This window comes from Tamandua tetradactyla, chromosome 4 (genome assembly GCF_023851605.1).
Source record: "Tamandua tetradactyla isolate mTamTet1 chromosome 4, mTamTet1.pri, whole genome shotgun sequence".
NCBI classification, from domain to species: Eukaryota; Metazoa; Chordata; class Mammalia; order Pilosa; family Myrmecophagidae; genus Tamandua; species Tamandua tetradactyla.
Window position 1 is genome coordinate 114,686,721 of NC_135330.1, and position 288,358 is coordinate 114,975,078.

At 39.2% G+C, this 288,358-nt stretch overlaps 5 long non-coding RNA genes and 2 other non-coding genes across 15 annotated transcripts; 3 read left to right on the plus strand and 4 right to left on the minus strand.

Annotated features, from left to right (window-relative positions):
- Positions 1-23,875: 23,875 nt before the first annotated feature.
- LOC143681350 (uncharacterized) lies at positions 23,876-41,722 on the plus strand. The gene is made up of 3 exons (XR_013174556.1): positions 23,876-24,094; positions 40,183-40,230; positions 41,055-41,722. It is a non-coding gene; the product is annotated as an uncharacterized LOC143681350 (long non-coding RNA).
- Positions 38,015-94,582, minus strand: LOC143681348 (uncharacterized). Of its 4 annotated transcripts, none has more exons than XR_013174547.1 (4): positions 94,346-94,582; positions 82,031-82,081; positions 56,445-58,851; positions 38,015-38,237 (listed from the first exon to the last, which is right to left on the minus strand). It is a non-coding gene; the product is annotated as an uncharacterized LOC143681348 (long non-coding RNA). The 4 variants fall into 4 exon arrangements; XR_013174548.1 differs by lacking the exon at positions 38,015-38,237 and adding an exon at positions 47,341-47,458; XR_013174549.1 differs by lacking the exon at positions 38,015-38,237 and adding an exon at positions 54,236-56,295.
- LOC143681349 (uncharacterized) lies at positions 57,617-230,622 on the plus strand. 6 transcript variants are annotated; one of them, XR_013174550.1, is made up of 9 exons: positions 57,617-58,176; positions 58,660-58,879; positions 60,212-60,395; positions 177,471-177,666; positions 178,697-178,824; positions 180,446-180,605; positions 219,843-219,929; positions 223,802-223,918; positions 229,162-230,622. It is a non-coding gene; the product is annotated as an uncharacterized LOC143681349 (long non-coding RNA). The 6 variants fall into 6 exon arrangements; XR_013174553.1 differs by having other exon boundaries at positions 219,843-219,924; XR_013174554.1 differs by lacking the exons at positions 177,471-177,666; positions 178,697-178,824; positions 180,446-180,605; ... (1 more) ...; positions 223,802-223,918; positions 229,162-230,622 and adding exons at positions 95,192-95,350; positions 97,333-97,489; positions 105,963-106,118; positions 111,739-111,955; positions 112,904-112,978.
- Positions 83,235-83,346, minus strand: LOC143681784 (U6 spliceosomal RNA). The gene has a single exon (XR_013174844.1). It is a non-coding gene; the product is annotated as a U6 spliceosomal RNA (small nuclear RNA).
- LOC143681352 (uncharacterized) lies at positions 174,389-191,371 on the minus strand. Its single transcript, XR_013174558.1, has 3 exons — positions 191,151-191,371; positions 190,681-190,827; positions 174,389-174,597 (listed from the first exon to the last, which is right to left on the minus strand). It is a non-coding gene; the product is annotated as an uncharacterized LOC143681352 (long non-coding RNA).
- On the minus strand, positions 193,093-205,521 carry LOC143681351 (uncharacterized). Its single transcript, XR_013174557.1, has 3 exons — positions 205,412-205,521; positions 195,735-195,808; positions 193,093-193,373 (listed from the first exon to the last, which is right to left on the minus strand). It is a non-coding gene; the product is annotated as an uncharacterized LOC143681351 (long non-coding RNA).
- On the plus strand, positions 204,598-204,788 carry LOC143681987 (U2 spliceosomal RNA). Its single transcript, XR_013175019.1, has one exon. It is a non-coding gene; the product is annotated as a U2 spliceosomal RNA (small nuclear RNA).
- Positions 230,623-288,358: the final 57,736 nt, after the last annotated feature.

Genomic DNA, 288,358 nt, shown 5'->3' on the forward strand with positions numbered 1-288,358 from the left:
AGTTGTAGGGATCCAGCATATTGCTATTTCCAGAAATACTTTCACCTCACCACCACTCCCGCTTTTCTTCTCTTCTCTTCTTTGCCTGCATTATTTAGTCTAAATGCTCTCTTGCCCAAAGATACATATCCTCATCCCCCAGTGTAAGTGGGGTTGGCCACCCTGTCATACCATCTATGGTGGGTTGAATGGTGTCCCCACCCTCAAGTATATTGACTTCCTAACCCCAGGACAGGTGAATGTGACTGCCTTTGAAGGTGTGATTAAGTTAAGCATTTTGACACGAGCTCATCTTGGATTATCTAGGTGGGCCCTAAACCCGATGACAAGTATCCTTAGAAGAAACACATGAAGGATAAGCGTGGGGTATCAAAGGCAAGGCCAGTGAGGACAGAGACACATAAGTTGAAGACAACCATGTGAAGACAGAGGCGGGGATTGGATTAATGCAAGCCACAAGGAAAGGAGTAGCTGGTCACTAGAAGCTGGAAGAAGAAAGGACGTGTTCTCCAGGTTTTGGAGGGAGCGCAGCCCTGCTGTCCCCTTTATTTCAGAATTCTGGCCTCCAGAACTGTGAGAGAATAAGTTTCTGTCATTTTAAACAATCAGGTTTGTGCTAAGTTGTTACAGGAGCCAGGAAACTAATATGCTTTTCCTTTCTTCTTTTCTGATATCTCTTGTCATACAGCATTCAACTGGCCTCTTTACTTGATTGCATCCCCAAGTTCCCATAAGCTTCATAGGGCAAGGGTGTGTGTATGTTGTTTCTAATTGTATTCCCAATACAGCTTCTGTACCTGGTACAGACTGAATAATTAATATTATTTGACGTATGAAATGAAGCACAGTTGGCTACCACCCATAAGAAAAGCTCTGTACTGGAGATGAGACTTGGTCTGATTAAACAGGCAGAATTTGGGTAACACTGAAAAAGGGAATGATTATTCCCAGCAACAGAGACTATGTTGATGAAGACCTGGAGATGAGAATGTGAAAACCACATGAACTCACAGCGCTTAGTCTGATTACATATAGGATAGGATTCAAGACAGAACGCTGGGTGAGAGCTAAGCTGAACGAATTGGATTTTCTCCTACAGACCAGAAGCTCCCTCACAGGTGGACTCAGCATCTCTGTGTGCTGTGAAGGGTTGCGGTTTGCCATCACATCTGCTCTGCCACAGCAGGTACCTCTGTAGTGCACAACTATTATCATGTTCCTTGTGTGCTGCAGCTCAAAAAGACTGGGAAATACTGCTAAGACTAAGAATCATGGAAGCTTCTAGAATTGAAACATGAATACGACTGGCTGTATAATGTGTGAGCTCCAGTGCAACATTAAAAATGCAGGCCCCTTGTTAAAAAACAATTACGAGGGCGGGCCGCGGTGGCTCAGCGGGCAAAGTGCTTGCCTGCTATGCCTGAGGACCTCGGTTCGATTCCCGGCCCCAGCCCATGTAACAAAAACGGAGAAACAGAATACAATAAAACAAGAAAATGTTTAAAAATGTTTCCCTTTCTTCCTTCCTTCCTTCCTTCTATCCTTCCTTCCTTCTCTCTGTCTTTCCTTTAAAAAAAAAAAAAAAAAAAAAAAAAAAAAAAAAAAAACAATTACGAATTTCAGGATGGCGATGGCAGAGAATGAAACAGAGCAAAGGTCCCTTCTAAGCACAGAGCTCTCTGTAACTGCATGGGTTGCTCACTGAGGAAACCAGTATCCTGACCATGAAAGAAGGGTTTGCTGAAGATGCATATGAGGTTGCTGTGTGAAATGGATGGATTTGGGTAAGGGGTCTACTGGGGAACCAAGGTGGGAGGCTGTGGCAATAATCCAAGAGGGCAAAGATAGGGAGGTCCTGGGAGAAGATGGTTGCATGGGAATGAAGAGGTGGAGGGGAAGACAAACGTCAGAAATCCTACGTGCTGAGGGTCATGGATGCTTCTGGGTCTTTCTAGACTTCTCAGGGCAGGTGAAATATAAGGGAGCCTTGGAAGATACTGGATGAATCTGGGTGCATTGGTGCATCTGTGACATTACACTGGGAGCCGTGTCAGGCAGGAATTTCAATGTTCGATGGAGACAAAGAGTTTATGTGGGCATTTTGCTCCACAAGAGAATCTCATAGATATATGAGGTCGTTGGCACAGCTTTACGATGTTACTGAAGAAACGGATGGAAAAGGCAGCAGGAGAGAGGTCAGATTGTCTAGTGCATCCAGGAGCCTGGTAGGTGTGTGAGTGTGAGAGGATGAAGAGTGGTGGGCATTATTGGGAGCTCTTGATTGTCCAAAGGTGACAAAACCCATCGCAACTACATGGGAACAGAGGGCAGGGTGGCCAGAACTTCACATTTTTCAAGAGAAGCCCAAGATCCAGATTTTGTGTGAAATCTTTCCTTGTTTTAAAATACTGGTGACTAAGTTAAATATTTTAACAAATACTGCATGCCAAACCAAACACACCAGCAGCCAAGATCTGACTCCTGGGACACAGTTTGCAACTTCTCCAGAGTCCACAGAGGTTAGGAGCCAGGGATGTGAAGTCAGATTCTCTGGGTTCAAGGCCTGGCTCCACCCTGTAACCAGCTGGGGTCCTCAGTTTCCCATATAGTGGGGCTGATTTTATTGGCTAAATAGATTTTGGGTGTTACTTTTCTTAAGCATCTACTTTGTGCCAGGTTCCGTGCTTTGTACTTTATGGATTCTGTTCTTGTCAGTGTAGACTGATAAGAGGCTTTATCAGTGTGGACCCATTTTTCAGAAGATGAGCTGGAAATAAGGGCTCAGAGATATGTAGTCACTTGATGCAAATCTGTCTCAAAGTGCTTCTCATTATTTCTGCCCCTAAAGCTGTTGTTTTCTATACAGCATCTTTTACACTATACTGGCTTTTTATGTTTTCTTTTGGCTATTTCTACAAAGAATATTCTAGAATATGGTACCTTTCAAAGAATATTTTAATTGAAAAAACAAACTCTGAAAAGAAAATAAAAGAGCCCACCCAACACACACATGCATAAAACAAAAGCAAGGAAAATTGCCAGTGTGCATTTTTTTCCCATCTGATGGACTCTTAAATAGCATTGTTTGGAGGAACATGTTATTCTTTGTGTTTTCCCAATTCCACAGGACAATGGCTGTGTTCCTATCCTGCCTGGATGGTGAGGGAGTTGACAGTGAGACAGATAAGGGACGTAAGCAGAGACCTTGAGGCAGGAGGTTAACAAACAGAACCCTGGTGCCCGCATTGAGTAGATACACTCCCTTGAGTCCATTCAGGATGGTGGCAGGTGTCAGAACCAAGCATGAGTTTTCCAGGAGGCACTTAGGACTTCATGGGAATACCAGGTCCTGTAAAATGATCATTCCATCTCCTACTTCTCCTTGGGGGTTTTAGACTCTGGAGCCATCTACCCAGGATCTTCCAGCAGTCAGAGTTACCTATCTTTAAAAAAAAGAAAAGGGAAGAAAAGATTTGAACTGTTTGTAGGTTCAGATGCAGCAGGAAATTGAACTTTGTCCTGAAACAATTCTAGGGCATTAGAAATGGGAGCAGAATTGGGGTAGGGGTGGGGCAGGTCCCCACTGGGCAAGCCGGAATGATGTAATTCATGGCCAACAGCTTTGTTTGATTCTTTTGACCATGGCCAAGCCAGTAGGGCTGAGAGCACAATGTTCTCAATAACAGCCTTGACAATGACTTGATTTGTTTCCCTTCCAAAACCGAAAATGGCATCTTAGCCTGCACAGGAGAGCTTTCTTCTGAACCTTTGGGGTGGGAATGCTGATTTCGGCCTCCTGAGTAGGAAATGAAGGCACAGGGCAGAGTGGACACAAATCTAAATGTCATCTGGCAATTATTCTCGCCTAAACAATACATATTTTATTTGGTCTTGGAGGAACTTCTCCCCAATCTTCTCACAAGTGGGATTTCAGGCTACAATGTTCCTCGTTCCTAAGCACCAGATTGTAATTGAATATTGCCTCCTTTCAAGGGGCATAATACCTGTGTTATTTCTGTAATTCACTGCAGAAACTCAGTCCTGAAGCTTGACTTGAGCCAGCTGATATCTGTAGGCCTGGTGCTCATTGCTAGGGAAATGTTTTTCTCTTCTCCAGGCTTTCCTGGAATCTTTCAAAGAATAGGGAGGATGTAAAGAAAGCCTCAGTGTGTTTTCAACTGGGAAAATGGAAAGCTAATAGGCATTTATGCCATTAAGAAAAATAATGGCTGCGTTTAGCCAGCGGTTAACAATGATTGTGATTGCAAATCTCTTGAGCTGCAAAAATGCTGTAGACAGAAGTGAGTGAGGAACTCCCAGGCTTTCTCTAATCAGTGAAAGGCATGGAGGGGCCCACCTCTGTCCAAGGCATGGCTCTCGCTTTGGGTGCAGGGAAATTAACCACCCAAAGGCATGTTTCCTGCCTCTGACAGTGCAAGAACAGGGCACATACAGTTGCACACATGCACATACAGGCTAAAACAAGCACAGTCTCTAACATGTATGTTATAGATTGAATTTTAAGTCCTCTCCCGAAAGATGGAAGTTGAAGTCCTAACCTCCAGTTTCTCGGAATGTGACCTTACTTGCAGCTGGACTGTAAGTTAGTTAAGTAAAGATGAGGTTACACTGGAGTAGGGTGGGACCTTAATCCAATATGACTGAAGTCCGTATAAGAAGGAGGAAAGAGACAACACAGAGGAGAGGGCCAGGTGAAAGCTGAAGCTACAGAAGGCAGAGATTGGAGTGATATATCTACTAGTCAAGGAACATCAAGGATTGCTGGCAAACACCAAGAGCTAGGAGGGTAAGAAAGGAGTCTCTCTTACAGGTTTCAGGGGAAGCATGGCCTTGCTGACAAGATTTCAGATGTTCAGCTTCAAGAACCATGCGCTGATACATTTCTGTTATTTTAAGCCATCCAGTTTGTGACAGTCTGTTACAGCAGCCCTAGGAAATTATGTGGTGTGCACTGTGAAATCCATAACTAAGCCAATTGGCCAATATAAATTATAAAACCTGAGCAGATTCTCAGGCTGGCAAACCGCAGGCCATTTTCTTCTTCCAATGATTGTGGATTTGTCCATCTTTTAAAATATTGTTTATACAGACGAATGCATTCACCCACACTTTCATAGTAAGTCCGGGGGCTCCAGGTCACCATCCTGCTGGAGGGACTGCTCCCTTCTCTCTCCTTTGGCATGGGTTCTGCTTTCTTCAAGGTTCTGTGGGGGTGAGAAGTGGGTACCTGACTGTTGGTGGGAGGAATGAGGGGTAGGTGGCAGGGTGGAGACTGAATAACAGAGAAGGCCTCCATTGTACCCAGGGAGCAGTTCATTTTTAGGAAGGAGTTAAAATCTTAGCCATGGCACTTATTAGTCATGGGATCTTAATCCAGAACTTCTTGTGAGTCCCTCAGCTTTCAGGGACATTTTGAAGCTCAGCTGCCTCCTCTGGAAAATGAGCACAGCAACAGTAATAAAGCATGCCTTCCTCACTTTAAAGATAATGAGATAGAATTTGCAAAAGCTCCTAATATGATTTCCTGTTGCACAGTTGACATTTGGTAAATACGGAATCTGGATCTATTTTAGAAGGAGACAGCAGGGTTGTATAAGCAAACACAAATACATGCAATGCAAACTTTTCATGTCCAGGTTGAGAGAGAGGTGTGGGATTCTTTAAATATGAGGTAATTTATGGGATCAAGCTATCCAAGGAAGCTCTGGAAAATATCCATCCTGAAGCCTCCCTGGCATTGTGGGCTATCCTTGATGGTTTGGGTTGGACCAGGGCTTCCACGGGAGGTCCTTGACTCTCTGCTGTTCCTACTGAGTGAGGAATTAGCTCCACCTATCTAATGTTGCTGGATTTAGCACACAAAAATTCAGAATTGCTGGTTGAATTTGAATTTCAAATAAACAATGAATAATTCTTTAGTATAAGTATGTCCCGTGCAATATTTGGAATATACTTGTATTTAAAATATCCATTGTTTATCTGAAATTAAAATTTAACTGGATGTCCTGTGTTTTTCACCTCAACATCTGAGGGACCAAGGACAGAACTCAGCAGGAAGCTCTGCACTGACATCTTGGGAAAGAGGAGTTAAGTATGCCGTGTGTGATTGGATCAATTCAAGAAAATTACTGAGGATGGTGTTGAGTGGAACAAAGGGTTTCCATTATTAAGAAATCATATCAGCTCCCTTCTTCTCTGCTCCCTTTTTACTTGCCTTATACACACATGCCAGGACTGATGTCTCTTAACTGTGGTAAATTTAAACTCTGGCCCAGTGTTTGCCCTGGCTTAGGGACCCGAATGACAGCCCAAGTGCTAATAGGTTAGAAGTTTGTCTAGGTTCTGATCAGTCTTTGCCTCAGGGTCAAGATTTACAACAGCAAATCCACAACAACCCTCACTGTGCACCATTTTTATGTTTCCCTGATGGATGCGCATCTACAAACAGGGACCTTTTGCTGGTTCTTTGCTCTGTGGACAGGGAAGCGCAGTGAACTCTAGCATAACAACATGATTGAGGAGAAAGAGATGGAGGGGCAAAGAAAAGCTTGAAAATATAAAATAATGGTTTCACTGACAGAAGTCTGAAAGCAGTTGCATTAGAGGAAGCACAAAAGTCTTAATTTCTTAATCTAATATGGCTGTCTAAAACGATGGAACAAAATCCAAATGTGTATAATTTAGAGTTATATGCATAATCAACAGGAAAATGAAAAAGTATTATAAAAACTAACAAACTCAGGAAGTGAGCAGTAGTGTAAGAAAGCCAAAGATAGTGTAAAGGGCATTCATTCTTCATCCTTCAGAATAGGGAGTCAAAAGAAATGTCAGAAGTTCATAAATACAAGGTGAGCCACAGTGGCTCAGCAAGCAGACTTCTTGCCTGCCATGCCAGAGACACGGGTTTGATTCCTGGTGCCTGCCCATGCAAAAAATAAATAAATTTTAAAAGTTCATAAATACAAACAGATGAATCATCAGCTTTTGCTAGATTCTACTAAGGCAACAAACAACCCCCAGATATTGCCACAATGGTTCATTTCTTTGCTTTTATCTCACTCCTGTGGCTGTAGTGCTCAGCTTCTAAGATGGCACAATGACCCCTGCCCCTTGGTCTGTATACCTTTTAGTAGTTTCCTCCCACACGGTACCAGAATTGGTCTGTGTGGTCAATAGAATACTGTAGAAGTGATGACATTTCACTTCTGAGATTATGTTATCAAAGAGGCTGTGGCTTCCATCTTGAGCCCATACATTCTCCCTCTTTCTTAGGTCATTTGTTGTGGTGGAAACCAGCTGCTGTGCTGGGCAGCCGTGGAGAGGCCCATGTGGTAAGAAACTGAGGCCTCCACCATCAGCCATGTGAGCGAGTCATCATAGAAACAGATCCTCCAGCCCCTGCCAAGCCCGCAGATAACTACTGACCAAGTTGGCAGCTTGATTTCATCCTCAGCTTCCTGGATTATGACATCCAAGCTGAGGGAGCAGCTCTCTATGGGGCTTTCCATTCTCATGGCAGAGAAAAAGAGAAAGAGGGAAGTGCAATTTATAGTGGTTTTAAATTGGCACGCAGAATGTCCACTTACATTCCATTGGTCGAATCACATGACTGAGTCAGATCATGGGACAGGGAAGTATGTTCCTTCCACAGAAAGATACCAAAAATAGGCAGGGGTGAATAATCCTCTTACTCTGAAAGAGAACATCGGCAATTGGGAATTACAATATAGTCTATCCTAGGAGGCAAAATATATTTGCTAATATAGGAATAAAATGTCTTTGGAAGGATATACAAAAAAATGGTAATACTGGTTGTCTCTGGGAAAGAGAATTGTATGTTTGAGGAACAAGAATGGGAGGGAGATTTTTCACCATATGCCTTTATTTTTATTTTTATTTTTTTTACTTTATGCCTTTTTGAATCTTTAAATTTTTGATTCAAGTAAGTGGATTATCTATTAAAAATAACTTACCTTAAACTAAAATGTAAAGTGTAAGGAATGAGCATTAAATTAAAATGTAAAGTAGAAAGAATGAGCATTCTGTTTGGAATTATGGTGATAGTAGCCACATGGAGAAACAGGTAACTTACAGAGAGTGGGGTGAGGGTCAGGCAAGAGGAGTGAGAAACTTTGATGTTAGTAAAAAAGAAACAAAAACAGACTTCTGCTTTTGGGAAATTGGAGCAGGCCTATCTTTCTGCTAAATACAACTGAAGATCCTGTATATCATATATATAATCAGTAAAAAGTCTCTGAACAATGGAGAGAAGAAGGAAGATTGGCTAGGGATCTTGAGACTCAAGGAATGACATAGTAATGAGTTTCCTGAATTTTCCTTTTTCCTCATATATCCCAGACTTGGAGCTGAAGAAGCCAACAACCCCCACATGCCAAGAAGCACAGAGAAATAAAGTTCCAAGAAATGTCTGTTGTCTCTAACCAAAGGACCAGGAAGAGGGCAGTATGGCAAGACAGAAAATGGTTACCTAACTGCTGGACTTCATGCAAATACCAGAGAATAAACTGTGGCCCTACTCCATCCATGTAAGCAATGGCTGAGTGGAGAAAGAGCATCAGTTTCTGTCCTTGGAAGACTTTTAACATAGTGCCCCCAAATCCTCACTAGGATAATGTCACATCAGAGAAGACCAAGAAAGAATGCAAGACTTTCATTCTCACTGACTGATAACAAGTTTCCTGTCACACTGGTTGTGCTGGTTTGCAGCTCTTATGTACCCCAGAACAGCCATGTCCTTTTTCCTGACCCAATCTTGTGGGGGCAGCCATGTTTCTTTTAATACTGATCCAATATTCCAGGGTGGAAACACTTTTGATGAGATTATCTCCATGAAGGTGTGGCATGCCCAATTGTGGGTGTGGCCTTTTAATTAGATGGAGATGTGACCCGCCCATTCAGGGTATGTCTCCATTAGCTTACTTGAGTCCTTGAAAAGAAGAGTCATTTTGGACATAGCTTAGAGCCCATGTAGATGTTTGGAGATTGAGGCAGAAACAGCCCAGGTGCTAAGCAAGAACTCTCAGAAATAGCCAGAACCTGAAGAGAAGAAATCTCCAGCTCCAGCAGATACTAAGTGTATTAGCTAGGGTTCTCTAGAGAAACAGAATCAGCAGGAGATATCCATAGATTAAAAAATTTATAAAAATGTTACATGTAACCGAGGAAATGTAGAGTCCAAGGTCTGTGGGGCAGGCCTCAAGCTGGCAGCTCCGATGAAAGTCTTCAATGAACTCTCAGGAGAGGCTTGCTGGGCAACCATGAGGATTTAAGAGCCCAAGGTCTGTAGGGCAGGCCACAAGCTGGCAGCTCCAGTGAGGATCTGGATGAACTCCACAGGAGAGGCTGTCTGGTTGAAGCGGGAAGAGTGACGACTGTCTCTTCTGAATCCTCCTGAAAAGTCTTTTGGTGATTAGATTAAGCATCACTCATTGCAGAAGACAGTCCCCTTAACTGATTACAAAATGCAATCAGCTGTGAATGTAGCCAATGTGATCATGATTTAAGTCCATGAATTGTCTTCATAGCAACAGACAGGCCAGTGCTTGCCTGACTGCCGCTGATAGCTTCAGCCGGGCCGCGCGACCGGTACACTGGGTGGGTTTGGGGCGAGCTCGCAGGGAATTAACCTGGGTAAGCTGAAGCCGGCGCTTTCCCCAGCCGGCGGTTGCGAGAAAAGTCTTCACTCAGGCCAGATGCGGGTTTTAAGCCTTTATTGTTACACTCCGGGATGGGCCACCTGGGAACCCGAGGAGTGAGACGTCTGGGGTCCGAAGACCCCGGGGCTTGGACGACCCCGAGCGGGGTAAGCGTGGGGCTTAAGTACTCTCGGGGAGGGGTGGAGTCTTGGGCGCACACGTCAAGAGGAGGCAGCCACTCACACAAGCTTAGCGGCAGTTGCTAGGCAGAAGGGTATGTTTCGGGGATAGGGAAGTATAGAGAATAACAGGAAGGCCTGTTGTTTTGTGGTGGGCTATGGAAATGGGCGGTTTACGACAAGAGGGGGAAGGGGGGAACAGTGAGCTAGGTTACAGATATGAGGGGCAGAGAGTGAACCTAGAGAGGGAGAGAAACATTAGAACATTTTAAGTTTGGCTAGGCTTCAGTCCCTGAGAAATATGCCACACCTGACCAGACAATTGAGTACCACCACCTGGCCAAGTTGACACATAAACCTGAACCTGACCATGACACTAAGCTAGGAGATGAAACCCAGAATTTTGTCCCAGAGCAACTAAGTGAATTCCCGCAGACACTTAGGAAACCACTGGCATCAGAAGCTGGACGCAATGGAATTAGGAACAAGGACCAGCAGCTGCCAGCCATGTGCCTTCTGGATCACCCTTCCTTGAGCCAAGATATCTTTCTCTGAATACCTGAGTTAGGATGTATTTATAGTCTTAGAACTGTAAATGTGTAACTTATTAAATTACTTCTTTTTTTTTTTTTTTTTTACATGGGCAGGCACCAGGAAGCGAACCCAGGTCCTCTGGCATGGCAGGCAAGCATTCTTGCGAGCCACCATGGCCCACCCTGAATTACTTCTTTAAAAGCTGTTCCACTTCTAGTATATTGCATTCTGGCAGCTTAACAAAATAATACACTGGTGGTGTCAGTGAAGACTAAATAAGTAGCCAAAATCCCACCCTACCCATCATTAACAAGGTTTCTCCTCTTTCCAGATGTTAACAAGGGCTGAGTGGGGACCCTGGACTTCTCTCTCTACCTAGCAGTAATGCAGCAGCATGTCCCTCCTTCCCCTGCCAGAGCAATGTCAGGAAAAACCTGTTAAAAACAGAAGATTTTACAAAGATCTAGAATATTATAATAAGAAAATGTCCAGTTTGCAACTGAAAATAACCTGCCATACTAAAAACTGGGAATATCTCAAATTGAATGAAAAAAGCCAATCAATAGATGCCAGCTCTGAGATGACATATATGTTGAAATGATCTGTCAAAGATTTTAAAGCAGCCATGATAAAAAATCTTCAATGAGTAATTACAAATGAAAACATAGGAACCTCAGCAAAGAAAAATAAAATCTTAGCAAAGAAAGAAAGAAAGATATAGAGAAAAACTAAATGGGAGTTTTGGAAATGAAAAACCACAAAAAATGAAATTCAAAGCTCAATGGATGGACACCAGAGTAAGATGGAAAGAACAAAAGAAAGGGCTGGTGAACTGGAAGACACAACATCGAAATGACCCAGTTCTAAACCGCAGAGAGAAGATAGGTTGAGAAAATAAAACAAAACAAAAAAAGAATAGAGCCTCAAGGACTTGAAGAACTGTAAAAAAGGTCTCATATTCATATCATTCAGTCTTGGAAGGAAAAGAGGAAGAAAGTGTGGCTGAAAAAGTACTCAAATAAATAATGTCTGAACGCTCCCCAACTTTGACAAGGGGTGTAAACCTACACATTGCAGAAGATGAGTGAATCCAAATAGGATAAAACCAAAGAAATCCATGCCAAGAAAGTCCTAATTAAACTTCTGAAAACTAAGACCAAAAACAAAATGTTGAAAGAAGATCTTGAAAGCAGCCAGAAAAAAGCAACACCTTCCCTCTAGAGGAAAAAGAATTCAAATGACAGTAAATTTCTCATCAGAAAACATGGAAGCAAGAAAGAAGTTAAACTATATATTTTTAAGTATTGAAAAGGCATGAGAAAGAGGCAGGTCCAGGCCCAGCAGTAGTCCCCTTCACAGGAGACCCTGTTTCTGATGCAAGCCAGAGATACCCATTGTTGTCTTGAGAATATCACTACAGCCTCTGTGTAAGCCTTTCATGCAACGTGCTCACTAAACTGCCTGGGTCTTCCCCAAACTACTGAGCTGAATTGAATATTTGTTTTTGTGCCCACTTCCCAATACACATCTATAAGTCAGCGGAGTGTGGGCCAACATTTCTGAGATTGTAGGGTAGGAGATTCATAGTTCCCCACCACCTCCAAGCCCAAAAGGCTATCTGTAGCTAGCAAAAGATCCTAATATTTTTGGAATGCCCAAACTTGCTTAAGTCAGAGGGCAGCATTGTCTTTCTCTCCCCAGATTTCAAACTCTTTTGTAGGTAGGGACCATGGCATTTTGGGCAACCTTCCCCTTCGAATACCTGATATAATGTTCTTAGACGAAAGTAAACATAGGAAGCAAATACTTTCAATGACAAAAGGTATTGGATTTGGAGTTAAACTTCCTGTGTTTGAATCCTGGCTTTTGCATATAGTGAGAAACATTGGGGAACTTACTTTCCCTCCCCATGCCTCTGTGGCTCCTCTGTAAAGTAATAGAAAAAACAGTCCCCACTCAATACAGCTCTTGTGCAGATTATGTTAATAGAAGTGAGGAGCTTAGAGCAGTACTTGATTGTTTTGGTTTGTAAAAGCTGCTGGAATGCAATATACCAGAATGGAAAGACTTATAAAAAGGGGAATTTATTAAGTTGCAAGTTTAAGGCTCTAAGGTTGTAAAAATGTCCAGACTAAGCCATCCAGGTAAAGATACCTTGATTCAAGAAAAGCTGATGGGTCCAGAACACCTTTGTCAGCTGGAAAGGCATATGGTGATGTCTGCTGGGGTCTCTGGCTTCTTGTTTCAAACGTCTTCCCTGGGGGCATTTTCTTTCTTCATCTTCAGAGGTCTCTGGTTGTGTGGGCTCTGCTGGCTCTAAAGCTTTTTCCAAAATGGTTCCCTCTTAAAGGACTCCAGTAAGCAATCCCACCTTGAATGGGTGGAGACACATCTCCATGGATACCATCTAATAAAAAATTACCACCCCAGAATTGGTTGGGTCACATCTCCATGGAAATAATCAGAAAGATCCCACCCAGGAATATTGAATAAGGATTAAAGAACTGGGCTTTTCTGGGGTACACAGCAGATTCAGACCAGCACATTGACCCTTATGTTAGCTATTCTCATTAAGTAGTTGCAAAATGTTTGATATGATAATTAATTGTAGCAAAGAGTTCTGGTAATTGTATAAGAGGTCTGCCCAATGCCAGCTATTATTGTGGAACTAGTTGCCATAAATCTGCTACGATTTCCAAGAAATGAATTCTTGTCAGTGAATTCATGACACCACACATAAAACCACCCTAGCAGGGTTGGAAATGGCCTGCCCAGCCTGCCTCCTGGCTCTGGTTCTTGCTTCACAGCATAACTCAGCACAACAATGCTTTAGGGGAAGGCCACCTAGTATCCCATCCCAACTCATCCCACATGGGTCCTATTTTTTCCCTACACAAAGTGACCTCCCCATCAGAATGTTAATTACAACATTTGGTAGCAATTCTCCTTTGTTCCATTCCATCTCATTTCTTTACCCTCCATCCTGCAAACTCTGCTAAGTGTTTCCCAGACGGTGAACTGGAATGAGAAGTGTGTACTCATGGGTTTTTGGAAAATAATGACTTTTCCCATCAGATTGGGTTTGGCAATTGTTCTCTGGTTAAGCTAACATGTGTAGTACTTCTATTGTTTGTAGCAACATCTGGGTTTCCACACACATGCACAGAGGCACCTGCACGCATATATAGCTGGGATGCCACACTATGCTGACAATCTCCACCTCTTCTTGGTACATTTTCCAAACTTATCCTGTAAAGTCCTGGCATTGAGAAAGAATGGGGAAAATCAGCCCTCTTTGATTCACTCATCATGTTTGCTTCATACTTGATTTGAAGACTTGGGTCTCCTGTCCTGATGTTTATTCTCTCCCTCCCTCCAAACTTGGCTCCTGCTTTCCCCTTTTCCTCCTCTACCTTGAGAAAGTCTCCAACGTGTGTGTAAGGTTGGGGTGTGTGAGCACGCAGGGAATGTGATGACTCACACTAGGTACAATGTGTGCAATCAGGAGGACATCAGGCCATGGTCTTTCCACCCTGATGGCCCTTCCCACTGGCCCTGGGATATTCTGGATTTGGGGTCACTAAGTATGTAGAGGTTTCTGCTCCCATGTCCTTGAGAAGTTCCAATTAATGATGCAAATCCCTGCACTGACACCAAGCCCTCTAACTGATGTGGCTTGTTCTGCGTATCAAATGTGAGTACGGGGTTCTTCTGAAGGAGAAAAGGCCCTTTTCACTTTATCTGAGATGGTAACTGTATGGCCTTAGCCCTCACATGCAAAGGATACTACATATAGTTAGTGTTTATGGCCACCTAGGTGTGTCTCTATAAAAGGAATCTTCCAGAAGGCTTGCTGAGCGAATTTTCTTATACCCTAAATAGTATTGACCGACAGGGAGAAGCAATGCTATATTAGCTTTCCAACAGTAAGTGGAGGGCATGGCAGAGAAATGAGACAACTGAGATGTTGATGAGTTTGAATAGATAGGCTCTGGTGGGAGAGGAATAAATGATAAACTTTATTTAAGAAATGTCATCTCTTACCTGGCACCTATGTCCCTCCCCTCCACACACACTTATTATTCATTGGCTTTGGCAAAGAGAGTAGACAATGCAGATAAGACATGTTTGTATTCCAGCTGTCAAGGAGATTGGGGAGCTGTTTACTTAACATAATGCACAGGTAAACTTAGTAAACCCAGCCAAGTTCTGAGATTTCTGGGCCATTACCAAATCTCCATTTCTCTGTCCCAAAGCTATGAAGCATTTAGTGATTTGTGGTGCTTTCTTCTCTTTCTGTGTCTACCTTTTCTCTACTAACCCTCAGCCAGGGAAACTACTGTTATGGAATGAAATCCTTTGCTGCAAGAGAGTTTCAGCCAATGAATGGGAGATTCTGCCCAAAGCTGGCAAGCCCTGCAAACATCAGCACTAGACAGGGACATCAACAACCCAGCTCCTTGGGGTTGTGTAGAAGAGCAGAAATTTGCTCAACACCCTGATTGGCTGGTTCAATGGACAGGTGACTTAAGGGGAGAAATTTAGTTTGGAAAGGCTGAGGTGAAAGTTGCTTGGAGCCAGAGAGAAACATGCTGGACCAGTGAGCAAGTAGGCAGAAGCCTAGGTATTGGTTTCATCAGAGCCTGATGGTAACTCAGGTCAGGTGATAGATGCAGAATTGGAGCCAAGGAGAGAGGTGAGCAATAAAGAAATGCATCAACAAAGGATCTTGGATCCAGGTGCTGAACTGACACAGTTGGTATGGCAGAATAGTGGGACAGCTCGACCACAGTGAGCCTTGCTATCCATTCTGTTATACCTGCGAGCATCTCTTATGAAGGTGTTTCCTCTTAGATGATTGAATTTGTGGGATGTTGGTTATTCTTTCAAAGTCCCAACCTCTCTAATATCCCAGAGAGTTCTAAGGCAATGTCTCACAGGCTCTGTGGTCGGTGCTGGTGGTTGCTTCTATCCCCTCTGGCATGGCATCAAACCCGCATAGAACCAGTGTCCTGTGTTCTATCTGTGCTGTCAGGGTGTCCCACACAAAGTTGTTTGGGCTACAGAAGTTTAGTAGATCAGGTCTGAGTTTGCATGCTGTCCTTTCTTTTTAGGACACCACCACCCATCACCGAAGTAGAAGGTTAGTGCAGAGTCCAACAAAAACCACTATGTTCTTTCTTTTCTGGGATGTGTCCTCCCCAACAGTCACACCATCCTTTACATTTGCCTCCTTTCATCCTCTCTTCCTTCATCATAGTTCAACAATTGAGGAGGCAAAGTTCAAAGAAATATATTTTGCAGATTGCTATATTGACAAGTACAGATAACTGTAAGGCAATTTGACTGCATGAGTGAGGAGGAGGTGACTGAGAAGAGCAAAGGAAGGGTCAGGCACAGGAAGCCCTAGAAAAGACAAGTCAAGTCAGGTAGTGAGAGAACTGAAGGAAGAGGTTACTGGAAGTTTGGGAGGAGGATATCTTAGACAATTCCATAGCCACCCTGGCTTTCCTCTATTGGCCTACCACAATTACACTGCATTGTAATTGCTCTTCTAACTCTCTCTCCACTAATCTCCAAGACTGAAGCTTTAATCTCTGTCTTCTCAGAACTCAGCACAGTTCTTGGCATGCATCAGATGTTCAGGAAAACAAAAACAAAAACAAAAAAAACAAACCAGAAGAATGCCTTTGCAAAGATCTGAAGACAAAAACAGGCAAATCATGGGCTAGGGACAGTAAACAAAACCACTTGGTTTCATGAAGGGAAATGATTCTTGAAAGGGATGGTGATTCCCTGACAGCTCTTTGAGGACCCAGACTTTACTTAAAAGTGAGTTGGAAGCCAAAATTGATCATTGAGTATGGATCCAACAGAAGTGCCAGAGACTTATTGTTAGAAATTCTGTTTAGGAGGCTGTGTATGGTGTGTGTGTGTGTGTGTGTTAGAAGAAAAGAGGCTGTGAGCTGAGAGAGTCCTTCAGAAGGTGTTGCAGGGAGTCAGCATCAGATGATGGAGGTAAAAACTGAAAGGACATTTATGGGAATAAAACGGAGCAGCAGAGTGGGAGGTTGGATAAGGCAGAATCATGGGTAGACTGTATGAAAGACCTACAGGTGGGCACATTCATTTGCTCCTTTGTCCATGAATTCCTTTGTGTTTGATTCAGCACTGGGTTTTGTGGCCAGGCTAAGCCATCATCTCTGGTAGCTGCTGGGCGGTTGAGGGTGACCACACAGCCGAGTGAGGGCTCTTAGTGCTGGTTCAGATTCTTATTCCACCTGTATGTGTTTTGACAAGTTACTTTCCTTCTCTAAACCTCACTTTCCTCCTCTGTGATGTGGGGGTTGTCCTGAGGATTGCCTAAGAAAAAGCACATAACAAGTATTCAATAAATCCTGGCTATCATCACGATCAGTGAGTACTCCCTTAGCCTCTGTGTGAGGCTTTCTGGTAGGTATTAGGATACCAAGCTGGTTAAGACCCCATCTTGCATTCTATCACAAAGACAACCTTGGGAAGGAGGGAAATTTGTAAGCTGGGATGATGAATGGTCTAACAGAAGGATGTTGTCAGTGCCGTGAGGATTCAGGCTTTGGGGAGTTGAGTGAGATGCCACAGAGGAAATGGTATTTGAGCTGGGTTTTGAAAAGGTACAGAAATTTGGGAGTTGAGCATTACATATAAAAAGAACAACATAATTCAACGGACAAAGGACACACCTTTCTTGCAGGGTTATCATCGGGGTTAATGAGGTGCCATCTGCACAGGTCCCGGCCCAGCAAAACCCAGAGCAAACATTCAAACACAAGTTAGCAAACGCTAGTTTTCTCCCTGCTTTAGCTGAGTCCCAGCTCTGTCTTCCCTGGTCAGCTTATAGTTTGAACCAAGAAAATGGAGGAGCATTTTAAAAAGAGGGAGGAGAAAGAAAGCAAGGGTTGTAGGACACTAAGGTTTGTATAATGGTGGTTACCGAGTAGATGAAGCATGAGTAAATTAAGTGTCCCACAAAGGCCACAATGGTTAAAGGAGCAGAAACCACAGGTTCAATGTCACATGAGTTCAGGAAGGAAAAGTCTCAAGAATGAGTGGCTATGTCCAATGGAATTAGAGGTTATAAATGCAAGTACTTTGCTAGGGTTGCTTTGGTGGCCTTTAGCTTCTTTTAGTTTCCACAGTAATGGTGGTGGCTGCTTGGATGGGTCTGACACCCTCTATGTGTGGCCACAGCTTAGGTTTTGTTTCCTCATCCTCTGGCATCTCCACTTGCCCCGTGCACCCACCCACCCCACCAGGCCCACGATGTAGGTAAATCCCAGAGAGGTGGGGAGAATAGGGCAACCAGCTCTAGCCTCAGCCCACCCCAAACAGGGACCCCCTTCCTGGACTCCCCACAAACCTGAACCTTCTGACATGTTACAGCATCCAGACAGATGAGTTCCTCTGACAGCTGCTTGGATTCAGCCTTGGTATTGAGTATTATTGAAATAAAGAAAAACAAAAGAAGTCTCCGCCATTGCTGCAGTAGCTGGGATTAGTCTTTAAACTACCTGGTGGTGTCATTCTCCTAGGAGATGACCTCAAAGGTTTCAAACCTCAAATATTTAATGACAAATGTACTAGTTTGTCAGTTTCACAAATGCTCTGGCAACTAAGTGAGACCATATTAACCCCCACAGCGTCCATCTATTCCAGCCCCTATAACAAAAGCCAAGGAGTTTGCAGCTCCTAAAAACAACAAATTAGTGGTTCTGCCTTTGCTTGAAACTTATGCTAATGTGTCAGGATCTAGGCCCTCTCTTTTATTTATAGCTGAAACCTTGAAAATGCAGTAAGATAGAATTCACCATGAAGGTACTGTGGAGAAGATAAACAAGGGAGGAGGTTTCTTTTCTGCTTTTCTCTCTTCTTGGCTCCCCAAATTGTCTCATGCTTTCTAAAATTTGACAGTGAATCAAATCTGAAGAATTATTTCAGCTAGTGGTGTGAACTAATATGTTAATGTTTAATCCACTTTTGGTCAATCAGTCCTTTGAGTCTTTGAACAAAAAGATAAAAGATGAATGGAGACAAGATACTTTTAGTGAACATATAAGTCTAAAAGTAAGTGATGAAGGAAGAAGTAGGTGTTCTAGTTTGCTAGCTGCCAGAATGCAATATACCAGGAATGGAATGACTTTTTAAAAGGGGAATTTAATGAGTTGCTAGTTTACAGTTCTAAGGCTGAGAAAATGCCCCAATTAAAACAAGTCCATGGAAATGTTCAATCAAAGGCATCCTGGTAAAGATACCTCGGTTCAAGGAGGCCAATGAAGTTCAGGGTTTCTCTCTTAAGTGAGAAGGCACATGGTAAACACAGTCAGGGTTTCTCTCTCAGCTAGGAAGGCACATGGTGAGCATAGTGTCATCTGCTAGCTTTCTCTCCTGGCTTTCTGTTTCATGAAGCTCCCGGGAGGCATTTTCCTTTATCTCCAAAGGTCACTGGCTAGTCCTCTATGCTTCTCATGGCTGTGTCATTCTTCTCTGCTCTGTCTGAATCTCTCTTCCTCCAAAATGTTTCCTCTTTTATAGGATTCCAGTAAACTAATCAATACTCACCCGAATGGGTAGAGACATGTCTCCACCTAATCCAGTTTAACGACCATTCTTGATCACTCAAGATCACATCAAGATGTGACTCCTGAAATCACATCTCCAGGGAGATGATCTAATTACAGTTTCAAACATACAGTACTGAATAGGGATTAGAAGAAACAGCTGCCTTTACAAAATGGGATTAAGATTAAAACATGGCTTTTCTAGGGTATGTACATCCTTTCAAACCAGCACAGTAGGCTGTACCAAAAAACAAGCCACAGTTAAGGGGTTAGCAAAACAGCAGGGAAAAGCTGCAGTCTACACTTGTATTGGGGTATACTCTTGATTCTTCATCAGGGACCAGAATTGCATTCTCATGGTGGTTTTCTTTTTGCTATATCTTCCTCATTCCATGCCCAATATAACCTTACTAGTAGATCACCAAATGTTGAGCTAGCATCTGCTAATTGCAAAGCAGAATATTTAAATGTGGTGGACAACAAGGCAGAATGATACTTTGTGCTCATCTACTTTAGGGACCCTTCCCTGACCCCCAGCGAGATGAGGAGCCCATCGTGTACTGTGTGGCACATTGCTGTCTTTTTTCACAACAACCATCTGTGATTGTGTTTACTTGATTAATATCTGTCACCCCACAAATTGTAAGCTCCATGAGGTCAGTGGCTCTTGGCAAATTGGTTCCATCTTGTATTGAGCTTCTAGTACAGTGCCAGCCACTGACAGTAGGTCTTGAACACATACACAATGAGTATATGAATGCATTAGCAGAAAATGGAAGAACAAATACCATTTTCTGGCTTTTTCCAGGCCACTGAGATCTTATTTCATCCCTTTTCTAGAACTAACAAGTGAAGAGAAGTCACTCAATTAACTGCTTCCCTCCTCCCTCTCTCCCTTCCTTTCTTTTTTCCTTCCTCCCATCCTCTCTCTACTTCTTCTCTTACTGCCACGTATCTCACTCCCCCTGCTTGGACCCTTGCCAATCCCTCTAATATTAAAATTACATCAACAACAACAAAATGCCCTCTAAAAAGCTGCACCCTGGAGTTGGTGGCTGTGCCTCCCTGAGCTACACAAGCACAACCCGACATCCTCTGCTGGGCTGTGAGTGGTTTTATGTGATAGGAACAGTTTGATTGGCATGTTCTCAGTTTGGAAAGAGAAGCCATGCCTTGTTGTGGCTTTGAGTTCAGGCCAATTTTTTTTTTCTAATCTTTGAAGATGACAATCCTTATAAGCAAAGCAAGTCAAAATGAGCCTGAATGCTTCAAGATCTATGCAAGGCACGGAAAATGCCGTGCGGTGATGTTGTTTAGAAAGAGACTCCTTAATTGCTGTACTGGAGAGCCAACATTTGCAGAACTCAATTGTGTGGTGTCTGACTGAGTAAGTTAGCAAAATAAAGACAGATGGTGATGGGTTATTCCAACATGCTCACCGGACAATGGCAGCCAACATGGAGAACCATGGTGTGAGCTCAAAGCCACTCTTCCTGTGATAGTTGGCCAATGCCTCCATTAAATGCCACCTGGTGACTCCCCAAAACATTGCATCTTGCACAACCATTTGCATCTAGAAAACACTGAATGAGACTGCCATCGACTTTTGGCTTTGTTTAATAGGAGATGAGAGAGAGAGCATGATACCAGATTATAGGGCACTTGAAAATTTATAGTTTGATGTTCACTGAGAAAGAATGGTTTCATTCTGTATACTGCTTTATCTGCTTGGAAGGAAAAAGAAAGACAGAAAGGAAACGAATCTTACAAGCCAAACAACCATCTTTTATTTAGAAAGACATGCCCCAGAGCTAGATACAAGATTTAGGACAGTTTATTCATTTCGTTCCTGGCTATATACAGCTAAACCTAGGATGGCAAACAATTTCATTTCAGATGCCAGCTCCTGTAGGCCATCAGAGGCTCCCTAGATCCTTGTTTCAGAATTTTGATGTGGGCTCTAGGCTCAGTTTTATTGATAGATGTCTGCAATAACTGCAGAAAAGGGGAATAGTGGTACCTGGGTCTATTTTGGAAAATCCTGCATCAGGCTATGAAATCTCCTAAATTTGTTTAATGGCAAGTGTTTAAAATGGGCTCTTTAGCCAAAGAGCTCTCTGTGCTTTCATGTCTGAGGGCAGAAACTGATCTATCATAGAACAAATAGAAAAAGTGATGATTTTCTGTCTAAAGGAGCAATTCTATTATGAGCTACTGAATTTAGAATTTTGTTATTATGCCCCTCTGTTGTGGAAGGCCCTGTTTGATTGGCTATGTGATTTAAGGCTTATAGTATTTGACTATATGCCAAGACCTTGGTGATGATATACTGATTATTCCTACCTAAAGGACTTCTTTAAAAGTGGGGACCTAAACATTTTCAGTAACTGACTCAGAATGCAAAGCAGAGGAGGAACGAGCTTTCAGTTCCTGGGCCCCTGAATCACTGCTTACCATACTGAGCTGAAATTTGTATTTATTGTCAGTGCTCCTGTCCTAAAGAAAGGTTTGCTTTCTCTGTTTGATCCTTTGGGGACCAGCAAAGAGTGCCAGCTGTGTCGCAGATTTGGGGGCACAATAGTAGTGTGGTTAACAGGTCTGACTTAACCACAAGGTAAGAGGCTGGGTCCCCAGCTCCTATGTTTTGTCAAGTATAGGGGATCATGTCATTGAATTCAGTTTATCTGAGGGCTGAAAGCTGAGCACAGAGACACCAACTCTGTTCAATCTCTTCTAGTTCTAACTCCATTTATCACACATTGATTGATTGAATGCTCACTGCATGCGCAGCATTGTGGTAGGAATAAAAAAAACAGGAATCAGACAAGGGTTATGAGTCTCTTCACTGTGTGGGACCACCATCTCCACTTTGGTTGAATGTGAATACTGGGCTGAAATAAATCCTTTAAATTCCTTTCTTGCTTCAAAGTTTTATAGCTTTATGAAGACAATGTTTGAGAATATAAGGCTGGAATTTGGATATATTTGATTTCTTAAAGTGTGAGACTTCTATCATTCATTCATTCAAATATATTTATAGAGTGCCTACCATGTACTTAGCACTGGTCTAGAAAAGTAATAAAATGAAGCCGCATTTGATTCCTGGTGCCAGCCCATGCAAAAAAAGAAAAAATGAAGCCCCTGACTTCATGCGGTTTATAGTCAAAGGTGGGGATACAAATAATGAGCAAAATAAATAATAATTGTGAAATATATTGTGCCAGATGAGGTAAATAAAGTAGAGTGAGGAGAAAGAGGGGGAGGGTGATTGGGGAAAGCCTTTCTCTCAGAAAAAGGCATCTGTTCTGAAGGACAAGAGGCAGAGAATGTGGCAGAAATACCTGCCAATATGTGGGCTCAGAGGGGACAGCATGATGAGGACCAGCAAGCAGGCCCAGTTATACAAGTACTTTATCCACTGTCATGTTCTACCAGTCCACCCAAACTGCCTAGGAGGATAACCCAAAGGAGACTGCAGCTGATGAACACCTCCTGTATTTAACATATCTTCAAAGGGCTTTGGTCTACCATGCAGGAGAATCTCACTTTCTAGTGAAGAGTCAGACAGGCAAAGATCAAACTCCAATACTATGAAAGAGGCACCAAAACTAAGATTATGGCTGAGGGAGCTCAGTGGAAAAGGTGACATTTCAGCTGGGTATTAAAGAATGAGGGGTTCAGACAGGCTATGGGAAAAGACTGGCATGCACAAGTGCAAGATCATGTGAAAGTGCCAAGTGTGATTGGGTAATCATGAGTCAATGTCCAGGATGACCGAGACATGGGAAAAACAAACTGTTGGCAACAAGATCAGAAAAGTCTTTGTGTCTGCTTTGCTAAGGCTTTGTGTTTGGATTGTATTCTGGTGGACAGTGGTCCCCATTATACTCTCCCAAGGGCTTTCTTTTTGTACTTTCTCTCCTGTGGATCACATTTCTCCATAGATTAAAAAATCTCCCAAAATACAGCAATTATGAAAAAGTAATTAATATATTTCCCATTTAAAAAAATCATCCAACCTATGTAACTTCCAATAAATAGCATGGGCAAGCCTAGATAAAACTTGTTCTGCACTGAGTCGAGAGATTAACATTCAAGAGGAAAGGAGCTTTCCTGTTCAGTGAACCATATCAAGGGGTATTTTGATCAACTGAGTGACATTAGCTGCAGCATCAGACAAATGCCCGAATTTCAGTGGTTTAATGCACAAAAGTTTATTCTTGTTCACATGAAGTTCACTGGTGGTTTGGAATCCCTCTTCATGTTGCAGCTGAACCCTAAAGAACATGTCCTACAAAGTCCCTATGTCAGAGGAGGAGAGCAAAGGAGGATGCACCCTAGCTCAGCCTGCAGGTGAGACTGTCACTTTTGTTCATGTTCCATTAGGCATAGCCAGTCACTTGCAAAGGAGGCTGGAACATATGGAAACAAACAGGAATATTTGCTATCCTCTGCCAGTGGCATAAATGTGCAAGTTTGTAACTGGATTTTTGGGGATCAGGGGAACGTCCAGTTGAGAATTTCTCTGATAATAGGAAGCAGTGTAGTGATAGGTCTAGCTTATTTCTCAGGAAGATTTCAGAGGAGGTAGTTTAGAGAACAGATTGTAGTGGGCAGGCTGGAGGTAGGAAGACCAGTCAGAAGGCATTCAATCTGAAAGAGAAAGGATGAGGGTCTGACTCAAGGCATTGGCAGTGGGGTAGAGTAGGGGAATGGGTTCTAAAAATAGTCTGGGGGTAAAATCCCTTGATATTGGGGACCAAGTATGAGGATGAAGGAAGTTGGAAGAGTCAAAGTTAATTATTAGGTTTCTAGGTTGTGTGAGTCAGAGGCGCTATTATGACAACAGTCCAGTCAGAGGAAGACAGAGCCAGTTGGGTGGGATCCCCTTCCCTGGGGCTGTGCAGTGGTTGCCAGACATCCTTCTTTTTCCCTTCTGAGCTAATCATTTGCCTTACTCCCTCTCCATCCAAGACAACACAAAGTCTGAGTCACAGACTATGGGAACTCAAAGACTGAGGCACCAGAATAAGGGCTGGCCTGGCTGGAAGTTTTGGGCTCCTACCCAGGGATCAAAGACATCTTAGCTGTTCCTGTCCGTGACCAGGTACTCTGTTAGGTGTCTGGGCCAAACAGCACCTACTACTGCCACTGCTGCCACCATTCAGTGCTCCTTCTCTTCTGCTTACATTCTTCCACCCTATGTTTGCCTCCTGCACTCTTCCTGATTGCCCCTACTGGTCTTGCCAATTTTCACCAATCATTGCAGCAACCCCCTTCCTAGCCCTGGGAGTATTGTAATCAAATGAATCCATGGATTTTTTTTTGTTCAGAAATCTGGTGGGTCTGTCCTGCCTTCCATTAAACTTTAGCCTCATCCTTGGAGAGACCACATCTTCCCAGTGTCTGTTAATTGAACAGAAATTGACCCTATCGAGTTTCTTTCAATGAAGGGTCTACTTTTCTGCTTGGCCCACTCTGGACATGAGAATGCAACAATCAATTAGGTTTACCCACTTTAAGCATCTCCCTCTTAACATAATTTACTGTGGTTCTGTTTCTTGGAACTTTGTAAAGACAATAAAAAAAGAGTAACTTGAGCTGAATTGAAGCCACATTTAGGAACCAGCTATGTTCAGTTTACCCAGACTCCATTCCATTACTCAATATAATGAACTACTACGGATGACGTTCCACTCTAACCACAGTTATAATGGATGTTGTAATGGATGGTGAAAAAAAAATAAGTGTGGACACCAGGGAAACCTTGGTACTGGGCTTCTGACACTGCTGCTTACTATATTCCACAAAGCTTCACTACCCTTGTCTATAAACGGGCTCACAGGAAGCCAATTATAGCTGTTTTAGGATTGGACACAGAATATGTAGAGCTCCTAGCATAGGTTAGAGACACTTAATAAAGGGTAGCATTGATGTGATTATTAGCCAGTTCCTTTCTGTATTAATTTCCCAGGGCTGTTAAAATGAAGTACCATCAACCAGGGGGATTAAAACAACTAAAATATATTATTTCATAGTTCTGGGGGTAGAAGTCTGAAATCAAGGTGCCAACAGGGCCATGTGCTCTCTGATGGTTCAAGGGGAGGATTCTTCCTTCCTTGCCTCTTCTAGCTTCTGATGGCCTTAGGCATTCCTTGGCTTGTAGAGGTATCGCTCCAATCTCTGCCTCCATCATCACAGGGCATTCTTCCCTGTGTGTCTCTGGGGGTCCTCTCCTCTTCTTATAAGGACACCAGCTGTTGGATTTAGCATTCTAAAGCCAGAATGATATCATCTCGAGAACCTTAGCTGATTTTATCTGCAAAGACCTTGTTTCCAAATAAGGTCATATTCTGAGATTTCAGAGCTGACTTTTAGGAGATGCACTATTCAACCCACTGTACCTTCCTTAATAAGTATGGTGCTATAACCTTGGCTGTTTCTTCCTTCCTTCTTATCTAGGTCTCCTTTGCTTGCCCTTATTTTGATCTGGTACCATTTGTTCCTCCTTATCCATGCCTCTCATTGAAACTTAGGGACTCGTCACTGCTTAGTCCTAATATTCATTGCCAAGAGTTCTCAGTATTTTGTTTGTAAAAGCTCAAAAGTCTGTGTCAACTGCTTTTCTCTATACAGCCCAAGCTATTTGTGTTTTCACTGGCTGTTTTATGAGACCCTGCCAATGCTGGGGGAGAGACTTGCTTCCAGTTCTCCCAGAGCTGCCTGGGAGTATTATCTTGGGATAGAGGAAGCAGAGTCAGCAGCCACTGTTTCTTCTGCCAGAAGTTCTATAAGTCTCCCTGGCTTTCAGCTGGAAGAGAAACATTTTCAACTTGAAGTGATTACATTGCTCAGGGGTAAATGGCTGCAAGGACCCAACCTCTATGGCACTGGGATTAGAAACTAGACTATTGCTACCTTGCTGTGATTTGCTAGTCAATCATTTCTTACCTACCATTTATATATATGGGGTATAGTAGCAGCTAGTCAAGGCCATGTATGCATTACAGGCGGGCAATACATAGGCTTCTGTTTGATATGTTTCAGGTCTAGTTAGAGTGTTTAAAGCCACTCCACATAACCTTTCAAGGAAAAGGTCTGTAGAAATATAGAAAATTAAACAAACAAACATGAAACAGCATTCTTTGCCATCTGAGCCTGGAATAGTGCCAGGGTGTCCTTAGCATATTGCAAGTGTTTGACCAGAGCATGGAGGTAACCAAGGTGAAAAAAGTGAGAAGAAGGGATATCTTGAAAGAGGCAGTCGACTGGAGGGAAGGCTACAATAGTGAAAGCGGGGAGAGGAGCAGTGGAAATTGTGAAAGGAGGAGAAAAGTAGAAAGGAGACCTTCAATTGAGACATATTAGCAAGTAAACATGCTCAATTGAGAATTGTTTAGCAAGTAAACATGATCAGGTTTCTAGAAAACTGGGATAAAAGATTATGTGTCTTTCAAATATTACATGTAGGTGATGTCTGTATTTTATATCACATATGAGAGTAACCTACACATCTACTCTTGAATTGATTGTTCAAGTTTAGATTGCTCAAGATCTTGGGGTCTGTCTCACTCAGAATCCCATTCAAAAACTCCCCTTTTAGGGAGAGGAGAGGTTAGTTGAGTACTTCTCACAATCTTCTTCCCAGGCATTCTGAAAAGCAGATAAGAAAGAACAGATGAAGCAGTAAATTGGCCTGGAAGGGGAGATTGAAGCAACCTGACTTGTTTTAAAACTCAAGGTTTATTGAGATAAATGTTACATAAAGTAAAATTCATCTTTTTACATTATACAGTTGAATGAATTTTCACAAGTATTTGCAGTCATGTAGCCACCATCAAAATCAAGGCATAGAACATTTCCATTACTCCAAAAGTTTCTTTAGGCTTTTTGCATTGATTCTCTCCCCCTATCTCCTGCCCCTGGTAACTGCTGATCTGATTTTTAACCCTATGGTACTGCCTTTTCTGGCATGTCATATAAATGAAGTCACACAGTGTAGCCTTTTGCATCTAGTGTCTTTCATGTTCTTTTTTTTTTTGTCTTTTGTTTTGATTTAAGAAATTACTTGGATTTTATATTCTCTTGATTAATATATTCATGTTTGTTTTAACACTGGGACATATTTAAACTTATCTATTTAAATGAGTTAAATGTCCCCTAATAGTAATTGACTAAATTATTTCACAATGGAAGATGCACTATTTTCAATTTTAATAAAATTATTATTACTAATTATAAAGGTGTCAAGTTACAAAACTTCCCAAAGTAAGTTCAGAGAGATACTCATTCATTATCAAAAAAACTCTCTGGGAGAATGGAATAATGGGCTACAGCCCTCTTTACCTTTCAGGAGATTGAGATCATTCATCTATCCTAGGGTTTGAGAGACACCAATGTTATATGGTGCATAGATGAAAAATAATATCATAAGGAAAGCATCTAAATAGGCCGCATGATATCCAGTGATGAAAAATTCTGGCATGCTGAAAACCTAAAACTTGTTACTACATAGCTAGAAGCAGGCTGTGGGGTCTGTGATATTCAGCCAGAACAGACCAAACCATCCTTTCAGCTGGGGTCTTTTCTGGTTGACTGTTTCCCTAGAACAGGAGCCATTTAAAGGATATGTTTAACATTGTCTCTATACCTATACTATTAATCATAAACTAGTTATTGCATGAAGGTTGTACTTTTCACCCAAGATCTAAGCTTTGGATGGGATAAATACAAAGAAAGAAGGGAGGAAGAGGCACCCACCTGGTTGGCGGGACAGAATTCTTTTTGGGATGCTCTTCTCACTCTTTCTCTTTTTTTTTTAATGCAATTTTATTGAGATATATTCACATATTCTATCATAAAGTATACAACCAGTGGTTCACAGTATCATATAGTTGTACATTCATCACCAAAATCAATTTTTGAATATTTTTGTTACACAAAAAAATACATATAAAAATAAAAAATGGGAAAAAAACATCCCATGCTCCTTATTCCCCTCTATTACTTATTTAGTTTTCAGTCCTTATTTTTTACTCATCAGTCCATACACTGGATAAAGGGAATGTCAGCCACAATGTTTTCATGATCATATGGTCACACTGTAAAAGCTATATAGTTATATAATTGTATTCAAGAATCAGGGCTACTGGAAATCAGTTCAATAGTTGCAGATATTTCCTTCCAGTTTTTCTAACCTCTTAGAAAATAAAAAGGGATATCCATATAATTATAAGAAGCCCCTCCAGAATGACCTCTCGACTCTGTTTGAAATCTCTCAACCACTGAAACTTCAATTTGTATCATTCCTTTTCCCTCTTTTTTTTCTCACCCTTTTTTTTCCACCTCAAGACCTTTTCAATCCAGCTCAAATGTGACCTCATCTATGCTCCCCTATCTGGTCCAAGGCAAAAAAGAATTCTTCCTCCTTTGGCCTCTTACAGCACTGTTCAGATACATTTATCACATTTTAGGACAATTGATTATTTAGATGATTTCCCTACTGTACTTTATTTTCTTATAGACAAGGATTATGTCTTATTTCTGTATACCTCGATCCTGGCATAGGGCAAATGCTCAATAAATATATGCTAGATTTAGTTGCCTCCTGGAAGCCTGTGATAGACCACATGTCTCACACCCATTCCAATTGGATTTAGGAGAACCAAGAACTAACCTCTGTAGAGGGAAAGCTAGTATTCATTTTAATTTGTAATTTAGGCCTCATATTTCCTGCCAATCTGCCAAGCTTTTGACCCAGATTCTTTCTCCATGCCTATTTGCTTGGTCCAACTGCAAACATAATTCCAGCCCTGACCCAGATCCCCTACCTCTCTGTGTTCTAGGCACTGGGGTGTCCTGCTTTAGCTGCATCTGTGAAACCCGATGTGGGACCAAGGCAGACCTGGCCAAAGCAAGCTGGGCAAGCTGGCACAGCATGATCCCAGGGAGGCATCCAACTCCACTTGCTGTCGGCAAGGCTGTGGGGCAGGCCAAGCCACATAAACTTTCAGATGAGTACAGGCTCAAGTAGCCACCAGGCTACCCACGGTAAATCCGGAGGCAGGAAGCAGGTGCAGACTTGGCTCAGACTGGGCAGATCAGTTGATCCTGAGCTCTGGCTTGCCCTCTCCTGCTCTGAAGGATGTTCCTGGAACAAGCATGCAGGGTAAGGAGTGTGCAAGAAGATGTGCGTGAAGAGACGGATTCCACCAGACCCAAGTAGGCTCCTGTCACCCCTCCAGAGTTATGGGTTGCATGTGATTGTTTGGGCCTGTGGAAAACGTTCTTAGAACATGAAGGAATGAAGTCAGGGTATAAGGGAAGTGGCTGGCCTAGAGTCTCAAAGAAACAGCTCAGTTTTTCCCAAAATAGTTAGTAGAGATCAGAATCCTTGCAGGGAGAAGGTCCCTGGTATGCAACTAAGTTCATCTTCGGGAAGCATCTTCCATTCATGAGCGAAGTTATAGTAATAGAAATAATAACTACAAAGATTATGAGGGCATCCTATGTCAGACATTGAACCGAGCATTCTACATATACCCATTTCTCTGATGAGAAAATTGAGGCTCAGAATGATTAAATAAATATTTTTATAGCACTTACTATTTGCCAAGCCCTGTTCTCAGAATTTTATAATGAACCCATTTAATCCTCATAATAATCTTGTGAAGTAGGAATTATTATTATCTTCAATTTATAAATGAGAAAACCAAGACACAGAGAGGTTACGTAATGTGTCCATTGCCACACAGCTGGGGAATGGAGGTGCTACGAATCAAATCCAGAAAGTCTTGCCCTCAGAGGTCCTGCCTTTAACCTCCACCCATAGCTTTAGGTAAAAGAACAGGGATTTTCATGTAGATGTGTCTGACCCTAAATCCCATGTTCTTTCCACAGCCTCTTACATAAACTCTTGGGGAATTCCACTGTGAGCAGCAGTCCTCCCCATGTGATGGGCCATGCCTGCCCTGGTCCTCTTGGTCACAGGTTCTAAGTGTCTTCAGCCAGCAGGCTTATTTCTTCCTAGTTGCTTACACAATCCTAAGCACAGCGGATCATTATACATGGAAGCTCAGAATGGGGCTGCTTTGGTGGGCCAGTCTCTGGGGGCTTACAGGGGACCCTAGCCTCCCTCCTTCCTTGAGCTGTCACATCCACGTTACCCAGTTGTGTAACTTAGGTTTTTATTGTTTCTACAAATATATATCAGGCACCTGTTATCTGCTCTGCCTTGTACCAGATGCTGGAGATACAGCAGACCCCAAGCCCCAGGGCCAGTTTGCTGTCTCCAATTCAGCACTGTAAGAACCATTAAAGAATGCTGAGTGCCAGTCTCCTTATATGCCAGTCTTTACATAACCTTCACAACACTTGCTGCTCTGTGAGTACCCAGGGGGTCACTTCACTCAGTCTTAGGAGGTTATGAAAGGGTTCTTGAAGGAGGGAGGGCTGCAAGCCATCCTGGGATGATTAGGAGTTACACAGGTTAAAGAAAGGAAGGAGGAGAAGGGTTGCCAGGCAGAAGGCTTGAGGTTGCAAAAGTACTTGGAGTATGTTTAGAAATGAAAAGTAGCTCAGCATGGCTGGGTGCAGAGCATGAAGTGGGGGTGGCAGTGGTGATGGTAGGAGAAGTTTGGATGTAGGGGCACACGCATTATGGCTTGCCAGCCATGCTAGAGGTCTAGCCATCCAGCAGATATGGAGTTGTCCCTGTTAACCCCTGCCAGCTGGGACCCTTACCGTCTGCCTGCTTTTGTCGAATTACCCTTGTCCAGTCTACTGTCTGGACTCCTGGTTCCAGATGGATGGGCAACCCAGAGCTACAACCCTCCTACACATCTGGCCCAAAGCACTTTGGATATGGATGCTGGCCCAGACATGCTCAAGTTCGCCACCCACTGTAGACACCTCTTAATCCATAGTTGGATGACTCAGCCTTGGAAAGCGGGGGGAGGGGGGGGCAGGCCACCCCCTCCTCCCTAACTTCCTGGTGCCCTAAGGGAACCCTGAATGCTTCAGGAACATGTCTACCCTCTCAGCATTGAGAACGGATTCAGAGCTCTGGGATTTCGTGGAGGCTACAGTACAGTGGGACTGAAGGTATTGCAGCAGGATGGGAGCTAGCTCCTATGACTCTGTGTTCTAGTTTGCTAGCTGCTGGAATGCAACACACTAGAAACGGATTGGCTTTTAATAAAAGGGGATTTATTTTGTTAGTTCTTCAGAGGAAAGGCAGCTAACTTTCAACTGAGGTTCTTTCTTATGTGGGAAGGCACAGGATGGTCTCTGCTGGCCTTCTCTCCAGCCCCCTGGGTTTCAACAACTTTCCTTGGGTTGACTTCTTTCTGCATCTCCAAAGGCCTAGGCTGAGCTGCGATTGCTGAGATGAGGAATGCCGAGCTGCTTAGGCTGTGTTACATTGCAGTCTCTCATTTAAGCACCAGCCAATTAAGTCAAATGTCCTTCATTGCAGCAGGCACGCCTCCTAGCCTACTGCAGATGTAATTAGCAACAGATGAGGTTCACGTACCATTGGATCATGTCCGCAGCAACAAAACTAGGTATGCTCACTTGGCCAAGTTGACAACTGAATCTAACTACCACACCCTGCATCCAGGATTTTCCCTGTAATGGTGTCCTGGTCAAGTGCAAAGGCTTTGGAGACATGTAGCTTGGGTTTGAATACAGGTTCTACTATTCCATAGCTGGGTGATTTGGGGCCAGTTGCTTAGCTTTCCTGGTTCCCTAGCTCTAAAACAGGGATAAAAATCTCTCTTTCTCATAGGACTATCATGAGAATTAAAAACTGTGTGTGAAGAATTTAGCAGATTGCCTGGCGTTCAGTAAAGTCAATATTGTAAATATTGGAGTTGACACTGTGGGGCAGCACCCACACCCCCTCAGGTTCTAGGCTCTCCTCCTCCTGCCTCAACTGGTGGGGAGCTGTTTTGCTTTCCAGCGTTTCCCTATGACAATATAAGCTTCTTTGCGCAAGGTTACTCCCCTTCTCTGGTGCAGCCCACATTGGTTGATGTGCTGAGGTGGGAATACAAGCCCAGTCCCTTTCCCAGATAAGGACTGTCAATGAAGTCTCATTCCATCTTTGGAGTAGTGGGATGGATTTAGACCTTTGTTGTGGGTTGCAGGGGCTTCAACTTCTCCTTCCAATCCTCACAGGATCTCAGCTTGCCTGCAAGTCTCAGTCTGAAATTACCCAAGCTGGGATAATGAAGTGGAAGATGTTACGATGATGACATTTCACTACCTTTAAAGGTGATCCTGAGTTAATTTTGACAAAGGATATTCAACTGGTGGCAAATTAAGACATTGGGTTATGTTGACTGCCCATTCTCGATATTTTATTTCTTTGTTTATTTGAAGTTCCTATTGCAAAGAGAATACACAATCTTGAATTTCAGAAGTGCATCTGAATTAACACAAGTGTGATATTTCCTTTCCAAGCACACAGCTTCAAGCTGCTTTCAGATATGATTGTTCTCTGTAAGACAAGGAGTTTAGGTCAAACTGAATAATGATTAATTCTTGAATTCCGTAATAACTGTTATTGCCGATTTCTTTCCAAGTTTGCTCTCGATCATATATCTCTTAAGTTCTACTATTAGGTTTAGTAAGATTATAGAGTCATTTGGGCAAACCAATGTTCTGATAGAGTTTTCACTTTTCCGTGTATGCTTACCAATTTTTAATAGATTAGAAAATAGTAAAATATATTTAACACTTAAACTCTGCCACAACCAATTTAATTGTGTCTTTAGTGATTCCAAAGGCATTTGATATTTGAATGATTATCAGTGCATTACAAATATGCAGAGAGACTAATTACTAGGAAATGACAGAGAAACCCAGTTTTAATCTGGCTGTATCGGTGATCATGTTGTACATGAATATCCAGATTTGCATGTATTATTTTTTTAATATAAATATGGGGGCTGTTTTAAAAATTGGAATTTGGAGTATAGATGTTGATGAGTTCAGCAAGATCGAGATATAGACTTTTTAATTCAGATAAAATTTATATACACTGTAAAATTTAGTGTATGATTTGATGAATATTGAAAACTGTATGTACTCAGTAACCAATATTTTGATCAAGACGCAGAATATTTACAGATCGAGGATTATACCTTAAAGGTTTTTTCGATTCCCCTACTGTCCCCCAAAATGTGGTCTGCTATGTCCTAGCACCTGCCTCATCACCCTCTCTTCCATCTCTGTTCATTGCACCTTTTCTATGCTGATCTTGGTGCATACGTTTTTACCAGATTGGAGGTACCTTCTTTATTATCCCAGAGAGGGGTTGTTTCTGTCAGTACCTTCTCAATAGTCTGTGGTTGGCGTCAATGGTTCTAAATGATCTTCCCTCCCAATGAACATATGTAGTAATCAGAGTTCTCCATCACTTCCATGAGTTCTGAAAACCTTTGTTCATAAATCTTTCCTGCACCATCCAGAGTAATGAGTAGGGAGCAAGCATAGGCTTTTACAGTTGGGAACCTTGAAGCAAAGTGAAGTTAAGTGGCTTCCTGGCCAATGAATCTGACACCAAAGCAAAATTATAGTTTGTTTGTACCATATATTTGCTTATTTTGTTTTCCTCCAAGAAGAGAGGGGTTATGATGGAGTTGGGAAAATAGTCTTAGCTGTCATATTTTTAAGCCTCTAAATTGTTCTCACTCCTACTTGAGAATCTACTGCATAGCCCAGGTGAGGAAAGAAAAGTTGGAAATGAGAGAACACAGTAGGAAGAGACACAAGGAGATGTGGTATGAGAAGCCTCGGGTCTTGGGGATGTTTTTTAGAGATTAGACACAAGGAAAAGGGAACAAAGAGTCAATGATAGATTAAAAAATGCCAAAGTAACAGTTCACACTTTTTGCAGTTTTATTGCCAGCCTTAATAATTTGATTTAAATGCAGGCAAACATTTTCAGTTGTACTCTTTTCAGTATCAAAAGGATGGTGGTAAAACAGTTATAAAGAAGAGTATCAAAAGGATGGTGGTAAAACAGTTATAAAGAAGATGATGCATTTTCTGGGAAATCCCACTTCTCCACCTCAAACATTCCTCCCTTAAAATGTTTAAGTTAACTTATTCATCTTGTTGAAATAGCCACCTTTAGTTAATAGGGGAAATACATATTTAGAGGCTTAGGAAATAACACTGAAGGATTTTCCATGTTTTCAGCAAAGGGAGTGATAGTCACCCAGTATGTTAAACATTGCAACAGGAATCGTGGAGTGGTTTTGCCCCTGCTCAGCCTTTCCAAAGAAGGTCAGGAGACCCGAGCAATCAAGAATGGTACCACTCTCCTGCTGTTCTTATTGGCTGGTTCCTGGTTCACCACGTTTTCTTAGCATAATGACTATACTGTGTGATTTGATGGTTGCAACATCTAATCCATCCCAAAGGCTCTCTCCTGCTTCCAGGGAGTTCTACCGGACCTCTCTTAGTTTGGTGTAAGATCTAACCACAACTTTAATTATTAGCCTTCTTGAGAGAACCAGGGAAACCATCTCCCAGACCATGACTCCATCCACTCAGTGTGAGTGAACAATCCAGGCCTTTACCACCAACTCCCCAAACAAGAGACAAACCCCAAAGCATGCGTAAAATAACTATATACATTATGCAACACAACCCAGTGATTTCTTCCTTTTTTGCTTCTTATGCAATATTTTATACTCATCTAAAACCTTAGTCAAACTTTCTCTGCTGCCTTCTGACTCAGAAGAGCAGCAGTTTAATCCATTGCAGACAATCAAGGATTCTATTTAGCTGCAATTGTGGAAGAGACATCACCAAGGTTGCTTAGCAGCAGACACTGGTTTATTAAAAACAACTTTCTGTGAAGAAAGCTACTCCCAGTTTTTCCCATGGATGTGTGACTTCTGGTTGATTGACTAGCTAATTGAACTATGCAAGAAGATTTTCTCCCTATAAGTGCTAAAAAGACTTGGAGGGCAAAAATGACTGGGAAAGACTCAATACATGAAAGTTAATGATATATCTTTAAGCAACTAAGGGTTCTTCTTTCTGTTATCCAGTAACCTCTAATTAGAAAGTCTGAGGTCTTGGCGTAGTTTTGTGTCCTTTGCCTTGCTGTCAGGTGTCATTATGGTTCTAGCAGGATATGGGAGAAACCCAAAGAGGGAGAAGGGACACATGTTATGCTTGGGGTGGGAGCAAACCATCCCAGCAAAAATTGGAGGCTTGAGTTATTACCTGGTGACTTGCACTGTGACTGCCAAATTCATTTTGTTGAACTATTTGGACTACACAGTTATGCTCAAGGGGCCAGGAGGGTAGGAAAAACAGCAAAGCTTCCTGTGTAAGGGGTACAGTAGCCATTTGACCTTTATTGAATGATTATTTTGTGTTGGTCACTGGTTTCAGCATTTTTTATACACACACTATTAGTCTAATACCAGCTTTAAAGATGAGGGAACTAAGGTGCTCTGAGGTTAAATTCATGAATATGGCTACCAAGCTAGTAAGTGTCAGGGAGGGAATTTGAACCCAGGCAGCCAACACGTCTGTCCACTACACTATCCTGTCCTCCATCTCAGCTGCTACTTGCATCCAGATACTTGAGACCATGAGGGAATTGTGGCTGCAAGCAGCCAGATCTTCCAAGGCAGCCAGTTTACCTGAATTTTTTGATGGGAAATTTCAGAATTTTTACATTGTTAAGAGAATTTTATTTTAAACGTTTCTGTTTTTTCATACCCATTTCAAGCCAACAACAGAGTACAGGCTGAGTGTGGCCTAGAATTACCTCCTTCTTGCCTAAAGTTATTAGACCATTGCTCAACCTACAGCTCTGTGTATATCTGGTGTAAACCTGGACCAATGAAGTGGGGATGTAATCAGGAACCCACACCATCCTATTACAGGAAATGCCCTTTGTGGAAACTCCACAATATTGGGTTGTCCAAGGAAATTTGACCTCTGGGCTTGGCTAGTTTAGCCAGAAACTCAGGGAAGATGTGCATCAAAATTTTAGATTTGCAATGGAGTAGAGTCTAGCCCTGTGTGTTTAAGCTGGAGCTCTGTATGCTATAGTTCAAAGATTCCTAACTAGACATGTGGTTTTTTGTGGTTAGTGGATTACAAAGACCTAAGATATTGAATTCCTTGGTCTCAGGGAGCTGGGAAGTCTCTGGGGGATCCAGAACCCTTGGTTGGTCAGCTCTGGATATAAGTAGCTCCTCCCCACCATTAACCCCATATTGCAGATACAGTAATTTTTTGTGTGTGCTACAAAGTAAGAACAGTTGGGAAGTACCATGGTGGTTTGGTGGCTTTCTTATGTGATATGGATTATACTCACTCACCTTTAAGCTTTTTTCTTTTTGATAAATGGTCTCTACCTCTTTATATGAATCCTTTGATGGAACATTTCACCTCTTCTGCTCACCTGGATATCAAGTTTTTCTCCCCTGTTCGCAATTAATCTCCTTAATAACAAACCAATGCATTTATTCATTTATTCATTCTCTTCCTGAGCTACAATCTCACATAGTGATTTGGTACTCTTCAATAACAACTCATTCAATAATTATTTGTTGTTTGTTTGGAAGTGTTCCTGGGGAGAGGGCATGGGCCTACTAGAGTAACCACCTTGTCCCAGTCTGCCTGATCGTCCCCATTTTTAGCACTGAAAGTCCTACATCTCAGGAACTTCCTCAATCTTGAGCAAACCAGGATGTTTGCTCACTCTAGGCCCAGCACACAGGTAGGACCATAGTCACCAGCAGAATGTAAAGACCCTTCATCCTCTGAGATGGGTAAATTGGTTGGGATTGGGGAGGGGAAATAAGGGATTTCACACACAAGATAACCTTGTTTTTTTTCTTGTAGAGATACAAGGTTATGGTAGTTAGGTTCAGGTGTCAACTTGGCCAGGTGAAGGTGCCTTAAGTTGTGTTGCTGTGGACATGAGCCAATGGCATATCAACCTCATCTGTTGTTAATTACATCTGCAGTTGTTTAGGAGGCATGCCTGCTGCAATGAATGATGTTTGATTTAATTGGTTGGTGCTTAAATGAGAGCTGCAGCCCAAGCAGCTCAGGATACCTCATCTCAGCCCTTGCAGCTCAGCCCAGGCCTTTGGAGATGCAGAAAGAAATCACCCTGGGGAAAGTTATTAGAACCCAGAGACCTGGAGAGAAGGCCATCAGAGATCACCCTGTGCCTTCCCACATAAGAAAGAACCTCAGTTGAAAGTTAGCTGCCTTTCCTCTGAAGAACTAATGAAATAAATCCCCTTTTATTAAAAGCCAATCCATCTCTGGTGTTTTGCATTCCAGCAGCTAGTAAACTAGAACAGAGGTCATCTACTGGGATCAAGGCAAGGGGCTGGAAGAGGAACTGTCATTCAACAAATCCTCATTCCCTTCTTACCATATGCTTCTGAGACAACTTGACAGTAGTTTATGTTAGGTGTTTATATTCTTTTATGGATATAATCTGTCATTTCTTGGAGAATTCAAATTAATACAAATAACTACAAAAGTGACATGACTCCATATTTTTCAAAAATAAAAGGCAAATTCCAAAGATATCATGTATTGAAATGAAGGACAGCATGGCCACCAGAGGCCCCATTCCTATAATTGACAATCTTAATAACTACTACCCTCAACAAGCTACCATCCTCCTACTCCCCCCTGCCCTTCCCTGCCCCATATTACTTAAAAAAAAACCTAGCTTAAGTAATATTCACTTGTTCAAAAGTGGAGATATATGGCTTTCAGGGAGGAGGCGAAATACTTGAACTGTGATCCTCAAAGGCTCACTGAAGGGCAGGCATTGCCAAGCTGGGAGAGGGGCAGAGATGACTATGACTCAATGTGTGGCCTTGGGTGAGAGACTACTCCTTGTACTCCCCAGTGTTCTCATCCATAAAATGAAGGGGTGGACTATATGAGCATCCAAGTCACCAATTATTCCACTGTATTAGGGTCTGTGACTGCCACCCAAAGTACCACCAATTAAGGGGCTTCAAAAAACAGAAATCTATTATCTCTGGAGGCTAGAAGCCTGAAACCAAGGTGTCATTAGTGCCATGCTCCCTCTGAAAGCAATAGGGAAGAATCCTTCCTTGCCTCTACCAGCTTCTGATGTCCGCCAGTCATTCTCGGTGTCTCTCAGCTTGTAGAGGCAGCACTCCAGTCCCTGTCTGTGCTTGCGGATGGTCTTTGCTCCAGTGCCTGTCCTCTTCTTCCTATAAGGACACCAGTCACGTTGGTTCTAATTCAATATGACTTCATGTTAATTTGAATATATCTGCAAAGACCCTGTTTCCAGATAAGGTCACATTCATAGGTACTGCAGGCTAGGACTTCAACATATCTTCAGGGAGGACTCAAGACCCTCGTGCATTCTAGAAGCCTAGTACTATTTCAAGGATTGTAAGAAGAAAGAAGCAGTTACAAAAACAATTTTATAAAAGAAGGAGGGAGAGAAGTCCTTGGCACGGGGAGAAAAGAACAGGTCAGGGGTTCTTGCACCAGATAAGGATCGTGACCAGGATGAGCCACTCCTAGAAGACTGAGAACCAGGCAGCACTATAAACATTTATGACAAAGGAATTCTCACTATTCACATCAGAAACAAACTTCTCATTAAATGCTTTTACACTTTATAAAACATTGAACATGGAACAATAGCTTGCAGACTGGGAAGCACTTGAACATATAGTGCTTTGTGTGATCCTTGTACAACCATGGTTGGCAGACAGCAAAGTTTCTATTTGCCCCATCTTATGGATGAGGAAACTGAGCTTCCAAGTAGTAAGGTCCTGTAGCTGAGTCTTGGACCCTGTTCTCTTGAATCTCTGCAACCCTGATAGAAAATGGGTGGTCAGTGGGGTCAGTGAGCAGCCACTTTAGAAGTGGGAGTCCTGGACAAGAAGTGCTAGGGGCATTTGAAACACATAGTATTCTCACCAGACTGGAGCAGAGGCCTGCCATTGTGGATGCCATTGTTTTGTCATTCTGGAAAGGTCTCCCCTAAAAAAGCGCCACCAAGCGTTGTCACTGTAGATCTGGCAGGTAGTGCCCAACCAGCCCATGTGCTTACCCTCTGCTGGGGCTGTCCTCAGCTCAAGTCCTATGTCATGTAGTTAATCTGATAGGCTGTGGGATTGAAAGGATCTAAGGGTCTAAGAGGACGTAGGCTTTTCCGTTGAGTGTTGTTATATGAGGCTGGATGCTATTTTACTGTTTGCACTGCTAAGATTTTGTTTTGTCCCCTATACATTATTATCCCTAAATATAACTGTAATGTATTCTGTACATCTGAGTTTAATTAAGAACCTGCTTCTCACTTTTACTGTTTCTGGCCAGTCCATACAAGGATCCTTAAAGACAAATGTCTGAATGATGCTGATGGTTGTTTTTTCTGATCTTTTTAATGTTATAATCCAGTGCCACTGCTCTAAGATAATGATTCATGACTTTGACATGCTGACTACAAACACTCCCTGATCACTGGGGACTCTGTGGAATCCTCACAGGAAGCAGCTGATCCCAGGAGTTCAGGTGGAACCACCCTTTTTCATTCAACTTCAGGAGGATCCTTATAGGATTCAGAATGAAGCCATTTTCAGTTTTCTGAAGATTGTCCCAGGATCCCTCAGTCTTATGTAATTTCATGATTTGGGAGGGTTGTAGACAGGATTAAATCATCTGTACCAAGGTCTGTTACTGTCACAGGAGGAAGTGGTTGGCCTATTAAGCCTCTGTGATGGTTAATTCTTATGTGTCAACTTGGCTTGGCTGTGGTACCAATTATTCCATCAAACACAAATCTAGGTGTTGCTGTGAGGGTAATTTGGAGATGTGGTTAACATATGCAATCAGTTGACTTTAGGTAAAAGAGATGCTTGTTAATAAGGTGGGTGAGCCTCATCCAATCAGTTGAAGGTCTTGAGAGCAAAAACAGGATCTTCCCAGGGGAGATTGCGGCTTAAATTCCATCCTAAATTTCCAGCCTGCCAGGCTGCCCTACAAATTCCAAATTTGCCAATGCCACAATTGCGTGAGCCAATTCCTTAAAATAAATCTCTTCATATATATATACCCTTATTGATTCTGTTTCTCTGGAGAATGCTGACTTGACAACATCCTTCAGGGTCATTCCGGGTATCACTTTTTGTGTCCCAACAGGAACAAGACCAGAAGCTCACCTACTGTTTTGTCCTACAGCTTTTACAGGTGAGGGTTAGTAACACCTCACTCTTGGGGCTGCTGCAGTCTAAAGAATGAGAGAATGTCCAGGAGTGTTAGCAATTGTTACCATCTGTGCATGCCCCGCCCCATGTGTGGTTGTCCCAGGGGCAGGGGCCGTGAACACCTGTGGCCTCTAGCCAGTGGCCTCTAGCCAGTTTCCAGGTACCCACCCCAGCTGGAGGCTCAGATTAAAGCATCCAGCTCAAGGGGTACTGCTTCTTTGCTGAACGTCATAATCTAGAAGAATGCTTCTCTTCAGATTCTGAAGCTCATTCCATTTGGGGTGGAGAGTTTGGGGAGCATGGATAATGAGGTGGTAGCATTCATTCATTCATACATCCTTCCACAGCTATTGAGTGCCCAGTGTGTGCCATGTCCTAAGCTGGGTATTGGGCATTCAATGGTGCGCATGGAAGACATCCTCAAAGAGGACCTTCCATTCCAACAAAGCAGTCAAAGGGACATCATCTGTTTTTGCTTTAGATGTTTACTGCCAAGAGCCCACAGGTGTTCAGGGAGTTTTGGAAGCTCTGGCTGCCTGCTGCTCCTTTGGAGCCTGGCCCTTGACTGGCCCCCAGTGAAGAGCTGGGCCCTGGAAGCACTGCTGTCAGCACTTTCCAGGGGAGTACTACACAGTGGGAGGGGCCAGGACATGGGCCCCACGGCTGTGTCATCCTGGGTTCCAGCCGCAGGGGTTTCATCACAGAGGGAAGTCGAGCTGTGGGAACGTTGCAAGGCTGTGGCTATTTATTTTTATAAACGAGCCTTAAGCTTAATTTAGAAACCTGATTTTTCTTTTTCTTTTTCAGCATCATCTGGCTGTCTGGCACCATCAAAAGAATTGCATTTTTGACCCAGCAAGAACTTGTGGGAGGAAGGGGCAGGAAGGAGGCTAAGGAGAGAACCGATGCCAGCCCAGTCTGCCTCATGGGGAGGTGGAAGCACATGGCTGTGCCATGAGTTTCATCTGTAACACCTCCCTAAGCTTTGCTTGAAGCAGCAGGATAAAAAGCGGGGCTGGCACTAGCGTCTCTCCTGATTAACCACACACCAGAAGACAGCAGAACAGAAGGCAGGGCCATGTGAAAGCAGTCCCAAGTCAGGCGCCAGAAGCAGGTGACATTTCGATTCTCGGTTCTTTGGATGCAGCTATTTTTAATAGAGGTCACTTTACAGCAGCTATTTTGACATGGGGCTATTTTGATTGGGCCCCAAAATTGAGCCAGCTAATATTCAGCATTTTTTCTCAGTGGTGAGTAAATGGAGCACTTATGGTCCATCTAGCTTCACCAACACCCTGACCTTCACCCCATTGTCAGCCTTACCTCTGGGCACCAGGGGTGTGGACAGGCACATGAGGGCAGGGTTTGGTAGAGGTTCGAAATGGGAGAAATGTCAGAAAGCAGACAATGGTCGGAGATGGAGTAAATGTCAGGGAAAGAGGTGACTGTCAGAATGGGAGCCAGTCAGGACTAGAGAAGGGTGGGGAAGCCTGGGAAGCCAACAAAGGACCAAGCAGGTTCAGAGACTGAGGGGCAGGGGCATTGTTTCTAAATGTGAAATATGGTGCATCTGCATTTTGGCTTACCTGTTTTGAGGCAGCCTGACTCGAAACAATCATGTCTGAACAGCCATATGACATTGTCGGGCAGGAAAAATATCCACTTAGGATTCTGGATAGCAATTTTGACTCTTCGATGGACAGTGTCTGACTCATAAGTGTCTATACATTTCACTTGAGGGCCTGTTTGAACCTCAGTTTTCTCATATAAAATTCAAGTGATCACACCTGCCTTTCCTCTTTCCTCACCTTTTGCTCTCCCTCCAAGCAACATGATGTGGAATGAGCCAGCAGCTCGTAAAGGGCTTCAAGCCACTTGGAGAAAGGTGCTTGCATAAAGAGTGGTATTACTTCATATGAGTCCTACATGAGTAAAAGGATTTTAGAGTTGGGCACATGTAGTGTCTCAGCTTGATGATTCACATGGGTACAGTGATGCTTTTAATTGGGAACGTTAAGTGTGCAAGACACATTCATTCCTGCCAGGGCAGAGAACTAAGCACTCATTCTGCAAATTGCTATAGGCTTGAGGAGTTTGCACTTGGGCTCTAGGACATTTGATGTGAAACCAGTGGAAAGGCAACTGGTATTTCTGGCTTTGGTATTCAGAGAACCACGGTGGTGTGTTGGTGTTCAGTCTCAGCTTCCCTTTGTCAGAGAAGAAATTTTTCTAAACAATTCAGCCATTTGTCAAACTCACCCAAGTCCCCTTGAGGCAGTTCCGGTTTTTTGGCAGGTGGAGGGAAGAAAGCTATCTCTTCTTCTCTCTCCCTGCCATGTTTCACTACTTTCCATATTTATCAATCACAAGGGGAAAGCTTTGGCATCTCAAAATGAAGCCTTGATGATTTGGAATGGAGTGACCTTTGAGCACTGGTGCAAGAAGGCGGTAGGGGCTGGGACCTCCGCTTCTGGAAGCCTGTCTGGGGCCGACTGCATGGTTGACCCAGCAGCACTCCCGAGTGCTTGACTTTCATTTAGCCCTATTTTAAGAGCCAAAGCACCATTTCCTCTGGGACAGTTCATCTTTGTTCCTGCCACCAACCAATCTTTCTTTGGTATATCTCATCAAGCTCCTGCCTTTAGGTTTCTTAGGGATTCCTTTCTCAAGCATTGTGTTTTAATTCCCTCCTCACATTTGCTTCCAAGTGCCAAGAACAACTCTAATTTTGCCAGGAGGATATTATTTGGCTTAAAAGGGAGAATGAGCAGTAGTTTCTCTCCACAAGCATTCTTTGGATTTAAGTGGAACTTTATTCTGGGAACTAAGGTCTCCCTCCAGTCTCTCCTCCCTCCCCCCACCAAGTTTCTGTCTGAGGGAGTAACTTTGCTTCCATTGTTTTTAACTGAATGATGATAAGTATCTTTTTTCTAACCTGTGCCTGAAGGCTGAGCACTCCTTTCCCCCACCATTACTCCCCAAGGACCTTGGCTGGGCCCACTGAATATTACAATGAGTATTGTTACAGATTGAGTCCTCTTCCTGAATCTTTGGTGTTTCCAACCCTCAGGCATCCCAGTCACCCTTTAGGGTGGCCCTCCCTGACTGGCTGACAAACAACCGTGAGTCTAGCCAGAGCAGTTGGATCCAGCCAATGCCTGCTCCAGAGCTTGCTTCTTTGTTGACATTACCTTGGCCTTTGTGACATATTCTAAGCACAAGTAACAACCAGTGCTCATTGGCCCCTACTCCTGATTTGGGAGAAGTTACATGCCCCAGCACCACTTTGCATAGTCATTCAGGAATGTGCCACCTGACATACTGGAGAGGGCCGGGTAACCCAGGCAGCAAGTGAGCCTACTCTGCCTGACCCATGAAGGCTTCCTATGGGTCTCCTGGGAATTGCCTGCTTTTGGACCTATTCCTCTAGATCAGAGAAACTTCTGCCCTGCAGAAACATAATGCTGCATTCGAGGGGAAGGAGGAAGAGAGAAGCAGAACTTTAAGAGGTCAGCCAGCAAGGCCCCTGACTCAGGGCTGGAAGTAATGTAATCAGGCTGAGGCTGACAAGGCAGGGCTCTGTCATGAGCATCACTTACATTTGAAGAGGCTTCCATGTACCTGAATCACCTCCTTTGAGACATACGATAACTCTTGGTTAATCTCCCTAGAGTTAAATGAGAAAATTACTGGTGGACTTGAGACAAGAAATCTCAAATTCCTGATATTGGCTCCAGTTTTTTCCATTTGCAGGATATGAATGAAACAGTGAGTACATGTCCTCGTGTAGTAGCAGTTGGGAGCTGGCATGGATTTGAGTTGGGGTGGCTGGGCAATGCTGTGTGGCTCTGCATGGTTGACGCCCTTTGGGGCTCACTGTTTACAAGGCCCTGATGAAACAAGTACAGATGAGGAGGAGGTCAAGCAGCTCTGGGAGTGGGTATGTATGTGTGTGTGTGCATATGCATGTGTGTGTATGCACACACACAAGCATGGACACACAGGTGAGGAGGAGCTTTTATTGCCCTGTGTTGGATGATTGTCATAGATGGAACTATCCCCTTGGAGGTCACCTGTGCCTTTGAAAATACACCCATGGCTTCTCACTTCAAGTCTTCATGCCTCTGCCTAAGGCAGAGTCGTAGGACTTCCTAGTCATAGGAATTTGCCAGAAGAACCTCTTCATTACTAGGTCCTAGGGCAACCTTTAACCAATGAGGGATAGGAGGTAGTGGGAAGTGACCTCAAAACTTTACCCCAGATAGGACAATGTGAGGTGTGTCCTACCATGTCTTTGAGAGGGACCCTATGGGAGGGAACCCCAAAAATGGCTCTCACAGCATTCTGCTCAATAATTTCCCCTTTTATTGGTTTTCTTCTCTTCTGTGTCACTACCCCAATCCATCACCATGTTTCCCCAGTAATCTCTGTGCACCCTGATCTTGTTTTGGGATTTGCCTTTGGGGAAATCCACACTAAGAATGGGTGTGTAGTGTACGTGGTTCTTTACACACAGCCAAGGACTCTGCATGGGGGACAGTTGTGCATTTTCAGACTGGGCACTCCTCCTCTTCTACCATTTCACAGGGAAAGGGTAGCTCTGATAGAAATGATTATACAGAGTTCTTCAGGTTGGAAGAATCTTTTCTCTTTTGAAGCCAGGAGGGCCTCTGCACCAGGGCTTCCTGGACAGGAAATGGGAAACTGAGCTCATTATCTCTAAAAGCGAGCCCATTTAAGGAAAGCCTGGGGTTTTCTTGTTTTGTTTTGTCCATCATGTGGGTTCCTGAGCAGATGCAGCATCCATTACTGCTTTTCACCTTTCAGCCCAGGCAAGTCCCACCTGTAAGCTCATGCTTCTCATGGTGCAAGCCTGGATGAGCCACTTTCTCAATTGCTCTTAAAGCAGCAACAGGAGAGTCCTCTGGGGTACAGGAAGGCAACACCAGAACTCCCTGTGGTGGGATCAGGTTCCTGGATGCCACTTTCCTATCAGTTTTCCTTAATTTCCTGGGAAGGAAGCTTCCAGGAGACAGCAGATCAGACTTGAAACCAAGGAGACACATGAAATCAAACGTGTGCTTCTAACATTTCATAACCTGCCTCCCACAAAACAGAAGGCACTTTTCCTCTCACGTTTTTCCCTGCTTTGTTCTTGACATTTTTTATGTGGTGAGTATACAGCCAATTTTGCATTTCCTATACCTCCCACTTGAATCGGCTCCTGGTCGTCCAGGCCTGAGAATCCCAGTCATGTGCTGTGGACCAGAGAACACCTGGTTCCGTTTCTGCCCGGGCCATACTCCTCCATGCCTTGACATTTAGAGTCTGCTGTTTCTTTTCATCCTCTGCTCCAATAAATCAGGGCCAGTCAAGATTCACTGCTCTAGGCAGCATCTGGAGAATCCGATGCTAGGATAAGCAGGGTTTTCTGTGTACATTGGGTAAAAAAGCAAGCATTGCCTTTCTGCTCCTCTTCCATGACTTTGCAATAGTGTGAAATCCTAAGCAGGCAGCCCAGGCTCAATATCCAGGCCTCTTGCCTGACCTGCACAAAGCTGGGTGAGCCTTTGAACTAAAGCAGACAAAGCAAAGATGTCCCTTTCCTGGCTCCCTCTCTGTTTATGGCCCAGGCCTGACCTAATGGTTCAGTTCACTCACCCCAGAAGTTCTGAGGGTGAACCTCTGCTTCCTATCCCCACCACATTCTGGAGCTTGGGTTCCATCTAGTCTAAGAGCCAAAGAAAGCACCTTTTTTTTTTTTTTTTTTTTTTTTTTTTTACAGTGCCCAGTGTTTAAACAATGCATATAAGAGGATAAAGTTATCTGGAAGAGAAAAGGGGAAAAGAAGGGGGAAGGGAAAGGGAAAGGTAGCAAATGGGAGATAAGAAGAAGGGAAGGGAGGAAATAAGAACACCCAGTGATTATTATGCAGAGTGGCTAGGTGTCCCTACAACTCCTGAGGCAGCTCTGATAACATCTGCACCCATACCTGTGCTTCCTCCAGAGGACACCCAAAGCTCAGATTTTGGAACTACTTTGCCTCCCATGGTCTTCTGAATTAGAAATGATGACCCTACTCAATTGTGAGAGGTCTAGACAGAAGAAATTTAAAATACTCTGCAAAAAAATAAATCGCTTTGGAAAGATAAGGTGGTATTATTTCTCCTATCACCTCAAGACTTGAATAGACACTATTAATACAATCCCTGAGATTAATTTTAAGGTGCTAATATAGAATATTCTAGGGAAGAATCAGGTTCAGCATAAGGCCTAGCATATAATAGGTGCTCCATAAATGTCTAAAGTTGAATTAGTGAATGAATGGGGGAGAGAGGAGAAGATTTTTAAGTGAACATAACTGACTATTCAACATTAATTACTTTTCAACACATTTCCTTGCTTTCGTTCTGGGCCCTGAGGGTGGAAGGATGAATACACAGGATAAAGCATACAGGATGGAGTGCTAGATGCAAGAATGCCTATTCAGGAAATCAGCAAAGATCCCTAAGGAAGCTGGTTTGGAATCCACGTCCTGAGAACTAAGTAGGTCTCACCAGGTGGATCAGGCCCTGGAAGACAGAACACAAGACAACAAAGGCATGAAATAGCCGGTTCTGTCAGAAGGCTGCAATACGTAGGCATGACTGGGGCAATGGTGAATGTGTGGAAGTGGGTGGGGTACCAGGGAAGGTAGGGGCCTATATAATAGAAGAGGCTGGCTAGACAGAGATCTTCATATGCCTTCTGTGACCACCAGCTTTGGCTGGTCACCTTACCTTTTAGAATGTCTTCTATATGACAATGGTAGGTTTCACTTATTTAACTCTTCCTGGACAGCTGAAATCCCATGTTTAAACTTTTGTCTGGTCACCAGTGAGTGTGTGTATATCTCGGTGTCTCCTTATAGCCTCCTAGATGATGACAGAAGGGAATAATCTCTGATTTTCTATGCACTTCATGTCACTTCTCTGGTTTTTAGTTTGTGTCCTTCTCTGCTTTGAATTACCTCAGGGGAAACTTTCTTGTTCTGTGAACAGAGCCCAAAGAGCTTTACTGAATGAGTAAATGGATAGATGGATGGATGTTCAGACTCCTATGAATACCTGTAAGGCCCACTGCTCTCCAAAATTCATCTTTATCATGAGTACTCCTGGTTTATCATTAGTTATATATGTCTCCCAGAGGTCGAGAGCCCAGAAGAAATCAGCCTGAAATGAAAAGAGACAAAGCTGGAGCCCCCAAAGAATTTAATGAGAAGGCAAGATCAGAGCTATATGAAAGAGCGGCCAGCCCAGCTCTGAGGCCTCGAAGGGAGGGGGAGAGCTGGGAGTTTCTGGACCCTCAGGGAACAGCAGGCTCCCTGTCACCCAGTAGGATTGGCTGAAATGGACTCCAGTGCTGGAACATCATGACCTCTTCTTCTACAGAACATCTTGGAAGCCCACAGACTTGATAAAGCCCACAGACTTGATAAAGCCCAAAAAGTAGATAAAAGGCAATTATGTTCCCACATCCTGGGGTCCTTATCTATTACCCTCTGTTTTCCTGTGGCCGTCCTTGTAGCATTTAGATATTTCTCTAACAAAGGACAGAAGAAAGAAAAACAGCCACTCAACTTCTGAGAAAGTATCTACCATGTCACTACTTCTGTTGGCTTTCTTTTGGCACTTCTCCCCTCTGATTGTAGACAATAATTGTCCTTTAATTGCTCAGGTAATCTTGCTTCTAGGCAAAGAGAAAGCTCTCAGTTGGTATTGTTTGTTTAGAATGTTGATTTACACTGAATCACACCTCAGTTGTACCCAAGGTCATATTCTGGGAAGCAGAGTCATTCAAGGCAGAGCCTTTGGAGACCTGGGAGAAGGTGTCACAGCAGATTTCCTGCTTTTCCCTAGGCTCCAAGGCTCTACTTGACTTTGGGGGTTGCGGGAAGTGTCACTAAGACTCTTCTCAAATAAGGCACCACAGTAGGGTCCTTAGGCATCTGAGAGCCCCCCACTACAGTGGACAGAGGAAGACTGCCAAAAGTGCAGGAGTAGAACACAGTCACCACCTTTCTAACAAGTGGCTTTCCCTGCATTCAGACCAGCTTTGCCCCAGGTATTATTTCTATTTTCCTATCATGGAATTGAATGATGGAAACAATACAAAGGCATTTATTAGACACAACATATTCATGACTTGCTGCTCAATGCTCTACAGTGTTTAAGAAGCTTGTTTCCTGCAATATGAGTCCAGATTTTGCATGGACATCACTGTAAACATACGGAAATATGAGGCAGTGGTGTGAGTCGGACTTATTAGCAAGCTTCAATTTTCAGAGCAGCAGTCAGATGGCAAATCCTTGAGAGAAACATCTGAGTATGGGTTGGAGGGTGTCAAGTTGTGAATTGCTTGATTGATTGCTCAGCTTATACTGACGTGTGTTGAGCACCTGAGTGGCAAGTACCAATTGGGAGAGTATGAAGGAAGGACTGACTGACTCAGCCTGAGGAAGTGGGAAGTGGACTTGGACATGGAAGGGTCGGTGAGTTTAGCAAGGTTTTCTGGGGTCAGTTCATTGCCAGAACCTGGAAGAGCATGGATTAATGAAAGGAACATGAAAACGTCCTATGATGTGACTAAAAAATATGTAAAATGAGATGTGGTGAGGGAATGAGGCTGGAGAGGGGTTGGGGTTAGTTCCCAAAGGCCTGGAGTGCATCAAAGGCTTTAAGTGGGGACATGCCATGAAGAGACTCACTCAGGCCAATGGAGGGCAATGGATACAAGGAGAATCTTGTGGGTTGAACTGTGCTCCCCAAAAAGATATATTAAAGTCCCAAGCAGCTAAACCTGTGTATGTGACCTTATTTGGAAATGGGTTATTTGAAGCTTAGTTAAAAAGGTTGTATTGGAGTAGGGTGGGCCCTAATCCAATGATTAATGTCCTTATAAGAAGAGGGAAATTTTGACACAGACACATAGGGAGAAGGCCATGTAATGATGGAGAGACTAGAGTGATATGTGTATAAATCAAGCACCAAGGATTGCTGACCTCCAACAGAAGCTTGGAGAGAGATATGGAATAGACCCTCACTCAGAGACTCCAGAAAGCACCAAGCCAGCTGATGTCTTGATTTTGGATTTCTAACCTCCAGAAGTATGAGGGAATGAATTTATTTTGTTTTGAATTACCCAGCTTGTGGTCATTTGTTACAGCAGCCACAAGAGACTAATACAGAGGGCAAGGCTGAAGGAAGTGAAGCCAGTGGGAAAGGAGGCAACATTAGCGAGGCTGGAGGAAGAGCTTCCAGAGATGTGTAGAAGATGGAGCCTATTGTACCCTCATATTTTTCTTCTTTTCTCTTTTCAGGGCCTTTTAGGCACCATATACAAAGTTGGTTGTTGTACAATTTGATTTTAATATTCTTATTCTGGAAGCCTTTCCACAAATTTCTCAAAAGGCCCTGAACTGTAGCCTTTGCTATTTGACATCAGGTTACACAATTGCCTGAATATATGGTCCATTTTGTCCTTGGTTGGGGATCATAGACTCCAGGGTGCACCCTCAGGTTAATGGAAGTTTCACAAAATAGGTTTGACTCAATCTAAAGTACCTTCTTTCAAACCAAAACAATCAACTTACATTTACTCTTTTCAGGTTGATAAATTCTCACTTGAAACTGTAGTTATTTAAGGGCCAGGTATGAACCAAGTATCATTCAAAGCCATTGAGGAAGGTTCAGGCCAGGTGTTCATACCAATAAACAGCCCCTGCTTGGTGCTGAACTGGGCCAACCCTGGGGTGGAGGTGAATGTCTGTCCCTTTTGGAGCATTGCACATTTGCTTGGAGGAATTTTGATGACTCAACGTCCTTAAACTCTATACACACTGAACATCTGCCCCCAGGTTAATCATCATGGGTTGTTTTGAAATCATTTCTGTAAGAGGCAATAAATGAAAGTACTGTCTGGGAGGCCCTGAAAGGCGCTCTCCATGTACCTAGACTCCTCCCTACTTTCTCCATCAAGGACATGATAATCCAGGGGTCAAGAGTCAGCCAGCCTTTCAACACAAATTTGTTGGACACCTGCTGTTTACAAGTCACATCAGAAATCCAGATCCTGTTCAAGAAAGAATCTAGACTCTGAGTCTCAGCAAAAGTTCTTTTTAATCCCTTCTGCTGCCAGCAATGCTTGCTGCTGGCTTTGAACAGCCTGCCTATATGCTGTTGTGAAAATGAATCTCTCTTAAAACATTTGCAAAGCCAGATGGGTATCAGTCAATCAGGCTCCCAATCACACACAAAGGGACACATAAACCAGAGAAAGGTTACTCCCTAGAATGTTTTCCAGATCATAAACTGCCAACCTTACAAAAGCAGCAGCATCTCCCTTAGAGATGGTATTTGTCTAAAAACAAAGAGACAAACAAACAAATCTACATATCTTGGGGCCTGTTTTCCATTTCCCAAAGGTAGACTATTCTAGAGAATAAAACAAAAGGAAAATAACAGATTAATTCAGCACCTCCTATATATAGGGCTCTCTGTTAAGCACTATATTGTGAACTGTAGGATCATAAAGAAACTACAACTTCACCTTTGACCTCATGAAGCTTACATTCTACTTGGGAAAACACAGATCTGTATTAATGCCTTTAGAAACCCTAAATTGAAAAAATAATGGTACCCCTTTCATCGATGTACAATTCAAAATAAAAAAAAAACTTATAGTGAAAACACAGAGGTTATATGTATGTTGTAATTTGCTAACAGCTGGAATGAAATGTACCAGAAACAGAATGGGTTTTAATAGAGGGAATTTATTAAGTTGCAAGTTTATAGTTCTGAGGCCATGAAAATGTTCCAATTCAAGCAAGTTTATAAAAGTGTCCAAATTAAAGCACCAACAAGAAGTTACCTTCACTCAAGAAAGGCCAATGAAGTTCAGGGTTTATCTCTCAACTGGAAAGGCACATGGCAAACACGGTGATGTCTGCTAGCTTTCTCTCCAGGTACCTCATTTCATGACACTCCCCTGGGGGCATTTTTCTTCTTCATCTCCAAATGGGCTCTCATGGTTCTCATGGCTCTCTCCTCTTGTGGCTCTCTCTCTCTCTCTCCAAAATGTTTCCTCTTTTAAAGGATTCCAGTAAACTAATCAAGTCCACCCGGAATGGGTGGAGTCACATCTCCCTCTAATCGAAGTTTAATACCCACAATTGGGTGTGTCATATCTTCTTGGAGAGAATCTAATCAAGTCCCAATCTACAGTACCGAATAGGGATGAAAAGAAATGGCTGCCTCCATGAGATAGAATTAGGATTAAGATGTGGCTTTTTGGGGGTACATAAATCCTTTCAAACTGGCACATATGTATATAAAAGTTCCAGATTAATATAATGTACTGAAGATGAACATTTCACATATTTTTGATACCCTTGCTTTGTTGGTGCTTGTAATAGAATCCTACAGAGGAATATAACTGACAAGATTATGTCTATATCTATATGTAAATATTGAGAGATTTGCTATATGAATTGGCTCATGTGACCATGGGGATTGGCAAGTCTGAATTCTATAGGGAAACCCACAAGTTGGGAATGTTGTTAAAGGTATTGATGAATTCTTTCTTGGTCCAGGCCTGAGGGATTAGAATGTAAATAGTAGATACCCACCCAACCAATATTTTTTAATTGTGTCACATGAGTGTTTGAACGGGGCCTGAAGATTTGTCCTACTCATTGAGGACAGTGTCTCAAACTAGTATTTCACAGTATGTCGCTTGGGCATTGCATAGTTATGACATATAATAGGTATTCAAAAACATTGGTGGCATTTATGAATTGAATGAATGTACCTTATTCAGACCACTTGGATGTGAAATATCCTGATTCTATCAGGAATAGAGACCCAGAAAGGAAATATTTTTAGAGTGAAATGTGTTTCCTCATCTGCCCAGTGGAAATGATTTTGTATGACCTATCTAATAGGTATCTCCTAAGAATTATTTGAGCCAATATATATAAAGCTTTTAGCATACCACTCGGTATATAGTAGATGCTCAATAAATGGTATGATTACAATAATAAACATTCTTTCACACTATCCAACCATAGTAGATGCTGTTGATTCCATATCTAGATCACCTTTGCAGTCCCTGTGCTCATCCCCCATCTCAGTGAGTGTTGCATACCAAAGGCTCACTGTTGTCCTTTCTCCAGAGAATTGCCTTCCACTGAAACAAAAGCTGTGATATCCAGCATATTATGGTACCTTGCCTCCAGAGCACAGCCCACAGTCAATGACGGGCTAATATAGAGGGACAAAAGGTCAGCCACTAGCTTCAAGTTGTGACCAATTCCAAAGCCCACTGTGGAATCAAGTTGTAGAGGAACTTCAGTTGACCTCACATCCTCTACCCCCGCCCTCTTCTTCCGCTCTCCTTTTCCTTGTCCTGAGAGCTCTCCCTCAAAACGCTTGGGCAAAAGTCTTTGTATCAAGCACAGTTTCTTGGAAACCCAATTTAAGACACAAAGTTACTTGGAAAGAACTCTCTTTCTTTGACTATGCAATAATGAGACATTTTGCTCAGTGTGATTTTGTGACTTTAGACCACTGGGTGAGTCTCTGCCACATGGAGTTTCTAGCTAGAAAATGGCCTTCCACCTGCAACACATTCATAACACATCTCCTCAGTCAGAGAGGCTGGTGCACTGAGTCCTCTTTGTCTTATGTTTTGCCTAGATCTTCCTAGCCAAATCTGTTCAATTAGGCTGCCCTGTCTTTAAGCCAAATAAACATACTTCCAACTAATAAAGCTTGACTTCCAGAGAAAACATTGTTTTATTGTTTGATTCATTTATTCACTCAATCAATCATCAGTGATGGTGTATTGTTCATGCAGCCAGGTGCTATGCTAGGTGCTTATCATGTGGATACAAACATAGATAAGATACCAGTATCTGCCCTGGAGGAACTCATGTCCAAATAAACAGGTAATTGTAATGGAGTTTGTGATCTGTGCTACCAAAAGATGGATGCCATGGAAACACAGAGGAGAAACCGCTAAACCAGGCTGGGGCAGGAGGTTTGAAATGGCCTGGTCTTCATTGTGGTTGTTCCAAACAGAAAAAATAAAGAATAGGATAGGTATCTGCTGGAAATCCGATATGTACACTGGCAATCTACACAGTTACTTGGAAGATAAGGATTTACAAAGAACAAAGATGGGTAGTTTGAAGGACAAAGAATGGTTGCCTAGCAATAGGCAGAAAGAAAGAGAGAGAAATGCAAAGGACTCTGCTGGCTGTATTATTATTTCTGTAGCTTTTCTCCCACTCAAATGCTTACTTCCTGGGGGCCCCCAAAACAGGCTACTGAATTAGATAGTTTCTGCCTGGGGACTTGCTAGGTGAGTGACAGCCCAAAGTTCACCCACTGCATTTCCACCCAATGGCAGGGCTAATCACCCACAGATAGGGTCAGGATGCAGCCTTCTCCCAGAACAGCTACCTTATTCTTGCTTATTCCCTTGTGCCATTCATCAATATAGTCCTGTAAGACGTGGGAATGTAGCATAACTACAAGGTTAGGAATGTTAATTGTTCTGTGTTGATATTATTGTAGCTTGTGCTAATGGGAAAATAATTACTACTCTTTGCTTTTATGGCCATTTTCATCGCCCTCCAGTGGTTCTGTAGTTTCTTGGCTATAGAGAGTAATGACATAATGCATGGCAAACATTATTGTTTTGGCTCTACAGATTAGGGGATTCAAAAGTAGGAAGTATTTGGGAGAGGTATTTTGGACCTGAAAAAATGCTTTATTTTTCTGGAAATTTTCTTCATAGAGAAAATCATTCTTTGGCTATAAGAATGTTAACTACTGTAAAAATAACAGTGATTTGGTGATTCAAGAGCCTCAGGATCTTATTCATAACTCAGCTCTTTTGGTAATAATGTGCTAGGACCTGAAAGAAAAGGCATGTTCCCTGTCCCACTGAACACCACCCACCACCCAACTGCAGGAGTTGTAAGCCCTGGTTGGAGTCAGTCTAGATTTCCACCATCTCCTTTTTCTCCTGTGCCCCACCTCCAGACCTTCCCAAAACCCATCATCTGGGTATCTCCTGAGCATCTCACTTCTGCTGCCCCCTCTCTGGTCCTCATCATGGTTCTGGTAGAGGTCTGCACATTTATCTCTTCCCTGGACTACTGGTTTGCAATAGCCTCCTTTCTGGTGTCTCCCTTTCTGTTCTTTATCCACTCCAATCCATCAATCATGCTGGTTCCTTATTCAAAACTTTCCAACAATTCCTCACTGTCTATGGAATAAATTACAAACTTCTACTCCAAGAATTTTCAAGATCTAACTTGCAAGACTGTAAACTCCTAGAGTGCCATGGGGTTCTTCTCTCTTTAAATCCTAGTATCTGGCACAATATCAGGCACATGGTAATTATTTAATAAATATTTATTGAATAAATAAATGAGTGAGAGGGTTTCTTCCTCATGTGCTTGGATCTTCAGGATTAAAAAGACAGATAAATGATACACTTTATAAGAATCATATGAGATGACACTATCATTTAGTCACATTTGTCAGAAGCTCAGTGTCCCTTTACATATGCTCAGAACAGTTGTCTGTCCTCTTCATATGATTTCAGCTTAAATGTGTCCTTAAAGATTTATTATATTTTATATTTTTGGCTATACTATTGATTTTTGGTTTTGGTGGGGGTGATGCATGGGCCAGGAATCGAACTTAGATCTCACACATGGCAGACAAGTATTCTACTACTGAACCACCCAAGCAGCCTCATTGAAGATTTATTGAGCTTTCTTCTTTACAACTCCCACCAAACTAGGCCTGGGCACCCTGTGTTATGTTCCCATGATATCTCAGCTTTTTTTTTTTTTTAATAGTTTTATCCTAATTATAATTAAAACTATTCATCCAATCATATTGTTTAATACCTGTTTTCTATTAAATGTTAGGTTAAACATCCCCATGCCATCTTACTTATCTCAGAATTCTGTTAGGTTCAGCCATATGAAATGCAATTTTTGTGCCTCGAAAAGGGTTGCATATCATTTTACTACAGTTCAACCTAATACTTTTAGCAAATCCACTCACTAATGTTGGTGCTATATCAGTGTTCAAATGTCACACATTCCAAATGAGGGGATAGTTTTCCTTATCTCAGTCTCAGTCCCCTGGTTTATGTCTCCAAAGTTATTCAGAAGGGTCTGCTAAGCCAACTGCTTCTTTCACTCACTCTGTCTGGGTCCATAAATGCTTGGAATGCTGGGCAGAAATAATCCTTTTTTAGGGTCACTTACAAATTTATAGCCTATTAGCAAAGGCCTAGCACACAATAACCATACAGTAAATGCTCATCATTAAATGAATACCATGTGGTATACCAGGGAGGGAACCTCCAGTTGGTTGGGATGGAGGGGCTGGTAGGATGGTAGCTTGGTGAAGCCCTTTCCTTTCTGGAATGAGATTATTCACATTTTGGGCTGGTTGTTTCTGGGCCTTAAATTCTGCTGCACTGCTCCTATGCCATGTGGCCAACACCCACAGGACAAAGTTCCTGTGTAGTGTCCAGTCCACAGCCTTTGCCTTATGCCACCCTTTACTCCATTTCCTAAGCAAATGATATGATGGATGGCTCTATGCTTCTACTTATACCCCTTGAATTTGACAACCAAATATTTCTCTACTAGAACTGCCCTTGATTTCCCTCCTTAACAGAGCTGGTATCTTTCCGTGGTCACTCAAAATATTATCTCAGGATGTTGACATGGCACTTGAGAACCAAACCCCAGCACTACCCATACATGTCTGAAGCTCCTCTCTGGTATTTCCCAGCCCCAGAAGCAGAGGTTGATTTTATATTTTCTAAACTCTGAAGATCTGACCCAGAAAAGGAAGTAGGGAAACAGACCTGCCCCTGAAAGGATCTTTCACTCACAGGTTCAAATGTCAACTGACCTTATTAAACCTCAGTCTCCCCCAGCTCCTTCTTAACACTCCACATTTCCCAGTCCTACCTGGAATGGTAGAGGAAGAAAAGGTAGAGTGAGAGGTGAAGCCCAAGAACCTGGGTATTCTTTGTGGCAAGTGCCAGGACTGCTCTGGGCAAATGGAAGCTGTGTGTGGAAGGCTGCTGTGTGGGTGAAGGCATTGGGGCCAAGGGTACCTTCGGGGAGCTCTGTCCTGGCTTTGAGAGAGAACTGCTTTCCATCTTCTTCTGTGGGTTTTGCCTCTTTTCACCCTTCAGCAAATAAATCCCTGCTCCATCTCACAGGATTTAACCTTCACCTTGAATCTCTGGTCTCCTCTGCCCTACCGTCTTCCACCTCCCTGGCAATCTTTTCCCCTGTTCTGTGATGCGTGTTGAATGAGGCATACTGGTTTGCAGTCACTGCAGTGCCCCTTGTGATTGTGAGGTAACTGGATAAGATTATCACCTCAGAAAGTCTTTAAAATTATCATGGGGAGGTAAGGCGTTTCTCTCTGGGGAGGTGCCTGTGTGGTTAGATAAGATGGCTGTGACATTCCATTCTGGTCCGGTCATTCTGTCATTCTTCCATAGTGAGCAGCTCAGTGGAGATGTGGTAGGGTGTGACAGTCCAACGTACTCAGCTAAAACGGAATTCCAATCATAGCAGCCCCAACATGGGTTTCTAATAATCTGTCTGTAGTCAGTTCACAATTTAAGGCTTTACTTCTCACTGTTTTTTACCCCCTGCCCTTTGGGAGTTTAATAAAAGCAAGAGGCATCTTGTAGATGGTGATACAATAATTCATCATCAAAGAGCTCTTGTCACAAAGTATGTTTTGCTATATAGCATACATATTAACATGCATATGTTTATGAGGTAGATTGCCTGGGTATAAATCTCAGCTCTGACACTTTTTAGCTATTTAAGTTTGGGTGGGTTATTTCACCTCTTTGTTCCTCAGTTTCCTCATCTGTAAAATGGGAATTATAACTATGCTCCTGCAGGTCATTGAGAAGATAAAATGACTCAATGCATATAAAGCACTTAGAAGAGTGCCCCCCAAATAGTTGACCAGAACTACATTTCAAATCTTATCACTGGTGGTGGTGGCGGCAGTAGTAGTAGAAGCAGCAAGAAACAATGTCTATTCTTTGACCTAAGGGATTATGGTTTACTCCCGTTTTTCTCCTATGTGAGAACTCACTGGAAGTCCTTCCATATGCCCTTGGACTTCCTATGGTCTCTGAACCTCTAACAATCATTGGTTTAGTGGAAAGACTTCTGTACTAGAGGTCAGACCTGGGAGTTTTTGTAGGTACACGTATACTGTTAGGATTCAATTATAGACCTGTGAGCTAGGTTCTTCTGTTACTTTACGTATTCTTGTCCCCAGTTCCACAAAGTTGCTATTATTTTCCCTATTTCACAGATAAGGAAGGAAACTCGGAATGACTTAAATCACTGGGCCAATGCGATGGAGCAGAGAACACAGAGCTGTCTGGAGACTTTTCTGACTCCCTTTTCTGAAATCTCAGCGCGTGGTTTCAGGATAAGTCACCGCACCTTTGTCACCGTCATTTCTCTGCTTGGAAAACCAAAATATCCCTGTTCTGCCCTCCTCACAGGGGCAAATCAAAGGAGAAAGCGTCTGTGCGTGCCAGTGGCAGTCCCTGGTGGCGAAAATGGAGCAGGCGCTGGGATCCTTACTCCAGGGAGGGAACCGCCTGAGGTGGAGAGGGTCCGCTCGGGCGGGCACTTGGCTGAGTGGCAGGCAGAGCGGCCAATGAGGCTGCAGGCTACGACGCGGGGCGGGGAGGTTCCTTGGGCCCTCTGGGCCTTGTCTCCTCAGCCGAGCTGTGGAGCTTGACTAAATCTTGGAAGACTGGCCGTGGCAGTGAGGTGCCTGGGGTTATTCCTAGCAGCCAGGTGAATCTTCTTTGCTAGAACAGGAGGTTTTGGCATAGGCTCCACGAGGTGCAGTGGCTTTTTCCTCCCAGGCCCCAGCGGCCCTCGGGCTCTCGAATCTGGGTCTGGCCAATGGGTCGCTGTGAGAAAGCGCCGCGGGGACCTGTCCTCCCCGAGGGAGGCCACGGAGCTCCCAGGGGACCGGGCCTGCCCGAGTCTCTCATCCCTGAGTTTGGCATGGGTTGGTCCTCCACTAGGAACCAGGCACGGGGCGGAAGACGGGACTGGATGGATCTTTCACCCGGAAGTAGATATTTGCGGGCACCCAGAAAGAGTGAGATTCGGGAAAGAGGGAAACCTCAGTTCTCAAACATTCTGATGGGATACGTTCACTTTGTTCTTCACGGTTGCTAACACTATCTCTTCTAAATCTTCCATTATCTGGCTGGATTTCTTGCCCATAGATTGCCCCTTTCTGTTAGACCTTTGCCTCCTCCCCTGCAGGACAAGTAATTTCAGAGGCAAGCCAGTCCTCCCAGGCTACTCCTCCACACAGGTCTAAAGTGACACCTGTTAGGAACACGGAAAGAACAACCAGATGTGAGATTTCAGCCCTTTTAAACACAGTCTTCTGATGGAAGATGCAGCACAGTACTGTGTGTATGAATGGAGCCTGTTTCCGTGGCAGGAGAGGAACTGAAAGATAAAAGAGAGGGAGAAATCGGTGAGTACAGCTTCTCAGAATCATTTCTCCAGACCCACTGAACAATTCAGAGGGCAAGAGCAACCCAGGGACCGGGAGCACAAGAGCAGGTGAACTCTTTAAGTCTCTTCTAAGAGACAAGATAAATGAAAAACTTGAACATGGAAATGTTTCCTTGACTCATGAACCTGCCCTTTTTGTGTTTACTCAGACTCATACCCCTCCACACTGACTCTGAAGCCAGACTTAAACCCTGCTCCACCACTAAGTAGCTCTAATCTTGGGCATGTTTCTGAACCTGTCTTTTCTTATCTGTAAGATGGGAGTAATAATACCTTCTTTGTTGTTGCGAGAATTAAATGAATTAGTTTATGCTAGTACCCTTGGATCTGTGTCTGGCACATTGTAAATGCTATCACCATCATCATTACAAATGCCTCTTGAGACTTGAAGCAGGGTACACTCACACACACACACACACACACACACACACACACACACACACATATTCTTTTTTTTTTTTTGCATGGGCAGGCACCAGGAATCAAACCCGGGTCTCCAGCATGGCAACAAGTGAGAACTCTGCCTGCTGAGCCACTGTGGCCCGCCCAGGGTATATACTTTTAAGACAGTTATTTACAACTGGATCAAGATCACTTGGGGAACTTTTATACATGTTGGTCTTCCTCCTCACCTCCCATCCCGAACCTTTTGTGCCATGAATATTTTGAAAAAGAAAATCTGCAATGATGTCATCCTACTCTTCAAGCTAACAGCCCACCAAAACTCCAACTTTGTGGGATTTCTCTGGAGGGAAAAGGTATTTTTGTTGCATGAGGATTACCAGGGCACACCAATAGAAGCTTGGACCAGACACATATATTATCGAGTTCTTCGTCCGGTCTCCAAAACGAGCTAGACTGAAGCCATCTGACTGAATCTTCAAAATCCCCTTTGCCTTATGGATATGCTGATGGACCCACCTCAAACCTAACAGATGATGTTATTGTGATGATAATTGTTCTGGGGACACTAAACCCTAGTTATTTTTAAGTTTGATCATAAAGTATTGTGCACATTACTTTTCCACTTGCTTTCTTTCATTTAAGAATCTGTGGACATCCTTCTAGGTTCAGGCACATAGATCTAACTCATTCTTTTTAATAGCTGCATGATATTTCCTAATGTATATTTACCATGCTTTCTTCACCATTTCCTATTACTGAAACTGTAACTGTAACTTGTTCCCTATTGGGAGTTTTGCTTTCTTTCTGAAACCACTGAGCACTATGTTGTGATTATTCCCCTTTCACATATATTCCTATACATACACTTTTCTTTTTTGGCTCTTAGGAGAGAATCTTCAGAGTGTAACAGCTGGATCAAAAAGCATGCAGATTGGTAATTTCAGAAGATATTGCCAAAAAGACTGAAAGAATTCACCACTGTGCCCCTACTACCAGCTTCGCTTGGACATGTTATGTATAATGTGAGAAGGAGACAGATTGACCTAGAACACCTTCAAGTGGATACAGCTGTGAGTATAACGAGAACATGATTCATGATTTGTGAAGTATTTTGGATTTCATGGGTCAACTAAAACCTCATGAGATAGCATGCTGCCTGCCCTTTCTTAACATAACTGTGACCGTGATATAGCTGATTAAACCACTCACCATTTCACAGCCACAAAGCATTGATCCACTTCCCATCCTGGCTTCTAGCTTTTGTATGATACCTGCTTAAAGAAGAGTATTGGAAGGGAGTAGATGTTATATTAAAAAGTGCAGAGATAGGTAAAAGGAGTTGTAGGAGTGGAAAGTCTTGTATGTTCAACTCAGAGACTGTAGGAGAGAGGTCATGCTCTCTCTGCTCAGAAACATTCCCAGTGTAATAGCTCTGACTTCTATAACAGCCTCCTATATTTTCCTGCAAATCCAGTGCATGCTTTGTCATCACATTTCATCAGCTGCATAATTCCCAAAACTGGCATACAATTGATGTCCTATCCTGAAAAGCTGGCCCAAAATAAATGGTTTCAGAGGACTTAATGATAAGTCAGAAGCATTCTGAATGGATTCTGGAAGTAGTCTGAGTCAGGACAAATCTTCCCTGGGATCCAATTTGGCTGCTTCATTACCAGTTCTATCTCCTGCATGCAGAAAGATGATAAACAACATTGTAAAGATGTAGATGAGATTGGCTTTTGTGACCTAATGTTTCTGATGAAGAGAGACGCCCCGTTGTTAAAATGGGAAAAATACACACACTCCACTGGCAACAAAATATTACAGGTTTCATTTTGACAGGAATCATTTGTGAGTTTATTACCTCAGAGACAAGTACCTGGGTACTTTGCATTTTAGAGGGCCTGTGCACAGAGAGCTGGGATACCTATTCCAATAACTAAAAGCCACTTTAAACAAAATAGAGAGTAGCAGTTATTTCTTCTTGATCCAGACTAAGATTCTGCAGGGGCATCTGTACAAGAATGGGAAGAATACAGTTTCTAGGACCAGGCTTTGGGGGATGACTTTTTTTTTTTTTTGGCACGGGCAGGCTTCGGAAATCGAACCCAGGTCTCCGGTATAGCAGGTGAGAATTCTGCCACGGAGCCACTGTTGCACAGCCCGCAGGATGAATTTTGATGAGCAAGTGAAATTAACTTCTCTGTGTCTCTGTTTCCTTATTTGGAAAATGGGCTAATAGTAGTTTGTACCTCATTTTTTTTTTAGTGACACTAGAAAGAACCAAAATAACCAAATGTGAGAGGGCATGTGAGCGAAGAAAGAAAGTTTAAGAACTAAAACTAGCCTCAGCTAAATCTTTAAGAACTGCTGGAGTTTGGCTCTCATTTTGGTCAATAAATCTTGATGTAAGATAATGGAATAGACAGTGTAGTGTAGCGTTCATGTGCATGGTCTTTGGAGTCAGACAGACTAGGATTTAAATCCTTGCTCTGCTGTTTAGTAACTGTGTGATCTCAGTTTCTTCATCTAATGAGGATTAAATGGGGGAACTGTATGTCATGCAGAGCATATCCTATATGTTGTCAGGGCACAATACATGGTGGCTGTGACTATTATCAGCCTTGTATTATTGAGTCCTATATTAGTTTCCTAGGTCTGCTGTGACAAATTACCACAATCTTGACAATTTAAAACAAATCTATTCTCTCGCATATCTAGAGGCCACAGATCTGGAATCAAGATGTTGGCTGGGCCACGCATTGTCTTTTGGGCTCTTGGGGTAAAACATTCTTTGCCTCTTCTGGCTTCTAGTAGTAGCCAGAATTCCTTGGTATTCCTTGGCGTGTGGCCACATTACTCCAATCTCTGCCTGTGATTGGAGATCACAAACTCTATATCGGGCTGTGCAACTGGGCCAGTTTTGCCAGCCCAGTGAGAGTGACATGGCCATGCCAACCTGTCCACACATCCTCCTCTGCCAGAAACTGGCACATGGAGGAGTATTATGGATTCCAGTGTGGGTCACCCAGAGTTAATACTTCTTGAAGCCCAGGGTTCATCTAAATGGTTCAGGGAGATGGAGAAAGACAGGAATAAAACAGGTATCAGCTTCTTGATGATAAATGAAATCTTATTCTATTGAATGAGTCAGAGTTCCATCTTGTAAGCAATATGTGAAATAGCTATTCACTCAAATATTCACTCAACAAACATTTCTTAAAACATGCTAAGCACTTTAATGGTACAAACATATAAAGAAAAAGCTCACATGTATAATTATAAAAACATATGACTATATAATATTATAAATGGTATAAGGAAAGATAAATGGAGCTTTGGGAAAGCCTAAAAATAGGAATGATTATGTATATGTGCAAATATGTGTGTGTGTGTGCATGTGCGTGTGCTTAGGACATTCTCATACAAATCAAGGAAATATGACTTTTTCCTTTGTAACCTGAGAACTCAAGTGTCTCCTGCAATACAGCCCCTTTTTCAGTAAGAACCAACTTTCCCTTCTACCTTCTCATCAGAGTCAGCCTCCTGTAGTCTATTTTGGTCAAAGGGATAATTTCACATCCATTCCTGAGGTGGCCCATTCTCCATCCTTTTCTTTACTCTAACCTATTCCTTAGGGCCCCTCAGAGCTGCTGTGATTGCTGATCTGTGTCTATTTCACCCTACACTGTATACTATCTCACTTCGATTCTTCCCCAAAGCTCACCTCACACAAAGCTGTGGTATGTGAGACTTCTGGAAGGATTAGGAGTTATGGTAGGGCTCATGAGATAATTCGGAAGGGAAAAATGATTTAAAATGGGAAAGCAAATTCCACTGTTCTTAAAATTTCGTAGACATCCTTTGCTCAGGAAATTTCTCATGGCTTGTCACTTTTATTAGACACTTTCTTCCCTTTCCCTAGCTTACTGTTTTTTCCTGGAGATTCAGCTCCAATGTTGTCTCTTTGTTTACATGAGGAAAGCTCAAATGCCAGCAATTTATTAAGTAGAAATTTATGTCTAGTGTATACCAGCCTCCAGGTCAGTCTAGGACCTCACTGTCACAAATGAAGGGCACAAAATGTGCCTTTCCTTTGAGAAGCTTCTTTAGAGGACACAAGGCAGCAGCAGTCCTTTTGCCATTTTGTGCGTGTGGTTATTAAAGCTTTAGTTTTTGACCCCTAACATATGAAAGGTGGGATAAAATTAAGCCTATAGATCTGAGTCCCCTACGAAGGCCCCCACATCCAAAGAGGTAGGGAACATAATATGGAGCCCTCAGAAGGCATGAAGTTGGGTTGAAGTTTTGCATATCTGTGAGTCAGGTGGTGTGGTTGGTTTTGTCCCCCACAAAGACTGTTCAAATCCTAAAACTCAGTTCTGTGGGTGTGAATTCATTTGTAAATGGGATCTTCAAGTCCTAAACCCTGGGTCTGTGGGTGTAAACTCATTTGTAAATAAGATCTTCAAAGTTCCTATTTAGATGAAGTGAAATTGAAAAAGAGTGGGCCTTAATCCAATGATTAAAATCCTTATAAGGAGAGGAAATCCAGACTGAGATACAAACAACTGAGCAGGAGAAGTAGAAGCCAAGAAGGAGAAACCATGTGATCGAGGCAGAGATTGATTGCCAGCAAGTCACCATGAGAACAATATAGGCTTCAGAGAAACCATAGCCTGCCGATTTTGGATGATTTATGACCTTGATTTTTAACTTCTAGCTTCCAAAACAGTGAGAATGAATTTCTGTTTAAGCCAGTCTATCTATAGTATTTGTCATAGCTGACCTAGCAAATTCAGACAGGTGGTATGTCCTCAGCAGACAGCCTTGAAAACCATCCTTCTTTAAGTATCATGGATTTTATATGTTTTTCCTTATACTTCAAATTTTCTGGGTGATTCTAAGCCTTGAAAGTAGTCATGATAGGATCAAATGGGTATGGCAGTAGCAGCAGCTCAGCTTTTTTTTGTGAATGATTGTACATGTGCATCCCACCTTCTCGTCCACACTATTTCATCTGTTTACAAACATAGTCTGGCCGGGTAACCTGGTCACAGTGTCTCAGATAATTCAGAATGAGAATGAATGAATACAAAAAAAAATTTTGAAGAAAAACTAGTTTTGCTTTAAATGGCCTATACAATGTAAGATCCAATTTTTTATTTTCACTTAGATCATCTAGGACTTACGTCTTGGGTGTGTGATTTCTAGGGATTTTCTTTTCTCCTGTTCTGAGAGATTATTCCAGCTCATTCTGGGGGCTATGATTTCAGCCTTGCAACTGCCACCAAATGGGACCACAGTTGTACTCAGGCATCCACCCCCTTGCCTTTGTTGTCCTTTCATGGTAGATCTTTGTGAAGCTTTTCTATTGGCAAGAGTCCACTGCCCCAGGGCTTGTCAGGAAGGGGCTCTCCTTTGAGGCCACCAGTGGGCTGGAGCACAGTAATTCCCTGGCTGCCTGCCTGGCCAGCATTACGGCCGCCAAGGCCAGGGGCCACGCTGGGTTGAGTGTATAAGTGTAGTAGTACTGGGCACGTGGACTGCAGTTCACCATCCTGAGCTATTCCTTAAGAGTTTTAAGAATCCAGAGGGAATTCCTCCATGGAGAAATAAATGCAAAGAAAGAAGCCTAAACCAGCAAGAGGCAATCCATCCCAAACTCTGAGACCAACAGGAAGGGAGCAATGTCCAAATCAAGGCCAATTCTCATTGATTTCCCCTTTCCTGTACCCTTATCACATTTTCTATATTTACTCCTTATTTTTGGCATTTACACCATACCCTGCTTCATGGAAACTTCATAATTTCCCAACTAATCTCATGCCTGTACAATTTGAGTATTAACTCTTGGAGGCAAGACCATGCCTACAACTGGCAAGATATTGGAATGAACCAGTTCTCAAAACATGTATTTTTATTTTAAGAGAGACAATACAATCAAGTCATTGTGTTGTACACTGAAGTAAATTAAGTAACTACTTATAAGAAGCAAACCAACACTATAAAAAAAAAGCATTCATTTCTAATTTCCTGGTCCAAAAATTATTTGTAAGGTTTTTATAATAAAAATTTAAAACATACACTAAAATAAAGAGAATAGTATAACTAACCTCCAAATAACCACTAGAATTCAGAATTTTCAAGTTTTCATTGTTTTAGCTTCATTCATCCCCCTTTTTACACAGACTAATTAAAACTTTAATTCCAAATCCCAGTTGTGTCATTCACCCATAGATGCTTTAGTATGCATCTCTAAAAATGTAGATATTTTGTTTCATAACCATAATGCTATCCTTAGCCCAATTACCATCAACTTAAAATTAAAAGCAATTCCTTGCTATCACCTAAACTTCCCCAATTGTTTTTAAAAGAGTAAGAACATCATCTAAAAGAAGGCCTCCCACTTAACCTTGTCACAGAGAGCAGTGCTTGGAACTGACTGAAGAGAAGGTAACGATTAACTTCAGGACCAGTCCTTTGGCTGTAGTAGCAAAGTCTACACTCGGTCACGAGCTCACAGCTGGCTACCCTCAGGACTGCTCTACGACTGGCCTGGAGTTCAGCTTTCTGGAGAGAGGCTGCCAGTTTCCAACCAGCTGATGGTTATTCAGAGGACTAGAGTGTGTGTGCATGCCCACCTAGGGACTGTCTTGAGGGCACAGATATCAGGGGTTTATAATGGAATGTGGAGGTCTGTGAATTTACATGGGAAAAATAAGGTACATCTTAAGCCTTTACTAGTCTCTACAGGAAATTGTACATTTCTTTCAACTATGCATATTGGCAGCAAACTATAGATGTATTGGCAGTATCTGTGTCTTTGTCACCAATTGATATGAAAATATTATAATATCACATTACAGTTGTTACAGATATCTTAAAATATTCATTATTATTTGGAACTATGTAAGTTATTTTCCCACCTCTAGATCTTGTTGTATATTATGTCAATAAAGAAGCACCTATATTACCAATTTGACTTTTTTTAAAACTATTTATATAACCATGTAATATGCTTGCTTTCCTTTATAATCCTACATATTTGTATTTTATGCATTTAAAAATAGTCCTCTGAGAAGAAGGCCATAGATTTTGCCAGATGACTAAAGGAATCTATGGCGCAAAAGGTAAAGAACCCCTAGGATTCAGGCAGTCTGTTTGAATGTATCCAGAATGCCTAATAGCTGGGATACTGTGATATTGAGACGAGAAAAGAGGATTAGCCATTGACTAACTCATCAATTTCTTGAACCCTAAACTTAGTAACCAGGAGTGAGAAATCAGGCCTTATAAAGGAGCCCTGGTAATTACAAGAGCCAAGTGAAGGCCCATCTCCAAAACTACATTTCTCCTAATGCTGCCTCATGAGTCACAAACTTTGGCCTGCTATCCCAAAAGAGTGCTCAACATACTTTAGAGAAGACGACTATAAAAATCGAAGTTATTATTAGAATTCCTCCCACCTCATGGCTGCAGTTCCTCCCACTGCCTTCCCAGCAACATATTGGCCATCTTGCAAGGCTGACTGTGTGGGGCGGACTATTGGAGGCAGCTCTCAGTTCACAGTTAGAAACTCCATGTGCTCTGCAGCCGTGATACAGACTCACCGTCACGCACAGAGTGAAGAGGAGGGTAAAGCCACTGGCCCAAACTTCCTTTTCTGGAAAATGGGAGCAATGCCACTTGCACCTACCTCACAGGGTTTTAAGTCAATCAGCGTGGTTTATATGCGAAATTCTGAGTGACACATTATCCTATCATGAAAAAGTTACCGAGCTTTGCTAAAGGCCGAAGATAAAAATAACCAGCTGTTGCTAGGATTACATAGACCCACATTCTTTACCTGCAGAACTCATCAATCTTGTGTGCTTCTCACTGGCTACTGACTATTAGCATTATGCAGTGAAGCCTGCAGCATATAATTGCCTCATTATGTGAGTGACCACAGTGACCATAACTTTATGTTTTCCAAACAAGAAAAAGATCTTTTATAGTTGTGTTTGCTTTCTACAGCCATAGCAATTTGTTAGCCCTTGAAAGTTCACATTCACATTTGGTATGGCTGTGACAGGAATTATGTTCATAACAATCATACATTAAAAACAGGCTGGCACCTATTCATATAAGCCCCAAACTGGAACTGACCCAAATGCCCATCAACAGTAAAATGAATTCAGTGAATTGTGGTATAGTCCTACAATGGTGTACTATATAGAAATGAAAATGAATGAACTATTGCTACTCGGAACAACCTGTATCAATCTCACAAACATAAGGTTGAGGGAAGGAAGCTGGACAGAAAAGAATATGTGCTGCATGATTTCATTTATATAAAGATCACAAAGACAAAATGAACTGGAGGCTTTAGAAGTCAGAGCAGTGGTTTCCTATGGATGAGAAGGTGTGCCTGGACGAGGTATTGAGGGGGGGGCTTCTGGAGTACTAGTAATATTCTGTTTCTCGACTTGGATACTGGTTACTCAGGGGTGTTCATTTTATAGGCATGTATTGAGCTATACAATTGCGGTACTTTTCTCAGAGTATGTTATACTTCTACAAACCTTAAAAAAAATGCCAGACATAAAAAAGACACCAAAATATTTTGTCATGCCAAGAAACCTGAAATTCTTAACTGGGATTTCTGATAACATGCAACCAACCCTGGTACCTCGTCCCTCATTGGATGATAATCCTTTTTATTGACATATTACTTCATCTTAAATGACAGCTATTATAGAACTAAACATGATCTGTTTTGGTGGCTTGTTAAAATGACCTTAAATAAAGGGAGGATGAAGACTGCCCTATAGCGAGCCTCCCTCCCTTCCCCCTCCAGGGGACAGGATGGTGGTGCAGATTTTGCACTGACAAAAGCTCCCAACCAAATAAGTGCAACAGAGGCTGAAATCTGCCCATGATCAGCTTCCGATGTGGTGCTTGAGTATTGGGCTAAGTGACCAGGAAGAAGGGGAATGTTTTTCGTAGTGAGGACATTTTTTTCCTAATTGGTTGGTCCAAAGACTGCACTCCTACTTCTGTCTTTCCCAGGGCCCTTCTGCTGCCTTTTCTCCACTTTTGAGGAGTACTGTCCCTCCTTCCTCCAGCTGCTGCCCCACCCCCACCATCTTTCTATAGGGAACGCCTTGGGAACGATGTTTCTTATATTTCTCCCTTCCCTTCCACTCCACACTCCAGGGCACAGTAGAACCGTAAGGCTTCATTAGGATAAGATGGGAGACATGCTTATGAGTCATTGAAGTCTAGTTCTCTCCCAATGCCTGGTGTCTAGGAGCAATCTAGTGAATATTTGTTCAATGAATGAACTGTAAATTCATAGTATTTCTTTTGACCCTTTTGCATTTTTGTCTTTCCTTATGTTGAAATGCTCTTTTATTGATCAGTGACCACTCTGAGAGTGGGTATCAGCATCAGACAGACCTCATGCTGGAATGCCACCCATTGCCTGTAAAGCCCTGGGCAAATTATTTACCTCCGATTTGTTTCCTCAACTGTAAAATGGGAATGACACTATTTTCCCTGTGAGGGGCTAGGGAGGTTTATATAGGCAAATGGTATATAGCTCCTATAGCTCCTAGAACAGTGTTTTTGCAAAGCATTGATTCATTCATTCACTCATTCATTCATTAGATAAACATTCCCTTGTTTGGTAAACTTTGATAAGCTTGGAATAGATACCAGTCACTGAGCTAACTGTGGTGATCCATAAAATAGGATTCCCATTCTCACTGTATGCAGGGATATATTTGTATTCAATAAATTAAAAAATGTTTTATGGGTATTATGAAAGAAACATATGCAGAGTTATCTATCTTTCCATCATTAAGCTGTCCAGCTATCCATTCTTCTATCTGTGTATGCCATAAAATGGTAATAAGTACTATTTGTGCTTGCAAATATTGTAATGAAAATGTTCAAAAATTAATTGTGGTGGACTTCCAGGAATAGCTGATTACAGCAGCTTGAGATTAGCCCTGCTCCATGGAAAAGTTAGAGAAGGGACAAGAGGTGGCTGAGGCAGCAATTCGGGAGTGTGGCTGACCTGGGAGAGCCTTCCACACCACATGTGGCAGCCCTGGTTGCAGAGGCCCAGGAACTAAGAGGCAGAAAGCTGAAGCCTGACGTGGAGGCTCAGAGCGACGGACCCTACAGGAGTGCACAGACAGATATGTAGGACTAGGAAGTAAGCAGGCCACGTTCCTTTGTTGCACTACCCTCACAGGCGCAGCCCTGTGTCTGGTGACTCACCCCACACCCCATGCACCTGAACCCCCTCACCCGCTCCCATTCCCCACCCCACCAGCCCCCAGTGCATGAACCTGGCCCACAACCCCACCCCAAGTACAGCCCAACCCACCTCTCCTGCACCCCTCCTGGGCACTATCTCCCTGTTCCCTGCAGGCTGTTATCAGCACATAAAGACTGTGGAAACCAACCTCCAGACCTAGGCTACCCCCGCAACCCCCCCACCCATAGTGTTGCACAGCTTCACGCTACCCTCCCTGAGCTCAGTGCATCCGTTTAAGGCACTCCCAGGCCCACACATGTGCATGGGCCCCCAATCACATCATTCAGCTCTGGAAACTGCACGTTACAGCAGTCCTAAAGCCGCACATGAGCACAGCCCTCAGCCTCACTTCCCAGCTCTGAGAAAGTGCCATCCTGCACAACCGGGTCACATCTTCCCCCAGTCCATGATGGTGTAACACTGACCTGCTGCCACAGCTCTACACATGCACACAAAGGTCCCCATGTCTTACGTCAGTGCACAACAGGATTACATCACCCAGGCCAGTGCACCCACACAGCTGCATCCTCCCTGGCCACTGGGTGCCCGTGTTCAGAAGCACCAATGTAACATTCCTTGTGCCCCTACCTGCCCTGAAACAAATCACCATAGTGAGTGTTCCACCCAATGCTCTGCTCCTTGCTATACAACCATCCCAGAAACACAAGGCTTTGGACTACTGAAAAAAATCAACCCCCAGAGTAAATCAATCAAGATAACTACATGTGATGAAGACAGCAGAAAATCACTAAGCATATCACAATGCAGACAGTTTTAGTCTTGCCTAATGACCAAATTAAAACACCTGAGGAGATACAGATGTTGGAACAACTAATCAAAGCTGTTCATACAACTCTACTTAAAAAAATAGCAGGATAGTAAATGACATAAAGGAGATCAAGAAGACAGTAGAAGAGCATAAAGAGGAATTTGAAAGAATAAATAGAAAAATAGCAGGTATCACAGAGATCAAAGACTCTGTTGATCAAATAACAAACATACCAGAAGCACACAACACCAGATTGGAAGAGACAGAAGAAAGAAAAAGTGATGTAGAGGACAAGATAATTGATTTTGAAGACTCAAAATAGTAAATGGCAAAAAAGATGGGAAAAATTGAATGGGAACTCAGGGAAATGATAGTCAAAGTAAAGCACACAAATATAGGAACCACTGGTGTTCCAGAAGGAAAAGAGAGGAGTGAGAGCTAAGGAGAGTAGCTGAGGATATAATGGGGAAAAATCTTCCCAAACCCCATAAAGGACATAAATATACAAGTCAAAGAAGCCCAACGAACTCCAAACAGAATAAATTCAAATAAGCCTTCCCAGTGACACATACAAATCAGTCTGTCAACATTCAACATTCAATCAATGTTGAAGAGAAGCAGAAAATCCTGAAATTGGCAAGAGAAAAGCAATCTACTACATGCAAGGGAAACCAAGTAACACTGAGTTCAGAATACTCAACTAGCACCCTGGAGGCAAGAAGGCAGTGGTATGATATATTCAAAATCCTGAAAGAGAAAGACTTCCAGTCAAGAAATCTGTACCCAGCCAAATTCTCCTTCATAACTAAGGGAGAGATGAAAGTTTTCAGACAAAGAAGTTCTGAAAGAATTTTTCAACAAGAGACTGGCCCTATAAGAAATACTAAACGGAGTTCTGCTGACTGAAAAAACAAAGACAGGAGAGGGAGGGCTGGAGGAGGGCACAGAATTGAAGAGCTCCACTAAGGGTAATTTAAAGAATACAAAGAGAAAGAGGGAAAAGGATATATATATATCTGACAAATAAAATTTAAAAGATAAGATCGTGGAATCAAGAACACCTTTTCAGTAATAGCTTTGAATGTTAACAGATTAAATTTCCAATTAAAAGATACAGATTGGCAGAATCGATTAAGAAACATAATCTAGCTATATGCTACTTACAAGAGACTCATCTAAGACACAAGATTACAAATAGCTTGAAAGTGAAAGGATGGAAAAAGATTTTCCACACAAGTTGTAACCAGAAGAAAGCAGGAGTAGCTATCCTAATATCAGACAAAATAGACTTTAAATGTAAAGACATCATAAGAGACAAAGAAAGACACTATATACCAACTAAAGGGTCAACTCACCAAGAAGATATAACAATCATAAATGTTTATGCTCCCAATCAAGGAGCTCCAAAGTACATGAGACAGATGTTGGTAAAACTGGGAACAATATATGTTTGAACAATAATAGTAGGAGACTTCAGTACACCACTCTCCTCTATAGATAGAACAACGAGACAGAAGATCAACAAGGAAATAGTTCTTCTCTAGTGCTCAGGGAATATTCTCCAGGATAGATCATATGCTGGGGCACAAAACAGGTCTTCATAAATTTAAAAATATTGAAATTATTCAAAGCACTTTCTCTGATCACAATGGGATGAAGCTGGATCTCAATAACCAGCGAAGAATGAGAACATTCACAAATATATGGAGATTAAATAACACTCTCTTAACAACCAGTGGGTCAAAGAAGAAATGGCTACAAAAATCAGTAGCTATCTGGAAAATACAACTTATCAGAACATATGGGATGTGGCAAAGGCTGTGCCGAGAGGGAAATTTATTATCCTAAATACCTCTATTAAAAAGCAAGAAAGTAAAAATTGAGGACTTAACAGCACACCTGGAGGAATGTGAGAAAGAACAGCATACTAACCCCAAAGCAAATAGAAGAGAAATAACAAAGATTAAAGCAGAGATAAATGAATGGGAGAACAAAAGGACAACAGAAAGAATCAATAAAACAAAAAGCTGGTTCTTTGAGAAAATCAATAAAGTTGATGGGCCACTAGCAAGACTGACAAAAAAAGAGAAAAGATGCAAATAAACAAAATCAGAAATGAGAAGGCGTGCATTACCACAGACCCTGATGAAATAAAATAAATTATCAGAGGATACTATGAACAACTATATGCAAAGAAACTAGACAATTTAGATGAAATGGACAAATTCCTGGAGACTCACAAAGAAGCTACACTGAAACAGGAAGAAATAGAAGATCTCAAGAAAATAATCAGAAGTAAAGAGATTCAATCAGTCATCAAAATTCTTCCTACGGAGAAAAGCCCAGGGACAGATGGCTTCACAGGGGAATTTTATAAAAAATTCCATAAAGAAGTAACACCAATCCTGCTCAAACTTCCAAAAAATTGAGGAAAAAGGAACTCTACTTAACCCATTGTATGAAGCTAATATTTTAATACCCAAACTGGGTAAAGATGCTATAAGAAAGGAAAACTACAGGCCAATTTCACTAATGAACATAGATGCAAAAATTCTCAATAAATTATTAGCAAATCGAATCCAACAACACATTAAAAGAATTATACACCATGACCCAGTGGGGTGTATACCAGGAATGCAAGGGTGGTTCAATGCAAAAAGGTCAATTAATATAATATAGCACATTAACAAATCAAAAGGGAAAAATCACATGATCATCTCGATTGATGCTGAAAAAGCATTCAACAAAATTCAGCACCCTTTTCTGATAAAAACACTCCAAAACATAGGAATCAAAGGTAACTCCCTCAATATGATAAAGGGAATATGTGAAAAACTGATAGCCAGCATAGTACTCAATGGAGAGAGACTGAAAGCTTCCCCCCAAGATCAGGTACAAGACAAGGATGCCCACTGTCATCACTATTATTCAATATTGTGCTAGAAGTTCTAGCTAGAGCAATCAGGCAGGACAAGAAATAAAAGCATCAAAGTTGGAAAGGAAGAAGTAAAACTCTCATTATTTGCAGATGATATGATAGATCAGGATCAGAAGATCCTGAGAAATCTACAGCAAAGTTATTTGAGCTAATAAACAAATTCAGCAAGATGGTGGGATTTAAAATTATTGTGCAAAAATCAGTAACATTTCTATACACAAGCAATGACCTAGGTAAGGAGTCAGTTAAGGAAAAAATTCTAATCAAAATAGCAACTGAAACAATCAAGTACTTAGGAATGAACTTAACTAGGGATATAAAGGATTGTACACAGAAAACCACATAACATTGCTAAAAGGAATCAGAGGAGATCTAAACAGGTGGAAAGACATTCTCTGCTCATGGATAGGAAGGCTAAATATAGTTAAGATGTAGATGATGTCTGTAGATCAATTCTCCCCAATTGATCTACAGATTCAACACAGTACTGATCAAAATTCCAACAGCATACTTTGAAAATTTGGAAGCGCTAACTACCAAATTCATCTGGAAGGAAAAGAGACCCTGAATAGCTAAGAGCATCCTAAGAAACAAGAATGAAGTGGGAAGATTGACACTCCCTGACTTTAAAACCTATTATAAAGCCACAGTGGTTAAAACAGCGTGGTAGTGGCACAAAGACAGAAGCATCGACCAGTGGAATTGAATTGAAAGTGCAGAAATAGACCACCAAATCTATGATCAACTGATTTTTGACAAGGCTCACAAATCCTCTGAACTGGGGCAAAATAGTCTTTCCAATAATTGGGCATGGAAGAACTGGATATCAATAGCCAAGAGAATGAAAGAGGACCTATATCTTACACCCTACACAAAAATTAACTCAAAGTGAATCACACAGCTAAATATAAGAACTAGCACCGTTAAGCTTCTAGAAGAAAATGTAGGGAAACATCTTCAAGACCTAGTAATAGGAGGTAGCTTCCTAAACTTTACCCCCAAAGCACTAGCAACAAAAGAAAAAATAAATGGGAACTCCTCAAAATCAAATGCTTCTGCAACTCAAAAGACTTCATCAAAAAGGTGAAGAGGCAGCCAACTCAATGGGAGAAAATATTTGGAAATCACCTTTCAGACAAAGGTTGGATTTCCTATATATACAATGAAATCACACAACTCAACAAGAACAAACAATCCAATTATAAGATGGGCTAAAGATATGACAAGGCATTTTTCTGATGAGCAAATAGAGATGGCTCAAAAGCACATGAGATGCTCATTTTCACTGGCTGTTAGGGAAATGCAGATCAAGACTACAGTGAGATACCACCTCACACCTATAAGAATGGCTGCTACTAAACGAACAGGAAACTATAAATGTTGGAGAGGATGTGGAGAAACTGGGACACTTATGCACTGCTGGTGGGAATGGATAATGTTGCAGCCACTATGGAAGACTGTTTGGCGGTTCCTTAGAAAAACTATTGAGTTGCCTTATGATCCAGCAATAGCACTACTTGGTATATACCCAGAAGAGCTGAAAGCAATGACACAAACAGACATTTGCACACCGATGTTCATAGCAGCATTATTCACAGTTGCCAAAAGATGGAAACAAACCAAATGCCCATCAATAGATGAGTGGATCAACAAATGTGGTATATACATAAGATGGAATATTATGCAGCAGTAAGACAAAATGACATCCTGAAGTACACGACAAGATGGGTGATCCTTGAAGACATAATGCTGAGCAAAATAAGCCTGACACAAAAGGATGAATACTCTGTGATTCCACTGTTATGACCATGGTAAAGGTAAAATCAGAGGCTTATAACAAAGAATATAGGTGACCTAGAGATACACAGAAGTTAGAGATGGGTGAACAGTGAGCTAATGAGGTTAAACTTAAGTGTAAGGGAATAGATAGAAGTGAAGGTGGTTCACCACATTAAAGGTGAACAGAAGGACAAATACTGTATGATTCCACTTTTGTGACCAGCATAAAAGTATAATCAGAGGCTTATAATACAGAACATGGGAGCCTTAGAGATACGTAGAAGCTAGAGATGAGTGAACCATTAGTTAATGAGATTGAGCTCCAATGTAAGGGGATAGATAGGAACAAATGTGATTCTCTAGTGGGTCTAGAAGTAATATTACCATATTGAAGATGAACAAGATTGAAATGGGGTGTATAGATCTACGTGTCCCACTCACTCACACTAGAAATATGAATGAGTTCTTGTAAGAATTACTCAAAATATGATTCTTGTATAAAGAGTGTTTAAGTTCAGGGTACAGGGGAAAACTGCTATTGCATGCTATGAGCTATATTCAAAAGGAAACCATCAGCACTATCACAACAACAGCAGAGGTAAATAATGGGGTAAGGAACAAGAGTTAAGAGGAGGTTTCGATTTCCTGTTTGGTGAGGGCATATTTATTGGTTTTCTGTCTCTTGGGAACAATGAAATTATCTAAAATTGAGAATGTTGATGGACTGTGGACTTTGGGCCCTCTGCATGATGCCCGATGAAAGCAGGTGGCTGAAGGATGCACTGACAGAGAAGTAGATTGGCAAATGATGGTATATACTTATGAACGAAGGTTGTGCTGCTACAAAAAGGAATAATGCCATGAGGCATGCAACGATGTGAATGAACATGTGGGACATTTGGTGGGACAAAATAAGCCAGAAACAAAAAAAGCAACAATGGTGTTATGGTCACCTTTAGAAAATGCTTATAAGAAAACAGGGGCCAGATTGTAAGCTTTTAGAGCAGACACATTAAGTCTGGAGTGGTGATTATTATTTCTGGAATTTGAGAGGCTGTTTTATATATATAACCTGATATTTAGAGATAAGAACAAAGCCAAACAGGTTGGGGTTAAAGTAATTCAGAACATGGAGGTAAGGAAGACAGTGTCTATATTTTAGAACCACACATATTCTTTGAGACCAATGGAAAAACGTTTTATTTGATCTGGAACTGAAATTTTCTGTAGTACATAATCTAATTCAACCTATCTGTATAGCTCATTTGAACAACTGAAACACAGGAAGCACAAAATAAGAAAGAGGCTCTTTAATCCTGTATAAATTATTGGAATGCCTGGAAACTTCCTACAGTATATTAAGCAGATAATCAAAAAGTATTGGCAAAGTCCCCTGAGGGAGGGAAGAAAGACTATGGAACTATTAAACCTTACCATCAGGGAACCCCTGATATGGTGTCAAACTGTAGGGATACCCAAATCAATAGGCCATGCCCTTGATCATGAGGCTTACTCTTGTGAAGTTTATGTAGGTAGCGGAGAAGCTTAGACCACCTATAGGCATGCCTAAGAGTTACTTCTCGAGGACCTCTGTTGTTGCTCAGATGTGGCCTCAATCTCTCTAAGCCCAACTCTGCAAGTGAAATCATTGCCTTCCCCCCTATGTTGGACATGACATCCAGGGGTGAAAGTCTCCCTGGCGATGTGGGAGTGGACTCCCAGGGATGAATCCAAGGCCTGGCACTGTGACATCAACAATTCCATCCTGACCAAAAGGGAGAAAAGGACTGTAATTAATAAAGTATCAGTAGCAGAGAATTCAAGTAGTGTCGAGAGGCTACTCTGGAGGTTGCTCTTATGCAAGCTTCAGGTAGACTTTGCTACCTGTCATAACCTGCCAACCCCCAACCAGGACCATTCCAGCAATCCTAAAGAACACCTAGGGCAATATATAAGATTCCACAAAGATTCCAGGTGCTAGAGTAACTTTTCAGAATCTTACAACCTCCAGGAGGGTCCCTGGTCCAGATAAGTCCTGAAACTTAGCCCAGTCTCTCCAGAACATCAGATAGTTCCATCTCCCTACCCCATATTAGTGCCAGACCCTTCCAATATAAAAAATTTAGAATTGCCATAGCACAACCCCAAAGAGAGGTATGGAAAGATCAAACGTGATAGTGGAATTACACTTAGAAGACAGGACTTAACAAATGAATATGAATGCTGAATCATTAAGTTGATATTTCTTTTAGTCTCCAGTATTTTAGAGCAGGTAGAAGTACAAACCTGAAATTGTGAAATTGTAACCCATGCCAGTCTGAAATATGTTCTACAACTAATTGTGGTGCTGTGCTTTGTAATTTATAGCTTTTTTGTATATATGTTATTGTTCACAAAAAAAAGGAGGGAAAAAACATCAATTGTGATGATGAAAAAGTATTTAAGCCCTCTAGCCTCCTATATTGTGGAGCAGCTAGAAGGAAAAATATGAGAGGATCATGTGGTAGCCTATGACAAACTCTGGACTCTATCCTGTAACCACTTTTGAAGAGTGCTTTGAAAACTATTGCTTTTTTATTTCTTTACTTTGTATATATGTTATACTACACAATAAAAAAACATTAAAAAAAAACAGGTGAAATTTATTTTTTTCCATTTTCCTTGTCCTTTGTGAAATTTCTTTTTAATGATCTTATTTAATCTAATATATCCAAAATACTATTATTTCAGCATGTAATCAACACGAAAGTTATTAATGAGCTATTTTACATTCTGTTTTTGTATTGAGTTTTCAGATTCCAGTGTGTATTTGACACTTATAGCACTCTCAATTCAGACCAGCCATATTTCAAGTGCCCAGTAGCCGCCTGTCACTTGTGCCTGCTTACTGAAAAATTCAGGGCTAGACAGAATTTTTGAGCTCCTGCATTATTTAGCATTCTCAGAAAATAAGGATTTGACTAAGAATCAAAGTGACATTGTTTTTTCCCACTTGAAATGGAGACTTCTTATGGAGCAGTTAGGCCATTGGTACTTCTACCAAGAGGTCTTTGCAAATGCTCTTTTCTACTCCCACTTCTGCCTTGGAAGAATAGTCTGGAATAAGGTTGAACAGGGCCTTGAAGATCTCCATTGACAGTTTTGGCCACACCTTGAGGGGCCTACAGATTTTTTGACTCTTCCTCTTGGAGTTCAGAATACAATTCTAAAATAGATCATACCCCCTTGATGGTAGGTTGAAATGTGTGCCCCAATAAAAGACCTGCTCATAATCTTAATCTGAGTTCCTGGGACATGAACTCATGTTAAATAGGGCCTTTTGCTGGTGTTATTTTCAGTTATGGTGAGGTCAACTCAATCAGGGTGGGCATCTATCTACATTATGCAACATCTTATAAAGAGAAGTCAGAGAGAGCAACATGGAGGAGCAAGAAGCCCAACTCAGTGGAAACTAGAAGAGCAGAAAAAGGTGAGAGAAATTCCCAGTTGATGGGAAGGAGGAAGCCAAGGCATACCTAGGATTGCAGCAAGCCAGCACCAGAATGCTACAGACTTTGGGGAGAAAGCACGGTCTCACTGGCACTTTGATTTTGGACTTCTAAAATCCTGAAACTATGTATAGTATCACCCGAAACTGAGAGACAGGAAATGCCTATGATATAATAAATTCCTGTTGTTAAGCTAATTTACATATGGTAATTGTCATAGCAGCTTGGCAAACTAAGACACCCTTCCAGCACCTGAAAGGTTCGCAAACACACCAGCCCTTCAACAAATGGGAAGGAGAGGGGCATGTTTTTCCATTAGAAGTCTGCTCACATGCCACAACAGTAAAGCGGTTATGTCTAAGACCGTTCAATTTGGAATCTGTTTGAAATGAGACCAAGAAGAAATAAATAAAATTGCATAAGCTCATGGCAGTCAAAAATTGTATAAGACAAGAATTAACAATGCTTGCAACAAATCAGAGTATATGAAATAATTACCTTTCTCCCCAGTCTTTTCTGGAATAATGTGTCCACATGCAGGGAACTCCTGCTTTGGGTGGGAGGGTGGCCAGAAACTTCTTTCAGATCACCTCCAAGGCTATTATTCTCTAGTTCTTGAAGTTATTATGTAGGGAAAATTTTTATAATAAGATTCTTTTAAAACTTAAATCTAGCATTTTAAAAAACTCTTTTTTTCCATCAAATTTTTACTGAGTAATAACTATCTGCTAGATGCTCTCTCTATTTTCATGTTAAAGAGCTAGAAAGCCAGATTCTTTAGTCTCTAGGTAATGTGATCATAGTTAGGACTCTCTTGAGACTTACTCCAATAAGTTCTAAAGAACACAACAGGGAAACAAAAAAATGTGACCTGGAAATGAATATTGCATCCAATTTAGATTCTATCCATGCTCCTCAGCCAGGCGCTTCATTACTACATGTTTTCTCACTCACCTTGGGGATGGTCCAGGCCCTCAAAAGATTGGGAGTTTAGGCAAAACTAAGCCTGGAAAGTGTATGTGGCTTTGAATGATGTGAGGATCGATTCATAAGCTCAGTTTTTCTTGCTCAGTGATTTGGGTGGGACTCAGGCTGGCCATAGGGAGCTGACCAATAGCACAGAATCCCACATCACCAGACTCTGTCCCCACCCTCCATCCTTCCCACTCCCAACACTTCAACAACTCAAAAGCAGCAGAGAATTAAGCCCTGCCGTGTTTATCTCAGGTTAAAGAGAAAAAGTATGTAGCTGCAATGTATGATTCTCTGCCTGAATGAAACCAAGTGTCTTCCAAGAAACAACACTTGAGGGATTTTTGTTTTGTTTTGTTTTAATGAAGGCATTAAACTGACCTTCTTTTGAAATGAGCTAGACAGGGTAAACAAGGAGAAATCTTGTTTTCCCTTCACCCTGGAAAAATAACATTTCTCCCTTTCCAGTTTAGTACAGTTGAGTGACTTGGAAAGGAATCTATTTTCTCTGGAAAGATTTATTTGCCCTACAGTTGTGTTTTTGTGTGTATGTGTGTGTGTGTTGGCAAAAGGCAACAGGATTTACAGAACAAGGGTCGTCTTGTTAGCTGTTTAAAGGGGTGCAGAAGTTAACTAGGGAATTTAGAGTTAGGGAAGCCTTTGGGGCAGCCTTCTTTATGTGCTGACTCAGGTGCTAGGAAAGGGGGTGGTCAGCTCTCCAGGCAGATAGAAACACTCTATTTCACCTTTCTGAATACAATTTCAAGATGTGACAATGAGGGTCTGTTAGGAAGCATCTGCATTTCTGTTTTTCAAATAGAACATTGTTTCCAAAGAAGTTAAACAATTTTGGAGTAAAGCCATGTAGAAAACCTAAAAGTAGAACTTTCTTCCTTCCGCATAATTAGATTTTGTTTCCCACCTGGGGACACCTGTTCCAGAATCTAGCAAAGAACTACACATAAACTCCTTTCTGGCTGAAGTAGAGAGAAGGCATAGGAGATATTAGATATCTCTATCTTCCTGGCTCCTTTCCTACTCAGCTTCACAAAGGACTGGCATCACATTGGAAATTTTAGAGCAAATATTTACTACTTCATAGAGAATGTTTCTCACTACGTTTAATTTTCTCACATTGTGCACCAGACATTAATATAATGTAAAATAAAATTGTATATATTGAGATATTTTTTGCAAACAAAGAAAGCTACTTCTTGTCTGTTCTAAAAAAATGGAAATGTATATCCTGACACCAGAAATATATCTTAATCCGGAGATTCTTTTCTCCAGATTTTTTTGTTTCCAAGTCCCTACTTACTGAGCTCAACTGATAGCTCAGCTGGATTCTGTACAAGCGACTTTTCACTCAGCTGGTCTTCGCCTTGCCAGGTGTGGCTTGCCAATGTAAAGGAAAGAAAAGGTGTTTTTCCCTTTAGCACAAGCACTCAAAATTTCACCACATTTTCCATAGTCCAGTGTCTGTTTTCAAGGAAGTACAGGCTGGCAGAAAACAGTACAGTCTGAGATTTCTCCTCTGTAGATGTTGGCTCCGAGCCTCTTAGTCCATTTAATTAAAAAAAAAGTCCACATAATTAAATGAGTGGAAAATATAATTTTTCTTTGATGGCAAATGATTTCCATGAGAAGAAACTGATTTCACAGCATTTTGGACCCTCCTCCAGGCACCCCCTTGCCTGCTCTCCCTGACCACCCCCATGGCATGCATTCCTAGGCCTGGCAGAATTTGTAGGCTGAAAGTCTTTCTGCTTTGTGAATGTATGTCTCCTGGGCCATTATTAACTTTTACAAATACATTTATTTCGTGTGCCAAAGAAATGTCCATGTATCAGGCAAAATTGAATTTCCCTAATTCCTATTACTTCATTATCCCAATAGTAGGGATGAATTCAAGATAAATGGATTTAACAGTTGCTTTAAAGTTATCTAACAGAGCAGCTCTGGGAGCATCAGCACACACCTCTGGAAAAAATTGCAAAAGTTTTCCAGGTCAGGGTCCAGGCTTTTCTAATCAGTCTATTTTCCAAACAACTACCTGATGCTTGGAGTTAAATCTTTGTTTAAAATGCTGATCATGATGCAAAAGAAATACAGAAGAGAAAAATGGCAGCTTGCTGCACCTTGACAATGTATAAAACAGGGGTTATCACTTAGTAGACACAAACCTAATTTTCAGACTCCAAGTTTTCCTTAGTAGGCCTTCCGGCTGAGTGAAACTTCCCGGGTCTTTCTTCGCCATGATCCCTTGTCTGATTCATTTCCAGTGGCACCCCCTCAGTGCTGTCTCTCCTTTTACCAGCACTTTCCTTCCCACCCACTGCTGTGCTGAGCACCATCCCAGCTGACCGCCTTTCTTGCCTCTCCTCTTGTTTCTTCACCTTGAGCTAGTGTCCTCAAGAGTTGGGAAAATTTAAAAACAGCTTCCTCACCTAGGAGCAGACCATCCTTGGAGGGTGGAATAAATCCTGCAGTCTGGGTTTCTGAAAGTAAAACAAGAGACAATGTCTCTGATTTCATGAGGAAAATTAAGAAGAGATGTTAGAACTTGTCTCCTAATTGCTAAGGTTGGTAATTCACAGAGATGCTTTACTCCCTGCAGTTGTGGCCCTGGTTGATGGAAAAAAATATTTACATGATACTCAATTTGAAATATTTTTTACTTGGTTGCGTTGCTGTGATATAAACCCTTCTGTTTATCTAAGTCTTCAGTAAATGATATAAAGTACATATAAAACATAACAAAGTATTTATAAATACTTGTACAAATACAAATACATATTTGTATGTGTGTGTGTGGATGGGTAGGTGGGTATGTATTTGTGTGTGAATGTGTGAAAATCAAGGGAAGGAGCTGGGTTTTCTGTATCCAGATCAACATAATAGAGAAAGTCCATAGTGGACAGTTAGATTATGCCTATGTTGATACACAGATTCAGTATTTCAATGGAACTTAAGCAGCAATATCAAAAAAGGCACACCTTCCTTATCCATCCAGAATCCGGAGAGGTAGGAGGGATAAAAGAGTCTCAGAACCTAGGATGGGGAGTGAGGCAGATTCATTTGAGACTCCAAAGTGTAAACAAGAAATTAGGATCTAAGGATGATTTTGATTACTGAGTCATTATATAAACATTCCTTTTTGTTTTCTGGTATACTGGAGTAGACAGAGGGAAATACCTGAAACCTCTAAATTGTAATCAGCTGCCTTGATTTCTGATACTAATTGTATGGCCTTTAGCTTCTCCCCCTATGATTGTAAAAACCTGTGACTAACCTTCATTTGTACCCATTTATCCAGTTTTTCAACTTTAGAGTCTTGTAATCACTAAAGACAGCCCCTAATGTTTATTAGTGAAGGGTCTTGGGTCAGTCTATGACCAACCCACCCCATGGCCAAATTTTTTTGATAATCGAGACTGGATCTACCAAAGTGGGCCCCACCTAACATGCGCAGTAGCTTAGATTTTAACCTACAAGTCACCTATAGCCCATTATAATACTAAAGTCATGCCCATCATCATATTAAGACTGCCATTTTCTTACATGCATTCTGTAACTAAGCATATATAATCAATCTGCACATGTATTACTAAGCGTTCCATATTTTTTTAGAAAGAAAAGAAATTAAAAAATAATAATTTTTAATTATTTGCTTCAAAAATTTGCGTGTCATCCTTGTGCAGGGGCCATGCTAATCTTCTCTGTATCGTTCCAATTTTAGTATATGTGCTGCCGAAGCGAGCACATGCTTAGTAATTAGAGCACCTCTAATTACATCATCTGGGCCCACTGTGTTCATTATTCTAAACCCTACCCATCTTTTTTTCTAATAAAGCTATCAGAATTGCTGCAGTTCAGGGAGACAGATTTTGGGCCGATAGGTCATCTGCTCTCCAGCTGTGCACGTAGTAATAAACTATTTCTCTCTTTGAAACTCCAGTGTCTCAGGAATTGGTCATTTGAGCACATCGGGCAAAAAGAATCCATTGCCTTTGTCTGATAACAAAAGGATAGATTTTTTTTTTTCCTTTATATTTTGGTTAAGATGTTTAGCAAAATTGGGGAAGGTGACTGGACAACCATTTATCTGACTCGGTTTTGGTCTAGTATTATTACCTGGGAAAAGAGGCCAAACCAAAAGAAATTTTAAACTTGCATCCAGCACTTTGACTCTGTTGAAAGAGATTCTGGACTTCTTTCACAAAAACTTATCGATGAGGACATATGGAATAATCTAAAAATCTTAATTTCATGAATCCAAATTTAACAAGTGCCATAGAACATAGGATCCCAGCCTCTGGAACCAATCTCTGGACTTGAGTCCACTTATTAGCTAGTAAACTTTATGAAAGTTCCTTAACTTCTTTGTGCTGCCATTTCCTTTTCTGTAAGAGGAGATATGCATAGGTCTTGTCTCATAGGTTATTGAGCAGATTAAGTGTGTTAATGAGCTTTGAACATTAGAATAGCACTGGCACATTCAGAGTCTGAATTATTATTATCCTGTCCTACCACAGGAAGCTTTGAAGGGGACTGTATGCTAGGAAATTTGCCTACATTGTTTCAATTTATTATATTATATTTATTATATATATGTTATTTCAATTTTTATAACAATGATGTTATTATTAACTTACTTTCTCAGTTGATGACCTGAGACCAAGGAAGATAAATAAATTGCCCAAGGTCACATCACTGGTTGGTAGCAGATGCCTTTATGGCTCGTTGTTATGTAAATTAATACAAGAATCATAATTATCGATTATACTTCATTCAAGGATTAGTGCTACATCTTCTATAGTATTACAGCTCATCTCTGAGCAGAAAGTACACAGGATAAGTATTGGGGTTGAGTTAGTGTGTCTGAAGTCTTTTTTTTCTCAATTTCTGCTCTATTACTTGCTTGCATCTTAAAAACAACATGAACAGTGGATTTAGAAAAAAAATGCAGAATTGTTTTTCTTGAAATGTATACCCAGTATGCCATCTTCATTCATTTAGATTTTAAGCACATTTTAGCAGCAGCTTTTCAGCATTTTACTTGTGTATGGGGTGGGGTGAGTGGGGACAGATTGGGGAGGTACAAGAGAATCCTTCTTTGTTGTGTACCTCCCATTGTCACCACCATGCAAGATATCTGACACAAGTCATCCCTTTCGATCCTCACAATCATCTTCTGAGGATGGTACTGTCATCCTCTTTTTAGAGATAAGGAAACTGAGGCACAGAGAGACTAGGTAACTTATTCATATTCTCACAGGTAAGATTGGCAACAGGCTTCAGACCTAGGACTGCTTCACTCCAAAACCCATGTTCCTGATTGGTAATTTGCTACCGTTGGTTGAAGGTGAACTGAGATGAAATTCAATTCCAAGCCAGGGTGAAATTAATTGTATTATGAGATACTAATCATTCATTTACACATGAGTAAGAAAGAGGCAGAAGATCTGGTACTTCCAAGTAATTGTCATGCAGGCAGCAGAACCCAAAGAGCCCAAACAGCTGTGAGTGGCCTGAATTAAGTTCAGATTATTTCTTATGGATTCACTCAACACTGACACTATTCATAAAAGTGTGCAGGCCCTAATCACCTAAACTAATGGTTCTCTGACTTTTCAAGTGTCAAATAAATGGCATGTTTTGTTCTCGTGCATGATACACTCCCAAGGGCAAACATAGGGTATCATAAATTTGCTTAACTTCCATTCCTTTCTCTTCCGCTTAAGAACAACTATCAAAATGCAAGTGAATACCTTTGTGGTTATTAAACACATTGAATCCATACTCATTGATATAAAATAATACATCATCTGTTAACTTCTATACTTCCAACATTATTTGTAATTAACTAAATTTAAGATACCAAAGAGTTGTTGTTGAAAAGTTTAAAATCTATATGAAGCAGGCATTCTAGGTGTACATTTTAGTGCATTTCCAAAATCTCAATTCTTTTGCATTTTCCTCTCTTTTGCACCCTTTTCTTTTGTTTGTGACTTTCCTTTCCTTCTATTTCCATCAATAGAACTGTATTACCTCCCGTTGTCCAGGCTGGGTATCTCAGAGCTATTTAAATGCCTTCGCTTACACTTGGTGATTTATCTCATATCTGTCCCTTTTTCTCCATTCTAAGTTCAGATAGTCATTATCTTACTTCTGTACTGCTGCCTGTTAACTTGTTTCCCTGACTCTTTCCTCTTTCCCCTATAATCTTTTCATTTCATTGTTGTCAGATAAATCTGCCCAAATGCAGTTTGTATCCTAACATTTTATTACAAAAAAACCCTTAAATCGCTATCCAGGCTCAATGCAAACATTCACTGCAGCTTCTGAGGTTCTTTGCCACAAGATCCTAATAAGCTTTCACATTTTCTATTTTACATACCCTCTGTCCCAGCCAAAGTAAAATGCAACATTGTTGCCTGTTGTTTCCCTTTGCTCATCTATTCCTCATCCTTATTTATTAAAATTCTATCTATCCTTTGAGGTCCTTTCCATCTCTCTCCAAAAAATCTCCCCTGATTCAATCAAATGAAATCATTCTTCCTTTTAACTCATCTACCATCAAATGGACAGAAATTGTTGCATTTCAAATTTTCATTATTATCTCTTGTTCTCTTGTCTCTTACCCCTGCCCTACCCTACTATGGACACATACACGCACTCATGCAAACACGCTAAATTATAATTCCCTTGGTAGTCAATACATCTTATTCCCTGTATTTCCAGTACAGTGTCTCTCATGAAGTGATAATCTTGATCATGATGTTGCATTGTCGTTATTGATGATGATGTCGAAGAAGAAAAAGATATTTAAAGGGCTCTTTTCTTATCATCATCATGGTTGGACAGCTTAATGTTTAGAAGGTTTTCTTGGTATTTATCTGAAATCTCTCTCAAAATTCAGTCCTATTAACAATAATTGAGTTACTACTAGGTACAGATGTACAATTGTTATGGATTGAATCATATCCCCTACAAATACATGTTCAATTCCCAACCCCTTCCCACATCCCTCACTCCCACCCACCCCCACCCCCCTGCCCTGCGGATGTGAGCCTATTTGAAAATAGGATCTTAGAAGATTCTTTTAAAATGAGGCCAAACTGCATCAGGGTGAACCTTAATCATATATGACTGGAGACTTTATAAACAGAGGAAATTGGCACAATAATAGGGTGAGGGAGAGGAGATAGAAGAAGCCAGACAGCCATGTAACGGAGGCAGAGTCTGAGTTATGAATTGACAGCAAGCTGCCATCAGAACACAACAGACATCAGAAAAACCATGGCCTGCCAGTTACCTTGATTTTGGACTTCTAACCTTCAAAAGTGTAAGATAATCAATTCCTGTGACATTTGTTATAGTAGCCTTAGCAAACTAAAGATAATCATTTTAGGTATAAATCCCATTCACGGATCTGATTATAGCCTACCTTCGGGATCACTGGGATGAAGGAATCACCTTCATCTTACATAGAAAGAAGAAAAAGTCTGCTCCTAAATCCATCCACTTTTGAGTACTTCCACAAGCTTCACTGACCTTTACCTTGAGCCTCTCTTCAGGTTAATTTCTTAACAGTATCTTTCTCCACTTACTCTCTGAGATGTAATATGTATGTGTGATGAATATAGGGTAGTTCAAAGATTTATTTCATTTTTTAATCCTTTTTATGAATAGTAAACCTTGAGGTCAAAAAGCAGTAAGGTTTATTTTCCCATTTCATAGACTATATCTAAGCCTCATGATTAAATCTTCAAATATTTGAAGATTACTACCCCATCTCCCCCTCAAACTTCTTTGGAAAGATTTAGTTACCTTGGAAACAAAGAGTGGAAAGATTAGTAAAGGTACTTAGTCAACATATCAGGAGATGAATTTAAAAGGGACGTATTTAGAAAGAGGAGTCATTATTTAGGATTTAGTGGATAATATGACCGTTCATTATTGCAGGGATAGAGAAAGTTTTCTGAGTCAGAGTGTTTGGATTATATCTGTCCACAGTGATACTCTTTCATTAGAAGAAATGTAACTTTGGCCTCATAGGTGAATTATGCAGATTTGACTTTTGTTGTTTGTGGTTGCTATGCAGCACATGACCTGATCTGACACATAGACCAGCCAAATTCATTAACGTCTTCCCTTCCATCCTTCCTGCCATTGTCATCCTGCTCTCTCTCTCATAGTATCTCTCCTGGAACACGATACTGACCTCTCAACTGGGATCCTTGTCCCGAATTGTCCCCTTCTCCAAACCATGCCACAAGATACAGTGAGGACAATATTTCTTCTCCAAACCATGCCACAAGATACAGTGAGGACAATATTTCTAAAATTCAGGTCTAATCATGTTCCTGGCCAAATAGCCCTATTTTCCAAAACCTTCAGTGCTGCCTGCTACCTCCTCCTTGAAGGCTTTCTTAAGCTCCATAGATGTTGACCACCTCTATTTATTATCCATTGTTTCTGATACAGATTTTGATCATAGTACTTATGATACTTTCTTTACATCTCTCCCCCTACTCTAAGACATTTGTATCCTCAACATGTCCCATAGTTTATAGCATGCAGTAGGTGCCTAAGATCTGGTTTTAGGCATGACACAGGGTAAAGTCCAAGCTCCTTGGTCCAGTACTCATAATCTTGCTCTGCCCCATTTCTCCATTATGCCTCTTCATGGTCATTGTTCTTTGTAAACTACAGAGCAGACCTTTCCCTTAACAAGTCTTAAATTTCCCCCGTTACTGACTCTGTTGCTATCACCTGGACAGCCCTTCTCCCTTCCTCTGCCTGTTGGAACTCTCTTTTTCATGAACCCTGCTGGTGCTTGGGTAGCACCTAGCAAATCTGACCTTTACAACTTTTTTTTTTCTTTTTTACATGGACAGGGACCGGAAATCGAACCAGGGTCCTCTGGCATGGCAGGCGAGCATTCTTGCCTGCTGAGCCACCATGGCCCGCTCACCTTTACAGCTTTTATCCAATACTTCTTTCATGACTTCATTCAGTTGCATTTCCACCATTGCCTTAGGAGGGGGACTTGGCCAAATACCTGCTGTTTTAGTTTGTAAAAGTTGTCAGAATACAATATATCAGAACTGCAACAGCTTTTAAAAGGGGGAATTTAACAAGTTGCAAGTTTACAGTTCTGAGGCCATGAAAATGTCTAAATTAAGGCACCAACAAGAGGTTACCTTCACTCAAGAAAGGCTGATGAAATTCAGGGTTTCTCTCTCAGTTGGGAGGGCACATGGGGAATACAGTGACATCTGCTAGCTTTCTCTCCTGGCTTCTTATTTCATGCAGCTCCCCAGGGGTGTTTTTCTTCTTCATCTCCAAAGGTCTCTGGCTGTGAGGACTCTGTTGGTTCTGGTGGTTCTAAAGCTTTTTCCAAAATGGTTCCCTCTTAAAGGGCTCCAGTAAGCAACCCCACCTTGAATGGGTGGAGACACATCTCCATGGAAACAATCAGAAAGATCTCACCCAGCAATACTGAATGAGGATTAAAGGACATGACTTTTCTGGGGCACATAATAGCTCCAAACCAGCACAGGTGCCAAGGAAATTTCATAGAGTTGAAATAATATGGTGGCATGCCTATTAGAGTAAAGCTCTGCTGATTTTACGGAACACACATAACATGGCCTCTGTTCTGGGCTTACCAATCTCACTACTGAGCAAGTGCTAGAAAATAGTACTTGATATACACTGAGGAAGCAGGTAGAACAGGGTCAGGAGAAAGAATTCCACTCCTGAGAAGTGTCCTAAAGCCACCGGACCCAGTAATGTCTACTCTTCCTTCCAATGTTCCTCTGAGTCCATGATAAACTGTTTCCTGTCACTCTGTTTAAAGTGAGTCAATCAATATACTTCAGCCCCCAACTTTTTCATTCTTTAAAGAAGTTGTTTTCTGGTCTGGTAACTTGATCATTTGGTTTTCTGAGAAAGTAGAGTCTCTGGGTAAGGCAAAAACTTTAATGATATGGGCGATAAATCCAAGGGGTTGGTGGCGAAAATCACTGTTCCTCCTGGGAAAGGAATGTGAACATCTTTGGGGGAGTAATATGCCATTGATTTACCCTTCAGATGGTTTATTTCTCTCCTTCCTAATTAAATACTATGTGATGGTGAGCTAATTTTAGAAAAATATACACTACAGGTTTTGTGGTATTCATTTGATAATTTAACAAATAATTGCTTATGGTAGCCATATACCATTTTGTGGATCAGGTGATCACCATGAATTATATTATACACCTCCTTTCCCTCTGAAATCATGTGTGGTCCCTGCATAGTGAGCACTTCTCTTTGACAGGCTGGGCTGTTGTAGATTCACAAATGACTCAGCATGTTCAAAACAGAGAACTGGGTCAAAGCACCCCCTGAAATCTCTTTCTGAGCCCAATAAATCAAAGGCAGTTAATAGTAACTAAAGGATGGGGGGGGGCAAATGAATTATAGGATTCAGAACTAAAACCTCTCTCAGATATTTGTTGGGAGGCTCTGAATACATGCTTTTTCCTGTTTTCAGTCCTTGTGGCTTTTGACAGTTTGGTTTTCCACATCACAATTTCATCATTGGTGTGGACATTTACATGGATTTTGACCAATATGGAATGTTGCTAGTCAAGGAAGAAACCAGTCTTTGAGGGGAGAATTAATATGGTGAATAAAGGTATCTTTTAGGTACAAGGCACCTCCTTTACTATTCACAGGCATGATTTATTCACGCATTTCCACACTGGCTTCTGTCTCTAGCCACAGAACTGGAAAGAAGGGTCTTGTTTATATGTGGTGGTTGTAAAATGAATCGGCCTCTTTCAGGGCTTCCTCCTTTGCTATAGCAAAGACTCAGGGACAAGCTCTGCTCTGAATAAACATACCCTTTCATAAACACCTGGCAACCTTCTCAATTTATAGCCCATGAATTTCCTTCCCTTATTATACCGACCTACTAGTGCCTCTTTCTTCACTTAAAGCTTGATTGGGTTTCTGTCATCCTCTCTCTGTTAATCTCCAGCCAGAACATAGCCAGGTACTGTTTAAACCCAACATCCTCCTAAGTCTTCAGTGACTCCCACTGCTGAAAAGAAGCACTCTTTCCCCTGAGATCCTGTAAACTTTTATCCATAGCCTCTCTCCTTGCATTTATCACATTTTGCCTTGTATCACCTGTCTGTTGCTAAAAGCACTTAGTATTCTTATTATTACTATAATCTTCCAAAGGGCAGGTTTTCAATATACCCATCAGGACTAGGACTAGGAGGAGGTGATTTAAGGCTTGTCTCAGATACAAATTTAAGCTCCTTCCTCCCTCCAAAAAAAAATCTCAGCCAAGACTAATAATATTTTAATGCAATATTTTTAAAAAGAAAGAAAACTATCCTTAATGAATGAAATACTCAAAATTTTAAATAAAGACGATCTCAATTTTGTCCTTTGACGATCCCTTTCCCTTTCAGATTTTTCTTTTTGTCTAAGGCTGGGCACAGCCTTATTAGTGAGCCTCTCTTTATTGAAATGTTGATATCTTGTTCATTGTAAATTTTTTTGCATTAATTTATAGTTTTTAAAAGTGCTGCATCAAAATGTTATATATCTTAGTTATTGAGTTTTTTGGAGGCCCCTTAAATTTTGCATCTGAGGCAAATGCCTTACTTGCCTTATGTTAGCCCTATACCTAATCTCCATAGCCGCTTACATGAAACTTTGCCCATAGAGACCCACTCAAATAATACTTCATGAATCAAGGAATGAAAACCAGCAGAGATATTTTAGGTTCTTTTTTTCCTGGGGTAACAGTCAGCATTGCTTCTGCCAGTTAAAATAGAGACTGAGCCTCTTTAACTGTCATGGATCATGCCCTGTAGTCTGTATTTTATAAACAATACTCAAGAAACTAAATAGCTGCAGAGGTACAGCATCATCTTCCGCTGAGTCAAAAGCCACGAACAACAGAAATAACCTATTTGGAAGACTGAGAACACATGGTGCAAGGGTCTGTTGATGGTTTCTGCAGAGTCCATGTTTCTAGGGAGAGGAAGAAGGCAAAGGGCAGGAAAACTAAACTTCACAGGGTCTAATTCTCCTGACTACACGACTCAGCTGACAGTAATGAAATCTTGTTTTTGTGACTAGCACAGACATAGAAGAGAGATTCCCTCTCCTCAGAGGAAACAGGAACAGAGAGCAGGGAGGTGCTGAGTCTGACACTAACACATACCCTGAGGAGTATAGTCAATTCCTCTCCATGCCCTCTACTTGTCACATTATATGGAACTGTCTGATTATTGTCACAGCCTGCCATCATTTTTAGAAGGGAAATTCTGCTCTAAGAGATGTATTGAATGCATTTATCCATTCCAATTTATCACATGGTTAATTTCTAAGGTGAAATTAAATCCCATAAGGTTTCAGACACTGGGAGAGAAAAGCACCATCTGTCCAGCTGTCGAGTACCTATACTTCCTCCAGATTCTACATTTATCAGGGACATTGCCATCTTTCCAAAAAGGTCCCCTTAATTTCCAAAGAGGCTTATAACTAATAGGTTCTAGATTACCTTGATAAGCCTTGGAAAGGTGAGTGTGTATGAGAAAGGGAATAAATTGATCCTATGAGAAGGAAAAATGCATCAAAGTTCTTATGTCTGGGTTATCTGTGGGCAATGTGTGTGTGTGTGGAGGGAGTTTGAGGAGGTAGTAAGTGTATGAGAAATTGAATGATGCTGAAAAATACACTGTACTTACTCAGGACCATCTTTTTGATAAATGAGTGAACAAGTAGTCATGGCTACAAGTATTATGAAAAACACAACTCAAATTAAAAATAATACAGGGAAGGAAAGAGGAACTGGTTAAGCACAAGAGCCCTTAAAGTCAGTGGTCTGAGTTTATATCCCTGTTCTACTACCCACTTGTTATGTAACATTTGGTAGGTCATTTGAGGATAAGAAAACAAAAAAAACAAATTTACCCTCTGTGTTCTGTATCCCCACCTGTAAAATGGCACAATAATAGCAAGTACTCATGAGGATGCTGTGAGGATTAAATGAGAAAGAGCATATAAAGAGCCTGGCATTTCATAATCAAAGGGAGGAAATAGCATTCTTGACCTGCCTATACTAAACAGATACTCTGTTTCTCAAATTCAAGCTCTTGTGAAAGAGTTCATCACGTTAAAACTTATCTCCAGATGGTGATAGAACTCGTGATTTTATTACTGGAAATCAATATGACCTCAGTAATTCAGGATCACAGGCCTAAAAAGCATGGGGGAGAGGGCATCTACCCAATAAATAGTAATAATTACAATATCATTGACAGCTGAGCCTCACGCCTTCTGCATGTCTTTAACAACTAGTAGGCTAATGACCCAGCTCAGTAGATCTGGACTAATAATATAAGAGACATCATGCAAAACTAAGAGAAGCCAGCAGATGACCCTTGTATGAAATTTAATTAAAGTGGTAGGGCCTGCAATATTGTTCCCATTGTACTCTTCACTTACATTACAGAGTCAGAGCATCCTGTGAATTGCCACATGGAAATCCAGAAACTGGTGTAGAAACAGATAAAACACTCTTGGCCTCCTTGAATCCATTTGCCACGAGGACTTTGTGGCCACTTTTATTGATGATAACTTTCCCAAAATCACAGAGTTCTTTCAGATCAGCACAATTCTGGATTAAGAAAAACTGAGAAGACATAGGTCTCCAGATCCTTTCAATGAAGTTAAATATTACACCACTCTTATGAAACTCCTTGATATCACCTCATGTCCACAATTACTTAGTCACTGATAATACAATAAACTCCTCAGAAATAATTCATGAAGATGAGAAATAAAGCTTCACCCTTTTATGTTCCAGGTGTTAAGAATTTTTCCACCTCCTAGAGGGTGGGCAGAGTAGAACCTATCCCACAACCTCAGTGCATGGAATTTTCCTGCAAATATGGGGGACCCTGTCCAAATTATTCTTCCAGGCAGAAACAGAACAGAACAAACTCTTCTGCAGGCAGTTCCACAGGGAGATAGCATACCATAGTGCATGCCCTGGAAAATAGTGCTTGGTTTTAAATATGGTCTCAAAATACCAGTTCCATGGCACCAGGCCAATTAATTCTCAGTTTCTTCATCCACAAAATGAGAGACAAAGGGTTGTTGTGCCTGGCCCACTGTGGCTGCTGAGTAAATGTTCATTAGTAGACCCATTCTTCTGAGTTGTTAACAATAGTATCCCGTTTCTGAGAGTCAAGTAAAGAATTACCAACAAAATTGTATATTTCACATAGATAAAATATCTAAAGTTGTACCTTGCACATTGTAGGGATTCAGGCAACTTTTGACTTTTTGATTGCTATGTGAAGAATTAACCTGTCTTGCTTCTGCTTTGAACAATATTCTCCTCCTTTGTCAACCTCCTTGCTTTGATATTTTCCTAGTAACCTGCTGAAAGGATCATAAATGTCTGCTTTAAGCAAGTACCTTTGGGGTTCATTCAAAATGCATTCATTGGCTAGGTGCTGTGAATACAATGGTGAAGAAATGTAATGGAGTCATTACTTCATGGAATTGAAATTCTGGTTAAATAGTGGTAGCAATAAAACTTAAGAAATGTTGGAATTGGAAAAGCTTAGTGTGGAGGGCTTCTGTGTCAGGAACTCTTAGGGAGGGAGGAGAGAAAGGCTTCTTGAAGGGAGTGAAGTTTAAACTAAAAATGGCAGGATTCTAGGAATTAGCTATACCTGAGAAAGTGCTCCGGGCAGGTAGAAGAATGTAGTTCCAAGACCTGGAAGGGAAAGCAGCTTGGAGATGAAAGTTGCTGAGGCATCTTCCCCAGTCTGTAGTAAGATGGTGGTCATGCCGAAGGGCAATGCTTGATCCTGAGAATGATAGGGAGCAGCAGAAGGATTCCAAGTTGGGTAGTGAATTGAGTGCATCTGTGATCACAAAGGGTCATTCTGGCTGCTATGTGAGGTAAGCACGAATGTGGGGAGCCTGGTAGGGTGCTGTGGCAATCACTCAGGCACTGGAGCATCATCTGTTGATGATTCTGGCTCAGGCTTGGGTGGTGGGGAGGCAAAGAAGTGGACCCGTTCCAGAGATATTTAAATACTTGGCTTCTAACTAAAGCTGGTTTTCCCGCCCACCCCCTGACTTCCCTCCTCAAAAATCACCCAAGTTCGGACAGAACCTTTAGTTTGCCTTCTGTGACAACACACAGAACATATTTAATTGGAAAAAAGGAGGGAATGAATGTGTAAAATGGAGCCCACGGATTGTCTACTGATGTCAGTTATCCACACTAATCTTGATCCACTGCTTCAGATAATGAAGGGCTGCTTGCACTCCTTTCACCCTAATTATGCTTATCGTAGGGGCTGTAAAATAGCCAGAAATAACTCAACACCAATCCCTTTAGCCAAAAAATGAGCAAACGAAGATAACCTTAAAGAGTGTCAATCCCAACTTTATGGCTCCTGTATAGGCATCAGTGCATTGTCTCTAAAGCCAAACCAACAGACAGAATGGCCTGGCACTGCATGTTAGTTGACCTTCCCAGACCAATCTGAATCATCTGTTTACTGCAGGGCAAAGGTAACTTGGGATGCAAAGATGAACAGCTACCTCCCAGAAGATCAGCTCTACTTGGAAGTGAGAGTACTGGGCTTCAACTGGAAATGTTTTCACTGGCACAGGTCCAGGCTAGACAAAGGGTGCCCCACAAGAGGTCACACTGTGGGATGTGAGTGAGTAGCACACATGTTTTTTAATGAATTGGATCATCACAACTGATGAGCTGTTTCAAGTCATTCTTATCATTGCTGAGCAGTTTAGAGGCTACTTATAATCACATATATATACTGTTTTTACCATTTGGATATTTTAGCACTACAGTCATATTTACTATCTTGGCAGAAATAAGATAAAGGACAGTTATAATAGTAATGTCGGTGTCATTTATTAATGGCATATTATGTTCTGAAGGTGCTATATCACTCGTTACACACATTACCTGTATGTAACCCAGGTGCCACAGCCTAGTATTCCCTCCTGCATCACCCTGGGGAGCTTTAAAAATACTAGTGCCTGGGTCCACCCTCCGAAGCTCCAGACCTACTTGATCTGGATTGGGCCAAGGCTTCAGCATTTAAGAGTCCCCAGAGAGTTAGAATGTGTAGCCAGGGTAGAGAACCATAGCTTTTAGCATCACAGCAACCTATAAGAGAGGGATTTTTTGCTTTATTTTATAAATAGGAAAAATAGGGCCCAGAGAGAATAAACAACTTGCCTAAGCGCTAGAACAGTGACTTCAACCTTGAGTCTGTCTGGCCATCAACTCTGCCTCCTGATTTTTTCACACACTGTTTAGTAAATTCCTGAGTAAACAGGGAAAGCAAACAGAGGGAGAAAAGGGAGATGGGACAGCAGCAGTGCATGGGTATTCTGGAACTTGGTGAGAAGGAGGCTGCTCCACCACCCTGAGCCAGCTGTGCAACGTGAAGTTTGCCTTGGGATGAAGATTAATAAAGGAGAGTGGCCCTAGTGGATAAATAACCAGGCTTCGTGGTCCCAGCAGTTCCTGGCCTCGATCCAAGCCCCAGGGGAAGCATACAGGAAATGGAAGAGGGCAGGCCCAGTAGGGGCAGGCAGCCCTGCCCCCATTCATTTAATGTTCTATGTTACTGTTGGAAGATAGACTTTTTCCCAATTTCTGCCTTCTCACTCTGTCAGTGTCAGCTCACACTGATGCCACGATTCTTGGGGCCACCTCTAAACTGTACATCTAAAACATTGGTGTTAACTCAAGAAGGTCACTGGTGCTGAGTCAACACTGACTGATAAACTAGCTAATGGAAAGGAAGCATCCTTTGATTCTTGTTTCCCCAGCCATAAGCATCCTTAAGCAAACCTGCCTGAAATCAATTTAATCAAGAAAGATTATGAAGCTGCACTTTTCTTCCTCCCTGTTGGCAATCTGTTCTGTTTCCCTCTGTTCTGTTTTCTGGAATAAAGCATCCACATAAATCAGGGAGTTGAAATTCTTTGAAGTTTCTAGGTCATAGTTGAAGGCATTTAAGCTATTGTTGATAGGAGTGGCCGTGGAAGGATCAAAGTCTGAGGGATAATAGAAGGAGACGAGAAGTTTCTGGAATCTGAGGTATGAAGTGTCTGGTCCTCTGTACTCTAGTCCTAGCTCCTACGTTCCACACAATGGCTTGGACTGACGACCTTCATTCATGTATTTATTCAACATATATTAAGAGTTTAGAGCCCTGAGGATTCTTAGAGAAATAAGACCTATTCCCAAACCTAAGTAGTTCACAGTTTAGCAGTGGGAAAGCCACAAAAGGACAAGTACAATGATAGAAGAAAGCATGGGGTGTGATGGCAACTCAGAGGAGAGGTCCTGGACCCACTCAGGAGGTATGGAGGGTAGGTTTCCTAGAAAGGGAAATCCTCAACTTGAGATTTAATGAATGCCTAGCAAGATTTGGTCAGGTGAAGAAGGGTTTTCCAAGTGAAAGCGGCAACTTAAGCAAAGAGCAGAGGTTATGTCCCCTTGACACAGTAAAGGGGCATTTCTTGTTGAAAGGCCACATTGGCTTTGGCTGCAGAAACTTGTCTCTCTCTAGGTTTCAGAGAGAACATTTGACTCCCTTCTCAATGTTCATGCCAAAGACTGAGTCCAAAGTACAAATGGATTCCTAACTCAGAATTTTTTTTCCAGCAGAAACATGCTATTTAGAAGGCCTGCCAGCCACACCAAAACTTTTCCCCAGAAAAAGCTGATAGAGCCAGCTGCACAGTGGGAGGAGTGTGGTCTTTTGGATCAGAAAAGACCCAAATGAGGCCAACAATGCACAAAGCACAGGAACTGCATAAAGGTATCTTTTTTCTGCCTTGGTTAAGTATTATGTTTCATAGCAGGAAAAAATAAATAGAGCTTTGGAGGGAAGCATACCTGGATTTACTCCTGGCTCTTCTGCTTTGGACTTTGGACTATTTACTGTGAGTCCCTGAGCTTCAAGGTTTTTAGATGTAAAATAGGGCTATGAGCATCTGCCCAACATCCATATAGGTTGGAGGTGAAAATGAGGTGAGATGATAGCTGCAGAGTGCTTGCAGCTTGGCACAGAGGAGTTTCCAGCAAATAAAAACCATCTAACGTTCTTCTTGGAAACTGGGATTTGAGATTAAAGAGAGTAATTTCATCGGCTAGGTCCCTAAGTAGGCCTTTCGAACTTCTCTCACCTTCTCAGAAATGTCTATGATAAGACTCAATGGTGGCAGGAGGCAATGGGGTGTTAAATCACAAACCCATTGCCACTTCTTGATAAACAACCTCAGTCTCATGCTGTATCAACAGCCACTCAGTGACATAATGAATTCCAAAATGTGACACTGATGTGGGATCAGGGTGGGTGCCATCTTCCTTGGCAATTCCTGAGAAGGACAGGCACTCCAAGGATGAGGGGAAACCTTGGATACAGCAGCATGGCCCACTTAGCAGCTTTGCTACTTTTCTGATATTTTCCTGACTTTTGGGATTTCCTTACCTTCCCCCTCTCTTTAAATGTGTGTTAGGAAGTATAAAAACCTGGTTTCTAGCCATCTAATACTTATAATTTCTTCTACTTTCCCTTTTAATTCTGTCATCATCCTGGCCTCCCAAATTTTGAGGGGCTTTTGAAGCAGTCCTGGATGGAGTTCAAGGTTCACTATCTTCCTACAAACCCCAGTGCTGATTTTCTAGGATTGCAAATCATTGTTTATTGAGATCTCAAAGGGAAACCATCACCATGAAGAACACCAAAGGTGGTCATTTGCTTCTTCAAGGTCCTGTTGGATTGGGGATTATGTATCAAAATCAACTCAGGCATCTTTGACTTCATACCTAGGTCAGTGTGGGGTACAGGTGGAATGTCAGTTGTTTTTTTTGATAAATCTCCTTTGATAGTCTAGTCTAATCTAAGAAACTGGCTGGGGGGATGAGATCAGCTCTCCACCACCCTCTGGACCATCTATAGTAGATAAAAGGAAAGGCTAGCTAATAGAGCCCTAATCATGAAAGCACAATGATAGAAACTTTCTAGAATCAGGCTTTTCAGGAAGAGGGTCCTCATGGAAACTTCCTGCACTGCTGACCTGACCCTTTTGTTTCCAGTCCTTTCACCATATTAACCTCTCTTCAAATCTCTAAATTTAGTGACCATTTCCCAAAAGTGTATGGTTTACCACTTGATCCTTTTCTGCATCTTAAACCATCCTTATATAGTCCTTCTTATGCCAGCTGAAAGAATTATGTACCCTAGAAAAGCCATGTTTTAATCCTGATCCATCTTGTGGAGGCAGCCATTTCTTTTAATCTTTGTTTAGTACTATAGGTTGGAAACTTGATTAGATCATCTCTATAGAGATGTGACACACACAATTGTGGGTATTAACCTTTGATTAGAGAGAGATGTGACTCCACCCATTCCATGTAGACCTTGATCAGTTTATTGAAATCCTTTAAAAGAGGAAACATTTTGGAGAGAGAATGATGAGCTGACAGAGCCCATGCAGCCCTTAGCGATCTTTGGAGATGAAGAAAAATGGAATAGGAGGCCTGGAGAGAAAGCTAGCTGACGTCTCCATGTTAGCCATGTGCCTTTCCAGTTGAGAGAGAAACCCCGAATGTCATCAGCCTTCCTGAACCACAGTATCTTTCCCTGGATGCCTTAGATTGGACATTTCTATAGATTTGCTGTAATTGGGATATTTTCATGGTCTTAGAACTGTAAACTTACAACTTAATAAATTCCCCTTTTTAAAAGCTGTTCCATTTCTGGTATATTGCATTCTGGCAGCTGGCAAACTAGAATACTCCTCAAGCTCTTTTGTTGCATGATCTCTTCTCTGTTTGGTCACTTTATGTTAGGGACAGAGTGAAGAGAGGAGTAAACTGTGGTTCCATGAGCGAGATAGGGGTAGGTCTCCCAGTTCCATTTCTGTCTCCTCATCTGAGAGAACCATGGCTTATTCCCTTCCCAGGTCACTTTATTCTCTTCACTTATTTCTCTTGCTATTTGTGGAACAATGTACTCAGTAATGTACTCAGAAACAAAGAAGGATTTGTTTCTTTCTTTCTGTTCTTACAAGAGAAATCACAATGGTTGTCATAGTTATGCGTTTTGCTTCTTGAGTAAAATATCACCAGTTGTGATGTTCTACTTCCTGTTAATTAAATTATATTCTGGATTTCTCTTTGAGCAGCACATACCTGTTCATTTCCCCACAATTTTTTGTTAATAAGCCCTTAGAATTAAGTCCAATTTATTCTTTCCTTTTTAAATTGATTTTTTAACATCTGTCAAGTTAAAAAACATGTTTAAGCACATGTGGTCTGCACATAATGGTAGTGGAAAAAGATCCAAAAGAAGTGATGGCCACAGGTATTTGTGGAAGACAGTGCTTGGACACAAATCCTTTCCTTTCCTTCCCCGTTTTATCACTTAAGGAGAGGCCTTCATGAGCTCATATCAGCACTGTAGTAAGAACTTCGTATTTCTTCTCCAGCCTCTAGACTCTTTTCCCAAGTTCTGTGCTGCTCAACTATTTCAGTTCTCTCGTTACATGCCAGCTCAAAGTATCTTATAGTTCCTCAGTGCTTGCAGCATAAATTCCATACTCCTCAAACAAACATTACAAAACAGCCTTTGCCATCAGACTCCTCCTGACTTTCTGGTGACTATCAAGTGGGTTTACCCATTGTCCTCTGATGGTTCTGATACATCCTCTCTCTGTACTTACTGTTATGGGCCTCTCTTCATTCATGCTCTCAGTAATCCTTCTCCACCATCTTGATATGTGTACAAATCCTACCAATGTCCTCTGTTTATTGCAGATGAAATCAGTTTCTGCTTAGGTAAACATGTGACCGCCTATGTTGATGAGCAGTCATTTTGTGCTCTGCTTCCCTTTGTCTATATCTGTATTAATAAGATACTCCTCAACAAGGTGTATCTACTGTTCCCCCACTTTTCCAATTACTTTTTGCTGCCAGCTCCATTATCCTTCAGCTGCCCTGCTCCAGCTACTTTTCAGCCCCCTTTCTTCACTGAGATCACTGAAGCATTGCCCTCTTTCCTATGATCTGTGTCCAAACAAGCTTTTATAGTTTTGGTTCCCACATTGTGTACCCATCTTCCATGCAAATTTGCCTGTGCAGGAAAGAAGAGAGGGAGCACCAGCGTTTACTGTTTATCTATTATGTGTTGGACAGGGACATATTTGGACACATTTAAATTTACCAAACCTGTAAGGAAGTGTTTTTATCTACACTTTTAGATAAGGAACCTGAAGCTCAGGCAAGGCTAATAACTTTTCTAAGGGCAATTTGTTGATGGATATGATGCTAGAGAGAAAAAAAAACTGTCGTGGGATGGAGTTAGTTAGAGCAGGCTCGCAGATGTGGTGGATTCTGGGCCAGAGCTCAGTCTGGTGCACAGGGGGAGAAAGCACTCTGAGTGTGAGCAGCATGACAAAAATTTGTACTCAGACTGACAATGTGATCCTTTATGATTTCCAGAAATTGTACCTGATTTCCTTTACAAATTCAGAATTATTGTTAATTGCCTGGTTTTAAACATGCACATACTGAAGTGTGCCAGGAAGGCCAAAGTTCAGTAGTAAGCAAATTTTACTACAGCCTATTAAGAACAAAGTAAATGCTAACCAAAAAAGCAGAGATTATTATTTCAACTTCAGGTTAGAAGGGATCTCTAAACTCACAACCCCAGGTAGTTTCATACAGTTAAATGGAAATGAATGAGCCCAGATCACCAAGTTGACCCCTGTGGCATGAGTGGAGGGGGACATATGCCCTTCTCTTGGAGTCCTGGATGCTAGATGTCTAGCTCTGTAGTTGTATTATTGTCTTTTATTTTCCCAGTTCACTCACTTTGAAATGCTTATCAGCACTGAAGGCCTCAAAAAGCAAGACATGGAATATATAAAAAGGAGAAAGAGGAAAATGAAGAGAAGAAATTGAAGGATACTTTAATAGCGTGCATTTTGGTTAAAAAATAGCTACATGCAATACTCCATATAGGAACTGTTTAGAAAGTTGAAAAAAAGATCAGGCCTTATGCTTGTTTGAAAGGATTATGTGCCCTAGAAAAGCCATATTTTAATCCCAATCCATTTTGTGGAGGCAGCCATTTCTTTTAATCCCTATTCAATACCGTATGTTGGAAACTTGATTAGATAATCTCCACAGAGATGTGACTCACCCAATTGTGGGTATTAACTTTTTTTGTTTTCTTTTTGCCTGGGCAGGCACCAGGAAACAAACCCAGGTCTCTGGCATGGTAGGCGAGAGCTCTGCCTGCTAAGCCACTGTGGCCCTGGGCATTAACTTTTAATTAGAGGGAGATGTGACTCTTCCCATTTGTAAAGGGAAACTCTTGATTAGTTTGCTAGACTCCTTTAAATGAGAAAGCATTTTAGAGAGAGCGACAGAGCCACAAGAGAGCCACAGGAACTACAGAGTCCACACAACCAGAGACCCTTGAAAATGAAGAAGGGTCCCTGGGGAGCTTCATGAAACAAGAAGCCTGGAGAGAAAGCTAGCAGACACTGCCATGTTTGCCACATGCCTTTCCAGTTGAGAAAGAAACCCTGAACTTCATTGGCTTTTCTTGAATGAAAGTAATCTCTTGTTTGTGCCTGAATTTGGACATTTTTTATAGACTTGCTTTAATTGGGACATTTTCACGGCCTTAGAACTGTAAACTTGCAACTTAATAAGTTCCCCCTTTTGAAAGCCATTCTATTTCTGGTATATTGCATTGCAGCAGCTAGCAAACTGGAATAGACCTTGATTAGAGATATGAAGGAAACTGATCTGGATCAAATACATGGTAAAGGATGATATCTTCCGTATTTTAAAACTTCAACTTCTGTGTGAGACAAAGGGAAGTGATGTTTATTTGGTGAAACATTTATATTTTGGGTAGAACATTACCTAATTTAGCTTGTATGGTCAGTTTCATTGAACACCATAAGTACATGAAATCTTGATTTTGTTGGTTTCTCCAGGTTGGTGTAATGCCCTCATATATCCCAGAGTAATTTGGGCAGTGAATGAAGTATTTGCAAAGTCCCCTTGGGGGACTGGGGAGAAAGGAGGAAATATTCAGCGTCCCCATTTGGAGAATTTCTGATATTCTTATAAGCAGTGGGGTAAACCATAACAATAGGTTGAGCCTTTGATCTTGGGGTTCACCCCTATGAAACTTACTCCTACCAAAAGATAGGGTAAGCCTACTTAAAATTAACCCTAATAATTTTAAGAGAACCTCTTTTTGTTGCTCACATGTGCCTCTCTCTAAGCCAACTTGGCAGGTGAACTCACTGCCCTCCCCCCTACATGGGACAGAACTCCTGGGATGAGCATGATCCTGGCATCAGGGGATTGAGAAAGCCTTCTTGACCAAAAGGGGGAAGAGAGAAATGAGACAAAATAAAATTTTAGTGTCTGAGAGATTTCAAACAAAGTCGAGAGGTTATCCTGGAGGTTATTCTTCTGCATTATACAGATATCCCTTTTTAGTTTATGGTATATTGGAGTACCTGGAGAAAAGTACTGAAACCATTGATCTGTGTTCCAGTAGCCTTGATTCTTGAAGACAATTATATAAAGATATAACTTCTACAATGTGACTGTGTGATTGTGGAAACTTTGTGTCTGATGCTTCGTTTATCCAAAGTATGGACAGATGAATGAGTAAAAAAAATATGGATGAAAAGTAAATAAATAATAGGGGGGAAAGGGGTGAAATAAATTGAGTAGATCGAAATACTAGTGGTCAGTGAGAGGGAAGGGTAAGGAATATGGGATATATGAGTTTTTTTCTTTTTTCTTTTTTTTACCTTTTCTGGAGTGGTACAAATATTCTAAAAAATCATCATGATGATGAATACATAACTATATGATGACATTGTGAGCCATTGATCGTACGCCATGAATGGACTGCATGTGTGCAAAGATGTGACAATAAAAATATTTTTTTAAAAAATCAGCTGCATGTAGAGGTGGCAAGAGAATAAAGATCCAGAGTCTGGGATTTGAAATTTTACAGAGCATTAAACTCATGATGATCTTGGGAAATTACTTAGCCTTCTAATTTTCTATTATTTCTTCTCTAAAATGGAGATAACAAAACCTGCCTCATATGGTTATGGTGAGGATTAAATTGCAAAATGTATATAAAATACTTAGCCCAGTAGCCTACATTCATGAATTTAAAATATTTAATTATTGAATATCTAATATGGTTAGACACCAATGATTCCATGATGAGCAAAGCATATGTGATCCCTGCTGGTTCATGGAGTTTACTATCTAGAGCAAGAGACAGATGTTAAACAAAGAAACATAAAAATGAGTAATTGTAACTTGTAAAAAACATCATAAAGGAAAAATTCAGGTAACTATGAGAGAATAACAGGGTCTCTGAGTAAGTGATTAGTAAATAGTAAATATTTAAAGAAAAATTCTTCTTTGCAACTATGACAGATTGGTTTCTATATGAGAAAGCCTTCCACAAAGAACATTTGGGGGAAATAAAAGACGTAAAATACCTGTAAACTAACTGTTTGAAGGAATACAAGACCTACCAAGACAGCAAGAGCATTAGTAGACAAGATTCCAGAGAAAAAGTAAATACAGAGATGAGATCAAAATTGAACTCTACTTTCTCCTCAGAACATTTCTTAGCTCATAAGTGATTGCAGATGTTTCCAGCAATCTTGTGGGGCTGAGGAGACAAAGTTAGAATTCATGGCCACCCAAGGGAGAGGGCACTGGGACATACCCTAGGGTTTCAGTCGGAACCCTTAATGGGGGACACTTTAACAGTATGGCTAAACTGGGGATAGGCCAACTCTGATAAAACTAAAATCCATTTTCTGAGCACCTCAACCCCAAATTGGATTGAGCCTTGTTTAATTGAATTGCCTGACAGTTATCTTCTATGAAGAAAGATAACATTACCCGAAGCCTCAAATAATCTTTATAACATTTTTCATATAATAATGTCTAGCCTTCAATTTTTAAAAATCCTACTATAGCAGGAGACAAGCCAAATGATCACAAAAAGCATTTGAAGACAATAAGAACAGATCCATAGAGGATACAGATACTATGCAGACACTACAGTTATCAGACATGGACTTCAAATACTGTGTTGAATATATTTAAGAAAATAGATGACAAGATGGAGACTTTAATAGACAACTGAAATATATAGCAAAAATGAATCTGAAGGAAATTTTAGAACTGAAAAATCCAGTAATTAAAATTAAAATCTCAATAGATAAATTGATAGCAAAAAAAAAAAAAAAAAAAATGAACCAGATGAAAGTACCCAGACTGAACCAGAAAAAGACAAAGGTAACAGAATAAGAAAAAGAAGGTAAGAGATATATGGAACAAGGTGAAAAGGTCTAAAATTTATGTAATTGTAGTGTCAGAAAGAAAATAGAAAGTGGGCAGAAGCAATGTTTGAAGAGTCTTTGCCAAAACTAGTGACAACCATCAAGTCACAGACACAAGAAACCCTGCGATCCCTTTAGTAAACCCTTTAGTAAAACTAAAACACCATAGTAAAACTGTGAAGACCAAAGACAGAGATAAAAAATGTTAAAAGCAGCTGGAGGAAATGAGACACATTATCTTCAAGGAGAGTGAGGCTAATAGTGAAATTCTTAAGAAAACTTTTTTACTCCAAAGACAACTGTATACCATCTTAAGGTGCAATATAACCTTGCCAAAGCAGGATTATATGACTAGAAAAAATTTTCTTCAGTATTGAAGATAAAATTTTCTAATTTTTATTTTGCATTTTTTATTGTAAAATAAAATGCAGATACAGAAAATACCCAAATCCAATGTATGGCTTAATAGATTATTTCAAGGCAAACACCCTCATAACCACCATAAAGAAATAGAACTTTGCAAGTCAACCAGAAACCCATGATTTTGTGCTTTTCTGATTACCAAGCACTCCCTGCCCTAAGAGTAACCTTGCCCCCTTTATTGTAATCTTCTTCTTGTGTTTTTAAAGTAGTTTTCTCATCCAAATTTATATCCCTAGACACTGTAGTCTAGTCTTGCCCGTTAAAATAATATGTCATTTAAGTCTCTTAATCTACAGGTGCTCTCTCTATTATTTTCTTTTCCTTACACTTATCTGTTAAAAATCCTGGGTTGTTTGAACTGGAGAGTTACCCTCAGTCTAGGTTTTGTTAGTCTCATAATCGTGGTACATTTCAACATGTCCTGTCTTCTCTGTGTGTCTTGTAAAATTTTAGCTAAATCCAGAGTTTTGAGAGCTATAGTTGCTGGAAAAATTTGTCACTAGTATCTTCCCTAAAGAAAACATACAGGGGAGGTCTTCATGCAGAAGAAAAGTGATGTGACAGCATGAAATTGGAGGAAAGAATGACAAGGAAAGGAAAAGCATATGTGTAAGCAAATCTAAATTAATATTGACTGAATAGAACAAAAGTAATAATGCTTTATGGGGGGTTAAAATATATGTAGAATTAAAATACATGAGAATGATAGCATAAATGTCTGAAAGAAGATATCATAGTGCTCAAAAGTCCTTTCATTATACAAGGATTGATTAAAATACTAATTTATATTATACTTTAATACACTCAGACACATGTTAAATATCTAAAAGAGATGCCAAATGACTGTATAACTGCCAAGATGTGAAAAAATGGAATAGTAAAACCTGCTTGATTAAAACCCAAAAGAAGGTAAGAAAAAGAAAATAAGGGGCATAGGAATAGGTAGGAAAAAAATAGTAAGTTGGTAGATTTCGACTCAAGTTTTTCAGCAATTAAGTAATGTCATTTCAGCAATGATGTTAATGTAAACAATTTTTAAAATGTATATTGTTAGGCTGTATTAAAATGAAATACAATGCTTACAAGAGACACAACTCAGCACAAAGGGGCAAAAAATAAGTAGAAGATTGGAGAATATACATCATACAAACACTAACCAAAAGGAAACTGGCATAGCTATGCTAATATTAGGCAAGTAAACTATAAAGCATTAATCCATTAGGAAGATAAATGTCTTGTATTTGTAGTGTTTAATCAGAATATACACATAAAGCAAAAAGAAAATGATAGTATCAAAAGAGAAATAAATCCATAATCAGAATGGAAGCTTTTAAATATATTTCTCAATGAGACGATGGAAGAAGCAAACAGAAAATACAGTGGTGAACAAAATCTGACATAATCTCCGCGTGTATTAAATTTGCGTTCAGCAAGAGAGACAGATAGTAATCAAATAAGCTCAGTTTTGAATGTAAAACTGCAATCTGGCTGAGTGCTGTGAAATAAAAAGAAAGCAGTATTATAGAACAATCATGACATGTGCTGAGGGATCGTGAAAGGCTTTTCTGAGCAAGTGCTCTCAGATTGAAGGATAAATAATAGTTCATTAGGTGAGAGGATGTGGATGTGTGGTGCAAAGAGCCACATAGGCATAGAGCTGGGCATCTGCAAAGGCCTGTGGTTGGAGAGAGGATATGGATTTGAGGAACTGGAAGGCAGCCAGAGTGACAAAAGCACAGTATATGTATGAAGGAGAGAAACTCAAAATCAAGGTGGAAAAGTGAGTAAAGCCAGAAGATTCAGAATGTTGTAGGCCGGGATGAGGGTGTTGGACTTTATCCAAAGAAATGGGAAGCCAAGAAGGAGTGGTAAAGCAGGTATACACTATTAGTAAATTTATGTTTTGAAAAGATTTTATCTGTGGCATGGAAAATGGATTATAGAAGACCAGAGCCGATTGGCAGTTGTTATGAGTGATCTAGAGATGAGGAATGATGGTGACAGTGGAGATGGAGTAGTTATATCAACAGGACCTGGTGAAAGATTCCACATGGTGCCTCTGAGTGAGGGAGCCACCAGGGATGTCTTTTCAGTTTCTTGCTTGTACAATTGGATCCATCAGTGGTAACACTGTTTGAGAGAAGAAACACAGGAAGAGGACCAGGTTTTGGAAGGAAGGTCATACATTCAGTCTTGGACACGTTGGAACTGGAGAGATTTTATTTTATTTTTTTCGATTAGAAATTGTTCCATGGGATGGATGTCTTCTCAAGGTTCTTAATTGATTTTCTCTTTGTGGTGTTTGGTTTATTTGTTTGTTTTGCCCCTGCCAGTCTAACATTTCAGAAATGCAATCGCAAACCCTGACTGTGGATATTTATCATGTTGCAGCGTCAAAATATTGACACTTGCCTAATTTGAACCTTCCCAGGAAGTAATGTAAACAAGAGAGAAGATGGAAAATTTGTTGAGATCCCCAGGAGTGCTTGCAGTTGGGCATTGACCCAAGGCAGATTCCAAAATGTGTCAGGAAACTTTCCTGGCTCCAGTGGCCAAAGGCCATTTGGGTGGAGGGTTATCTTTTCTGGCAGGTGCCACACAAGGATGGGCAAGCCTAAGAGATTTGGCTTATAAAAAATTGGGCATTCCAGAGAAGTAGTGATGAGCTCTCCTGTCACTGAAAATTAAACCTGTCAAGGATATAAAATCTAGGGTCATATGAAAAAGAAAGGCCAATCAAATCTTCCCAAGCAATTTCCTATTTGAGCTCCAGGAAAGGAGATGCTATTTCCCCTGTTCCAGGGTGTTTAAGATCCTATCGGCGATTGTTTTGAAATCCTTTTTATCAGAAAGAACACAAGGAAGATGACAACTGTGCAAAGTGAATTCACATCCAGTCAAAAAAGGAACATAAATTCACAGTTTTCTGTATTTTTTTTACACTCACCAGTGATCTTATGATCATGTCAGTCCCTTTGGACATTTTTTCCTCCTTCTGACCCATGTTGTCCTTTTATTCTTTTAGGACTTAAAAGAAAAAAATGGATTCATATATCTTAAGGTCTGATGAGATATTTGGAGATTATATGTAGTTCAAATTATGTTTCTTCTCTAAGAGAGCTTGAATTTTAAAGTTTGCCCCAAACCATTTTTTCTTGAGTCTACTTAAAGTTTCAACAGTTGGAAAATTGGAGAGAAAATCTGCTTCCTTCCTTGGAATAGAATCCTGAGTTTTATAACTGTACAAAGCTAGAATAAGAGAGACAACTATGTCTAATTTATAAGCTATTAACTGTAATTCGATTTTCAGAAGGAAGAAAGGTGATAGATGTTCAGGAACTTATTTTATGTGGTACCTTATATTTCTGATTTGGTTGGGTATTATCTTCTTAGGAATTTATAACTTAACAGGCAATATATTTCCAGCCTGAAACTGGATGGGTCAATGAGCCATGACTTTGCTTAACACCAGTGCCATTTAACACTAGAAGCACCATAGAGTATTGAAGAAGGGAATGGAAGCACTGTATTAGCTAGGGTTCTCTGGAGAAATAGAATCTGCAGGAGATATCTGTAAAAATAAAAATTATAAAAGTGTTTCATGTAACTATGGGGATATAGAGTCCAAGTTCTGTAAGGCAGGTCACAAGCTGGCAGCTCCAAAAGAGGTCCTCAGTGAACTCTCAGGAAAGGCTGGCTGACTGAAGCAGGAAGAATATCTCCTTAAAAGCCTTCCAGTGATTAGATTAAGTGTCACTTATTGCAGAAGACACTCCCCTTAGCTGATTACAAAGATGCAGCCAACATGATCATGATTTAAGTCCATGAAATGTTCTCATAGCAACAGACAGGCCAGCACTTGCCAGACCAGACAACTGGGCACCATCACCTGGCCAAATAACACATGAACCTTATGGTGACAGACACTTAAGCCACTATGTAAACGAGTGCTCTCTAGAAGCCCTGGGATTTGAGATCCTCAACTGTTTGCATCTTCACTACCACCTCCTCACCCCTGCCTTGCCTTGACCCATAAGAAAATAGAGGCCCAGAAGGGAAATGTCTTGACAAAAGTCATACAACTTGTATCTAGGAATTCACCTTTCTATGCATTTTCTTCAGAGAAAAGAACCAAGAGCTTCACCTTCCTAGGTATTTTCTTCATAACTTAAAAATTATTCTAACCATTTTAAGTGAGCAATTCGTTGACATTAAGTACGTTGAAAATACTCTGTAACTTTCACCATTGACTATTTCCAGACTATTTTCATCATCCCAAATCAAAACTCATTCACATTTAGCAATAACAACCCCATTCCTCCCTCCTCTCGCTCCTAGTAACCACTCTTGTGCTTTTTGTCTGTATGAATTTGCTTATTCAATCATATGATTGATATTTGTCCCTTTGTGTCTGGCTTACTTCATTCCATATGATGTCTTTGTAGTTCATCCATGTTATAGCGTGTAGCAGCATGTCACTTTTTTATGGTTGAATAATATTCCATTGGATAAATATGCTACATATGATTATGTGTTCATCTGTTGGTAGACACTTGGGTTGCTTCCATCTTTTTGTTATTGTGAATTTTCTTGAGAGAAAACAGCTAAGAGCTTCAGCTAGTCTTTATTTTACTGTACTAATTGGCGTATTACAAAGAGAAAGCCCCAGATGATAGCCCTTTATGAAATCCTTCTCCATGGGATTTGAGCTTTGGCTGTTTTTAGGCCAGTTTTATGTCAGTGTGGATTCCTGCAAATTCTGTAATTAGGAGGAAGCTATCAGATTCACAGACAATTGCTGAGGGAAATCAGTGGAGGGAAACATCTCAGAGCATATTTGAACTTGCCCTTGCTTTGGAGCAAGAGATATCAAATTCTTACACACTGATGACTTATGTATCCAGCTTCTGAGAGGTTGAATAAGGGCCTTGGACATGAGAGTGTTTTGCCTTCATGTTTGCAAGCTTTGCGTTTGTTTCCTTTCCTCTAAGAGAGCACTTGCTTACTTCCCATGTGGCCCCAAACCACACATTGAGAAATATGGGCTAAGTCTACCTTTTCATGATTTATCATGATGTTGCTTGTTCTTGAATTTGACGGAAGAAACAGATGGCCTAGAGTTGGTGATTAATGGGACCCCCGCCCCTCTCCATTCCAACCCCAACTCATTAACCAATAATTTCTACTTGTGCTTGTGGTGTTATCAGGTATGCCAGAGGTCTTCATTCACTAAATCTAAATGTCAGTTGCAATATTTTGATTCATTCTGTCTCATATCATTTGGTAGAAGAGCCTCAGTTTTCCCATCTGTAAAATGAATTTAGTATCGGCAACACTGGTCTTAAAGTAAAATAGCCTTTAGAATATTGTGAAGTCTAGTGTATTATTATTTCATAATGGAGAGTTTTACCTTCCGAAGAGCATAGCTATCAGCTGCCCATAGCATTGCTGGTCATTTATTATTAATGATTTCTAAGAACACCAGCATTGCAGAAAGCTTTAAGCATTATTACTGCATTACATTTTGCTTTTGTGTTAATGGACAGACATTTTTCACTGCTGCTTTCATTAGTTGCAAAAAAAAAAGCACAAATGAACAAGGAGTTCCTATATTTGCTAAAATATAGGACAGCAGAAGAACTTTTCCAGGTTCTGTCACATATTATTAAATGAATGATCAAACTGAGTTTTATAGGAATTGAAAATTTTCTGGACACTGACAGTTACCCATATATATACTTTTCCTCCTTCTTACTAGTACCTTCACTGCATAACACCTCTCAGAGGCAAGGAAAATATTGCATTTAGTTTTTATTTTCATATTTAGAGAATTAAATAATCTAAATCTAAATTGATTTCTAGATAATTGAGAGAAAAAAATAAGACAAAAGAAGCTTCTAATCCACTTCAATTCAACTTCTGTATGGATTAGAGTTAGAAAGCCTTTTTTGATATAGCTAAAGAAATCTTCTCCTTCTAGAAGGCTTTAACAAAAATCACATCTTATGGAGTGTTCTCTGCTTTGCAAATGAGTCTTGGAATAAACAACCCCTGTCTCTCCACAGTCTTGAGTATTCAAAATCAGCCCAGTTGAACATATCATTAGAAGCAAAACTATGCTAACTCCCAATGTTACAAATGAAAGCAATTCCTTTCTATCTAAATCACAAGTCCCCATTCTAAACTCTTAGTTTGTAATTGCTTTCTCTTCCTTGTCTATCATCCATAGCAAAATGTCTGTGTCCTGGAGATAGCTATATCTGAAGGTGGCAACAGTCAGCAGGAACAAGAATGGCAGAGGACTTGTTCTTATCTCCTCTTTTTTCCCATGTCTGCCCTTTGTTGTGAGAACAAGCTTGCAAGTTAAAATGGCACGTTTTCAAAGGGATGAAGAATGTCAAGACAACTGCTTTCTGTAACCATGGGGCAACTGGCAGAGGAAGAAGGTAAAGGAAGGAGATACTTAGCATGTACACACTCATTTCCTAGCAGAAAGCTAACAAATTGTATAATTTGATATCTTCTGATTGCATTATTTTCCTTTATGTAGTCCAAACAAATGCAACAAGTACATTTCCATCCAATTACAGATGGCAGTTTATTTTTTCCCCAATCAGTGGTCCTTCATTATGTGGTAACAATCAGCAGCAACAAGGACATTTAGGAATCTTGTGCTTGTCTTCTCTTATTTTCCATACCTGCTCTTTCTTGTTTGGCTTTAGGTTATTTGATGCAGTGAAACAGCTCTAGACACATCATATTTTCCACTCAATGCTCATCCAAAGAAGCATTCTGTACACTGAGACATATCAGAGAAAGTCTCTTGCTTTCACTTACAAAACAAATCAATGTTTATACTTGAAATTTGTTCTAGACAAATTAAAGGATGCAAAAGAATGTTCTATCCATTAAACATCATGACAACCTGGCTATAAAAACTCACAATTTGATCAGAGTTAGCAAATAGATGTTGTGTCTCTTACATGTATTGTGCTTAGTGAAGTATTTCCTAAAGTATGTTTCATGGAAGAAAAGTCCTAGAGGTAATTAAGAGAATGGATTTGGGGTTTAGTAAGGTTAGGGAGTGCTTCATACAAGATCTCCCTCCTTTGAGATTCACAGTATGTAATAGAATTTTATAGCTTTGACTAGTCTTACTGTTATAAAACAAACCAGCAAATAAAAATCTATTGTACTTTGTGTTGTATAATCTAATTTTTAAAAGCTCATTTGATGACAGATATTTTTGGAATAGCACCTACTAATATCTGCAAGTACTAACAGGAACAAAGTGATCGATAAACTACAGTTTGGGTGCAGATCAAAAACCTGAGGTCTGCTATTGATTTGTAGTGCAGCACGAACCAATGTTATATATTTTCTATTGGCTTCAGCTCCTTGTGTGGATCCTCCTGTTTTACTTCCTGTGTCCTGCATTTCACCAAGCAGTAGCTCAGATTTCCCAGGGTTCAGCAAAAAACCTCAGAAAGAAAGGTAACTTTTTGACAAAACTCTTGCTCCATAGGGTCCCTTCTTCTCTACACTGCTATGCACTGATAACCTTTTCCTTTAAATGAAGATAATTGTACAAGTGAAAATGTATTAAGTTCTTATAATATGCCAGGCGCCATACTTTATGTGCTTCATCTCAGTCATTCCTTTAAACTTATATTTATTTTTTAGAAGTAAGTGATGCGGGAATACATTCTCATTGTGAAATGTCAAAAAGTACATAAAAAGAAAATTTCTTTAACTTTCACATGTAAATATCTGATCTTTTTCTATGTATTTAAATAAAAATACATACCCTTTCAAAAATAAATACATTTCTCCATTTTGATATAATCATATTGTGCATACTGTTGTACAACCAGCTACCTTTTCCTTTGAAATAGTGTGTTAGATATTTCTATGTCAGTACATGTACATCTACCATATCTCTTTTAATGGCTTAGAGGCATTTTATGGTATATATGTATTATAAATTTTTTTAATTGATGTCCAGGTTATTTTCAATTTTTTTACCAATGCCAACAAATATTTCAGTTTCTGATAGTTTGACAAATAGATAACCTTGACTGACTTTCTAATTGAAACAACCAGAATGCTGTATAAAAAATCGAATATATCAACTGGTGCATAAAAAAAGAAGGCTTAGAGGCCAAAAACAAAGTGAAAGCAGGGACCCTATGGAGCAAGAGTTTTGTCAAAAAGTTACCTTTCTTTCTGAGGTTTTTTGCTGAACCCTGGGAAATCTGAGCTACTGCTTGGTGAAATGCAGGACACAGGAAGTAAAACAGGAGGATCCACACAAGGAGCTGAAGCCAATAGAAAATATATGACATAAAGTTGAGATGGAAAGAGAGACACCTTGATTGAAAAGGTAAACAAGGAATGACTGTACCATACAGAGGGGAACCAACACATTTGCCTGTCTCAGTGATGGGACTAATAGAGAATGAAAGGAATCTCTCCTGAGAATTCAAAACCACAAGTCTGCCTTACTGTAAGTTTGCAATCTAGTTCATGATTGCAAACATTTTTTTTTTTAACCTTTGTTTTACAAAAAAAGCAAGTGATTAATTTAAAGTGGTACTAGGTTGGTGCTGCCCCTAGGCATGTGATATAAGCACAACAAATACAAATTCTCTTAGAGGATTTTCAATCCAAGCCTCAAAGAATTCCACTGAAAAAGTTACAATAAAAATGAGCAGCTGAAGACAAAATTTACAATTCACAAAATACATACAGCAGAAACAATATAAGCATACCTCATTATATTGTGCTTCACTTTAGGGCACTTTATATTGTTTTTTTTTACAAATTGAAGGTTTGAGGCATCCCTGATGTGGGCAAGTCTATTGGAATAATTTTTACAACAGTATGTGCTCACTCACTGTCTGTGTCACATTTTAATTAAGGTGTGCCATTATGTACTTAATAGATTACAGTATAAAATAACTTTTATATGCACTGGGAAGCCAAAACATTTGAGTGACTTGTTTTGATGCAACATTCACTTTATTTCAGTGGTCTGGAACCCAACCCACAATATCTCCAAGGTGTGCCTTTATACAGCAGAATGAGACTTGCAATGACTTGAATTTTCAGCCACTAAAAATAAAATAACTATAATTAATACGTTGAGAAAAAAACAGGAAAAATTTGAGAATATGAACAAAAATAAGAATATTTAAAAGGAAAAGCAAATATGTGTAAAAGAAGCACCAGAGAACTTCAAGAAGTAATAAATATACAAATAAAAATTAACAAGGCAATGTAAACAGCAGATAAGAAAGAAAAACCTGAAGAGAAAATTGGTCGATTGGAAGACCTATCTAAAACAGCTATTCAGAATGCATTCCAGGGAGATCAAGAGATAAAAAAATATAAGAAATTAAAGACAAGGAGGATGAGTAGGATGTTCATCTAAAATACATTTAAGGAGAATTTCAGAGAGAAATAAATGAGATCATTGGAAAAGAAGCAATATTTGAAGAGATGATGGCTGAGAATTTTCCGTAATTATTGAAAAACCCCAAAATTTATGTCCAGGAAGGCCAAACAGAAATTTATACCTAAATATCATAGTGAAACTAAACACCAAAGAAAAAGCTTTTGAAAAATACCCAGCAAGAAGACATAGCCACCTACAGAGAAAAGACAATTCCAGTGGTATCTGACTTCTCAACCATGACAATGGTGTCTTCATGCTGAGAGAATAGAAATGTCAGCTTAGCATTTTATACTAAGAAAACATCTTTCAAGAATGAGGATGAAGTGAAGATACTTTCTATCCTTCTTTTCTATTCTTTTGTGCCATTACCTTGTCACAGAATGGTTGCTTCACCTGAGCACTGCCTCTGAATTCCAGATAGGAAAAAGGAAAATGGCAAAGCACAAGAAAACATGCCAGCTCTGTTTGTCTGTCTTTTCTTGGAAGTCCCATCTACACATCTGCTTACATATCATTGTCCAGAACTCTGCCAGATAGCCACACTCATCTGCAAGGGAATATGAGACACATTGCCTCCCAAAACAAAATTTAGTTTGTCAGTGAAAAGGAAAAGCAGGGTGAATGTCAGATAAGCAACTGATTAATTATTTCTATCACAACCAGGAAGCATGAAACTTGGTTTCTATTCTCAAAGATTTCATAGTCTTCTGGGACAGATAGGCCTACAAAAAAGAGAAATGTAGAATTCCAGACACTTTTTTCTCTCATTCTTCCTATGTCTACGTTAGAGAAGCTCTACTGCTATCACTTTGGTGATAGCATTCATTATTCAGTCAATGAACAGACCAACTGATTTTTTAAACGCAATTTTATTGAGCTAAATTCACATATCATTTAAAACATACCATCCATCTGAAGTATACAATCAATAGCTCATAGTATCATCACATAGTTTTGTGTTCATCACCTTGATCAATTTTAGAGCATTTTCATTACACCAACTGACTTTTAATAAACAGTTTCTATGTACTAGGAATTATGCTAAATTGTGTTAAAACCTGGAGCACAAAGAAAAATCAGATGTGATTTCTGCTCGGTAAAGGTTTACAATCCCATAGAAGATAAGAGGGAGAAAAAATATACTAGTGCAAGAAAATATTACAAAATAAATAGGGGAAAGAAATAAAAGAGGAAGTGTAAGTTTTCCTTGATGCATGGGGATTGAGAGTTATTTGAACAATCTTCACAGATGAGGTGAAGGTTGAGTTGTAGGCTTAGTAGACATTAACCAGTCAGAATTAGAGAAGGAGGGAAAATAGGAATTCCAGGCCAAGAGGATTTTATGGGTAGAGATTCACGAGTATGATGAAGCATGCCATGACCTGAGAAGGAAGTGTGGTGGGAACATAAGTTTTGAGATAGAGGCCATGAGAGAGGAGGATGGAGTATTGGGATTTACAGATTTGATACTGTATCAGAGTATCCTTTGAAAAATAAATAGTAAGCAGAGCAGTCTTTGCAGCTAGTTTTGTATTGTCATTTCTGATTTCTTTGATGTCATTTAAATTAGCCTTCATCAGTTAAAATGATGCTCACATGAAATTTATCCCTTCCATTCTCTGGTGCACTCTGAAGAGTACCCAGAACCTTGCCAAGCACATCTTGTTAAACAAATAGCTACTGATGGAAATATGAAACTGTATACTCAATGCAAAATGATGAGTGCTATGTGGTCTGGCACACTTGTATGAAGTCAAAGATTTTAGTCTTTCCAATACAAATGTGTTCTCTTGATCCCTTCAATATAGCTTAATATTTGAGCCTTTGCTCAAAGACATGAGATAACTAAATGTAGAAGATCGTATTGTCTGAGGATAGGTTGATATCTAATTGCTACAATTACGTGTCTTCAAATGTGATTCATGTATTCATGTACCTTTCTAATTTGAAATTTCTATTCTGGTTATATGTTCCATTACTCAATTTAATTAAAGCAAGTACATGCAGGAAGTCCTGGAGGAGTAACAACTATAAGCCTTATATGTTCAAAGCTAGAGAGAAGAAAATTCTAGTTAGTGTGTCTTAAAATAGAAACTTTTCCAATTAAACCAACTCCCTCCTGGTCAATAAAATCCATCTAAATCAAATTTGATGACAGCACTTCCTAACTGTAAAAATGGCTGTAAATAAGCAATCTAATTCACAATGCCTGCAACATGAAATATAATTACCCCAGCATAACCTTCATTATAATATTTGTCACACCTTGAATCAAGGTTATCAAAATAATCATTATTTACCAGATATAACAGCCATTCATTCCTGACTTTTGTTATCCCTGGATTATAAATCAATATTTGACCTTCTGAATAGAAATTAAACCTAAAAAGCAATTAAGCAATATTTTACACATCCTTGTTGCTTAATTCAGAATATGGAAGGTATTACACATGAGAGAAGTCTTAATAGCATAGCAACCCAGGTTCCATTTATGAAATCTCCTATCCATCCATTGTGGAGTTTGGATAAATCATTCGTCACTAGAGTATTTCTGTTTTTTCATATATAAAATAAGAATTGAAGAATTACTCACTAATCTACATGAAGCTCATTGGGATTAAAGCAACAGTATCCCAATAGTCCTTACTTAAATGTACACTAAAAATATTATAGCAGGATGAGCATTTTTGCTTGAAAAGACAAGCGTAGTTTACAATTAATTTGGAGGATGATGCTCATAGCTTATTTAACAATATAATTAACACAAACAGCCAAGAAATGAGAACTCCATAATGGGGTTAACTGGATATGAAAAATTTATATCTTTGGAGTTGAGTATTTTTTGCTGCTTTGGGGACTGAGTTTGAAAAGATTGCAGTTCACATTAAGGGCTTTATTCTAACTTTTACGTAGGGTTAGAACTAATCACAGATTGACAAGTAAAGAGACAATGGTGGTGCACAAGTGGTGCAGACATCTATAGATTTCATGTTTATTTATTGTAGGAAGTTCTATTTGGCATTAAATTATTGTCTCATTTAAGAAAGTTCTGGACAATTGGGGTGATCATTAGGGAGGAGTAACACTGGAGGAACGTAAAAAATGGGAAGCACTCCCTGGCTTCCAGAGCCCTTTATCATCAGAATAGGCTGTTCCTCAAAAATATATATATACATTTTGCACAGGCAGGCTTGGGAATCGAACTCGGGTCTGTAACATGACAGGCGAGAATTCTGCCTCTGAGCCACCATTGTACCACCCTTCCTCAAATATTTTAATTGCCCATTCCTATTGTTAACATTATGTGTTACATTAATTTATGAATTCATTATTTTATATCACGAATGTATATGGTGCAGATGTATTATGTTTAAACAGAATAGTTTTTAAAAGACAAAATGTAGGTAAATTAAGTCATACTTTTATAATACACTTGCATTTTCTGAATAGAAAAGAGCCCATTTGATCTTACTATAAATGTATGTAAGTATGCATTTATATTTAATTCAATATTATTATTGAATATACTTTTGTATCAGTTAGCCTTTGCTATATAACAAACCAGCAGCTTAGAACAACTATCATTTATAAGCTCATAATTCTGTGAGTCAGATTTGGGGATTGAATCATGTCCCCTACAAAAGGCATGTTCAAGTCGCAAACCCTGCTCCTGTGGGTGAGAACCCATTTGTCAATGAGACTTTGAAGATAATATTAGTTGACCTGTGCCCAAACTGAATGAGTGTGAATTTAATACATTATGGCTGAAGTTCTTATAAGCAGAGGAGATTGAATACAGTGCAGAAGCCACAGGCAGCAGCCAGAAGCTGGAAGTTAATAGAATATGGAAGAGATGGGAGACGATACAGTCATGTGCATTGCCATGTGATGGAAAAGCCAAGGAACCCCAAAGATTGCCACCAGCTAGAAGATAGTGACCATAGGAAGAAGCAAGCTTTCTAGCCTCTGAAGCCATGAGCTGGTGAATTCTTTTTGGTAAGCCGATACATTGTACGGTATTTGTTTTAGCATCTAGGAAACTTAAGCAGTTGGCAATTTGGACCACATGAACAGTGGTTCATGTGCTGTGCTTCTTCAGGCTCCTTCATGATTTTTCAGTCTCATTTACTATTATATAAAGGTTCCTGGTTGGAATTTGGCTATAAATTTCCATCTTCCCTGATATCAAGCCATTTTTCCCACAGATTGGAAGGCACTGCATTTTTTTTTCAAAGAGATGGGTTTAAAAATCCACTGAACTTTCTGTCTGAAAGATTTTTAAGCAGATTAGAAAATTTGTCTCCAATTTTTATTAAGGTATATATAAGATAATTTTTAATAGGTGGTCTACAATATTTTGTTTTGGTTTTTTTTTTCTTTTTTGGCATCAGGATCACATTACTAATTTCCAAACATCTGCTTTAAAAATCTCTCTCTGTAGCACACATTTCTTTCAAAAGCAGTTAAATTTTCACTCATTGTTAAAATAAATGTATTGATATTTTTAAAAATATCTACTAGCTTACTCTCAGCCTATTGTCATGGCAGAATGGCCAGCAATTTTTGGATCACTCATCTTTTTATACAAGCAAATAACTCATCTTAAGATTTAACAGCTTTTTCTAAGTACCTTGCCATGAGAAAACCTGAGACCCTCTCTGCATCATTTAAAATAATTTTATGGTCACAGGCACAAGAAAACTGCAAAATTTTAGAAGATGCTGGAAATGCACTAATGCATGAGGTACTAATAGTACCTATTATGCTGTGAAACCCCTGCCTGCTGTGGGATATACACGTGTGGAACATGTGAAGGAATCAGTCTCAGCTCATATGTTATTGGAAAAATTTAATCCCTTCCTAATATTTTAAGATAAATAAATATAATTAGGAGCTTGTTGTGTACATCCCCCATCTTTTGAAACCACTACACCAAACAGTCATGTACTTTGAAGTGTGTGTGACATGGGTCTTTGAAGGGGGATTGTGGTTGTGAGGTACCCAGGGGTTTCTGTAGCCTCAGGGTGAATGGTACCTGTGCCTAGCTGACTTGGAATACATTTTTCCATAGTATCCACATTGTGATGTTTAGGGTCTTGAGCTGCTTCTCAGTTTTGTTTAAACTAGACCATCGCTATTTAATCCATATCTATTTTAGTTTCCTTGGCTGCTTTAACAAATATCATCCAATGGGTTGGCTAAACAATGGGCATTTAATGACTCAGTTTTGAGGCCAGGAAAAATCCAAATCAAGGTATCATGAAGGTGATGTTTTCTTCCCAAAGATGGTGGCATTCTGGAGTTGACTGCCAGTGGTCCTAGGTCCTTAGTGACTCTGATATGACAGTGCACATGTTGGCATCTCCTGGCCTCTCAGTGCCCTTCCAGGTTCTACTGAATTTCAGCCTTTTACTTCCCATGGCCTTCTCTGTACTGTATACCTGTCTGAGTTTCATTATTCTTATACAGGACTCCAATAATAGGATTAAGGCTCATCCTGGGCCACACCTTAACTGAAGCAACCTCTTCAAAAGGTCCTACTTATAAAAGGTTCACACCCACAGGAATGGATTAAGTTTAAGAATATGTTTTTCTGGGGGTACATACAGCTCCAAACCACCATGATATCTAAGCTAATTAATATCATATTTCCTGATCACTTAATAAATTAAGTAGATTTTATGATGAGAAAATATATTCTGAGTATCATGAAATTTAATCTGCCTGGTAGGCCCTCTGATTCTTTTGAACCACAGTGAGTATACCCATCTAATTACCCACCCAGTTGCTGAATGGAGGAGTGGGGTACAGAGTGAGATAGTCAGGAAAAGCAAATTTATTTTGCAACTGTGTTGTGCCAGTAACAATAGAGGAGAGTCCTGCCTTTCCAGAATATCACCTCATCTGCCTTCCCTTGAAACAATAACAAATTACTAGATCCTAGAATGACAAAACCAATTCTTTACTCAACAGTTCAGTTGGTAGCTCTAAAGCAGGATTTCCCAACCACAGCACTATTAATGTTTTGGGCTAGATACTTCTTTGTTGTGGGTGACTGACCTGCTGCATTGAAGGATGTTTAGGCAGCGTTCCCTACATCTACCCGTTAGTTGTGACAACGAAAAATGTTTTCAGACATTGCCGAATGATTTCTTCTCACACACACACACCCCAAAAAACTTAGTTTGCCAGAATTGCTATCATAACTACCACACAATGGATTGGCTTAAATAATGGGAATGTTTGGTTTATGTTTTTGAGGGTAGGAGAAGTTGAAATTCTAGATATTAGCAAAATGTTTTTTCCTCCCTGAAGACTGGTACTGGTGGCAGTCAATCTTTCAGGTTCCTTGGTTTTCCTGTGGCATGGTGCTATCCTCTCATTTGTCTTCCAGTTCCTGGTAACTCCCTGCTTCTAGCTTCTCACTGTGGCTTTCTCTTTATAAAGCCTCCGGTAATACAGATTAAGGCCCACCCTGATTGAGTTGGCCACAACTTAACTAAAAATAACATCTTCAGGAAGTCTTTATTTATAATGGATTCATGCCCACAGGAGCAGGAGATTAAGATTAAGAACATGTCTGTGTTAGAATACATAATTCAATCTATAGCAGAGGTTTCCCTCCCCCCATTTGAAAACCACTGGTTTAAAGTTGAAAAGAAGCAAATGAGGGATTGGAGATTTGGCCACATCTTTCCTTTGCACCATACAATAAGGCCTAGATTTTTAGGAATTTCCCATGAGGAGTCTTCCTCTGTCCTCTTCTTCCAAGACCTGAAGACTCTCTCCCTGAAGTCATTCTTTTACCTCTTTCCTTTCTTGGTATCCTTGCTTTCCCTATTTCCTTGGACATGCTACTCAACTTTACAAAAATGATCAGCTTCGTATCTTGTAAATCCATTCACATCTTGTAAACTTTACAGCTATTATTGTACAAGAAGGGTCTAGTCTTTCCTACTTCCTCTTGTTTCTACTGGCTCCAAGAAGTCCAGGAATAGTTCATTTTTCAGTTTGTGACTCCAGTGGTGGGATGGAGACATAAGAAAAGCTCTCATCTCTTATCAGCACAAAGCCCTTGGAAAGCATTTACTTCCTCCCTACCCTAGGCTTTTCTGGAGGTTGGGTGGTTTGGGGATGTGATTACTCTGGGTTCTACTCCCTAAGCAATGCATTGGCAGACTTTCAGATTATAATCCTTTGTGAATTAGATCTTGACAAATTCAAGATTTAAATTACAATTTAAAAAAAACCAAGACACTTTGATGTTATAAGTTGTTTGGTCTCTAATAACAATTTCTACTAATTATTTTTTTTTCTCTAAAGAAATTAAAGTGAGGAAATGAATCAAAAAAAGAGAAACTGTAAGAGGTGAAGGGAGAAAATGTTTCCATTTTTGTGCTAAGATTTTGGGTTCCTGTTGATTTGCACAGTGTTAGTTTATGTCTTAAAGCACCTTCGCGTGTTGGCTACTGGCTTTTAAACTCAGGTTTTAGATATGCAAAGTCCATAGTACCTTCATTTTCCATCTAGATATCTCATTAAATTGACACTAGCTACATCTAAACTGAAATGCAAGCTTATGCACTTTCACTTATAGTAAAAATAAACTGTATTAATTTGTACTCTACTAATATGTAATATGTAATAATTCTACCAAGAACTAAACTGTATCTAATGATTATTTATTAGAGATAATTTACTAAGTAAAAATGTAAGAATTTCTTTTTTTCTTTGCATGGGCAGGCACCAGGAATCCAACCCAGGTCTCCAGCATGGCAGGTGAGAACTCTGCCTGCTGGCCCACTATCACCTGCCCCAAAATGTAAGAATTTAAGTAAGTGTTTCAAACATTTGCAGAAACAAATCATTTTCAAACATTCTATATTTCTTTGGAATTACTGATTTATATCTTCATCTGAGGACAAGTAATCTTTGTCTTCTCACATCTAGAGCATTTCTTGTATAGAATTGGTGTTCAGTAGATAATGGTGAATGGATGAAATAATTCATATGTTAACAAATTACTTATTTAATAAAGTCCCCAAAAAGGATTTTCCTTAACAACACTTTTTAGCCACTCTTATTATTGCCTGCATCCGAAAGTAATAAAAATACATGTCTTTAAAAATATCCCCTGAATCAAAGCAATCTGGCAACATACTTAAAGACCTAAAATGTTCATAACTTTTAACCCAGTAATTACACTTCTGTCATGCAGCTCTGAGAATATAGTAACAGAAAACTAATGTAACTTAAAATAGCAAAATGTTTTATTCAATTAAAATAACTAAAAGTAGGAGATAAGTAGTCAGTGGCAACTGCTGACAAAATATTATGCATCTATTGAAGGCTGTATTTATAAATTATTTTATGACATGAAAAAATCCTTTACTATTAAGTTTTAAAAGCACCATCCAAAATTTCTTATATAGTATAAATCCAACTAGGCTAAAACTTGTGCATTGAAAAATTACTGGATAAAAATATAGCTCACTGTTATCTATGGTTGTGTGTGGGTGCTGAAATTTGGGGATTTTTTTTTTCTCTGCACGTTTTTATTTTTGTTTTGTTTTTGCTTTTTAAAAAACTACCTTGGGGCAGTGAAGGTGGCTGAGTGGCAGAATTCTCACCTGCCATGCCAGAGACCTGGGTTCAATTCTGGTGCCTGCCCATGTGAAAAAAAATTTCATTGAATCATTTTATCATAATTTATATTCCAAGGTGCCATCCTCTTTTGCCTGGTCTGTTGTAACAGCCTTCTAACTGACCTCCCCACTTTCACCATTGCATGCTTTTCCATTACCTAAGTATTATCTAGAGTTATTTTTTTTTTTAACTAAATTGGATCCTTCTCAAATAACTTGGGTTCTTATAACAAATGCAATAAAATCCAATATCCTTAACTAGTTTACAACAGCCTATTTGATCTGACCCATATTTTTTCTGATCCTGTGTTTATTGACTACGCATTTAAAGGCATTTCCCATTTCTCCTAAAATTCATCATTGTATTCCTAAAACACAACTTAAACCTTATTTTTGCACTTTATTTCTCTAATTCCACCTAAATCATTGATTATGAATCATATTTTACACAACAGCTTTCCTAACTTGATAATTGCAGCAACCTTTTACTAATATTGTGTATCTAACTTGTATATGCCACCAATATAAATAAAGGTTAAAATAAATAAATCCTTAAAAATACTGTTAGTAGTATCCACTGATTTGAGGAATAAGGATAAATGATTTATAAGACAAAGACATGTTAGGCAGTCTTTTCCTCCCTGGTTATATGAAAAAAGTGTGCTTTAGTGGCAAAAACTATCATTGTTGAAGAGAGATTAAATCAATTGCTCTAAGGAAGGAGAAACACTAGCATTTATTGTGTGCCTACCTGTGGCAGATAATTAATATTTGTTACCTCATTTAAGTATAGAAATGCTTGTAGATACCTGATAGAAGGAAAACAAAGATTGCCAAAACAGCCCAATGAAATAGAGCTGGGTATTTTTTCCCAGTTCCAATTTAGTGACTCTTCCAGGGGAGAAATTAAGAAGAGACAAGTAAATTAATTTTAATAATATATATTTTTAACACAATATACCCCAAATATTATTTTAATATATAATCAATATAAAAGTTATTTATTAGATATTGTACCTTTTTGTGTTAAATCTGGTGTGCATTTTATGCTTAGACCAAATTTCAATTTGAACTAGCCACATTGGCTAGGTAATAAGGCAAAAAGAGGAAGTAACCACATAAGAGAGATTCTGAGTCTAGTTTTCTGGCAGGCTTCTGAGTAAATTGAAAGCTCCTCTCTGGGGTTGGTTGCCTTCAGTTTTCACATCCTCAGAACTGGGAAGCCTGGTTTCAAACATGTCTGAGATGGGTTGCCTAAGAATCCAGTCAGTCCAGGGTCAGTGGACACACTTGGTTTGTATGTGGTTGAAACTTGGCAAGATTTGTCTTTGCCATCCAAAGAGGCGCTATTTCATATGGCTGTTTGGCAATCTTTGTTTTCCTTCTATCAAGTATCTACAAGCATTTCTATACTTAAATGAGGTAACAAATATTAATTATCTGCCCCAGGTAGGCATGCAATAAATGCTAGTGTTTCTCCTTCCTTAGAGTAATTGATTTAATCTCTCTTCAACAATGATGGTTTTTGCCACTAAAGCACATTTTTTTCATATAACCAGGGAGGAACAAACTGCTGATCTGTGGTGGATTGAGTATGCACCCCAATTTAGACATGTTCTTGATCTTGATCCACATTTCTGTATGTGTGAACCCATTGTAAATAGGATCTCTTAAGATGTTATTTTAGTTAAATTGTAGCCATGTGTATTAGGGTTCTCTAGAGAAACAGAATCAACAGGAAATATTTGTAAATATAAAATTTATAAAAGTGTCTCACATAACCATGGGAATGTAAAGTCCAAATCTGTAGGGCAGGCTGTGAAGCTGATGATTCCGATGGAGGGTCTGGACAAACTCCACAAGAGAGGCTCACAGGCTGAAGCAGGAAGAGAGCCTGTCTCTTCTGAGTCCTCCTTAAAAGGCTTCCAGTGATTAGATTAAGTATCACTCATTACAGAAGACACTCCTCTTGGTTGATTACTAATGGAATCAGCTGTGGATGCAGCTGATGTGATCATGATTTAATTCTATGAAATGCCCTCATAACAACAGACAGGCCAACACTTGCCCAACCAGACAAACAGGTACCACCACCTGGCCGAGTTGACACATGAACCTGACCATGACACCATGCGAAGAGGTTGGGCCTTAATCCAAGTACTAGAGTCCTTTATAAGCAAAAAAAATCAGAGAGAGAAAAAACTCAGTGGGAGGAACCAAAAGCAGGAAGTCATCAGGAACTCAGAAGAGAAAGAAGCTATTACCATGTGATGTGAGGCAGAGATGCAAGCCAGGAACCCCAAGGATTGCCAGCAGGCCAGCATGAGAGTGCCACGATCTTCAGGGAGAAAGCAAATCTTACCAATGTCTCAATGCAGGACTCTGGCCTCTGATACCATGAGGCAATACATGCTTATTGTTTAAGCCAACTCATTTAGTGGTGTTGGTCACAGCAATATGGAAAACTAAGACAATCAACCACACTGATCTTTAGTTAAGATGCTTGTCTAATTTATTATCCAAATTGGGACACTCTTGAGAGCAAAAGGGGGTACATTTTTTATTACTCTGGGACAACAGGCTTAATATGGGACTGTCCCTACTGACACATCAGAATATGCATTCACCCTACCTTTAGTCAGTGTTTCCACCTCTCAAAACACTCGGGTTACTGCCAGTGGACACATGCACCTCTAGGATATATGTAACTCAACAAAGAGGAGCCAATTCCCACAGGAGTCCTGCACAAAAAGCTCTGAATTCCGCCTGGAATTCTAGGTCTTATCCCTAGGGTCACCATCATAAAGGGTCTTTTACTCCCATGTCTAATAACACTGCTTTGATGCAATTTGCAAGCATCCTGTTTAGTAGTTTTCTATCTGGGTCTTGTTTAAATTGGGGGTTTAATGCGAAATGGCTGTTGTCTGCTAAACGAAGCTTCTTTTTGGCAATTTCTCCCAAGGAAACTAGAGGACTGGGAAACAAAGCAGTACATGCGGGTGGCCAGGAGATTTTTTTTTTTTTTTTTTGGTCCTTCTCTTTTTTCTTTCTTTCTTTTTCTCCTTATATAAAAAGGATTACAGCAATCAGCAGTGGCAGCCAGGGGAAATGTTTCATAGGAAACAACAGATGGCTTAAAGCCACCTTTATTTCTGAAAGAAGGAGAACGCCTGTGAGCCTGGAAAATAGAAGGTTTTAAAATTAATTCTGTTTGGCTCTTTAATTCATTTCAAACATAGGCCCCAAAATGGAAGATTAAAGGATTTCACTTATGCTGCTCGGGAAATTCAGCTGGGAAAAGTAAAAGATATGAGGAGGATAATGGTGGAAGGAACAGGAAGAGATTGGGCAGGAAGAACTTATTTTACTACCCTGAGGGAATTAAGGTTATGCTGTTGTTCTTGTTTATGTTAAGATTGTTTTATTTTACAGGATTAGAAGATGCCAGGTCATCATATAAGATTATATTTTATGTAGAAATTAAGCTCAGATTAGGCAGAGTAAATAGCCTAAAGTAAGATTTAGAGGTAGGTTAGTGTGAAAATTACAGAAGGTAAAGAGAAGTACAAAGGACCCAAGACCATTCATTCATTCATCAAATATTTTTTGGGTACCTAGCATACATCAGGCAATGTCCTGTTTCGTTTCCAGGCTACTGCTAGAAATAAAGCAGAGGGGATCTCAGTCCTCTGTGTTACAACACAAGCGATTGGCAGTAAAGAAGTAAACAAATAATTTCAGATATATATAAGCATGTGAAGAATATATAAAAATGGTATTGAGAGAGAGAATAAGTAAAATGGAATGGTGATACTTTAAATAGTGTGATCAGGAGAGAATTGTCTGAAGAGGTGACATTTGACCTGCAACTTGAAAGGTGAGAAGGAGGCTTAAATGTGGTTGGTCTGCTATGAAGTGCCAGGCTTCCCTTTAGGTACTGGGGATATAGTGTGAACAAATTAGACAAACTTCTTGCCCACATGATGCTTATGCTTTAGTGTGGGTGAAAAAATAAATAAGGGTAAGTTACAAGTTTATCAGGCAAGTGCAGTGTAGAAAAATTAATTGTGATAGTGAATGTTCAGGAAGTTGGTAGCATTTATACAAAGGCTCATGGGAGGCAAGGGGATGAGCCTTGTGGATTTGTGGGGGAAGACAAGGGTTCTAGGCAGAGCAAACAACCTTAGGCAAAAATGTGTAGCCAAGGGTAAGGAAGACAATGTCTGTATTTTAGAACCACAAAAGGAAGAAAGCTTTATTTGGTCTGGAATCAAAATTTTCTGTAGCACATAACCTAACTCAATCTATCTGTATAGATCATTTGAACAATTGAAACACAGGGGGCCCAGTATAAGAAAGAGGTCCTTTAATCCTGTACAACCTAATGTACAGGATATATGCCTGGATATATCCTAGGGTACATTAGGCCAATAATCAAAAAGTATTGGCAAAGTCCCTTGAGGGATGGGAGAAAAATATTGAAACTATTAAACTTTACCACCAGGAAATCCCCTCACACTGTGTCAAACTTTAGGGACACCCGAATCAATAGGCCATGCCCTTGATCTTGAGGTTTACTCTTGTGAAGCTAATGTAAGAGGCAGAGAAGCTTAACCTACCTATAGGTATGCCTAAGAGTTCCTTCTGGAGAACCTCTTTTGTTGCTCAGATATGGCCTTACTCTCTCTAAGTTCAATCTGGCCCTGGTACTGTGGGATCAACAATTCCATCCTGACCAAAAGGGGGAAAAGAAGTGTAACTAATAAAGTTTCAGTGGCAGAGGGAGTTCAGTTAGAGTCAAGAGGCTATTCTGGAGGTTGCTCTTATGCAAGCTTCAGTTAGACATTGCTACCTATCATAACCTGCCAACCCCCAACCAGAACCATTCCAGCCAATCCTAAAGAACATCTAGGTCAATATATAAGATTCCTCAAGTGTTCCATGCATTAGTGTAACTTTCCAGAAACCTACAACCTCCGGATGGGTCCCTGGACCAGATAAGTCCTGAAACCTAGAGGATCCAGTCTCTCCAGAACATCAGATAGTTCCGTTTCCCTACCCTGTATTAGTGATAGACCCTTCCAACATGAGAAAGTTAGAATGGCCATAGTCCTAAACATCCCTAAAGAGAGGGATAGAAAGATCAAAGGTGATGGTGGAGTTATACAGAGAAGATAGGATTTAACAAATGACTATGATTGCTGAATCATTAAATTGATCTCTTTTAGTCTCTAGTATCTTAGAGCAGCCAGAAATTAAAACCTAAAATTGTGGAATTGTAACCCATGTCAAACTCTGAAATATGTTCTACAACTATTATGGTGCTGTGCTTTGAAATTTATTGCTTTTTTGTATGTATATCATTTTTTCACAAAAAGTTGATTGTGGTGATAAAAAAATATTTAAGCCTTCTAGCCTCCTGTATTCTGGAGCAGCTAGAAGGAAAAATGTGAGAGGATCATATGGTAAACCTGTGACAAACTCTGGGATCTGTCCTGTAACTACTTTTTGAAAAGTGCTTTGCAAACTATTGCTTTTTTACTTCTTTGCTTTGTATATATGTTATATTATACAATAAAAAAGTTAAAAAAAAAAACCAAACTTGATTGTGAACTGCTGTTCTATACCAATGAAATACTGTGATACACACACACACACACACACACACACATATGTTGTACTGGTTTGAAATGATGTACGTACCCTAGAAAAGCCATGTTTTAATCCTAATACCATTTTGTAAAGACAGCCATTTCTTCTAATCCCTATTCATTATTGTATGTTTGAAACTGTAATTAGATCATCTCCCTGGAGATGTGATTTAATCAAGAGTGGCTGTTAAGATGGATTAGGTAGAGGCATGTCTCCACCCATTTGGGTGGGTCTTGATGACTTTCTGAAGTCCTATAAAAGAGGAAACATTTTAGAGAATCAAGGAGATTCTGAGAGAGCAGAACAACACAGCCACAGGAAGCAGAGTCCACGAGCTAGCCACCTTTGGAGATGAAGAAGAAAAACACCTCGGGGGGAGCATCATGAAACAGGAAGCCAGGAGAGAAAGCTAGCAAATGATGCCATGTTCACCATGTACCCTTCTCATATGAAAGAGAAACCCTGATCATGTTCACCATGTGCCTTTCCGGATGAGAGAGAAACTCTGATTGTGTTCACCACGTGCCCTTCCACTTGAGAGAGAAACCCTGAACTTCATCGGCCTTCTTGAACCAAGGTATCTTTTCCTGGATGCCTTTGATTGAACATTTCTATAGACTTGTTTTAATTGGAACATTTTCTTGGCCTTAGAACTGTAAACTAGCAACTTATTAAATTCCTCTTTTTAAAGGCCATTCTGTTTTTGGTATATTGCATTCCGGCAACTAGCAAACTAGAACATATGTCTGTCTATATATATAAAGAACATGTGTAGTTTGCTTAGAGTATTAGCAAGGAGGCCAATTTGCTGAGTTTACCCCTGAAAAGAAGAGAAATTTATACTTAATATTAATATTAGAAGACAATGGGTACCTTGAAGGTGGAAACAGTCTTTATATTCTAGAACCATCACATTTCCTGCCCAGAGAAGCTCTTTCTCTGACAGAGGAAGGCCTATGTCTGGCTCTGAGAGAGAAGTCTCACTTAAGGTAATGTTCTCCTTTTATATTTTCTTCAGCTACCTCAAATTCCATAATTCTTTCCAAATATTCTAAACCCCACAATTTAATATATGCCCAGAGACAGATTGCATCAATAATTTTTGCCTTTATTTATTCATTTGTGCAGAATTATTAAAGATTTCTTGGCCAATACTGTGAGACTTCATTCATGATTTCAATCAATTATTGGGATGTGGTTTAATTTTCAACTATTTCAGAAAACCATTAGATCTCTTTCTGTTATTGATTTCTACGTTAATTCTGCTGTGGCAGATAAACTATGTTTATGTCTGATTTCCAGTATTTTACAAATATTGAAATTTGGTTTATGGCATTTAATGTGGCCCATCTTAGTGACTCTTCATATACACTTGAAAAGATTGTATATTCTGCTGTTGTTGGGTGGACGTTCTATAAATATTTATTGTAACAGTTGTTTGATAATGTTGTTTAATTTTCTGTACCTTAAAGATTTTCCATCTAGTTTTTTCTACCAATTAGTGAGAGAAAATCATTGAATTCTCCAACTATACTTGTGGATATATCTATTTCTTTTTCTGAATTCTATCAGTTTATTTTTTATGTGCAATTTATAATTGTGTATCAATCATCTTTAAATAAACATGAAAGAAATCTTTTATATTTACCCTTATAATAACCATTTATGACATTCTTCATTTATTAAGATACATCCAAATGTTCAAATATAATTTCTTTCTGCTTTTATTACTTATATTTCAGGTCTGCTAGCAATTAATCAGATCAACTTGCTTGTGAGAAAAGTCTTTATTTCCCCTTAACTTTGAAAGATGCTTTTCCTGAGTATAGAAGTTCGTTTTTATTTTTTTTATTATTTTCTGGCTTGTATAACTTCTGAAAAGATGTGTGCTGCCATTCTTTTATTTGCTTCTGTACATAATGCAACTTTTTCATTTTGCTGCTTTTAGGACTTTCTTTTTTCTTCGGTGTTCTGAAACTTAATTGTAGTATGATTTGTGTTTTTTTCTTTATGTTGCTCTGCTTGTAGTTGTTGAGTTCCTCCTACCATTATATTACACATTTTTATTCATCCCAGCTATTCCTTTACTTCTTATTTCTTAACTTTTTAAAATTATTCAAGTACTTTATTATTTTTCAAATTAATTTTTATTTATAAACACTCCATACCCACACCAAGCAAAGTCTTACTCATTCCCCCTCCCCCATTTCCTGGTAACTTCTAAACTACTTTCTGTCTCTGCAGAATTGCTGTATCTAGGTATCTCTTATAAGTAACATTATACAATACTTCTCCTATGGCCCTGCTTATTTCACTCAGCATATATATTTTTTCAAGAGTATTCCCTATTGCAGCATATCTAGAACTTCAGTCCTACTTTTGCCCAAACAATATCCCATTGTGGGACTCTACCACATTGTGTTTATCCATTCACTTGTTGATGAACTCTTGGATTGTTTCTACCTTTTGCTTATTGTGTATTATGCTACTGTGAACAGTGAGTTACAAGTATTTGCTTGAGACTCTGTTTTAACTATCTTTGGGAATATACTGAGGGGTGGAGTAGTGAGATAGTTTTACTTTATTTCTAATATGTATACTTTTTAAAAAATATGTTTTTATTTTTCTTGTGTAATTGCTCTTCCATTAAAGACCTATTCCATGTTTAGAAAGTTCTCTAGTATTTGAGATTTTAATCAAACGAAGTTTCTGGATTTTGTCAAATGCACTGTCTATATCAATATACATTTCCTTTGTCCTATTTATGTAGGCTATTATATTGATTGATTTTCTTATGTTGATCTGCCCTTGCATCCCTGGGGTAAATACCACTTGGTTATGGAGTATAATAGTTTTAATATGCTGTTGCATTCATTTTGCTATTATTTTGTTAAAGATTTTTACATTGATATTCATAAGGTAAATTTGTCTGTAATTTTCTTGTCTAGTGATGTCTTTATCTGGCTTTGGTTATCAGAGTAATACTGGTGTTATGAAACAAATTAGGAAGTATTTTCTCCCTTTAAATTATCTAGAAGCATTTGAGAAGGATTGGTATTGATTCTTCTTTGAGGGTTTGGTAGAATTCACCAGTGAAGCCCTCTGTTCCTGGACTTTTCTTTGGTGGAAGATGTTTTATTATTGATTCAATTTCAGTACTTATTATAAATTGGTTGAAGTTTTCTCATTTTTTTAAAGTCAGTTTTGGTTACTTGTGTGATTCTAGCAATTTTTTCATTTCATCAAGACAATCTGATTTCTTCGCATATAATTGTTCATAGTATTTGTACCAGTTTGCAACTATTATGTATCTCAGGAAAGTCATGTTTTAATCCTGATTCGATCTTGTGGGGCCAGATGTATGTTTAGGGTAGAAACCTTTGATTAGATTTTTCATGGAGATTGACCCCCTCAATTGTGGGCATGACCTTTTGATTAGATTACTTCCATGGAGATGTGACATACCCAATTGTAGGTGTGAACTTTTAATTAGATGGAGATGTCACTTCACCCATTCAAGGTGGGTCTTGATTAGTTTACTAGAGTCCTTTAAAAGGGGAAACTTTGGAGAGACCTCAGATTCAGATAATTGGAAAACAGTTGCTAAAGATCTAACAGAGATGCAGGCATTTGAAGATACTTGGAGTGCTGACAGAGAGAGCAGACCTGAGACCCAGATGTTTGGAGACATAGAGCCCAACAGATATCCCCATGTGCCTTCCCATGAGAAGCTAAGCAAGCCAGAACCCAGAGTCACGTCCCAGAGAAATTAAGTGAAGGCCCCCAAATGCTTAAAGAGGAACCCACTGGCATTAGAAGCTGGAAGCAGTGAACCAAGAATAAGGACCAACAGATGACAGCCATGTGCCTTCCCCTGTGACAGACATTGGCCTTTCTTGAGTCAAGGTGTTTTCTCTGGATGCATTAGTTTGGATATTTTTCTGGCCTTAGAACTATAAACTTGTAACTTAAGTTCCCTTTTAAAAGCCATTCTATTTTTGAGAATGAAATGTATCTCCTGCCATACAGCACACAAAGAAAAGAAAAGAGCCGCTCCATTTTTGGTATATTACTGTGCTGTTTTGAATCTGTTTTGTACCCCAGAAAAGCCAGGTCCTTTAATCCTCATCCAGTATTGCTGGATGGGAGCTTTTTGATTGTTTCTATGGAGACATGACCTACCCAATGTGGGTGGTAACTTTTGATTAATGGTTTCCATGGAGATGTGTCTCCACCCATTCAAGATGGGGTTGCTTACTGCAGCCCTTTAGGAAGGAACCATTTTGGAAAAAGGCACAAGAGCCCTGAGAGCAACCAGAGCCACCAGAACTGACTGAGCCAACAGAACGGACAGAGCCTCAGGGAAGCCGTTGAAGATAAAGCTAGTAGATCTCACCATGTGCTTTCCTAGCTGAGAGAGAAACCCTGAATGTCATTGGCCTTCTTGAACCAAGATATCTTTCCCTGGATGCCTTAGATTGGACATATCTATAGCCTTACTTTAATTTGGACATTTTCACAGCCTTAGAACTATAAACTTGCAACTTAATATATTCCCCCTTTTAAAAGCCATTCCATTTCTGGCATATTGCATTCTAGCAGCTTGCAAACTAGAACAGAATTTGGTACCAGAGAAGTGGGGTGTTGCAGTTTGCAAATACCAAACATGTTGCAACAGCTTTTTAAATGGATAAAGGGAAGATTTTGGAAGAGTTATGAGGAGCTTGATAGAGGATACCTAGATAAATAGTAGAGACTATTGGTAGAAATTTGGACTCTAAAGATACCTCTGATGAAGCTTTAGACAGAAATGATGAATGTGTTGTTCTGAACTAGAAGGAAAGAATTCTTTGTAGATGGAGAACAGAATTTGAAAGTGATGAACTTGGATATTTAGTAGAAGAAATTTCCAAACTAAATGTGGAAAATGTTGTCTGGTTGCTCCTTGAAACTCATAGTAAAATGTGAGAGGAAAGAGATAAGTTGAGAACCGAACTCAACTTACACCGATCTCAACCGGTACAAAGAAACTAAAATTGATGTTCTGTAAGATTCTGGGCTTCCAGGAAGGGGTGGGGGGCAGAGAATAGTACCCCATATGAGGATTTAATCAAATGTGGAACCAGTCAGCCATTTTAGAAAAAGCCAGGATTGGAGAAGGAGTTATCCAGGAAGGATTTGTGGAAACTCCTTTTGTCTGATGGGCATGATCCTTGCCTACTACATTGAAAGCAAACATGAGTGTTGTGGGGTTTGTATAAATGGAACTGGTGGCAACCTGGACTAAAAGGCTCAGAAAAGGGACAAATTGAAGGAAAAATAACTTCAGAGGCAAAACTAAGGAAACTAAGATCTGAAGTCAGGAAACCATAGGCCAAGACCTCAGACCCACCCAAACACAGGGAGAGGGTGAGTTTGCCCCAAAGGCAGAGGATGGGCCTTCCACCTTGTTGCAGTGGAAAAGTTGTGCCGCCTCAGGTCTTGGAGAGGGTGGCACACATTTCTTGGGGTGCCACTCTTGTTTTGGAGGGGTTCAGTGTGCCCTGGAGATGGCAGAGAGCCTGGGTACAGCCCTGATGCTTGGAGAGAGTGGAGCTCAGAAAAAGGTGGTCTCCCTTTGAATGTCCCCCAAAGTTGCATTTGAAGAGAGGTAGCCATTGCGTAGACCCTTGGAAAGAGTAGGATTGCCGCTTTCTAAAGCTTTGAAGATAAATGACTCTCAGACTTTGAAATCTAATGGCGTTTGCCCTGCAGTTTTTCAAAACTGCTTGGGGCCGGTGACCCCTGCGTTTCAAATTTCTCCCCATGGAAATAGGGATATATATCCTATGACTGTCCTTCCTTTGTATGTTGGGAGCAAATAACTTGTTCTGAATTTTATAGGTCCAGAGCCAGTGGAGAACTTTTCCTTAGGACAGACCATGCCTGTAGCTGACTTTGTTGAGATTTTGTACTGTTTCTGACTTTGAATTGTATTTGTATTTTTACTGAAATGATTTAAGGCTTTCTGACATTGTTATGGAACGAGTGTGTTTTGCGTTTATAAAGAACATGTCTTTTTGAGGTCCAAAGATTGGAATGTGCTGGAGTGCTGCATTCTGGCAGCTTACTAACTAGAACAATTACATTCCTGTAGCATTTAACAAACCTAAACAGTATTCACTTATAATCCTTTTTTATTTCTGTAAGATCTGTAATGCTGTTACCATTTTCATTTCTGACTTTAGTTATTTGCATCTCTTCTCTTTTTTCTTTGTCAGTCTATTGAAAAGCTTGTCAATTTTCTTGATTTTTTTCAAAGAACTAACTTTGATTTTATTGATTCTTCCAATTGTTTTACTATTCTCTATTCCATTTATATCCATTCTGATATTAACTATTACCTTTATTCTGCTAACTTTGGGTTTCTTTGTCTTCTTTTCCTGGTTCCTCAAGATGAAAAGCTGGGTTACTGATTTGAGATCTTTTTACTTATCAATATAAATTATTCATAGCAATAAATGTATGGGTATAAATATATAATTCATAGCTCTAAATCTCCTGAGCATTACCTTCACTATCCCATAAATTTTAGGACATTGCATTTTCATTTTCATTCACCTCTTAGTATTTTCTAATTTCCATTGTGATTTCTTCTTTAACCCACTAGTTTTTAAGGGTATGCTGTTGAAGTTCCACATATTTGGAAATTCCCCAGTTTTCCCTTTGTATTGATGTCTAGCTTCATTCTATGTTTTCAGAGAAGGTACTTTGTCTGATTTCAATATTTTAAAATTTACTCAGACTTCTCTTGTACCCAAATACATCTACACTGGAGAATAATCAATGTGCTCTTGAAAAGAATGTGTATTTGGCTATTTTTGAAGGAAATATTCTATATATGTCTACTAGATCTAGTTGATTTAATATTCTTCAAATACTGTTGTCTTACTGATCTTCTATCAAGATGTACTATCCAGTATTGAAAGTGATGTATTGAAATCGCCAATGATTATTATAGAACTGTCTATTTCTCCTTTTAATCCTCTCTATTTTTGCTATTTTAGTGCCCTGTTGTGAACTGCATATATTTATAATTGTTATGCCTTCTGATTGAACTAACCCTTTTATCAATTTATAGTATCTTTTTTGTCACTTTTAACAGTTTTTTTTTTACCTAAAATCTATTTTTTTTATTTTTTGCATAGGTAGGCACAAAATCAAACCCGGGTCTCTGGCATGGCAAGCGAGAATTCTGCCACTGAGCCACTGTTGCACTGCCCTACCTAAAGTCTATTTTATCTTTAATATTGGATGGCCACTTCTGCTCTCTTTTGGTTACTATTTTCATGGAATATGTTTTTCCATGTTTTCACTTTGTACTTGTTTGTATAATTGGATCTGAGATGAGTGTCTTGTAAATAGCAAATAGTTGGATCATGCTTCTTTATCCATTTTTCCAATCTCTGCCTTTTGATTGCAGAGTTTAATCCAATTATGTACAAGGTAATTATTGATCAGGCAAGGTTTATTTCTGCCATTCTGCTACTTGTGCTTTGTATGACCAACGTTTTATTATGCCTTTCTTTTCCTTCATTACTGCCTTCCTTTAGTTTAGATATTCTTTTTAAAGACCACTGTGCTGGTTTAAAACTGTTATGTACTACAGAAAAGCCATGTTCTTTTAATCCTAGTCCAATTTTGAGGAGAAGACCTATTGTTAGGTGGGACCTCTTGATGAAGTTTTTCCATGGAGATGTGACTCACCCAATTGTGGATGGGACCTTTTGATTAGGTTGTTTCCGTGGAGATGTGACTCTGCCCATTCAAAATGGGTCTTCATTACTTTACTGGAGTCCTTAAAAGAGCTGACTAAAAAGAGAGCTCTCAGAGCTGAAACAGAGAGCAGATGCTGAGACACAGATGTTTGGAGATGCTTGGAGACAGACAGAAGCTCAAAGAGGAGGCCACTAGAACCAGGAGCTGAAAGAAATGAAACTCAAGAGTAAAAGGCCAGTAGACATTGTCATGTGCCTTCCCATGTGACAGAGAAAGCCCAGACAGGATTTGCCTTTCTTGAGTGAAAGTATTCTCTTGTTGATGCCTTAATTTGGACATTTTCATGGTCTTAGAATTGTAACTTATAACTTAATAAATCCCCTTTTTAAAAACCAGTCCATTTCTGGTATGTGGCATTCTGGCAGCAATAGCAAACCAAAACAATCACATTGAATTGAATCATTTCTCATTTTATTTTATGTAGGCTTTTAAAAATATTTTCTTTGTATTCACTATGGGGATTATATTAAAAATCCCAAATATATTTCAATTTAGCTATGTTGACACCAACTTAACTTAAATAGTTCTGTCCCTCCCCCTTTATGTAGTTCTTGTCACAAATTCCATCTTTATATATATGTCTAATAAGATAGATTTATGATCATTTTATATGTGTTTAAATTTTAAAATATATAAGAAGTAAAAGGCAATGTTACAGTGAAAAAATGCAATAATTCTGGCATTTATATTTAGCCCTATATTTACCTATAGTGGAAATCTTTATTTCTTCATACTGCTTCAAATTACTCTCTAGTATCCTTTCCTTTCAACATGGACTCCCTTTAGCATTTCTTGTAAAGCAGGTCTACTGGTAATGAATTCCTTCAACTTTCATTTATCCAGAAATTCCATACTTCTCCCTTATTTTTGAATGAGAGTTTTTTTTTTTTAGTTGACGAAGATTTTCTTTCAGCACTTTAAATGTCATCCTACTGCCTTCTGTCATCCATAGTTTCCCATGGGAACTTGGATGTTAATCTTATTCAGGATTCCTTGCATGTGATGCATTACTTCTCTCTTGCTGTTTCTGAGATTTTCTCTATGTATTTGTCATATGACAGTTTGATGAGAATGTGCTTTGGTGTGGATCCTTCAGATTTATAATGCTTGGAGTTTGTTGAACTTGCATTTATGTATTTTTATCTTTCATCATATTTGAGAAATGTTCACCAAACATTTCTTCAAATATTTTTCTGCCCTTCTCACTCTTTCTGGGACTTTTATGATGCATATATATTAATAGTGTCCCATATGTCCCTTAAATCCTGCTCATTTTTTAAATTCTTTTTTTCCTTCTGCTCCTCAGATTATACACTTTCAATTTCCTTATCTTCTAGTTTGCTGATCTTTTCTTCTACCTGATTCAATCTACATGAAACACTCAGCTGGGATTTGAGTCAGGTCGCCCACAAAAGGCATGTTCAGGTCCTAACTTCCAGTGCTGTGGGTGCGAATTCATTTGTAAAGAGAATCTTTGAAGATGTATTAGTTAAGGTGTGACCAAAATGAAGGAGAGTAGGTCTTAATTCAAAATGGCTGACATCCTTAAAAGCAAAGGGCATTGGACACAAAGAGATGCCATGGCGAGCAGCCAGAGCTGATAGTCAAGAGAATTCAAAAGAGAAAGAAGACACTACCATGTGATTGTCATGTGACATAAAAAACCTCCCAAAGACTGCTGGCCAGCCAGAAGATACTGACTCTGGGAAGATGCATTCTAGCTTCTGAAATAGTGTGTCAGTAAATTCCTGTTGTTAACCATCCCATAGTATGGCATTTGTTATAGCAGCTAGAAAATGAAAGCACCCTCTACTGAAGTTTTCATGTCAGTTTGTTCTGCTTTTGAGCCCCAGAATTTCCATTTGTTATATTTTCTAGCTCATTACTTCACATTGTTCATATATTGTTTTCCTGAGTTGCTTTGGTTCTTTGTCCATGTTTTCCTTCAGTTGATCTAAGATCTTTGATTAGTAATTCTAGATCCTGGGTTTCCTTCAGGAAAGTTTCTGTAAAATCTTTTTTTTTTTTTCTGTGACTGAGCCATACTTTCCTCCCTTGTGTGTTGTGTAATTCTTTGTTGAGAACTGGACTTTCTGAGTACTGTGTTGCATTCACTGTAGAAATCAGTTTCTCTTACTCCTTCACCTACCAGGCCAAGAAAGACAAAAAAAGAAAGAAAAATATTGCAAAGGAAAGAAAGAATGAGAGAGAAGAAAAAATGCTAACAAACAGACAGAATACCCCCCCCCCCATACACACACACACACACACACACATATACTGCTCTCAAAGTCTCTTGATGGATGCCAGGGATAACCTAGAAGCTGCTGATGTCAGCACTAGAACTGAGGCCAGAATTTGTGCTGATCCTTCAGGGGAAGGAAGGAGGGAGGGACAGTAAGAAAAAAGGAAAGGAAGGAAAGAAGGAAAAAGAAAGAGAGAAACCCAACCAAAATGTCCTGGTAGGTGCTGATGGGAGACCAGAACCCTTGACGCTGAGAGAACAAAAACTAAGGCTAAATCTGTACTTGTCCTTCAGGTATCCATCAGGCCAAAAAAAAAAAAACAAGAAAGAGGAAGAAAGAAACCCAACCAAAAAGGTGTGCTGACTCTTTACATCCCAGTATATGCTGGTGTGGGGCCAAAATTGAGGCTAGCACCTGTGCGAGGATCTCAGGGATCTACCAGACCAAGAAATATGCTCACATAAAAGAAAACACCAATCACAAAACAGACACTGGCTAGTTATATCCCTTGGATGCTGATAGGAGGCTGGAGGCTGCAGCTGCTGAGCATGCTACAGGCAGGGTTAGTATTGACACTGGGTCCTCAGAGATCACCCAGACTAATCTTGATCTTAAACTCCAACTTTTGAAAGAGGAAATTTCCTCTACCCACCCTGGACCGAACCTAGATTTTAGGTCATTTCAATTGCTGTGGCTACAGGGCTGTAGAATGTGGGGTGGTCTCTGGTTCTTGCTTGCTTGGCCAAAACTGGACTCCCAGAACCATCTCCCTTTGTTTGATAATCCTATCATCATTCTAGGTCCAGTATGGTTCCAGAGTTACCATTTAGTTCATTCCAATCTCCTTTTATGGCTTATCCATTTTTCTGATGGGAGTCACCAGTAATCTTTCTACTGAAAATATGCTTAACATCATTTGGGAAATGCAAATAAAAACCACAGTGAGATGTAGCTTCAGACACACAAAGATGGCTATTTGTTTTTTAAATGGAAAATAATGCTGAAGAGGATTCAGATATATTGAAATTTTAGTGAATTGTTAGTGGAAATGTAAAATAGTAGCCACTGTGGAAAGTAATATGGTGGTTCCTCAAAAAGTTAAATACAGAATTAACACATGATCCAGAAAATTCACTTCCATGTATATACCCGAAAAAAGTGAAAACAGGAACTCAAATGTGTGTACACTAATGTTTAGAGTAGTAGTATTCACAATCACCAAAAGGTGGAAACAGTCCAAATGTCTTCACTGGGGGAGGGTCCAAGATGGCAGCTTAGTGAGGTATGGAATTTAACTCATCCTCCAGAGCAGCTAGTAAATAGCCAGGAACAGTACAAAACAATTGCTGGGGCCACATCAGTGACCAGACACACAGCATACACCAGTCTGGACAGGCTGGACAAGCTGCAATACCACCCAGAACTGTGAATTCCCCAAGTCACAGACGCTGTTGCCCCTCACCCACAGGCTGGTTCCTAGAGGGGAAAGGAAAGAGACTTTACTAACAGCAAGGGGCTGAGCTCCACCGAACTCCAATTCTGGAATTAATTGACAAATTCTGACTGCTAAAAATAGGCCCCCAGCTCAGCTGAACCTTGAGTAAAAGCTGAGGTTGCTGGGCTTTGCCCCAGTGCAGAGGAGGCAGAGCTGACAGGAAAAAAAAAAAAGCAAAACAATGCAAATTGTTTTTTGGATTGGACGGCACAAAATACTTGAAAGGGTCCAGGGCCCTGAAGGAAAGGAGGGATCACATAGGACCTGGAGATACACAGAACAGCATACCAACTTAAGTTCTTGATTGGCAAACCTTAGGAACGGGAGTCTTGCTCTGAAAAGGATTTTTTTTTTCTTTTCTTTTTTGTGGCTCTGTTTCTCTGGCTTGACTGGTCTTTGGATACAACTGCAAGGCTTCCTAGGCTCCAACTGCCCCAGGCAAGGGCAGAATTAAGCTTGTCTGAGAGTGTGTCTGGAGGCTATGCCTTCCCTAGGAAAGGGGTGGGACCCAGCTCAGGTGGAATCCCTCCCTCAAGGAATTCAGACCCCAGGGTCTGGAGAACTGAAGTGACTAAAGCTAGCGTACAACCTCTCCTCCTTCTCAACCACACCCTTAGCTGGGAGAGTCTGCTGAAGTTAAAGGTACCACATCACTTTGTGCTGGTGGGACCCACAGGCAGACAAGTGCCACATACTGGGCAGGACAGGAAAAACACAAAGTCTAGAGGCTTCCTAGGAAAGTCTTTCAACCTGCTAGTTCTCATCCTTGGGGAAAACTGATGCAGGTGACTCTTTCCTCCTGAGAGGAGGCCAGTTTGGTCTGGGAAAATCTGACTGGGGTCTGTAATACCTAAGTACACCCTCCTAAGGGGGAAAAAAAAGGCACCATACAGGCAGAGCATGAAACAAGTAAACAAGAACTGAAAAAATCTGATCTATTAAATAAGACATAACCTAGAGGTCTAAAATAAGCTGAACTGAATGTCAAAGAACAGATAGACAACAAAGTCATCCAGCAAGAAAATCCTAGGTAAAATAAGTGAAAACAATCTCCAGAATAAATTAATTAAGGAAATTAAATGTCTACATGCCAGCAAAAAATAATGAATCATACTAGGAAAATTGAAGATATGGCCCAAAGGAATAAAACAACAATTCACATGAGATACAGGAGTTGAAACAATTAATTCAGGGTGTTCAAACAGACATGGAAAACCTCATCAAAAATCAAATCAGTGAATTGAGGGAAGATATAAAGAAGGCAAGGGATGAACAAAAAGAAGAAATCAAAAGTCTGAAAAAACAAATCACAGAATTTATGGGAATGAAAGGCAGAGTAGAAGAGATGAAAAAAAAACAATGGAAACCTACTATGTTAGATTTCAAGAGGCAGAAGACAGGATTAGTGAACTGGAGGATGGGACATCTGAAATCCAACAAGCAAAAGAAAACATAGGGAAAAGAATGGGAAAATATGTGCAGGCACAGGAAATTAAATGACAACATGAAGCACATGAATATACATGTTGTGGGTATCCCAGAAGGAGAAGAGAAGGGAAAAGGTGGAGAAAAACTAATGGAGGAAATTATCACTGAAAATTTCCCAACTCTTATGAGAGACTTAAATTACAGATCCAAGAAGTGCAGTGTACCCAAACAAAATAGATCCAAATAGACATACTCCAAGACACTTACTAATCAGAATGTTAGATGTCAAAGAGAAAGAGAATTTTGAAAACAGCAAGAGGAAAGCAATCCATCACGTACAATGGAAGCCCAATAAGACTATGCATAGATTTCTCAGCAGAAACCATAGAGGTGAGGAGGCAGTCGTATGATATATTTAAGATACTAAAGGAAAAAAATTGCCAACCAAGAATTCTATATCCTGCAAAATTGTCCTTCAAAAATGAGGGGGAAATTAAAACATTTTCAGACAAAAAAAAATCACTGACAGAATTTGTGACCAAGAGACCAGCTCTTGAAGAAATATTAAAGGGAGCACTAGAGACAGATAGGAAAAAACAGGAGAGAGAGGTGTAGAGAAGAGTGTAGAAATGAAGACTATCAGTAAAAGTGTGCTAATTTGAAATGATGTATGTACCCTAGAAAAGCCATGTTTTAATCCTAATCCCATATTGTAAAGGTAGCCATTTCTTCTAATCCCTATTCAGTATTGCATGTTTGAAACTGTAATTTGATCATCTCCCTGGAGATGTGATTTAATCAAGAGTGGTTGTTAAGCTGGATTAGGTGGAGGCATGTCTCCACCCATTTGGATGGGTCTTGATTAGTTTACTGGAATCCTGTAAAAGAGGAAACATTTTGGAGAAAGAGAGATTCAGAGAGAACAGAGCAGAATGACATAGCCATGAGAAGCAAAGTCCACCAGCCAGTGACCTTTGGAGATGAAGAAGAAAAATGCCCCCTAGGGAGCTTCATGAAACAGGAAGCCAGGAGAGAAAGCTAGCAGATGATGCCATGCTCACCATGTATTCTTCAGCTGAGAGAGAAACCATGACTGTGTTCACCATGTGCCTTCTCACTTGAGAGAGAGAAACCCTGAACTTCATTGGCTTCTTGAACCAAGTTATCTTTCCCTGGATGCCTTAGATTGGACATTTCTATAAACTTGTTTTAATTGGGACATTTTCTTGGCCTTAGAACTGTAAGCAAGCAACTTATTAAATTCCCCTTTTTAAAAGCCATTCTGTTTCTGGTATAGTGCATTCCGGCAGCTAGCAAACTGGAATGAAACGTAAAAAGAAGAAAAACTAGATATGACATATAAAATCCCAAAGGCAAATGGTAGAAGAAAGTACTGCCCTTACAGTAATAACACTAAATGTTAGTGGATTAAACTCCCCAATCAAAGGACATAGACTGACAGAATGGATTAAAAAACAGGACCCATCTGTATGCTGTCTACAGTAGACACATTTTAGACCCAAGGATAAATGTAGGTTGAAAGTGAAGGGTTGGGAAAAAATATTCCATGCAAACAACAATCAGAAAAGAGGAGGAGTAGCTATATTAATATCCAACAAATTAGACTTCAAATGTAAAACAATTAAAAGAGACAAAGAAGAACACTATGTATTAATAAAAGAACAATTCAACAAGAAGATGTAACAATCATAAATATTTATGCAAGTGTCTATCACTAAATGAATGGATAAACAAAATGTGGTGCATTCACACAATGGAATATTATTCAGCCATAAGAAATAATGAAATTTTGAGGCATGCTGTAATGTAGGAGCACCTTGAAATCATGATGCTCAGTGAAATAAGCAAAACACATAAGGACAGATATTGTATGGGGTCTAGAAATAGCAAATTCACAGAGATCAAAAGATTAGAGGTTATCAGAGGTTATGGGGAGGGAAGAATGAAGAGTGTATGTTTGGTGGATATGTACCATATTTTAAATAAAATTAAATAAAAATATAATTTTTCTACTTCAAGAGGAATTATTTAAAATATGTATTATTGTGTAGATTTCCTCCTAACTCTGTAAGCTTTGTTTGTATGCAGATGTCTTTATTTCACCTTTTTTTAAAGGATATTTTCACTTAGGATAGAATTTTAGGTGGACAATTATTTTACTTCAGCACTTTACAAATGTCATCCCATTGTTTTTTGACTTCCATTATTTTACCCAGAAGTCAGCTGTAAATGTATAGTTGTTCCTTTGAAAGTAATAGACCTTTAAATATTTCTTTGTTTACAGCTTTTAGCAGTTTGACTACATGATGCCTGGGGGAGATTTTCTATATTGAATCTTTTGGAGGCTCATAGAGCTTCTTGAATCTGTGAATTGATATGTTTAATAATTTTTTTGGAAATTTCCAGTAATGATCTCTTTAAGTGTTGTTTCTGTCCCATTCTCTTTATCCTCTATTTCTGCTAGCTCAATCACAAGTGTTATGTCTTTTTCACTTTATTTCATATACCCTTTACATTCTTTCATATTGTTCATCCTCTTTTCTTTCTGTGTTCCATTCTGAATTTTTTTTCAGTAGCTTAGCTTCCTATTCACTAATTCTCACTAATTCTCTATCTAATCTTCTATTAAACACATCTATTGAGTTATTAACATAAGATACTGTTTTTTCAATTCTAAAATTTCTATTTGAGTCTTTAAAGATTTCCATTTTCTAATGAAATTCTCCCAGTAATCAGCTTTATTAAACATATGGATCACAGCTAATTTGAGGTCTCTTTCTCATAGCTCTATTTCTGGGTTACCTGTGGATGTATTTGTATTATTTGCTATTTATCTCTTGGTATTCAGTCATTTGTCTCATCTCCAGGCATGCCTGAAAATTTTCAATTGAATAATTGGTATTATCTATGAAAAAATATAAAGGCTTTCATATAGTATATTCTTTCATAAGAGATTTCTTTTTTCTTCTGGCAGGCAGTTAGCATAGGGACATATTACTGAATCAACTGGGAATTGGGAAAAATGAGGCTGAGTTTCGGTTTTTGGGAGGGCTTATTTCAAATTTGCCTTTAGTGTATAGTTCTTTATGGGTCTCAACTCAAAGAATAGAATGTCTACCATTGCTTCTCATCCTTGGTTTGATCTTGAAATCTAATTTGTCTTCCCAGTAATATGATATCAATAAAATTTGCTTAGCTTTTTAAGCTCTTTGTGTGTCTTTCTGTTTGACTTTTAATATTTTCATCCTGGATAACTAGGGATGGCAAAATATCTCAAGGGGGCAGCAGATAATGTCATGCTGCTTCAAAGTATTTTCCTTCTCTCTAAGGTATTTATCCCTTAATTCCTTCCTCACCTGATCATTGCCAATGATCGTTGCCTGATTGTTTTCAAATTGCTGCATTTTAGTATTTATCTAGGTTTCATTCATCTTATCAGAGAGAGAGTTGATTTTATACCAGCTACTCTATGATTCTTTAAAATGCGATTAAATTGTACTTTGTATTTCTCTTATTTATAAATATCATTTTAATGAAAAATTTTATTTAAGTATCAAAGAAGTATATTTTTACCAAGTCAAATAACAACATGGAGTCAGGACATCTGTTACTTGACAGTCACATTTTTGTTAGATGACCATAATGTGATCATGCTAGAAACCAAGTGATAAGAGGAAAGAAAAAACTATGAGCTCATATTGCTAGCAAGATGTCATATGAAGTTAAAGGATAAGTGTGGTGGTTTGAAGCTGTATGTGCCTCTGAAAAAAATGTTCTTAAATCTAATTCACTCCTGTGTGTGTGAACCCATATTTAAATAGTATCTTTTGTTGAGGCCACTTCAGTTAAGATGTAACACACCTCGTTCAGGTTGGGTTTTAATCCTAGTATTGGAGTCCTTTCTAAACAGAACTAATACAAAGACAGAGCTATGGAAACAAGAAGCTGAAATTAACAGAACCTGGAAGATAAGGGAGAGAACAGCAGATGTTACCATGTGCTATGCCATGTGACAGAGGAACTAAGGATTTCTGGCAGCCAATCTTCAGGAAGAAAGGATCACCTTGATGATGCCTTGATTTGGACATTTTCCAAATCTTAAAACTGAAAGCGAATAAATTCCCATTTTTTAAGCTGACTCATTTAATGGGATTTGCTTTGAGCCGCCCAGGAAACTAAAACATTTACAGTACTGGGAAACTAGACCTGCAATGTCAGTGTGGACATCTGTAGGAAAAAGAGAACCATGAATAGACCATTTATTTTTAGAAAATATTTTTGTCACTCTAAAAATAGGATCATTTGCAAGGTAACACTATGCTCTTTCAGTGTGATTTGGTAAAAGGATAAGTTGATTGGCAAGCAGGTGATATTAATGATTTTGTGTCTGCTAAATTTTGGAGCTAAAGTCACAGAACTTAGTAAATCCTTTTCTTCAGTTATTAAAAAATATTAGTATCAGAAATATGGTGAGAACACACATGATATTCTGTGTCCAACACACAGTAAGGACAGTCATGTAAAATGAGGGAATGTAGGAAGAAATGAACAAGCAACCTCTGAGCTCTTTAATTAGGTTAATTACCCTATAGCAAACTATTAACTTGTCCTCTCTCAACACAAAGGCTAAAATACCAGAAAGTGATGCTACAACCCACCAAGCAGATGATGCCAGAGAGGATATGGAAGAAATCCAGAGACAGAGCAGAGGAACAAGATGGGTTTATGTTCCCAGGTTCTGTAACTTTTTAGTTATGTGGTCTCAATCATGTTGTCCATGACGCTTCTTTATTTATAAAATGAGGATAATAATGGCATTCTTGTAATGCTACTGCACAGATTAGAAATTTCCTCACAAAATAACTGACTAAAAAGTTTCTTAATAAGTAATTGGTATTCTTGTTTATCTTTCTCAAAACCTCTAAGGATAAAAATGTTTATCTCATTATTTATTGTCGAGTAACTATTAATTTGGAAAACAATTTGCCCCAGAGATTCATTTAGAATGAATTTACAGATTTCATATTAGAGGGGTGAGATAATGATTTCTCTAAAAGAATTCATAGTACCCATACCACCACTATTACTTTCTGAGGGGAAAATGAAACAATAAGGTTAAGAAAGAAGGAATCAAACTCAATGTAGTCTTGATAATTATGATTTGTATCCAGTTGATCATTTAAATACAATGAGACTTCAGTGTAGTATTAGTTCAGTGTATTATTAGCAATCAATGATTAAAAACACAAAAATTAATTTTTGGCACAATGACCTTGATACTGGTCAGCATATTCTTTCTGGCACCCTAGCTTTAACAATTATTTGTAGTTAAGGCCTCTAATTTATTCACCCTCCCATTACTGTCTCTCATGCCCTTCATGTCTTCTTACTAGGTTTAGAATCCATGGTTCTTAATTATAATCACTCTGTCTTACCCTCAACTTCCTTGGTCCATCTTCTTTCATTATGAAAGTCTGGGAAAATACCAACCTTTCCACTATCTAACCACCTATATTTATTTTTTTTTTTAAACTTGAGTTTTCTAAACTTGGTCTCCCTATTCCTTTTCTACTCATTCTGTCATAAGCCCACCATAGACTTTTGTGCCCACCACTCTTAGATTATTCTCATCAAAGGTGCCAAATCAAATAGTCAATTCCACATCTTTATCTTGATGCAAATGGTACATTCCTACTTTTTGAAGAATGTTCCCTAATTGGGGAGGAGGACTCATGATTGCTTATTTTGTCTCAAACTTCACAGGCTGCTACTCCTCAGCAGGAGTATCTTTTCCTTGACATCTGAACATTGGGGTGCACCTGGGCTAGTCCTCAGACCCCTCTTTAGACATACTTCCTTGATGATTTCATCTAGACTCACTCATGGTTTTAAATTATCCTTACGTATTTCATCAAGTCTATGATGCTGTGATAGGCTGAAAATGGCCCCTGAAGACTTCCAGGTCCTAATTCTTGGAGCCTGTGAATTTACCTTATGTGGCAAAAGAAGTTTTTCAGGTATAATTAAGTATCTCAAGATGAAAAGATTATCTGGATTATACAGACAAGCCCCACATGTAATAAAAAATGTCCTTATAAGAGGGAAGAAGAGAGAGATTTTACTACAGAGACCGAAGGTAATATGATGACTAAAGAAGATACTTCAAAGTTGGCCTTGAGGATGGAGGAAGAGATCATAGGCAAAGGGACACAAGAAATGCAGCTCTAGGAGATGGAAAAATCAAGGAAATGGATTCTCCTCCGATCCTCCAGAGGGAGTACAGTCCAGCCAACACCTTGATTTTTGGCACAGGGAAACCATTTTAGACTTCTGGCCCCCCAAACGGTAAGAGAATAAATTTGAGTTGTTTTAAGCCACCAAGTTTGTGGTAATTTATTATAAAAGCCATAAGAAACTAATGCAAATAAATAGATGCATCCCCCCCACCACACACATATTTTGATATCTCTGAGATAAGGATGCATCTTAATAACCATGGAATCTGTTCTAGTTTCCTAGCTGCTAAAACAGTTACAATTCAATGGGTTGGCTTAAAAACAGGAATTTATTGGCTCACAGATTCAGAGGCTAGAAATTTTGCTTCTTTGCAGTATCTTCTGCCTGGCAGGCAATTTAAGGGGTTCTTTGGCTTTTACATTGCATTGCAATCACATGGCAACATCTTGTTTCTTTTTCAGATTCCCTTGACTTCCGCTTCTAGCTGCTCCTCATATCTTTTCTCTCCATTTGATTTTCATTCTGCCTATAAAGGGCTCCAGTAAAATATATTAAAGCCCAACCTGATTCAGTGGGGCCACCTTAACTGAAATAGCATCTTGAAGAAATCTTGTTTACAATGATCTACACCCACCAGAATGCAGACCAAGACCAAGAACATGTCCAAACTGGGGTACATAATTCAGTCTACTACAGCATCCTATAATTGCTGTCAGCCCAACAGTAGTTGTGACTTAGTTGTTGCTGCCCGTGCAAACTAGAATTTGAAGGTTATTCCTCACAGCATGAATGCACGATGCAAACCCTTGACATCTGTGCCAGTTTGAAACTGTTGTTTACCCCAGAAAAGCCATGTTCTTAATCCTCATTCAGTATTGTTGGCTGGGATCTCTTTGATTAGGCGGTTTCCATGGAGATGTGTCTCCACCCATTCAAGGTGGGATTGCTTACTGGAGTCCTGTAAGAGGGAACCATTTTGGAAAAAGCTTTAGAGTCCACACAGACAAAGACCTTTGGAGATGCAGAAGGAAAATGCACCCAGGGAAGCCCTATGAAATGAGGAGAGCTAGCAGACATTGCCATGTACCTTCCCAGCTGAGAGAGGTGTCCAGAAACCAGCAGATGCCAGACATATGCTTTCCCATCCAGTGTTCTGGATGGCATCCGCCTTTCTTGAATGAAGGTAACCTCTTGTTGTTGCCTATATTTGGGACATTTTCATAGCCTTAGAACTGTAAACTTGCAACTTAATAAATTCCCCTTTTAAAAGCCATTCCATTTCAGGCATATTGCATTCTGGCAGCTTTAACAAACTAAAACAACATCTCAATCAAAATATCAAAAAGATTATTTGAGGAAGAAATGTGAGTTCTAGTTGTTTCTTGAAAACTTTCCTTTGCTGATTTCTGGTAATAAATAGCATAAAATTGCCAGTAAAAGATCTTATAGAATGTGTGTCAGCAGCTTGAAATGAACCCTTGAGACAAAAGTGAAGCAATTTTTTTAAAGAAATACAATATCACCAAGATTCTTGCTGGCTTATGGGGGGCTGCTAATTTTAAAAACAGGCTCAATGACTTTGAGATAAAAATAAATAACAGACTGGATTTAAGAAGTACCTTAACCTATTTATTTTGCATGTATTTTAGATAAGCTTGAGAATTATATGACAAAACTCTATACCTCAATTTAAAAGAACTCTTTTAGTGTATTTAAAATAAAAATTCGAAGTAATGAAAAAGCATAAAATAGTTTAACTAACTACATCTTTTTATTTCTTAGTGATAGATAACATAATGGTAAATCTGTACTTATGAATCTAAAATTCCATTGCTCTTCTCCAAGATTCTACTGAATTCTAGGCTTGCGCGTGCAAGAGCCTACCCAATATTTCTACTTGGATACCTAATAGACATCTCAAATTCAACATGCCCATGACCATCTCTTAATTTCTTACCTAATCCTGCCACTCCTCCTATTTTTCCTTCTTGGAAAATGGCAGCTGAAGTCACCCAGTTGTTTATACCCACAACTAGAAATTAGGCTCTATTCAACTTTTTCTCTTACCTTCATTTATATATAAGAAAACTCTGTTGAGTCTGACTACATCTCACCTTCTCTGCTTCTATCAAGGCTAGCCACCAATACCTTTGGACTCAGGAGGTCACCTTGCACTCTGTTTTCCACATAACAGCCAGAGCGGTCCTATGAAAGTATAGGCAAGACCATTTCCCTCTCTGCTTAGAATCTTCTAGTGGCTTTTCATCACACTTGGAATAAAATATGAAATCATTATAATGGCTTACAGGGTCCTAGCCAGCACTTTGGCCTCCTTGCCTAGTAAGCTCCTCCTAGTCCTGCTTTGGCCACACCAACCTTCATCACTCCCACACTGTTTCCTCTTCTGCCAGGAATCCTTTCTAAGTTGTCCACATGGCACCTTCCTCAAATCCCACGAGCTCACTTACATTGTCACCTTCTTAAGGACTCTTCCCTGACCACCCCAGCTAAACAGCGTTGTTCCTCTTCCCCACCACTGCCTCAGGCCATTTCAGTGTCCTCCGTGGCACTTACTGACTGACATGATTTATGTTTTTATGAGTTTATTTTATTTATTATCTGTCTCCTAATCAGAATAAAAGCTCCAAGAGGATGGAGATTTTGTCTTCTTCAATATTGAATCTTCAGTGCCTAAAATAGGGCAAAGTGCATAGTAGAAATTGAAAAAATGTTATAAATATTGAATGGAAGAAAAGAGAGAAATCAACATCAGCAATTAACTTTTGAAGTGTTTTAATTTTAAGTGACTAGACTTCCGGAAACAGAGATGAGTAAGTCCATGCTTATTTTCCTGTTGCCCCAGCCCCTGCCGCTCTTGACACGGTCTTCATACTAATGTTCTTGCTTTTCAAAGCTTTCAAGAAACTACAGCACATTTCTTCTATCTAAAAGAAAAAAAAACACGTCACCTTATAATGTTCCATCTTCTACTCCTTTAAGAAAGATAGCCTGGGTTCTAATTATCACTCAGCTGTGGTCTCTGATGCTAATGTCTAGAAGCCATGATTAAGGAGAATCATTGGGAAATAGTTCTTCACGTAGTTTCATTTCCTCTTTCTAGAATTCTTGCTGCCTCCCCCACTTTTTTCTCTTCTTTTCTTCATTTTCTAACATGCTTGAGTTATCATGATTTTAAAAATCTGTTTTAAATTTAATTAAGAAATGACCAAAAGCAAATTACTTTTTTCTAGTTAGGTTTCTAAATGGAAATGGCAGATGTTCTGATATTGGTGAAGAGTATCAAAAGCTTTCAAAGGGCCAAATATCTTTCTGTGGGAATAAAGACAAAAGGACTGCTAGGCTGATGACCTATATTGGCTTGTAAAGAGAGAATATCCAACCCTATTGACTTTCTGACTCTCTGTGAAGGTGACTGAAATGCAGCAGGTGGGAATAAAACTTTGCTGTGTTCATCTTAGCTGTTAGGGCTCCTCCCTCCTTTACTTTTTTATGACCTCCAGCCTTAGATCATCCCATTAGCCTTCAAAACTAAGATATCTCATTCAAAAAACTCACAAAATTATAAAATCATAGTTATCACTAAACAGAGATAAGTCTTCCTAGCACTAAGGAAGAAGAGAGTGTGCTCAGGAGAGGAAATTATTTATATTCATCACATAAAACAAGTTCATAAAAGTGGTTTGTTTTCCAAATTGCTTGCCATTTCCCAAATTTATAATATTTCTTTCACACTTATGTTTTCCATATGCTCCTATGCCTGTATGTGCCAGTTTGAGAGGATGTATATACCCTAGAAAAGCCATGAATTAATCCTAATCCCATTTTGTAAAGGCAGCTGTTTCTTCTAATCCCCAATTCAGTACTGTATGTTTGAAACTGTAATTAGATCATCTCCTTGGAGATGTGACTCAATCAAAAGTGGTTGTTAAACTGGATTAGGGGGAGACATGTCTCACCCGTTCAGGTGGGTCTTGATTAGTTTACTGGAATCCTATAAAAGAGGAAACATTTTGGAGAATGAGAGAGATTTAGAAAGCAGAGAAGAATGACATAGCCACAGGAAGCAGAGAATCCACCAGCCAGTGACCTTTGGAGATGAAGAAGGTAAATGCCTCCCAGGGAGCTTCATGAAACTGGAAGCCAGGAGAGAAAGCTAGCAGATGACACTGTGTTCACCTTGTGTCCTTCCAGCTGAGAGAGAAGCTCTGACTGTGTTTGCCATGTGCCTTCTCATTTGAGAGAGAGACCCTGAACTTCATCCGCCTTCATGAACCAAGGTATCATTCCCTAGATGCCTTTGGCAGGACGTTTCTATAGACTTGCTTTAATTGGCACATTTTCTCAGCCTTAGAACTGTAAACTAGCAACTCATTAAATTCCCCTTTTTAAAATCCATTCCATCTCTGGTATATTGCATTCAGGGAGCTAGCAAACTAAGACACTGTATTTGCCATTTCTCTTTTTTCTTCTTCTTACTCTGTGACACTAGGGAAAGTTAGTCTCCCCTTCATCAATCTCCCCATGGTACATTATACATAATTTTTGTATAACACTTTTCACTCCTCCATTTAATGACAAGTTCTTTCTTGAAGGCAAGGAGTTCATCTAGAGTCCCACAATATTTAGTAGGTTCTCAAGAAATGTTGCTTAAAAGAATGAGCTTAGATCTTTTAAACATGAGGTAGCAGGATTTCTGGTTTGAAGGAAAGCTGTTTTTTCCTTATGGCCACTCCTACAGTTCTGGGAGACTGGTAGGACCAGCCCACTAACAGATTATTTTCATGAGGACCTCCTGGGAAAGAATTAATAGTACAAGACTCATTCCTGGAAAGACCTAATCTCTTCTGCCTCTAGGTTCTACACATGGTCTGCACATGTTCTGTCTGAAACTCTTCCTCCACCTCTTTGCTGGGCCAATTTCAGAACTGAGTTTAAATATTACTTCCTTAGAAAGTCTTCACTAGCCAGCAAACTGTCAGTTCCTCTTGTTCTCCCTTCTATAAGCCCCCTGATTTCAATATCAGTGCATGTATATTGCATAGTTACTTGTCCATTGTCTGTCCTACCTGCTTGCTTATAAATTCCATGATGTCAAAGACAATCCTTTTTTTTGATACTGTTTTACCCCCAGAATCTGTCCCGATTTCTTTACACCTTAGGGATTCAAGTATATGCAAATGTTTAGTCATTGCTCCATTTCAGTGACTCATAAGTCTATCAAACTTAAGATATTGCAAATTTTGATTTTGCCTTAAGTCTGTTCCTTACCTTCCTCATCTCAGTAAATGTATCATCATCCATCCAATTTCTCAACTGAATAGCTTGGTAGTTGATCTTGATTCTTCTTCTCCCTTACCACACTCCAATATCGAATCCATCAGTAAATCCTTCTGTTCCAAAATACATCTTCCATTCCCTTATTTTCATCTCCATTGGCACTTTTCTACTTCAAGTCACCATCACCTCTCACCTGGATGTTTACAAATCACCCCCTGACCACTCTCCCTATTTCTATTTTTCTTTCCCTCTAATCCATTTCTATATATTATCAAGAGAATCCTTACAAAATGTAAAGAAAATTATGCCATTCCTCTGCTCTAACAGCTTCCTAGTCACAATCCACAAAACTCAAACATAGCTTGGCCCTTCCTTACAGCTCCAATACCATCTCCTACCACCTACCTCTTTCTCACCTGTCTTTAGCCACAGTCATACCAATTTTATCTTAGGTCCTTGAATGAACCATAACTCTACCTTCTGTATGGCCTTTGCTATTTCCTTCGCCTGAAAAACTCTGCCAGCTCCTTAGAGGATTGTTTTCTTCACATCCTTTGGGTCTCATTGAAATGCCATTTACTGAATGAAACCGCCTCCTGACGCTCCATCAATTCTTAATCCTTATTATAGCACCTTGACTATTTCCTTCTTTGCAGTCTGCATATGTAGTTATCCATTTATTAATTTGTTTACTGTCAGTCTACACATCAGAATGTAAATTCCATGATGCTTCCTTCGTTCATAAAATATACAGCCTTGGCCTATTTTAGTGCCTGGCACTATAATACATGCTTAGAAAACATCTGTTGACTGAAAGAACACAAAATTGAAATAAAATCTCAAGGACAGTGGGATAGGGATGTAGTGGAAGGGTGATTCAGAGGACAGCACAGTGTTTGTTATAGCTAACTACAGTGGCCCAGACATCAGTCTCTCCACCTTACCATCAGCCTTGGTAGGACATCTGCAACCATCAGCATCTCACATGAGCAGTGAAGGCCAAGCTCTCACCACAGGTACAGAAAAGGCAGAGAGCATCATGGCTGGGTCCTCAGCAGAGCCAAAATCAGTTGTTTAAACTCTCAGGAGGTCCTCCTGGGGTCTCCTAATACCATATGAGAAGAATTTGAGGGTGCTAAAGATTCTACAGGGTGTATAAGTGGGAACTAAAAGAATCAAATTTTGTGAGAGTTGCTGTGGTCTCGTTTTTATCCCCAGGCTGGTATGTGCATGGACATGTGGGTTTTGATTGTCTAATTCTTTTAAGCCTTGCTTCTTAATTGGTAACTTATTTGAGATTTGATTTTATTCTTCAAGACTTTTAGAGTAAGCAGTAAAAGTAATCAGTTGTATCAATAGTGGTGGTAGATGGGGATTCAGGGGGTTAAACTAAACCTCAGCCCATTCTTGGTGGTAGTGGTTGCAAATTTATGAAGTCACATGGAAGTATATTACAAAGATCTTTAAGTCGTATTCTAGCAGTTATAGAGCCCCGTCAGGTATTTATGTCAGTGAGTATATTAACAGTCTTAATATGTCACAGGTGGCTGCATTTTATTTTTTAAAACATTATTAGAAGGCAATCCAATTTAAGTATACACTCGGGCCAAATTTTCTCCTTTATCGTTCTATGGAGACACAAATTCATTTGTGAAAAGGCATAGAGTTCTTTAAAAGAAAGAATTGTCTACCAGTTAGTGCGTTGGCCTAAAATATTAGGGGGTCTGTATCCTGTTTCCATTCTGCTCATCATCAAATTGTTTTCTTCATTGTAGGCTTTTTTCTGTGGGCCTGTATTTCTTGTTGTCATGTTCAACTTGAGTTCAAGGAGAGTGAAATGAGATCACAGAGAACCAATAACCCAACCTCTTCAGCCTCCCACTCCCTCCATAGGTGAGGCTACATGAACCCAGTTTCAGGCTCAAACATTTCCCTGGCTTAAACAGCAGCATGATGTCCCAGTACACACTGTAAATCTCCACACAAAGTCATGAGAACAGCCTGTCGAGCTCTGACCTTAAGCTTAGCATTGTGCATATCCAAGATCTTATGTCTGAGATCTGTTCTCCACCTCGTGTGCTAGTCCCAAGAATCAGGTTTCTCCCTTGTTCCTGAGGTCTGAGTCACTGTATTGGAAAGCTCATGCTAACATTGTCTCTTGGACTGGGTCTCACTTTGCTCTTGCTGACCCACCACCTTTTTGTTCCTTAATCACAGCTCCTAGTCAAGGAATTTATTATTTATTATTTATTTATTTATTTTGCATGGGCAGGCACTGGGAACCAAACCTGGGCCTCCAGCCTGGCAGGCAAGAATTCTGCCATTGAGCCACCATCGCACTGTTCTACAGTATTATTTTTGAAACTTGGTATAGGATTTGAAGCCATTCTACTTGTTAACAAATGTTTTATATTTTCTGTCTGCCAGGACTTCTGATTATTACTTGATCCCTGAAGTCTTCATTGACTTTCTCTGCGTATCTCCCATAATTTCCATACTAGTTTGCTTTGTATGTCTCTTCCCCCCAACACATTCTCCCTATGTATAACCCCCTTCACTTATATCTTTTCTCTATTTCTATATTCTCTGTTTTAGTTTCCTGGGCTGCTCAAACAAATACCATACAATAAGTCAGCTTAAACAATGGGAATTTATTCACTTCAGCTTTTGAGGTTAGGAAAATGTCCAAATCAAGTCATCATCAAAGAGATGCTTTCTCCCTCATCAAAGAGATACTTTCTCCCTGAAGACTGTGGCATTCTGGGGCTGATTACTGGTGATCCTTTGTCCTTAGCTTTTTACATGGCAAGGCAAATGGCAGCCCCTGCTAGTCTTTTCCCTTCTCTTCCAGGTTCTGTTGACTTTTAGCTCTTGCTTCCCAAGTATTTCTCTCTGTGTGTGTCTGAGTTTCATTCTGTTTATAAAAGAGTCAAGTAATAGGATTAAAACCCATCCTGATTGGGCTGGGCCACCTTAACTGAAGTAGCCCCATCAAAAGGTCCTAATTATAATGGGTTCACTCCCACAATGAATTAAGTTTAAGAACATGTTTTTCTGGGGTGTATGCAGCTTCAAACCACCATACTCTCAGATATAGGGTTCTATTTGCTAGACTACTTCCTCTCAGCACCTGTGGCTGAACCTCTCTCCCTACTTTCTATTTGTTGGTCTTGGTCCCTCCTAGTATGCTTTATTTCATTGCAGTTGCCCAGGCTTTCTAGCTGCTTTTTTTTTGGGGGGGGGGGGGGGTGGTTACAGGGTCCAGGAATCGAACCCTGTTCTCCAGCATTGGGGCAAGAATTCTACCACTGAGCTACCCTTGCACCACCCTCTAGCTGCTTTTTGAGACATAGGAACTTAACCATTCAGAGCAGGGTCACAAAGAGACAAAGCCACCAGTGCTGTACCTTTAGAAGTTGAAAAGTCTCAATCCACTTAGAAGCATATAGATCAAATTAGCAGAAGACAATGAAAATTGACAAAATGTCTCACAATGACAATAGTTAGCACTCAAGTAATACAAAATTGACTATTAAAACTCAATACTCAATTGGGTTTTAATTGGATGGAGTGACCCAATGTGAAATCTCCTTTGATATATAGGTTTAGAAGGCTGACCTTAATATCAACTCCAACCCGTCTCTCTGGGGCCCTCCATCCACTGTGTGAAATGTGTATCTCTTTGACAACATCTCCAGTAAGGATGGCCTACTTTTCTTTGGGAAATACACTGACAAGGAACTCACTATGTCTTGAAGTGACCTATTGTATCTGAGAAAGTTTTAAGGTCTTGTCCTGCAGAGAAGATCGTTCTTCTAATGTAGTGAGTTAGTGGTCTCTTCTATTAGAGACTGAGTTCTGCTTAAAAATTCTATACCATTATAATAGTAGTTTATTTAGAGGTCAGTGAAAAATTACTGTGAAATTGAAAATGACCCAATTCCTCATCTTCAATAGAAGTGATCTTATTAAGGCTTATCTCCCCAAGAAGAGAGATGAGGTAAAATTAGATATCCATAATAATTGAAAAATTCTCAAGTAATTCATTGTCCAGAAAGCTTAAAAACTAGAACAGATATTCTGTTCAAAATAGCATTTCAGTCTTCTCTGATAGTCTAATACTCTTTTTCATGCAGTCATGGCCAAGTCAAATCAGGCACAGGGACCAGGGGCTCAGTATCAGAGAAATGAGTGAGGCGTTTAGGCTGAGTTGCAGTGTGGAAACAGAGTTAACATGGAGAATGATTGTTTAATAGCTGAGCAGGAATCAGAGATATAAGTCACATCAGACTCATATAAGAGGCAGAGGCACTGAACAAATTCAAATGTGTTCAGTGTCAAATTGAAAGGAGGACAGGAATGAATAGAGTTCAGACTTGGTGTTGCTCAGAATAACTTCCTGGCTTGTTTTTAGAAGAGCAAAGCCCACCTTTAGGGCTCTCATCCATCTGAAGGTGACATTCTTGTCCTCTATGCTTGTTGTCGGCTAACGTGCTGAAGAAAAGGACAAAGCTATTCTTAAAACATGTTCAATTGCAGAATGGGTATTCAATTTGAATTTGGCGGAGCTATAGGATAAAGTACTAATTGTACTTATTAGATGTGAACTTGGAGCATTTGCCCTCTCTGAACCCATTATTTTCATCCAAACGATAAAAACAAACCCCATATCACTGTTATTTTAGGCATCAAATGAAATTAATCAGGCTTTGAGGATTGGAGATCCTTTGATAATTATTATAGCTAGAATTTCCTTAAAGAGTAAGTCAGAAGCTCAGAAAAGAAAAATCCAGCCATTGTTTCCATAGGAGATGTCAGCTGCATACACCAGGCAGAGTTGAAAGAGTTTGTATTTTCCAGTACTGTTCAGTTCAAGGGTTCCATGTCATCTTTTCTCAGCTAATAATAATGGAAATTCACAAAAAATATACAAAAATATAATCACAGCTTTTTCCTGCCTGCCATTTTAGCAGTAGGCCAACAAATTTATGAGTTCCTTGGTGCCAAATGGTACATGTTTTTCTGAAACCTATCTTTATCATGGCAGTTCAATTCAACCCAGACTTTATCACTTACGTCTTCTCTGAGCTGTCTTATGACAGGACACAGAATTTTCTTATTTTTTAGAAATACATGTTACAGAAAAATCGTGAAGACAGTTCAGTGAATATCATTATATTTTATGCACCTGGTTTCCCATTATTGACATTTTACACTTGTTACAATTAATGCCCCAGTACTGATACATTATTACTAACTAAAGTCCAAATTTTATTTAGACTTCCATAGATTTTACCTGTTGCCTTTTAACTGTTTCAGGATCCTATGTAGTGTACCACATCACATTTCATTGTCATGTCTCTTTAGACTCCTCTTGGCTATGACAGTTTCTCAGATTGTCCTTGTTTTTGATGACTTTAACAGTTTTGAGGAGTATCTGTAAGGTCTTTTGTAGAAGGCCCATCAGTTGGGATTTTTCTGATAGTTTTCTCATGATTAGATTGGGGTTATGGGAGTCTGGGAGGAAGACCATGGAGGTAAAGTGCCATTCTCATCACATCCTATCAAAGGTATACACTATCAGTATGACTTATCACTATGGTTGTTAGCCTTGATCACCTGCCTGAGGTAGTATTTGTCACATTTCTCCACTGTAAAATTACTCTTTTCCCCCCTTTTCATCCTGTAATCTTTGGATCAAAGTCTCTGTGTGCAAAGTCCACAAGTAGGGAATAGTGAGTTAAGCTGTACCTCCTTAACAGCATTACTTGGAATTCTTCTATATAGGAGACTTATCTCTTCAACCCCATTCATTTATTTATTTAATTATTTTATTTATATCATTATAGACCCAAGGCTATTTATTGTCTACATTGTGTTTTAATCCAATAATATAATTTTTTTTGTTCTAATTGTTCGAGTATTAGCTATTGGAAGCTTTCTTGGTTGGCTTCTATGTCCCTTTGAAACACCATCATTGAGGATTTTGTTTTGCATTTGTCTTTTTGACACTTCCTTACTTTTTGGCTCTGCAAGATACTCTAGGCTCATCTCATATATTTTCTGCTCTAGTCCTAGAATCAGCCATTTCTCCAAAGAGCCCTGGTTCTTTGAATGGGAGGAAAATATTAGAAACTAAGTCTGGATGGTGGTTTTGCTTACTACTGGGATATCATTGCTTCTAGTTCTTCTAACCTGACAGAACAAGGAGACATATTTATATATACTAGCCAAGGCATATGCATATATCTATAAATATTTCTATATGTAAACATATTTATCTATATTATACTAAAGATGAGTTCATACTAATCTCTCTAACTCTAATCCATTATCATATGAATCTTTCTAGCTTCCTCCTTGCTTATCTGTAAACTTCTACTCCAACAGTGAGAAACTTGGCTCCCATGGTCACCATCCATTTACTTTATTTTTCAGTTCCAGTATTCATGTGTAGTGATTTCAGAATTGTTAACCCATATCCTATGTGAAACAACTTTACCAACTAGAGTACCATTTATTTTTCCTTTAGTCTTGCAGACTACACTCATTTCCAAATGTATTTATATCAGCACCTTTTCCTCCCCATACCATTAGTGAAGTTGAGTCGTACGTTTGTAATACAGTTGGATTATCTCGTCATAGTCTATATTCCTCCCTGGTATCCCCTGACCTCATAGATTTTTCTTTAACTGATATACATTAAATTTCACTCCTTGTGCTGTAAAATTTGATGGGTTTGACGATTCCCTACTGCCATGTATCCACAATTGCAGTATCATACAGAATAATATCATCATCCTAAAAAATCCCCAATGTTTCACCTATTCAGCATCTTTCCCATCACACACCTAAACCCCTGGAAACATTGATCTATGTATTGTTTCTATAATTTAGCATCTTGTGGTGTGTTAAATAATTGATATCTTATCTTACATAACCTTTCAGACTGACTTCTTTCACATAGCAGTATATATTTAAGGTGCATCCATGTCCTTTGTGATTTAATAACACAGTTCCTTTAATGCCTGGATAATATTCCTCTTTTTTTTATAATACCAGAGTTTGTTTATCCATTCACCTATTGAGGAACATCTTGGTTGTTTCTATGTTTTGGCAATTATGAGTAAAGCTGCTATAAACATTTGTGTGCAGGGTTTTTAGTGTGGGCATGTGTTTTCAAATCAACTGAGTAAATTTCTAGGAGTACCTTCTCTAAATTGTATGGTAAGACTGTGGCAAGAGTTTGTAAGAAACCGCCAAGCTGTCTTCTAAAGTGGCTGTACCAGTTTTGCATTCCCTCCAGCAATGAATGAGAGTTCCTTCCCACAAATTGATTTTTGCCTAGTATGTGTGCATTGGTATCTTATTGTTGTTTTATTTTGAAATTCCCTAATAACAAATTATCTTAAGCATCCTTTCAAGTGTTTTTTATTTCTGGAGCTTAAGCAACATAGAAGTTTATTTCTCTGTCACATTAAATCTGAATCCCAAGCTGGATGGTAGCTCAAAATCACCATGGTTTCAGTCTCCTCTATACTCATGCTGTTATTTTTCATCTGTGACAGCCACTTCATAGTCCACAGCAACTGCTCCAGCTCCAGCCATCACAACTGCACTCCTGCCATCAAGCAGAGGAAATGGGAAGTGGAGGGTCTGCCTCTTCCTTTTTTTATACAGTTTATTTCAAATGCAATTTTGTTGAGATATATTCACATACCCTGTAATCATCCAAAGTGTACAATCAGTGGTTCGCAGTATTATTATGTAGTTGTGCATTCATTACCACAATCAATATTTGAACATTTTCATTATTCCAAAAAATACATGTAATAAAAATAAAAATGATTCCTGGTGCCTGCCCATGCAAAAAAAAAAAAAAATTAAAAATGCGAAAGAATACCTACAACACGCATACCCCTTATTGCCCCCTATTATTTATTTATTTATTGTCCTTATTTTTTGTACTCATTTGTCCATACACTTGTTAAAGGAAGTGTCAGCTGCGAGGTTTTCACAATTACATGGTCACACTGTAAAAACTATATGGTTATGCAATTGTCTTCAAGAATCAAGACTACTGGAACACAGTTCAACAGTTTCAAGTGTTTCCTTCTAGCTATTCTAATCCACTTGCATAAGAATAACCTCCAGAATGACCTCTCAAGGCTATTTGAAATCTCTCAGCCACTGAAACTTTTTCTTTTCATTTCTCTTCCCCTTTTTGGTTAAGAAGTCTTTCTTAATCCCACGATGCCAGGACCAGGCTCATTCCCATCTTGTCAGGGACATTTACACTTCTGGCCGTCATGTCCCATGTAGGCGGAAAAGCAGTGGGTTTACATGACGAGGTGACTTAGAGAGAGAAAGGCCACATCTTAGCAACAAAGGAGATTCTCTGGGGGTGATTCTTAGGTATAATTATAAGTAGGCTTAGCTTCTTCTTTGCGGGAATAAGTTTCATAAGGGCAAGCCCCAAGATCAAAGCTATTAAATTGGTAATCTCCAATGCCTGTAAGAGTTTCTGGAATTCCCCAAGTGGGGAAGTTTACTATTTCCACATTTTTCCCCAGTCCCTCCAGGGGGCTTTGCAAATGCTTTTTAAGTCTCTGTCCAAATTTTCATCTGCTTTTTTAACCATCTGTATGTCATCTTTGTTCAGATCTTTTGTTCATTTTTAAAATTTGGTTGTTTGCTTTCTTATTATTGATTTTTAAGAGTTCTTTGCATGTTTTGGTTACAAAACCTATATTAAATATGTCTCCCAGTCTAAGGCCTATCATTTCATTATCTTAAAATTATCTTTTGAAGAGCAGTTTTTAATTTTAATAAAATCTGACTTAATATTTTCTTTTATGATTCATGTCTTTTTTTTTTTTTAAAGGAAAGACAGAGAGAAGGAAGGAAGGAAGGAAGAAAGGGAAACATTTTCTTGTTTTATTGTATTCTGTTTCTCCATTTTTGTTACATGGGCTGGGGCCGGGAATCGAACCGAGGTCCTCCGGCATAGCAGGCAAGCACTTTGCCCGCTGAGCCACCGCGGCCCGCCCCGATTCATGTCTTTTTATGTAGTATCTAAAACATTTCTAAACCTAAGGTTACCTAGATTTTCTTCTGTATTCATTCAGAAGTTTAGAGTTTTGCATTTTTACATCTAAGTCTGTACTTCATTTTCACTTAATTTTTGTATAAGGTATAAGGCTGTGTCTTAACTTTTTTTCTTTTCTATTTTTTTTTTTTTTGGTTCATGATCTGGGAATAGAACCCTGGTCTCCCATATGCAAGGTGAGCATTCTACCACTGAACCACCCATGCACCCTTGTGTCTAATTATTGTGTGTGTGTGTGTGTGTGTAGCCAATTTTTTAAAAGTCTGGTTTTTCTCCATTGAATTGACTTTGCTCCTTTGTAAAAATCAGTTGACTCTCTGTGGCTCTTTTCTGGGCTCTCTATTCTGTTCTATTGATCCATGTATATATTCTTTCACCAAAACCATACTTTTGCTTTTAACAGCTCCATATAGGGCTTAAAACTGGGTTATGTGAGTCCTCTGACTTTTCTTCTTCAGTATTGGGTTGACTATTCTAGTCTTTTGCCTTTCCAGCTACATTTTTTTTTTTTCTTTTTGCATGGGCAGGCACCGGGAATCGAGCCTGGGTCTCCAGCATGGCAGACAAGAACTCTGCCACTGAGCCACTGTCACACCGCCCTCCACCTACATTTTAGAATCCATTTGTCAGTATCTATAAAATAGCTTGCTGAGATTTTTTGAGGACTGTGTTGAATATATTACAAGTTGGGAAGACTTGACCTCTTAATAATATTTAGTTAAGATCAGCCCATGAACATGGATTATTTCTCCATTTATTCAGATTTTCTTTGTTTCATCAAAGTTTTATACTTTTCCATAAATAGATCCTGTATTTATTTTCTTAGATTTATACATAAGCATTTTATTTCTTTTTTTGGTGCTATTGTACATGGGTATTTGCTTTTTTAAAATTTCAAATTCCAATTGCTCATCCCTTGTGAATAGGAAAGGAATATACTTTATATTTTAATCTTGTATCCTGTGACCTTGTTATCTATTGCTAATTAGTTCCAGATATTTTCCCCTCATTTCTTTGGGATGTTATACATAGACAATGCCATCTACAAACAAAGACAGCTTTATTTCTTCCTTCCCAGTTTGTATACATTTTAGTATCACTTCTTGTCTTATTGAACTAGCTATGACTTCTAGCGTGATGTTGAATAGTAAAAGAGGACAACCTTGCCTTTTTTCCAATCTTAATGGAAAAACATTTAATTTCTCACCATTAAGAGAGATAACTAAAGAATTTTTTTTGGTAGGTCTTCTTGATTTCCTTGAGGAATTTCCCCTCTATTCCTAGTTTGCTGAGAGTTTTTATCATGAATTTGTTTTGCATTTTGTCATATGTTTTTCTGCATCAAATGATATGATCATACAGTTTTTCTGTAGCCTATGGATGTAGTGGATTACGCTGATTGATTTTCAAATGTTGAACCAGCATTTCATACTTGGAATAAATCTCAATTGGTCATGGTGCATAATTCTTTTTATTCATTGTTGGATCAATTTCCTAATATTTTGTTGAGGAATTTTGCATCCATATCCATGAGATATATTGGTCTGTAGTTTTTCTTTGTTGTAAGTTCTTAATGTAGTTTTGGTTTGGGGATAATGCTGGACCCATGAATGAATTAGAAAGTGTTTTCTCTGCTTCTGTTTTTGAAAGAGATTGCAAAGAATTGGTATCATTTATTCCTTAATGTTTAGTAGAATTCATCATGAAACTAAATGAGTTTGGTGCATTCCTTTATGGAAGGTTATTAATTATTGATTTAATTTCTTTAATTAGTAAAGGCCTATTCAGATTGTCCATTCTCCTTGTGTGGGTTTTTTTTTCCACATTAAAAAATATTTTTATTGATAAAACAACATACAAATGCAAACATTTTTAACATACAAACATCCTATACATGATGTACAATCAATGGCTTATAATAATATCACATAGTTGTGTATTCATCACCATGATCTTTTTTTTACTTTTTTGACTTTTTATTTTGTATAGTATAACATATATACAAAGCAAAGAAATAAAAAAGCAATAGTTTTCAAAGCATTTCTTCAAGAAGTAGTTACAGGACAGATCCCAGAGTTTTTCAGGGGCTACCATACAGTCCTCTCAGATTTTTTTCCTTCTAGCTGCTCCAGAATATAGGAGGCTAGAAGGCTTAAATATTTTTTTATCATCCCAATTGACTTTTTCTCCGAAAAATAACATATACAAAAAAGCAGTAAGTTTCAAAGCACAGCACCACAATTAGTTGTGGAACATATTTCACAGTTTGACATGGGTTACAATTCCACAATTTTAGGCTTTCACTTCTAGCTACTCTAAGATACTGGAGACTAAAAGAGATTTCAATTTAATGATTCAGCAATTGTTAAATCCCATCTTCACTGTATAACTCCAAATGCCTTTGATCTTTCTATTCAGCTCTTTAGGGGTGTTTGGGCTATGGCCATTCTAAATTTTTCATATTGGAAGGGTCTGTCACTAATACAGGGTAGGAAAATGGAACTATCTGATGTTCTGGAGAGACTGGACCCTCTAGGTTTCAGGATTTATCTGGACTGAAGACCCATCTGGAGGTTGTAGGTTTTTGGAAAGTTACACTAATGGCTAGAACACCTGTGGAATCGTATATATTGCCCTAGGTGTTCTTTAGGATTGGCTAGAATGGTCCTGGTTGGGGATTGGCAGGTTATGACAGGTAGCAAGACCTACCTAAAGCTTGGGTAAGAGCAACCTCCAGAGTAGCCTTTCAACTCCATTTGAACTCTCTCTGCAACTGATACTTTATTAATTACAGTTCTTTTCCCCCCTTTGGTCAGGATGGAATTGTTCCCACAGTGCCAGGGCCAGATTCATCCCTGGGAATCATCTCCCACATTGCTAGGGAGACTTTTACTCCTGGATGTCATTTCCCACATAGTGGGGAGGGCAATGGCAATGATTTCACTTGCAGAGTTGGACTTAGAGACAGTGAGGTCACATCTGAGCAACAATAAAAGTCCTCCAGAAGTAACTCTTAGGCATGCCTATAGGTGGTCTAAGCTTTCTGTTACCTACGTAAGCTTCACAAGAGTAAGCCTCGGGATGGAAGCCTGGCCTATTGATTTGAGTCTCCCTAAAGTTTGACATAGTATCAGGGGATTCCCTGATGGAAAAGGTTTTAATAGTTCCATATTCTTTCACCCATTCCTCAAAGGACTTTACCAATACTTTTTGACTGTCCACTTGATATACTCTAGGATGTATCCAGGCATTACAATAATCTATACAGGATTAAAGGGCCTCTTTCTTTCTTCATTCTGGGCTCCCTGTGCTTCAGTTGTTCAAATGAGCTGTACAGATAGGTTGAGTAAGATTATGTGCTACAGAAAATTTCAGTTCCAGACCAAATAAACCTTTCTTCCTTTGGTCTCAAAGAATATGTGTGGTCTGAAATACAGGCACTGTCTTCCTTACCCCTGTGTTCTGAATTACTTTAACCCCAACCTGATCAGCTTCATTCTTGTTTCTAAATATCTAAGGATATTTAGATATATCAGCCTCTCAAAATCCAGAAATAATAATCACCAGTCTGGACTTAATGTGTCTGCTCTAAAAGTTTGCAACCTAGGCCCTTGTTTTCTTATAAGCATTTTCTAAAGGTGACCATACCACTGTTGTTCTTTTGTTCCTGACTTATTTTGCCTCACCAAATGTCCCACATGTTCATTTACATCGTTGCATACCTCACGACTTTGTTCCTTTTTGTAGCAGCACAACCTTCATTCATAAGTATTCCCCATCGTTCACCAATCTACTTCTCAGTCAGTGCATCCTTCAGCCACCTGTATTCATTGGGCATCATGCAGAGGGCCCAAAGTCCACAGTTCCAATTTCATTGTTCCCAAGAGAAAGAAAACCAATAAATACACCCTCACCAAATAGGAAATCTAAACCTCCTCTTAACTCTTGTCCCCCACCCCATTATTTACCTCTACTGTTGCTATGGTAGTGTTGATGTTTTCCTTTTGAATATAGCCCATAGCATGCAATAGCATTTTCTCCTCTGTACCCTGGACTTAAACACCCTTTGTTCATGAATCATATCTTTGAAGTAATTCTTGAAAAAGCTAATTTGTATTTCTAGTGTTAATCAGTGGGACATGTAGGTCTGTACAACCTCTTTCAATCTTGTTCATCTTCAATATGGTAATATTACTGCTAGACCCACTAGAAAACCACCTCACTTCTGTCTATTCCTTACATTGGAGTTCAACCTCATTAGTTAACCATTCACCCATCTGTAGCTTCTATGTATCTTTCAACCCCCTATATTCTGTATTATAAGCCTCTGATTAAACCTGTATGCTGGTCATAAAAGTGGAATCATACAGTATCTATCCTTTTGTGTCTGGCTTATTTCACTCAGCATTATGTCCTCAAGGCTCATCCATCTTCTTATGTGCTTCAGGACATCATTTCATCTTACTGCTGCATACTATTCCATCATATGTATGCATCACATTTTGTTGATCCACTCATCTGTTGATGGGCATTTGGTTTGTTTCCATCTTTTGGCGATTGTGAATAATGTTGCTGTGAACATCGGTGTGCAAATGTCTGTTTGTGTTGTTGCTTTCAGCTCTTCTAGGGTATATACCAAGTAGTGCTATTGCTGGGTCATAGGGCAACTAGATATTTAGTTTCCTAAAGAATTGCTAAACAGTCTTCCATATAGGCTGCACCATTATACATTCCCACCAGCAGTGTGTAAGTGCCCCAGTTTCTACACATCCTCTCCAACATTTATAGTTTTCTGTTTGTTTAATAGCAGCCATTCTTATAGGTGTGAGGTGGTATCTCATTGTAGTCTTGATCTGCATTTCCCTTATAGCCAATGAAAATGAGTATCTCTTCATGTGCTTTTGAGCCATCTGTATTTGCTCTTAGAAAAATGCCTATTCATGTCTTTAGCCTATTTTATAATTGGATTGTTTGTTCTTTTGCAGTTGAGTTGTATGATTTCTTTGTATATACAGGAAATCCAACCTTTGTCTGATATGTGATTTCCAAATATTTTCTCTCATTGAGTTGGCTGCCTCTTCACCTTTTTGACAAAGTCTTTTGAGTGCAGAAACATTTGGTTTTGAGGCATTTCCATTTATCTATTTTTTTTTGTTTGCTGCTTGTGCTTTGGGTGTAAAGTTTAAGAAGCTACCTCCTATTACTAGATCTTAAAGATGTTTCCCTACATTTTCTTCTAGAAGCTTTATGGTGCTAGTTCTTATATTTAGGTGTTTGATCCACTTTGAGTTAATTTTTTGTGGCGTATAAGATAGGGATCCTCTTTCATTCTCTTGGCTATTGATATCCAGTTCTTCCATGCCCAATTATTGAAAAGACCATTTTGTCCCAGTTCAGAGGATTTGGGGACCTTGTCAAAAATCAGTTGGCCATAGATTTGGTGGTCTAATTCTGCACTCTCAATTCTATTTGATTGGTCGATGCTTCTATCTTTGTGCCAGTACCATGTTGTTTTGACCACTGTGGCTTTATAATAGGTTTTAAAGTCAGGGAGTGTTAATCCTCCCACATTATTCTTTTTTAGGAGATTTTTTAGCTATTCGGGGTCTCTTTCTCTTCCAGGTGAATTTGGTACTTAGCTTTTACAAGTCTTCAAAGTAGGTTGTTGGAATTTTGACTGGTACTGTGTTGAATTTGTAGATCAATTTGGGAAGAATTGACATCTTAACTGTATTTATCCTTCCTATCCACGAGCAGGCAATGTCTTTCTACCTATTTAGACCTTCTTTGATTTCTTTTTGCAATGTTATGTAGTTTTCTGTGTACTAGTCCTTTACATCCCTAGTTAAGTTCATTCCTAAGTATTGATTCTTTTGTTGCTATTTTGAATGGAATTATTTCCTTAACTGACTCCTCGCTTGTGTATAGAAATGTTACTGATTTTTGCACATTAAGTTTATATCCCACCATCTTGCTGAATTTGTTTATTAGCTCAAGTAATTTTGCTGTAGATTTCTCAGGATCATCCAAGTATAGTCTCATGCCATCTGCAAATAATGAGAGTTTTACTTCTTCCTTTCCAATTTGGGTGCCTTTTCTTTCTTTGTCCTGCCTGAACTTCTAGCACAATGCTGAATAATAGTGATGATAGTGGGCCTCCTTGTCTCATTCCTGATCTTAGGGGGAAAGCTTTCAGTCTCTCTGCATTGAGTATGATGCTGACTATCGGTTTTTCATATATTACCTTTATCACATTGAGGTAGTTACCTTTGATTCCTATCTTTTGGAGTGTTTTTATCAGAAAAGGACATTGAATTTCATCAAATGCTTTTTCAGCATCAATCGAAATGATCATGTGATTTTTTTTCCCTTTTGATTTGTTAATGTGTTTTATTACATTAATTGATTTTCTTGTGCTGAGCCATCCTTGCATTCCTGGTATAAACCCCACTTGGTCATGGTGCATAATTCTTTTAATGTGTTTTTGGATTTGATTTGCTATATTTTTTTGAGAATTTTTGCATCTATATTCATTAGGGAGCTTGGCCTGTAGTTTTTCTTTCTTATAGCATCTTTACCCAGTTTTGGTATTAAAATATTAGCTTTATAAAATGAGTTAGGTAGTGTTCCATTTTCCTCAATTTTTGGAAAAGTTTGAGCAGGAGTGTTGTTAGTTCTTTTTGTAATGTTTGTTAAAATTCCCCTGGGAAGCTATCTGGCCCTGGGCTTTGCTTTGTAGGAATATTTTTGATGACTGATTGAATCTCTTTACTTGTGATTGGCTTGTTGAGATCTTCCATTTCTTCCTGAGTCAGTGTAGCTTGTTTGTGTGTTTCCGGTAATTTGTCCATTTCATCTAAGTTGTCTAGTTTGTTGGCATATAGTTGTTCATAGTATCCTCTTATGATTTCTATTATTTTTTCAGAGTCTGTGGTTACACACCCCTTCTCATTTCTGATTTTGTCCATTTGCATCCACTCTCTTTTTTTCTTTGTCAGTCTTGCTAGTGGCCCATCAATTTTATTGATTTTCTCAAAGAACCAACTTTTGGTTTTATTGATTCTTTCTCTTGTTCTTTTGTTCTCCCATTCATTTAGCTCTGCTTTGATCTTCATTATTTCTTTTCTTCTATTTGCTTTGTGATTATTTTGCTGCTCTTTCTCAAGTTCCTCCAGATGTGCTGTTAAGTTCTTGATTTTTGCTCTTTTTTGTTTTTTAATATAGGCATATAGGACAACAAATTTCCCTCTCAGCACAGCGTTTGCCATATCGCATTAGTTCTGATAAGTTGTTTTCTCATTTTCATTCATCTCCAGATAGCTACTGATTTCTCTAGCAATTTCTTCTTTGACCCACTGGTTGTTTAAGAGCATGTTATTTAAACTCCATATATTTGTAAATGTTCTCATTCTTTGGTGGTTATTGAGATACAGCTTCATTCCATTGTGATCAGAGAAAGTGCTTTGAATAACTTCAGTGTTTTTAAACTTATAAAGACCTGTTTTGACCCCAGCATATGATCTACCCTGGAGAATATCCCATGAGCACTAGAGAAGAAAGTATATCCTTGTGTTTTGGGGTACAGTGGAGTTTTGATAGTGTGTACATTATCAACTTTCTGGGCATGGTTGTTTATAATATTCTTTTATTATCCTTTTAATGTCCTTGTGATCAGTGGTGAATATAACTTTTTCATTTGTGATATTGGTCATTTGTATCTTCTCATTTTTCTTGGTTAACCTGATTATAGTTTTATTAATTTCATTCATCTCTTCAAAAAACTGACTTGTGTTTTACTGTTTTCTATTTTTCACTCTTTTCAATTTTATTGATTTCTTCTCTAATTTTTATTTCTTTTTTCCTGCTTGCTTTAGGCATAAATTGCTCTTCTTTCTCTAGGATGCTAACTTGAAAGCTTATATTATTGATTTTAGATATTTCTTCTTTTCTAATATATGCATTTAATGCTATAAATTTCCCTCTAAGTACAGCTTTCATTGCATCCACAAATTTTAATAAGATATATTTTCTTTTATATTTAATTCAAAATTCTTTAAAAATTTCTCTTAATAATTCTTCTCCGACCCATATGCTATTTAGAAATGTGTTGTTTTAATCTCCAAATACTTGGGGATTTTCCAGCTATCTTAGTGTTATTGGTTTCTACTTCAATTTCCACTGTGTTCTGAAAACATATTTTGTATGACTTTTATTCTTTTAAATGCATTAAGGTCTGTCTTTTGTCCCAGAATGTAGTATATCTTGTTGAATAGAGAAATCTAACAACATCAGTTAGATTATAGTGCGAAAACCAGGAACAAGGCCGCAGGCCTCCAGGAATGTTCCGTGAAGTTAGAACAGGCTGAGACTAAGAATCCGCAGTTTCGGGAGTAGGTTTTATTAGCTCGTGCACAGGAGGGCCCAGCTAAGTCACCTCAAAAGTCTGAGCCCCGAACAAAAGGCAACCTTAGCTTTTATAGACTTTTTGACATGTTAAAGACAAGGTACACAATTGGCTGATTTAAACTGAGAATGGCCCAGAGCTGAACCATTGAGGGGCCCCCACCCAGGAATGTCTCCTTTTGCCTATGTGCATTATTACCAGTTCCTGGAAGCTAGGGGAGGGGGTTTCTATACCAGGAAATGAACCTTATCTTATCTCACTTGCCTGCAAGGAGAGGGGGTTTTGGGATTTTCCACAGAGAGCACAGCTAAACCAGAATGACAGAATGGCCTGCCTGCTACAAGATCAAGTTGACTAATAGTGTTGTCTAGGTCAACTACATCCTTATTGGTTTTCTGCCTTCTCAATCCATCAATTACTAAAGGAGGGCTATTGAAGTTTCCAACTATATGAGCTTATTTCTCCCTATTTTTCTCAGGGACTTAATGCATATGCAATAAGGATTGTTATGTTTTACTGTAGAATTGACCCCTTTAACATTATCTAATTCCCTCTTTATCTCTAATAATTTTCCTTGTTCTGAAGACTGCTTCATTTGAAATTAATAGAGCTATTCCCTTATTCTTTTAATTACTGTTATATGTACTATATATGGTATAATCTTCCTCCATCCTTTTTAACTTACCTGAGTATTATATTTAAAGTGAGTCTTTGTAGACAACATGTGTTTAGTTCTTGTTTTTTATCCATTCTGACAATCTTTTCATTTGCATTTAGACAATTCACATTTAAAGTGATTTTTAATATCTGCTATGTTTGTAATTGTTTCCTATTCATTGCAGTTGTTCTTTGTTTCTTTTGTTTCCCCTTCCTTTTGGCCTTCTCTGGTTTTATTTGAGCATTTTATAGGATTCCATTTTATTTCCTCTTTTAACACATCAACTATACTTCATTAAAAAAGTTTTAGTGGTTGCCCTAGGATTTGCAATATATGTTTATAACTACTCTAAGCCCACTTTCAAAAGACATTATACTCCTTCACACGTAGTGCAGATACTTTATAACAGAGTATCCCCACTTCCTCCCTCCCATCCCATCTGAGATTTGTTGTCATTCATTTTGATTATTCATATACCATAATCACCCACTACATTATTACTATTATCATTTCAAACAAGTAGTTATCATTTCAAACAAGTAGTTATCATTTCAAACAATTAAGAATAAAGAAAAATAAAAGATTTTCCCTCACCGGCAATCATTCCTTCTCTGGTAGTCTTCCTTTCTTTATGTAGATACACATTTCTAACCTACGTCATTTTTTTCTCCCTGAAGATCTTTGTGTGTGTGTGTGTGTGTTATTTTATTTTTTATTTTTAATTTAAGGGATATGGTATGTATGAGCTTGTTCTTTTCCTTTTTCTTTTTTTTTCTAGAGTAATGTAGATGTGAAGATCTTCTTTTAACATTTCTTTCAAGGCAGGACTTCAAACAATGAATTCCCTCAGTTTTTTGTTTTTCTGAGAAAATATTTATTTCTTCTTCCTTTTTCAGAGGATAATTTTACTGGTTATCGAATTCCAGATTGGGTTTTCCCTTTCAATACTTTAAATATTTCACTGTATTCTTGTCTGCATGGTTTCTGAAGAGAGATCTAATATAATTCTTATCCTTGTTCCTCTATTGGTAAAGTGTTTATTCCTTTGGCTTCTTTCTAGATTTTCTCTTTGTCACTGTTTTTCTGCAGTTTGAATATGACACGTTTAGGTGAAGATATTTTGGTATTTATCCTGCTTGATGTCTCTGTGATTCCTGGATTTGTAATGTAGTGTCTGTCTTGAATTTGGAAAAATTCTCAAGTATCATCACTACAAATAATTCTTCTGCTCCATTTTTTTCCTTCTCATTCTAGCATTCCAATTATGCATGTGTTAAACCTTTGGAAATTGTCCCACAGTTCTTAGGTGTTCTGTTCTGTTTTTTCTTTTTTCATTCTTTTTCCCTATTTCCATCTCAATTTGGGCAGTTTCAACTGATCTATCTTCATGGCCACTGACTTTTTTCCTTGGTCGTGTTCAGACTACTGATGACTCTATCAAAAGAATTCTTCATTTCTGTTTCAGTGATTTTTATTTCTAGCATTTCCTTTTGATCCTTTCCCTCCCTTTGTTTACCTTACCCATTTGTTCTTGCATGCTGTCCACTTTTTCCATTAAAGCCCTTAACATATTAATCAGTTATTTTAAATTCCTTGTCTTATAATTCTAAAATTTTCATCTTATGTGAAACAGAGTCTGATGCTTGCTTTGTCTCTTCACATTCTGTTTTTTTGTGTGTTTTAATTTGTTGCCTATATAACATGCCTTGTAATTTTTATTAAAAGCTGCACATGATGTATGGAGTAGCAAGAATCACAGCAAACAGGCCTTTAGTGTGAGATTTTAGGTTAATCTGGCCAGAAGTTCAACTGTGTTTAACATTTGCTATGGTTGTAGATGGCAGAGTCTTCAGATTCCTCTAGTATCTTTGGTTTTCGTCTCCCCTGTTGTCTTTGGTTTTCCCTGAGAAATATTTCTTAGCTTAAGTCTATGTCTTAAAGTCTTTCAGATGCAATTCACATTATTATACCGGGGCTCTGTTAGTGTGTTGGTAAGGAAAGGAAAAGCACTCTATAATCTTATGATTATATCTCAATCTTATAGTGGCCAACGTTCCTTAGCCCTTTTTCCTCCTTTAGTGAGACAGAAAGGTAGAGGAAGCTGAAGTGGGGTAAATGCCGTCCCTCAGGTAAGAGAAGTCTCTAGCAGAGCCTTTTTCCTAGAGAGTAGGCCTTTTTATGGAGAATACTCTGAGTATATTTCAAAATTTTATTTTTCCCATCCCCCTGCCTGAGCCAAGAGGGGATCTTTCTTGTCCCTTTGCTATGAGAACCTAGTTTCTGGAGATAAAACCCATGAAAGAATAAGGGACCCTCTAAGACTGCAGCTCCCAGGAATTTCCCACTCTGTTGCTAGCTCACATTCAGCCTCCAGCAATTCATAATTATGTTTTAGATGTTCTTACCAGTTTTTTTTGGCTCCAGTGGCATCTGCTCATAACAGATTTCTGCTGTGATTGCATTTGTCTATCTCTCCAAGTTTCAGGGCAACTGTCTGACTTGCAATCTTGGTTCTCTGGTGTGTCCAAGAAAAGTCATTGATTTCTAATTTGTTCTGCTCTTTTCATGTTGTAAGGATGGGAGTGATGGCTTCTAAGCTCTTTACATGTTGGAGCTGAAACTGGAAGTCAGATAATTTTCTTTTAATCATAATGTATAGCTTCTCAAATATGTTTGCTTTGTAAAATAAAAAAATAATAAGCTTAAGAAAAGGGGGAAACATTCATTGTTTTGTAAAATGTATATTCAATCCCATTTAACAGCTGTTAAGCTCGTACTTGCCAAAGATGTTATGCTAGGTTCTAGGAAATGCCAACAGGAAGGAGACATAGTTCTTATCCATCACAGAACTCACAACCAGACTTCATCACTTCTCTGTTAGAGGCATTAAAGAGATTCCTAAGGGAGCACACAGGAGAGAATAGTTCATTCCACCTAGGGAAGTCAGTGAGATCTTCGAAAAATGGTGAGGCATGCATTAGCCTTTGATGAATAAATAGAAGTTCAGGGTTTGACTAAGAGAAGGATAGTCTAGGTAGAATAAACAGCGTGTGCAAAGACTGGATGGATATTTTGGCAAAGAGTAAGGGTGTCATATAGTTGGAACATAGAACATGTGACTAAGAATGGATAGAGGCAAACCTGGAAAAGACAATGGTAAAAGTCTTCTAAAATAAGGTGTTAGGATTTTGTCTTATAGGCCATAGGAGTCAGTAAGGGTTTTTAGGAAGAATAATGTAATCATATCTGCGTTTAAAAAGATACCTCTGGATAAAATGGAGATAATTGAGGGGAAGAATGAACCAGGGGTTGGGAGGTTGAATTTCAAGGTTATTTTCATGATGTAACTTAATAAATTGCCTTTTTTTTTTTTCATGGGCAGGCACTGGGAAATGAACCCAGGTCTCCGGCGTGGCAGGCAAGAATTTTGCCTGCTGAGCTACTGTGGCCTGCCCATAAATTGCCTTTTTAAAAGCCATTCCATTTCTGATATATTGCATTCTGATAGCTCTAGCAAACCAATACAGATGATATATCATATTTTCAGTTGACATTTATGGTGGAAACTTAAATATGCTTGGGCTATAAATAAAGTTTTGAAAGTAATCAGGTATGTACTAGTAAAAACCATTGGCATGGGTGAGAGTGTCCAAAAAGGGAAGGGGGCTCAGCCTTGCTAAGGAATTTGGTATTGATATCACCCCAGTTTATCCTGCCCCATGTTGTTCCAGGAAATATATATATACAATATAGGTGGTAGGTCAGAAAATGGCCCTAAAAGATACCCACTTCACAGTCCCTGAAACTTGTAAATATTATTTTAGTTGGAAAGAAGTCTTTGCAAATGTGATTAAATTAAGGATCTTGAGACAAAGAGATTATCCTGGAGTATTTTGTGTACACCCTAAATGTCATCACAAGTGTTCGTATAAGAAAGAGAAGAGGAGAAGACATACACACACAGAGAAGAAGACACACACAATGTGAAGATGGAGGCAGAGATTAGAATGATGTGGCCTCAAACCAAGGAATTTCAACAGCCGCCAGGGTTTGGAAGAAGTAAGGAGCAATTCTCCTAAAGAGACTTCAGAGGGAATGTGGCCCTGCCAACACCTTGGTTGCAGCCCAGTAACACTGACTATGGACTTCTGGCCTATATAACAGTGAGGGAATAAAACCTTATTGTTTTAAACTACCAGATATGTGGTAATTTGTTACAGCAGCCACAAAAGACTATATGATACACTTGGTGCCATTTTGGATCTTTGGAACTACAATGGATCTTTATGGACCTATCAAAATTGCATGTGCATCCCAGGACATGATTATAATTGAGCAAATGAATGAGGAAATGAACTTCATCTTTCAACATTTTCTATCAATTTTCATGTCAAAAAGTGTCCAGTTGTGGATGCTGCAAGGAAATGAAATGTTTTGAGTTACTACAAATGCCATGTAAGTTTCAAACTCTTTGTACTGGAGAAAATTCTTGAAAAGTTCTTCTTGGAGAAATTTAATAAATCACATTTTTGAATGTTGCAAGAAAACCCAGAGTTCAACCAAATGGTCAGATGGATGCTTCAGGAGGAGTAACTAACGTATTTGGAGGATTGACAGTCAGGTTCTATCAAGCTGTATTCAATACTTGCTCATATTCATGGAGTCTCATTTCTGATGCATGTTCATTCACTTATCAATGACTTATTGCATGTTCTCTATATAACTATCCCTGAGGTAAGGGAATGACGGCTGCTTTGTTGAAGGTGTTTTCGCTTATGCTACAGAAGCAGAAACAGGCAGAGACTAGCAGACCTTAAAAGAATGTATATAGAGAGTCAGAACTTGGTTAATGGCATATACCTGAAACTGTCAGGCAGTCGTTGCTTTGAATGGTAGTGTGGGACCATAACAATGACCGTACAAGCCAAAACTGTGCCAAAGAGAACTTAAATAATTAATAGGAAAATTACTATTATTACATGAGATTTAAAATTTTGTCAGAACACTGTAAAATCATTTACTGTTAGTTATAAAAATATAGGGAAATAAAAATTTACTGAAACTAATAGTTATTTAATGTACCATAATTTAAAACATTAGAAACATTGAGAGTTAAAGCATTTTATATCTTTGTAAAAAACTTTTCAAGAATAGTTTGAACATTTGCATTTTTTCACTGTATAATTACAATAAAGAGTGAGCATCTTTTCTGTGCCTGAGTAAATTGTCACACTCCTTTCTCAGTTTGAATCAGCTACCAATGTTTTACCCATTGTACTTTCAGGGTCATAAAGTATCTCTTGAGAGTTGCTTTACTGTGAAGATTTTTGCTTTCATTATTTCCTATGGGACATCTTTGCCCTTTCAACACACTTTCCTCATTCATGTCAATAAGTTTGCTTTCACTAACCTACATTAGTTGGATATCTACAATTTCTCAACAGGAGCAGTATAAACATTCCAATGGTCAGCTGTTACTTCTATGCCTTATAGAGAGAAGAACCTGGGAGCAAGAAGTCAGAGAAGGCCTCACAGGAAGAAGCTGGAAGTCAGCATATAACAGAAGAATAACAAGGAGAGGGAAATTACCAGGTGATAAGAAGCAGAGATGAAAGCCAAGAAACTCCAGAGTTCAACAAGTTGGCTCCAGAATGCTACAGACTTTGGAAAGAAAGCATTAACTTCACAGGTCCTTGATTTTGGACTTCAAACCTGCAAAACTGTGAGATGATAAATTCCTGTTGTTAGACCAACCCATTGTGTGGTACTTGTCATAGCAGCCTGTCAAAATTAGATATATACCATGGTAATTGGAATTTGAGCCATGTTGTTGGTAACTGAAATCAATCTCTTCATATCAGCATTGAGCAGAGCAAGGACTCCCCTATACCTCAAATGTTAAGCCATATCATTGTATACAAAATAAACAGTATTGATATGCACCATTTACTTCTGACTCTTAAAGCATTTAAGTTTCAACAACAAAGAGATTTGTTAAATTAAATTTTATTACAAAAATAATAAAATCCCATTATGGAAAATTTGAAAAATAGAGACAAGGGAAAAAAAAAATCCCACCACCTCAATACTAGCACATTTTATTTTATGGATTTTTCCAATTTCTTTTTTATCTGAGTACATTTTTATATAATCATAATCACAGTGTACATATAATTCTGTATCCTGCTTTTTAATTCACTATTATATCAAACATTATCCCATGTCATGACTAGTCTTTGTGTCAGTTTTCTTAAACAGCTTTCTTAAAGATATTTTACATACTATAAATTTCACTCATTTTAAGGTACAGTACAGTGAATTTTAGTAAATTTTTATTAATGATTGTGCAGCCCTTGCCACAATCCTGTTTTAGCATATTCTCTTGAAATGTTTATGGTCAATTCCTGCTCCCAACCTTAGCCCCAGATAACCAATATAGTTGTACCTTTTTAAAAGAAATTTTATATAAATGTAGTCATCATATTCTTATGCATCTGGCTTCTTTCATTTAGCATATGTTTTTGAGGTTTATTCAAATTGTTGCACGTGTCACTAGTTTTCTCCTTTTGTAGTATTCCATTGTAAGGATTTACTACATTTTGTTTATTATTCACTAGTTGATGGATATTTTTATTATTGCCAGTGTTTTAGTAGTATGAATAATGCTGCTATAAACCACTCATATATGTTTTTTGTTCTGTTTTGTTTTGCATGGGCAGGCACTGGGATTCAAACCTGGGTCTCCAGCATGGCAAGCAAGAACTCTTCCTGCTGAGCCACCATGGCCTACCCTATATGGACAACCTCATTTCTCTTGAGTTGATACCTGGGAGTTGAATTGTTGGCTGTTAGTGTTTAACTTTTTAAGAAACTACCAAACTCTTTTCCAAAGTGGTTGTACCATTTTACTCCTTCCTACAGTGTACTAGGGTTTCAGTTCCTTCAGATCCTCACCAGTGCTTGGAGTTTTCAGTCTTTTTGAGTTCAACCATTCTAGTGGGTGTAGAGTGGTATCTCATGATGCATGCAATTTGCATTTCCTGAATGACTAATGACACTAACCATCTTTTCATGTGCTGATCAGCCATTTGAATATCTTCTTGGTGGAATATCTATCCAAATCATTTGTTCATTTTTAATTGGTTTATGTGTCTTATTATAGAGTTAGGAAAGTTCTTTATTCTATTTAAAAGTCCTTTATCAGAGGTTTTAGGAATATTTTCTCCCAGTCTGTGTCCTGTCTTTTCATTTATTAAAGGTATCTTTTGATGACCAAAAGTTTCTCAGTTTATCAACTTATTTAATGGATTGTGTTTTTGATGTCCTATCTAAGAAATATTTTCCTACCCCAAGATTGCAGACTTTTCTCCTTTGTCTTCTAGATGTTTTATAATTTTAGTTCTTACATTTTACTTTATGGTCTTTAAAGTTATCTTTTTTTTTTTGCATATGTGTATCCAATTGATTAAGCACCTTTTGTTGAAAAAATTATCTTACTCCATTGAATTACCTTGGCAGTTTGTTGAAAATCAACTAACCATATGTGAGTTTCTTTCTAGTCTCTATTCTTATGTCTATTGTTTGACAATAACACACTATCTTGACTATGCTATCTTTGTGGTGAGTTTGGAAATCAGATAGCTTAAGTCTTTCAACGATGTTCCTCTTTTTAAAAATGGTTTTGTCTATTACAGTTCCTTTACATTTCCATATTAATCCTAGGATCAATTTATTAAAATCTAATAAAAGAAGCCAACTGATATTTTAGTCAATTGTTTTGAATTTCTAGATCAATTTGAGGAGAATTAATACCTTAACAATACTGAGTTTATAATATACAAGCAAGGTGTATATCTTAGTTTGTCAGGCTGCTATGACAAATACCACATAGTAGGTTGATTTAAACAGCAAGCAGTTTTGGCTCATAGTTTCTAGGGCTAGAAGGCTTGCTTCTCCCTGGAGTTTTTAGCATTCTGTGCTGGCTACCTGCAATCCTTGAGGTTCTTTGGCTTTTATCTCTGCCTCCAATCACATGGCAAGGTCCTCTCCTTTCTTGCTTCTGTGACTTCCAGTTCCTAGTTAGTAAGGCCTTCAGTAATCCAGATTAAAACCCACCCTCATTCACATGAGCCACACTTTAAAAGTAAACGACCTTCACGAGGTCCTGTTTACAGTGGGTTCACACTCACAGGAATGCACATTAAGATTAATAACATGTTTGTTTTGGGGTACATAGTTCAGTCTGCCTGTATATCTTTTATTTAGCTTTCCATAAATTTCTCTCAGCAATATTCTGTAGTTTTAATGTATAAGTCATATTTAAAAACATTTATCCATAAATATTTGCACCCTTTTTATGTTATCATGAATGGAATTATTTTCTTCATTAAGATAGTTTATTGCTAGTATATAGAAATATGTCAATTTTTTTTATATTGATCTAGTATCCTTTTACTTTCCTATGTTAGGTTTCTCCAGAGGAACAAAAACATGAAGAGATTTATTATAGGAATTACCTCATTCAACCATGAGGATTGGCAAGTACAGATTCTGGAAGGCAGGCTGTAAGTTGGAAACTGACGAATGTGAAGCTGATTCCCTAGGAGAAGTCAGCTGGCTGTAGGAGAGGTAGGAATTCTTCCTGATTTCTAAAATCAGTCTGGTTCTAAGACCTCTAAGTAATTGTGCAAAGAGACTCTCCTTATTGCTTAAGGCACTCTCCTTTGTTGATTCTAGATGCAATCAGCCGGTTATAGATGAAAATCCATCTGCAGAGTACCTTCACAGTAATAGTCAGGCCAGTACTTGCTTAATCAAACAACTTGGCAATACAACTCAGCCACATTGATACGTGAACTTAACCATCACATTTGCTGAACTCTATTAATGATTCTATTAGTCTTTTTCTTAGATTCCTTAGGATTTTTCTATATAGAAGATCATTTCATCTATGAATAAAACATTTTGCTTCCCTTTCTAATCTACATGCTTTCAGTTTCTTTCTCTTGCCTTATTGCATTAGCTAGAGCATCCAATACAATGAATTTCCCCAATCTAAAGGAAAAAAAAAATTATTAGTCTTTCATCATTAAGTATAATATCAACTGTGGGGTTTGTTTGGTGCTGTTTATTAAGTTAGTGAGTTTTAACTTATTAAGTTGAGGAAGTTCCCTTCTATTTCTTCTTTGTTGGGAGGTTTTATCATGAATAGGTATTAGATTTTTTCCAATACCTTTTTTGGGGGGCTGTACTGTGAGCATATGGTTTTTGCCCTTTAGTCTCTTAATATTGTGTTTACATTGACTGATTTTTTAACTTTGAAACTTCTCTTGCATATCCCACTATTTCATGGTTTATAATCTTTTTTTATATATTGATAAATTTAATTTGCCAATGTTTTGTTAACAAGTTTTATATATTCATGAGAGATATTCATTTGTTGTTTGTTTGTTTATATGATACCTGTGCAGCTTTATCTGGGTAAAACTGACTTCGTTAAATTAGTAGGAAAGTGTTCTTTTACCTATTTTCTGAGTTTGCATAAAATTGGTATTATTTCTTCCTTAAATGTTTGATAGATTATATTAGTGGAAAGATTTTAAATTACCAATTCACTTTCTTTGAGATAGATCTATTTAGATTTTCTGTTTCTCTTTAAGCAAGTTTCAATAATTTGTGTCTTTCCAGAAATTTGTCCATTTCATCTAAATTGTCTAATCTGTTGTCATAAAGTTGTTCATAGTATTTCCTTATAATTATTTTAATTTCTGTATGGTCTGTAGTGATGTTCTCTCTTTCATTCCTGATTTTGGTAACTTGTGTCTTCTTTCTTTTTACCTTGGTCAACCTAGGTGAAAGTTCCTCAATTTTATTGATGTTTTCAAAGAACTAAATTTTATTGTAATTGAAATTCTCTGTTATTTTTTGTGTTTTCTATTTTTTTTTCTAGTTTTTAAAAAACTAACTATTTTTTAGTTTTCTATTTCACTGATTTCCATTTAGATCTTTCCATTTGGATTATTTCTTACTGTGGATTTGAATCACTCTTCTTCTCGAAGCTTCTTAAGTTAGAAATTTATACTTTTAATTTTGGATCTTCCTTCTGTTTTAATATAAGCATTTGTAACTATAAATTTCCTTCTTCTGCTGTTATATCACCTTAAAGTACTACTTTATCTGCATCACATAAACTTTGATATGCTGTTCTCATTCTTAATCAGTTCCCAATATTTTCTGATTTCCATTGTGAATCCTTTTTAAACCATGACTTATTCAGAAGTGTGCTATTCAGTTTCCAAATATTTGAAGATTCCCTAGATGTTTTTGCCATTGATTTCTATTTTAATTCCATCATGCTCAGAGAATATGTTTTGCATGATTTCAATCCTATTAAATTTATTACTACTTGTTTTATGGCCTTTGTTAAGATCTATGCTAGAAAACAATCCAATGCACTTAAAAAGAATATGTATTCTGCTGGTGTTAGGTGGAATACCTTATATATGTTGATAAGGTTAAGTTGGTTGATAGTGTTATTTGAGTCCTCCTTAATGATTATCTTTCTAGTTGTTCTATCAGTTTTTGAGAGAAGAGTATTAATTATCCAAATATAATTACTGAATTATTTATTTCTACTATGAATTCTGTCAGCTTTTGCTTCGTGTATTTTGAATCTCTGCTTCATGTATATTTGAGGTTTCTATATAAATTGTTGTATCTTCTTGTTGTATTGACTCTTTTATCATTATTAGATGTCCCTTTTAGTCTTTAAGGATATTCCTTGTACTAAAGTCTCTATTCTTTGATATTTGTACAGCCATTCCTGCTCTCTCATGGTTACTGTTTGCATGGTATATCTCTTTCCATCTTTTTACTTTGAACTTATTTGTGTCTTTGATCAAAAGTGTGTCCTTTGTTGTATAAATCTACCATGGTTTACTTTTTGTTTCTCCATTATTGGGCATTTATGTTTAAGCATTGTTTTACAAATAATATTCCACACATGTTCAATTATTTCCTTAGAATAGGAAATTCATTTAGTAACATTCCTCAAACAAGAAAAGTTTCAAAGTTTTCCCCATGACTATATGCACATAGTGATTTTCCTTGGAAAATTATAAATTAATGAAAATATTATTTTTGAAGAAATTGTACTAAAAGCTTTATATTAGTCTTTTAATATAATCCTCAAAACAAATCAATAATATAAGTATTTTTATCCTGATTTACAGATGAATGATTTAAGGATCATAGAGATTAAGTAATAGGCCTAAGAATATAAAAATAGTTTTAAATGAAGAAGCCAGGATTTGGATCCTGTTCTGTTAGACTCCATTTGCTAGAGTACAGTTTTACTTTAATCCCTTCTCTCTCTTTTCCTCTCTCTGTACTCTACCCATTCACAAAATTTTTTCTCCCAAAATAACCTGCCCCTTCACTGCATATACTCAGTGCTTTCATAGCAAATTATCTGGCCCTTCCTGTTGGGTCCAGACTATGAAAAACTCATGCACAGTTGCAAATACCTGATTATGGTTGGCCTTACACATCGAAATGGCCAAGAATGGGACTGTCATCCCAGAAGAATATTATCACTTGTATTGGCAGGAGATCAGACAGAGAAAACACAAGATGGGAGCTGAGGAGAAGAGAGCAGACTTTGTCATTGTTGTTAATGTGGTGTTGTAGGGAGGTGGTGGTGGTGATGGTGGTGGCCCGTGTATTATCAACTAGATTTCCCAAAAGTTTCTAGTCCTGTCTGTTGTAGGTTGAGGAATACTATCCTCTTTGGAATATGAATTTGCATCCATCCTGTATCAATTCACAATAGTATTTTAGGAGGAGAACCAAAACCAAGGTGGAAATTGTAGAAATAATTGACGAATAGATTAATGGTAATAAAATCCTTATATTAGTATTGGGAATAATCATGGGGAAGGAAAGGCTGAATTTTTTCCAAAAGAGAATTATTATACATACGTGCATATTATACATTGCTTGCTTTCTCTATATATGTATATAAGACACATCGCTCTACGTACATGCTCCAATCCAAAATAGCAATCACCTCTCTAGCATAAATACCTCACGCAGTATTGGTTCCCATCAATGAACCCAGATTTCATTGCATCACTAAAGAGTTCAGGAAATATTTGCCCTTTTGTTTTCTGTGCCAATAGAAAGAAACATACGAGGGGAACACTGAACTTTAATTTGGCAAATTTGAGTGCACAAGGAATTTCATAAATATTGTGAACAATTTTACTTATACACAGTAGTATTCCATTTTAATACTTTCCCAGAGCCGCCATCCTTTTTTAGGCCTTAAGGGATTTAATTTTGATATTTTAAGAATGATCATTTTTCCTAAAAAGAATATTTGATATGGAAACAGTAGCAAATATAAAAACTGTGGGCATTTGCAATTTCCTAGTTAGAATTCTCAAGTCCTGTCCTTATTTTTTGTGCTGCTGGGGGTGCTTTGGCAGTGGTCAAAGTGTATGGAATGTTCACACCAAGAAGAGGATCTAGGAGAGAGTGTTGCAGCTTCCCAGTCTGTAGTTCTCTAGGTTTGTATCTGATGGGGAGCGACTAAAGGTAAGATGTACAAGCAGAGAAGAGACCACTGGTGAGAAGATGAGATCTTGACTGAGATTATTCTTTAGTATGTGTGCGTATATGTGTGTGTGTGTATGTGTATGTGTACTCATACACAATTTACATACATATGCACGTACTTTTTTCTATTGGAAAAGTCTTGAAAGCTGGACCTGAGTAATCAAAAGTAACACCCATTCTTCACCATTTTGTGTATTTCTTAAAAAACAACATCTTTACCATGGACCCACAAAAGTCCTTTCTCTACCCCCTTCTCCTCCCACAAGTCCCCAGACCCTTCGTGCACATGACCCTTTTGTTGCTGGCCTAACCCCAGATTAGGGTATGTGGCTGGAGCAGGACAGAAGTAGAGATAAGAGCAGGTCTTTGCTGCCTAGAACTTGCGTTATTTCCCTTTCCACCCTATGGTCATGTTTCTGGACATGTAAAATGTATTGGTTTCACTCAGAGTTCTCAAATACAACTGGAGAATTTGCATATAAGAGCCTTTCCCCCTTTTCAAGATATCCGGAGAGTTATTTGAGGGAGTCCCAAGTAAAACTGATCTTCCAAGGGAAACAAGGATCTTACCTTGCTTTTTTTCTTAATTCGAATAGTAGAATAATGAAATATTATTAGAGGGAATATCATCTAGACCAGCATTATAATTCTGTGGAAGAGAAAACTGAATTCTAGAGACCCAGAAAGGCTTTGTCATGGACTCACAGCTGTTTTATGTCTAGCTGGGACTTGAATTTGCCTCTCTGGGCTCTGAGACCAGCATTTTTTCCACTCAGCTGTGACACTGCCTCCTCAAGGAGCTAGCAGAACATCCTGATGCAGAAAGACCTTGTATTTTTACAACTGCTGCTCAAAAACTCTTTTTTAGCATCACACATGTTTTCGAGTTAGATTATACAAATAAACAAATATTATTATTCTCATTTTAGACATCAGAAAACTGAGCAGAAGCACTTCCCACAGTCTCAAAAACACACCAAGATTGTTTTTTACAACACCAAGAGCTGACTACAGGCTTTGGCTGAGGACTGTGGCCCCTGGAAAACAGAAGGCCTCTGTCCAGTCCCTCTTCCGCGGTGGCCCTGCTGCACACTCACATTAGAGCACAGGCACTGCATCACTTCCCACATCTGGTCCCCCAAATTAACCGAGATTTGGATTGCTGAAGGCATTCATAGGCGATGGTGCTAAAACCGTGTGACACTAACACCACACTTTGATCTTTCAGTCCAATCAAAAAGCATTTATTAAGCATCTGTGCAAGACTCCCTGCGGAGACTTTTCTTTGTGTCTCTTGCATCCAACTTCCCTGCTTTTCTTTCATGGCTTACCACCCTTACCGTACCCCAGAAAACGCTCCGGTCCTGATGAATCCCACTGTGTTACTGTTTTCTTAACTAGGGTGGGATCCTTTCTGGGTTCCTCTCCAGATATGAGGCATGGACCAGACCTTTATTCCATCATAGACTCTATCCATCCCTGCTTTAGGGAGATTCAGGAAAGAGTGCTTTCATCAGCGATGTAATTTCAGTGTCGGGTTTCTTCCCTCAGAATGCAGAGTGAACATTTAGAAAGGTGTCTAGGAAGGCAGTTTAGCCCATAATTAGGGATGCTGAAGTGGGCTCCATCTCCCCAATACACACACCAAGGACTAACGTCTCAGATTACAGTTTATGATTTGCCTAAAAATAAATTATTTATTTCAGGCTTGAACTTTGGAAAGAAGAAAAATAAAGGCTGAGAATAATTTTCTTTAAGCTTTCCATGATATTCTTTGCATCAGGGAGGGAGATGAGGGAAGGCAAGATGGAGTGTTTAGAAAGAATGGGAATCTGACACTTTCCCCTTGGCTCATATATGGGATTACATTTTCCTAACCACACACTGTATTTCCATTTTATGACTCACTCAGATAATTTACTATATTTAAAATTACATTAAATTATTTTGCAATTCTCAGTTCAAATATATGGACTATGTATACAGCCAGAAATTCTTCATAGATCAACTCAGTATGGATATTGCATTTGTGTTCTTGTTGCCATGGTGACTAGGAGAGGTGAAAGCTAGGACTTCAGGAAACAGTTGTATGCGATGAAACATCATAACTGCATGTACTTCTGAGAAATATGCTTCTCACATATGAATTTAAAAATCTTAGAACCATCTCTAAAAATTAATTTTCCATTTCTAGCAAGCAGAATATTGCCTAAAAAGAATATACTCAAAACAATCTCTTTCTGCTTTCTTCTTTTTTCTCTAAACTGTAATCTAAGGGCCATTTATCTCAAAAGACAAGCTATGTAAATCCATGAGAATGCTTTGGTTTTGAGATGTAGATGAGACTTGCCAATGAGAATATGAATGAAGTTGTTCCCTGACTGAAGCACACTATCTTTTTTTAGATCTCCCTTTTAAATCCATTATACAGGAATAATAAAACATTTTTCCCCGGTTTGTTTAAGAACTTGGTAAATGAACTTGGGCAACACTTGACAGTGCCAAGATGTTAAACATTTACCAGCTGCTAGAATTCAAACTCTTCTTTTTATTGGCTGATGGCCCTCAAATCCCTGGCTACCCCCCTTTTATTTCCTTATACTCTTTAACTGGGGGGAGGAATTTTTAAGGTTTGCTCTCAAAAGTAACCTCAATAGGAGTAGAAAATGCAATCCTTGTAAGACCTAGACCCATCACAGAATTTGATAAAAGAGCATATCTCACATCCACAGTCTTTCCTACTTAACATTCCCACGTGCAAAGGGAGGATGGATGAAATGCCCTCTCCATTCATTAAGTCCCTCCCCTGTCCCCGTTGCCTATATCATAAGGATACCAGAAAAATTATTAAAATATCCCCTGGTCTTTCATCTGTGGCTTGATTTTTTAAAAGCCTTTTTTATTGTATAATATAATATATGTACAAAACAAAGAAAAAAAAGAAATAGTTTTCAAAGCACTCTTCATCAAGTAGTTATAGGACAGATCCCAGAGTTTGTCATGGGCTACCATCTGTGGCTCAGTTTTTAACTTCCAACTCAGCACCTGTTTCCTCCACCATCTTTTCTTTATTTCAAGATACTTCTAGGTAGAAAGTTTAATAAAAATAAAATCATAGCAATATATTACAGTAAATATTTCCTATCTTTGATACCATCTCCTACATCTGAGTCCACAAGCTCTCAAGCTCAGTATATTGGCACTTCTTCTGCCACCTGGTGGAAGGATGGGGAAGGTGAGGGGAAGTTGTGAAATTAAGTGATGAACCAGGAGTTTCTTCACAGAATCGATAAAAGCCTCTATCAGCGAACGTTTATGGGACTATTATTATTGTTGTTCATCAACTGTTACTCATCCTGGCACACGGCACTATTAAATGCTTTTCTCTAAGAATTAATCAAATTCAGTCCTGGTCCCAGAAGACCGATGAAATATTCTAGAATTAAAAGCTCCACAACAGTTTAAGTCATTTTCCAGCAGTCAGGTCCATACACAAGACAATGCAGGGATTCTTTAGGACTATAAGTTAACATTTAGCACATTTTAGTAGCAATGTGCTTCTTAATGATATTCTGATCCCCAAGTGCTCATGCTTTCTGAGCAAGTCTAGACAGAAAGAAAGAAAGAAGAGAGGCTAGAGAGACAGAGAGTGAGAAACTCGCTTACACTATACATAGCGAAAAATGAAACATTGGAAACATTTTAAAGTAATCATTTAAGTGCTTGTAAGAGTGCTCTAGATGAGAAAAACCTCTCCTTGTGAGCTGTCTGCATTTTTATCCATTTCTGGATTTGTAGGCTATGGAGAGCCAAGATGGGATGATAATCATCCTGTCACAGACGTGAGGAAAGTGACAGCCTCCTCAAACTAGCTTGCACAAACTGAGATTACCAGCCTGTTGAAGTGCCACATGTATAGCAAACTCTAAATTCCTTTCTTTTTGCCAAAACCTCCAGAGAAGAGCAGTCATAAATCATGTAGGAGATACAATGGTTGTTACTAAATGTCTTGAACATTCCATGAGATGTGGCCCTTAATGCCAATTGATCTGGCTGAAGGACGAGTCAAGAGAGAAGGACCATGCTGTTTTATGTTGAAAGGGGCTATTTGCTTGGTCCATTGCGAAGTAGTCTGGTTTTAAAGGATGTTGCCAAGATTCAAATCTAAGCACTCTCATAGTGTTCCGGGATCATTACACATGGTGTAAATAGAGAGAAAAAAAAAGTAATACACATTTACCAAGACACTTGTGCTGGTTTGAAACTGCTATGTATCCCAGAAAAGCCATGTTCTTTTAATCCTAATCCAGTTTTATGGGGCAGACCTCTTGTTTGGGCGGGACCTTTTGATTAGATTTTCCGTGGAAGATGTAGCACACTCAATTGTCAATGGGACCTTTTGATTAGAGGGAGATGTGACCCTGCCCATTCAAGGTGGGTCTTAATTAGTTTATTGAAGTCCTTAAAGGGCCAAAACAGAGAGCAGACACCTAGACACAGACATTTGGAGATGCTTGGACAGCTAACATAGAAAACACTGGAATCAGAAAGCAGTGCAACCTGGAAGCAAAGGACCAGGAGATGCCAGCCATGTGCCTTCCCAACTGACAGAGAAACCCTAGACTGTATTAGCCTTTCTTGAGTGAAGGTATCCTCTTGTTGATGCCTTAATTTAGACATATTCATGGTCTTCAAACTATAAACTCGTAACTGAATAAATCCCATTTGTAAAAGCCGATCTATTTCTGGTGTATTTCATTCCAGCAACATTTGCAAATGGAAACAATACTCTTAACTCAAATGGGGCCGGAGAAGGAGCTGGGGACTAGTGTACTTCCACTCCTATATCCTGACTCCTCCACTCAGGACACTTTTGGCCCAAACCTGGGGTAAGAAGTTGCTGAAATAACCATCAGGCCTAAAGAGGGGGGAGGGGTTCAATCTTGAATATGCCTGATTCTAATAACCGGTGGACATCTGTTGAATATACATTGAATAAGTGATACTTTTCTAAACAAAATGAAAATTCATGTAGTTCAAAAGTAGACTTTAAAATATAGCCTCCAGGATTTTTTGTAGCTGTTTATGTATCCCACTGCTTCCCTACCTGCCCCCACTCCCCACATCCTCATCCACTGTGACAATGTAAAGGTCAGTGCAATTTCACAATTGACTCCATAAATTCTTCCCTCTGTTAGAGTCCACAAGAGGACTTATGTGACATCCAGCTCCTAAGGAAAGCAAGTGGCAATCACTAAGGGCCGGTGTGGATTCCTTTATAGTCAAATTATGTCAGATAAAACTCATTTCTTTCATTGAATTATTAACACAATCTAAGTTCAGTGTATCTAGATAACGGCAAATCACCTTGATCTAAATATACTTATGACAAAGATGAATGAGAAAAATGAGTTGAATTGAAATGTATTTGGATTACTGCACATTAAGAGATAGGTACCAAATAGAAGGGTGTCTCCGGAAGAAAGCTGAGGTATTCTGTCATTTTTAAGATGTTAAAGTAATACCATGAAATAATATAGAAGGCGTGTCTTTGGAGATTTGCCCAATAAATCTGTACTAAGTATGCCCTGGATGCCAAGCAATGAGCCAGGCTTGGGGACAGCAGAATGGGTGATGCCAAAACCTTACCTGTAGGGACCTGGAGTCAGGCTCATTTAGACTGAGGATTGAAAGTAGGAAGAACTAAAGATTGGACAATAGAATCACAAACAAAAACCATGCAGACATTCATTGGGTGAAATTTAGCAGGATATACTTGAAGTTCTGAACTAAGGATCAAAAAAATAAAATTATCCAGTAATGGCATTACTGAAGGGGGTGATACAGCTTAGCAATGTTTGATGTAAAGGACTTAGTAGTTTGAGATGACCAATATAGGGGGGCAATATTTGTGGCTCCCCTCAAATGCCAGTGCAATCTTGGGGTGTGTCCTATAGATATATTGATCCAGAACAAATTGGCAACCACCCCTTATATGATGATGGTTCTGCTGACATCAGTCAGAGTACCGTATTTGGTGCTAAACACTGCATATTATAGTGAGGGCATAGATAAATTCTAGTACCTTTGCAGAAGATCCGCTGAGAGGATGAAAGGCTAGAAACTTCATCAGCAAATGCTTATTGAATGACTACTTTGTTTCAGACACTGATTTTGGAGCTGGAAATAAACAATGGACAAAACAGACAGGTCCCTGTCCATATGGAGATGACTGTTTAACGGGAAACAAGATAAACAAGTAGTTACTAAGATAATTTTACATATTGAGAAGTGCTACTTTAGCAACCACCAAAAACCATGTCATAAGAAGCACATTGGAAGTAGAAACTTAGTGTTTAGACTGGAAAAGGGAAGTCTAAAGGTACACACAGAAGCCTTATAAAATATGAGAAGGACTTTTATATAGATAAGAAACTAAATATATTCTGTAAGTACCCAATGAATAGAACTGTGGCTGGTGGGAGAAATGAAGACAGAATTGACTCAATATAAGATAAAACTTCTGATAGTGACCCCAAAGATGGAAGGGGTTACCTTAGAAAAGAAGTACATTCTTCACCGTCAGATTTACCAAGCAGAAATGGCACCACCTCTCAGCTAGGAGTTGTAAGCTCATGGCTGATAAGTCCAACCTCCTTGTAACTCAGTACTGTGTGGGTGCCACTATTAGCACTTGTTTATCACTCACGGAGATAAAATAGCTGTCTGTCCAACTGGATTGTGAACTTCACAGACTGTGAATACATATGTGTTCTCACTCCTAGCACAATACATAACACAGAGTGGGCATGTAATACATGTTCAATAATAGGATTAAAATATCAAATGAGGTGTTGTGTTAAAAGGTTTTTAAGATGCTTACCATCCTGTGGTGCCATCATTTACATGTATTTCTGAAGTGGTTTGCAGATCTCAATTGCTTAACTGAAAATTCCAACTGTTTATCTCTTAAATATCTAAAAGACAAAATAGTTAACTTGTCATTCTCGAAAATAGTGTTCTTCTTCTTATATTCAGCATCTTCTAAGTGGCATCATCCATGCAAACCAGAAACCAGGCATCATCCTGGTCCTTCTCTCATGTGGTCACATTGGTCTCTCCAATTACTGAGTAGCTTCCCCAACACCCCTCCTCATTCCTTAAAGCTTTAACTTGGATTCTCAAAATTTTAAACTGGTTTCTTACTCAGGAAACTTTCACTTGCAAGTGATAAAAATCCAATCGAGTCTTGCTCAAGAAGAGAGGAATTCATTGGTGTGTGTAGCTGGGAAGTCTATTGCTACACTGAATTTAGCCTCAAACAATACCAATACAACTCACTTCCCCAACTTCCAACTCTGTTTTCCTCTAAATATTGGCTTAATGATTATAGGGCCCTCTCCATGTAGCAGAAACGATGGCCCTGGGAAACCACAAAGCTATGTTGCTTCATCTTGTAAAAACAAAACAAAACCCTGTGCCCCAGAGTACATGTGTGGAAGTTCATGGAAAAAAGTCTGCTTGGTGCTGCTTGGATTACATGCCCAGGACTGGATCAATCCCAGTTAACCAGGGAGAGCATACTATAATTGCCTGGGTTTGTGTCAATGTCCACCCAAAGCATAGGTGGGCCAGAGAATGAAGACAAGGTAATTCTCTTCCAGAAAGAGATGCTGGACAGATAAAAAACAATAGATGTCCTCTATTGTTATTGTCAATAGCTTCCTAATTGCCTCATGTTTCCCACTTCCCATGTCATGCACTTTGTTTTTAGAAGAACAATCTTCCTCAATGGCAATTATAATCCTCTACCTTCCCTCTTTAAAACCCTTAAATAGCTCCTACTAGCTTGAAAAATAAAGTCAAAACTCTTTAGAATCTGGTTCCTTCCTACCTCTCAGTCATATTTGTCCCAGTACTGCTCTCATGGCAAAGCTCCATCCACACTGAATTGCTTTCAGTTCCCTAAACATGGAGGTTCATGTCATGCCTTCCATCTACCCTCTTATCCCTTCTGTCTCCCCTCCGCCCCCACCTCCACTAGTTTCATTTAAAGAGTTAGCTCACTATGCCATCCTCTACATACTTTTTCTGCTTCCCCTCAGCAGGGGGTAGAATTTACCCACTGTGCCCTATACACCTCTCTCTCTAGTTAGCACATTTGTTTACATACCTATCTGTAGTCACAGTGGCAAGTGGCTCCATAGTAGATGTGGGGAACATGGGACCAGGGGACAAGAAAGGTCTTATGGTGATCTTTTCTGGTGTGAACTGGGGAGGATGGACCACTTGCCTCACCCATGCAGCAGGTAAGCTGGGTCATGGGTTTATGAAGAACCATCTTCAATAATGCAATGTAGTCACTGTTTCTGGCTTAATTCCAACCAAGCAGTCATGTGGAGAAATGAAAAGGAATGGTGAATGAAAAAGGTGACCTAATTCTCCACTGAAAGCATTTTCAGTCAAAGGCTTGAGTACATTTTAATTATACCTGGGCCCAGGAGCCCTCATCCAGACATAACAGAAGTTCAGAGCGGACTGTCTGTGGCTCTAAAGATGTCTGAGCTAGTGGTTATCTCCAGAGCCTAACTTCACACCAGGATCGTGAGGCAGCAGTGCACAGGGAGAATTGCTGTGGCAACCTGCACTGTTCTCTGCAGAGCTGGGTGACAAGCATTTCATTATGGGTCATGAAGGGCAAAATGCTTCGTTCACATTATTTCCTGTAGAATCCTATTCTTTCTGGTGTTAAAGGTCATCTCCATCCATACAGCTCTTCTAGAAGAAATTTCAAATGTAGTTTAAGGGGAGAATGACAACAGGCTTCTGGCAAACTGGGAACCAACACAGCATTCTGATGAGAAAAGCATGTTGTTTTTAGGACGGGGTGGGAGTGTCAAAGTCACCGTGTGTCCTTTGATGGCAGAACATTCTTAATCTGGAAAGTGAAAGATCTTTCTCTTAAATCAGTCTGTTCCCCCTGACAGAAGTCATAATCTAGACCAGCGTTGGTAAAGATTCTAGTGTTCTGCAGCCTGCTGAACAAGTATTGACAAATCCGACCTGACTATCTCTTAGCTTCGGCTCTGAATCTCAAGTGTCTCATAGTCAAAGTACCCTTTCCCAGCTGTGCCAACTGCAGGAAATGGCAGCTTCTATCAGCACCTGAAGCCCTGATGGTAATGAGTCTCCCTCCTTGCTTATCAGTTTGTGGGAGGAGGGAATTGAGGCTATCTTAGAAATTGTTGCTCATACAGATCCCAAGTCTCAGTTCTAAGGGCCTCACAAGCATAAGCTAATGATTTCTGGCAGCAGCTTGTAAGATATTAAGCAGTCTAGCAGACCTGGCCCTGGAGCACAGATGGGAGTGCTAAGTAATTGTAGTTGGTGTGGTATTTATATTGATAATGCATTATACCATGTACTGTTTTGAAGCTGTTATGTATCCCAGAAAAGACCATATTCTTTTAATCCATTCCTGTTATGGGTGGTGGCTTTTGATTAGGTTATTTCAGTTCAAGGTGGGTCTTAATCCTTTAACTGGAGTCCTTTATGACAAGATAAAAGAAAGCTCAGAGAGAAACACCCAGAGAAGTTTGGAGAAAGTTTAGATAGGAAAGCCCCAGGAGAAAAGCAAGTACTCACAGAAGCTAGAAGAGTCAGAACCTGAAAACAAAGAAGCCCAGGAATGAAGGACCAGCAGACGCCAGCTATGTGACTTCCCATGTGACAGAGGAGAGGAACCCTGGATGCCGGCAGTCTTTCTTCAGAGAAGGTACTGGCCTGATGATGCCTTAATTGAGACATTTCCATGGGTTTAGAACTTTACATTTGGAAACTAATAAATCCCCACTGTAAAAGCCAACCCATTTCTGGCATAATGCATTCCAGCAGCTTCAGTAAACTAAAGCACACCATATTCTTTTGCATGTCATTTCTAAGGATCTCAGGCATACAAAACTTAGTTTAACATCTCATTAGTACGAGACATATCATTTTCATTTAGCTTGCAACTGGAAAAGGTTGCCGGTTTGTTTTTCTTATATTTCCCTTAATCTCCCATTTCCAATTCCATTCCCTTCCCCACTCCAATGGAAAAGTATGTAAAAGTGTATCCTGTCCTTCCAGATCCACCATATATAAACTTATGCCATAGGACCCGGAAATTTTGATCCTGAAATATACCTCAGAGAAATGCTTGTAGACATTTCACAAAGTATTATGCACATGTTTACACACCACAGAGTTGTTCAGGGATAGCAAAGAGATGGAAGCACCTGTATCTATCTGTCACCAAGGGAATAGAGATGTAAATTATGACTTAGATTCATGACAGAATGCTATGTACTGGGCAGACATAATGAATTAAATTCTCATACAGTAGCATAAAAAAGGGACAAAAAGAATGTGATTTAAAGCACAATAACATTTATGTAAAATTTTCAAGCCATACAAATAAAACTACATTGTTTACAAAACACCCTCTTTTTTTTTTAAAGAAAAAAATTGATGTAGTTCATTAAGAATGAAGGACAGAAGGAAAAGGGAAAAATATAAGGGTAAAGGATGGGAAATAATTTTAAAAGAATGGTCTATGGATAGGAAAATCTTGTTTACACTAAATATGTATGCATTCAGAACACTTTACAGACAAATCTGTTTTTAAAATTATAGGTTAGAGTCCAACAAAAATTTTAGAGTTATTCAGCCATAAAAAGAAATAAAATTCTGATACATGCTACAACATGGATGAACCTTGAAGATATTATGTTAGGTGAAATAAGCCAGACACAAAAGGATGAATATTGTGTGGCTTCCACTTATATGAAGTATCTAGACTAAGCAAATTCATAGAAACAGAAAGTAGATTACAGATTACTAGGGATTGGGGAGAAGCATAATGGGGAGTTATTGTCTAATGGGTGCAGAGTTTCTTTTGGAGCTGATGAAAAAAATTTGGGTAAGGATGGTGGTGATGGTATGGAAGCATGACATTGTGAATATAATTAAAGGCACTGAATCTGTACACTTAAAAATAGTTAGAATGGCAAGTTTTATGTTATGTATATGTTAACATGATAAAATTTTTAAATGATGGCATTTATTCAGAGTAATTAACTCTTAAGTATTTCTTTTTACCATTCCTGGGCCATAGCTTCATTGACTTCCCGTACCTGCCTTCTTCCTTTGCTGATATATGGCAAAAGTTTGACCTGTTTGTGATGAAAAAGAAAACCAAGAAGAAGTTTTAGTAATTTGTATTTAGTAGTATCAATTAAAAATTTTTTCTTCAATCTAAAACCATGCTCTTCTTACTTTTCTGGTATTAAATAGCCTTTTCTTTATGAAATGGTGATTTGAATATGTGGTAATTTGTCATGATTTTTGTTTTTAATGTCTTAACTTAGAGAAATTGAAAGTTAGCAAACCTATTTTGTTTCCTCCTGCTCCACTGAGGGGAGAAGGTAGAATTTACTGGTCAGACAAGTCCCAAGTTTGGAAATAACTACTAGATGTGAAGTTTAGAAAAGTGGCTTTGAAGTATATTTCTCTATTAGTATTTAGTCCAAATTGTGGCCAGAGCCATCAGTTCACTATGTGTTCAATTGGGTGTGTCTCATGTTTATTTATATTAAGCCAAGAGCTGAGATTTTGAAAGAAAAAAAGGTAATCTGGTCTTCTTTTCTTTTCTTTTTTCTTTATTAGAGAAGTTGTGTGTTTACAGAACAATCATGCATAAAATACAGGATTCAAAATTGGAACATTTGTTACTATTGATGATAGCCCATTTTTATAATTGTGCTATTGACTGAAGTCCTTGGTTTAACTTAGGTTTCATTATTTGTATAGTGTAGTACCATGAATTTTTAAAAAGCTTTATTCTGTTATCATGTATACAATCTAACAATCCCATTTTTAATCATATTCAGATATATATTTCAAGGCTGTTAATTGCATGCACAATGTTGGGCTACCGTCACCACCATCCATTACTAAAACACTTCCATCATTTCAAATAGGAATGTACATTTTAAACTTTAACTTTCTATTCTCTATCCCCATCCAGTCCCCTGGTAACTTATATCCTAGATTCTGATTGTAATGAATCTGCTTATTCTAACTGTTTCAAATCAGTGAGATCATATAATATTTCTCCTTTTATGTCCATCAAGAATCAACATGGTGTCTTCGAGGTCCATCCATGTTGTCATATGTATCAGGACATCATTCTTTTTGGTAGCCGAATATTCCATGTCTGTATATACTGCATTTTATGTACCGATTCATTCGTTGATGTACACTTGGGTAGCTTCTGTCTTTTGGCAATTGTGAATAAAGTCGCTATGAACAGCAGTGTGAAAATATCTGTTCCATTCCGTTTTCAGTTCTTTTGGGTATGCACATGCTAGTGGGATTGCTGGATCATAAGGTAGGTACTTCTATACTTACCTTGCTGAAGTACCACCCTGCAGTGGACTGCCACAAGAGTGGGGGTGGGGTATGCGGTGGGGGGAGGGTTGTCAGTAGCCATGACGTGGAGAAAACGATTTATATTTCTTTACTGTAATTTATCTGCCCATTCCTCCTACTCTTCCCTAGATGCTGTACAGTGTTCTTCTGGCTTCTGGAGTTTCAAAATAATTGTTTCAGGCAGTTCCAGCCTGTTTAACTGTTGTTTTGGTTGAAGGATTGAGTCCTGAAGCTCCCCACTCCATCATTTTCCCCAGAAGTTCTCTTCCTTCTTTTTAAAATAACAGATATAGATCTCCTTTTAAGGGGACATAACATTGTTGGTACTCCACGATTCATGTTTATTTTCCATAAGAAGCCTTCTTTGGGAAAGCTACCTATACTTGAAGACTGCCAGCAATATCGGTTTTTAATGGACCTGCCACTGGTCCTTTCAAAGAGGATGTTGGCTTCTTTTGGGATTCTCCATTATACTCCCATTATGGTAGCATGTTATTTAAGTCACTTTCAGAAAAAAATTGGTTTCAAATCATGGTACCTTAACTTATTGGGCAAGTTATTTAAGTTTGTTAAGCCTGAATTTGTTTATGTGAAAAATAGCCTCATAGGGTTATTAGGATAATAGTAAGGATAAATAAATAAAATAGTATGGATCCAAGGAGATGGCTAGGTTGAATTCTGGTGTCAGCACTAAATGTATGAACTATAATTTATTGATTTCTTTTTTGCTATTTTATTTTAAGCTACCCAGCATGGCACTTTGTTTGGCACTTTTAATTTATAATGCTGTAAGATGCCCATGCATAGGTTACATTCTTATTGGGGTAGGATCAGAGGAGAAATAGAATTTGTCTTAGTTGAATATTGACAGTCATGGTTCTAGAAGTACAAAAGGAATTGAATAGTAATGGTTGAGGGCATATTTAATACCTTTGTGTATCTCAGAAATTTACTAATATCTGTAACAAAAATCCGTGTGTTTAACTAAGGGGAACCTAATTAAAGCATTCTCTGTGGAACTTATTTCTTTATGTAAAACAGTCTTTCTTTACTTTTTTCTGGGCCTCAAATTGGAAAGATCAAATTGATAGGATACATAGCAACAGTATTTCAAATTTCCTTTACCTCCTCTTTAAAAAGTTTTCTAAGAAACATCTTGACATTTATCATTTTTGCAGGTTCTCACATAATGTGTAGAATGAAAAACAATCATCCTTCAGGGAAAGTCTAATTTTGGATATAATTAGATTTTGTTTATTTAACTGGTGCTGCCATTGGATTCTGCAAATTGCAGACATCATAATGACACTTCCAGGAACTAGTGCCAAAGGACATGAAAAATATCTGGTTACCAAGGAGAAGTCTAGTGATGCCTTATCTTTGTGGAGAGGAGGTGACAGAAATCAGTGGCTATATAAAACTAATAGAAGAGAACTAGGAGTTCATTAGTATTTATAGCTTTTTCAAAAAGCAATAGAAGAGTGCTCCAGTGGTATGTTGAAATAGTAAAATATTCTTGTCTAACCCTCTTGACGGGTACATCATTAAGGTTTAATGCATCCATGATCTGGGAGCAAATAGAAATGTTATTTCCCAGGTGCCCTGAAATTCAATTGAGAACATTTGTTAAGTGATGAGATCATTTTCTTGTGTCTTGGGATGATATAATTAGAAACATTTATCCGTTAGGAAAAGTTTTAGATCCCAATGCTGTACCTACCACTGACCTGAATATTTATCACTGTTCCTCAGAGTGCCACCAAACCAAAGGTATCACCAAGACCTAAGGTCACATTAGGTTTTGTTTAGTTAGCTCAGCCATTCTTATCAAAGGGTGCCATTTTATGTATTTTACTCTTTTTTTTTTTAGTTGCTAGTGCATGGCTGATATTATTTAAAGCAACAGGCCAAATTTAAACTAAAAGATAATGAGAAACAGATGTGAATGTACATGTGGGACATTTGATGAGACAAAAAAAGCCAGGAACAAAAAAACTGCAATGGTGTGGTCACCTTTAGAAAATGCTTGTAAGAAAACAAAGGCCTAGATTGTAAGCTTTTAGAGCAGACACATTAAGTCTGGAATGGTAATTATTATTTCTGGATTTTGAGAGTCTATTTTATATATATAACCTGGTATTTAGAGATAAGAATGAAGCTGAGCAGGTTGGGGTTAAAGTAATTCAGAACATAGGGGTAAAGAAGACAGTGTCTATATTAGACCACACATACCCCTTGAGACCAATGGAAGAAAGGTTTATTTGATCTAAAATTAAATTTTCTGTAGTACATAATCTAATTCAATCTATCTGTATAGCTCATTTGAACAACTGAAACACAGAAAGCACAGAATAAGAAAGAGGTCCTTTAATCCTGTATAGATTATTGGAATGCCTGGAAGCATCCTAGAGTGTATTAAGTAGATAATCAAAAAGTATTGGCAAAGTCCCCTGAGGGAGGGGAGAAAGACTATGGAACTATTAAATCTTACCATCAGGGAATCTCCTGATACTATGTCAAACCATAGGGATACCCAAATCTATAGGCCATGCCCTTGATCATGAGGCTTACTCTTGTGAAGCTTATGTAGATAGCATAGAAGTTAAACTACCTATAGGCATGCCTAAGAGTTACTTCTGGTGGACCTCTGTTGTTGCTCAGATGTGGCCTCAGTCTCTCTAAGCCCAACTCTGCAAGTGAAATCATTGCCCTCCCTGCTACATGGGACATGACATCCAGGGGTGAAAGTCTCCCTGGTAGCATGGGAGATGACTCCCAGGGATGAATCCAGGCCTGGCACTGTAGGATCAACAATTCCATCCTGACCAAAAGGGGGAAAAGAACTGTAATTAATAAAGTATCAGTGGCAGAGAGAGTTCAAATGGAGTCAAGAGGCTACTCTGAAGGTTGCTCTTACCCAAGCTTCAGGTAGATCTTGCTACCTGTCATAACCTACCAATCCCCAACCAGGACCATTCCAGCCAATCCTAAAGAACACCTAGGGCAATACATAAGATTCCACAAGGATTCCAGGCACTAGAGTAACTTTCCAGAATCCTACAACCTCCAGAAGGGTCCCTGGTCCAGATAAGTCCTGAAACCTAGACCAGCCTCTCCAGAACATCAGATAGTTCCATCTCCCTACCCCATATTAGTGACAGACCCTTCCAATAGCAAAAATTGAGAATTGCCATAGCCCAAACAACCCCAAAGAGAGGTATGGAAAGATCAAAGGTGATGGTGGAATTTTATATAGAAGATAGGACTTAACAAATGAATATGAATGCTGAATCATTAAATTGATACCTCTTTTAGTCTACAGTATTTAATTTAATTTAATTTTTTTTTTTTTACATGGGCAGGCACTGGGAATCGAACCCAGGTCCTTGGGCATGGCAGGCAAGCACTCTTACCTGCTGAGCCACTGTGGCCTGCCCTACAGTATTTTAGAGCAGGTAGAAGTAAAAACCTATGTGGTAGTTAGATTCAGTTGTCAACTTGGCCGGGTGAGCATACCTAGTTTTGTTGCTGCGAACATAAGCCAATGGTATGTGAACCTCATCTGCTGCTAATTACATCTGCAGTCAGCTAGGAGGCATGCCTGCTACAATAAAGGACGTTTGACTTAATTGGCTGATGCTTAAATGAGAGACCCCAAGGTAACACAGCCCAAGCAGCTCAGCATTCCTCATCTCAGCACTAGCAGCTCAGCCCAGGCCTTTGGAGGTGCAGAAAGAAGTTACCCAGGGGAAAGTTGTTGGAACCCAGGGGCCTGGAGAGAAGGCCAGCAGAGACCATCCTGTGCTTTCCCACGTAAGAAAGAACCTCAGTGGAAAGTTAGCTGCCTTTCCTCTGAAGAACTGACAAACTAAATCCCCTTTTATTAAAAGCCAATCTGTCTCTGGTGTGTTGAATTCCGGCAGCTAGCAAACTAGAACAACCTAAAATTGTAAAATTGTAACCCATATCAAAGTCTGAAATATGTTCTACAACTAATTGTGGTCCTAGCTTGGAAATTTATAGCTTTTGTATATATGTTATTTTTCACAAAAAAAAGAAGGAAAAAAAGTAGATTGTGATGATAAAAAAGTATTTAAGCCCTCTAGCCTCCTATATTCTGGAGCACCTAGAAGGAAAAATCTGAGAGGATCATATGGTAGCCCATGACAAACTCTGGGATCTGTCCTGTAACTACTTTGTGAAGAGTGCTTTGAAAACTATTGCTTTTTTATTTCTTTGCTTTGTATACATGTTATACTATGCAACAACAACAACAAAAAAGTTCAAAAGAAAAAAAAAGATAATGAGAAACAGGGAAGTATTGTGAACAAGTGTGATATATGGCATCATTAAGCCCGGGTTTGATCCCTGGCTCTGTTACTTAATAACTATGTGAAACTGTGCCAATTTTCTGGGTCTCAATTTCCTCACATTTGAAGATATAATGCTTATCTGTTAGGGATTTTCTGAGTTTTTGCATCACTCATCAACATGAAATATGTTTTTCCCAATACTCTAAAAGCATTTTAAATTTAATTTTTATTTTCATTATACTAATTGACATATACAGTTTAAGAATTCAAACATTACTACCAGGCTCAAAACAATAATAATAACAAAACATCGGTTTCCTCCCCATTCCTACTCCCTGAAGGCAATCACATTTAACTTTTTTAATTGTTTTATTTTGATTTTTAATCTCTAATTTTATAATATATTTCTGGATTTCCCCCCACATTTAGATTTTATATAATGAATTCCTAATTTGGAAGATGAGAATTTACTTCTCTTAAACCACTCTCAAGACACATTTTCCCCCTGCCCCAAAATAGTTTTATCACAATTTGTAATTAAATTAGCATTTGGTGGTTGCATTATTATGACAATAAAAATGCTCAAGACTGAGCCATGTAATCTACTATGAGGACATTCCTTTCTTATGTAATTTTTCCTCTCTCACATGTTGGTTTTATGGTTTTTAATTCCCCCAGTTTTCTGTTTATTTTTCATCTTCCAAATCTCGACCTGAACTTTAAATAGCCTCTCAACATGTTCAAATGCATCAAATACGTTTCATTTCTTCTTCCTAGAACTTTCATCTTCCTGTTTCAATCTTCACTGTTTCTTTGGACTCTTGGAGACATACCCTTACCAACATGCTGGTAATTCCTTTTGCTTCTCTCCTGTTGTTAGAGTCAGTTTCCCAAATCCTTCTTTCTTAATTACTTTCTTAATTAATGTAAAGCACATTATCTTGCTTCCTAAGAAATAGTGAATAGAAAATAATAAATCCAGTCTGGAATCCAAAGGAAAAGAAAGAATGGTATTTTAAAAAGGAAGAAAAGAGAGAGTGCAAGGGTAGTTCAGTGGTAAAATTCGTTTTTGCCTGCTATGCAGGAGACCAGCATTCAATTCCTTGGCCTATGCACTCCCCTCCTACCCCCCACCAAGAAAAAATTCAACAAATGGTGCTGCAATAGCAGGATACTCACATGGAAAAAAGAATGAAATCTGACCCCCAACATAAAGCATTAAAAAAAAAAAGGAAGAAAACAAAGCAAGAAAAGAGAGAAGGGAAGGAAAAGAAGGGGAGAGAGAAAGAGAGAGGAAGAAAGAGATAAATAAAGAAAAAGAAAAGAAAGCAAGAAAGGAAGAAAGGAGAAAAAAATGAGAAAAGAAAAGAGGAGAAAAGCGTGGTTATTATATAAAGAGGGAGGATGTGGAAAGAGTATTCCTTTTGGGCTGTTGGCAAATACAGCTTGCCTTTCCTATGCATTTCCTTATCTAAATTCTACCTCATTCTTTCTTATCTACCCTGGGAGTGGAAAGTCGTACCATGACCTCTCAAAGCCTCAGTTAGGCCAAGCAATTAATTCACCATAAGTACAAGAGTTTGCTTAGAAGAAATTTTGTTCAGAATAATAGCTCACCGACATATCAAGCACATGCTCTTTGTCAGTCACTATCCTCACATTGGCCCTCTGAGGAGATATTTTTATCCTCAACCTAGAAAACTGAGGGTCAGAGACACTAAGAAACCTGCTCAAGGCCCAACAGCACTGGCCTGTGATTCAAAAGCCTAAGCCTTTAACCACCAAGCAACACTACCATCCCCAGAATGGAGCAGAAATTCTCTCCTGGCACCATTCTGAAGCAAAAAGGGGCCTCAGCCCCTAGCGACCTTGGGGAGGAGTTTTGATTGAAGACACAACTTCTATTTCCTTAGACAGGAGAGGATTTCCACTCCACTCCTGAGGAGGGAAAGAAGGGCAAGAACACCACTGCTTCTCTCTACTCCCTTTGCTTAACGCTCCTTAGAGAAATAGAAGTAATATCTGATATATGAGCTTGGAAGAAGAACTAGTATACCCAGCGCAACATCTTGATTTCTCCTTCTCCAGCTGCTTCCAAGCATGCATTTTCTGTTAACATATGTGATAAACTTTGCAGAGCAGCCTCTGCCCCAGGGAGAGGCCTGTAATGGTCCTGCTGACTCAAGCAGCAGAAGGCCAAGAATTCCTAACTCCCTGTGAGCTATAGCAAGCCCATCTGGATAGACATGTAAAAAGCTATTTTCCAGTCATTTGTATATCTAAGGACATGGATGGTTTGACCTCCATCTCTCTGTCTCTTCTGTTTAATTTCTCAATTGGGTTCAAATTCAGGAAGGGATATACAGGATATTTTTTATTAGCCTCCCTCAAACCCAAAAAGATTAACTGTAAATTTTGGAAATGTACAAATCTGGATTTGAATCTAAGTTTCTTCATTTACTTTGTGTTTAGTTTTCTGGCTGTTAAAGTAATGGATTATCTTAACAAGAGGAATTTATTGGTTCTCAGTTTCCGAGGTCAGAAGGCTTATTTACTCCCAGGGTCAGTATCTTCTGGCTGTCTGGCAATCTTTTGGTTCTTTGGCTTTTCCATCACATGGCAATGCACATGGCGGTGTCTTCTCCTCTCTCTTCTGGGTTCCACTGACTTCCAATTTCTGACTGTTCCCCATGGCATCTCTGTCTAGCCTTCATTCTGTTTATAAAGGACTTCAGATTAGAGCCCAGCCTGATTCAATTTAAGATGAAGTGACATCTTAAATAGATCTTATGTATAATGATTCCATTCCAAATCCAGGCTGTGGAACAAGACCAAGAGCATGTCCAAACTAGGGTACCCCGTTCAGTCCGCCACACTAGGTATATAACTTTAGTCCAGTTACTTAAATTCTCTGAATTTGAGTTTCTTCCTCAACTTCAAAGTAGATAATAATGCCCACATCACAAGACTGTTCTAACAATTAAATGAGATAAAGCATATAGATCCTTTTGCACCTAGTAAACATCTAATGTTTGTGGGTTTCTTTCCCTTTTTATCCTTCTATTGGTCAATCCAGCTTTTATGATTTGTTATTATTAAAGAAATAAGAAATACATCTTTCTTTTTATGTAACCCCTCATGGCAAATATTTAATTTCATTTTTATAACTTATAGGTACAGATAATAAAACAAATTTGGGTAAATAAAAAGTCTCACTGATCGCTTCTTGGCCTTTTGGCTAAGATCAAGTGTAGTATCTGTTCTTATCAGTTTAATATCTGATACATCCTCTATCCAAGGACAATATATTAAATGGATTTTTGGAGTTAGGAGATGGAATAGGAGCTTGCTCCGTCCACTCCACCCATCGACCTGGTATTGCAGTGCTTCTAGGAACAGTGCACCCCTCTCGGGGGAACAATAAATGTATAAAGTAAAAAAAAGTTTCACTGAGTTTGTACTGGTCTTCATAGCTTAAATCTTTGAGTAGATTCATCCCACTGAAAGCAATACGTCTGATATAACCAGCAGCATACACATTTTTTTTTAACATATGATTGGATTGTAGTAACTAGACTCTTGAAAGGGAGTCACAAAATAGAAATTTGAATGAGAAAAATAAGCTAAACCTTTTAGACTTCAGAGTTTTTATTTTGACCTCAATTTGGTTTGCTATATTATTTATACAGAGGAAGAAAGAGATTAAATATCTTTAGATTCAAAGCAACTCAGTATCTTTTGAGTTTCATTATTCAATTCTTTCACATATGTCCTGTGGGAGAACTAAAGTCTTAGATGTCAGAAGTCAGAAAATACTGTTTTGTCCAGTGGGTCCATGATTTCAATCTCTTATGTAGAAAGATAGCAAAAGCAAACAATCAAACAGCTGAGAGATAAGAGGGAACATGTCTCACTGATATACAGCTCGACACTATTTTCTTTCAGAAGAAGGGACAAACTAGTGTGTGACATTGGAGTCAATAAGTAGTCAACCCCAGTGAGCAGATCTAGGCTCTGTGCTTAAAATATTACCTGGGCCAAGGGAGAAGACAGTTGTTGCCAGGGCCCCTTGAACATGGAGTTTACAAAGGTTCTACCTCAGGATGTGACAAGGTATAGAGTGGGCCTAGCTCCATGGAGGCAAAGACTCAGTAACACAGAGCTCAGAGAGTTCTGCTTGATTCCCAGCTCAAAGTTGGAGTTCTGGCAATGCTAATTTTGATAGGAATTATATAGGCCAGGTGAGCAGCACACAGGCCATTTTGATCCCTTGCCATAGATTTTTTAAATCTCTGCCTTTCCTTCAACTTTAGATTTCTTCCTGCTCTGGCTCCAGATCAAGGAAAAGAAATAACAGAAAGGTCATGTTTCCTTCAGTTCTGGAGGTTTGTGCACCCTGAACCAATGATGAAGAGTATGAAAAGAGAAGAGGGATACACCAGCTGACTTATTCTGTACCCAGGACCCATCCTCAACTACCCTCTCAGAAGTCCATTTTTGTTTGCTCAAACTCAACCCTATTCTTTAGAAAGAATCAAAAGGGCGTCACCTACCCCTCTTGCCTACTGGTTTAGAAAAGGAGGTAGAATAGACAGAAGTAGGCAGTGGTCATGTAGTCTAAACTTCCACCTCTCTGTAGTTTTATTTCTAGTCTTCAAGGTCACTAATTCAGTGTTTAACCATCCACCCTATAATGGTATGAAGGGTTATGTCTGCCATAACTTTTGGATTGCCACCAGGGGTGGGGAACTGAAACAAATTAAGGGTGTTATTCCCAAGTTGTAGAAAGTATGGCGATATGGCTCCCTTCAAGATGTAGTGTCTGAGATATGATGTAGCTTGTCCATTATGAAAAAATGTCAACATCTATTTTTCTTTGGATCTTAATTAATAGAAGGTGTTATGAGACTGTATGAAGACTCCTTACTCTCTATTTAATGGTTGCCTTTAACATTGTTGATTAACTTGCTAGACAGTAGCTCTAACATTTCAATAGTAGAACAGGAAAGATACATGCTTTCAACTGAGACAAAAGTTAGTACATCCTAGCAGCAATCTATTTGCATTTCTTAGGTTCAGAAAGGAAAGGGCATCATCTCCTTAATGTTGGGGTGAGATTAGGGAGAAGAAAAGTGCCCTAATTGAGGAAGCCAATCGATTTTATCCCAGTTCAAGGAAAGATTAGCCTTCCTAGGAAAGAAGGGCATGTTTAGGCATCATTACTGAGGAATATTTAGGATCTGTGAAAAATCCTAACAATGATATATACTTATATCATATTGTTATCCAGTAATCAAGGCAATTGATGACAATTATTGAGTTGTTTCATCTTAGTCATGTGCCAAATTTCCCAAACTCTCACTGGAGTTCTGGCAACAAATGGAATTTAATAACCTTTCTCTGGTTGAACCAATAACTTAGGCTTATTATTATGATATTATTTGGTTTCTTCTTTCTTCCCTTCCCACCTCCCACAGAAAGGTAACCCTTCACTGAGAAAACTCTGTTATCTGCCAAGGAAATTTTAATATTATGGGTTAAAATGAAGTTGTTGCAGATTCCTGCATCTTAGAGACTCAAATATCTGAACTTTTATATAGTCATAGGTATTATGAAAATTCTCCTGGTTTACTTTGCAAAAGTAACTTAAGCTTTCCTGAGGAACTGGCATGTGGTTCTTGGAGGGTAAAACCACGTATATTTCTTCTAGATATATTATCTGGCCCAACCCATAGATTTCCTGTTCTAGTATTCAACCCTGTTGTGGATAATGACTGTGTGACATCTTGCAAATGTAAAGGAGCTATTAGACTATAACCCACATTTTAGTTTGCATAACTCCACTCTCCTTGCCCAACCTTCCCTCAAAACTTTAACTGGATGCAACTTCCTGCCTGAGCTAAACTCTGTGCTGGCTGTAGTATATATACTGTCTTCTTTCTCATGCTTCATTACTTACTATCAGATCTCAGTGATGAAATGTTAGAGGCTTTGGGGAATTTTAATGATGGGAACTACCAGCTATAAAAATATTGACTCATAGGTCTTAAAAACATTGAAATAGGTACAAGACCTTGCCTCTTTCTATTCTGCTCTGTAAAATGTCCTGGTCTGGTATAAGTATCATATTACAGGTGAGTGTTTCTCAAAATTTAGCATACTGCATGCCTGAAAATTACCTGGTGAACCTATTAAAACACAGACTGCTGGACCCCCAGAATTTCTGATTTAGTAGGTTTGGGGTTGGGGCCTAAGGATTTACATTTCTAACAAATTTCTTGGTAATGCTGAGACTACTGGTCCGAGGACCCCGCATTGAGAATCACGGTTAGAATGAAAGGGACAGATACCTGTGAGGTGGAGCAAGGGTGACTAACTCATCCCTGTTTTTCTGGGACTTTCCAAATTTTAACTCCGCAATTCCATATCCAGGAACTCCCTCAGTCCCTAGCAAATGAGGACATTAGATGCCCTAGGTGATACTGACAAATATTTTTTAGTTTAAATAGAAATCGTGTAATCCTTAATATTTCTGAAAAACATTTTCAAGAATGCTCTATTGTGATGTTATGTTTAGATGATGAACAGAATTTCAAAATCACCATGGGTTTAAGATAGCCCATATGTCTAGTATTCATATCTCTGAAAATATAAATGGCCTCACAGTATCCAGTAATAACAGTAATGAGCAGTTACTGAGGTCCTAAAGCTCTGTACAGCTCTGCGTTAGTATTTTGCATCTCTTATGTTTAATTCCTACAATTCAACAATACAGCTTATTAGGAATTACACTTAATACAGATGGAAATCTGAAAGCTCACAGTGATTACAGGTGATACAGCTAGTTCCTATGCAATGGGGATTTGAGCTCAGATGCCCTGGCTCCAAAGCTTGCATTCTTTCCTGTATGATGATCTGAGAAGTATTTGTTATTCCTAGGGTTTAGCAGTTGCCGTCCCTTATTAGCTGCAGATATTCCAGGCCAGTCTTATGGGGGCTGATTATTTAAAGTGCACTGATTCTGAAATTATAGTGCCTGTCACCACATAAACACTGGTGTCTGCTAATAGGCTCAGGGGTTCTACAGACAGCTTTAGAAAAAACTGGAAGAAGCAGAAAAGCAGCCAGTTATTCTTTCTAAAATAAAAAACATTGTTATCAAAAGCAACTTAATTTTAATTTTAATATTAAATTATCTCACATATGTAAGTCAAAATGATATAGAATAAAATCTTAGCTATAATTTCAACTGTAAGTCATTACTTATTGTAAAGAACAGTATTCTTTCTTTTCCCCTCCTGGAACACCTTTAATTTACCATCTGCATTTTTTCTAATCACAGGCAAGCCCCAGATCTTTGTCCTCTTCATGGCACTGCCAGCAGCTGGGGATTAAATTCCCTGTGCTGTTTTTCTTACTCTCCCTCCAATGGGAAAGCTACTGAAGGTTTTGTATTTTAACTTGTTCAGTCTCAGGAATAGCTTATCCTTTTTCTGAAAGAGAGCTGTTTCCACGTCTTGGAAAGCTCCAGACTATTTTTTTCCTATTCTGTGATCTGTCCTTTCCAAGGCCAGATCATAGTGCGGGGTGGCGGGTGGAAATCTTGTCAAAATAGGTTTCTCACCACTTCCACTCCACCCCCCACCCACCCCCACCCCCATGCTTTTCACCTTGATAATTTTCGTCCAATCAGGAAAATTACCTCTTCAACTCATGAACCTCATTCAGTGAATTTCTCTTTCCTATTTCTTTACCAAACCCTAATAAGCATTGAATCAATTCTTTGCTTAATCTGTCAGTTCTGTGACTCAAAAAAGGACAATCTTTTTGTTTTGGTTACTTTAAATATATTTGAATAAGTCAGAAATGTATTTGAGAGCTTGAGTTGATAATTTCCTCATTCAGGGTGTTCTCAATACTTAGCAGCCTTTCACATTTATGTAACTGCCACAGACCACACTTATTATGAAGCATTCCATGCTCCCCTTTCCTTCTTTCTTGCTTTCTCTGAAACAGAATTACACTGTTTAGTTTTTTTTTTACTATTATTATCTCACTATAAGAAAATAAAAGTTATGAAAGCAGAAACTCTCCAAGATTTCTAGCATCTCTGAACAAACACTAGCAAACTGCGTTGTCCCAGGTTCTGCAAATAGCAACCACATTCTCCCTTCTTTATGCCAACATTTAAAAGTCAAATGTCCCATGAACCAGACACAAGGCAAGGAAACATTTGTTTTCTTTACTTTCTTCATAATCAAATGAGAAAGATTATTAATAGAAAACAGAATAAACATAAACACCCAACTTCATGACATTTTTACTTATTAGGAGTCTCACAAACAAAGTAAAAGTGTTCTAACATTAGCATTTCAAATTAAGATAATTGTGGAAAGTTTAAGAAATGGCCAGATTTATTTTAAATGCAAAATGCCTTTTGCTGTTTGCTCATAAGATCAAATTCTCCCTTTTTTGGCAAAGACAGGGGATGATATTTTAAACTCTGTACTAAGCCAGATAAAAGTTGCTGGTGGTTTCTTCCTCTTCAGAGCGTAAACCAGCAGAGCCCCCACCAGGCTTTCCACGGGCTATTTCCTGACCTGGAGCAAGGGCTGTGTTGGGACATGGGGCTACTTTGATATCTTTATTTCAGGGAAGCTAGGCTACAGCCTTTCTTTTGAGTTTCTGATTGGCAAACTCCAAGGAATACAATCAATTAGCTAATAACTCCTTTCAGTACAAGCCCAAAGGATCGTAATTCAGCCAGAAGTTAGCCAATTGGGTTTGCAACAAATGCAACTTCTCCTGCAATACTTCTTCCTGAACCTTGACTTTTTCCAAAGAGCTAGCAATTGCTACCGAGTTATTTGTTGCTAACCAGTGAGCAGCGTGCAGAAACAGGATTTCAACTAGAATGCCAATTTGATGATGTTTGTTCAATCATTGACATACTGTATTTCCTCGTTAGAATAGCTGAAGATTCACCAGAAATTGTGGGGATGTGGGAGATTATAAATACAAATTAGAGAACTAGACTGATTGATAATTTAATTTCCAGAATAGTCAGAATATTTAGGATTGTTTAATCTGGTGTGGGCTAAAGTTTGCATTTCATTATTAGGGAATGAATGTTTTGTCAAGCAAATTTATAGCATAAAGTTAGTTAAATAGTGCATTGCAACCTACTGAAAAGAATAAGGTATAATTATTATCTTTTTTGATGCTTTATTTTTATAGATCTTGAATGGAGGAGAATATAGTATTTTATTTAACAATGAAGACTTTTTAAATTTTCTCATGTAGTGATTGAAATAATTTTCTTACATGAAAGCAAGTAGATGAAGCATCAAGTTTAGAAAGACTCACAATAGACTGCCAGGAATTTTGGTTTCAATACTTCACTTCTCAATTAGCTTTTTAGTTTTATACTTTTTAATTAGCGTCTGTTATATTGTCACTATTGTCATATTATGATTGTAGGTAATTTGATGAAGAAAGCCATCACATCTAGTATAACTAAGAATGATTTTTCTGTGGCATAGTATGCCCTTGAATTGGGAGTACTATAGCAAACCTTTTTTCTTCATATTGAAGACTTTCCCCTTTATATTCCAGCCAATATAATTTCCTTTTAGGGCAGCCAAAAGGCAAAAGAAAACCATTTTCCAGCTTCAGCAGCAGGACACTCCATACAAAAGACCTGAGGTGTGAAGCTGGATGAGGAGCTGGCCACCTGCTGAAGCCAAGCAGCTCACACATCAGCTGAGACCCCACTGCTGGCAAAAAGTGGTGCCGGCTGGTCTTCAGTACTCAGACCACAGACAGAATTTTACTTGCATCTGATTTGGTTAAGAAAACGCAAAGAACAAATACTGGCTAACCACTGGATGACCATACAGTTGTCCAAATGGGCACCCTTCTGAAAGTGAAGGAAGGTACTATTATCAATCATGCCAGGAAAAAAGGTAAAAACCAGGCCTACTCCAGGCAAAATGAGACTTACAGTCACCCAGTTAAGAGCCATCAAGATCTATACAGTTTTCACATCATAAATTTAGAGCAGAGGGAATCATCTACCAACACCTTCATTTTCCATGTGAGGTGTGTTAAAATTAAATTGTAGAGAAGATGACATTTTGGGGAGTTTATCTGAACTGTTTACAATTCATGAAGCAGGCAGCATCCAAACTGCATGTGGAAAAGAACTCCGCCGAGGGAGTGGAAAGGGGTAGCTGATATTATAGGACAAACTCAGAAGCAAGTGAGGAACTATTCAGATTGACTGACATGTTTTCAATTTCTAAAATAAAAGGTCTTACAGAGTGGAGAGCAGCTATACATTGATTAGTATAGCTTGCTTGTCCATTCTGTTAAGTTTTCTCCTTTGGGCCAAAATTGGTTTATCACCATTTGCAGTTCTGTAGGGTGCATTCTGTTGGTCCGTTTTCTCGGAAAGCCCCTACAGCCCCATTGTTTATCTTCTGGAAAATCCTTTTTCGGAAGGCGGCCCTCTAGGCAATATCCAATACAAGCAACCATTTTATTTTACTGAACAGGCAGCAAAGGCTGTGAAGGGAACCTTTTCAAGGGCTGGCAACAAGTTACTGGCAGAATTAGAACTAGAACTGGAATTTCCTGCTCCCCAGCTCAGTGTTTTCTAGTGTGCCACATGTTTGTATAGTTTTATTCTCTCCAAAGCTTGGTCACAACCTCATGAAGCTCCACGTCTCCCCAGGCTACATGATCCGGGAATGTAAAGGAAGGTCACAACAACAATAACAAGTATTGTTTTCCTGGTTCTTCCTCTACCTGACATTTCAGAAACTCCACTTCTATTTTGAATTCTTATGAGGCAATTTCAAGGAGTTTCCTGAGGTCAGCTCATGTTAGTTCATGAACTATGTGGAATCCACCATTTCCCTCTGTCACCACCTTCAGCCAAGAACTGAGATCGGAGCTGGGTTCTAATCCCTGGCCAAGTATTATAATTTTTAACACAATATTTAACCTCTCTTGGCCTAAAACTCCTCTAAACCTGTTTCTGATGCATTAGTACTTATTTTATAGAATCTTGACTATTAAATGAAATCTATATAAGGATATTAGCATGGTATATGGCAGGGAATCACTCCATAAATGTTAACTGTCATCATTCTTGACTAGTTGTTGTTAAGCTAAGCCCCTGCCAAGACCTAAGACACTCCCCACACTCTTCAAGACCCTGTGCTACTTACTGCTGATGTCAAAGCAAAGGTGATATTTTCTTCTCCAAGTCAAAATATTAGGCTGGTCTAGTCTGGTGATCAGGCCTTATATCCCCAGTAGGAAACTGATTCTAAATTTTCCCAAGAGATTCCACCATCTACCAGGTAAATGGATTCAAGGTGAGCCTACTTCCCAGGTTCTCTAGGGTCAAACTTAACCGAGTCCATAGGTGAACATCATGTGGATTCTGAGACATACCCCTCCCCTCTTGAGCTCAGCATTTGACCCTCACAAGGTGTTCATACATTACATATACAAATGCACAGCACAAGGGAATGAATTAATAATCTGTTATCAAACAAATTCCACACACCCTTGAATACTTCTCCATTTCTTATATAAAAATTCTACTCAGATTTTCATTCCCTTCGTTTTTTTATTTTTCCAGTTCCTACTTTAGCTCTCACGATAGCTTTGCACCTTCTACTGTCTTTGGACATGTTCTTGAAATGGATTTAATTCCTCAGCTGCTCTCAAGTTTTTCTCTTTCCATATCCTTTTTGATTCTTTGATTTCCGGCTGTTTCGCAGTCTCAAGTTCCAATTATTCCCTCCTCCAGGAGATCTTCTTCTTGCAGATCTTTCTATCACTACACTTGTTGTTCTTTGGTTCTCTGGTAGTCTTAACTTCTGAGAACTACCTCCTCCCTACGCCCTTCCTCCCTTGTGGTCCTTGGACAGGGTTGTTTTCTCTGGGGCAGGCCCAGACTGTCTCCTTCCCTTAGCAGGGGGCTGTCTTCTCCCTGCTGTTTTCTTCCTGTGCTTTTTGTTAAGCTCCAGTTGCTTTCTTAGTGTTCCACTTCCCTTTCCTCTCTTATCGCTATCTGAAATTCATCACCCTACTCATGATTTGTAGGTTTGGAGTTTGCAAAAATTGGCTTGTCTTAAAATAACCTGTACTTGAACACTCTGTATACATCTTTTATAGAACAGCTCCTTATTACATGCATTTGGATCCACTGCAGGTCAAATCCTGCCCTCTAAATTGCAACTCCACCCAGGCCAGCCTGTTGGGATTATCTAAAGGTAGGTGCCTTAGATTTGACTTCCAATACCAGCATCATAAAGAGCTGATGCCGTCATTTGCAAATCTAGAGTTTTGAATATTGTGTCCAAACATAAGTCACTGTATGACTTAGATGCTGTGGTCTTTGCTGCTTCCAGGTCCCCCTCCCTGCCTCACCTGCCCACCCCCCACTGCCCTCCTGCAGTTTCTCTCACTAGGGTTGCCAAGGACTTCCTAAAAATATCCATTCAATAACCTCACTTCAGTCCCATTCTCTTTACCTTCTTAGCATAGACCAACCCTGTTCATTCTTTCCTTCAACAGTGATCAGTGAGTATTTTTTCCATACCAAACACTGTTCTGGGCATGTAGGATAATCTGCAAACCAAACAGAGATCCCTGCCCACATGAAGGTGATGTTTTAGGTAGTGGTGATAGACATTAAAAAAATGCATATTTACTAAGTAAATTTTCTAGTATATTGAAAGGTGATAGGTGCTAGAGAAAAAAGGCAAAGTATAGCAGAGAAATGGAGTCAGAGACATTCAAGTAGTGATAATGCTGCTGTGTTTTCAATAGAGTGGTCAAGTAGACTTCACTGAGAAGATGACAATGGAGAAGCAACTTGAAGGAGGTAAGAAAGGAAGTCATGTGGGTATCTGAAGGAGAGCATGCCAGACAGAAGGAGAGCCATTGCTGAGACCCTAACTAAGGTGGGGCATGCATTCTGCATGTTCAAGGAAGAGCAAAGAGGTCAGTGCACCAAAAAGGAAGGAAGGAAAGGGAGAGTCATAGGCAATGAAGTTAGAGAAGTAATGGGGCAACAAGTCATCCAAGATCTTATAAGCTATTGTTGATCAAATTCTCCTTTGGCCTCCATAAAAGTGTGATGTGTTGGTCCTCTTCTTCTTTATTTTCTTCCTTCATTTCCTCCTTTAGGGACAGTTTGTCCTCTGCCAACCCACCCAGAGTTGGTTTTCCCTGATTCTCTTTTCTTATCCTTTTCTGCTCTCTTACCATCTGTTCTTTTTTGATCACATCTATTTTCTTGGCTTCTACCATAAGACTAATTCCAAAACTTTCTTCAAGGTACACCTTCTCCAACATACTATTTCTAACTTGGTGTCTTGCCAACATCTCAGACTTAATATGTAATAAATCAGCTTTCTCTCAAGGCAGTAATTTCTGGGGTCTTTCCTATTTCTATTAGTAAAAACTCTATGTCCATTGTTACTTCTGTGTAAAATCCTATATTTACCATCCTCCTCCTTATCTAATCAGTGTCTTAGTGCTCTCAAATTGATCTCCAAAAAAGAAAACTTTACTTGAGGATCATATGTCCAAGAGAACCATAATTTTAATTAGAGTTTACGAAGTCACTAGTTGACTTTTATAATATTGTCACATATGCCTACTAGAATGCTTTGCTATCAATAATATTTTTGTTTTGAGTCTAATAAATCAGTGATTAATTTTGTTTTATACTGGATTCATTCAAAAAGTTTTTAACTAAGGAGCAATTCCAAGGTGAAACCTCAGTTCGGTAGCTGTGGTTTTGTAAGAACAACAGAATGGTAGGACTTGGATTGCAAGTTTTTTGTGCTAGAAAATTCAGGACCATATTCTTTGCTGAGTCTTTTATCATATTTGTTTATCAGATTGTTTCAGTTTACTAAAACTGCTGGAATGCAATATACCAGAAATGGATTGGCTTTTTCAAAGGGGATTTGTTAAGTTTACAGTTCTAAGGCCATGAAAATGTCCAAACTGAGGCATCCAGATAAAGATACCTGGACTCTGAAGAAAGGTCACTGGCATTTGGAACACTTCTGTTAGCTGGGAAAGCATATGGCTGGCATCTGCTGGTCTTTGCTCCCAGTTCGTTGCTTTCAGCTTCTGATTCCAGTGCCTTTCTCTCTCTTAGTGGCTTTGGGCCTTCTCTTGGTTTCTCCTGGGTACATTCTGGTTCTCTTCAGGTTCTGACTATGTCTATGAGTCCTTGCTTAGTATCTCCCAGAATATTTCTGTCTGTATCTCCAAACATCTATGTCCTCTCCAAAATGTCCCTCTCTTCAAGGATTCCAGTAAGTATATTAAGACCCACCTTGAATGGGTGGGGTCACATCTCCATAGAAACAACCTTATCAAAACAATTGATAACGTCACATCTTCATGGGAACAACCTAATCAAAATGTCCCACCCTACAATAGGTCTGTCTCCACAAGATTGGATTAAAAGAGCATGGCTTTTCTGGGGAATATGACAGCTTCAAACCAGCACATTGATCTAGGCTGCTTTGTCACTCTGGCCTGGCATTGTACTTCAGCAGTTTATCATAGATCCACTTGAGAAAGAATCAAAGCAATGAATGAATTCCCTAGAAATAATTCATTAGGGAACCTTTTATCATCCACCCTCCAATCTATTGAAAGAGTGAATGAATGGCTTACAAATTTGCTTACCTGTCAACTAATTTCCACTGCCTCATTTCAGTTTTTATCTGCAAAGTCCATCTTTCTTCCACGTTCCTACCTCAAGTCACAGGGTATAAGTGGCTTTACTTTTCTCCAGGCATTGTTATTATTAATAATTTTTTTTTATTACATGGGCAGGCACTGGGAATCAAACCCAGGTCTCTGGCATGACAGGTGAGAACTCTGCCACTGAGCCACCATTGCCCACCCCAGGCATTGTTATTTTTTGTGGCACTTCTTTTGTAATGGTAAGTTCCAGGGTTTTCCTCTTCCTTGCATCTGTCTCACATTCTTTCTCTCCCTTTTCCTCTCTGTCCTGTGAAGCCATTACATAGCCCACGTTTAGGCAAGTTGAACAAGAGGGAGTTAAAACGCAGCTACTAGGGGTGTAAGGGTAGTTCAATGGTAGAATTCTCACCTGCCATGCAGGAGACCCTCCACAAAAAAACACATGCATACAAAATGAACAAAAATTCAACAAATAGTACAACAGTAATGGAATACTCACATGGAAAAATAATGAAATGTGACCCTGCATACATACACACACACACACACACACACACACACACACAAACACAAACAGAAAAACCCCCACAGCTTCTCTCTCTTGACAAATGAGTGTTGTTGCTCCATCTTAGGAGTACTACTCTTCTTGAAGGACATAAGAAATTTCCTATTCCTATTTGTGTAAGTGTCCATTTTTCTTCTTTGGGGGTAGAGGGAACAATCTCTAAGGAGTGGCTATACTTACTGTAGGAGGCACACACTCTGACTCTGCTACATTGGCAAAGATTCAAATCCAGCATTTAGATAAGATGATGTCTGCAGCAGGGTCTGCACACTAAGGCTAGTGAAGCCGCAGGGCAGGAAGGGTCCTGAATCCATTCAGATAAGTGGATGGGCTCATTTTCAGAGACTTACCACTAAGCAGATGCACCTCATTCACTCTACAGAGTCCTAAAGATAGGGTGAAGGAAGTGGAGCAGTCCAATGACAGTTCTGAGGTACTCATGGAGGAAGAAGGTGAGAATGAGAGGAGAGGAAAGAACATAGTGAAGATAGAAATAAGGGAGAAGGGCTTTTGTCCTTCTTGCAGAGCTTCTAGACACCTCACAGACATCTATGGACTTCAGAAAGGCTTTTCACAACCCACTGATCATCTCTAACATCAAACCATGGTTCTAACCTCAAACATGATCAGGAACCATCAGCACTGATGTTACTGAAGTAGCCATAAAGTCCTTGGAGCCCAGAGCAAAAGGCCACCTCAAATAAATGAAGAATCCAGTTTATTTGGGCTGGGGTCTCTTAGCAAAATATTTGAGGGGCTCTGATTCTGAACCTAATGCTCTGGGTGGCTGTGTCTGCTTTGTGTCAACTCTTTAAATGCTCTTCCTACACCTGCATCTGAGGCCGAAAAAGCGCCATTAAAGCTGTTGTGAATTCCAGACTCTAGAATTCTCTGAAGGCCTCTCTGTCTGAACTTGGAGTCTCCTCACACATTGGTTCCACCCATCTCCTACTCTAGTAGGTTTCCCAATTTGGCATCCCCTTCCTGTGTTGTCCCATTTGAAACTGGTAATTACATTCTGAACAGGTATTACTGACCTACAATGCCTCTAGGAAATTGACTCATGTAATTGCCTCCAGGACTTATCCTCTGCTCTCTCAGGGGAGGTCCCCAACCAACAGCCAGGCAGGAAGTATGGAAAAATAGTATGTTTCCCAAGCATAATGTTATCTGGTAAATGGATAGGTAAATGTCCCAGGGGAGGAGAAGTCAGTACATAAAATTGAAATTCATCTAAACTTGGGTGATACACATTCAATAGAGGCAAAAACCTTGAGAACATGTAGTTTAATCATCCTTTATGGGTCTGACATATAGTGATACTGATTGAAATTGGGAAAACCACATTGACCAATCTGATTGACAAATACTAGCTTACAAATTCAGTGAAAAAATATTCAATTCAAGAGAACAACAAATCTGTATTTCATTGTAGACTTTATTTTAAAATGTTCTGGTCAATTTGGCCAAAATATTTAAGTTCGTTATGCAAATGAGCATGTTCTGGAAAGATTCAGTTCTTCAGTTTCTCACATCTGCCAAGGGACTTTCTAGGTTGTTTAGCCTGTGCTGTTCATCATTGACTAGTTAGCCTTTAAACTGCTCCCATCTTTTAGAGAGGGAGAATGATGGGGAAAATACAAAGGGAGAAGTTTCTACAAGTTGTATAAAACTTTTGTATAATTTCTGGAACTGTCCTCTCATTCTTTGACTGGAGAGCCAAGTGCACAGATATATTAGGAAGCCAACAGTGCTAGGTGCCCCCAGGGCCTTGGCAGTATACATATGGGTGGTCCCAGCTCCCACAGGGCTGAGTCTAAGCTTACTGTCCAGATGGTTGCAATAAAACCCTCCTTTCACATAAAATTTAAAAACAGCCCTCCTAAGTACAGTACTATCCCAGGCAAGCATGGGAAATCAAGTCTGACTCACCCGCTAAACCCAATGTACTATTTTCAGTCCACAGTGTCAGCTACTCTGTGACACCCTTGGTGATATCTGGACCTTTTGGCCACAGTTTCAGTCATCTACTGATGACCATTAACTGCGTGAGTGAGACATGATTATGAACAAGTTTCAGTTTGAGGTTATGCATGGTAGCATAATGGTCTTGCCCCTTCCCGCAGAATGAGCAAAGGTCAGTAACTAAAAATCTATGATCAAGCACAGCTCCCACCCACGTCTTTCCAGAAATAGTCAGGGTTTTATTAAAGAGCTTTCTTGTTTGATGCCACTATATAAACACAATGTGTGGAAAAGGTAGCATTTTAAAAACCAAGATTTTTTTTAAAAGGGCTTTTGTTAAAAATATCAAGCTGGCGTTCCCCTAGTGATGCGCTTATATTTCAAACTTGTGGATCATCCAGGCTTTCTGCAGCCTAAGATTCTTATATCTTCCCAGAAATGTGACAAAGCCTTCTGAGGGGAAGCCCATGGAAAGGTATGCATCTTTTTTATGGATCTCATCTACCCTCAGGCTATATTCAGCAAGCTCCTAGAATCTAGGCTGCAGGGAATGAAAAAGAAGGGGTCAGACACCCCATGTTCTCCCCAGTCCAGGGTTTAGGTACCCCTGAGGGACTCAGCAGTAGATGGGTCTTAGCCTGTTTCCCAGAGGTTAGACTTATTGTCCTAGGCTGGCTGCCCTCTCTGCTTCGGCCACGCCTGTTTGTTTTTTTTAGTGGATAAATCCTTCCCCTCGTTGGTTCTCATATTTCTAGATCCCAGCATAACGCGTCTGCTGACTGCTGGGAAGTGTTTTTATGCCACGCTGACTGATCAGGTCGGTAACCACAGTCTAAGAACCAGAGAAATCTGTGAGTCTGAAAGCAATTAAATTTTTCTTTAAAATGTTTCATAAGTGGAAATGTGGAGCAAGGTCTGTCTTACCTTGTAAGTTGAAACTATGAGCAAAAACAATTTTTACCCCAGTGGGTGGGGTGACTATTTCAGGTTTTCCATTTTATGTGTTATTTAAATGTGTTCTACCAAAGGCAAACGGTTATGTTCTCTCAGTGCTTCCTTATCATCAAATCTTGGAATAACCAGGGAAGCAATCTGCTAATCTCTGTCAAAAGTCATAAAATGTGCAGATCTCTGTTCAGGCAATTCCATTTCTTTCAATTTGTTGAAATTTCTCCTCAGGAAATAATCTGTCACCGTAAATGAAGATTTAGATAACCCAACAATCATCAAGAAACAGATCAAAGGTCCAGCACTAGGAGAGGTAGTGTAAGTAACAGTTAATCCATGTTACTGAATACTATGTGGCCATTAAAAACTCTATCTTTAAATAATTTTAATGGAAGAAAAATATTCCACATCACAAAAAGATAAAAGGAGTGTGTGCACACGTGCATGTTCAGAGAGAGGGAGAGGCAGAGAGATAAACAAAGTTTGGGGGAGAGAAGGGAGAGATGAGAGAAGAGTTAAAAAAAATGTGAATAGCAAGAACTTCCAAAGTGGAAGTATACGGCAGAGGCCAAGGTGAGGCTGGCTTAATACCCAGAATGTTTAGATGCAGCACATACAAATTCTTCTAAGAACTTGCCTATCTGCTCACTGGGTAAACTATTCTTGAGAAATTTATCCTCCTGAGAAGCAGGTAAAGGCAGTAAATATTTACGTGTGAAATTTTGAGCAAATGGAGACCACTTGCATCTTCCCAGACCAGGTAAAATTCTCCATACTTGCTAACTGCCTTACAATGATTTATTTACATCCTTGTTCACACTCATCTTTCATTTAAAATCAATACCAACGAAGATTCGCTCATCTCTATGCTTTCTTATATCTACAGCATTCTGTTTTGCTCACCTTTATGGACATACTTCTTGAAGGAATAGAATCAAGGTATCAACTTCCTCATAACCTCCTCTCTCCTAAGTTCATTTAAATCAGGCTTTGATCCCACTACCTCTTTGAAAGTGCTTTGGCAAAGGTTATCATATGGCTTCCTAATTGCCAAGTCCAGTGGACTCTTCCATGTTTTCATCTACTTAGACTAGTCATGATTTAACGGTATCTAACCATCCTTTTGGAACTTTCCCTAAAACACAAAAGACATCATTCTCACCTGGGTTTCCTTCTACCAGTCTTCTATTTTCATTGTCCTTTGCTAACACTTCTTACTAGGTCTGACCCTTTCCACTCTGAAGTCTTGACCAACTCAGGTACATGCTGCCTCCCCAGCGGTGTCTTTACCTGGAAATGAATGAAACTTCATCTTCAGGGCCCTTCATTTACAAAGGCCGTTTATAAGGCCTTGGGTCTTGTGCATCCATGAGGTCATAGAGCTTTGTAAAATTTGCAGATGTACTATGTTTTCATTATAATTGACTAAGTCCACTGTCTATTTCCACTCTGATGTCTCCCCTTTGCACACATCTTATATTGAGTAATCTTGGCAGGATTGAGGGCATTTTGAGATCCAACTCAAGGGGAGTGGAGTTCCATTCAATGGAATGTATCTATGTGATTCATAATCACTTCCATGAATAGGTAAGTTATGCTAACTGTCCTGGTGCGGGAATGGCTTCCAGGAATACTCTTCTTGCCCAGGATGCTGACTCACCGGCCCAGGGACACACAGCGCTAGGCATCACCATAAAAATGGCCTATGATGCCTAGCACTGGGTTTGAAATATACAAAATATTATCCAATCTTCATATATATAAAATTGCAAGTAAATAATTCATCCTTAATGTTAATGAAAACTATCAATAATGAAAATAATTTCAATGAGCTATGCTGGGAGAAAGCATTATCTTTCCTGTCTCTCTAAAGAAAGTGGTATCACAAGATGATCAAAGAGGACACAGTCAAAATATTTAGGAAAAAATGGAAAGGAAGTTTGCTAGGCAGTTCATTAATAAAAATATTTTGTTGTTATTTTCTAGATTTTGGGATGCTTATGTATTTGTCAGATTTTAAAATTTTGAAATGTGTTGTAATTTTTTTTCTCATTCTAAGTAAAATTTCTCTTTCATACTTATTGTTGTACTTTCTGTATTTTGTATTTTTCTTCATTTGAGAGATGCCCTCCAAATTACATCAGCTTCAAGCTTCACACACCAAGGTCACTCCTGGCCTCCCCCACAGTCCCTAAATAGCAGCCTCCTTTCTTTGTCTTTTAGCCCTCATTGGTCACCCCAGGCCCAGAGCCTAATGCAAGCTCAGTAAATGCTTGTTGAAAGCTCTATCATTCCTAAACCTGCTGGCGTCACACTACAGGTTCACTTTATCTTAGTGTAATCAGGGAGTGAGACTAAGAGTATGGAAGAATTCTCCAAAGCCAGTGCCAATTCACAGGGGCCACATTCAGTTTATCTGCTCCACTGCTCACCCAGCACTTTGACCAACTGTGGTCTCATTTGATCTTTACAATTTTCCTAGCTCCAAACAATTAGGAGACAGGATGAAAGGGGAAAATGCAGGGATTCCTCTATTGACTGGAAGTGACTCAGAGGATGGAGTGCAGAAAATTAAGAAGAAATTAAAGGACAGTAATGGAAAATTATCTGCCTAAAACCTCTTAAAACAGTGGACTTCCCATTCCCTTCTCTGCAATGACCACCTAACTATTAGGAGCAGAGTCAGGGACTTAAAACCTTCTCTTTACTCATCAAATATTTTACTTTGTCTTGGAGGCCTTGCTGTTTGAGGGGATGGGCTCTACCCGAGACTTAAATTACAGACTTCAATCAATCAGTTGCTGATTCTGCAAGAGTATACACCCAGGTCTGGCTTTTTCTAGTTCCTATCTCCTTCTTGGCCTTATTCTGGAAATAATCTTTTCTGTGGGACTCTAGAAATACTCTCCTTAGCTTGAATCTAATATTAATCCCCTTCTGAATCACTGTTACCTTTGGGTTTTATGATCATAACCTATGACCTCACCTCAGCCTTGACCTCCACCCTGGTTCAAGTTCATTCTTTCTTTGATGATTCATCTTTTCTCCTCAAGATTCTAGTTACCATGGAGATGCAATCCTTTTCTTTTATCCTTTTTGGGGTTCATCTGGCACTTTCATCATCAAGCCCTTTACCTCAGTGCAGAGATATTACAAGCAAATGTCCTGGAAGTAATTCACATTTCTCTGACATCTAAATCCTGTAGTTCAATTCTTCTTGACCTCCCATCCTCCCACCCCATCATTCAGCTTTGAAATAAATGTAACATTGGCATCCCCAAACCCATCATATGTCTGCAGGCCATTCCTTCACTCTACACCTCCTTGCTATATGAGAGAAATAGAGATAGAGATAGAGAAATAGGGAGAGAGAGATAGAAGTGCCAACCCAAGATTCACAAATAAAGGGAAAGGCCTGGATAACACGATTTATGAAGCCAATAAAAGTAAACATAAAATAATCAGGATAAATAAAAGAAAAAGAAGAACATGTAACAAACCAGCCATGAAGAAGGTAGAACTCTTATTTATCATCCTAGATAGAAAAAGATTTGGAAATCAAAATTGTGCTTTGCCTTCTAAAGGAAAATGAAAAATAAATCTAAAACCTGAGACATACAGCAGATATTACTTGAAACAAGAAGCAAAACAAAATGTCTGAATGGCAACAGAAGCATTCCCCTGTGTCTCAGAAGATAGACCATTTGAATTGAGGATGCAACTCTTGGGCCTCAGGGGTCCATAGTGGAACACAATAAAGGAGAAAACTGAGTCACCAAGACAATGGATGTTGTAGGCAGATTACCTTCATAGGAAAATGAATTTCATTGCTCTTTTTTGCATGTGGCATTTTGAAATCTGGTATTTAAAAGAATAATAGTTAGATTAAAATAGAAATGCATTATCACAAGAAATACATAAGTTTAAAAAGAGAATGTTTAGCACATGTGTTTATATGAGAATTCTTTGCAGGTAGATTCAAAGGCAGTAAGAATATCTGCCTCTTGTTTTGAACTAAGTTTGGTATGACTCCAAGAACCAGTTACTCATAATTACAGATCTTTCAGAACCATTAATTAAAAACCAGTTAACAATAGTCTCAACCTGGATTTGTTTCCAATTCCCTTGATAAATTGGCTGTGAGCATTCTTGAAAGGGAGATATAATAAAGTTGTGTTCTATTTTTTCAGAGGGTCTGATTCCTCCACTATTATACAAGGAAGCAAACAGGTTTTTCTACGAATGTTGGCATGCATTTGTGCTCAAAGAACATCCCATGGGAACATCAAACCATGACAATAGAAAAGGTAGGAAACCAAAATCTGCTTCATTTGATCTTAGTCAAATTTGGAAAATAAAATCTCATACATACTGAAAGTGCTTTCCTGTGTTTCCACAATTGATATCCAGAATAACATATACATTTTGACGAATGAAAATCTCCATTTGGGAAAATGGGACTCTCCAGGCATATAAATCTTGGTATCTTGGAGTAGAAAAAGGCCAGTAACAATATCCACTTGGTACTTTATTCCCATTCCCACTTCCCACTAGGTCCACAGTATTTCCAGAGACTGAATGCCAGATACTAACAAAACATGGTGGCCAAGTGCTAGTCTCTGTCAATTCATGAGGAAGCCCTAGAAGTAAGCCTAGCAATTGTTTCTCTAACAGCAAGAAAGTAAAACAAAAAAACGTACATTGCCTTTTGTAACGCCATACACTGTACTGAGCCTCCAGGAAAGATTTCCTAAATCTATTGTATAGCACTGAATGATAGAAGAATATATACAAGAAGGCATGTTAAACTTTTCTGGTAGTTACTCTTTCCCTCCCACCCCTTTCTCTGCTCTTATGTCTGGGGTACTCCCAAGTCTGGCTTAATTCACTGGACAGGAAATCACAGGTTGCCTGATCTCTGAAATCTTTTCCCAGCAAGAGACTTAACCTTACAAAAAGAGTTGTGTTTCCTGGATTTGCACTGAATAGCCCCACAGCTCTCCCAGGAAGATGTTCATGTGTTCACTTTGAGCTTAACCAACCATAACCCCAAAGAATTCAAGCCAAGAGTTCACATTTGAATTACTTTGGACAATTGTCTGCCAAGGATTAAAGCAGTCCATGTCAGGGCTTCTTTCTCATACAAGAACAGGAGGAGTCATTTGGCTGACAATTTTTTCAACAAACTCAAATCTTCCTTCTTAAACTGCAGTAAAGAATGTTATAACTATGAAACAAATTCCAGCAGAGTACTGTGATTAGGGCCACCTTGATCTAAGACGGTTAGTCAATACAGGTCCACAGGGAACTTACGCATCTTGAGAAGAGTGTCACTGAAGACGAAGCAAGATTTCTTCAATCAAAGAGAGAAACCTAATATTCTAAGAGGTTAAACCAATTCTGATGGTCTTAGAAAATTGATATTATTTCAACTCAATGTATCGCTGAAACTTCATCTATATGGATGGGTAAGATTAAAGATGAAAGTCATTGTGGCATTTTTAAAACATTGCCCCCTGATTGGTTGATTTCTCTTATTGAGAGACAAGTTTATATGCCTTCACCATAAATTCAGCCTGTCATTATGACTGCTTGACTGTGTGTAAAAATAAAAATATTTTTACACACAGAAAGATATGCTGTGCTAGTTTTCAGACCCAAGCTTTAAGAGACTGGGCTTTCACTTACTTTCTCTTGAGATCTTTACTTTGGGAACCCAGTTACCATGTTATAGAGAAGCTCGAGCAGTCCATGAGAGAGCCGCATGGAGACAAGCCAAGGCCCCGGCTCATAGCCTCAGCGGTCCTCAGCTGATAGCTAGCATCAATTTGCCACTTATGTGAGTGAGCCATTGTGAAGTGAATCCTCCAGTCCCCAGTCAAACCACTCCATTTGATCTCCCACATTGAGCAGACAAGTTGTTCCTGCTGAGCCCTAACAAAGTTACAGATTCATGAGCAAAATAAGTTGTTGTTTTAAATCATTATGTTGTAGGGTGGATTATTTTGCAGCAAAACCACAGGATATTTCTAAGCAATCCAGGATAAAAAATTATTTCACTTTTATCCAGTATTAATTAATAAATCTAAACAAGTAGATTCTGTTTAAGAGAAGTGGTAATTTGCAGCAAACATAAACTTGACATGGGCTTTTGCAACAAGCTCTGTTAAATCAATATCCTGTATGCTTCAAGTTGAAAATAATGGTATTAATAATGAAAGCATGGCACTATTGACCAATAAAAATGATAATATTCCTCCCAACATGGGGGCCTCATTGTTGTTATCTCAGACATGTTTGCCTTAATTGCATGTCTCTTGGGGATGGAGTGGGTTTGTTGTTGTTTTAACAAATATTTTTATTGACAAATATTCACATACATTCAGTCATACATGGTGTACAATCAATGGCTCACAATATCATCACATAGTTGTGTGATCATCACCATGATCATTTTTAAAACATTCACATCACTCCAGAAAAAGTAATAAAAAGAAAAAAGAAAAAACTCATGCATCCCATACTCCATACCCCTCCCTCTCATTGACCCACAGAATTTCAATCTACCCAATTAATTTTACCCCTTATCCCCCTATTATTTATTTATTTTTTATTCATACTTTTTACTCATCTGTCCATACCCTGAATAAAAGGAGCATCAGACACACGGTTTTCACAATCATACAGTCACATTGTAAAAGCCATAAATTATTCAATCATTTCCAAGAATCCAGTCTACTAGAACACAGCTCAACAGTTTCAGGTACTTCCATCCAGCCACTCCATAAACTAAAAAGGGATTTCTATATAATAACCTCCAGAATAACCTCTCGACTCTGTTTGAAATCTCTCAGCCACTGAAACTTTACTTTGTCTCATTTCTCTCTTCCCCCTTTTGGTCAAGAAGGCTTTCTCAATCCCATGATGCCAAGTCTTGGCTCCATCCTGGGAGTTCTTTCCCACTTTCCCAGGGAGATTTATACTCCTGGGAGTCATGTCCCACATAGGGAGGAAGGCAGTTAGTTCACCTGCCAAGTTGGCTTAGACAGACAGGCCACATCTGAGCAACAAAAGAGGTTCTCTGGGGGTGACTCTTAGGCATAATTATAAGTAGGCTTAGCCTATTCTTTGCGGGAATAAGTTTCATAGGGACAAACCCCAAGATCAAGGGCTCAGCCTATTGAATTTTTTGTCCCCACTACTTGTGAGAATATGAGGAATTCTCCAAATGGGGAAGTTGAACATTTCCCCCTTTCTCTCCAGTCCCCCAAGAAGATCTTGCAAATACTTCTTTATTCATTACCCAAATTACTCTGGGATATATGGGGGCATCACACTAACCTGGACACACCAACAAGATCTCATGCCCTATTCAAGATTCCATGTACTTATGGTGTTGGACTAAACCGGCCACACAAGTTAAGTTAGGTAATGCACTACCCAAATTATAAATTTTGCACCAAATAAACATGTCTCCCTTTGTTCTCACACAGAAGTTGAAGTTTTATAATATGGACAATATCATCCTTTATCTTATATTCTGATCTACACCAGTCTTATCCAGATCAGCTTAATTCATATCTCTAGCCAAAGTTTGATCCCTTTTTCAACTTTTTAAACAGTTCCTATATGGGGTGTACTGACCTTCATAGCTTCCGAGCTCTAACTCTGAGTCTCAGAGTTATTTTGTTACACAAATACCCGAAGTTTCTGGGAATGACCAGGTTATATACAAACAGCTCTCAGTATCTCAGAATTTAGAAATAACAGTTACAACTCCTAAATATATGTGACTGCTGTAAGAGCTTACAACCTCAGACCCTTTACAATAAGCCCCAACCTGATAACCCATGCTCTCGAATTCAGTTCAATGAGTTTTTATTTTATAGTTAGTCCACACAAGTGAAGCATGATAATATTTGTCTTTTTGTTTCTGATATTTCATTCAACATACAGTCTTTAAGTTTCACTCACCGAGTTGCATGCTTCACAAGATGGGGTGCTTTAATCTTCCTGGAATATTAGATTACATGGAGAGAATTATGATTACATAACTATAAATATCTTCAGATGGGACAGAATATATCAACATAAAAGATTCTGAAATTTTAAGTAAATGAACCACTAGAGGACCTGATCACTCTACTACAGCACATCTCAAGTACTTACAACAAAGTTATATTCATTTATTTATCCATTCACTCAACAAACATGTAAGGAGCTCTAAATACATGCCAAACATCTGTTAGTGGCTAGACAGAAACATGAATAAGAAGACGTAATGAATTACAATGAATAGCAATAATTATTTTCTGGGGAGGAAAAATTTTCTCCTTTTACAGATCAGTTGGGTTCAAATATCTTTCACCCCTTTCTGGAAAACATTTCTACCTGTACACTTGGGGAAACTGGGTTCATGGACCTAAAGTTGTTTCCCCTGCCCATTTCCAATGGAGCAGATATTGCCTTCTGGAAACCATGCATTTCCTTTGGCTTAAGAGCTGAATATCCTGGAAAAGGCAGTCCATTGGCCAGGTTCCTTCATATGTTACTCAATGTGGTGGCATCGTTATTGTTGTCTGCCTAGTGTTCACTCCCCCTTCTGCTAACAGCATCTCGATTTCCTTTCAAGAACCAATCTCAGTCCATAGGTTTGCTGCTGCTGCAGGCCTAGCTAAGGCAGCACATTCCATATCATTCCCCTGACCACAATCATTGGTTTAGAATTGGATAAAAGGTACAAGTCAGGAAAATCTGGATATTCTTTGTAGCTCCCAGAGGTGAGAACCTCTCTTTCTACTGGACTTGCAAGGCTGGGGGTGTAAGCCTGGAGCTGATGAGGGAAACCCCAAGAAGAGGGCCTGATATACAATGAATCTAAAGCTGAGCAGAGACATGGAGACTTTTCTGACCCCTTCTTCTGCCTTTGGAGGTGAGAAGAAGAAGAAGGTACACGAGCCAATAATTCCCATCTTTTTTGCTGAAGCTCATTTGAATAGCTTTCTGTTATTTGTAACCAAAAGATTCCTAAAATGACCAGTCAACCTGATGATACTGTTTTTGACCAAGAAATGATAAATGGCAAGGAAGTTTATTGGAGAGGGGAGGTTAAGTACAGTCCAGAGTCTGGGACTTCCCCAATAAGAGCGTTCCAGGCAGCTCAAAACAAACATGAGGGTGATAAAGATGCCTGTGGATTGGCCACAGGAAACAACCAAAGAGCAGTGGGAGCCAAAGGAGTTGAGTGAATCCCAGAAATCCCTCTTTCCTTGTGTCTGTGGACTTGATAGTCTACAACAGTACAGAAACAAGAATTTAATTTTTTAAAAAAGGTCTGCAGCATGATTTAGAGTTTCTAAGAACACCTACATTACCATTTCAACCAATCCTCCCAGGCACCCCATGAGGTATGAAATCAGTGTACAAGGAGATGCATTATAGAGATGAAGTAACTGAAGCATAGAAGTTGAAGGGAAATGACATACTTAGTAATCTGCAGAAATTATATTTGTACTCAAGTTATCTGACTCTAAATTTCACATTCTTTCAGGTACTCCACCCCAGTGGAAGAAAAATCTCCATTGTAATTTCACATTTAAAGCATTTTCCTTGGCCAAAAAAAAAAGGATCTGATACCAAATTGTTTCAGAAATTTCTATCGAATGAAGATATAAGAGCTAAAGATTGCTTGTTGGAGATGGCAAACTGAAAGGGAAACAATTCTCTTTTTATTTTATTAGGTTTATCAGATAATATTCTGAAAACTGTTACTAGATTTTTCTCCCTCGTCTTTCTGAGTACAGGACTTTCTCCCCTCACCCAGATAGACCAGGCTCCCTGGGGCATAGTAGGCAGCCCTGTTGGGAAGGCTTTGTAGGGAAGGGAATGTTGAGGATTGTTAGAGAAAGAATGAAAAGGGGATGATTTACAAATCTCCTGATATTTCAGTTAGGGTTGTGCGGCAAGGCATTTTATCTTGTGAGTTTGGCATTGCCAAAGAAATGGAATTTTCTAAATTAATTTTGTTCCCATTTAATCAAGGAGCTGGCCAGGAGGACAAAATCAGAGTTTTGTATAAGGAAAAGTTCGGAAGGGCAGGAGGAGGAAGTCAACAAAAATCCATCCTGTTAGCAGTCTTGAGAAATTGCAGGGGTTAGGAAGATGGGCAAGCACATGGGAAGGAAATACTCGGAAGTCCTTGTCCTGGGAATTCAGGGTGCAGAGCCGAGAGGAGTTTCCTCAGACAGGCTGGGAGAAACACCAGGGCAGGCAGCCTCTGCTCTTCCTGCTCCCCAGCAGCTGATTCACACCAGTCCGAGGCCCAGGAATGGAGGAGGATATAGTGCATGGTCCCACAGGAAAAAGGCTTCAATATCATTCCTAAAGTCCTGCAGTTTCTGTGCAGCGTGGACTCCAGGTTGAGAAGCTCCAGTCCTGGAGGAGGATGACAGGGGGAGATGGGTGACAGATAACACTGTTGTGGAAGCTATGGGTGTACAGCCCTGGCCAGGGGCGAGAAGGTAGATATGGGGGGACTCAGGGCAATTTACGCATCAGGAAAAACCAAGCACAGGAGACTGAGCAAGTTGGGGCCCTGGACCCATACAAGTCAAGAAAGAAAAAATAGGCAGGCTGTCAGCCAGGGAAGCCAACAACAATCTCAGCCCCAGCTTGTCCCCGCAGGAGACAGTCAGTGCCCACTCAAGGTCTGGCACAAGGTCATAGGGCCCCTCTCTCACACCCTGAGGTTATGTAATCCACTCCCCCACAGCCCATTCTCTGCTTGAGAGAGCATTCCAAGAAGAGGGATCCAATTCCAAAGTCTGAGCAATTATCCCAAAGCATTGAGTTAAAGCTAAGGAGACTGTTTAAATTATTGTATTAAACAACAATGTAAACCAAATTATTCTTAAACTTGTGTGTGTGTGTAGCAGTGGGGAGGTTCCTAACTTCCTAAAAGCTGAGGCCTCCTGAGGATTCTGCACCCCATTAAATCAGTATCTATGCCATAACCCTACCTCGAATGCCTTGGCATTTTTCTGATGACAATGTGATTTAATCTCTTTCTTTGGAGCACTATTTCCCATAAGAATCACCTGGAGAATGTATTAAAAATACAGATTTCTTGGATGCTTTTCCTTCTCCTCCTCCTCCTCCTGCCAGACCTACAGACAGAATTATAACCTCTAAGGGCAGATGCGGACTCTGCCTGTTTTCTGACCACCTTCACTTGCTCCTGTGATCAGTTCGAGAACTACTGCTCTCGATTTTTAGCTGAGCTGATTCAACATGTAAAGTCTAATTCCAACACACGCCTAAATTGTGCAGCCTGGCAAGCTGATTCTAGCTGTGTTTGTGGCTGCCATGGAAATGTATCATTTTCTTCTTGAACCACAATTCTCCCGGATTGAAATTCTTTCTCCTTAACGGTTTAGAGTTCCTGGTGTTACCATTTCATTTTCATGCTTACACAAAGCCAAAAGCATTGTTCTGTCAGTTTGGTAAACACATTGAACCCTTTGTCTTAGGTCCTGCAGACTAATCAACAGCCTGGAGAGCTACTGTCCCACTTCAGTTTGGCCACATTTAGGGGGTGGACAGTGCCAATCAGAGCAAAACTAATGATTTTGTTCTGTGGTAAGGCAAAGAGTACCCTTTCTCTACTTAAAATATGAGCAGGGAAGCATATATCCCTAATTTTCCTAGGGTATGAATCATGATCTTCAGGGACAAACTCCAACAATCTGCATTTTCTACAAGCTTACCCAGCAACTTTAGACATAGTACACCTGACAGTGAGCAAGATGCTGGTACCAAACACAGCCCAGATCCTGGAGAAAGTAAAGGCAGGTTAGCCAGGAATCATGGGAATTTCTAATAAAGAAGGAAGATGGCAACAAAAGTGCATGGCTTGACACCTGGAGAGAAAATCTGGTGGCACACATAGTGTTATGGCTTGAATTGTGTCCCACAAAAAGATATATTGAAGTCTTAATCTCCAATATCTCCAAATGTGACCTTACTTGGAATTAGGGTCATTACAGATGCAATTGGACAGATTAAGATGAGGTCATGGATTAGAGTGGGCTCTTAATCCAATATTAAGAAGTCCACTTCGGGTTTAGAGTTTGAAGTCCAAAGATTGCTGGCAACCACCCAAAGCAGGAAGAGGCAAGGAAAGATTCTCCCCTATAAGTTTTGGATTTCTAGCTTTCAGAACTGTGAGGCCCTAAATTTCTGCTGTTTTAAGCCACCCAGGTTTTGGTACTTTGTTATGGCAGCCCTGGGAAACTAAGACAGAATGATGCCTTTCTCTTCAGGTGCTCAGTAATCAGGGTGAACCACTGGAGAACAGAGTTGGGGGGCTGCATCGTTAGATGTAGATCACCCAATAACGAGCAGATGGGACTTGTTGGCCTTGTTAAATACTCATTGAAAAAAGGGGACAAAAAGAAGAGTAAGACAGGGTCCTTATCATCCCAGTACCAACAAACTTCCAACATCCCATGTGGGATGTGATCAAGTAGGGCACCCGCTGTCCTGCCCTTGCAGAATCCAGAACAGCTCTGAAAAAGAACATCTGAACCTTTCTGAAGAATGGGAGGGCTTTTGTTCTTAGCTTGTTTCATTTTGTCTTCATACTTTATCATGTTCCAAAAAGGATTTGCAACTATTTTGAGTTGGGATATAATGGGTGAATTGCTTTGCTGGCAAGGAAAACAAGCAGAAACTAAGGCAACAATAATGAAAATGAACTTAATCAGTGCTATGAGGAGAAAGAGTGGAGTGGGGAGAGGCTGGTGGCAAAAACACCATCAGAAGATCACTTCCCTCGTCCAGATGGGAGGTGAGGAAGGTCTGAACCAGGGCAGGGTCACTGGGCATGACAAAGAGGGCCCCATGTGGAGACATTTTTAAAAGTTACATCTGTCTTTGGATGATGACATGGTATATGAATATATAATATATATCAATTAAAAATAAATAATTAAAAAAAGATCAAAGGAGAAGGTGAAGTTATAAAAGAGAAGATAGGTTCTAACAGATGAATATGATTCCTGAATCATTATATTGATATTTCTTTTAGTCTCTAGTATCTTAGGGCACGCAGAAGGAAAAACCTAAAATGGTGGAACTGTAACCTACACCAAACTCGGAAATCTGTCCTATAACTAATTGTTGTGGTGTGCTTTGAAGTTTATTGGGTTTTTTTTTGTATATATATTATTTTTCACAATAAAAAAAACTCCCCAGTCAAAAAAAAAAGTTACATTTGTAGGCTCAGCCACAAATGGAATGTGGTGGGTTCAAAAAAAGGGAATACCTCTGAAGTTTCTAGTTTTGATGCAAGGTAGTTGGAAACACTAGTAGCCAAGATAGCTAAAAAAATATCAGGTCAGGGCAGGCAACGGTGGCTCAGTGGCAGAGTTCTCACCTGCCATGGTGGAGAACCGGGTTCAATTCCTTGTGCCTGCCCATGTAAAAGAAAAAAATATATATTTCAGGTCAAAGAAGAGACACCCTTGTGGGGTTAAAGCACTCAGTTCAGAACTAAAAATATAGAGGTTATATACGAGCAGCATTTCAGAACAGTCAGAGCTGTGAGCTTAAGCTCCAGCATCAAGAATGAAGAAGGTAAATATGGATTGGAACTCAAAATCTTCAAAAATAAGATGAGAGTAGGATAGAAGCTCTATTTTCAACACCCCAAAGACCAAGAGATTGCTTTTCTGTTTATACAGATAGCATCATTTCACCATACTCTTTCTTGAGTTTGATGTTATAATTGTTTTATTTTGCTTTGCTTGTTTTTGACTGGCAAAAATGCTTTGAGAAATGATAGGGTACCACTAAGCTGGAGGATGGCAATACCAACCCTGTATTCTTGCTCCTGAGAGGGACAGGCAAAAAAGGGACAGCCAAAAGAAAATAAACAAAGCAGTTAATTACTGGAGTCCAGGAGTTAGCCAATCCAATCTGCCAAACACCAAGAGAGCTTATACTGGGTGAAAAGACTCTGCCAACCAATTCAGGCCCATACAGGTTGCACCGGTCAAGCCCCACCCACCCACCCAAATAAAGCCGAGAAACAAAACTTGACAAAGCCTGGGCTTTCCTACTGAGCACATCTACTCCTTTAAGGAAAAGCAGCGGCATTTTGTGCCAAGAACTTGGCAAGGCACATATTGTTTGCAATCTGCAGAGAGAGTCAGTTGACACTTGACCTCACCGAGATTCAACCTATTTGAGCGTCCAGCCCTTCCAAACCTTGTTAGCGAGTACTTATCACTAAGGCCTCTGATAATGGAAACCCTTTCTCTACTCTGTTCTCCAACTCTCACTTGAACTTGGAGATAAAATTTCAGCACACAATAGTGAGACTGTCAAGTTGAACAGTAACTCTTTTAGTGATTCCAGTAAGGTCTCCAGATTTATCTGGGTTTTGGAAGATCAGGCTTGGAGGAGGGGACACTGAGGAAAACAGCAATGACTGGGACAATACATGTCATCAGAAAGAAATGATCCTTACTGAACATAAAAAAGGGGCACACTTATCCACTGTTTGTGGGAATGTAGACTGGTGCAACTGCCCTGGAATGCTGTTTGATGGTTCCTCAGGAAGGAATTGCCATATGATTAAGCAGTCCCATTACTAGGAATATATTCAGAGGAACTGAAGGCAAAAACACCAATGGACATTTGCACATTGATGTTTTTAGTGGCGTTATTCACAATTGCGAAGAGATAGAAATAACTCAAATGCCCTTCAACAGATGAGTGGCTAAACAAGCTGTGACTATACATATGATGGAATATTATGCAGGTATAAGACATCATAAAGTCACGAAGCATGTAACAACATGGATGAACCTTGCGGTCATTAGGCTGAGTGAAATTAGCCAGAAACAAAAGGACAAATACTGTATGGTCTCACTAATATGAACTAACTTAGTGAGTGAAGTTTGAGAGTTAAAGTTAAGAACACAGGTTATCAGGAGATAGAAAGAGGATAGAGATTGGACAGGCATTGTTGAAGGAGTACAGAATGTGCAACAAGACTGATTATAAAGATTCAGAAATGGATAATACAATATAATCTGATGGTAGCACAACAATATAAGTACACTGAATGAAGCTGAATGTGAATATTATTGAAGAAGTGCTGGGGTCATGTATGAAACTGGAAGGATAGATAGAGGATAAAGACTGAGATGGGATAACTTAGGAATGCCTACAGTGGACAATGTTGGTGATGAAATGTACAAATATAAGAATGTTTTGGCATGGGGAAGAACAAATAAATGTCAACATTGCAAGGTACTGGAAATGGGATTGGTATACAAGAAAAAAAATCAATGCAAGCTAGGGTCTATAGTTAACAGTAACATTGTAATATGCTTCCATTGAATGTAACAAAGGCATTATGCCAAAACTAAATGTCAACAAGTGGAAGGTATGGGAGGGTAGTTTGGGGTTCTCTGTGGGATAAAAGGAAATGTTCTCATATAAAAAAAAAAGATTATTTATGGGTGGGTGCTTTCCTGCTGAATGAAGAAGTAACTCATAGGGTAAAGCTGTAGGACCCCATTACTTCACTACCTTTGACATTTATAACCAAGATACCCCAGATGTTGAAGCCTTGAGCAGGGTCTTGGAGGTATAAGAAACAAGAAGAGATTCAGAAATGTCATAAATGGCAGAAAAATGGGAAACAGTTTGTTTCAGGATGAGAAACACTTTAAGGGAGAGGACAGAAATAGAAAGCAATGACACTCTGGCTGCAGGCATCAGGTCTGCATGGACCACCCAAGTAGGGAGGAGTTAGGGGAGGCCCTGGTCAAATGAGGTTCTACTCTTTTCCTCCCCATCTCTGCCATTCCTGAGCTATAATCTTTTCTTAGCGAAACAGGTAACAGGTAGGGGAATATTTAACAAACTGAATGGCAAGTTCTGACCACCCAGTACAGATGTGGGAGGGTATCAAAGCAGGTCTGGAAGCCTCCTACCAAGACTGGATCATGCGGAGGACCCAGAAAAGGGATCAGGGAAATCAGGGTATCAGAGCAGTGATTTAACAACTAGTACAGAAATATTTCAATACTTTAAGAATTGGTAGCTTGGACTGTATGAGCTAGTTGTATATCTGCCCCAGGAGAAGGCCTTATTTGGAACACTGCTTTTGCTCTCTCTGGTTCCTCTCTACCAAGCGGACATCAGAAGCCCCTTGCACAGCACTCTATGCATCCTCTAATTCCCCTTTACCTAAGATGTGTTTGCCTGTTCATTGGTCGCCTCACTTCCTGTTGTAAAAGCCTTGAGAAAAGACTCTGGGTCTTTTTTTTTTCTCTCTCTGTCCCTATGTTTCTGGAATCTAACACTGTATTAGCTTTCCAGGGTTGCTATAACAAATAACCACAAACCAGGTGGCTTAGAACAACAGCAGTTCTTTCACAGTTCTGAAGGCCAGAAGTCCAAAATTAAGGTGTCAGCAGGGTCATGCTTGCTGTGAAGGCTCAGGAAAAGAAGGCTTCTTTGCCTCTTCCCTGCTTCTGGTGGCTGCTGGCCATCCTTGGCATTCCTTGACTTGTGGCAGCATCATTTCAACCTCTGCATCCATCTTCACATATGGTCTTCTCTGTGTGGCTTCCCCTCTTTTGTCTCTTACAGGACACAAGTCATTAGCTTTAGGACCCACCCTAAACCTAAGATGTTATCTTGAGATCTTTAACTTAATATAACCTGCAAAGACTGTATTTCCAAATTAGGTCACATATCAGGATTTAGAACTTAAGATATATTGGGGCGGGGCAGGGGGCATTACTTCACACACTGCCAACACTTAACCTCAACTTTGGAGTGGATGGCAGTGCTAGCTTTATGGAGGCGTTGGCATCAGAGAGGTGCAGACAGGGGATAAGTGGTATTGCAAGCAGTGGATCCAACATGAAAGAAGGCATGTAAGTGGGCAGTAAAAGGCTGTTATACAAAGAGGAAATTTTGAAGTCTAACTGAATGAGGGAAGGGCAATAGCAGGCACTAAGTTACAAAAGGTATTTTGAGGCTAAACTGTAAAGTGATGTCAGTGACCAGCTAAGGAAATTGAAATTCATTTATTCTGTAAACAATGGAGAGAAGAGGCAAAGTTTAGAGAATGGGCAGGAAACTGGAAATCTCCGTAAGAAAAAAAGTATATGCTTTTTTTGTAAGAAAAAAAAGTATATGCTTTTTTTGTAAGAAAAAAAAGTATATGCTTTTTTTGTAAGAAAAAAAAGTATATGTTTTTCTTTAAGTACACAAGAGGATGTTGTCCCAAAATTGACACTGTCACTGTCATTAACCATAATGATGCAGATGTCAGTTCATTAGGTAGAATGTTCTTATGCTCAACCCTGATTTGTTTACTAGTTGGCAACTTTATTTACCGTTGTCTTTACAAAAGGGATTTTTAAGTTTTTTATTTTTATTATTATTTATGTTTTATTCTTGGCTATTTCTGTGCTGGAAACCATTTGGAAAACTAAGATTTTCAACAGCCTCAGATAACAGTGATTTTAATGTCTTATGTTGTGTTAGAGCAAGTTCCTCCAATTATCCATTTAATTTTACCAGAAGCAATCATATCACAATCATTTATGTAATCTCTTTTTCTTTCCAATTTACTTGCATTTTTGCGTAAAAAAGTAAAATACAGCAAAGTGATCAAGAACTCAAGATCTAGGGTTAAACTATCCCATCGTGAATCCTGGGACCTGTCATTAGCCCCTGTGTGACCCAGGACAACTCAACCTCCTCATGCCTTTGTTTTCTTATCGCAAAATGGGGACTATAATAGTATAATCATTATGTAAATAATCACATCAATAAGTAGATCATGCAAGTCACTTAGCACAGTGCTTGAAACATAAATATTAGTTATTTTGTTTGTTGTTTGGTATAGTGGAAAATCTGGAAACCAGCAAAACATCACGATCAAGTTATGATGCTGCTGTTTTAACATGCAATGTACATGCCTTTTCTGTAACCCTTTCCATGGTTAAGTTATAGACAATATTTATCTCATTTCAGCCTCACAAAATTCTTGCAAAACAGAAAAAGATTTTAAGTATTGTATTATCCCCATTTTACAACTGATTAAAATGAGGCACCTGGGTTAAGTTATTCAAAGTGGTTAATAGCGAAGCTTGGTACTTGAACATTGGCTGTCGACTGTCGAAACAAACTTTCTACTCTGGTTTCTTATTTGGACAAGACATTTTATATTTTTATGACAAACTATCCTTCCACATCCAAAAATATATATATTTTCTGCATGGGCAGGTTCCAGGAATCGAACCCGGATCTCCAGCTCAGCAGGCAAGAATTCTTGCCACTGAACCACCATTACACTGCCCCAATATTTTATATGTATGAAGAAAGAGATTGTGATGGAGCTCTTGATTTGAAATATGCCTCTGACAATTTATAGGGACGAGAGACAAAATTAAATCAAGAAGAATTAAGAAAGAGGGAGAGGAAAAGGTATTTATAAAGTGATTTAAAGGTTATTTAACATTTCCTTTTCTTTCAAGTTGCATATTTAATACTTTGGCATATTTAATCCAAAACAGTTCCCAGCAGGCAACTCAGTCAGGCAAAAGGTCGCTTCCGATCTTCTCCTCTGCTCCTCTAAGATGGTGCTGGGTTAGAGCCACAATTCCACGTCCACAGGAAGACCTACTACTCATGTCACACCCTTTCCAGGCCCACTCAGTGCAGTGTGCAGAAATCACAGCTCATCAGTTTAGTGCTAACCCTTCAAGAAAGGCAGGGCCAGACTAAGAAACAGGCAATCAAAAGGGCCATAGGAAGAAACCTTTCATTTAATCCATTGCCAACTGTAGTGAGGACAAACCCATTGTTATGCTCAAAAGGTCTTCCTTGCGGAGGGAGAAGTGAGCTATATTGAAAAGAGGGCACATTAAGGAGAGATGTGGGGGTTCTTATCCAAATGGCTCAGCCTCTGGTTGTTATAATCCCCTTTGGGCTCTTGGAAGAAGCCAAAGTTCTGCTTCATAGAAAAGAAGACAAAAAAGTAAGGGGGCGGGGGTGAGCTCATCAGATAGGGACCCATTCTTATAAGTTTTATCCTCAAACTACAGGGCATGAAGAATTATATAAGAGGATGAAATATGAGTAAATATGGGTGTTACAACCTCCTTTGAAAATTGGACTCACACTGTTTAGAGTCATTTAATAATCTAATGATTTATTCTCTAATGTATCTTCCAAATTGCTCTAGAAAGTCTCAAGGCATAAATACAATGAAAATCATTCAGCAAAATTCTTTAAACAATTGATAATAGTAATAAAATTAAAACTGGCTCTAAGTGTAGGCCACATTAAGATAATTCTTTGCCTTTCTGTGGCATTTGCCTTAAAGTGACAAATCTCTGTGTAAGGATTAATTAAATCCCACCACTGGAATGAGATGCAAAGTTCCAGACAAGTACAATTAAATTCTGTAATAAATCACCTTTTAGATTCACAGACGGGGTTACACCTCGGTCAGATTTTGCCCTGGTATAAAGGAGAATGCAAAATGCAGTTTTCAGTCTGTAACACTGAATGTTTTTAACTCAGGATTATCCTTGGTCCAAGAAAGTGATTCAATGACTGAGTCAAGAACACTTTGCTTTTGTTCTCCTGGTCCCCAGGGGATGTTCACCTAATCCTAGGGCCTTACAGGATTTGACACAACATTGCAATGATCAATCTCCCAAACTCAACTGCTTCTCACTTCTCCACTCTGTCTTTAACAAAAGAACTGAACCAAATGTCCCATCTGCAGTAGGAGCAGCTTCAACTAAGATTAAAGACTGGCCTTTCTTCCTGCCTCAGTACTTTTTAAATTTTATTTTATTGGATTTTATTTACTTATGTTTTATTTTTGGAAGCTGTATTTTATTTTAAAAAGATGTAATTCCTTTCCAATTGTAACTTGATGTCTGCAGGGCATATGTCCACCAGGAACTGACTGAGAACCCAAAGTAGGAAATAGCCAAATATCCGTCAGATGGTGATGCTAGTATATTGATTCAGCACTGCTCTCTATTACATTTGAACAGGAACTTTAAAATGAAGTATGCTTTTTGAGTCACCCTTCAGCCCTTCACATCTGTGCTGATTTGATTTATGGACCCCAGAAAAGCCATGTTCTTTAATTCTCATTCAATATTGCTGGGTGAGAGTTTTAAAATTATCCATGGAGATGTGACCCACCCAATTGTGGGTGATAACTTTTGATTAGATGATTTCCATGGGGGTGTGTCTTCACCCATTCATGGTGGAGTTGCTTACTGGAGCCCATTAAGAGGGAACCATTTTGGAAAGAGCTACAGAACCCACATAATCAGAGACCTTTAAATGCCCCCAGGGGAACTAGGTATCTTTCCCTGAATGCCTTAGATTGAACATTTCTATATCCTTGCTTAAATTGGGATATTTTCATGGCCTTGCAACTGTAAACTTGCAACTTAATAAATTCTCCATTTTAAAAGTCGTTCCATTTCTGGTATATTGCATTCCAGTAGGTAGCAAACTAGAACAATATCTCTTCATTTCTTCTCTAACATGTAGAGGCTGACCTCCCAACTCCTCAATCAGTCTGACTCCTTTAACATCATCTACCACATGTAGGACATACTTTTCAGTATTATGGCAATACCCAAAGAACTTTCTTGTCCTAACCTGGGACACATACAAAGTCAAACCTAAATGAAAAGTCAGGACAGTATACCAAAAATAAAGCACATCTATGACTTGTTATGGATGGCTTCATATAAGCTCTGACTGAGCCAACCAATGTGAAAGAATTTGGACAGAGATTGTCTGAAATGCTTCAAGAGGAAGGAAGCTTTAAGACATGTTTTAAATGTTAAAATTTAAAACTATTTTGGGGGAAAAAGATATGATTGGGGCAAGAAAAAATCTTCAGAAAGACTGAACATGCAAGGAACCCAGTTGTGAGTGTGCAACAATTTGCTTGGTGGAAGCAGAGAAGAGTCCAAAGTACATAAGCTTGACCCAAAGCCTCTCCAGGAAGTTGATAAACAAATATATCCTGGGAAGTCTAACTGCTGTTCTGTTGTGTTACATTTAATATGTCATATTGCAGATGCTCAGATGCTTCTTCTGACTCAAATAGTGTAATAAAAAGTATCAATTCCATACAGCTGACCTTTAAAGAACAGTGAGTTGTTAATTATAATGCTTCTTATATATTTCTTAAAGGAACCATGGCTTAAGGGAAACAACTTCTTAGAAGTCTGAAAGTAAGTAAGGAGCAACTATGGTGATGATGATTGGAAAAGCCCTCCCTTAAATGAGGACATAGCAGACCTGAAAAGATCCAAGCTATGGCATACATAGGTTAAAGATGAGAAGAATACCGCAGCTATTACAAAACTTGAGTTTCTGTAAAGGTAATCTCCATTTAACCCTGGCATTGCCATCTCTTTGGAGATCAGATTTGTGTAGCTCTAACACAAATCCACTCCTCAAGGTGGGCCTCCAGAATTCCCCAGTCAAATGCACTGATAACCTGTCTTCATGATTCACTATTGAAAGCATTCTTTTTGAAACCTCCTTGAACTCAGAAGAGCACCGTTAGGGGGAGATCAGCCAAACCCTGAGTGGGATGGAGAATTGACTTCTGCTTTTGGCACTGCTAATTGTGCTCACCGAGGATTTCTGAGCTAGTGGAGCAGAGAGCCGCAGGATACGCATGGAGCCTCCTTTCATGGGGTTCCCAGACCACTGACTGGCCTGAGCGCTAGACCACCTCTTTATCAATGGTCCAAGGATCTCAGAGGCTTTGCCTGAGGGCTCTTTCTCAGAACCCCTTGCTTATCCATCAGGGCATAAAAAAATTACCTCATGACTCATCTGCACTCAGACTATAAGCAGTAGAGCCAGGAGCGCCATGAACAAGTTAATTCATTTTCTCATCTACTTTTTCATTGTTTCAACACACATTTTCTTCCTTACTCTGCACAGGATGTTTCAGGTAGTTTTACTGGGGTGGAGGGTGGGAGAGAAGGGGAATGTGGGCTGGGCGGGTTCTCTGAGATGTGACATGCACTATGGTGTCACCAACATCAACCATGAAACTATCCTGCCACCTGCCCCAGGGTCAGAGTTCACAGCTCAAGCCAGCCTAGAAGACAGGAAGGTCCCAGGTCCTCAGGGCTAAGACTAAAGGAGGAAGGGACTGAGAGGGAAGCTTGGAGAAGTCAGGAATAAGCCACTTATTACATTACTTCCCAGACAGACACCTTTTTCTCCTAACTTCAGATTCAACTTGGCCCACAGAAGATGGTCTTAAAGTCAGACCACCAGTGCCAAACCCAGTGGCACAGCCACTGCCCGCAACTACATATAGACGGATATATTTGCCCACTCAGACATTAGCTGAGACTGTTAATGGATGAAGGCGCTGAGGCCTCTTTCAGAGAGTTTGCAGTAAACAAAAAAGGAGAAATTGGAAAAGTATCAAAGCAGAAAATGCCTGCATTCCTCTGTTCTTGTCCGTTTTTCCTCTGAAATGTGGTGGGATGCACCATTCCTAAGAAAAGAAATGGAAACTGGGTGGACAAGTGATATACCTTCTAAAGAAGTGCCAAATAAGAATAGAGTTCAGATCTGTTTCTTTTAAATTGCCCATTATCACCTTGAGAAAGTGTCTCTTTTCCGTCTAAGCCCTCAAAGTCAGTTTCAGCATGGGTTCCCACATAGCATCTCTTCCAAAGTGAGAATGCCCAATGAAGTTTGGAGATCAGAAAGGGGAAGAAATCACAAGGTTTCTTTCAAGGGACTCAAAACTGGCTTGTATTAAAAAGAAAAACCAACAAATTTCTCTCTCTCTCTCTCTATCTTGCCCCATCTCCGTCCCCACACAGATGCTTGGTATTAGCAATGCTAGTGCATCTTCTAAGGAGATAGAAGTGAAAAACAGAATTAATCTTTAGGGGGAAAACAGATGGTGATATAATATGCTTTGTGAGTCAGAAGGCTTCCTAGAAAGAAAGAAAAAAAAATCAATTGACAATGCAAATTAATTGTTGCCACTTACTGCCTTTTTTTTTCTTTGCACAGAAGGTAATTAAGATGACACCAAGAAAAACTGCTTTGACTGTTCACAGAAATGAGACGTAACAAGTCAAACAGGTTCTTCCCCTGTAAAACAAGCCCCACCCCCACCCCAGCTCTCTTCACTTCCCCCAGCTGAAATCTTGCAGCTTACCCTGCTAGGTGACACTGGGTGACGCTGAGCTTTCTGTTGAGTCAGCCTGACGTGTCTTTGATTTGAAGGCGCATTGGCGGGCTCCTGACCGGCAGGGTTGACAGACTTTTGAGAATCCTTGTCATCCAGCAGCCTGACAGGCTTCACAGAGCTAGATTCAGTCCCTGTAACAGCATTTCCCTGGGGCCTCACACTCCAGCCAAGCTAATATCAGGGGAAAGCACTACAGGAATTTGCCAGCCATTGCCAGGGTAAATGGGGAAATGCTCCAGGCCTTGCTTTGCAATCTGGAGGCTGCTGCCCTCACTTCAGTTCATAGGTTTAGATGTGCACATATTTACACACACAGGTGCATACACACACGCACATGCACATGTGCACACACACGGTAGTGTTAGAAAAAATAATATTCCATATTTCCCATGTTTTTTTCTTATTTCTTCAGCAGAACATAAAGGGGGTGTAGCAGTCTCCTCAGACAGAATTACCTGGGACACTTGACAAGCTTTTCCTCGTTTGATCACCTGTACAGAAAGGAAGACTATTTTGGGGTTCAGACTCTGAGCATAAAATGAGTAAGTGGCATTGCATAAAAATGATCAGGATATGTTTGACGAGACATTACTTTTTTCTAGTTTTAACTTCAAGGAGTCATAATAAATCCTGCAAGTGTGGGTGCCGATTCTTAGCAGAAAGACCCTGCAAAACTGCAAATGCCCCTCTCTCCTACTCCCTGCCTCTGCATTTCAGATTTTCATTCCCATAAAAATCTTCCTGCCAAACTGTAAAGAATAATATGAAGGTGCAACTGAAATCTGAGTGATCTGCTGCTGAAAAGGTTGATATTTGGTAAACTTGTTTTTGTGGTGGGGATGTTCAAACTGGCTTTTACCACAGATCCACACAAGATAGAAAACAAACTAATCCTCAGTGTTTATTGCCAGAAGAAATCATTTGCCGTTTATCAAGGAGACCATTGCAGGAAAATGCCATTTGTACTACCCAGATGTTAACCGATGGATGCAAAGTCCACGACTTGACCTGTGGGTGATCCATTATCCTAAGTTCAAGGATTCAGGGTCATTTTCTTCAGAAAGGAAAACACATCCATTACCAGAAAGTAGCACTGGGGTCCATGGCCTCTGGATGCTAAGAATCATTCAGGGTGCTTGTTCTGCAATGAAAGTTCTGATTCAATAAAGGTATCCCAAGAATGTACATTTTTAATAAGTTCTCCAGGTGAAGTTAAATATCTTGTCTAACAGCATGTTGTTGGTTAGTGGTAAAGCCTAGTTTCGATCCAGGTTTCTTGACCTCTAGACCAGCAACAATGGACGATTCAGCGCTGTATCCATTTTCGTAGAGGAAAAATCACAAAGTCTTGTGGCAAAGAAATAGAGGGTGGTGTGTTATAAGCAATTATATTTACTGGGTGATGGAACTTGAGGATATGCCTGCACTATTATTCAAGTCTCTGTTAGAGAACCATGTGCTGTGTTTCTGGTTTAAATAACTATTTTCAACTTCAAAAAGATTTTCACAAAATGGGGATATTACTCTACATGATTGAGGGTACAAATCCCCACAGTTAAGTAATTAAAAAAAAAAAATCAAGACATTCAGCCTATCCCATTTCATATCTCTAGTCCCTCCTATGTTTCCTGGGTTGGGAGCCCTGAGAACTCACATGTATTTCAAGGCAGTCCAAACTGGAAGCATTTTTATAAACATTTTTTTTTTCAAATCTAAATTTTAGTTCTAACATTCTCTTAAATACTCCTAGTTTCTATTTCTCTTTTTGAGGAAGTGCTAGTTCATTTGCTAATTCCACAAAACATACCTTTTCCTGGTACTTTGGATTCTGTTAAATACAGACTGGAGATCCCCAGCGAATAATTCCCAGTCAGGCCTTCAAGAAGTGCATGGTTTAGTTGGAGAGAAAATTCAAAAGCGTTAAGGTCTCCAAAGAGGGAGAGAAGTGATTGAGGGCAAACAATGAAGTTTAGTACAAACCAACCTTCCTCCCTACTGCCATTTTGATCTTGGTAGTATTTGAGCTAGGAGAAAGTTTGGCTGCAGTTGCAGATAGTGTTGGTTCACCTTTGGATTCACAGTCTTCCAGCCAGTCATCCCAGGGACACAAGATATTGTTATTTCTCTCTGCCTACCATCCTCTTCTTGACTGATGCCTTCTCTGTAAACTTCAAGTTTGGGGGTGGGCAAGAATTGTTGTGCAAATTCTGGTCATCAACGCTTCCTTGAGTCCACTGCTTTTTGCTAACCCCATTGGAAAGTATGTTTTCCAGTTTTTGTGGGTTTTTTTAGTCTTTTAAATAATTGGCGACATTTAAAAATTAGGAACACTTAAGGAAATATCCATAATTCCTGCTTCTCTTGAAAGTAAGCTCTTTTGCACCCACTAGACTTGGATTCTAGTGCAAAAATTCCTACTACTGTATGCAGTAATAAGCTGGAGCATAGCAGTGGCTGTCTCTTTTCTGAAGGTGAACACTCTCTACATCAGCCCAGTTAAAACACCTTGAGTGATTGATTATCTATTCTTGTTCATATCTGATCACAATTAGCAGATAAAGTGTCTCTCCCAGCAAGGAATTAGGAATAACTGAAAGTAGGTATCTATTGATGTGGAATAGAATTGTCTTGCTATAGAAGCGACCCTTGAGTTTTCATGCTCCAGGCTGCTAGCCCTGAAGTATGGTCTGATGATAGGCATATGCCAATTAAACATACTTAACATGAACTTTGGTCTTACTTCCTTTCAACACAACATCAGTGTTCTCTTAGAACCTTCTCAAACCTAGTAAGAAAATTGCTACTATGGGAGCTCCTTGCTGCAAAATTCCTGATTCCTAAAACTTCTGATATCACTTTCATGTAAGAAGTAATCCCGGCCTATTTTCAATATATATATTCTCCTTGTCTTCTGAACTTGGGATGCTCCCAAACTATACCTAAGTTTGGTGCATTTAAATGAAGTCAAGCAAGATGAATTCTCAAAAAGCTTTTCATCCAAAATAGCGGTGAGCCTCATCTTGGAAGTTCACCAGCAGAGAGCTATCAAGAAAACAGAATTTAAAACCCATAGTTAGGACTTGAATGATATGCTTTAACCAGTACCAAAATTTATTCCTGTGACTAAACTATTATTTTTGCATGACTGTTCTGCAATCAATCATGGACTTCCCGGGGACAGAAGACTGCATCTTATTCATTATGTGTCCTCAACACCTAACTTTCTGGCTGACAAATAGTGGAAGCTCAATAAATATTTGCTGAATGAATGAATTGTGAGAAGTAGTCTTTTCTGAATAATGCTGGATTAAGTTCAGAAAAAGCCAAGGGGCTCAAAAGCAATCCTATTGCTAAACTCTGAATGTAATGGATTAAAAGATTACAAAAACACATGCTTGTTGTAATGGACCTAGAAAGTACTACAATATAGATGTGAGCCCAATGAGCATTGGGGGAGAATACTGCAGAAAGGACCCTCTCATTATTCATATACTAAAAAATCTACAACCTTCCAGATATATTCCCGCCCCAAATCTTGATGAAACTCCTTGTAATGCAGACTTTGCTTGGGGGTCATTTACAGTTCAGCCCATATTTTCTGGAGAACAACAGCAGGGAAAGTAATGTTTAACTGAGGTTTTCATTAGGCCTTAGGAATTCTAAGCCCTAAGGGATAACTCAATGGTGACTCAACAGTGGCAGAAGCTATAGGAAATATACCAATGTTCTCTTAGTATGGGTTTTCAGCCAGTACCTAATTTACCTTTCTTGGTGGCATTTTACAATGTGTTTTGTTTTTGTTTTTGCTTATTTAGAACCACATCCTATTCACAACAGCCCATGGAGCAGCTCTTCTGTTTCCTGCTCTTAAATTCTAAATGCTTTGGCAAGCTTGGCACATTCTTTATAGATGTTACTATATGCCTTCTCAAAGAAGAGTTTAACATTTCTTAAGTAATGCCCAAGCCATCTTAACTTGGAATGATTCTTCTCATCTGTTTTTATGGAATGTTTATTTCTATTTGGCTATAAATTTTTAAAATGAACAAAGGATGACTAGAAAAACACGATTTTTAAAATTCTCACGTTAAATCAGGATATAAACGGACAGAAAACTGGGCTTGAAGGCAGACGTTGGGCAAATTCTCTAGTCCCCTGCTACTTCAGTTTTCTCATTTGTCAAAGCATAAGATTGGACTCAGTGACTAAATTGTCATTTTAGGATTGACACTAAAAAATGAAATTCTCACAAACCTTAATTTTTTTTTTTTTTTTTGGCATGGGCAGGCTCTGAGAATCGAACCCGGGTCTCCAGCATGGCAGGTGAGAATTCTGCCACTGAGCCACTGTTGCACTGTCCCTAAAATTTTTTAAATAAACTTTTTTACTGAACTTTAACATATAGAAAGATAAATGCACAAATTATTATTGTCTTGCTTAATGAATTAACCAAAGAAAACACAACCATTTAACCATCCACTTAATAAAAAAGTCAAGCATTACCAACATCCCAAGGCCTCCTAATCGCCAGCCACTATCCTCTTACTATTCTCCAAACAGAACCAATATCCTACACTACAAATTAGTTTGATTTTGAACATTATATGAATGAAATTATACCACATGTATTTTTTAATGCCCATCTATAATTTGGTGCCAATTAAAATTTGGATTTATCAACATACATGACCAAGGCATTGGGTCTTTGTGTCGATCAAGATTTTTCAATGGAAGGAAAGTGACTTTGCATATTTTGAGTGGGAAGATACTAAGATAGAGAATTAGAGGTTCAAATGACCATTGGAAGAGTTGGAGGAGCAAAAGTTAGGAAGGCCACTTTAGGAAACCTGGAGGTGCAGAGATCCCAGATGGGGAAGTCACTGCTGGAAATGTCAGCTATCAATCTTCAGGAGCCCCAGATGCCAACGGAAGACAATGATGGCAGCTCCTTACCTATGGCTGTTGCAGACAGAAAATAGCTTCTCTTCCTCTTCTGCCTTCCAAATCTCACACTAAGTTCTTTTCAATGGCAGATTTGATCCAGACTCCTACTGGAAAGGGATTCTGGAAAATGTCATTCTGGGTTTCTCTCCCGTGACAGGAGAATCCAGAAAGGGGCAATGATACTGCTGAGCTAAAGTCAGATAATGTGGCAGGGGCTTAGACAATTTTAAGTTGGCTGATGGAAGAGAAGACTTGTCTTCATTTCTGATCTAGTGTCTACTAAATCTTCAGGTCTATTTCCAACATAAATCTTGTATTTCCCTTCTTAGGCATACTTGAAAATCTGATTCTAATACTTCTTTTAAAAATCAGTAAATTAGAAGTCCCGCTCCTCTTCTCATATTACATACTGCACAAGGCAGCTTTTGGCGATAAATAGGCCTATATATAATCATCTGAGGGTCTCCAGAACTAAAGCAATATGGAACTCATCATGTTTCTTTTCTTGGCCACAATATACCAGAAATAGGTTGGCTTTTATAAAGGGAATTTATTAATTTACAAATTTACAGTTCTAAGGCCATAAAGATGTCCTAACTACTGTGTGTGTGTGAAGATTTCTCAATAAAAATATACTTTTTAAAAAAGTGTCATAACTAAGGCATCCAGAGAAAGATACCTTGACTCAAAAATGGGCTGATGACATTTGGGGTTTCTCTGTCAGATGGGAAGGCACATAGCAACATCTGCTAGCTTTCTCTCCTGACTTCTCATTTCAATGGGCTTCCTGGGGGCGTTTTCTTTCTGCATCTCCAAACATCTTAGTCTTGTCAGCTTTTTGAAGCTTTTCCCAAAATGGTCCCCTCTTAAAGGACTCCAGTAAGCGACCCACCTTGAATGAGTGGAGACATATGTCCATGGAAACCACCTAATTAAAAGGTCACACTCACAATTGGTGGGTCACATCTCCATGGAAACAACTTAATCAAAAGATCCTACCCAGCAGTGTTGAATAATGGTTAAAGAACATGGCTTTTCTGGGGTACACAACAGTTTAAACCAGCACAGCCACTTACCCCTGGCCATGCATCTCAGATGGTTAGACTGTCGCTTGAGGGAAGACACAGTTGAAAATAATTACTACTTATCACCCTCTACTTAGAGAAACTAGGTTTCCAACCTTTGAGGCCACTCTGTTCCCCCAGAAAAATTACTAAGGAGATAGGACTTTTGTCTTTGTGCTTTTTTGTGTATCTAAACATCCTGACAATCTAATCTCAGAGTTCCAGGAAGTAGGCAACATAAGAAATATTTTAATTGAGAGGTCCTCAGTTCACCTTTTCTATGGTTTTCTAGTTCAAAATAAGAATACCAAAGGTAGAGCTGCAGAAATTAGATCTTTATTAGACATTATTAGATACTTACTATAAAGAGGGAGGAAGGGTGGGCCATGGTGGCTCAGCAGGCAGAGTTCTTGCCTGCCATACCAGAGACCCAGATTCGATTCCCCGTGCCTGCCCATGCGAAAAAAAGGAGAGAAGAAGGTAACTGGACTGCCCTCCCTTTTTATTGCTGATCAGAAATTCTGTGATAAGTGCCTTAACAAATTAGATCAACAAATCTCACCTAAGAATAAAATCAAAACCAGTTCCCTGTTTTTCTTAAAAAAGAAAATTGAAGGAGGTGACTTTTGTCTGGTGACAGTTTATTTTAACCCAGATGCTTTTTCCATTTGCAATTTAGTCCCACTTGCGTTTTCAGAAGCATTGCCAATTCTGATGGGTTTCTTGGACAGGGACTAATGGACAAGGTTAAACACAGCTGTTCTGGTGCCTGAAATCCTTGAGAATCCAATGGGACCTGAGTTAGTAAAATAAACTCAGAAAGGGCTGTCTGAACCAGCGTTTCCGAGACAAAATGAGCATAAATGAGGCCTGGAATCAACAGGCCTCCTGTGCCAAGGTCGTTAGAGGCAACCCAGAGAAATAAATTTACAGTAGAAGAGCACCGCTTATAGCACATTTGCTGAAAGATAGTACAGAATTAGACATCTGGCCTTTAATCAAGGGGCTATCACAAGAAACAATGTCTAGATTAACACCGTCCATGTCAGCAATTTTTATAATAAATGCCTCATTTACTAGGAGTTTTGCTATCAGGATGCAGAAGATAAAAGTGATACTCAAATACAAGGTCAAATTACAATATTTGCAAATCCCTTCTATTAGCTAAAATGCACGGTTCTAATAATCCAGATTTTTTGGTGGGGTATAACTGTTTTCCAAATACTTTTCTGAATGTTATTTCATTGCAGTGATGCTTATGCTCCATTGTACAGATGGACTGAACTGGAAAAGTTTAATTTTCCAGGTTTCAGTATATTCCTTTCCTATTTGGGCTGCATTAAACTCTGTGTAACGTCATGATATGATGTCCTTTGGCTCCTTCAGACACACAATACCCCCAGAGAGACTAACAGACCAGAATTATCTCAGTTCTAACAACTTAGATAAGATTCCCTCAACCTCCCTGGGTTTCAGCTACTTCTTAGGTATGCATTTGATATTTTGACAAAATTGTGGCAATCCTCACCAACTACTGAGATTGTGTGGCTGTAGGACTTTCATACCCTGTGGGGATATATAAGTGTGCATGACTTTCTGTTGGCATTATGTAATAAAATTTAAAATGTAAATGCCCTTTGAGACAGAAAATCTCTATTGCATAGTCTACTCCAAGGAGATATTCACATAAATATTCAAAGATATGCAGTGATGTTCATCTTAATTAGAAACATCTTAAATGTCCATCAGCATGGAACTAGTTTGAAAGATCAAGCTGTATTCATATAAGAACATTGTATGTATCCATTAAAAAAATGTAGGTTAATATTTGTTGAGTTGAATAGAACTTCCCAGACATTTTTTTTTTTGAGAGAAAAGGATTATGAAACAGCATAATTGGTATAATCCCATTTATGTGAAATCAGATAAATCCTAGATTCAGCCATGACCCAGCCCCAGCACAAAGTCATAGTTACAGAACAACCCAGCTGCCAAAAGTCATTACAGTCTTTACTTTTGTCTTTCAGAAAACATTAAAGATTGTGCACTTCTTAATATCACATCTCAAAATCTCCTCTAATACTGCAGGTGGTAGATTAACTTAATACCCCAGTGTAGACATGTTCCTCATGTTAATCCACATCCCTGCAGGTGTTACCCATTGTACATAGGTTCTTTTAAAGATATTATTTTTTAGCTGAGATGCAGTTAACTGAGTCAGGGTGGGCCTTAATCCTCATTTCTAGAGGCCTGATAAAGAGAACTCAGGAGTCCCATAAGCCAGACATGAAAACATCACCATGTGAAGGGCAGCAGAAATGCAAGCCAAGGAACCCCAAAGATTGCTGACAGCTGGCGCCAGAATGCTGCAGCCTTCGGGGAGAAAGCAAGCTTTACTGATATCTTGAGCCTTCTTTTAGCCTCAAAACCATGATCCAATAAATTGCTATTGTTTACGCCAAAACCAGTTTGTGGTGTTTGTGATAGCAGCACTGGCAAACTAAGACACCACCCCTTCCATCTTGTTCTTAAACTCTCAGACTGCAGTAGCTCCTGAAGGCTCTCTCTCCCCAATACCCTATCCCACTCTCAACCCCAGACTTCTCCCCAAATTGATCAACCACCTCCTTTTTGTCCATCTTTGCTCTTCCTTTGGTTCTCTCTTCATTCATGACCAAAATCTGAATAATAAGGTAGGGAGAGAAGAAAATGCTAAGTGGGCAAAATTGCCTTTCCAGGGGATGAGAAGGTAAAGAGATTGTAACTAGAAAAATACTACAGTGTCTTTATCTTGCAGCAAATACAAAATAACTCTACTGATATTTACTGTATATATACATATATACACACACAAGGGTCTGCAAAGATGTTGAAAAAATTCTTAATAACTACTGCTTCATTTGGGATTTCTCTGTTAGTTTTAATTTTATATCACTTCTTATATCTCTTTGAATTATTCATGATGAATATGTTTTGTTTATAATCAGAAATTGGGAATAAACTCATACCAACATGTAAAAAAGAGGTCACCAATCTTGTAAAGCTTATGTAGGTAACAGAGAAGCTTAGCCTACCTATAGGTATACCTAAGAGTTACTTCTGGAGGACCTCTGTTGTTGCTCAGATGTGGTCTCACTCTCTCTAAGCCCAACTCTATAGCTGAAATCATTGCCTTCCCCACTACATGGGCCATGACACCCAGGGGTGAAAGTTTCTCTGGCAGCATGGGTGATGACTCCCAGGGATTAGTCTAGACCTGGCACTGTGGGATCAACAATTTCATCCTGACCAAAAGGAGGGAAAGAAGTGTAACTAATAAAGTATCAGTTGCTTAGAGAGTTCAAATAGAGATAAAAGGCTACCCTGGAGGTCACTCTTAGGCAAGCTTCAGTTAGAATTGCTACCTATCATAACTTGCCAAACCACAACCAGAACCATTCCACCCAATCCTAAAGAACACTTAGGCCAATATATAAGATTTTACAAAGGTTCCATGTGCTACAATAACTTTCCAGAACCTACAACCTCCAGATGGGTCCCTGGACCAGATAAGTCCTGAAACCTAAAGGGCCCAGCCTCTCCAGAACATCAGATAGTTCCCTCTCCCTACCCTGTGTTATTGATAGCCCCTTCCAACATGAAAAAGTTAGAATGGCCACAGCCCAAATACTCCTAAAGAATGGGATAGAAAGATCAAAGGTGATGGTGGAGTTATACAGAGAAGGTAGGGTTTAACAAACAAATATGATTGCTGAATCATTAAATTGATATTTCTTTCAGTCTCCAGTATTTTAGAGCAGCTAGAAGTAAAAAGTAAAACTGTGGAATTGTAACCATACCAAACTCTGAAATCTGTTCTACAACTAATTGTTGTGCTTTGCTTTGAAACTTATTGCTTTTTTGTATATGCGGTTTTTTCACAAAAAAATGAAAAAAGAAGTCAATTGTGGTGATAGATAGTATTTATTCCTTCTAGCCTCCTATATTCTGGAGCAGCTAGAAGGAAGAATCTGAGATAAGGGTATTGTAGACTGTGACAAACTCTGGGATCTGTGCTGTAAGTACTTGATGAAGAGTGCTTTGACAACTATTGCTTTTTCTTTCTTTGCTTTCTATATATGTTATATAATACAATAAAAACAAAGTTAAGAAAAGGTCAACAAGATGCCCATAAGAAATAACAGGTGTAAAAAAAGTCAGTACACAATTTAAGTACAACATATAGTTTGAATGCAGTTGGACTGTCTCTTCCTATTTTCAACGTCAATAAGCTCCATTATTTTGGAATTATGTTAATTGCTTCCTTATTGTGCTTTATTTTTGTTTTATCAGCAGTGCTTAATTTGTGAGTTCACTGGGCTGTGATTAGTACAGCATCCAGTGACTTATGGAAAGTGTTAAACAATCAAATTAACCGTGACCCTTTTCACTCATTTGGCCCTAAACCTATCTGTTTTAGGGTCTCTCTGGTGAATAAGGAGCCAGTACATATATATTTTTGCACATTTCAGTCTCTCCACACCTAAGTATTCTTTTACCTGTTTCTAATATACAGTGTTTATTTTTATGACTCATGAGCCAGACAAATTTCCCTGAAAATCAAGGTGACTGCCTGGGAAATTCCTGCGATTCTGACTCATGAGGCTTCTCTGAGCCGAAGGAATTCTGAAAAGTTTGCAGCGCATGGCTGGAGGTGCACAGTCCCCACAGCTGCTCATAGCCAGGGCCAGACACCCCCGGTTCCTGAGATGGGAGGTTGTTATTAAGTCTACTAATCTGGAAATGCCAAATAGCACTGTGGCTTACAGCTAGAATTTCTACCTGGTGAATTCCAGAAAGCAGAATATGTGACCTGAAAACCATATCTCCCCTTTGAAGCCCCTTCAGCTTAACAATTAGATAAAAGAATCAGTTCTAGTCAGACCACTTAATGCAGGTCTTTTTGTGAGGGGTGGGGGGGAACACTGCAGATTGAAATCCCAAAAGACCTTGACAAATTGGAACAGCGATGGAAATAGGCTTTAATCGGCTGGCTATACAACAGAACATTCAGAGGAGAAAAAGGGAAAACATGCTTAGTTGGTGGAAAATGGCTGATGTTTGTGACAGCCCGATTCCAAGGATTCAGGTGTTAAAAAGGGAGTATACATTTCAGTGACATTATGTAAATAGAAGCAACATTTTTATGAAAATAGCTTCCTTTTTATTCTAGAACAGCTGATCTTTTTGTTCTTCAAAGGGTCACATGAGTGAACCCCAGCTATGGGAATAAGGCAGAGTGAGCCCCACTGAACTAGAACTGTGGTGTAAGAAGAGCCCATCATTTCTCTGTTTTTAGAGTGAGTTGCCAGGTGTTGATTTGCCTTCTGGTAGGAGGAACTAGGCCCTGGGGAAAAGGGAGCCCAGGAAGAAACCCAGGCTCTTCCACCCCTGAAGGAAGAGCTCAGATGAGTCATCGCCTCCCCATCCCTGGGGGAAGCCTTCCCTGACTGCCCTCACCAGGTGATTTCCCATTTATACCGCCTCTGAGTCTCCATCCTTGCCTCAGCACAGTTGTGGCTTTGTGTTTGTAATGTAACTCTTTGTGGAATACCTGCCTCTTCTCCCAGGCTTTATGCAATGTTAGAATAGGGACTGTGAATTTCTTTGCTTCTTATTATATCCCTAGGGCTAGCATGGAGCCATGCCCCCACTTACAGTAATGTAGCTCTGTTGAAAAGATGGACAAAGGAATGAATGAGTCAGGAAGACCCACTGAAGGAGATACCAATTGTGCTGGTTTGAATCTGTTATGTACCCCAGAAAAGATTATATTCTTTTGATTCATTCTTGTGGGGGCAGACCTCTTGTGGGTGGGACCTTTTGATTGTTTGTTTCCATGGAGATGTGACCCAGCCCATTCAAGGTGGGTCTTAATCCCCTTGCTGGAATCCTCTATGAGGGGGTAAAAGACAAATGAAATTCAAAGTGCTTAGAGAAGCTAAGAGATGAAATCCAAGCAAAGCCTCTGGAGAAGAGAGAGAGCCATTGAAATTAATCCAGGAGAGATGGACCAGCAGATGTCACCATGTGACTTCTCATGTGACACAGGAAACCTGGATGCCAGCAGCCTTTCCTCTGAGAAGGTATCTTCTCCTTGATATCATAATTTGAACATTTTCATGGCCTTAGAACTGTAAATTTGTAACCTTATAAACCCCCATTGAAAAAGCCAACCCATTTCTGGTATATTGCATTCTGGCAGCGTAAGCAAAGTGAAATACCAATCAAGTCTGGGGGCAGAGAGGATAACAAAACACCCAAAATAAAGTTACAGCAAAGGTAGAAAGATCAGTAGTCCTGAACCAGAAACAGAAAAGAGAATAGTTGTTTAATTTCTATGGTGTTAGAGATGCTGGAACTGGTCTTAACCCACTTCTCCTGGGGAGGTCTGTGTCCCTGGAACTTGCTGGGTATAAAATGAAAGACACAATCTCTATGCATGATAACATGGGCCTGAGACTTACTAGGGACTGAAGTTGTCTCATTTCAGCAAGGGACAAGAAGTGACCTTGCCTAAAAAGATTGTTGAGGGGGCAAGGACACAGCCAAAGCAGAGAATTTCACCCCACCTGCCGCCATGCTCTTGAACAGCATGCAGTGTTAGACAACAAGGCGAACAACATTCTGGAGTCAAATCAATGCACAAATGGAGCTTCACTTCTGCTGTTTTTTGTTTTGTTTTGTTTTTGTTTTTATGGCTGGAGGGACTCAATGGGTTTCTGCATCTCTTTATCCCATGTTGAACTGTCATCCCCTTATACCCATGTAGCAATTCTCATTTGGACCTGTCCTAGGGAGATTAGCACCCTAGGAGAGTTTCCAGGTGAAGGAATTAAAATATTTATAACTTAAAGTGTTCCAGTCAGTTTGGCTGAAAGCATATGCCTCCGAGTACAACCCAGATCACCCTCAAATGACAACTTCCAGAATTCTCCCTGGCACTCTGGACTACCCTAGGAACAAGGAACTTCCATCCCTGTATTTGTGGCAAGGCCACCTTCTGCTTAGCACTTTCCAGCCTCCATGACTGTTGGTGCCCCCCATGTAAGTCAGACCCAGGCTGAATTTCCCCTTGCTGAGATACCTGTAACACCGATGGATGCTAGATGCTGGGGAAGTCACATGCTCAGCAGCCATCTCCCAGTTCTTGCCTACCCCCACCTTTTTATCTGTTGAGCGATGTAGTTTCGTGTCTTTCATTCCACAACCTGGGGGAGACCTTAGGTCTAATGAAAAAGCCAGACCAGACCTTAATCCCAGAAACCAGGAGCAAGCAGCCATAGCTGCTTATCTGGACAGGAATTCTCAGTGGCAGGGCCCCTTGCCCCTGTGGTTGCATAAATACCCCTACCCTTGGGCAGCAGAGGTTTGTCTCTCCTTTCTGATGTGAAGTGAGGAATGTGGAGCTGCCATCCACTAACCCTGATGGCAGCGGTTGGCCTCCCCAGCAGACTGGTATGATGTAATCTCTTCCCCTGCTCTTTTGGACCCTTTGTGCTGTGTAAGTAATTAAGTGGTCATTTGCTGAAAGTTTCTGTTGTGCCTGAGCTTGTGTTTCATGCCGCGCTGTGGAGTAACTCATACCACATCAGGATCCAAGATGGGGATGACATTAGAGCCGAAAGGAGGAGAGTCTCAATGTCTGAACTTTCTGCTTTGTAGCCATGAGGGGAATTGAGTACTACACCCTCAGAATTTCCAGTACAAATGATTTCCACCCTGAACTAGGTAGAGTAACCCACTTGTTACATAAATAAAGCCCCAAAGAGAACTAATCCATTAAGCAAGGGCTGTCTCTCACCAGTGCCACCTAGAGTTCATCCCAAAATATAGACTGAATCACATCACCCCACCCATTAAAACTCTCCATGTGAGTCTCCTTCTCAAAATAATCAAATGCAAACTCTCTTCTTATGGCCCTCAGTGCATCCTTGACTTTGCATGTTAGCCATACCAACTTTCTTTTTTCCTTCTTAGATATTTTGACTATAAAGTAATGCATGCTCAAAAATGCAAACAATATAAAATACAAAGAAAAAGTATGATGTTCCCTTTTTCTACCTCCACCTCCATCCCTATTGAAATAAACTAATAACACTTTATGTGTAGAACTTCTGACCTTTTCTCTACACAAACATTTATTTGTTGGAGTTGCATCATATCTTACAAAACCAACTAATTCATGGAAAAAAAAAAACATATACAGAGAAAAATTCAAAGAGAGACATGCAGGAGAAAGCAATAAGAGGAGCCAGAGTCCTGGCCATTATCTTCTCAGTGAGTCAAAGCCCCAGGGTGAGGGTAGGTGAGTTGTGAATCTGCATTCCCCAAGGAGGGCTAAGCATCTCAAGGAATTGAGATGAAAATCTCATGGAATTCAGTGTAATTTTAGTGCAGATGAGTGTTTTGATTGTAGATGATTTTCACCCTATAAATTTGCTTTAGGACTGAATTCCCTCATTGGGTGTGATTCCATTGTACACGTGAAAGTATTTTCATTATTGTGATGAAAGGATAATGTACGGCTTTACAACCATGCATATTTTTTCAAGGTTTTATCTCATTATTTTAAACTGCTGCCTACTATTCCATTCCTTAAATGTTCATCCATTCATTTAACCTATCTCCTGTTGATGGGAGTCCCCTCCCACTGCCCCAGGTTTTCACTTGTTATAGGTAGGGTGCAAAACATCCTTTTACATAAATCTTTAGTTCTTATTTGATAAGGTACATCCCTGGAAGTGGAATTATTGGAACAAAAGGTAGCAATTTTTAATTTTTGATAAATATGACCAAATGTTATATGATGTGTACACTCACTATTTATTCCCTCACTGTTTTCTAGATAAACTTTGAGAGTTATTTATTATAGAAAAGAATGAAGAAAACAAAATGTTCCACAACACCAATCAGAATTTACAATGTAGAATTAAAATATATACATATACTATAACTGAAAAGTAAAAATCTACCTCTAGACAATGTAGATTCCAAATGTAATCACCTTGTGTTACCTTTCAAAAATTTTTGTGTATATGCAGTAGCATACTTGTATACATACAGACATATATTTGTGTGTGTATATATATATATATCTTTACTAAGAAAGGATCGTTTTAAAATTCATGTTTTCACTTTGCCTTTCTTTCCTTCAAATAATGTCTTTGATTTAATTCTGAACTTTTTTTTTTAATGGGCAGGCACTGGGAATTGAACCCAGGTCTCTGGCATGGCAGGCAAGAACGCTGCCTGGTGAGCCACCATGCCTGCCCTCAAATAATATATCTTTGAGATTATTTCTATATCAGCATATAAACTTTACCTAATTTAAACGGCTGCATACTATTCCATTTTATTGATATTTCATAATTTACTTAATCAGTCCCTTAATGATTGACATGTGTGTTGTTTCAACTTTTGGGGAATTACAAATGATTCTGAACACATTCATTATTAAAACACGCATACTCTAATAAATTCATTGTTAAAACTGCTGCTGCTATATATTGTCGAATTTTTTTTTATATTTGGTGATATAGAGATGTCTGTGTGTTGTGATTATTATTTATATGCTCTTCCCTAGTAAACTGTGAACTTTTTGAAGAAAAGGAGTTTGACTTTCTGTTTGGTAAATCCCTGGGCCTAACGTTGTCACATGATTGGAAGGAGCTCAAGAAATAGTACATAAAGGAATATGGGAATGGAAAAATGAATGCTGCTGGTAAATTTCTATCTTTTCTTTAGATTTAATGTGAGCCTAAAAAATATGCATTTTAAGTTCAATATTCAAGAGACATTTGTTAAGCATCTATTATATGCTGGCCCTTGTGGCCAGATTAGGCAGGCACACAAATACTGACAATAAATGGGGACAAGGGTCATAAGGATGTCTCAGAGGAAGTGCTGCAGGCACTTGGACAGAGCCAAAGGACATTTCTCGAAGGTAGCATAACCCAAGGAACAGCCAGGGGCATGCTGGTTGGTTAGCTCTTTGGGAAAAGCAAATTAGGAAAAATGCTTTTAATCTGTACCACGGGTTGATTTCCACGGCCAATTTCAAGCCAGTATATTTAAAGATCAATATATTTAACAGTTGGCTCCTGTGAGCCAAAATGAGCCAAAATGAGCCATCTTCAGCCCACCACTGAGTCAGGGCCTACCAGTCAAACTTTTGGAAGTGCACATTCTCCTCCTATTGTTGTGTCCTTTTGCACCACCACGTCTCAGCTATGGCCACCCCTCTCATGTACTCTTCAGGTGAAACAAAGGTTTTCTTGGAGGTTAAGCAAACAGATACTGGAGTCTTGGAGTAAGACTTCTAGACCTGAGTCAGCAGACAGAAAACTGCCCACTGCAGTTGGACACACATCATATATAGTCTTGCTGGTCTTCAAGCAGTATGTACCTTCCTTGAAGGACTTGTTTCCCTTTTGCATAGCCTAAACTGCTTCCTTCTTCACTAATTCATCCAACCCAGTTTTGTTGAATGAGCCAGAAATCTCTCATAAGGAAAAGGGAAACAAATGGAGATTGCTTATTATAAGTAGGGCTCTACTCTAAATAAGTTCACCTCCCCTAAGGCTTCAATGTATGTATTTAAATATGCAGCAAGGACTATGGGGCTGAGTTTGGGAGATGAGTTCAATCAGAGTGCATTTTAAAATGTGTTGAACACATGTTGAAATTATATTTTTCTTTGGAGCCAGGAAACAAAGTGTGTCAGTGACATGAGAAGGTATAATTTCAAGGTCCTGTTACGGCTCCCCAAGTGAGATAGGCTATTCATACAAATGTCTAGAAGAGGGAACTTCACAGGACGGATGAATTTTAGCCTGAAGTGTTATTAGTAGGATTATTCAGTTTTGGGTTCCATTGTTTCTCAGAAATCTTGAAAAATAAAATAAAATAAAAATGACCCTCCCTCAAATCATACCTGTCTCTTTAAGAGTTTGAAATCTGTTTTTCCAAGTAGAACTTCAACATTGTTCTTTTCTTCTGCATCAGACCCAGACTTGAAGACCAGCATTAGATGGTAATTTTATGCTCAAAATCAACCCTAAAAGCTAATGTCAGAAGAGCTCCCATAGAGAATTAAATAGAGCCTTTGATAATCAAAATAAAGGAAGGGTGGAGGATCATGGAGACAACATTCAGCCCAACCCAGTTAAAATCATAATAAAATTATATATTTGTTTCTTGTTTAAATTAAGACTATCAGTGCACTCTTGAAAATTTGCCATGTATTTATTCAGTTTTTTCTATGGGAGATTTTCAGACATGGAGGATTGTTAGATCTAATTACTGGCAAGAAAAAGAGTGCTGTGTTTAAAAATAAAATATAATGAACTAGAAACTGGAAAGTAATTGGCAACAGAAAAAGACCCACGCAGCAGGGATAACTGGGCTCAATCATTTTTAGCACAGTGCTTCCAATGGGGGCCAGCTTCATGGGCTCACAGGGCCCTGGTTCAGAAGCACCGCGCCCCCCCCCCCACACCTGGGTCTTAATACTCTGTGCTGTCATCTTGAAATTCTTAAAAGTATTATCTTTGCATTTGCTCTTTCAATGTGAAAGCCAATGGGACAATGGAGCATGTGTTGGCAGCTTGGAACCTCAGCCCCTAGGAGGACACGTCTCCCACAAGCCTCCCTGGTATGGGCTCTTGACCCCCTTTCCCTGGACTTGATAGTGCCCTAGGCCCTGCCAGCCTCCCCTTCTACCCCCAACCAGAGCCAGAGCACAGTGCCTTTGGACAGGGCATGGTGGTGGCTGTCTCTTCCCTGGTCTGGCAGTGCCACATTGCATTAAGCAGGTGCCTTGGCCTGGAAGCCTCTCACCCACCCCAATCAGGCATAAATACATCCCAGGGCAGAGGCTGCAATCACTTGGGGTCCACCCATCAGTTAAAACAAATCCTGTGGGAAGGGAAAATTGATTTCTCTGCTCCCAGCTGGGCATGCATGTCAGTCTAGTGGCCGAATATTGCTGAGTAATTAGGGGATTTTATTTGCCTGTTTTATTTTATCTGCATTTAATTATCTCTTTACATGTCTATTTTCCCCAGGAGCTACTATTTTTAGTTATTAAACATCTGCCTCTACAGTATAACTCTGTCCAGATTCTCAGTCTCTTACCCCAGACCTAGAATCAGCAAATGCTAAAGGAGAAAAGCAGACACAAAATGACAGCTCACCTCTCTACTGAGCCTTTTCTCTGGAATCTTAGCTTCTGGAGTCACAGCTGCTTTGGCAGGTCTTTGATGCCTTCAAAGATAATTTTTCTTTGAAGAAAAATTCTTTCTATTTCAAAAGATAATTTTTTTATTTTTTATTTTAAGTGGCTTTTTATTTTCCAACAAAAGATAATTTTTTTATTTTTTATTTTAAGTGGCTTTTTATTTTCCAACAAAAGATAATTTTTTTATTTTTTATCTTAAGTGGCTTTTTATTTTCCAACAAAAGATAATTTTTTATTTTTTGTTTTAAGTGGCTTTTTATTTTCCAAGGGGAGCATTTGTGTGTCACAAGTCATTGCTTCTCAGCTGGAAATTGATGACATAGTTTGGTGCCATAAACTAGACACCTGTTCCTACTAACAGTTGACAGAAAGAATGAATGAAGATCAACCATTCTAGAAGCCTATCATTTTGATCTTGGAGGTTCCATATTTTGACGTATGTGTTTGGTAGTGCTTTATGTTAGTTCTTTAAGTGGTGTAACATAATAATACTTTCCTACCTTCCGATATCCCACAACTCTCCCAACTTTATCAGCAATTATGCACATTCTTGTGTGTACTTTTATAGTGATGTACCTTCAATATCTTTCTCCAAGGCTAACTTTGTCTGAAGTTATGCCCAGGGGAACAAACATTAAGAAATAGTTAGCTTTGTCAACGTATTCTCTTGGCTCCATGCCTTCTTTGTCCATTCCCACTATAAGGCCTTGCCTTCTCCATGGTTGACATCATGGCAAGGAATTTCTGTCTCTCCTCCCACCAAGGACAAGGACCCCATTTAAGCCTCCTAAATGTTTCATCTTACTCGCCAAACTGGACTTATCCTAGTTGTTCTTCGGTCTGCTGTACCCCTCACTGTTTGGAGGAAGACTGTTCTATTTCTGAGTCCCTCTAACTTGGGACAGTTAGACTGTGCCTTCAAGTTGTATGTGGTTTATAATGGCTTCTGTGGGTGATTAGGAGCACCTAATTGAAGCATTTTCTAGGCTAAATAGTTTTGGGGGTAGGTGTTGTACTATAATAATTTGGGACCTCAATTGCCCACTTATCTTGTGGTCATATAAAGTCATAATTACTCTTTGGGGAAATTTGTGGCTGAACTCAAGGGGACATCCTCTATCTGTGACATAACATCTAGGTGGCCTCGTGCCTTGATTAGGATCCTCATTATTCATAAAATTTCATAAGATGTGTCAAAGCTGCCCTTCTCTCAGTTTGTTCTCAAAAAAATATGTAGGAAACCTACAGCATCCAGATGGCTCCCTGAACCAGATGAGTTCTGAAACTTAGAGCCTCTCCAGAACATCAGATAGTTCCATCTCTCTCACCCATATTATTGACAGGCCCTTCCAACATGAAAAGTTAGAATGGCCATAGCCCAAACATCCCTAAAGAGAGGAATAGAGAGATCAAAGGTGATGGTGGAGTTATACGGAAAAGGTAGAATTTAACAAATATGATTGCTGAATCATTAAATTGATATCTCTTTTAGTCTCCAATATCTTAGAGCAGCTAGAAGTAACAGCCTCAAAATGTGGAACTGTAACCCATACCAAACTCTGAAATCTGTTCTACAACTAATTGTTGTGCTGTGCTTTGAAATTTATTGCTTTTTTTTGTATATATGTTGTTTTTCACAAAAAAAGAAAAACAGTCAATTTTGGTGATAAAAAAAATATTTATTCCTTCTAGCCTCCTATATTCTGGAGCAGCTAGAAGGAAAAATCTGAGAGGATCATATGTTAGCCCACGACAAACTCTGGGATCTGTCCTGTAACTACTTGTTGAAGAGTGTTTTGAAAACTATTGCTTTATTCTTTCTTTGCTTTGTATATATGTTATATTATACAATGAAGAAAGTTTAAAAAATATATGTAAGGAATTTCCCTTTATCAGGAACCTGACCTTAGGTTCTAAACAGGAAATAAACTCTGAAATTCTCTCTGAAATATTTTCAAAAGCTTTGTAATAAGAAACGTATTTAAAGAAGAACACAAGATTACAGAGTTTGTCTCTTCCTCTTGAATGTAAAATAGCTAAAGAGAAAAAAAAATTGACTGAGATTTTATTGCTTTGATCCCTTATATACCAACTATGCTTTGCCATTATGTCTTTGACTTGCATACAGGGAGACAATGAGAGGAAATCATTCTAAGCTTGTCATCTTATTTATTGCAGAAGTGTTGTTGAGAATGTTTGTTGATCTCCATGGGAAATCAACTAATCGAACAGGTTTCCTTTTTGCTGGGCAACTAGGAAGCTTAGAACCAAATCTGTAGGCCATTTCAGACAATTTATTACAAGTATTTTGTATATTAACCTTATCTCTGGTTTTATTTTATTTTCTTCCCCCCTGATTTCCTCATTTATACCATGGCATTGTGTATGTTTTCAGATGAATCTCAGATGGGTTTTGGAAGGAAGCAAGGTATAAATGTCTTATGAACAAATGACCTAAAAAGTGAGGATGGACCATCCTTGAGCTTCTCTGTGTTTTTCCTTTTTTATTTGCCCTTGAGTCCTGGGCAGAGCAGACAGTTGCATCCATCTATGACCCCAACCTTTAAAGCAGCGATTCACCAGGAGCTCCCCTGTTGGCCACTAGGAAAGTGAGGTGAGAGGGACATGGCCGCAGTTCCAGCTGGTGTTCAGTATGGTAATTTTTTTTATCATCGATGGGTTAGAGAGCACTATGCTCAATGTCTGTGGAAGAAGTTCCTTTCAGTTCTAAAATTTTGTGATACTATAATTCTCTGAGCAGTGATTAAGCTTGCAGGTTAATTTAGTTTTCTAAGGTCCGGGTACTCTTTTCTAACCACTCTCTTCATTGTGCTTCCTGAGTCATCTTTCTGTAAGCGTTCCTGCTGCTCAGATCCCAGAGGTTCTGCCCATCACCAGATGCTGAATGAGACTCTTCACGGTATAACAAAACTGAGGTTTGCAGCATACTTGCATCAGCCATCCTCACCCTCTAGAGAAGTGATTCTCAAAGTAGGTGGAAAGAGACGATTAAAAGTACTTGCCCTTTTGAGAATCCTGAAGAATTGGGATTATATTGAAAAAATGCAATCAGTTTCAAAATAATTTTCCTCCTCTAAAAGTTTTTTTTTTTAATCTTTGGTTAGATCTGTTGCTTGACACAGAGTATAAATAAATGAAAATATTTTTCTCTTTTACAAAACACATATTTCATTTGATAAACAACATGAGGAAGATACACCAAACTCAACAGATTTCAGAAATGACCCATGGCAGTCTTTTTCATTCATTCAATCAACGTCTGTTAAAGGCCAGGCATAATGCTAAGCCACTGGGGATACCTTCCCAAAAGGACATTAGGGGCTGATAGAAGAAAAAGGAGAGGACGAGAGAAATAATAGGAACATGATACCATTTAAGATACAAGGTACAGTAGTGCCTCAAAGTCCGTTGAGGGATGGGAGAAAAACAATGAAACTATTAAACTTCACCATCAGGGAATCCCTTGATACCATGTTAAACATTAGGGACACCCAAATCAATAGGCCAGGACCTTGATCCGGAGGCTTACTCTTGTGAAGCTTATGTAGGTGGTGAAGAAGTGTAGCCTACCTATAGGTATGTTTAAGAGTTACTTCTGGAGGACCACTTTTTTTGCTCAGATGTGTCCTCACTAACGCTAAGCTCAACTCTTTAAGTGAAATCATTGCCCTCCCTCCTACGTGGGACATGACATCCAGGAGTGAAAGTCTCCCTGGAGACGTGGGAGAAGACTCACAGGGATTGTCCAGCCCTGGCACCATGGGATCAACAATTTCATCCTGACAAAATGGAGAAAAGCAGTGTAACTAATATAGTATCTGTAGCTGAGAGAGTTCAAATAGAGTTGATAAGCTACATTGGAGGTCACTCTTACACAAACTTCAGTTAGACATTGCTACCTATCATAACTTGCCAACCCCCTACCAGGATCATTCCAGCCAATCCTAAAGAATACCTAGACCAATATATAAAATTCTACAAAGGTTCCATGCACTAGGGCAACTTTCCAGAAACTTGTAACCTCCAAATGGGTCCCTGGACTAGATAAGTCCTGAAACCCAGAGGGCCCAGCCTCTCTAGAATATCAACTAGTTCCATCTCCCTACCACATATTATTGACAGTCCCTTCCCATGTGAGAAAATTAGAATGGCCATAGCCCAAACACCCCTAAAGAGAGGGATAGAAAGATAAAAGGTGATGGTGGAGTTATATAGAGAAGGTAGGGCTTAACCAATGAATATGATTGTTAAATTGGTATCTCTTTTAGTCTCCAGTATTTTTGAGAAACTAGAAATAAAAAACTAAAGTTGTGTAATGATAACCCATACCAAACACTGAAATCTGTTCCACAACTAATTGTTGCTGTATGCTTTGTAATTTATTGCTTTTTGTATATATGTTATTTTTCACAAAAAAGAAAAAAAAGTTGATAGTGATGATAAAAAATATTTATTCCTTCTAACCTCCTATATACTGCAGCAGCTAAAAGGAAAAATCTGAGAGAATGGTATGGTAGCTCACGACAAACTCTGGGATCTATGCTGTAAGTCCTTGATGAAGAGTGCTCTGAAAATTATTGCTTTTTTCTTTCTTTGCTTTGTATATATGTTATATTATACAAAAACAAAAACAAAAAAATTATATAGAAAAAAGATACAGTAGTGCTTCAAAGAAAAAAGTGATTCACCATGGGGGAATTTAGAGTAAGTTTAGAGAATTAGCCTTAGTGGTTGTTATGGGTTGAATTGGGTTCCCTAAAAAGACATGTTTAAGCCCTAATCCCCAGCCCTTGTTTGGAAATAAGGTTTTCAAGGATATTATTAGTTAAGATGAGGCCAAACTGGAGTAGGGTGAGCCCTAAACCAATGTGAATTCTGTCCTTATAAGAAGGGGAAAGAGACACAGACAAGGATGCACGGAAGAAGGCCATGTGCAGGTGGAGACAAGAAAGAAGGCTATGTGGAGACAGAGGCAGAGGTGCTTCTATAAGCCAAGGGACACCCATGATTGCAGGCAAATTCCAGAAGCCAGAAGAGGCAAGGAAGGATTCTTCCTTCAAGTTCCAGATGGAGTATGGCCCTGCTGAAACCTTGATTTTAGCCTCCCAGCCTCCAGGACTATGAAGCAATAAATTTCTGTTGTTTTAAGCCACCCAGTGTATAGTATAATACTTTGTTATAGTAGTTCTGGCAAGCTAAGATGGTGGTGAAGGATACGTGGTAGTTGGTCAGGCATAAATGGGAAGGGCACTTCAGCAGATGGTAAGTGTAAAGATGAGGCAGTAAAATCAGCAATAGATTCTTGGACAACTTCCCAGGAATGTGCATTTATTTTCATAAGCACTGAGAAGAGACAAAGAAAAATGGAAGGAAGGAAATAAAAAAGGGAAGGAGGGAGGAAGGGAGGGAGGGAAAAAGAGAGGGAGTGAGGAAGTGAGGAATGAAAGAAGGAAAGGAGGAAGGAAGGAAGGAAGGGAGGAGAGAGGGAAAGGATTCCAAAGGAATCAGTGTTGCTGTTGATCTGGAGATAGAATTTAGAATTTTAGGATGGAATTAGAGACCAAGAGAGAATCAGAAGTTACATTAAAAATTGGGAAACTGTAATGCACAGATTTTGGGATAAGCTGAGTGGAAAGCTTCCCTTTTGTACAGATACAAAAATGCTTAAGGGCCTCCAAATCCTCTCTGAAGTTATCGGGAAAAGTCTAAATTTCCTTCTTGGTGCAGTTCATATCTGTTCTTTTTTAATAGATTAGTGTTTTATCCCCCTTCTTGATTCTGGGAACAATTGCTGTTCCACATTGTAAAGAGGCTTGGCGAATAATTTTCAACAATGATACTTACTCTATTTTCCATTTCCCATTTCTTAGCATTTCAGATTACCTTTGGTTTCTAGCCATTGCCATGTCCTCATTTCAAACTATGATCAAAACTGTGAGAACCATGTGATTCTTTTAATACCCCTTTGGCTCAATCAGGCCCAGTTTCAGTGGCTATCTATGAAGAATACCATTTGACCAGACATATTCATTTTCAATTGCTGTTATAACAAATTACCCACAAACTTGGTGGCTTCAGCAATACTAATTTATTCTGTGACTGTTTTGCAGTTCTGACAAGGGTCTAAAGGGCTAAAATCAAGGTGTCAGTAGGGTTGTATTTCTTTGTTTTTGGAGAATCCATTTCCTTGCTCTTCCCTGCTGCTACAGGCCGCACACATTCCTCGGCTCATGGGCCCCATCCTCCAATTTCAAAGCCAGCAGTGGTGGGTTCAGTCCTTCTCATACTGCTGTCACTTTGGTTCTCCACAACTAGGAAAGGTTCTCCAATTTCACAGACTTGTGTAATCTGATTGGGCCCACCTGGATAATCTGTCTCAGAATCCTTAACCTGAATCACAACTGCAAAGTCCTTTTTACCAGGTACAATAACATATTCACAGGTTTCTAGGATGAGTAGTAGGATGACTGGGGACCAGTATTCTGTCTCCCACACCAGATGATCAAGGTTTGCATCTCCAGTGGTGGGGCGGGTCAGTGTATTGTTGCCTCCTGAAGTGATGCTTTGAGAAGAGCACATGTTTCTGCAGTGCCCTGCTAAGAATGCACCACCTGCATCTGGCCTGGAGGAAACATGGAACAGATGCAAGGTGAGGAACATGATACAGAAGGAATACAAAATTAAACATAGAGTACAGAATTAAAAACATCAAGGCCATGAAAGACAGGGAAAGAGTGAGAGTGTTCTGGAGTGAAGGAGACCAAAGAGCGATGACAATTAAATGCAACCAATGATTTGGGATTGGGCCCTGGATCAGGAAGGGTGAAAAGACCTTATGGTGTTGAGGACATTTGAATGGGATCGGTTGAATTTGAGGGTTGTTATCAATATTAATTTCCTGATTGGGAGACTGTATGGTAGAAATGTTGGAAAGTGTCCTTGTTGGGGAGAAATACACTGGAATATTTAGAGATGTGGAGCGTGATATTTTCAACTTCCTCTGAAATGACTCAGAGAAAGCCTAGAGAATTAAGAAAAGAGGGAGAGATGGAGAATATGAAGAGTAAATTTGATAAAATGTTAATTTGGGGAATCTGGATGGAGCTACATGGCATGTTTACTGTTCTTAAGCTTTCTTTAAGTTTGAAATTATTTCAAAATAAAGTATGAAATATGATAATGTAGGATCTCTGTTTGTTGAACTGGAAAATGACCATGATTTATTTATGTAGATTATTACATATATTTACATGTAAACAGCAGTGGTCTCTTGGTCACAGAATTAGAGGCTACTGTTAACTTTCTACTTATACTTGTCTGACTCCCTGGACACTTTTATGAGCTTTTTTATTTTCTAATCAAAGGAAAATAAATTGTATTTCCTTTTTCAAGTCAGTCTTTTCAAACCTCCATCATTATAATTTTTTATTGGGAAAGCATGTCAAGTCACTTTGTTCTTCACAAATGCCAGGACTAAAATACCATATATACATACAGATGAACCCATGCAAGTAAGTGTCTCATACTTATGAATGACACACATATATACATGAAATTATCACTTATTCAAAGTATAAATTTCAACAACTTCTAGGCAACGACCTAAAACTGTCATTTTATGCACTCAGTTATGTAATTAAGTATTCAATTACACTAATCGTCCTTGGCCTTGTAAGCCAGCAGCTTAGAAAATCAAAATCAAATCAAATGACATTTATATAACACTTAACAGTTAACAAAGTTATTTCATTAAAAATCTACAAAATCACATTGTGTGGCAGGTGCGATTATTAACCAAGAATCAGCTTGTGATCCATCCCAGAAGGCTGTTCCTCATGAGACAGAGCCAGAGAGGACTTTCTCTCACTGGCTGAAGCTCCAATGAGAGCTTATGAGCCATCAAACAAATCCAGGTGGAGACAAACAGGAATAAGCTTAGGTGCTTTTTCAGTAGCTCTTGTTTTCACTTCCCACCCAACCCTGCCCAGCCTGTTTTCCCAATCCACTCCAGAAAGAGAGGGTTCTGCTCAGAAATCTGCAGGCAAAAATACTAACCATCAAGCTGTCGTATTCATTAATTCCTAAGAGGGCTGACACCTATGAAGGTGTTAGATAAAGAGGAGGAATCTTGGATAACTGATGCAGAAGAAATGATTAGTTTTCCCCAAATAAAAAATCAATAGCAGATCAATACTCTTCTGTAACGAGTAAAGGTCAGCCTCATTAACAGTGCGGTATATGGATGTCTAACTGTGGCTGTTGGAAACTGGAGCTCAGTGGCAATAGCCTAGTCTCACCTTGTATTAGGGATTGAACAGCTGCATAGAAATTATGCCTTAATAGAATCTCCTTTCTCCTGCAAGTGTCTCTGGTTATTGATTGCTGAAAACTTCCCACCTTTCTGCAGTTACTCAGATATCTAGCACACATTCTCCTGAACCATTCTCTGTTCTAGTAGTCTGTAAACTTTTGATCTCAAGCTCTTACCAGAAAAAAATAGTAGATTTCCACTATGTATGCATTTACTTACAAATCATTTTTATAACCATAGAGAAAATAAAATTATTTTATAAAAATACAAATTTAAGCAATAAATGTTAAAAAGAATATGAGCACAACTGTGTTAAAACTAGCTTATTTTAAGCTTATAAATGGTATAAAAACTTTTTACACTCATTAAAATGATAGTCACATCGTTAATAATAATTTTTTTTTTTTTGCATGAGCAGGCACTAGGAATCAAACCTGGTCTCCAGCATGGCAGGCGAGAACTCTGCTACTGAGCCACCATCGCACCCCACCCCCATATCTTTAATAACTTTTTGAATTTGTATTTTAATATGGTGTGTTAGTTGGTTTCAATGTCCTTAATACTTTGCTGAAATAGCTGCTAGAAATTTTAAAAGAAAGCACTCCACCAAGGTAGATCCAAAAGAAAGAATTTAGCTTCATTGGCCTGTATTTACTAAATTTGCTTAATCATTTTCCCATCCTATCCATGAGTTTCTATGGAAATTCGATAAAAAATTTTCCATCTTCCTTGGTATCAATCAGTTGTTCTTCTAAACTAAAAATAGGTATATAAAAATTACATATTTAAAAAAACGGATTCAAAATCCACTCATTCACCATTGGAAAGATTTTTAATTAGATTAGACATTGCTATTTTTAAGAGATTTTTCAGTGTGCTGATAGAGTTTTTATAGGTGACATTTACATTCTTTTCAATAACAAAAACCTCACATTAATGGAAGCATTTCAAAACATTAACACTTTCTGAATTTATACAGTCCATATTTCACCAAAGGTTTTTGGTGGGATGATAAACACTTCTTTTGGAATGCCAAAGAATAGAGAGGTACTGCTAAAAAAGTTTATTCATGTGCTCATAAAATGCAGGGGCTCTCTGTGGAACCTACCAACCAACGTGCATCTGGGCAAAAGTCAGGATGAGAGAATGTCACCCAGGGGACTGAGAGGCCTGACTCAACAGCTCACCTCTAATAGTCCTTAAGCCACCCCAGCCCAACCTGGGGAGACCCAGAAAGAGCAAAGGGAGCTCAGGATGGGATACTGAAAAGGTAAACCCCCCCTCCCAAACCTGGTCACACAAGAGTTGGGAGAAGCTTTAAGTTATCTTGAGGTGAAAATTTTGAATTTATTTGCAGTGGGCTTTTTAAATATGTGAGGACTAAATTTTAAATAAGAAAGTGGTCAGAGAGCCAAATATCTTAAGCATGAGATTTAGAAGAACAATTATGAGGGTTTGGTAAGGACACAAACTCAAACATCAAGTTTATATATACTTTGAGTAAAAAAGATATTGTGGTCATGCTGATTTGGGGTAGATCTATACTATGTGATCTCTGACTGGGTCCCTGTATACATTTCAGAATCCTAACTTATCCTTCTCATTGGAAGGTTCCTTAAGAGTAACAACTGGGCAAACCAAACATGTGTCTCAGGTCATTTGAAAGCTTTCTGTAGATACCATAGCTGATTAGTCAGCTCTCAGTACAGTTTGCAGAAGGCAGTTTGTCATTTGCATATCTGACCCATCTCTTAGTTTTGATTGGCTTTCAATAGTCATCACCCCCTAGTTTCCCTATTCACATCGTTGTTTTTTCATCAGTTGTGACATGAGAATCCAGGCATCACAGGCATCTATGGTTGTCACCAAGGGGAAGGGAAGAGAGGTGCTATAGCATTTGAAGATGATGTGGAGGGGAGATAGTCTCCTCAGGTCCAGCTTATTCATTAAACTAATTGCACAGGTTGGAAGTTGGGTGAAAACAGAGTTTTTCTCTGTAGGAGAAAGGGGAAAAAATAGACATGGAGAAAGGGGATGAATATTCACGTGAGGCCAGGAGGAGACCAAAAGGCTCAGCATCAGAAAGAAAAGGAGAGGCAACCAAGATCAAGAAGAGAGACCTGAGAGAAATAACAGGTTTATTGGAGCTCTTTAATTAGAACCTGTCTTCTGGGTGTGATGGGTAAGCCACCTCTTCCTCCCCACCACCACTCCCCCCACAAAAGCCTTCAACCAACACCGCAGTGTTTATTAATCATCTTAGACAAATGGACTTTTGTTTTTGAGAAGAAGAGCACAGGCTCTTTTCTTGGAAAAGTCAGTTTCTCCCCACCCCAACAATTACAGATAAGTTTGGACAATTTGTGGTTGTTGTTTTCAGTATTGATTTTGGAAAAATTGTTGACCTTCCCACATATCTCAATCTGGCCTTGGGAGTATTATGTTCCCAGGTTGCCTTATATGATTATCTTGTGCACGGCCTTGTGAATCATTGCCAAGATTCTCCTGCCACACCACTGCCCAACCTAGAAAGGCCATGAGCTGTCCAGTGGCTGCAGGCCCCAGTGAAGACCTGTAAGAGGCTGACACTCTCCCTCTGGGCACTGTCACAGCTGCCCCTTGGTCTCTCCATTCTTCATAGATATCCACAGGGTTGCTCTGCTCCGAAACCACCATGAGAACCATTTGCCACATTGGGAAATGTCCCTGTTGTGGACACTAGGAGCTTCTGCTTTCCCCAGCTGCAGTTTCTTTCCTTCTTCCAGCATGATTATAAATATTCCATAGTATCAGAAATCTGAGAAACCCCCACTCCTGCTTCTCAGGCTGAGATGATGCTGTTTTTCCATGGGTTTCTACTTTCCAGCTCCATTCTATGCCTTTCCTGGAACTTTACTTCTTCCTCTTTTTCCAGAGTAAACCAGAAGGGTCCTTATTAACCATGTAGCATTATGTTCCCATCGCTCCCCAAGGCCTCCATTGCGCTTCTTCAAAGTATACACACAGCAGATTGGCAATTGGGCAGGGTGGGATGGGTTGAGAGCAGGCCTTTGCTACAAAAACGTAAACAAGTATTTTACTTCATTGTATGAGAATCCAACTCATGGGGATTAATATAGCATCTATTTAGAGACGGCAAAGGGTCCAATCCTTCCCTGAAATGCCTCACCCAAATAACAGTTAACAAAAAAGTATAATTGCAACCTTTATTTGAATTTTCTTGGTCTTCTGATATCATCTGGGTTTGGCTGTTTTCTCGATTTGGGGCAGTTTAAAATCAGTCTTTAAATTGATTGACCTAGCTCCCATCAACACTTGTCCACAGAAAATCTCTTGTGTCATAGACAGGCACAGAATTTTTTTTTTAACTAGTAACTTCCTAGCAATTATTAGAGACTCCCTGAAGAAGTGTGTTTCCTCACCTCTCCTTGAAGAGTTGTCCCCTCCTGCCCATCTCCTTGGACACTGTAGGGTCCACTATGTTGGCAAAGTGTCACCTCCTCTAACACACTTGCTTGCCACAGGTAAGAACCTAATGATGTGCCAATAAGCCTTTCCCTAGGCATTTTGGACTTGATGCTGAAATAATCAGATTTGTGTCTGGTTTGAAAGTATTACATACAACAGAAAAGCCATGTTTTTAATCCTGATCCAATCTTATGGGGGCAGCACCTCTTTAATTCTGGCTCAATACTGTAAGACAGAAGCTTTTGATCAGATTATCTCCATGGAGATGTGCCATGCCCAATTGTGGGTGTGGCCTTTTGATTAGATGGAGATGTGACCCCACCCATGCCAGGTGAGTGTTGATTAGTTTGCTAGAGTCCTTTAAAGGGGAAAACATTTTGAAGAAATGACAGAGCCAACAGAGAGAGCAGATGTAGACACTTGGAGAACAGTTACTTCAGAGAAGAGACATGGATGTTTGGAGATGCTTGGAGCCCAGCAAACATCACCATGAGGTGTGAAGAAAGCCAGAACATGGACAGAGCCAAGGAAAGACAAGAGAGAGCTTCCCAGAGAAGCAAAATGAGGAACCCCCACAGGAATAGAGGCTGAAAGAAATGGAGCCCAGAAGAAAGGGACCAGATGCCAGCTACATGATTTCCCAGATGACAGAGGTGTTACACCACACATCAGTCTTCCTTGAATCAAGGTATGTTTTCTTGGATGCCTTAGTTTGGACATTTTTATAGACTTAGAATGTAAAACTTATAACTTATTAAATTCCCCTTTTTAAAAGTCATTCCAATTTTGGTATATCATATTCCAGCAGCTGGCAAACTAATACAGGAGCTAAAGCTTTGAGAGCTTTCAGCAGCCATATTTTCTACTGCATAGATAGAGCTGTTCATAAATGAATGCACAGAATTAGAGAGTATTTTTCAAGAACCACATTCTTTTTGTCCAGGGTCTCAGCAATCTTTTGGTCTTGGTTTCTGTTTTAGTTTCCTAGGCTGCTCAAGCAAATACCATGAAAAGAGATGGCTTAAACTATGGGAATTTAATTGCTCATGGTTTTGAGGCCAGAAAAAATTCCAAATCAAGGCATCATTAAGGCAATGCTTTCTTCCCACAAGCTGGCATTCTGGGACTGGCTGTCAGTGATCCTTGGACCTGGGTTTCTCTGTCACATGGAAATGGACAATGAGGCAATGCAGCCTCTCCTGGCCTCTCCCTTCTCTTCTAGGTTCTGTCTTCATCTTCTGTGTGATGGTTAAGAGCACAAGTTTAGTGTCAGAAGAAACTGGGTGTGAAACCTAACTTTACCAATTATTGGTTGTATTATATAGGCAAATCACTTAATCATACTGAGCCTCATTCTTCTATACTATAATGTGGTGGCAATTTGACTTTGTGAAAGTTAAATTTTAAAAACTATGTGAAAGCCCTTTCTCCAAGAAAGCATGGCTAAATTCTAAGCAATAACTAAACGGAATTTTAGTTTTGGCTTTCAATTTTGCTTTCACATACATTATAGGTACATACCTTAAAAGATTGCTTAACCCAGAAAGGCAGTCGACTTCTTGTTGATTGTGCTTGTTTTAGACTTTGCCTGAATCCTTAGTAGTACCTAACATGGCTATGAGCCTGAATCCTTCACAGTACCCAACACAGTGCTGAGTATAAGGGGCAGTGCTTCTCAAGTGAGGCTTATAAACCCCCTACATCAGAAACACCTGTCATGATTCTCATGGCTTAGTTCCACCCAAGACTTCTGATCAAGAATCCCTAGAGTCCAGGACAAGAAGCAGCATTTCAAACAAGTTCCCTAGATCATTCTTATGAACACTTAAGAACAACTAACTGGTCCCCAAAACAAAACTGTGGCGATTTATTGGTTGAGCAATAAAATCTCCTGCTGTAGTTCCAGTTGCAAGCACTCTCCATTGAACTTTGCACCTTTTAAACAATCTTTTTTTAAAGCATAAATAAATATAGTAGAATTTTTTTTTAAGAAATGCAATGGGGGGCATGCACGGGTAGTTCAGTGGTAGAACTCTCACCTGCCATGCTGGAGACCCGGGTTCGATTCCTGGGCCATGCACTTCCCAAACTAAGAAACCAGCAAAAACAAAGAAACAAACAAAAATTCAACAAGTGGTACTGCAATAATGGGATACTCACATGGAAAAAGAATGAACTCTGACCCCACCATACAGCATACAAAAAAAGAAGAAAAAAAATGCAACAAACCAAAGGTTAAGGGTTTCTGAAGTATTTATTTCAAAGCCCTGGAGACCTCTTCTGATAGTCCAATGACCCTTAGCAGTCCTGTCAATTGAATGTTATATACATGCATGTTCATCAAAATCAATTCTTCCAGAGACCTGCCCTCCCACTGTGCAAGTTCTTCTTGCTTTCTAAAGCCATTTTTGTAGCTACATGGGATTCACCCCAGCTGTCCCCCAAAAGTCTCATTTAGTGAGTAAGAGACCTTTTAAAACCCTTTTAGTATATGTGTGGTATCATTAGTCTAGAGATCCAAAACAAATTTTGAGTTGGGGGTGGGCCTCTTATCTCTCCAGGGTGATTGCAATGATTTGAAAAATGGCAGAAGATCAGAGTACAGAAGCCTTGCTATGTGTCTCAGGATCTGAAGTTTCTCTGTCCAGGCCACACACAGGTAACAGAGTCATCTTCCCAATATGCTACTATAAATTCGTCATCTCTCCACTTAAGTTTAGAATTGAAATTTTCAGTTGTTTCCCTGAAAATTTTAGTTCTGAAATCTTGGCCTGGCATCCAAGGCCCATAATTTTAGCCCAATTTATCTTTCCAGGCTTTTCTCCTCTACCATTTTTTGAAAACCATGTTCTCTAGCCAAGTAGCTGATGTACTGATTCCCAAAGGAATTTTAATGCCTGATTTGTATTCATAATTGGCCTTATATGATCTTTTTCATTGTCTTAAAGTATTATTTAAATCTTATGGTGCTATTTAAACTTTCAGCTCTTAACAATTTTCCTTTACTAAACTTTAAGAAGCCAGGAACATTCTTTGTTTCCCCCACAGACTTAAGGCAAAGGCTGGCACATCATATGTGCTTAATGAATATTTATTCTTTTCGTTTGATTTTGTAAAGAGTCTTAAACCTACTCCAGGATTTCTCAAGGGTGAGAAATTAAAACAAAGGATCATTTTTGATGTGGAAGTTTTCAGTGAAATTTTATATTTTAATCATATATGACTATGGGATTGGATTTGGGAAAATATTTTTTCTAAAATAAAAATGAAACAGATTTGTCCTTCAGTCTGTAGTGACCTTTTCTCACAATTGTAATTTATCAAGGATAAAATTTGCTTAGGCTGAATTATTAAATTAGTTGGTTTGCTCAGATGTACTGATTTTTTTGCAGGAATTGGGAAGGAATGCCTCTAAGTCATATGCTTTTAGTATAGATTTTAGCTATTTAATTGGTACTAGGCACCTCATTGCTAAAAGTGCTACATGACACTGTTCTTTCCATTGGATTGGTGTGCACACGGCAAATACAACAAGGTCTGTGACTCCTTCAAGAAAAGTCATTATTCTTTCCTGAGTCCTCCAGCTGGTCTCCTCCCTGGGTCACTGATAACTCATGGGGAAGGCCTGGGGCATCATAGCTCTCTCAATAAATGACTGTAGCCCTGTCATCAAAGTCTGTATGACAAGGACACAGGACATGCAAAGGCAACTAGTGGAATTCTGCATTATTTGCATAAAGGCCAAGAAATGTAAGTGGCTTGCCTTTTCCCTATACTTGGTGTGCTGGTTTGAAACTCTCATGTACCCCAGAAAAGCCATGTTCTTTTAATCCAATCTTGTGGGAACACGTGTTATTGGGCAGGATGTTTTAATTAGGTTGTTGCCAAGGTGATGTGACCCTGGCCGTTCAAGGTGGGTCTTGATCATTTTACTGGAGCCCTCTATTAAAGAGAATAAAAAGCAGAAAATAGAGAGCTCTGAGCCAACACAGAGAGCAGTGAGATGAAACCAAGTCACAGACATTTGGAGATGCTAAACTAAAAGAAGCAATCCAGAGTTTGCCCCAGAGAAGCTAAGTGAGGACCCACAGAGGCTTAGAGAAAAAGCCACTGGAGTCAAATGCTGAAAGCAGCAGATCAGCAAACACCAGCCACATGCCTTCCAGCAGACAGAGGTGTTCCAGATGCCAGTGGCCTTTCTTCAAAGTCAAGATATCTTTATCTGGATACCTTAATTTGGACATTTTTATGGCCTTAAAACTGTACATTTGTAACCTACTAAATCCCCTTTGTAAAAGCCAATCCATTTTTGGTATATTACATTCTGGCAGCTTTAGCAAACCAAAACACTTGGTTGAATGCCAAAAACAATGATCTTCAGCAGAAAGCCTTCTACACTCTAGAAGCTACTTGAACACGACTTATACCAATGCCTCTCTCAGGAAAGCTAGTAATAATATCCAAAAAAAAGCGGTTCTATTCTCATTCAACAGACAACTTGCTCAATGAAGACAGCTAAGTTTATGGAGTTGTACATATAACTATCTGGGGGCTGGCTGCTGGCAATTAGAAAGCAAGAAGAGTTTTAATAGGAAATATGTGGTATGACATATTTGGATTCCCTCAAATATTTTTGAGAACTGCGTTAAAGCTTGCATTTGTCTATTTGTGTTGTGCTTTTGTAAATGTGATGCTGCTTAGTGACTAGACCATATTGGCCATAGCTTTATAAGTATTGTAAACAGTGTCAAACTCTTTTCTACATTTTGTGAGTTCCTCTACTACAACTGCCATTCACTGAAACACTCACTTTATTTGTCCACAATACCCAAGGCCTTCTTTGGTGTCTATTCTTCTCTCCATTTCTTTCAATCCTCTTCTTAGGACTCTTTCCTAACTGTGTTAAATCCATTCCCTTTACTCTTTTCCAACTTCTGCATACAGCCTCAAATAGCTAAAAAAAAAAACAAACCTCTCATTCAGCCACTCTCCACATTCATCCCCTTTAAATGTCCCATGCATTTGGCTAGTGTGAAAAATCTCAAAATTTCTGAAGCCTCCTTGGAAGAATTTAACCTCTGCCCCCATTAGTTGGCTACTCTCACAATATCTTCCCACAGTTTCTTCTTATCTGGTGCTTTCTCTGGTTATGTAATATTGATCAGAACAGCACCTACATCAGGCTCTGACAGACTGTCTTATATTGATGCTAAATAAATCTTCATTCATAGTTACATAGGCTGACAAAGCAGTGATCTCAGATAAGGCTGGACAGGACATTAACTCTGGCACAGGAGCAATGTGTCACTGGGTTCCTGCAATTACCAAGGTTTATTTCACGCCTTGAAAAACAAAAGCAGTCTAGTTTTCCAGCTGCACAGAGCAAAATGGGAGAAGAAAACATTATCATGAATTAATGTCAGGTTTCTTACCAAATGTGTATTTTTGAAATATCCAGAGATACCACCTAAGACTGGTTGTAACACAGTGACATTAATTTGTAAAAGATGGAAATAATTCCATGAAAACTAAAAGCGTAAGAGAATATTTAAAATATTCTCACATCCTTAATGATTTCTGGTAAATAAAATTTGAATATTTCACAGATGGTGTCCCAAATTATATATTTAGTCTTTGTGTCAAATGAGTAAAATAATTATTCTTGAGTAAACGCTATGTGTTCAGTAATATTATACTCTGTTGTTAATTTGTGTACTTATCCTATCATAGTCAAGCCAACAAATCCATAGCAGCAGTTTTATACTACACTTGTGTCACCTCTTTGTGGGGATTTGATCCTAAATAAGAACAAAAAAGTCATTACCAAAATGACTCCTATTCCATTCTATCCCATACCCTAAAGGGAAATGCTAATTAGAGGCATTTTTCTTTCTCCTCATGCATTAGAACAGTAGTGTAAAAAGTAGCAATTTTTACTTCTGTTTCAGAGACACCTGATCAAGAACAGTTCGTTCTATTTATTTTTAGGCAAGAATTGGCTTCAAATTCTTAAATATTGGCTAACTAGTTTCCAGTTAAAATTCAGATTAAATATACGGGTATTTACTACTTCACTTCTAGAAACATCACTAAGACTGCAATAAATATATTAAAATATATAAATCCTCGTGTACAAAGAGAAAAGGAAAAGAAATGACAACAAAAGTTTGAAAGCTGGAAATCAAATGGATGAGTGGTTACTGACTTAGGAAACTAGAACAAGCCTGGGAGTGGGGAAACCTCTAGGTAAGTCCAGAAATAAGCAGCTGTGTGCCAGAAAACCACAGAAAGCCCAATAATTTGAGGTATCAATTACCTCTGAAAATGGGGGTTCAAGAGAGGCTAAAAGTCAAAAGCTTTTATTAGAAAATCTGTGTGAGAAACCATTCCATCCATAGATCTCCAACCCCACCCTGTTCAGTCAGATGACAACCACTTTTCTCCACCATAGGAGAAAAGAAGAGGTTTATCATTTGGAAAGACTGAGCCAAAGAGGGTCTAGCCTCAGGGACACCACTCAAAGTATAATACAGGAGAACTGTTCTAAAAAAAGGGAAGACGTGGAGCTTCTGTAAGGTGAGATCTCCACAGCCGAGCCACAGCTCCGTCCCCTGAATGCTGGCAAGACTCATAATCCTCAAATATGAAACCGGCAGATCATCCTTAGCAAATTGGCTAGACCAGAAAAAAAAAAGCACTACGATATTGACAGCTGGGGATTGTCTAAGGCATTACCTCAGCTGATTTACTTTAGAGCAAACTACCATTCAAAAAGTCCTCTACTTCAATCAGAGCTTATAAGCAGTGTATTTTCATTCCTTAAATAGGAGCACACAGACAACAACACCAAATATGAGAAAGACCTCTGCTATGAATGCCGTAGCCCCAAACAAAACAAAATCAGAAAAAGGGAATTATAGAAAAGAGAGGCATTGCATAAATAAAAGAAAACTCCAAAATCACACAATTAATCTTCATAATCCTCAGAGAAATAAAAAAAAAAAAGATAAAGCTTCCACAAAACAAGAAGAGGAGACTATAGAAAAGGAACATTTAGTGAGGAAAAGCAAACTCTTGGTAACTAGGAAAAAGTAGCAGAAAAGAACATTTCAGTAGAAGGGATCAAAGATAAAGTTTAGGAGGCAGTGGCAGCACGGCGGCTGGCTACAAGCCATCGTCCAACCTTCTCTTCTTCGTTGTTGCTGCCACTGGGATCCTTATATGCATAAGCCAAAATATTGAAGCAAACTTTGTTAAAACAAACTTTCATCAATTGTTTAAATATTTCATCTTGGATATTGCAGATAATCCACTTGAAAATATAATACATTTCACCCCCACCCAATCACTAAAGAATTTATTGGTATGAGCTTACAGACTGGAGGAAAAGTTCGTGTCCATGGAAATTCAAGGATCCTCAGCAGAGATGTATTTGCTTATGCTCAAGAAAGATCTTATTTTAATCCTAATGTTGCATGAATCCATCAACTTCAGAATATGCGTCCATCTACCTAGCAAAATTAACAATACAAATTATGTCAGCACAACAGATAGAAAGGTCATTATCTGTTCACTTTGGTGCCATAGGCAGTTTGAAGAGAGCACACTAAGATGTTTTGGAAACATGCAAGTAGTGACTGCACAGAAGGCTGATTCAAGAGCAGCATGATAGAAGATGTGCATTTCTCTTTGGGAGGGAGAAAATACTAGAGACAATAAATGGCCAAAATGCAAGGACTTTCTCTTGAATTATATGTTCCTTCCAGGCATGTTTCTCTGCAACTTCTTCAGCAACATTTTAAGAAGATGTTGAAATTCTGCAGTAGATGGCCCAGTGTTTTGACTACATTTTTGTTTTATATTCACTCTGCAGTTCTTTTATAAACCAAGAATTTTGGACTTACAAAGAGATATTATTGCAATAACGCAATTTGTGTACTTGAAATTTATTTGTATGATAAAAAGTTATTACTTTAAACAAAATTCAAGTTAGGGGGATTTGTTTATAAAATTTGAGTAATTTATAACAAAATAATTTACTAAAGTTTGCTAAAGATTCATTTTGTGTTATGTATGTTACATTTAAAAAATAATTTTACAGTTCAGTTTTATGATGAAACCTCCTACAGAAACATTAACAAAATGCAGGAATCTGCCATGTTTCTCTATTTTAGTAGAACTCAACAACTTATTTGTTTTTCTGTTTTTCAAAGCTCTTCTTGTCCTTTGTTAATAGTCTTTAAATCATGTCATTAGCCAACTTCCCTTACTTTAACATGATCCAGTTATTGCTTCCTTCCCTGTTACCTTCCTAATTTGTTTACTCTATTTTAGAAAAGTTTAATAAACTAAAGGATAGTGTTAGAAGTTTCAAGTGGCTTCCATTTTTGCATTGCTTTTAATCTGTTCTTTTGAGAACCTGCTTTGCTTTTGTTCATGTTTTGCCCAAAATGATTCTAAATAGAATGTAATATAGTAATGCAGCACTATTGTTTTTATTTTTTTGTAAAATATAACATATATACAAAGCAAAGAAAGAAATAAGCAATAGTTTTCAAAGCATACTTCAACAAGTAGTTACAGGACAGATTCCAGAGATTGTCATGTAAAATGGCCAAAACGCAAGGATGCTACCATACCATCATTTCAGATTTTTCCTTCTAGCTGCTCCAAAACACTGGAGACTATAAGAAATATTAACATAGTGATTCAGCACCCAAACTCAGTTGTTAAATCCCATTTTCTCTCTTATACCTCCTCCTTCTCCTTTAGTCCCTTTCCCACTCAATAGGGATCCTTGGGGAATGCCCATTCCAGCTCTTTCATACTGAGAAGGGCTGTCCACCCTGAAGGACAGGTGGATGCAATCAATTGATAATCCTGGAAAGGTTGGTGCCTCTGGGTTTCAGGATTTATTTGACCAGGAACCTTCTTGGAATTATATTTCCAGGAAGGCATGCCTAATGCATGAAAACTTTATATAGTCTCAGTTCGAGCCCCAGGTGCTCTTAAGAGACAACAGGACTGATTTTGATTGGTGTTTAGCAAACTATGACCATTAGCACTATCTAACTGCCTGTTAATTGTTGGCCATAGCATGCATTTTTAATTTTCCCCCTATATCCCTCTACCATTGACTCCTTGTTCACTATTGAACCATTGTAATAGTTCATATGAGAACTTATTTATAATCATAAATTTAATCATTGGGATGCATGACACTATACATCTCCTTTCAGTCATAGTCACCTTCAATATGGAATATTACCTATAATTACCTGCCAATCAGTTACCATCGCTTCTATCCATTCCCTTGCATTTAGATTCATCCTCTTTGGGTAGCTTTTCCTCTGTCTCTAGCTTCTGAGTATCTCTAGGTCTGCTATATGCTACAGTGTAACCTCTGAGATGACCTTCACCAGCATCATAATAATGAAATCACACAGTATCTGTCCTTTGTGTCAGGTTTATTTCACTTAGCATTATGTCTTCAAGGTCATCCACATTGTCATATGTTTCTGGACGTCATTTTGTCTTACTGCTGCATAGTATTCCATCATATGTATATACCACATTTTGTTTATGCAGTCTTCTGTTGATGGGTACTTGGATCATTTCCATCTCTTGGCAGTTGTGAACAGAGCTGCTATCAGCATCAGTGTGCAAATGTCTGTTTGTGTCACTGCTTTCAGCTCTTCTGGGTATATACCAAGTATTGCTGTTGCCAGATTATAGGACAACTCGATATTTAGTTTTCTAAGGAATTGCTGAACTGTCCTCCATAGTGGCTGTACCATTATACATTCCCACCAGCAGTGAGTAAGTGTTCCAATTTCTCTATATCCTGTACAAAATTTGTAGTTTCCTGTTTTTTGATAGCAGCCATTCTTATAGGTATGAGGTGTTATAGCATTGTCATCTTAATTTGCATCTCCCTTATAGCCAATGAAGATGAGCAGCTCTTCATGTGCTTTTTAGCCAATTGTATTTGCTCTTCAGAAAAGCGTCTATTCATATCTTCTGCCTATTTTATAATTGTTTTTTCCCTAAACAAACCCCAAAAAAGAAAAGTGCCTTGCATCATTTAAAAAGTAAATCCTCAAGACCTCTAAAATTAATATACAGAATGTTGAAAAATAAGATTCCTATAATTTTCCTATAATTTCTTTGTGTTTAAACCATAAATTAGTTTAAATAACAAATATTAAGGTTTGAAGAGTAAATTATTTGGAGCATATTCATTTTATGTTGTCTTAATGATTCTGTGAGATTGTCCCAGACCAGACAGATGCTTTTTTTTGAAGATATATTTACTGGGGAAAGTGATTTGTGGGAGATCTTACATTAGCTAAGTTCTTCAAATGAAGTTATTTCAAATTTCCCCCATAATTTGCATTAACCCAAAGTCACTTTATGAATCCCTGGCTCTCCATGTTTTTATTATTTATATGTATACAAATCATTCTAAGAAAAACATTTCCTATCTTAAGTATGTGATGGGAGGGAGGAGAGGAGTGTTTTAACTTTTTATAATAGACGTCTTCAGGATAGCACAAACAAAACTCCTTTGTATTTCCCTTTTCTCAGTCCTCTCTTGAGGTGCTTTACTGATGGGAATCATTTCTATACATTTTCTTGGTACCAAGCAGAACTATGCAAGGTAATCTATTACACCAAGTTACTTGCTTTGCTTTCCTATGATATGTTAATGCAGTAAATGCTATTATTTGCAGCAATGAGAAAGTAGAAATGGATTAAAATGTTTTGTTAATTAAAAGTTAATGCCTCTTGATGCAGGTTATAATTCCTTTTCTGATTTTCTTTCCCTTCCGCCCTCCATGATACCATCCTGAAAACAGCCTAGCATTAATGCATTGAGTTCAAATATTCTGTTGTGTGATTAGGTCATTTGGTGTAGTGGTCTAGCAGAGTTGAGATTTGCATTGGGTGCTTAGAAATTCCATTTAGCCAAGTGACAGTTAACATGCTTTCCTGTATATAGACCACTTACTGGATAGATCAGCAAAGATCTCTCTCTCAATTTAATAATCTACAATGCTTCATTCTGCAAAGATTATTGCAAATTTAGGTTTTAAAAATGAGGCAGTACTTTTTTTTATTATCCTGTCTAGTAGTCTAGCCAAAAATACACATTTGATTATTGATATTAATCTATAAGTGGTATTTTTTCACTTTTTGTAACCACTATAATTTTTATACCATCACTAAAGTGACTGCCCAGCATTGTATATTAGAGACAGTCTCTCATAAACACCAGAAAAAGGACTGCCATCATCTTGGATGCAATATTAAGGTGGACAAAATATGGAGTTTATTCTTTCTTACATACAAACTTTGCAAGTTTGTTTTTTCTTAGATCCACTTTCACCTAATATTCAACCAGTTTTTCTGGTAGCTCATCCTATTCTTATTTCTCTTTGGTTCCTTTTCTCTGATTCCTTTATTTCCACTTTTGTTTGTGATAGTTAATTAAAGATAAATGTAACTAATTGTGATTTATTTCCTAGAGTATTTGAATAACGTATGTTATTCATACGTATAACACCCAATCTTAAAATTAAATATGTAATTTGGGCACACATGCAAAAAAGATGAAATTTAGTTAGTCAAGCAGAAAGTATAACAGAAATCTCAAGACATAGAAAATAGGAGATAAAGATAAGAAAATTAGAGAATTAATTTAGAGGTTCAACATCATTTTAAAGGAATCATCGGAAACAGAGAGAAAAAATATAACAGAGGACTATAAATTATTAAAAGAATAATCTGAAAATGGATCAGAAATAAAACAAATAAGCTTCCAAAATGAAGGACCCATAAAATGCCAAGCAAAGCTATGAGCAAAGAGCCACATCAGTTCATGCAGTTCGAAACTTTTAGAAACTAGAGAATGAAGAGGAAACCTGTAAAGGTTAAATTCATTCATCACTTGGGTAGATTATTGGGCATCCAGTTGTTTGGTTAAGCAAGCACTGGCCTGATGGTTGCTGTGGAGAAATATTTTCTCAACATATTTCTATGTTGAGAAAATGTAAGAGAGCTGCATTACCTTCCATATTAGAAAGATCATAGATAATATATAAAGCCAAAAATCAAAAATGAAACAGTAGACTTTTAGCCAGGGTCCCATTCCCCCACAAAATTTTTGAACAATTAGCAAAAATCTGGAGAACCATCTTTCTCAAAACTCCAGAATACAGATAAAGGGTTATAGTAACTGGGTGAATATGTGGAAACCACATATCTGAGAAAGACCTAATGTCCAGTCAACAACAAAAAGACAAAGAATCCAGATAAGAAATGGGCAAAAATAACCTTAATTGATATTTCTCTACAGGAGATATATAAATGGTTAATAAGCACATGAAAAGATGCTCAACATCATTAGCTGTTAGGGAAATGCAAATCAAAGCTACAATGAGATACCATTTCACATTCACTAGAATGGTTACTATTAATAAAAACAAAAAACATTAAACATTGGAGAGTGTGCTAGTTTGCAAGCTGCCAGAATACAATATACCAGACTGGAATGGCTTTTACAAAAGGGGAATTTAATAAGTTACAAATTTATAGTTCTAAGGAAGCAAAAGTATCCAAATTAAGGCACCAATAAGAGGTTACCTTCACCCAAGAAAGGTCAATGGGTCAGGAACACCTCTGTCAGGAGGGAAATCTTGTGGCTGGCACCTGCTGGTCCCTTGCTCCTGTTCTCCGTTGCTTTCAGCCTCCGTTCCTGTGGGGGTTCCTCACTTTGCTTCTCTGGGGCTGGCTTTCATCCCTTGGCTTCTCTTGGCTCTCTCCAGGTTCTGGCTTGCTAAATATCTCATGGTGATGTCTGCTGGGCTTCAAGTATCTCCAAACATCTGTGTCTCTCTTCTCTGAAGCAAGTGTTCTCTCTGTTGGCTCTGAGGCTTCTGCCATTTCTAAGACTTCTGTCGTTTCTCAAAAATATTTCCCCTTTTAAAGACTCCCGTCATCTAATCAAGACCCACCTAGAATGGATGGAGTCACATCTCCATCTAATTAAAGATCACACCCACAACTGGATGAGTCATATCTCTGTGGAGATAATCTAATCAAAAATATTCACCCTGCAATATTGAATCAGGATTAGAAGGGCTGCCTCCACAAAATTGCATCAGGATTAAAAGAAATGGCTGCTCCCACAGATTGGATCAAAATTAAAACATGGCTTTTCTGGGGTACATAATACTTTCAAATCTGCATGGACAGCATGCAGAGAAAATAAGGACACTTATTCATTATGAGAATGTGAAATACTATAGCCATTGTGGGAAATCACTTTGGCAGTTCCTCAATTAAGTATAGACTTACCATATGACTTGGCAGTACCATTATACTGAAAAGAATTGAAAGCAGGAAATCAAACAGATATTTGGACACTGATGTTCATTATTCACAATTGCCAAAGGATGAAATCAACCAAAGTGTCCATCAACAGATGAATAGATTAACAAAATGTAGTACACCCATACATGGAAGATTGTTCAGTCATAAAAGGGATAAAGTTCTTATAAATATGACAATATGGATGAACCTCGAAGACATCATGTTGATTGAAATAAGCCAGACACAAAATGACAAATATTGTATGAGTTCACTGATATGAAATAATTAGAATAGGCAAACACTCAGATTAGAAAGTAGAATATAGATTACCAGGGGCCAGGGTGGGGATTAGGAATCAGGAATTGCTAATGCTTATTTTGTGCAGAGTTTCTGTTGGGGGTGATGTTTTGGTAATAGATGGTGGTGGCAGAAGCACAACTTTGTGAATGTAATTAATAGCATTGAATTACATATTTGAATATGGTTCAAAGGTGAAATTTTAAGTGTATATATGTTACTAAATTAAATTTTCTTAAAAAAACATAGGAATGTACAATACAAAGAGTGAATTCTAATGTAAACTATGAACTATAATTAATAGTATAATTATAATAATATTGTTTCATTAATTGTATCAAAGGTACACTAATGCAAAATGCTAACAATAGGGAAAACTGCGTGTGAATCAGGGTTGTTTCAGTTTGCTAGTGCTGCCAGAATGCAATATACCAGAAGTGGATCTGATTTTACAAAAGGGATTTATTAGGTTACAAACTTACAGTTCCGAGGCCATAAGAATGCCAAATTAAAGCACCAATAAGAGGATATCTTCACTCAAGAAAAGTCAATGGCATCTGGGATTTCTCTATCACATGGGAAGGCACATGGCGACATCTGCTGGACTGTCTCTCCTGGGTAGGTTTCAAAATGGTTCTCTCAGCTTCTGGCACCTCCTGGGGCAGTTTCCTTCTGCATTTCTTTATGTCTGTGTCCTTTCCAAAATGTTCCTCTCTTAAAGGACTCCAGTAAGTGGATTAAGACCCACCTTGAATGGGTGGGTCACAGCTCCTTGAGAACAACCTAAAAGGTCCCACCGACAACTGGGTGGGTCTCATCTCCATAGAAGCAACCTAATCAAAAGATCCCACCAATAATAGATCTGGTCCCATAATATAGATTAGAAGAACATGGCTTTTCTGGGGTACGTAACAGTTTCAAACACAGGAGGTACATGGGAATGCTGTACTTTCTGCATGATTTTTCTGTAACCTACAACTACTCTAACAAAAAATTTTTCATTGCAAGTGTATTATTGAGACATATGAAGCTAAATGCCAGAGGAAATGACTAAAGGACTTGAAATAGGTTGCTTCTTGAAATGGATTTCAGAGTTGGAAAGGGATTGTGCCGGTTCGAATCTGCGGTAGACCCAAGAAAAGCCATGTCCTTTAATCCTCATTCAATATTGTTGGCTGGGAGCTTTTTGATTGTTCCCATGGAGATATGACCCACCCATTATGGGTGTTAACTTTTGATTAGATGGCTTCTACGGAGTTATGACTCCACCTGTCCCAGGTGGGACTTGATTAGTTTCCTGGAATCCTTTTAAAAAGGAAGCATTCTGAAGAGAGACAGAGAGCCCACACCACTAGAGACCTTTGGAGATGAAGAAGGAATACGTCCCTGGGGGAGCTTCATGAAACAAGAAGCCTGGAGCAAAAGCTAGCAGACGTTGCCTTGTTTGCCATGTGCCTTTCCAGTTGAGAGAGAAACTCTGAACTTCATCGGCCTTCTGGAACCAAGCTATCTTTCCCTGAATGCCTTAGATTGGACATTTCTATATCCTTGCTTTAATTTGGACATTTTTTGTGGTCTTAAAACTGTAAACTAGCAACTTAATAAATTCCCCTTCATAAAAGCCATTCTATTTCTGGTATATTGCATTCCCACAGCTATCAAACTAGGACAGGA